We start from the raw sequence: 224,401 nt of genomic DNA, 5'->3' as shown, positions 1-224,401 counted from the left end.
CACCTAGACGTGCAGTTATATTTGAGCTTACAGCCATATGAGTCTTTAACTCACCCCACTCCCAGAAATGTTTATTGTTAGAGCACACAAATGAAGATGCGGAGATAAAAGCAGGAAATTTAGGAAACAAAAGAGGAATACAGTATCATTCTAACTTTCTATCCTGACTCTTGATTCGTTGCTGAGCCTTTCCTGTGGTTTTTAGAAAACCATGAGACCAAAAATCAGCATCCCTATTCTTACAGCTGGATCATAGCCATGATAGGCAGCATTTCCTCTAGATGGCTGGTTTCTGGCTGACTTTCCCTGCCGCTCCACGTGTCCTGTAAATGGGGTGCCTTTGGCAACACAGGGGTTCCAGAATGGCTAAGTGGGGGTGGAGCCTCTGCTTCCCTACTTATTGTAGCCCCTTGTGAGATCTTGCACAAGGCTGAAGGGTTTAATGGGACCTTGTGAGGGGCCCTGCTCCAGAGGGTTGGAAATCCCAGAACATATGTAGGGGGACACAAGAGGGCTGCAGTGAGAGGAGAGGGAGGAGAAATGGCTTTGCACAGCCAAAAAGTCCTTGCACTATTTAGCTGGATGCTACCCTTGAACACTGATGGAAATATATAGGGATTATAGGGGTGATGGAATGACACAGCTGTGACCACAATTTTCTCTGCCTGTTTGCTATTCCCTGGGTTCCACTGTGGTTACTGATTCAACATGTTCCTGGGATTCTTGGGATCAGTTTTGAATGTATACACAAATTGGACATCAAATTGTATCTTCAAAGGGGTTCCTCAGCCTCAAGCAGTTTTAATCAGAAGCTAAAAATTGGGCTATTGTGTTATAACGAAGAATTTCCAGTGATCTCCAGATATAGTGCAAAATTCAAACTGAAATTTTCAGCATTAAAAGATCTCTACGGATATTCCCAGTTCAGAAAATACCACATAGAAATAGCTTTTCAGTGAGCAACACAGGGAAGGGGATATTTTTAGCACAGGATTCATGATAGGTGAGCTATCTTTAAAGTGCAGAAGAGTAAAGGTTGAATAGGCAGCTTTCTACATTGACTTTGAGAAAGATAATAATTTCACTGTTCATTATGGATACTGAACCACATTCTTTCATAGGCCTCTCGAGAAGCATCGCTTATTTTTATGGACTGGATCGTGGTTAAATATAACATGGTTAATCATTATTATGTTAATAATTTCCTCCAAAGTAATACTTAAGAGAAGCAACAACAGATTTTTCTGCTAGTGCAGTATATGTTATTTTTTTGCTTCCACACTGATGTTTGAAGCTGTAATGGCTTTTTGGTGCTCCCTGATGGTTTTGCTTTTGATTGACAGATCACATGCAAGGACCAAATGTTCCTGAAATGATAAGCAATGCAGAAAGTTATTAATGGATGCAAACTGCAGATCAATTTTTTTTAATGTAGCAACTTCACTTTGATATGCCTCACTTTAATGTCTTAGCCATAATAGTCCTATTGATGGAATTTTATCATATACCCATAGCTCTCTTATCTTTTGCTGTATTAATTTTTAAATGATATGTGTGCATAAGGTTAGTGAATTCCACATGCCTTTGTTTACTCCCATAAAGGAGCTAAGATTTTACCCATCTGTTCCAAATAATTTGATATCAGTGTATTTAAGAAATGAATTTTTCACAGGAGAGGAGAGACGAAACACAGAACCCCATTCAACTTTTTCTGGAGATATTCAATACATTTGCATCAATTTGTAGTTCAGGGATAGTTAATGGAAGCTCTGGAGCCGTTGGCTGCTTCCCAGGTATTACTCTCCTTCTGCTGTGTGCACTGTATGGTTACCTCCTCCTACCTGGCCAATCCCCCCCGGCAACACCTCCCCCAGCTGGATTGGACGGCTGGCTGTGTGGGCGGAGACCACAGGTATCCAGCCCGGGAAGGTGGTGCCAGCCTCTGAACTGCTGAGTGCCGTCCTGGGGATCCCAGGGGGCTGTGCGCGACCGCGCAAAATGTGCACCCCTTTTATATGGGGAACGGTCATTGTAGTTAAGGGATAGTGGCTTCCCAACCATGAGCTATGATGAGTCAGGCAGTTCCTAAGCTCAAATAGATGGTGTTAAGCAAGGTCTCCTCTCTCCATCTCAGTCTCCCAAGAAAAGGTCCATCTAGTCTTGCATCCAATTCCCAGTGTCAGGTGCCTCTGCAAACCTGTTTGGAGGAGGGTGGGTAGAATATCTAGAAACTTCAACCCAGACTCAACAGTGCCACATTTTGTTGCGTCCAATAGCCATTGGTTGACCTATGCTCTCTGAATTTGTCTAATCACCTTTTAAAACAATGTGAGCCCGTGCATAATTATTTTATTTATAAAAAATAGTTATATGCCGCTGTATCACAAAGATGTATTACAGTGTTTTGCAGCAATATGAAAACATAAAAACCAACAATAAAATTGTAAAAAGTTAAAAGCAAAAAGAAATTAAAAAACAACACATCTTGGGGTTGAAAATTTCATGCATTAATTATGTGTCTGAAGAAGTATTTTATTTTGTCTCCCCTGTTGATCGGTTCTGCTGGTGTTATGAGGGATGGAGAATGTTGTATCTTTCTGTCCACTTTCCCCAAACCTCACATAACTTCCATCTGCTTCCCTTCCCTATGTCATCTTTTTTTTATCTAAGCTATAAAAATACATTTTTTTTGCTTTTCCTTACGAGGAAGATGGTCCAGTCTTTTTATCATCTGAGTTGTCCTTTCCTACAGCCTGTGAATCCAATCAACTTAAGTATGCTACCTCCATAAAAGAGAGCCTTCCCTAAATTAATTGTGTTAATTGAGATTTGCTCCATTGTGCTATGGTAATTTATGATGCTCTTTTAATCTGAAACACAAATTAAGTAACACAGGACAAATTCATCCCTGGTGAGATACTGTTAATTTACCTGAAGCTACACCAAAGGTTATTATAACTCATCATGTACTCACAGTCTTTATACCATTACCTAAGGATGAGAGAGTAGAGAAGGGCAACATGTGCCTCCAGGTATTTTTTTGAAGGTTTGGAACAGAGGTAGTGCAATTCCAATGCCGTCACGACCCCTCCCTAGGGATGGGAAGGCAATTTGATTCAGTCTGCTTTGAAATGTGAATTAAATGCAAAGTGAATTGAACCAAATAACAGCCATTCTTCAAAAATCCACACTCATCTATAGCCTAGAAATGAGCCAAATGTATTGTCAAACAGAGACTAATGGCAATTGACCTACAAAAGTGTATGGCGTGGGGCCAAGGAGCCTTGTTCCTCTCAGTTGCTGGGTTTGCCAAACTCCACTTCTAAGAATGGGATGCCTTATCTGAAATGGTTATCTGTTCCTAAATACTGTACAGGAAAGCCTTTTATCTGGCACCCTTAAATGCCTAACCCTCAAAAGCTTTTATGGGGAACATGTATCCAAGTTCCTATAAAAAACGAATTCTGCCCTTGTCATTACAAGAAGGTGGAGTCGGTGCCAAAAGGTGTTTATATACGTCTTTTTAAACAAAAACCAGGGAGCCACAGAAAGTTTGATATACCACTTTACTTGGGATGGAAGGAAGCATTAAAGCCACATCTGGCTTGCTTATAGACTATAGATAAAAAGAAGGTGAAAACTCAAGTACAGTTGTACCTTGGTTCTCAAACGCCTTGGTAATCAAACAACTTGGAACCCAAACACTGCAAACCCAGAAGTGTTCCAGTCTGTGAACTTTTTCAGAAGGTGAATGTGCTCTGTTTTGAGTATTACACTTCCGATGTGAGTGCCACACTTCTGTTTTGAGTGTTATGCTGAGGTCTGTCTGTTTTTGCTACAGTCAAACCTCGGTTTAGTAAAAATTCATGTTAATTTACTGTTTTAGGGGTTGTTTTTAAAAGCCTGGAACAAATTAATCCATTTTGCATTACTTTCTGTGGGAAAGCGAGCCTTGGTTTTGGAAAGCTTTGGTTTTGGAATGGACTTCTGAAATGGATTAAGTTTGAGAACCAAGGTACCACTGTAACAACATTTTGCAGCAATTCCTTCATCTAGTTAGCCTTACGAGAGTCTCTCATCACCTGGAATACAAAGGAACTGGGAGGAAGCAAAAGAGCAGTGGAGCCAAAAGTGAATGGAATACATCCAAGCTAAGGTCAAAGAATTTAGTTCAGTTTCCAAAAGCAGCATCGGCAACACATCTAGATGTGCCAAATATAAATCTAACAAAACAGGACTGAACTCCTTCTAAGTTAAAACTTAAAACATGGAGACCCAGCAGGTGCTCCAAAAAGAATCTGTGATACGGATATATCATGGAAATAACCAGTGACTTGGCGAGGGCTAAACAGTGAGCTTAGTGGCTGGAGAGGGATCTGAACTCACATAGCCTCTGCCAAGTTCAATACTCTACTGACTACATGACCAGTTGGCTCTTCAAAATGCTTCTCTTATCTGACTGCCTTCTGTTTCCACAGGTTCTTCTTCATACTGATCTTCGATATCAAGGACATAAAATATCATAAGAAAAAAATGATAATTTCCCTAAAAGTTACTAAGATAGATCTGGTAAAGAACAAGCTTCAAAGATCTGCCACCACTCCAATCCAGCTTGCAGGAACAGCAGAGTTTTAAACTGGCCCCTAATTGATGCTGCAATGTTCTGAATTCTTCTTTGGCAATCACTCGTAGCCGAGTAAGATTGTCTTCCATAAACACGGTTTTAACAATGAGTCCATAAGAGACTGTGGAGGCCAGTTCTGGATCCACACTTCCTTCCACAGTGGGGACATTGGTTTCCGGGTGGGAGTTGATCACGGTGTGGATTTGCCAAGGGTGCCTTCCTCTTAGCACGTTACTCCCTTGCATCCTGAGTTCGAGTGTCTTCAAAGCCCAAGACACCTTTGGTAAAGGCTGTTCTCCAACTGGAGCACTTGCAGGCCAGTGTTTCCCACTTGTCAGGGTTTATACTACATTTTTTTAGATTTGCCTTGAGACAGTCTTTAACCCTCTTTCGTTGACCACCAGGATTACACTTTCCATTTTAAAGTTCGGAATAGAGTAGTTGCTTTGGAAGACGATCATCAGGCATCTGCACAACATGACCAGTCCAACGAAGTTGATGTTGAAGAATCATTGCTTCAACACTGGTGATCTTTGCTGCTTCCTGTACACCAATATTAGTTCGCCTGTCTTCCCAAGTGATGTGTAAACATTTTTGGAGACACCATTGATGGAATCTTTCAAGGAGTTGGAGATGGCGTTTATAAGTGGTCTATGTTTCACAGGCATATAGTAAGGTTGGTAGTACAATAGCTTTGTAAACAAGCATTTTGGTTTCCCTGCAAATGTCCCAGTCCTCAAACACTCTGCACTTCAATCAGGAGAAAGCCACACTCGCAGAGCTCAGGCGAAGCTGGATTTCAGCATCAATGTTGGACCTTGTGGAAAGATAACTGCCTAGGTAGAAGTGATCGACATTTTCCAACGTTACACCATTGAGTTGGATTTGTGGCACTGCAGAGGGGTTATTTTGTACTTGTTGGTGTAGAGGACAGGTCTTCTCTACTAATGCCTGTATTTGTCAAATGTTGCACAATCCAGAGGCAGATTCAAGTTTTGAAAGAAAACACCCAGAGGAGTCTGGGAGGTGCTAGGAAATGGTTTTAGAGATGCCAATGATTCTAACATTTTGGCTAACGCATTCAAACATCCTGCAAACCAAGTTAAACAAGAACTTCAGCTGAATTCAGCTACAGAAGTTTTGACAGACAAGTAACTCCACTGGAAGAGATGAATAAGGCATCTTTTCTGGTGCTGTTAGCTATGGATAATTATTCTCAGCTGCTCAAAAGACACCAAGATCTTGTCTCTGGAGGAAGTCATTAAGTGGAAAGTTGACATCATCATACTGGTGAACTCATTTGCGGAGCATGGAATGCATAACCCTAAACCCAAACCCATTCCCAAACACACAGGGAAAGCACAATATTGTAGGCTGTTTGGCAAACAACTACTTGTGCCAGCCGTTGCACCAGGAATTAGGAAACCATAATAAGTCCCTCTCTGTCTCTCCCTTGTGTAAACTCTTTAGAGTAACCCGATTCAAAGCAAGCTTTACTCAGCCTCCTCTTCTTCTCATCTTGGCCAATACATGAGGCTTAAATTACATTGGAGCCAGTTTCATGCTATTTAAGTGAGTGCCTCATTCATCATAATACATGAAATAAAATGAGGGTGGCTGACATTTACAAGATGAGTAAGAATCGCAGCCAATGTCATTTTTACAGTGGGAAAGAGATTTTTGAGCAGGATCATTTTTAAATCCCTCTCTCCTGGCAGAAACATCAACATTGCTGCAGAGGGTTGAGAACCCTACCCCTGCCCTTAAAAGATTTGCACAGGTTTTCGCCTGGTCAGCCAAGTAAATCAGAGGATCCCAGAAGTCATCTTTGCATAACAGGGGAGAGTATTTGCAACCTGAGAGGAATCCTCTCTCATCACTGCCATGGCTTAGTAACTTAGGAGGACCAGGCTGTCAAAAACACTCTTTCGTCTCAACAAGCAGCAGTAGCAGAGTTAATGGGCTGATCAAGATGAGAACAAATGGTGAAAGAGGGTGAAAATCCAATGAAACGCCAAATAGAGTTACAAGCTTTTAAAAGAATGTTTTTCATAATGACATAGCAGAAATGTGCATGGTTTAATCTAAATTATCTATCGTTTTACTTGTATACCACTTAGAGAGTTTTTTGATTCAGCAGTTTATTATTACTTTAAATGAATGAATGAATAATCTACTCCATTTCTGCTTGCTACAAACAAACAAATAAAACACAATAAAAAATGGAGAAATGAAAACCTGTTATTTCTTGTGTGTTGAGAAGAACAAGATGCGGACATTGTCATGTCCCAACGCTAACAAAGATATTAGAATGAGATGTGTATTGTCAAGGAACACCTTTGCACACCTATAGATCCCTGGGAATGGGAATGTTTTTTTCTTCCAGTTGCCTCTTGTGAAATCTGAAACACATTGAAAGTTTTCTTTTGAAATCAGTCCAACAGCAGCACAGGGAGGGGAAACAGACCAGGGAACTGAGCATGATTTAATCTAGAAGCTCCCGACCTCCTGCAGTTTCCCCCTTGCCTACTATGCTGACAGATAGAATTACAAGGGACAAAGTGACTAGCTGAACTATGGGAAGTGGTAACAAGACATTCGGGGAGCAGGCCAGAGAAGTCGCCAAGAACATTTAAGATCGCCCTGTTCTTGATGCAATCGCACACAATGTCCACTGTGTACAAGGCATCTTTGACAGCAACAGCAAGCAGCATGCAACTCATTTCAAGGTGCCGTGGGACATGCACCCAGCACATGCCAGATGCAGAATGGAACTGGCAGAAGCAAGCAGGCAAAAGAGTCGCGGGAAGAAAAGTTAGGGTGGCATTAACAAGGGAGAGGGAAAGTCAGTAGCAAAGGTTGAAATGCAGGTTACCAGTCCAGTAAAAATCCCAAGGACAGAAGACAGCAGCAGGATACCTTAAATATCTCTTGCTATGTCCAGTACAAAGCTAGTTTCTGTACAATGAGTTACTTTCATGCTGCTGGGAGGTTGGCAGGGCCTGAAATAATTCCAATTAATATAATCTTCAGTATCCAGAATATGGAATGGTGCCCACTGATGGACTTGCAGGGCGAAAGGCAGGGAGACCAACAGTAAGTAGAGGCAGAGACAATGACTGGCAAGGCCAGCTAATTCTAGTTTGTCTCCATCCTCCTCCCTGCTGAATTCTACAAGGGACAACATGGAGACTAAGGGGGAGGAAGATGGTAGGCATTAGACTTGTAGTAAGCAAGAAGGCAGGCAGCTGGGGGCCAGATAATTAAATGAGCAAATTAAATAGATCTGGATATGCAGAAGATATTAAAAAATAAATTTAAGGAACCGCAGAAAGAGGGGAAAGTCAAACTTTGAAATGTTAAATTGATTGTAAAACTAATGAAATGTATATACTTGAAAAGTATAAACAAAACAAAGAAATCAATGAATACGACTAATTTCCATTAATTTCAATAAGACCACTCTGGATAAAACTTAGTTGAATACCAACCAAGTTGTTTTTCCACAGTGTGTGACATTTCACAGTTGATCTCATCTGCCTTTGGGAGGGTCCATTAACCATGTGTGGAAAACCAAGTAAGATTTCCCTTCAACACCCCCCTTTTTAAACTAAAGGCAGGCCTGGCTTAAGTTTAGTCATGCAGTTTCACCTTCATAAAAATATGGGAAAACTTTTTTGTACTTGCTATGGATAGTAGCACCTGTTTCCCTTCAATATGCACTATATAATAATAATAATAGTAATAGTAATAGTAATAATAATAATAATAATAATAATAATAATAATAATAATAATTTATTATTTATACCCTGCCCATCTGGCTGGGTTTCCCCTTCTGGGCGGCTTCCAACCCAATATTAAAAACAATACAAAACTACTACACTATCAGTTAATTGAAACAGGAACTTTTGGCTAAAGTGTCCCTATTTTCCAGGGATGTTCCTGATTTAGAGAAGCTGTCTCTATTTCTGATGTGATCCTGGAATGTCCCACTTTTCCTTAGGGCATCCCTATTTTCGTTGGAGGGTATGGAGTTATCCAACCCTGAGCCATCTGAAAGCAATCCTGTATAGGGAAGTTTTTTAAAAAAGTTTTATTATGTTTTTATATATGTTGGAAGCTGCCCAGAGTGTCTGAGGCAACCTAGTATGATCTGTGGGGTATAAATAGTAGAATTATTATTATGGAATGGGATGTCCCTATTTTCACCAGAGAAATGTTGGAGGGTATGTTATAGACATTTGTGTAGTGTAGCAGCATTACAGAGTGTACATGTAATATTTTGGTTCATGAGTGGATACATTTTGCCCCACATGATATTTGGGGAAATTCTCCTTACTTTCAGACAATACAGATATTTGGCTTACTGAAGAATTACACATGCAGCACAGTAGCTCTCTCAAAGTCCACACAGACAATCCGACTACCCTGATGTGGTGTGTGTGTGTGTGTGTGTGTGTGTGTGTGTGTGTGTGTGTGATGTTAAATACGTAAGCATGACTTTACACAAACTGAACAGTGTAAAGTGCAGTTGTGGCTGACAGAAAACCTCCAGGTTAGATTACCTCAATGAATTTCTGAAGATGGTTGGAAACTGCAGCTCCGATTTCAGTAGCTGACTGGGGCAAGACAATCCGAGCATCACCAGTCTTAGTATGACTGCACGGGCCCCTCTCCATGTGCTTTCTCCGGGAGGTGTGAGAGGTGACCACAAAGAAATCTGGCCATTTCAGCTCCCTGTCTGTGGAACATTATCTCCAGGGAAGAATGTCTGGTGCCATCAATTGCTTTTAGGTGACAGGTAAAAACGTTTTTATTTACCCAGAAGTCTGATCCTTAATTTGGAGGGTATCTAGTCATATGCAGCCTCTTGTTGTGCTTGTTGTGCTTATCCTTTAAGTGAGACGGGGAGCATTTGCTCCAAACACACATATGTGTGTGAGTGTATGTATGTGAGTGTATGTATACAATGGAATCTTGGTTGCTGAACGTAATCGGTTCTTGAAGACCGTACGACTTCCGAAACGTTCGACAACCGAGGTGCACAAGAGGAGAATGCAAGCAGGGAGGTTCTGATAGGTCAGCAAGTACCTAATTGATGTGCCAGCTGGAGCTTTAGGAACCTGCGGGACTTGGCTCCAACTCTTGTCATTCTGTAATAACTAATGTAAATTGCTAACCCAATACTTCATGTGAGGGCAGGACAACTTGGGCCTCTAAATCTAGGGGGCCTCACCAGCCCACCCGTTCCCCAGTGCCGCAGTCTCCCCTCTCCCAAAATTGTAAACCCAAGACTTCATGCAAGGGCAGGGCAACTCAGGACCAGCAACTATGAGACTCAAAGTGGGGCCTAATTTGAAGCAGTGGGGTGCAACTTGAATTTTTTTTTTGTAGGGCCCCAGTTCATAGCCAAAGTCTGCAAAATCTTATAGATATAAATAAAATCCATCTAGATTGCCCTGCTGCAGGGGCCCCCTTAGGAGTAGCCCACGGGGTCTAATTTGGCCAAATTGCTCCAATTGCCTTAAGGTCATTCTTACGATGAAACTGTGCAAGGGTTGGACTGACAAGCCCTGCACCTTCTAGGTCCCTGGTGTCACCATTCAGAGTACAGACTCAAGGACTTGTTATGGAAATAAAGGAGGGCACTTATTGGAAATCAGTTTTGTCACCTCTTCCCCCCCAAAAAAAAAAACCTCGAGACAATGAGCCCAGCCGCCTTTTATTCACAGTCGCATAAGCACTACACTACAGCATGGACATAAACTCGTACGTTCAACCGCTGAAATATACACCCAATATGCAGCAATGGAGATTTATGTTAGGCTACTGCTTTATGAATATACACTGTGTTTTATGAATGGACTCTGTATTTTGTGAATTACCTAAGAGCCACCAATAGGGAGCTCTAGAATCTGACAGCTAACCAATTGGGTACTACCAAAGAGTGACCCCTATTGCTGAAAGCAGGTAACCAGCAGGGAATGCTTCAGCTCAGCTGTGCAGATAATGAATGAATTTTATTCTTACGGTCACAGACCAGCCACAATGTGCGGATAATGGAGAAAGCTTGTAAATTGTATCCCTTCTTGCATCCTGGCCAACTTTATTACGCTGGTGTAAACCCTGGTGCACCAGAAGCCCAGAATAGCAGCAAATAAAATCCGCTCATATGTCAGCAACTGATAAGACTTGTCAACCAGTTCTTCCAAAGTCTCCCTAAATGATAAAGCTCCAAAATACAGGCCAAAAGAGAGCAGATCTGGGAAGAGTCTCCAGGTCCAGTACAAAGACCATAAGAAGGGAGAGCAGGGATCTTGAAGTTCCCAACAGCTGTTAATCAAACAAGCAAGCACACAGGTCACCTTTGTCACAGTCAGGACACCTATGTCCTGTCCAGGCCTGCACCCAATCTTGCTTTTGTACAATCTTGTTTGTCCTCAGTAACCAAAGTTATATTATCAACACATACAAGCAGAAAAGTTGTTTTCCTTCATTTGCAAGGAATCGTGAAAAACCAAGTGGCACTAATAAAGAAAAGTTCCAGGGTGGCAACAGAAATCAAACTAAAAATGGTTTTGCAGTTCGTCAAAACTATCCAGCAATATCAAGTTATAGGAAAATTTGTGCGGCTGAGGGCAGACCGACGCTGGTGGGGCAGGCCCCGATTTGCCCATATGGACCGGCATCCACTGTCCAATAGATTAAGCTGCTTACTACAAATTAGGCTGGAGGGACCATTGACTGGTCAAGTTACTGATCAATTGGCGGCAATGGCATACCCTCCAACACTTCTGAGAAGAAAACTGGGACACTGTCTTTTGGTGCCGCGTTGCTGCATGGGTCAGGTAGCTTGTGCAGAAATGTGCACCAAACTCCCACTGTTTACCACGGTTGGAGAAAGATGATGGAAAGAGAGAGGGGAATAAACATTTCGCGGCTTGGCTACATGTCCACACCTCTCGCAGGGCCCTCAATTTACCCTGGTACCACAAGGGAAGTCCCTTCCCAGCACCCAGATAAGGAGACATATCTCTAAGTCCCACTTGCAACACCCAGGCTGTTAATTCCCAAGTGCAGATCCCTTACTTTAAGCCCCTGAGGTGGGAATTCCCTCAGTAGCGCTTCCTGCCAATACTAATAGCCATTGTGGCCTAGTCCACTGGGGCTAGGATAGCTGGAAACCGGCAGCGTAGGAGGCAATTTCTCATCCCTGTGAAAAGTGCCATCACAGATGTGAAGTCAGCTCGCCACGCTTGGCCTGAGTGGGTGAAAAGAAACAGCATACCGCCTTCCCAACACTGCTGCCGCCCCTGTCCGCTGGCAGGGAGAAATCTGAGCACCCCAGGCAGGGCAGTCTCGAGCAGGTCGCGCGCCCTGGTGCTGAGGGCCGGAGATCGCTCTGGTGCCCCCGCCCTCGCAGGGCGTAGCATGGTTTCCGCGTGGCTTTGCCGTGCGGCGCCCTGCCTACCAGCCCTGCGCCCTGGCACACCGCACCACCGGGGGTCTACCTAGAGTCGGCCCTGACCCCAGGATTAGCTCAGAAACCGTGGTGACTTTTCTAATTCCATGGCTGCCCCGGCAGAATCAGGACAGTTGAACAGTATGCAATGACAAGTTTTCATTTTGATAAATGCAGCTCAGAGGGCGCTCTTTGCATTTGGATCTCTGCTGGAGAGAAAGGGGTACAACTTTAAATATCACATGCGACGTTGCTATAATAACTTACCCAGGCTGTTATCTTTCCAAATGATAAAAGCATAAGAAGGCAGAGTCAGGCCAATGGCACATCTAACACAGCATCCTGTTCTTACAGTGGCCAACCAGTTGCCTGCAGGATGCCTGCAAACTCACAACAACACCGTGCCACGTCTTCTAAGTACATGGAACACTGGAATAATGTTCTTTTTCTCAGATATTTCATGAGTAAGCAGTAAACGTTTAGTGGGAATGATTCCTTGATCCAAGAACCAACTATAATTCGTCACCAGCTGGAAGCGTCTGTGCCACCCTTACAGATAGCAACATCACACCAGTGTCAACACTGCATTGTGAGTCTCTTGTTACTATCATGTTTTCCTTGCTTGTTTTATATCAATTATACAATTGTGTGCCTACATCTTCGTGGGCCATGAGCAAAGTCAGGGAAATTCCCATTGTGACGCGTTGCACTAAGTACTTGCTTCTCTTTTGTGACAAGTTTTTTGTTTGCCTCATTAAATGGCTAGATAAGTCCCTTTGAGAGAAAGCTGGATAACTCTCATGTGTTGCCATCTACATGAGGTTAGTCCTGTCAGTTTCCTGGTATAGATGCAGCCCTCCGAAATTACAATTGTTTCAAGGTTGTCTTGGTGGTTTTGAGGATTTTATGAAGGATGACCATATCTTTTCATATATAAGTTACTGTGACTTATGCCATGTTCACATAGAATCAGTTAGCTGTGTTTGCACACGCATGTAATACCACATCCCCCAGTTGCTATGTATTAGCTGACAAATAGTGCAAATTTGTTGCTTTTCTGGAAAAGTGCACGTTTGTCACACAGATCTTTGCAACACACTTAAAATGCAACGGTGGGGAAGGAGGCAGAAGCTCTCTTTAATGGCCTGTTCTTAATTCCATTGTTAGTTTGTAGCTCCTACTTGTAAACAGCAGATGGCACTGGCTGTTCCCTGTTTTTCCACATGATTGTTCTCTGTGCAAAAGCCTGCAGGTTAAGAATGCCAACTAAATTTATATCCCATCCACCTCCAGTTACATATTAAAGGTTTGTAGCATCACAGTTACCTAGCATGGCAGTTTATCTCGTGCATATGGTCGTCCTCAAAGCACAATTAAAATTCTGTGGTACACCACACTTTGGAACGTTAGATCTCATCAAATATCATATATCATATTGCATCAGATATAAAAGCCTTTTTGTAGACATAGCCTGTGGGGTTTACTTCAGTTGTTTCATTAGGTATTAATTCGTAGTCAAAACATTTGATTTCTGGTAAAAGGGCAGAGCCAGACAGCTGTTTAAACTCCCTTTCGGTATACTTTTTATATAACCAATGCCTTCCGGACCTTGTTTTTGCTCTGCAGTGTAGTATTCAAATCGATCTATCTTCTAGAAAGCCCTTTCTACAACTGAAGGCTGTCTAGTACTATAGACCTCATCAAGGATTTAAAGAAAGAAATCATGATAATGATTTTCTTCTTTCCTATCAAGACTCACCATGACCCCAACCCTAGAGTGAAGGCAATGCCTAATACCTACCAGTCACTGAACTGGAACTTTCCAAAGTGTGTTGCCGGTGTACAATAGCCCTGTGTTGGTCATACCATCTTTTCCAGAGGACTTTCCCCACAGTTCTGGTGTGGCAAAGCACCAACCCATGAGTTTTGTATGTTCCCATGCAGATCTGTTCTAGACTACTAGTGTTTCCAGATAAAGGTCTGTAGTCATCTACTCAGAGTAGACCCATTCAAATGAATGAACTTAAGTTAGTCATGTTTATTAATTTAAATGAGCCATCTTCAATGCTGCGCTAAGTAGCACTTTGTAGGACTTCCCCACCCCCCCACCCCTTTTCTCTCTGTGTGCTCCTTAAATCTCTTCTGGGAGTTCTTGCTACCCTTTGGAGCAAATCTGGGGGTAGTGGGATGTGCATGGAGGGAGGAGAGGGGGAGGGAAAGTCGTTTTGCACAAACAAGTTTTTCCACTCATGCATTTATTTAGTTTAATACCACCCAATGAGCCTATTCCGAGTAGCATTGAATACCACCCAGAACATTTGTCAAGTATCAAGCATGCTGAATGAGCACATCTGAAACTCACAACCCACACCAGAGCAATGCTGGTTCCTATGCTGATTGCTGATAGTTCACATGGGCAGCACATGGACATAGGAAGCTATCTTCCACTCTGTAAGAACATTGCTCTAAGAGTCCATCTACCTCGGTATTGTCTACAGTGACAGTTGGTGAGTTCTCCTCAGGGCTTCTCTATTGGTGACAACAGAAGCACTTTGATCAACATTATGAGACAGCAATGCCAGTAAATTGAAAAAGTGGCTCTCAGATGCAGCTGGAGTGGATGTGTATCCAGACATCATATACCCTGGCTGCTGTTTGAGCCTTTCAAGGGTTTCAAACGGGAGTCTTCCCCAGTCCGATCTGGATATGCTGAGGATTAAATTTGGGACCTTCTGCACACACAAAAATCACATACTCTGATACGTCGCTAAGCTACGGCCCTTTCTAGCCATAATCTGTATGTGTGGCCTAGCCCACTGCAGCCTCTGAGCACAAAATCTGATGCAGTCTACATGAAATTATATGCATTATTAGGCAATCAGTTTATTTTCTCTCTCTTATAAAACCCAAATAATAGGGTGGGGTGAAGGAGCAAAGCATAAGCAGACCAAAATCAAATATTTTAAATGCCTGAGCAAACAGGTTTTAACCTGGCACTGAAAATATGTAACATTGACATCCTGTTCTGCTTCAATAGGGAGGGTGTTCCAAAGTTACTGCCACACTACAGAAAAATGCCCTCTGTGCAAGTTTAACACGCTTCAGCAAATGAAGGCGCCCAACCTCTGGTTGGCCACTGTGAGAACAGAATACTGCACTGGATGAGCCTTTGGTCTGATCCAACAGGGCTCTTTGAATGTTCTTACTCTCAATATCAGATGAAAGGGGCAACGAAGTGTCATACTTGTAAGTCCCCTTGAAGCAGCTATCTGGGTACTACCAAAGGAAACCAAATTCTGGACTAGATGGACCTTGGCCAGTCCAGCAGGAATCTTCTTAAATGTTTATGTTTGACAAATACCTTTGTTTTGCCCATTCGTATGTGATGATATGCTGCAGATCAATGGAGGGGGACCTGTTGACCTCCAGATGTTGTTGGACTACGCCATCCCTGGTCATTGGGCATGGTGGTTGAAGCCAAAAGGTGCTGGAGTCCAATAATCTCTGGAGGGCCAAAGGTTCTCAACCCTACTTGATGCACTGGATTAGAACCTTAGATAGTTGACTTCAGGCAGTTCACAGAAGTTCCCCATTCCCTTCTCCCCATCTTTATGGACATCTGCACGCCCACCCCAAAGTCCCTATGAAGGGTTGGGAGTCCCTTACTCAGAACATATGCATCTCTTAGGATCTAAGTCTGATTTGGAGCGATTTCCCCCTTCCCCAGAAGCCCTCCCTCACCCATGCCTTAAGGAACCATATCCCAAACTCCAAAGAAGGTTTGCTGAAGGTGCTTGTGACTGGAGGGAACAGGTACAGGATGAGAAACTTCCCATGGACTTCCTTAACTTATTTGAGGCTCCAGACTACTGAAACTAAGCTGTTCAATAAGCATGTAACAAACTTCACAGTGTCATCGTGACCCAATCAATAATAAAGAGAAATTGTACCCACATGTAAGTAGAAGAGGAACAGCACTGTGCGTGGCTATCCATTTAATTAACCCCTATAAACAAAGATAGGGAAATTGTTTCTGAGAGACAGTTGTTACAGCAGAAGGCAAGGAACCCTAATCATTAAAAACTGATTTCATAAAACTCCTTATGAAGGTTTAAGATATCCACAGCCAATCAGAGTGAGCAAAGTCTCTCCATAAAACACTTCCCATATTTCTTGTGCCAGAAAATATAATTACTCTCCTTATGTAATTGTACACCAGGTCAAGGTTAATAGTGAAATAAATAAGCAAAGCAATTGCCTGAACAATGTCCCTGGGAGATTTATACCACATATGTCATCAAAAATCAAATAAAAGAATGTGGCAGTCTTTGCTGGAAAGTAGGCTTTGTACCTCAATGTCTCTCCGATACTATCAGGACATACAGTATCATGTGCCAACTTTTCCAGGGCTCCACAATTTCCTTTGCTTAAATTGGCTTGCACTCGTTTAGTCATAAGCGCTTTAACTTTTTTTGTATGGAGCTTTCAACTATTACAAACTGGATTATCTCATTGCTCTTGTGACTCCTACACCCAAAATCTCAGTCATATGATCTTGACATCTTGAGAGCTGAGTCACATATTTAGTAGAGTTGGCATTTCAGTAGAGAATATCCACATTTCTATGCTCTGATCCATGTGAACATGTACTGTGAATATGAGCACGGCATCTACATGTTCTGATTTGTAATTACATATGCTAAACGTGAACACTGTTCATTTTTGTGTAGTTGCTTTATAAAAAAATAATAATAATACATTTACTGTATTCAAAAGTTACACTTCAGCTGCTGTTGGACTACAGCTTCCATCATCCCCAGCTATCAGGACTTGTGGTCAGGGATGATGGGAATTGTAGTCCAACAGCATCTGTTGACCCAAGGTTGAAAAAGGCTGGTCTAGACACTCTCTCAGTCTATCCAACCTCACAGGGTTATTGTGTGGTTGTTGTGAGAGGAAGTGTGAGATAAATAAACAACATACATCTCCTTTCATGGTGTTATTTATTGGTTCTATAAATAAGTCTCTAGTGCATGTGTGCAAATTGTCGAAGCAGCATTCACTAAATTGCTACAAGAAGGGCAAAGGATAGTGGGATGCGAAAATTCATGTGACTATCCGATCCGTGTCTAGTTCTAATCACATTTCTTCCCCGGTTTATGCTCAGTCAGTTAAATATTTCCTCTATCCATACATATAAACAAAGTATGCAATGGTAGGTCCATTAACATGCCCCAAGTTCAATAATGTACATTTGTTCAGGTCATAAACAGTTCCAAGATTGCACCAGTTTCTTTTAATGTCCTTTCAATAGTACAGAATTATAATTTCAATAGTTAAAGGTCATCGAGGGCATTACATGACAAAGTGATAAGAACAGTTATGTGTGAGAACAACTACGCTTCAAGCTCAGGTGTGCCCACCCACCTGACTGGGATTCTGCCAAGTCACAGCAGGAAATATGTTTGAAACTGCTGTAAACAGGAAACTGGGTGGCAGAAGTAGGTACAAAGAGCACCTTACCAACACCTGGTAACGTGATAGTTCATTGTTTCGCATATAGGAGATCTACTGGTACAACATGACTTCTGTTAATAATAATAATAATAATAATAATAATAATAATAATATATTATTATTATTATTATTATTATTATTATTATTTATACCTCGCCCATCTGGCCGGGTTCCCCCAGCCACTCTGGGCAGCTTCCAACAAAATATTAAAATACAGAAATCCATCAAACATTAAAAGCTTCCCTAAACAGGGCTGCCTTGAGATGCCTTCTAAAGGTCTGGTAATTGTTGTTCGCTTTGACCTCTGGTGGGAGGGCATTCCACAGGGTGGGTGCCACTACCGAGAAGGCCCTCTGCCTGGTTCCCTGTAACTTGGCTTCTCGTAGCGAGGGAACCACCAGAAGGCCCTCGGCGCTGGACCTCAGTGTCCGGGCAGAACAATGGGGGAGGAGACGCTCCTTCAGGTATACTGGACCGAGGGCGTTTAGGGCTTTAAAGGACAGCACCAACACTTTGAATTGTGCTTGGAAACGTACTGGGAGCCAATGTAGGTCTTTCAGGACCAGTGTTATATGGTCTCGGCGGCCGCTCCCAGTCACCAGTCTAGCTGCTGCATTCTGGGTTAGTTGTAGTTTCTGGGTCACCTTCAAAGGTAGCCCCACGTAGAGCGCATTGCAGTAGTCCAAGCGAGAGATAACTAGAGCATGCACCACTCTGGTGAGACAGTCCGCGGGCAGGTAGGGTCTCAGCCTGCATACCAGATGGAGCTGATAAACAGCTGCCCTGGACACAGAATTGACCTGCGCCTCCATGGACAGCTGTGAGTTCAAAATGACTCCCATGCTGCGCACCTGGTCCTTCAGGGGCACAGTTACCCCATTCAGGACCAGGAAATCCTCCACACCTGCCCGCCTCCTGTCCCCCACAAACAGTACTTCTGTCTTGTCGGGATTCAATCTCAAACTGTTAGCCACCATCCATCCTCCAACCGCCTCCAGGCACTCACATAGGACCTTCACCGCCTTCACTGGTTCTGATTTGAAAGAGAGGTAAAGCTGGGTATCATCCGCATACTGATGAACACCCAGCCCAAACCCCCTGATGATCTCTCCCAGCGGCTACATGTAGATGTTAAAAAGCATGGGGGAGAGGACGGAACCCTGAGGTACCCCACAAGTGAGAGCCCAGGGGTCTGAACATTCATCCCCCACCACCACTTTCTGAACATAGCCCAGGAGGAAGGAGCGGAACCACTGTATGACAGTGCCCCCAGCTCCCTCCTTCCAACATTCAGCTCCATTGGATGGTCTGAGGTCCTAGAATAATGAGAAAGGGAGAAAATTTCTCCCCAGCCACACCATGTACAACTTTGCACACATCTGTTATGCCTCTCCTACTCACCTGTGTCCCCTAAACTAAGAAATCCCAAATGTTGTAGTCTTCCCTCATAGCTAAGACCAGCTTAAGGGTATGGGGAGGGCAGCCCTCAAGGCAGGGGAGTGGTGGGTGGTGGGGGTGGAGAAGGCAGAGATATACAGAGGAAAGGCAGAGATATTCCATTTTCATTTCCGCTTCAAGGCCACTGAGCCACAGAGGTGAGTTGGGGTGGGGCTAGGGCAGGCACCCCCAAACTTCGGCCCTCCAGATGTTTTGGACTACAATTCCCATCTTCCCTGACCACTGGTCCTGTTAGCTAGGGATCATGGGAGTTGTAGGCCAAAACATCTGGAGGGCCGCAGTTTGGGGATGCCTGGGCTAGGGGGAAAGAGGCAGCCCAGGAAGAACAGGAAAGTGGGGAGGTAGGGGAAGAAACAGCATCTCAAACTTAGAGAGGGAGGGAGACTTAGTGGCTTGAGATGCATTGCTGCCCCACTCCCCGGCTGCCCCTAAGGCACACAGAAGGGTTTCTATTACAACACGAAAGAGGGATGGGAGAGGATAGAATTATACTTCCAGAGCTGGAAATATCAAGACAGCATCTAACCTCCGGTTGATACTGCACTACTGATAAAGAGAATGCAAGCCAGCTGAAGATGACTCACAAAGTGGGCCAAGTGGCACACAATAGGAGTTGTGAGGGGGGGGGGGAGAAACCTGAGTCATTGTGAATCTGACCTGATAGGTCAGATGGGGAAATCTGCCCACATCAAACATTGCAATCGGCCATGGCCAAACTAGATGAGATTAATGTGCGCATGAATGGCTTTTAAATAGTACATAGGCGGTGTGGGCCCCCCAAACTAATCAAGATTAAGACTCAGGGGAAGCAGTGGGGTTTAACCATTGGCCCTCCTGCTGCAGTCCTGATACTGTCCGGCTCTTGTGCCTGATGTTTGCACTGGAAGAAAAGTTATCTTCCAATGTAAACAGCAAGTGTAAACCCTCAGTTGGGTCTGAAACCACAGTTGGAGGGGGGACTCGCAAGTGTGAGCCGCCCAGTTCAGAAGTACTGTTTACTTTTTTAAAACCATTAATGTAACTGTAAATTGTGCGCATGGGATGGTTGAGGTGTTTTTAGTGGAAAGATGCTCCTCCCTTCTCCTGTTGTGCTTTCATTTCAAATGGGGGTATCAGGAGTTGCATTCCATGTGGCATATTATGTACATATATGAGTGTATGAGTGTGTGTGTTTGCTTCAAGAAATATTGGAACTACACATTGTGCCATAAAAACTAGATCAAATTTGCCGCAATGTACTTATAACTAGCTATACAATTGACTTCCCAACTAACTACTTACCGGTAGTTGTACCACGAACTTCTCAGTACTATTGTTTATATGTTCATGTAATCCAGGGTAAAAGAGAAGCAGCTCTAAAGCCTCTTTTCTAGCCAGGATGTGTTGATTCTTTTAAAACTCATTTTAAACTTTGATTCATTCCTGGAATAAAGCAGTTCAGGGGCTGGTATCCCAGGATAACTCACCTTGTAAATAAGTGGAAATGGACAATGCTGGCATTTGTTTTTCACATGTTAATGAGCTGGGCAGCTTTTCACAATTTCTTAAAGCTGCTGATGCAGTCAGATATTAAATGTGATCAGAGGTTTGTATTTCCAATCCAAAGTCCAAATCCTGAACTGTTGCCTTGCCACATTCCGAGCAACAGGCACCCTGAAAATATTGACTCAGATTCAATCCATTATTGCAGGGTATAGGGCAAAGGGGAGGGGGGGAGAGAGCATTACCTCCTCATAAAAACCTACCTTCACTTTCACTGTCAAAAGCCTATTGCCACAGAAAAAATATTCAAGTGTAGGCAAATGCAAATATATGTACTGTATTTCTGTGAAGAAACTCAGAAACATTGGTACCTTACTGCCATAAACTTGTTCAAGGAATCCTGTGAATTGTATTTATGTAAGGGGAATTAGGGGTGGCTAACATTGAATTTGATATGCCTGTTGTCTTTGTCCATGGAGTTTTCTTGGCAGGGATACTGGAGTGGCTTGCCAGTTCCTGCTCCAGGTGGATCACGTTTAGTCAAAACTCCCCACTATGACCTGTCCATCTTGGGTGGCCCTGCACGGCATAGCTCATAGTTTCTCTGAGTTATTCAAGACCCTTTGCTTCATGGTGATCCATGAAAGAGCCACCTCATGAGAAGACTCCCTGGAAAAGACCCTGATGTTGGGAAAGATTGAGGGCACAAGGAGAAGGGAACGACAGAGGACGAGATGGTTGGACAGTGTTCTCGAAGCTACGAACATGAGTCTGACCAAACTGCGGGAGGCAGTGGAAGACAGGAGTGCCTGGCATGCTCTGGTCCATGGGGTCACGAAGAGTCGGACACAACTAAATGACTAAACAACAACAACAACAACAACAACAACAACAACAACAACAGTGAATTTGCAGTGTCTATAAATTACCAGGATCTTTTGTGGAAGGCCATGGCAGGAAGACATGAAGAACATAGGAAGCTGCCTTATACTGAGTCAGAGCATTGGTCTATCAAGCTTAGTATTGTCTACTCTACACAGATTGGCAGCAGCTCTCCAGCATTTCAAGTAGGAGTCTTTCCCTACCTGGAGAAGCCAAGTTTGAACCTGGGACCTTCTGCATGCAAAGCAGATTCTTTACCACCAAGCCACGGCATTTCCTCATTATTTGCTGTGCTTTTGATGCTCAGGCTGTGCCAGTGCTTATGTAGCCACAATGCCACTCCCTCGCACAAATGAGGGGTGCAAGATTTTCAGAACTACAAATACACATTTATTTTCTTAAAATAAATCCCACCTTTCTTTCATCATGGAACCCAGGGTGGTGTACATGTGATTAACAGGCAGGCATTTAACCGGCTCATGGACCCCTGCCACCTGCTCGGGGAACTCCACTGCCCGCTCGGTTGGCTTCCATGCTGTGCTAAACCGGTGCGGAGCAGAGCGTGGACCGTCTTCTGCGACGCTGGCTGGCTTCCCATTGGCTGCAGGAATATGACAATATGACAAAACATGAGTTATCAGCAGACTTAGGGGAACCATGAGGTTTTTCAGAAGTACAAAAGTATTTACGGGGATTGGGGAAAACTTCCCAAGGGAAAAAAAAATCAAATGAGTCCAGTGATAATTGGTAAGCTCAGTGGGCATGTATTGCTGATTCTTTTTTTTTGGGGGGGGGGGGGCGGAACGACCACCAGAAAAACAGAGGGAGGGGGTATGGAGTGGTTGGAATCCACACAGCAACATTTTGTTACAGGTCCAACTTGTAAAATTGGTTGGGTGCAGCACTTCCTCCCCCCCTTTTAATTATAAAATATATTTTAATTTGTCATTAGAGTAAATATTTGTTTGTAAAAAGCACACCTACATTTTCTGAAGGTCTAAACATATTGTCCAAAACATAGGCTGAAAGTGGACAAGTGTTTCTGAACCCTGTGACATGACACATCTTTGGCAGTTTTATTGGCTGCTTGGCTAGTATGAAATTGGATGCTTTGTATATCTTGGCAAAAACAAGCACAGTCCTGAAATGGCTCAGCCCTTTTCACATTAGCCTAGGCTTATGAAACAGATTCTATTCCTCAAGAGCACAGTACCTGGTATCAGCAGAAGCAATCCAATAATTTTTTGAAGACTGCAGTTCGATAGACACTTACCTGGGAGTAAACTCCATTGGGGCTTATTTCTGAGTAGATGTGCTGGATATTACCTCCTAAGTAATAACAAGGTTATAAAGTAAATATGTTGTTGTCTTTTTATAGGTGTGCATAATTAAAATTACGATATCTAGAAAATGGAAGTTTTTGTTGCCAATAAATGGGAGAAGGGTTGTGGTTCGGCATAGACAATATTGAGGAATATGGACCTATGGCAGGCATCCCCAAACTTCGGCCCTCCAGATGTTTTGGACTACAATTCCCATCATCCCTGACCACTGGTCCTCTTAGCTAGGGATCATGGGAGTTGTAGGCCAAAAAATCTGGAGGGCCGCAGTTTGGGGATGCCTGACCTATGGTCTAATTCAGCATAAGGCAGCTTCCTGCGTTCCTAACAAGACCGTGAAAAGTTTAAAACAAACAAACAATACAGATTCCTTTACATCACAAGCAGAAAATCCAGGAAGGCTGCTGAATCGTTAGTGAATGTGTAGGATGATTGTTGAAGGAAGATAGGGAGACCACAAAGATTTCAGGACAGTTCACAGCATTAAAATGCTAGATAAAAACACAAAATACATAATAAAACCCGGGGGGGGGGCAAACCAATAGCCCCCTCCCCACCACCCTCACAGTTGGGTGGTATGTAAATAAAATAAATACAGAAACAGAGATAAAATAAAAGGGAAGCAGAGATATCATTAGGAAATATATGAACCACAAATTGATTGTGTGGTAGAACTTTCTGGTTTCTTTTGAAACTATTTCTCTCTCTCTGTCAGAGCAAAATGGAGACCTACCCTTAAAAATTAAGAGATCTAGTATTTTAGAGTGTGATTAGGCAGCAGTATGCCCCCTTTACAAAAAAAAACAACCCCATAGCATCAAAGATAGGAATTAATGTGCTTTCTAACTCATGTCTTATTTTGCGTTGAAAGTTTGCAATGGATATGCAACTTTAGGCTGCCTAGGTTTGGGGAACTGGGATACAGCAACCCTACTAATGTAATACCATTTCTTTAAAAGTGATCTAGAGGGCAGTGCATGAAATTATAAATACCTAATGTATGCCCTTGGATAGTTTTGAGGCAACATTATTAAGAAAGAATTATTAAACAAATATGCCTTGCTGACAAAAAAAATCAGCACAATTTCTCCTGAGGGGTGTCCTGCTTCATTAAACATTTCAATTCCCCTGAGTTTGTCAACAAACATGTAGATGGGAGTAACATATACCAAAAATACAAATTCCCATCAGTTTTAAACCAGTTTTCCTCTCATGGCATTCCTCCTGCCCCAAAGAATCCTGTAATTTGATGAGAGTGTTGAGAGTACTCTGTTAATGATCCCCAGTCCACCCTCATAGTTATCATCTCAGACTTCCCTAGGAAGTGGCAGACTATTGTAATGTGTTTGTGGGGGTAGTTTGAAAAATTTCTCAAGGACACCCTCCATGGACTAAAAAAAACCAGAGGATTGGAGGATTAGCAGAGGTATAGGAACTGGCCTGGCAAGTTTTTACTTGTGCATGCCCTTTTGTTATCAGCTCAGATAGGACCTTCATGAATAGGCAAGAAGGTGGAGGATGGCCCATCTTTTTGTTCTCTAGGAAAGCTAACTTGCTTTTGCGGTTCGAGGACCCGCCCCCCGCGAGAAGTAAAGACACAGTGACACATGGTTTTGAGTTAATGGGTAAAATAAGGCCACAACTTTATTGGTTAGAGCAAGTGAGAGGTATTGGCTTAGGCATTGGATTCCCTAGCACCCATGACTCCTGTTGATGCAAATACAACTGAAAGCTCCCCCTGGTGTCACCGGGGGTTGTGCCATGGCCCTAGCCCCAACAGGGCATCGGACGGGATCCACGACCCCCGGATCCCTTAAGGGGACACCCCTATAAGAGGAGGGTTGGATGATGGCCACAACCAGTCCTCAAACACACCAGACAACTCCATATTCCAATGCCTAACCTCCAAATACCAAAAGAAGTTGTGACGAATTGCTACGAGGTAGGCGAAAAAACCAAGAGGCCGGTGCCAATTAGCCAATTGGATAAAAAAACTCCTACCAGGCCCCTTGGGCAACCAAGACAACCAACCGAAGTCCATAGCAAGGTCAAAGCACGCACACAAAGGGAATACCTAAAGGGAGGGTGGGCGGGAGATCCGACGGGATGCAGCAGAGAGAGGAGATTCCCATGCTGCTGTGCCACTTTTAAAATGGCTGTAAGCCCCGCCCTCAGGCTGGCCCTATTGGCCAGCCAGAGGCTTGGCACGGCAGCAGGGATAGGCTGCAGCAGGGGGCTGATACACGCCCCCGTTTGCCGCGAGGAGCAGGTCCCGCCCGCAAAGTCTCCCCTCCCGGAAGAGGAGAGATCTTGTGGTCTTTCTTGAACCTGGGCCCACCTGCAAAGCTAAATAAGAGAACAGGATCTGTTGAAGTGTTAATGCTGCAAGCCTTTTGTATTATGTTCAATGTATGTATGTGTAAATAAGTCTTAAATGACAGAAGTTTCCAATAACCATCATTCCAAGAAACCCAAACCTAAGGTATGTGTGGGGACCCCTGAAACCTCTCACCACTGAGGGATGTACTGAGGTAACACTATTCAGCTGTTCACTATTCAGCTAGTTGAAATTGTACTTTTGCTTTGTCTTTAAAATGAGAAAGGCAACCGCTGACATATAATCAATTAAAATGAGATAGTCACAGCCCACGTGTCTAAAAAATGTGACACGAGGCAAAAAGGGAAAGGAGGGAAGAGGAAAAAATGCAAACTCAAGGGCCATTTATTAAAGAAAAGTTCTTATAATGACCAGCTGGCATGGAAATGGTTCAGGGCTATGAGGAGCTGGTCTTTTGGCAAAGCTGATGGAATGAGCCCTGCTTCTCGCCTCTGCCACTGAGGCAGTTTGATGGAATGGCTAGGTGACAGTTGAGAAAGTGTTTGACAACATCACTTAAACTCAGTACTGGATTTATGTATAGGTGGCCTCGCCAGCCCTCCCGTTCCCCAGCAGGCAGTCACCCCTCTCCCAAAATTGTAAACCCAAGACTTCCTGCGAGGGCAGGGCAACTCGGGCCTCTAAATCTAGGGGGCCTCACCAGCCTGCCCTCTCCCCAGTGCCGCAGCCTCCCCTCTCCCAAAATTGCAAACCCAGTACTTCATGTGAGGGCAGGACAACTTGTGGCCTGCCCACCATTCTCCTAAAGAGGAGAAGCCTGGCATGGAGGACTTGTGCACAGTACGCAGATCTGAAAGGGCCACAAAGGGTAAACCGCCCAAAAGGTATGCTGAACTGTTTGCTAAAACAGTCATAGCAGATACAGCTGTTGTTAGTAACTCAGAGTAGGTTTGGGAACCTTCAAGCTTCCAAGAGGTCCAAAGTTTAACCCCAGAGGATTCTGAGCCATGGTTAAATGCCATGAGGGCTGAACTTGATTCCTTAGAAAGGAACAAGACATGGGACCTAGTTTCAGGCCTGCCCAGGCCACAAAAGGTTTCAGTTATTGCAAAAGTTCCTCACTGTTAATTTTATGCATTTTTTAAAAATCACCATGGTATTTAACAATAATATCTTATGTCCTTTAGAGGAGAAATTGTGAATTGTAGAATTTTAAATGCATGTCATCATCCTTGGCTTCACTCAGTTTTGTTTATAACACTCTTCCATTTTCTTCTAGTTGTGAGGGTGGGGGATGAGGAGGGGCCTCACAAGTGGAGAAGAGTAGCCTAAGGCCTCTCTCCATCTAAATCTGGCCCTGCTTAAACTACATAAATAATACAACTAGTTTTTATGTATACTCATAATACCGAGCAATCAGACCTACTGTTTAGCAAACAGCACAATGAAGAACTGATAAATAGCTGATTGCCTCCCACAAGAACTTTTGTTTCCCCAGTAATTGGATTAGTGCACCTAACATTTTACCATTTACCATTTGGGTTTCCATCCCCGTGCAAGGAGCTATATCAGCACACACACACCCCGTCCCTTACGTGACTGGATTCCATACCAATGACAGACTTAGTTGGTCTCTAAAGTGCTACTGGAAGGATTTTTTTTATTTTGGATTCCTCTGTTGAGGCGCACAGAGGAGCCTGGCTGCCCAGAGCAGCAGAGGAGTGGCTTGGGGAGTTTGCAAATGGGCAGGTGAGATCCTAGCCACTCAAAGCCTGAGTGGAGGAGCGTGACTTTTGTGCTCCCCAGGACCTCTGTCCTTGGCAGAGGCCAGCCTAGCTAACCCCTAGGTATGCCCCGTCCCTGTGTTGCAAACCTCAAGAGCTAACTTCCCAAAGATCAGCTACATACTTGGCTGTTCCACAACAAATCTTTTTGTTGTGCCAAAATGCAGGGACTACGGGACAAGAATATAAGCGCTCCTAAGAGGTGGTCGATTCCTATGAATCCCCCCTCCCCCGGTTTCTATTACTGCATATTTCTGATGAGCAGCTTTCGCGATATAGCTGCTGCACAGAACCAAGGCCAGCCAGAAACAGTTTCCAGGCCTATATTGTGAGAACCGGGGTTTGAAGAGTTTGAAAAATGGCTTATAGACTTGGTGTGTGTGTGTGTGTGTGTGTGCGTGTGCGTGCGCGCTTTTCAAAATGCATCACTGAGCATGCTGAAACCCAGGGCCAGATTTAGATTTGATGAGGCCCTAAGCTACTGAAGGTCCTTTGTCAACAACAAATTGTTGCTGTTTTTTGTGTTGAATATATGCTATATGGTAATTTATGGATCTAATAGATAACTAAAGCCATTTGCCACTGTTGCTGTATGTAGGTTTTATTTTATTTGTTTTTATCTTATATTTTGGAAATGTGCATCCAGGTTTTTTCCTTTAATTCCCCCCCCTCCCCCGCCAAGAGAGTGGGTCCCTAAGCTATAGCTTGCTTAGCTTATACTGTATGTAAATCCGGCACTGCTCAAGCCCTTCCATTCAGGCACATGCCTAAAAGTACTATTTTCAGCTGTAGCTGATGCAAATGCCCCACCCATTGCTTCCCGGGAACAACAAATACTTGAAATAATAATAAATAACAACAACATATACATGCACACCACACATGGTGTTCAAAGCGCTTGACACGTTATTTCAGACCTCCGTACAATTCTTTTTAAAACAAGTTGGCTATTAGTATCTCATTACTTATTTTATTTTTTTATTGCATTTATATACCGCCCTATACCTGGAGGTCTTAAGAGAACGAGGTGGCTTGCCGAAGGTCACCTACGGTACTTAGACAAGGGCAGAAGCGAGACTTAAACCGCAGGAAGCCTAGCTTCTCTTGGCTAACCACACGAAGGAATATTTCGGTAATCCAGGAACAACCTCAACACATGTTTTCTGGCATGAGTTCCTCCCTCCACCAAAATATTATTTGAGGGAAACTTGGAAAGAGCTGTATTTATGGGTAGAGCGGGGGAAATGGGGGAGAGGGGGCTTCGCGCCGCGGCCTGACGGACCCTCCGCGGCTCCCACCTCCCCCGCGGAGGTCGTAGCAGTTCACGCCGGGACATGTAAACATCGCCCTCGGCGGGGAAGCAGGCCGCCCGGCCGGCGCAGAGCAAGCAGGCAGGCAAGCAAGCAGGCGGGGGGCGGCGTCACGGCCGGCATGCCGCGCACGCGCACCGAAGTTGCCGGCTCCTCGCCGGACGGAGCCGGCGAGCAGTTTGTGGCAAAGCCGGAGCCGGAGGAGCGGTCCTCATGGTGCAGCGCCAGGGCGGCGAGGAGGGCGCCGCCGATGCCGCCGCCGGAGGAGGAGGGCGGTGGGAGGCAGAAGATCCCCCTCCTCCCGGGAGCCACGAGGGGAAGGGCGAGGATGGCGGGCTCTGCCAGGTGCACGAACTGGAAGCGGCAGCAGGCGCTGCGAGGCTCGGCGAGCGCGACGGCGGCTGTTTCCGAGGAAGTTTCCCTTGGAGACGCGGGACGCCCGGTGGGTGAGGGCAGGCGGGAGGGCATTGCCCCGCCGCCCAGGAGGACGCGGGGCGGGGAGAGAGGAGGGTGGCGAGCTGGCAGCAGGCAGGGCGAGGAGGCGCAACACCGCGCGGCTTGCGCTCCTCGGCCTCGGAGTCGGGCGGAGGCTCCGACCAGCGGGCGTCTCAGTGCCCTGCTGCGCCCTCGCCGCTTGGCCTCGTGGCAAGGCCGGCTGCATCTTGCCTCTTTCCATGCGAGGTGCCCGCGAGCTGCGCCTTTTAGGCTCTGCTCAAATCCTTGCCAACCTTGAATACATCCGCTTAAGGTAGTCATAACAACAACAACAACAACAATTATTGTTCTCTCTCGGTCCTCCTTGGTTCTTTGATTTGTGGTTCTGTTTATATAAAGTGCCATGCACGTGCGGCTCTCTTTCAAAAAAAAGGTGCATTTTCATTTTTAGGGATTAAGTTTCACCTTTGTTCTAAAACTTTTAAGAGGACGCATGGGCTTCAGAATTTCCCAGCGCCCTGTCAAGGCAGGTTAGTGCCTTTACCAAACACATCATGGTGTCAAGTTGAAAAGGTAAAGAGAAACCTTTCCCATCACTGGTCTCTAACATCTTTGCCCTCCTAAGATGACTTAGCACAGGTTATCTATTCCTTAATACTGTAAGCTTTAATTTTCTTCCAATTTTTAAAATCCTGTGCTTATGTGTAAAAATCGATGTGTATGATATTGAGTAAGGAATTGGGGAATTGCATTTTAATTTTTATAGAGTACTAGGGGCTGTGGAGGCAGGTGGCGCTGTGGGTTAAACCACAGAGCCTAGGGCTTGCCGATTAGAAGGTTGGCGGTTGGAATCCCCGCGATGGGGTGAGCTCCCATTGCTTGGTCCCTGCTTCTGCCAACCTAGCAGTTCGAAAGCACCTCAAAGTGCAAGTAGATAAATAGGTACCGCTCCGGCAGGAAGGTAAATGGCATTTCCGTGCGTTGCTCTGGTTCGCCAGAAGCGGCTTAGTCATGCTAGCCACATGACGTGGAAGCTGTACCCCGGAAGCTGTACGCCAGCTCCCTCGGCCAGTAAAGTGAGATGAGCACTGCAACCCCAGAATCGTCCATGACTGGACCTAATGGTCAGGGGTCCCTTTACCTTTACTACCCTGTTTCCCCTATTTTAAGACGTAGTCATAAAATAAGCCATAGCATGATTTTTAAGCATTCAAGGAATATAAGCCATACCCCGAAAATAAGACATAGTGATAGGCGCAGCAGCAATGCCGGCCAAGGCAGGAGGAGGAGGAGGAGGGAAAAAATAAGACATCCCCTGAAAATAAGCCATAGTGGTTGTTTTTTGTTTGTTTGTTTTTTTGAAGAAACACAGTAGGGGCTGTGTTTCTGTTTTCTCTGGTCGCAACTCCCCCATCATTTGATTTTGTCTTTTAATGTACATATTTTTCTGTGTATAAGACTACAGTATATTTTTTCCTAAATTTTTGAAGTTTAAAATAAGGGGTCGTCTTATACATGGATAGTGCATAGTGCATTTTCTTGATTTTGAGTCCCCAAAAATAGTGGGCATCTATACACGGAAAAATACGGTATTATATACTGTATTTGGTGTTAGCCTCCCTGAGCCCAGTCCTAGCTGGGGAGGGTGGGGTATAAATAAATTTATTATTATTATTATTATTATTATTATTATTATTATTATTATTCCCCCACACTTTAAGAGAGAACTTCCCGAGAACTTCCCCTTCTCCGTGCAAGGACAAACTTGCTTTTCACCTCCCCAACCCAATTTCTTCCTTCTGGCTGTACTTAGACTTCTCCCTCTTCCATTCCTCAGCTGCCTCATGTGAGAGAGATAAAGGATGCGGAACCCTCAAATATTCCATTGTATGAAGGTACTTCATTCAAACCTCTGCTGTTGTTTAAAACCACAATTTCCCTCTTCCTTCCATCCCTGCTTTAGTCTGACTTCTGCCACTATTTGAAACCACCACATTCCCCCTCTCAGTGTCCCTCTCTTCTCGCTCCCATGCCATGGCCACCACTGTTGTGCAACCTGCCTTCTCTTTAGCTCCCCTACTGCATACTGACTTCATGTAATTCCAGGATTGTGATGGGGTACAACAAATCCACTACAAGATGTGTAGCTTGTATATGAAAACACAAGGGTGGTTATATTTTGTAAAGGGGTAACTAAACTGTTGATGGTCCTATACTATGCGTCTCTCTCTTGACCTGAAGTACTGTAGTATGAAATATATTCTGCAACAAAAGACATTTTGTTCTACAGCATAATTTGTACTTGCACCCTCTCTTGCTAACATACAATTACATCAACATATGTAACTATCATATTTAATCAGGCTGGCAATGGAAAAGCAATCTAATATTGTTTATTTTAATCATACATTGAAAAGCTATGTTAATATTTAATTATCTAATCATCTACCCCTTGGAGCCATAACCATTTTTGTTTTAAAGAGCGGTGATTTGTCAACCTAGCATTTTGTGAGCTGCTAGTAACAGTGCTTTCAGCAAGAGCAATCACAGTGTGTAGGATTAAGCTTGGAGAGAAATCTGTTATGTAGAAGTTTTAATCCAAGTTTATATGAGTTTGTCCAGAGGCCTGGATAACACATGAACTATTTTGTTTTCCCATTGCTGCTGTCACAACCGCTTTTCCAAATCAAGAGGGTCTTTAATATTATTTTGCATTTCTAGTGGTAAGTTCCTGTGACAGTCAGAGACATTAGTCTCGCACACAGTGTTTTGAAGCGTTTGTCGATAATGTAAAGGGTTAGAAAAATTCAGGGAGGTAAAGGCTATCAATGGCTATAAGTCCGGATGGCTATACTCTTTTTCCATAGTTGGAGGCAATATGTTTTTAAATACCAGTTGCTGGAAACTGCAGGAGAGAAGAGTGCTGTTGTGCTTAGGTCCCACTTGCAGATCACTGGCCTGATCCAGTATGGGCGTTGCTACATTCTGGAAGCCGTTGAGTAGTTTGTAGGATCATCCCATTTTGGGGACCTACAGTACTTATTTTGGATGTTGTAAACCTTTGTCTGGATTGTGTCACTACAAACTTCAGGTGGATGAGGATTTGTGTGGTTGAATGCTCCTCCATATAGAATACTGTACCTATTTTGTAATTTCAGTTCTCCATTTTGATCCTTCTCTTGAGAGCGGAGCTAGCCATAAAACAGCATTAGGTAAATGGCATACTGATAGAATAACAATGTTTCTTAAAACTTGATATACCCAGCAGAGAAATTGTGGGTGTCACTTTTGTCAGTGCTGAATGGAAACCTACTGTGCTTTGAGAACATAGGGACATGGGAAGCTGCTTTATACAAAGTCAGATCATTGATCCATCGAGCTCAGTATTGTTGACACTGACTGGCAGCAGTTTCCTGGGGTTTCAGCAGGCATATTTCCCAGATCTACCTGGAGGCAACTTTGCATGCAAGATACAGTGGTGCCTCGCTTAACGAATGCCCTGCTTAACGAAATTTCCACTTAATGAAAGGATTTTTCGAGCGGAGGTTGCCTCGCTAGATGAATTCGTTTTATGAAAAATTCGTCTAGCGAATCGCAGTTTCCCATAGGAATGCATTGAAATTCAATTAATGCGTTCCTATGGGCAAAAAAAATTTCAAAAAAATTTCAATGCATTCCTATGGGATTTGCTAGACGAATTTTTCGTTATAAGAAAAGACCCGTGGAACGAATTAAATTCATCTAGCGAGGCACCACTGTATGTGCTCTGCCGCTGAGTTGGGGCCATTCCCCAAGAGAGCCATTGTGTGACGAGGGATAGTGCTTGAAGAAGAGAGGAATGTTATCTTATTCCGTTCTTAAAGTTTACATTGAAAGGACAGATGCTCTAAAACCTATAATATTTTTCTTACTTTTTAATTGCAGTAAGAAGGTCATACGTTTCTACAGTGTTTGCTTTGCTAGTCTGGAATACCAGCCCAGCTTTTTTTATTAAAAAAAAGGAAAAAAAAGAAAGATACCTTTCTGACTATGATACCTTCCCTTTATAATATGAAAATTTGGTGTTTTGTTAATAATGCAGAGGTTCGCTTTTCCAGCATCCCTAAAGATCCTTTTATACAGCAACAACTTCAGAGAATTAGTGTCACATAGTCTGTGCAGAAGTCTGGCACTTTTATCTTTTAGGTACCAACCAAAGTAGACTACTACACCGAAACTTGATATTTTGTTCTTCACTCTGTAGATCAGCATGGCTTTTCCCCCCTTCTTCAGCTTCAGTCCATTCTGAGTCTCCTTATTTTAATCTAATATTTCAGACAAAAATTTCCATTAATGTGGGTCTGTATTGGACAACAAGAGCAAATTGGGGCAATAATATAATTAAGGGATCAAATCTATATTGCTCTGTATTGGCTAACGTTGTGAAGCTCTGCCAAAAGCTACACTGTAGGTTCGGAGAGAGAATGGCACGTTTGTTCTTCTAATAACACTTTAGATTAAAACCCATTATGATTAAACAGAGATGTGTGTGCTTTACCTCAAGCAGTAATATGCCTTGAGATTTAGCATCCTTTGAAATCTATTATTTTCTGTTCCAATATGTCACAGAGGCTCCTGCTCTGGAGCTTTTCTGAAAGAGAGTGGGCAGCCCTATTTAGTTCATTGTTATTGGAGTTTGCTTATATACCTGCCATAGATGATCTTTTTAAACCAACCCCCTCCCCAAATGTGTTCTTCAGATTTTGCCTATTCCTGTACAGGTGTCTCCCCACTCACACACAATCAGCACATGCTTTCCCACTGACACGCACACCATTTGCAGTGCCAAAAGGGGGTTGGGTGGGGGCAGAACGGGGGAATCCTCACGTACACATATCCCGATGATGTGTGTGGCGGCCCCTCACATAACTGGGGACTCTCCTGTATTAAGGCTGCAGTCTTATTATTACACTCACTTACATAGGAGTAAGGGCCTCCCCGTTCAGTGGGATTTATATCTGAATAGACATGCATAAGATTATGCACAAATTAGAGGCCCAGGTGTTCTTTGCTACTCACTACTGCCCTGGTGCTTCAAGTACTGGTCTGATAGAAAGCCAGTGAAATTCTGTGGAAGTTAAACCCATGTGGATGTAACTTTCATTTCTTTTCATTTATTGGTTGCCTTTCTATCTCAACAGTATGTGGTCACATAAAATCACCATCTTAAGAACCTCTGGGGATTTTGAGGACAAATGTGTTGTGAAGAACCTATTCGTTGTGCCAAGTTTGTCCGTGGCAGTCTAGAATTTAGGAGTAGACTGCAAACAAAGAGAAAGTTCTGAACATGAGCTAGAACTGGCGTTTAGGAATATATGGAGGTGAAGGAGGACATCTCCACAGATAAACAGGAAGAAAAAGGACTAGAAAATGAAAGGGGTTTTCGACATAGATTAGGAAAATAGGAAGAGAATCTGAGATAGGGAGATTGCGAGAGAAGATGGTGGATTTCGCAAGATGGGAATATGCAACGTCATAGGATGAGCCCCAAGCTATCTGTATTGGTGGTTGGATCCTTTTTTACATCCTGTTGCTACATGATCCAGTGTTGTAATCTTGTGGCCAAGTCTCCAGAAATCTTTAGCACCACTTCTGAGTAAACTGGAATTTTAAATATGCCTTAGTACAGCCTTCACCAACCTGGTGTCCTCCAGATGTTTTGGACAGCAACTCCCATCAATACAGCTGACTGGGGCTGCTGGGAGTTGTAATCCAAAGCATCTCAATGGCACCAATTAGGTGAAGACTGCTTTAGTACGTAAGAATATATCAAAAGCTGTGCCATAACAGACCTATTGCGCATAAGGATGGAAGGATTGTTGGTTTCAGTTCTCTCAGTTATCTACATTTCTATAGCAATTTGTGAAAATTCTTTTTTAAAATCTTCTTGAAAATTCTTCAGCATTTTAGTGTAATTTCCCCCCCTAACACATTTTTATGTGCGGTTTTGACTAGTGAGCACATTTTTGCAATCAATTTTTCCTAATGTAATGAATTTTTGTATGATATGTTCACTAATATATTCATTTGTATGCACACTTCCCCCCCACCCAATATATGCACAAGCATTCTTTGGTTGTAGAATTACACAGCAAATTCTGGATGGGCGTGAATTTTGGAGGATGCCAATGTTTTGATTCTCATATTGTTTCAGAAGGTGCAAATTTGATACAATTTGCCTTTAGATGCAAATTGAATCACATTTCTCCCCTTTTGCTCCAGGGAATGCCTCCAGAGAATTCCATAAGTAGATGCCTCTTTTAGGACAAAACGAGGAAAGTGTTGTGTTAGTATGCCATATTATGAATGGGAAACGTAACCAAATGACTTTTAGATTTGGATAGGCTAAGAGTAGCAGTGCTCAGATTTTATTTCCAGGAATTGATTTTATCTAGAAGAGAGTTGTTTGCACCTTTTTGCATGAAGGCTGATAAAAGGACCCTGTCTACTTAACCATGGTAAAACCCATGTCCAACTCCTCATACCAAGTACATTCTCACATTAAGCCTAACTTCATTGTGTCCAATGCTTGGAGATTTCAGCCCTTTCAAAACAGAGAGACAGCTGCTGCTCAAAAGTTGACTTTAGCAGTTGAAATCCTGGGACCAAGGCAGCCAAAGCATCTCTCTGCATATTCTGTCACCTTGGATTCACAGCTGCTGAATGTTAGAAAACATTGGTTCTCAGCTTCAAGGTTGCTTATCAGCTTCCAGGTTGTGATTCCAAGTTGCTTAGCAACCGACAGAAATGCCCTGTCAAACCACTGCTTTCTTCTGAAGATAACTCTGTTGCCTCTCTAATCTTCTTAGATGGTATCCCTACACAGCTAACAGTTCCAGGATTCAAGGTTCTTTTTTATATTATTTTTTAACAAAACAGCATTATATTTGTTCTGGATATAAATAAGTTGTGGGAAAGAAACTGCGGTGGCATTCTACCACCTCTACCCAGAATTAAAGGTAAAGGGGCCCCTGACCATCAGGTCCAGTCGTGTCCGACTCTGGGGTTGCGGCGCTCATCTCGCTCTACGAGCCAAGGGAGCCGCCGTTTGTCCGCAGACAGCTTCTGGGTCATGTGGCCAGCATGACAAAGCTGCTTCTGGCGAACCAGAGCAGCGCACGGAAACGCTGTTTACCTTCCTGCCAGAGCGGTCCCTATTTATCTACTTGCACTTTGATGTGCTTTCGGGGATACTAGAGTTAAGATATTTGCACAGCAGGATAACTTTCTCTAAGTAGCCAGCTCATTGTAAAATAATAGGGTATCACACTGTATATATACTGTAACAAGTAGAAATATTTAGTGGGTGTACCGGTAAGTTATATCTTTATTCATTACAAGTAGATAAGAAAACTAATATTTTACACTTGCTTTAAAAACTCAAGATTTTTCCTAATACAAATATGATGTAAGGTTGGTTTCTTAAGTGTTACCCAACAATACTTGGGAAAACACTGGGAAAGATGCATGAGCCTGCAGTAATTTTCATTCACATAGCCTCGGTAACGCAGGTTAATATTTCTTAATGCCAAAAGTTATCAGAATGGTTGGTGGTCTCTGTAATGAATGTGGCAGATGGACCTATTTTGCAAACATGGTGCATGGATTTATACATCCCATTCTTAAACTACTTTTTTTTAAAAAGTTGCAAAAATGCAACATGCAGATAAACATAGACATTTTGTAAAATTACAGTCCATATACTGTATGGGGACCCAGGTGGCGCTGTGGTTAAACCACTGAGCCTAGGGCTTGCTGATCAGAAGGTCGGCGGAACGAATCCCTGTGACGGGGTGAGCTCCCGTTGCTCGGTCCCAGCTCCTGCCAACCTAGCAGTTCGAAAGCACATCAAAATGCAAGTAGATAAATAGGAACCGCTACAGTGGAAAGGTAAACGGCGTTTCCATGTGCTGCTCTGGTTTGCCAGATGCGGCTTTGTCATGCTGGCCACATGACCTGGAAGCTATACGCTGGCTCCCTCGGCCAATAATGCGAGATGAGCGCGCAACCCCAGAGTCGGTCACGACTGGACCTAATGGTCAGGGGTCCCTTTACCTTTACCTTACCATAATGTCAAAAATTGCTGTTAACTTTTTTTAAAAAAAATCACCAACCATATACTTTCAATTGCAATTGTTTCTTTCCCTCCTCAAAGTAGACATACATTTTTTAAAAAGAACCGTTTCAAATTCAGTTGAAGAAATTACAGCTAAATTGCTAATTGCTAACTGGAAACTGTTTTGTTTCAGGAATAAAGGGGGAAATTACCTGTCCAGGGCTTGGCTTGTTCTATACGCTGCTGTCTGCCTTTCTCTTCTCTGTGGCATCTTTATTCCTCAAGAAAATTGAAGGTGTGCACTCAGTGGAAGTCAGTGCCATTAGATGTGTTTTTCAAATGACATTTGTCCTACCTGGTTTAATATACTTCAGGTGAGTATTATGCCTCCTTTGTATGAGGCAAGGCTAAGAAAAAAAATGCTCTTTGGATTTATTATTATTACCATTTATTTATATTCCGCTTTTTGGGCCAAAGTATACAGTAAAAAGCTATGTATGGAAGTGAGAGCTGGACCATAAAGAAGGCTGATCGCTGAAGAATTGATGCTTTTGAATTATGGTGCTGGAGGAGACTCTTGAGAGTCCCATGCACTGCAAGAAGATCAAACCTGGGAGACAAACCGACTCTTTGTGACCCCATGGACCATAGCACACCAGGCACTCCTGTCTTCCACTGCCTTCCGCAGTTTGGTCAAACTCATGTTCGTAGCTTCGAGAACACTGTCCAACCATCTCGTCCTCTGTCTTCCCCTTCTCCTAGTGCCCTCAATCTTTCCCAACATCAGGGTCTTTTCCAAGGATTCTTCTCTTCTCATGAGGTGGCCAAAGTATTGGAGCCTCAGCTTCACGATCTGTCCTTCCAAGGAGCACTCAGGGCTGATTTCCTTCAGAATTGATAGGTTTGATCTTCTTGCAGTCCATGGGACTCTCAAGAGTCTCCTCCAGCACCACAATTCAAAAGCATCAATTCTTCAGCGATCAGCCTTCTTTATGGTCCAGCTCTCACTTCCATACATCACTACTGGGAAAACCATAGCTTTAACTATACGGACCTTTGTAGGCAAGGTGATGTCTCTGCTTTTTAAGATGCTGTCTAGGTTTGTCATTGCTTTTCTCCCAAGAAGCAGGCGTCTTTTAATTTCGTGACTGCTGTCACCATCTGCAGTGATCAAGGAGCCCAAGAAAGTAAAATCTCTCACTGCCTCCATTTCTTCCCCTTCTATTTGCCAGGAGGTGATGGGACCAGTGGCCATGATCTTGGTTTTTTTGATGTTGAGCTTCAGACCATATTTTGCGCTCTCCTCTTTCACCCTCATTAAAAGGTTCTTTAATTCCTCCTCGCTTTCTGCCATCAAGGTTGTGTCATCTGCATATCTGAGGTTGTTGATATTTCTTCCGGCAATCTTAATTCCGGCTTGGGATTCATCTAGTCCAGCCTTTCGCATGATAAATTCTGCATATAAGTTAAATAAGCAGGGAGACAATATACAACCTTGTCGTACTCCTTTCCCAATTTTGAACCACTCAGTTGTTCCATATCCAGTTCTAACTGTAGCTTCTTGTCCCACATAGAGATTTCTCAGGAGACAGATGAGGTGATCAGGCACTCCCATTTCTTTAAGAACTTGCCATAGTTTGCTGTGGTCGACACAGTCAAAGGCTTTTGCATAGTCAATGAAGCAGAAGTAGATGCTTTTCTGGAACTCTCTAGCTTTCTCCATAATCCAGCGCATGTTTGCTATTTGGTCTCTGGTTCCTCTGCCCTTTCGAAATCCAGCTTGCACTTCTGGGAGTTCTCGGTCCACATACTGCCTAAGCCTACCTTGTAGAATTTTAAGCATAACCTTGCTAGCGTGTGAAATGAGCGCAATTGTGCGGTAGTTGGAGCATTCTTTGGCACTGCCCTTCTTTGGAATTGGGATGTAGACTGATCTTCTCCAATCCTCTGGCCATTGCTGAGTTTTCCAAACTTGCTGGCATATTGGGTGTAGCACCTTAACAGCATCATCTTTTAAAATTTTAAATAGTTCAGCTGGAATATCATCACTTCCACTGGCCTTGTTATTAGCAGTGCTTTCTAAGGCCCATTTGACTTCACTCTCCAAGATGTCTGGCTCAAGGTCAGCAACCACACTACCTGGGGTGTACGAGACCTCCATATCTTTCTGGTATAATTCCTCTGTGTATTCTTGCCACCTCTTCTTGATGTCTTCTGCTTCTGTTAGGTCCTTACCACTTTTGTCCTTGATTATGGTAATCTTTGTACGAAATGTTCCTTTCATGTCTCCAATTTTCTTGAACAGATCTCTGGTTTTCCCCATTCTATTGTTTTCCTCTATTTCTTTGCATTGCTCATTTAAGAAGACCCTCTTGTCTCTCCTTGCTGTTTTTTGACAATCTGCATTCAGTTTCCTGTATCTTTCCCTTTCTCCCTTGCATTTTGCTTGCCTCCTCTCCTCCGCTATTTGTAAGGCCTCGTTGGACAGCCATTTTGCTTTCTTGCATTTCCTTTTCCTTGGGATGGTTTTCGTTGCTGCCTCCTGTATAATGTTACGAGCCTCCATCCATAGTTCTTCAGGCACTCTGTCCACCAAATCTAAATCCTTAAACCTGTTCCTCACTTCCACTGTGTATTCATAAGGGATTTGATTCAGATTGTATCTTACTGGCCCGGTGGTTTTTCCTACTTTCTTCAGTTTAAGCTGGAATTTTGCTATAAGAAGCTGATGATCTGAGTTACAGTCAGCTCCAGGTCTTGTTTTTGCTGACTGTATAGAGCTTCTCCATCTTTGGCTGCAGAGAATATAATCAATCTGATTTCGATGCTGCCCATTTGGTGATATCCATGTGTAGAGTCGTCTCTTGTGTTGTTGGAAGAGAGTGTTTGTGATGACCAGCTTGTTCTCTTGACAGAACTCTATTAGCCTTTGCCCTGCTTCATTTTGAACTCCCAGGCCAAACTTGCCAGTTGTTCCTTTTATCTCTTGATTCCCTACTTTAGCATTCCAATCCCCTGTAATGAGAAGAACATCCTTCTTTGGTGTCATTTCTAGAAGGTGTTGTAGGTCTTCATAGAATTGGTCAATTTCACTTTCTTCAGCACCGGTAGTTGGTGCATAAACTTGGATTACCGTGATGTTAAAAGGTCTGCCTTGGATTCGTATCGAGATCATTCTGTCATTTTTGAGATTGCATCCCATTACAGCTTTTGCCACTCTTTTGTTGACTATGAGGGCCACTCCATTTCTACTACAGGATTCTTGCCCACAGTAGTAGATATGATAGTCACCCGAACTGAATTCGCCCATTCCCTTCCATTTTAGTTCACTGATGCCCAGGATGTCGATATTTATTCTTGTCATCTCATTTTTGACCACATCCAGCTTACCTCCATTCATGGTTCTTACATTCCAGGTTCCTATGCAATATTTTTCTTTACAGCATCGGACTTTCCTTTCGCTTCCAGGCATATCCGCAACTGAGCGTCCTTTCGGCTTTGGCCCAGCCACTTCATCAGCTCTGAATCTACTTGTACTTGTCCTCCGCTCTTCCTCAGTAGCATGTTGGACGCCTTCCGACCTGAGGGGCTCATCTTCCAGCGTCATAACTTTTATATGCCTATTGTCTTTGTCCATGGAGTTTTCTTGGCAGGGATACTGGAGTGGCTTGCCAGTTCCTTCTCCAGGTGGATCACGTTTAGTCAAAACTCTCCACTATGACCTGTCCATCTTGGGTGGCCCTGCATGGCATAGCTCATAGCTTCTCTGAGTTATTCAAGCCCCTTCGCCACGACAAGGCATTGATCCATGAAGGGGGTGTTTAGGCTAGAACACATCATTATGATGGGACACTCATTTCATCAATTTCAATGAGTGCTGCAAAGTAGCAAGAGAAATATATTTCTAGCCAACTGTATGCCCTGCCTTCCTGTAGCTATGTCCATAGTAAGGGAACTCTCTATGGCAGGCTTCCTCAAACTCGGCCCTCTAGAGACTACAGTTCCCATCATCCCTAACCACTGGTCCTGCTAGCTAGGGATCATGGGAGTTGTAGGCCAAAAACATCTGGAGGGCCGAGTTTGAGGAAGCTTGCTCTATGGAGTGGGAAGCTCCATCCACGTTCTGATCTATTCCTGTGGCTTTCTAGACTTCTTGCACAATGGATGTTTGCTGGGGACCAGAATGCAGAAGTGTCTGTTGCAATGATTAGAATGCAGAAGTGTCTTCAATTCTCCAGAACAGACGCCGCAGTGATTCCCTCAAATACCCTAAAATCTAGCCTACAACACACAAACATAGTGCTCAGCACAGCATTCTTCACTTTTATAGTTCACCGAAAAAGAAGCTAATAAGCAGATTTTAAGGGTGTGAGAGTATACAGTGAATACAGTCGTCATCTACTGTAGAGTCACTGGAATATCTATTATCACGATATCTAGAAAAACAAACATGTCAGGTGCTTCACTGAAATTGTGAGTCTTTAAAAAAAACCTACTGGTTTTCAGTAGCTTCTCAGCCTTTTGGCTCAGAACAAGTGTAAAAATCACTGGTTCTCATAGATTTCTAATGCTAAGGTAACACTATGTATATTGCTCTATGAATTGTCATTTTTAGGATTAATAATGTACCTTTTTAGCACTATTAGTATAAGTCAAAAGTGAATACTGTATGTGAAAGTGGGTCCTATGGTACAGGTTAGAAGTCAGAGGTGAATCTTGGGTCTGGACTAGTTGAAGACCACTGAAACTGCCAAAAAACATTCGAAAAGGAAAATAAAAATAGTAATACTTATAATACTGATAGTTGCTCCAAAAAATGAAAAGCCCAACACCCTGCCCCATGCAAGTACTGTACAAGCTTAAAATCCATAGCCTTCCTGCCACCCAGCAAAATGACCCAAAGGATCCTTTGATAACAACCCTCCCTGATGTCTGCTAGTGCCCTTTCACATGCTGGCTGGCTCCTCTCCATGTGTCCTGGAAATAAAGAGTTGTTCCTCAAGTCACCCATCTCAGGCTGCAAGCTGCAAACTAAGAGCTGAAGGCCAAAGAGCCTTCACAGTGGTATCTCTGGTTAGGAACTTAATTCATTCCGGAGGTCCGTTCTTAACCTGAAACTGTTCTTAACCTGAAGCACCACTTTAGCTAACGGGGCCTCCTGCTGCCGCCGTGCCGCTGGAGCACGATTTCTGTTCTCATCCTGAAGCAAAGTTATTAACCTGAGGTACTATTTCTGGGTTAGCGGACTTTGTAACCTGAAGCGTTTGTAACCCGAGGTACCGCTCAATAACCATTTGATCAAAATGCATCAAAGTTGGGGACACTATTGGAACATGAGTCCTAGTAGTGTCAGCGTTGGAAAAATCATAGTGTTATTTAACATTCAGTGATCTGAAATTCACTGCAAGTCCTATTGATGCATGAATATGGAAACCTTAAGCCATGAGTTAAATTATACACATCTCTCCTTCTTTCATTTTAGAACAGGATTTCTGGGACCAGAAGGCAAACGACTAGTTCTTTTCTTTCGAGGATTGCTCGGCTCTAGTGCAATGATTCTTCTCTATTATGCTTTCCAAGTGATGCCTCTTGCTGACGCTACAGTCATTACTTTCAGCAGCCCAGTTTTTACATCGCTATTGGCCTGGATATTCCTCAAGGAGAAGTATAGTCCTTGGGATATTCTTTTCACTCTGTTTACAATCACCGGAGTGGTGCTTATTGCAAGACCACCTTTTTTATTTGGATCCAGAGTTGCTGGAATAGAAGAAGAGTACAAAGATCGCCTGAAAGGAACACTAGCAGCTGTTGCAAGTGCCATAGCTGCCGCGTCAACTTTTGTTATATTAAGGAAGGTGGGGAAATCAGTGCATTATTTTTTGTCTATTTGGTATTATGCAGTAATTGGGTTAATAGTTTGCCTAATAGTGCTTTTTGTAATGGGTGAGTGGAGTTTGCCCAACTGTGGCATAGATAGATTTCTCTTGGTATTAATTGGAGTGTTTGGTCTAGGTGGCCAAATATTCCTTACAAAAGCACTACAGATAGAGAAAGCTGGTCCTGTTGCTATAATGAAAACAATGGACGTGGTGTTTGCTTTTATCTTCCAAATTCTTTTCCTCAATCATTTGCCTACGTGGTGGACAGTCGGAGGTGCCCTTTGCGTAGTAGCTAGCAGTTCCGGAACTGTCATTCGGAAGTGGTATCAAAGCTCAAAAAAGAGCACCGGAAATGAAATTTGAGAAGTGGGGTGTTATTTCACTGCTGAAACAGGGCAAATCACTTGAGTATTTATTTTAAACAATTCACCACCACCTTTCCAGGCACTTCTCTCTGCCAAAGAGCGAGACTTCCGCCTGCACAGGTAGGGCTGAAGTGTGTTCCTAGTTCAATGTTTCAATTTGGTAATGTTTCTGTTTTGTTTTGTTATTTCTACTAGTTGTTGCTTTGGCATAGTTATTTTTCTATATTTTGGTGACGCAGATCTTAAAATGTATTTATAGCAATATAAACTGAGATATATATATATGTATATATCCCTCTTTTTTATTATTACATTGTGCCTGAATAGACGGAGCAAAGGCCATATTGGCTGCTACTATTCAGCTGCTACGATTCAAGGAAAAGTCAATGGCCAGTTGTCCAAGGGGGCATTTCTTTTCAATGGAACGTATTGCAGCTGTACCCATGCTCAGTACTATGCAAAATGTTTTGAATGTCTGTCTGTTTAACTATGCAATTAAAGTAGCACCTACTTGTCAGTTTTGCCAGAATTTTGGATTTAAGGATGGTGGACAGTTTAAGCCCCTGTGTACTAAGAGGGGGATGCACCAGAAGCTACTGCATTCCAAAGACCCACAATAAGCTGGTACGCTGATGATGCATCAACACTGCCACATGCCATTGCAAATTATGCTAGTATACATTCTCAGGATTGACGTGTCTATCAACTTAAATCCAAGCATTTTGGCATAAGTGGTTTTTGCCTATCATAATAATTCTGGAATAGTGTTTGCATTAGTCCATATACTGTAGCAACACAAAACAACAAGCGGCTTGATCTATTGCCCTGAATTTGTGAGCTTGTCATAGACATCCCATTCACTATAGTGGAGAAGACAGAGGCAGCAGGTCTTTGCAGGTCTTTCTTGGTACAGTCGTACCTTGGTGGACAAACGCCTTGCGACTTGAACGTTTTGGCTCCTGAACACCGCAAACCCGGAAGTAGGTGTTCCAGTTTGCGAACGTTCCTTGGAACCCAAACGTCTGATGTGGCTTCTGCCACTTCCAGTTGGCTGCAGGAGCTTCCTGCAGCCAATTGGAAGCCATGCCTTGGTTTCCGAATGTTCGGAAGTTGAATGGACTTCCAGAACGGATTCCGTTCGACTTCCGAGGTACCACTGTATTGGTGCAAAAACAGAAAGCCAAGCCTTGTTCAGACATGAAATGACATTGTATTGCATTTGTTGCGATGGACGTGTACAACATAACATGAAAATGTCTGAAATGTATGTTTAACCACAAATGTACACATGAACTAGAATCTGGTTTTACAACCAACAAAACTTGTTCTGCAGATGTTGCCCGCACTCACATTTGACTGTGTTATAGTTGCATTTATGAGAGCAGCATGTCAGTGTATAATAATGGTCAGCTAAACCACGGAGATGGTATCAGTGTGATCAGCGTTTTGTATCTTTCTTTCTCCTCACTGCTTGTTCATTGCTAACATTTCCTGTTTGGTGTAACCCAAGCCAAGTTCCCATCCATAGTTACATTGGTGTCTTCATCACCAGATATAAAAATAGAACAATGTTCAGGAGATTCCAAATCCCATCCCTCAGAGCTGGTTTTTCATTAAAACACAAATGGCTTTGTTTTCATGTAGTTGACCCCTGAAACTGGATGCTACCCCATTTCTATTTTCATTTAGAATTCTGTTATAGAAAAGTCAAGGTGAAAACATCATTAAAACAAACTACAATATGCAACAGATTAGGCTAGCATTTCCCTGTATGCACCTTATTTTCAGCTAGCTAATGTGGAAAGCATATCATGAAGCATTCATTGAAACACAAATCCAGTCACCCCAGAACTTCCTGGTGTCAATGTACTTTAGTAAGTGGAATCAATGTGAGAGCACCAGACATCACTCTGATTGCACAGATAATTGTGATAAATAAAATTACTAATGCATATTCAATATTCAGAATAAAAACATGTCATTACATGTCAGTACTCTCTGAATATACTGTACAGTCGTACCTTGGTTTTGGAACAGCTTAGTTCCCGAACGTTCTGGCTCCCAAACACTGCAAACCCGGAAGTGACTGTTCCAGTTTGTGAACTATTTTTGGAATAGTTCCAAACATCTGACGGGGCTTCCGATTGGTTCCTACAGCCAATCAGAAGCTGTGCTTTCGTTTCTGAACATTTTGGAAGTCGAACAGACTCCCGGAACAAAATCTGGTTGACTTCCAAGGTACGACTGTACAGTAAGAATATTGCACAAAGTTGTTGTTAGTCTATAAAAAAACAGCTTAGTCACTTGCATTGCAGGGTTTCCTCACTTGCAACTGTGGGGAAGTCTGACCAATGAGCCTGGAAATATTTCCAGTATGAGAAACCACTTCTTTCCAAAAAGACAGTCACTGTGAGCCTAGCTAGGTTTTAAAATTATATAACTTCTTCCCTCCAATAAGGAACTGTTCTTGCTTATTTTCCCCTAGAGCTTGTTCTCCATCCTGAGAGGGTAGAAAAAGAGAAGGGAAAGATCTCTCCAGCCTTCATTGCCTGTTGTGGGAGGAGGATACTTTGGGATGCTAAATAAATACTCTGCTTCTCCCATGAGCAGCTGTCCTATGTAGCCAGACTTCTAAAACAAGTTGCTCCAAAAACTCAGGTGTCTCCTTTGATGCAGTGTGGTTGGCTATGGTTGGAGCATGGAAAAGGCATGTGCTTAGAAAAATACTCACCTGAGTCTAAGCAAGTTCTCAAAATCCCTTCCCCCCATCCCAACTGCCTTTTTGAGTCATGACCTCCTAAGTACTGCTAAATGCTTTCCACTTCCCTGAACAGAAAGAAGTATAGGGATAAGCATTGCAGATGGAAGTCCCACAAAGTTCAAGGAGGTTTAGTCTGGTAAGCAAAGTGCTACATCTACCAGAGCAATCCAAAGTGGGGCCAGGAAAGGAGCAATTTCACTGCCATATCTGAATACCTGCTTCTCAATCCAGCTAGGGCAGAAGGTCAAGGGTATTTTACCCACCAACTCAACCACCCTATATATATATATATATATATATATATATATATATATATATATATATATGTATATGTATATGTATATATATATGTATATGCTGCAGCTGATCTTCTTGGGAATTGGGGTCCTTGAGGCATAGGAAGCCAGGAAACTGCCTTGACATCAGTTCAGACAAGTTGCCCATCTAGTTACCAATGCTGTTTTTTTGACTTAGTTAACTGTGTGTGCCTATACATGTCCACATGGAAACAAGCCTTACTGGACTTACTTCCAAGTAAGTGTGCATAGGATTGCAGCCTTAATAGTACCTGGAGACAGAGGGAAGAGACATGGGTACATGGCAGCCTCATACTCCTCATAGCATGCATATGCTATTCTTGTTTCAGGTGATAGAAATCCATTGGGCAGGATAGACATTTATTTTCATGTAAAAAAGGAAAAGAAAAGAAAATACATGTCCATGTTGTCCTCTGCTCCTCCCAAATTCTCCTGCAAGCTGACAATTATTTAAACAATACGGGTAACTTGAATCAATCTCACTGTTTTTGTTTAATCCCAGTTATGGCTGAAATTGATTCAGTTTAAGCAAAAAAAAAAAAAGTTCTGTAAAACAGTTCAGCACACCTCTGGAATTGTTTCAGTTCATGGACTATACAGAAAATTAGTTTATTGTACCTTAAGCATCAGCCATTATTAAGTATTATGAAGTATGCCTTTAATAGAAATAGAACATGTAGAGCACTAGACTGTTATACTATTGAACATCCTAATCTTTTAAGAGGACAAATCTCAGGACAAGCCCAAGATGTGTAAAAATCTTCCCAATACAGATTTCACGTGCTCATGATTCCTTTGGACCTGAAAGTGTTGACCTGTGAGTGTTATCACACTAAAAATGAATGAATGGATCCCTTATCTCGAACCTCTGTGCTTAATTTAGAGTCCTGTTCAGGTTTAACAGATCCCTTCAGGTAAAGTTTGGGTTCTGTTTTGTTCTGTAAAGGGTTGGTCTGGTTTTTGGTTCATATTTGTTTTGATTTCATGAACCCAGCATTTCATCCCATTGATGTGATTTGAAAATGTCCTTGCTAACTGAATAACCCAATTATATGCATGCTAATTTAGAAGCAAGGCCCACTATATTTAGTGGGACTTAATTGCCAAGTAAGTGCACATAGTCACTTTTACTTGACAATAAGTACTACATACAGTCAAACCTCAGTTCCTGAACGGCTCCGTTTTTTAATGATTCGGCTCCCGAACGCCAAAAAACTGGAAGTAAATGTTCTGGTTTTCAAACGTTTTTCAGAAGCCGAATGTCCGACGCAGCTTCTGTTGAGTGCAGGAAGCTCTTGCAACCAATTGGAAGCCGTGATTTGGTTGTCGAACGTTTCAGAAGCTGAACAGGCTTCCTGAACGGATTACGTTTGACAATGGAGGTTTGGCTGTATTTAGACAAATGGAACTTTTAAGTTGATTTATTTAGAATCAGGGTGCTACCGTAATGCAGATTTATCTCTGGTACTGCATTATTAGTTACTCTTTGGCTTTTAATTATATTTCATGATTCTCATAAGAGTAACAGTCATAAAAGGGAACCAAATAACCAACAGGAAGAATAGTGCAGTGAGACCGCAACATATGCAGGATTACATTTCACAATTGCACCCAAAGACAAAACACATTGGGTCCAATGGCAGGTGGGATTGCTAAAGTCATTTCCCCAGACATCACCTCATTCCCACCCCCCTTAAAAATTATTTACTGTTATGCCAAGCGCATAAAGCAGAATGTGCACATAAGTTGCAGGCTCACTGTACTATAGCAAAGCAACAAGGACAGCAATAGAAGTAATAAAAGTCCCAGAAGTAGAAGAACAGAACTATATTAGAGCAATTGTGAAATTCTAAAAGGATAAAATAACTACCCAGAACAACTCATGAGGTTTAGCATCATGCTAAAAAGTTGAATGTTTCTTGGCGTAAGCCTGGGGTCACCAGTGCACTGCCCTGGGCTGGCACCAGTGTGCCCAACTACCTCCTATGGCACCTACAGCAGGTCTCAAGCAAATATCCCTTCAAAAATCTACAGTGCATAAGAAACTGTTTATTGCTCCTGTTTATACTGCTTTGGCCTCTCCTATATTGAACACGCCCTCTTACAAACAGGTCCGTATTCATTGGATGCCATCTTTGGGCATCCACATTCCTTTCTGTTCTGAACAGAGGAGAGGTGTAAAGAGCTCTCTGAGTGAACGCCACAGTGGCTGACCTAGGTGCTTCCTTTCCATCGATGGGCATGACCACACCATTCTGTGGTCTTGTCTCATTTCCTGCCCTTTTTGATGTGGAAGGAATTTTGTGTTACTTCACATCCCCATGGCAGCCATTTTGCGGCTGGTGCCTCCATAGTACTTGCTCTAAATTCCAAAGGTATCCACTGGCCCCCAAAGGTTGGTGACCCCCTTGCACAAAGCTATGAATGGATACCAGTTCAATTGTCGGAATGTGTTTGTCCCACGGAGGTGTGCATTTCTTTAGTGAACTGGTCTGTTGAGGCTGCAGTATTGTACACACTTGCCAGGGAGTAATGAATAGGATTCCTCTGTAAAGCTCCCTTCTCATTGGTTAAATGGCATATGGTTATTATTCCATTGCAAACATATTTCCAATATTTCTCTAGGGTGAGTGGGGAACCTGTGACTCTCTAGATATTGGTGGGCTGCAGCTCCCATCATTCCTGGCCATTGGTTGTGCTCATTGGGTCTAATGGGAGGTGAAGTCCAGTAACATCTGGGGGGTGAGTGGGGACAAGTTCCCCAGTGCTGCTGTGGGAAATTAAATCTAGCTAATCCTAAATTACCTAATCCAGGCATAGGCAACCTTCAGCCTTCCAGATGTTTTGGCCTACAACTCCCATGATCCCTAGCTAACAGGACCAGTGGTCAGGGATGATGGGAATTGTAGGCCAAAACAACTGGAGGGCCGAAGGTTGCCTATGCCTGACCTAATGCAAAACTGGCATTACTTGGAAAAGATCTATTTAGGATGGTGCTAAGCTCCTGAGAAATTAGTTTTTAAATTACGTTTTCTTTTTTCTTTTCAAACCACCCTGGGATTAATTGAGGGGCGGCATTAAAATACTTCAAACTAAATAAAAAAAATAGTTTAGGGTAGCTTTCAACTGCCAGATATGCACACTCCATATGTAGCACTGTGCTAGTCTTGTAGAAGTCTCTCCAGCCTTTTTAAGCTATCATAATTTTTAATCCTATGTAGCTTTCATTAATGCATACAAATGCCAATGGATTATCTTTAACCTATTATACTTTGCAAAGGGGGAAGTAGATTTGAATTGTACTATTCCTGTGTCTCTTTCCAGTTTTCCTCAGCAATTACCAAGGTGTTATGGGTTAGTCACAGTATAGTGACCATCAACTGTGGTGGCTTGTCCAAAGAGAACATATCAGAATGAGCAGCACAGTAGATTGTTTAGGGCCTGTTCAACATAAGATAGATCTAATAATACAAATATACATAGAAAAGATGGTGTATCTTTTTTGTCTTTTGGAGGTCCTGCTTGATGTACCTAATGCCAATATGTTGCTATATTGCCAGTAGACAGTCATCATGGTGAAGCAGGAACTCTTGAATCCGGTTCTTCAAGAAGTGTCTCTGATGTTAAAGAACCACCAATGCAAAAATGCTTTTGAATACCGTATATGCAATCTCTATTTTTGCAAAATATCAGGGAGCTAAGCTGGATGGCCCTTGCACTACTTTCATCTCCTTTATTGCACCTTGTTAAGCTGTTTTTGTAGCGGCTGCTGTTTTGTAGCAGATGCTTATTTTTTTATAGGCAACTTTTTAATTTCCTGGATTTTGAAATGTAAAGTATATTTTAATAAGAAGTTTATATGATTTCATAAATTCTAATAAATACAATGAAAAATACACGCTTGGTTTCATTGATATCAGAAGAGTCTCGCAGCTATTCAAGCTGACGTGAAGGAATAAACAATAAGCTGTGGTTTCCTTAGAAGACCCTTCCCGAATCTATCCAAAGATGTATCTAAGTCCAGCATTCAGTTCTCACATTTTACAACTAGATGCTTATCCTCCAATAATTTTTCTAAACCCCTTTAAAGTCATCCAAGTTGGGGGCCATTACTACATCTTGTGAAGCACTTCTTTTTGTCTGCCCTGAATCTTCCAACATGCAGCTTCACTGAATATTCCTGGGTTCCGTTCTTCTGAGAGAACAATATCTCCCTATCTACTTTCCCCACACCATGCAAAATGCTATACATCTTTATTATTAATAATAATAATAATTAAATTTGTATACCATGTCCCTCACACAGCTTTTCTCCAACTAAAAGCCCTATATTTTGTAACTTTCCCTCATGGGGGAATTGGTCCAGCCCTGTTATCATTTTAGTTGCCCCTCCCCCTTTTGAACCTTTTCAATATTCTTTTTTAGATGTGGCAACCAGAACTATGCACTGTGAATACAGCCCCATCATAGAGCTGGCTGCATGACAGCATTATGATATTAGCAGTTTCATGTTCAATCTTTTTCCTAATATGCAATTTGCTTTTTTTAATTAAAAAAAATGGCTGCCACACACTGGGCCGACATTTTCATTGAGGTATCCACCATTACCCAAAAATCATAGATCATATACTGTATTAAGATCACATACAACAACAGAAAACAACAAATACCTTAAACCTACGCTCCAACAAGGACTGGAACCCACACAAGGCCGTTCAGAGGCTTATACAGATACTATGATAAGATCCATGCCATACATTTGAAGTATACGGCTTTCCCCATTGTACCCTGGAAACTACACTGTACCCTGCAGTTTATCCCTCACAAAGCTACAATTCCTAGCTTCCTTAAACTTCAGTTCCCATTATTCTTTTCTGGGGGTGGGGTGGGGATATCAAACCCAGCCAGTAGGGTTGCCAGACTCAATAGAGGACAGGACTTCTGTGACTTTAATTGCCCTGCTCTCTTTTGAGTCTGGAAACCTTAAAGAGAAACCAGCAGGCCCTTTGCTTGGAAATTAAACAAAGGGTCTGCTGGTTTCTCTTTAAGGTTTCCAGACTCGAAAGAGAGCAGGGCAATTAAAGGCACAGAAGTCCTGTCCTCTATTGAGTCTGGCAACCCTACCAGCCAGATGGGCGGGTTATAAATAATAAAATTATTATTATTACTCTGTATCCTTCAATCTGAATTTAGAGAGATTCCTGGAGATAATTTCAGTGTATCTTCCAGTCTCTGGCCAATCTGTTGCAGCACTCAGCAAATCCCAGCCTAAAACTATATAGCTGTGGCCAGGAGATCCCTCCCATCCATCTCCAGACAGAAAAACCATGTGGAAAAACTGCATTTTACTACTGTATTGTCTTAAGGCACCTTAACTTTACCTGTTTTGCAAATTCCCCTCCCATTCTTGTCATTATGGCAATCCAGCCAATCAGGATACAGGGATTAACAAACTGCCTCATTACCACATAAGTAGGGCTGCAGCTGTGGTGCACCTATTAGCCTATCAGAATCACCAGCAATAGTTCCAAGGGTGTGCACAGATGTTTCCTTGAAGGCCACACCAACACAGCCAGGCCTCAGGAGTGCATTTGCTTCCTGAATAGCCTTGCTGTTCGCTTTCCCTTTCCTGACCAGCCTTTTTGCGTGAGCAAGCACCATGGAATTCACTGTAAGTCTCTTGTTTTTAAATTAAACAGGTTCTTCTTTTCTTTTTTTAGTTATGGGGGGGTCTATATATGAATTTACCTTGTTTATTGGAATATTTATAAGCTGCACTTCCATAAATTATATAATAAGGCGGTGAACAACATAAAAACAACACTACAGCAACAGTAAAAACATCAACAATGTATCAGTGAAGACCGGTTGGTACAAAATGCCATGCTCTAAAAATCAAGCTGGTTCTCCCAGTGTTGCTGAACTACAATTCCCATCAGCCTCAGCAAGCATGGTCAATGGCCAGGGATGATGGGAGCGGTGCTTCAGCACATCTTGAGGACCAAATTTCCCCCACACCTGTTCCAAAGGCTTATCAAACTTCTATTGGCAAGGAGTTCCACAATTTAATTTAACTTATTCTGTAAATATATGTCATGTTCCAGCCCAAACAGGCCTCTTCTGGCTCTTGACAGGACCCAGCAAAAAATCAACAACACCCGCTCTTCAGCTGGCTTCTCAAAGCCTGCCCCGAGGGGGGAAATGCCGACTTTCCTAGAGACACTTTGAAGTTGTTGGTTTTTGGGTGGGCACTGAGGAACAAGAAACAATATGGGTGTGGGCTGAATTTCACACACCAATTTTGGACCAACCCGCCACTTCTTGAGTGGCAGGCTTCTAATTAAATGCAACTGGGAACAGGGAATGTGATTGAGCCATAGATCCACTCAGTGGGGGCCTTTAGGGAGTTTTGTGTGCATTAAGACTCTGAAACAGGAGTGGCATAGCATTACATAAGATTGCTCCAGGAAGCAGCTTTTGTTGGTGTTGGCAATAGAAAATCCCTGCTTGCTTCACTTTTAAATAGTTTCGAATCGTTACAGAAACGATCAAATCAATTTTCTCCTGAAAAGCAATGATGTGATGAATTTCCTTGGACGGGTAAAATGACCTCATCTCCTGCCATTGCTTCCAAAAAGTATGGCATTTTTGCCAAAGGGATAAAATCTGTTGCTGTGGAGATAGTTCCCAAATACTTAACCCCCACCCCCAATATTCTTGTTTGTAAAGATACCTCACGTACAGCACATGTACAGAGTTTTATTGAGTATTTTCTCTTACTTGAATTTCAGTGTTCTAATATTCGTATATTCACCATGATCTTTTGTTGTGATGAATGATGATGATTATGATGGGGTTTTTTATACATAAAAAACGGCAGCCTTTGATTGTCATCTATAATGTTCTACCCTGGTACTTTGAAATGTTATGTTTCGTGTTTTGAGATTTGCAATTAAAACACACACACACACACACACACACCATTCCTCTGCATCCGGCCAGTCCATGACATTGGCAATTGCTTGTCTGAAAAATTTGTAACATGAATGACATGCAGATTTATTCTTCAGTGGTCTGTGGTAAGAACAGAACCAGGGATTTATTTCGGAAATCTCTCTTCTTTGGAATTCCTTTGACTATAACTCCCACCATCTCTTCCCTGAAAAGAAAGCCCAAAAGAACTTGATTTTTGAAGAACTGCTGAAGACAACAACAAAAACACAATCTGTGTATCTGTTTCTTTCCAGTGTAACCATCACTTTTTCATGTCTCACAAGGAGTTGTTGAGCTATTGGCACAGCACTTAGGGCATTAAAACTCTCAAACCACTTGAGGAATCTGCCAAATATTTCCACCAATGTTTATGTGGTTTAGAACTCCAAAGCCACTTGGGAAATCTGCCAAAGATTTCCAAAAATGTTTATGAGCTTTGGAGAAAATCTCATATTTTCAGTTTAGGAGGAAAGAGAATAGACAGAATAACTTATGGGCTCATTGTCAGCATTTTGTCATGTGAAGTGAGAAACGGAGCTATTAAATTGAAAATGAATGCCAAGGGAAAGATAGCTTATTTTATCCAGCAGGTGTCACTATTGTTCAATAGCGCAGTGCCAGTCCTTCAGTTCTAAACAGGGAGATACTGTACTAAGAAACCGTCTTGAGAAATAATCTTGCATGGTGATAGGTGTATTTTCTTGATGGCTAGACAAATACGCTCTGTGTGTTCTCAGAGGCACTCCCCTAATATTGTTTCTATGTTTCAGGGTTTTGAAAATTTATTAGTCGTGGGTGACACACATTATGCTCAGTTCTTAGAGTTTATAATTAAGTTCCAGTAATTCTCCCACCACTCTAAAAGGGGGCAGAGAGGAGTTTTGCAATATTTATTATTAAAATAGGTGTTTTCTTGTCATTCCTGTTTTGATCTGACCACATAGTGTCTAACTAGTTTTATGTTGTATTTTCCAAGAAAGATAATGGGGAGAACTAAATCTTCCAGTTAGGATACTACTACGTTATACTTCCCCAGCCACAACCACATTTTGATCTGCAGGCAAGAAAATAACTCTTACATTTTCTAAACATACTGGCAGCTTTATTAATTTTGTGTGTGCATGTGTGTTTAAAAAAACTGCTAAATTTTTATTACTGGATCATTTAAGGGTGGGGGAATAGTAGAAGCTGCTGTTTCTCTGTATTCAGAGTACATATTTGGTGGAATTAAAACTATGGGCTCGCTCATGATGTTTGCTTAAAAGAGAAAACTCATAAATGAAGATTGCATCTGCATTGTATGAGAATTACATAGCATACCTATGGAAGATAAGAATGTTTTCTTCCCATACAGTTAATCAGTAATTCTCTTGCACAATAATATCAAACCACAGTTAGGCAACAACTCACAATATTGCTGCTCAGCAGGAAACTCCTTCGGCTAGTAATTAAATAAATTCATTTTTATAACTGGGAGAATGAGATTGAGGTTTCACAAGTCCTTGTTGCCTTGTTAGCTTTCAAGGTCGCATTCTTCTTTGTTTGCTAGAGTTTTTTTGGTTGGCTCACATTCTCTTCTATGAAATGTAGCTACTCTTATGGGATCAGGTCCAGCTTGAAACACAAGAAAAGTATGGTAGGTTGTCACATTCTGCTCTGAGATCAAATCCCATCTACAGGTGCTGGGTGTTTGTGTGTTTGTTTCCTCATTCATTCATTCATTCATTCATTCTACTACTTTAAAAAAGGTTTAGGGACACTTTTTTGTTCCCAGAAAGAGGCATCTGCTCTTTGGGAGTCCTGGGGGGGGCAGGGGAGGAATTCTAACTCCAGAAGAAAGCCCTTCCCCAAAAGGAATTTGACAGCCGCCGGATTCCGTCAAATTGTGGCACCTTGTGGGCCCTCATTCATGTCCTGAGTCCCACTTGTAGACACAATACTTGGACTCTTGGTATGATTATTTTCAAATGCCTTATTCCAAAGCACAAACATCGTTCGGTGCGCAAACAAGCATTGAAAGCAGAGTTCCAAGGTTTATGGCTAGCTGTGAGCTAAGATGTTGTCTCAACACTTGCCATCCCAAGCTCCCCCTTTGAAAAGCAGGGTGGACAGAGTCAGTCATGTGGGTCATGTTCTGAGCCAAATGACTGGCCAAACTAGGAGAAACTTCTGTGGGCTGGGTCTGCTCATGCTGGCATAACTGATGCCATGTGATTGGAGATGGAGTGAACACAGCCAGTTCACTGTCCAACATAAGCTCAGGCACCTTTCCAGAGTAGAGAAGGTCTCACTACGGTAACAGGAGGTAGAACCGAGACAGAATCAGACACCTCTTTTACCATGCTTGGGATGACTGCTGTCACTGAGCTGGGGCTATCTCTTGACAATAAGCTGAACTTCTCTCCAGAATCCAGATCAGCACGTCCCAGGCCATTGGGCTCTTCTCCAGGAATGAGTCCCATACTCTCTCATCCCATTTCTCTTCCCCCATCAAGGCACAATTAGTCTGAGAGAAGATAAACCTTAGAGAGCCCTGCAGGCAGCTTTTAACAATAAAAGAATAACTACAGCACTTGAAACGATGCATTTAATGTTAAGCTTGGTTTGGCTCTTTAGTTTGTTTACTTTTCTATTGAAATTGTAAGTGCTACTTGGACTGGAGGGTGGGATGTCAAATTTTATAAGGAATTAAGAAGATAAACACAGAATGAAAGACACTCACAAGAAACTATTGTTCAGAATTGGCCCACCCACTATTCACTGCTATTATCTTGCTCCATATCAAAGTCCTGCTTCATGGTGGTTGACATTACATATAGTCTTTGGATATTTTCTTTCACCAGTCTGGGGATGATTGGATGATATGTTTACAATGTAGTTTTATTTCTCTGAATGCAATCAAAAGAGGGAACTTCCTTTTTGAAGAATCCCGAGACCTGTCAAATAGTCAAATTTGAGTGTCTGCGTGTAAAAGGTGAGAGTCACCCATTCCTTGATATTTCAGTGGAAATAATGGTATTTTTGCTTACTACATAGGACCTTGTTTAGTTATGAAAGAGAGGAAGGATGTGACAACACCTTTATACAGAGATGTTTTTATGAGTGTGTTTTCTTCACAGACTGGTCTTTCTTCACAGAGAGATAAGCTTGTCTTGGTTAAACCCATACTGTACTTCCATTTCCTCATAGGTGAGATTCTTTACACTTTCAGTCTATGGAATGATTATACATTAGGTTGCTTGTATCTTTTTAACAGTAGCAAGGTAGGTAAACATTCATCCCGTGATGGATATGCAGTGATGAGAGGAGAGCAGCATCTATCAAATTTCATCCAACTTTGAAATATTTTAGTCAAGGCTGTGGAAAATGGCAACTGCAGAGACCATCTCATTTTGGCTCTCCTGCATCAGTTGCCGTAGCTGTACAAGACGTTGTTAAAAGTTCCTGAGAGACAAATGTTCCCAAGAGACATGCACGTGGTCATTTTAATATGTGACGATTCTATCTTTCCGAGAGGAGGAAGTGATGTTTTCCCGGAGGGCCAGTGTGACTCCAGGCTGTTTGTTCTCATGTGCTTTCAATTCTCCTCTTCCTATCAGATGTAACCCAGCTATATGGGACAGTTGTAAAAGTTATTCCTTAATCTCTATTAACTTGCCTGTAGGCTAGGCCTGCACTGCTCTGATATTATTATACAATTTCCAGCCCAGTTGCATTTAATGCAGCACAATAGGCCTTTAAAAAAAAAGATTTGTGGGGAGGGAAGGACTCTTTTCTTCAAGCCATATATTGAAATCATTTCACAGTGTTTCAGTCTAAACCACGTCCAGGTTTCTGGAAGAGCAATGGCTCCCTCATTTGTTTTTAATCTGTTTTATCTTGAGTTGTGTCCTGCTGATGTTTTTTGTGGTAGTTATGTGATGGCTTTTTGGAACTTCTTTGAAATGGCTCGACTTACTTTTACTGACTTAATTTATTGCTGTTGTTCTGTATTGTATTTTTATTGTATACTGCCTTGGGAGAGCTTTTCCATTAATGATAGCCTACAAATATTTTAAATAAAGAGGCCAAAATAGGTTTGGTTAGGAGGCACACAGCAATTCCATGATGTGGAGCAAGGGCCTTGATTCTCTGCTTTGTACTGGCAAAGGCAAAAAAGGAACCATGACCTGCTCGCCCACCACCTGCCATTGGGGAACTTGTGACAGTGATTTTTCACACCTACTTTGTAACACAAAGGTGCTTTGCAAAGGGACATGTGCTGCAGTGACAGGATCTCAAGTGCCCACTTTCTGCTGCCTTGATGTGCCCCTTTCCCCTTGTGGAGGTCCTGGACACAGTGGATCACTCATCCCACAATGAGCACAAATTAGAAAACTGCTCCATATATATGGGGCAGAACTAACTCACTCCTGTTAGATTAGACCATGTGTAGGCAAACTAAGGCCTGGGGGCCGGATTCGGCCCAATCGCCTTCTAAATCTGGCCCGGGGACAGTCTGGGAATCAGTGTGTTTTTACATGAGTAGAATGTGTGCTTTTATTTAAAATGCATCTATGGGTTATTTGTGGGGCATAGGAATTTGTTCTTTTTTCTTCTTCAAAATATAGTCCGGCCCCCCACAAGGTCTGAGGGACAGTGGACCAGCCCCCTGCTGAAAAAAGTTTGCTGGCCCCTGGATTAGACAATATTTTGGCCTTGGTTGAAGCTATGCAAATCAAGCATCACAGCAGCAGTTGAAACAAGTCTGGTTATAATTTTTTAAAATTATCTCAGAAGGCATAGACTTTCTATCTACTTATCTAACTAGTTACCTAGAGCAGAGTAACTTCACAGCAGAGCAGTGAAGAGAGCCAGGGTGGTATAGTGGTTATATAGAGTTCCATACTAGAACCTGGGAGGCTGGGTTTCAAATCCCCAGTCAGTCGTGAAGCTCACTGGGTGACCTTTGGCCAGTTACCAGCTCTCAACCCAGCATACCTCACAGGGTTGCAAGGATAAAATGGAGAGGGAGGTGGAACCACATGCACCTTGAGCTCCTTGATGCAGCATCAGGTAACAGGGCTTCCCGATGTCTATTTGTTTCTGCTGGTTACTGAAAGGGAAAGCAGCAGTGCACAGTGGGAGGAGCAACAGACTGATGTTGGCACCAGGCCAGCAGCACACTGAGCTCCCTATACCTTACCATTCAAGAAGATCTAAATTATCTATCTATCTATCTATCTATCTATCATCTATCTATCTATCTATCTATCTATCTATCTATCTATCTATCTATCTATCTATCATCTATCTATCATCTGTCTATCATCTATCTATCTATCTATCTATATCTATCTATCTATCTATCTATCTATCTATCTATCTATCTATCTATCTATCATATATCTATCTATCTATCTATCTATCTATCTATCTATCTATCTATCTATTGTCTATCTATCAGTTATCATCTATCTCATCTGGATATATGGTGAAATGGTGAAAATACTTGCTAAAAAGTACAATTGTGTTAATGCGGAATGAAATGTGTTGCTTTTAGACTGAGAGTGCACATGCGCATGTGCTCCTAGAGAAAAGTAATGCTTTCCTCTGTTTTCTTTTACCTTTGAAATGTGGTGCTTGGTTTTGTTTGACTAGACTTTGACCGCGCTTATTGGCTCATTGGGTGTGTTTGTTTTTTGTCAGAAAACCATAAGACAGAGCAATGATGGGATTAAAATTCTAATGAATGGTAGGAAGGACTCTCTTAATTTAAAGAAATGCTGCCTTATTTCCAGGTCTTTCTTTGCATCGTTATTGTTTCTGCAAATATCAGAAATGTGGAGCAAAAAGACCAGTCTTGCAAATGAGTAAATGCCTTGTTCAAACCGAGTCTCTGATAAGCAAAGGGAAATCAAAGCAGGCAGCTCTAAGAAGTTTGCAGCATATTGGATAGAGAAATTATGTACTGGTTATGGCATTCCAAGGCCATCAAGGCAGCATTCGTGCACTTCCCCAACTTGATTCCCATGACCGCTGTGAGATAGGGCCAAATTACATATGACATGAAATAGGATATGATGAAAGGGGAGTTTCACCCCTTTCCCTCTGCAACAGTTTCTGTGAAAAAACCCCTTCTCCAAGTTACTGCTAGCTCTAGGTTAGAGTTACTAGTTACTAGTTGGTACCAAACAGAGCTTCCTTTCTAGGGCTAACAGCAACTTCGAATGGAAAACAATTTCTATTAGGACAACAAGGGTAGAAGAAAGAATTACAATCCCCTCTTCAGGTTGCCCATCATACCCTCTGCACTTGCTATTTACCACTACAAAATTGTGGACACAGTTACAAGTGATGCATTAAGAGTTTTGGGCAGCATGTATCTTACTAGTTTGTCTAAGCTAAGGCCACACACAATGAGCTTCTTGGCTAAGCAGGGACTGGAATCAGGTCTTCCTGGTCCAAATCCGAAACTCTTACCGCTACAATGTACCTTATTTATTCTTTCCCAGTCTGTATCTCACTTATCCTTGTCCATTCCTCCCTCAATGTAAGTCAACTTCACTTCACATGAATTTGTTCTACATCAAGTGTGTTCTTTTAGTTTCTGACTGAATTATTTTGCCTGTGGATTGGCCCTCTCCATAATAGGTTTGCCAAAACAATGTTTTCAGTCTCTGAGAATCTAATCTTTTTTTAACTGAAAGGAAATAGTAGACTGGATGTTGAATGCAAAGTTCATTGATCCTAAACAACGAATATGTACATTCCTTCAGCCAGCCTATTGGCATGGACATATGTTGAAATAACATTCTCTATCAATCGACTCACAAGGTATAAAATCAAATCAAAATTGTTCAGATTTAGATTTAATATTTATACCCCACTCTTCTGTTAAAATAACACCCAAAGCAGCTTGCAATATAAAACAACAAAAAATAAAAGGATTATGCAATATAAAATACTAAAATTAGATATCCAAAATTAGATAAGATTTAACAGACTCAAGCACTATAAATTTCATTCAGCTGAGAACATGTCTTTGTAACATAACAGGAAAGCTTATTCCTGGTCCAGAGATGACCCAATGAGTACAGAGCCAGAGTCTAAGAGAGGGGGAGACAATGCAAGACCCTTTAGCAGAAGCCATAAATTTTATTGGCAGCTCTGAAGCAATACTGCGTCATCACACGTGACTGGCACATGTAACCAATGGGAACTGGCATGTGCTGCCAATGCAGAATGTAACCCCTCTGCTGCCCATCAGAGGATGTCATCAGAGTGATTTCAGCTGATTGGCAGGTGGACATTTTTTTAAAAAAACGACTTTGTGGGACAGGATTGGCCTGCAGGCCAGTGGTGCCCCACCCCTGATGTAAATGATATCCAACTGCCATTGCCAAAAATACTCCTGAGTCTGACAATAGTGTTTTCCACTGCCCACTTCATCCTAACTCAGCGGCTCACACAATACCATATATCCACAACATCCAAGTTCCTTTGATTATAGTTCCTGACTCGTTTGTGCTCAGTTTATAGATTCTACTGCTCCAATATGGCAACTTGCTTTTGCTTAGCCTTTCTCTCACAGTCCACACTCCATTCCACCTCCATCTGTCTTTGCCTTTGCTCTGAAACGGCTACCCATGGGACTTGAGAGCTGGCTGGCTTTGCTGGGCTAAGGCAGGCATACTAGGAGAGAGTGGTGCACATTTCATAAGGCCGTCTGCTAGCCACATGGTGAGTCAATTTGTTAGTCAGAATTAGGGTGGTCAGGGCTTCCCTCCCTCTGTTGTGGAACTTCATTGTAAAGTGAAGTGGATACACCTCCTTCACTACTCCAGCACCCGGCATCTTAAACTGCTGATTCGCCTCCCTCAGATGGTGTTTTGGTCTATTCAGTATGCATGGCTTTAGCAGTAGGGAGACCCAGATTGGTTGCCAGCTCGAAATGTTGCGCAAGTGATCACATTTCCTGACCATCTCGCCCCACTTTCAGCTGTTCTTCAGATGTAAAAGTAGCAAGCAAATCAGTGTGGGCAGAGGGGAAGGGATTGCTGAGTCATGACCTGTGGGGAGCGCACATTCTGGTGACAAGCAGAGTTTCAAAACTTTCTCCAACTGTGAGTTTCCTCCTTTAAAATATCAGGCTGCTTTTCATAACTCTTGCGAGGGCCCTCTTAAATTACTAGGACTGGACTTTTATACGTAGTCATAAAAGCTGACTGCTGTAGGGTTATTAATTTGTTGGTAAATGTGATCGGACTGCACAGAAAATTTTGCATTTATTGTCCACGATCCATATGTTTTTGAGACTGCAACACATTTTGCCATTATCTCAAAAAGGCAAAGTATTCTGCCTCCCTGAATTGTACCCTGAGAATGCCTCCTTCTATTTTTGAATTTCTGGTTTATATTATAATTCAACATGGTTAAAAGATCCCTCGGAACAGGAATCTTTTCCTGCCCATCCCCATAGCTGTTAAGTTCTCCCTTTTTTAAGGGAAATTCCCTTATGCTGAATAGGCTTCCTCGTGAGAAAAGGGAAAACTTGACAGCTATGCATTCCTGCCCTCAGCTTATTTCTGTAGTAGTAGTAGTAGTAATAATAATAATAATAATAAATGTATATGCCTCCCATCTGCCTGGGTTGCCCCGGTCACCCTGAGTGGCTTCCAGAAAATTAAAACATCAAACATTAGCTGCACCTCTGATGCCACAAAGGTTGTCTTCATGACAACTCCTTTGAACTTCTGAAGCAAAACATATTCTGGGATCTCAACCTGACTCCTCCATCCATATGGCACACTACAAGCTTTCCTGGTAAAGCACAAGTTGTCTGCACACCCTTCCTATGAATCACTCATGATTCTGAGTCTCTCCTAATTTTGCTGCTATAAACTGCTGGAAAATACTGATAATTTCCCAAGAGACAGCAGTGGGGTTTTACTAGAATTTTTTTTATATAAAAAAAAACCATTTGGAGATTTGTCTTAAATCACAGTGTTGTTTGTGGTAAGAACTTCTTGATAAAGATGCTTTCTTAACGGCAAACCACTGGTGGAAAAAGTGTATCTCTCTCCACATGCCACATGCATAACCATTTTGTACAACAACTATCAAATCCTCTTCTGGATATTCACAAGCCAGTTCAGCTAAAAGCACGTCTAGGGCTGGTTTTAAACCAAGGCAAGCCCCCCATTAGGTAGAATGAGACTACTTCACTAGACAGCTTGTTTAGCATGTCATGAAAGGGCAGCAAATTGTATTATCTTTTTATTTTCACTACCGGGGAGAGGCGCTTGTGGGATTTTCTGTTTCAGGAAGTAAAATAACTTAGTCACCCTTAGGTACTGTATATTCATCTTGACCTGAGCATGATCACAGTAGTCAAGGCGTTGGTCACTTTAAGGCTGGACTACTGCAGTGGACTCTACATGGGGCACCCTTGCAGTTGGTTTGGAAATGGCAATTGGTGTCGAATGCTGCAGCATGATTACTGGCGGCAGTGAGGTTCTGTCAAAATATTACACCTCTGCTTAAAGATCTCTGCTGGCTGCTGACTTGTTATTGGGCCAAGTTCAAGATTTTACTAGTATATAAAGACCTTGGCACATTGGAGCCAGTTAATTTGAAGGGTTAACTCTCCTCTAGGAGCCTACTCAACCACTTTGAAAGTGTGTTTTCTGCATCTCTTAGGAACTGATCTCTTGCCATAGCAGCACCTAGGCTTTGGAGATCCCTTAATATTCATCTGGACCCCATGCTATATTGGCTATATTGGTTTAGATTAATTTAACATCCATTCTTATGGGATCTGAACTGGTTGGGATTAACCAGGAAAAAGATCTTGAAGTCATGGTGACTAACTCAATCAATTCCAGACTGTAGCAATAATAATAATAATAATAATAATAATAATAATACCCTGCCCATCTGGCTGGATTTCTAATTCCATGCAGGGTTGGAAAAATAAAGTGGCCTGTATCTCCATGATTTTATATTAAAGCCTCTTTCTGCTTAGTGCCCTATACATTGCTCTGTTGCTTCTTATTATGGTACATTTTTACTGGATGTTAACATCTGCTGTTATCTGCTGCTTTTAATCAATATTTTATTCATATTTATGAAATGTTATAAACCACTTTATCAAAATAAAATCTCTAAGTGGCTCTATTCTAAAAGACAAAGAAAGAAGACGACAATTCAATAGTATCCAGAAACTAATAATAGAATGCAGGATTGCTCAAAACTTTAAATTTAGTAGGCTGCCTAGAGCAAAAGATACCTATGCAGGCCCACGGTGATGAAACTTTTTTTTAAAAAAAAAATAGCAATGCTTAATAATCCCCAATAATTAAATAACACATGTGGTGTTTAAACATTCCTTCTCTTTTTTATTGTACTAGCCCAATACAGTACAGCCAATTTCATTTTTATTTCCTTGCACAGGGATTGGTTGGCAAGCTTCGTGGAAAGCTGTGTAAGTACTCTTACATTCAAAACACCTAATCAGGCTGCCTGAATCTGAGAAAAGCAATAATGTATTGGAATCTGAATTAAATGTGTCACTGCCTCCTGGAAAATAAAAACTCAGCGTTATTGTGTTCCGTAGGATGCTTCGCTTACTTTTTCTACAGGAGTTTTAAACATAGAAGATGGAGTTAACTGCATATCAGGATGAAATTCTCTTATCAAACTGACCATCACTGTTGACATATAGGTTTGAGGGCTCACATCATATAATGTCACACTTTGAGTATAGATGCTGTGCTGAAGAAGTGTGCATGCACACGAAAGCTCATACCTATGACAAAGTTGGCCTCTAAGGTGCTACTGGAAGGAATTTTTTTAATTTTTTGTTTCGACTACGTCAGACCAACACTGCTACCTACCTGTAATCTGTGCATGTAGTTCCACTTCTCTTTTCTCTTCTCTTCTCTTTTCTCTCCTCCCTTTGCACAGCTCCAAACCCAACCACCCAGATCTGAATGGGGGTGCGGGGCTGGAGAAGACAGTAGAAGGAGAGGAAGCTCCCTTGCATGGACTGAAGTCTCTTGCACTAGTAGAGTTGCAGTATCAGATACAGCCCAGTGCTGGAGGATAGGATGAATGACCATTTCTGCTCAATAAATAATAGAAGAAAACCCCTCAGGGGGACATCTGATCGCTGTCAGCTTTTGAAGTTTCACATTTTACAACTGATATCCAACAATATTTTACAGGTTATCATGTGGGATGTTTGACTTTCATTCTACATGTAACTTGGGCTGCAGTTCTGCGCACAGTTTCTTGGAAGGAACTTACTCATTGAACATGGTGGCGCTTACTTCTGAGTAAAACAGGTTCAGGAATGGGCTGCTGACCTTTGAAATCTGCATGCCAGCATGTGCTATTCTATAAATAATATTTGATTTATTACTAAGTCACTACTGTGTATGCAGTCACTACTATATATGTTGGGGTGTGTGTGTGTGTGTGTGTGTGTGTGTGTGTGTGTGTGTAATAAATAGTTGTCACTGCTTAATTCCTGTGTTTGGAAAACTTTCCCCATGTAATGGAATATCTAGTCTCTCCTCTGTGGCAGTCTGGGGGCCAGCTGTGGTTGCTTCCTGTGATAGACATGCTCTCTCTGCGAAGGCTTGGAATGCTCTTTGCTTTATTATTTATTTAAAACTGAAACTAAGAGACTCATGCTATCAGCTTACTGCTGATGACATATCACTAGCACTGAGAAAACTGTTGGATGCACTGCATGATGGATGGACTGATACACAGACCAAATGAGTTCCAGGAGATGGCAGGTTTGACCGTTTGCAAAGTTGGAGGTGATGTGTTCAAATAGCCCCATTCGGGAGCCATGTTTATTTAATCCAAGATAAAAATGAAGATAAAGATTGGGCACGAAAGTATATAAATATTCTGGCATTATATAGACTAAAGATGTAAGACAGCTTAGGAGGAGGAATTTTGGTCCGCAAATAAAGCAGGCAAAAAAATTGGTTTACAAGGTAGGAACAGTTGAAGCTTGTCATTATTGGGGATGTTTTAAAATGGTGATTCTGCTTAAAGTCTTGTTTAGGCTTTTAGCCTTTGCCTGTTCAACAAAGTAAGGAAAGCATTTGGAGTTGGCAAAGAAAACTGGAAAACTTCTATTCCAGAGGGAAGAGCATTAGGCTGAACAAAAAGACTTTGTATAGGTAGACAAACAGTAGTTTCCCATACCTATTTCTAGATTATGAGTTGGCCCAAATTAAACAACTAATGCGTGAATAGGAATAACATGGGGATTTATTGGGTCGGTGCAGGGTTTTGAAATGAGGCTTCCTTTTGAAGGGTGATCTCCTTCAAGACAATTGGGGGCAGGGGGCCGAGGAAGATCATACGTTTAAAGCCGATAGCTTTCACCCCAAAATCCCAGGAACTGTCGTTTGTTCAGGGTACAGGGGATCGTAGCTCTATGAAGCGTGAACGACAGTTCCCAGTTTTATTTGAGTGAAACTGTGTGCTGTCATGTGATCTTTCCTTCCTGAATGTTGTGTTAAAAAATAATGCATGTGACCTGTTTACGGCATTAGGACATTTGAACCTCTGCCTGCAGAAGACTTGCAGCAATGGGGGTCAATGGACTGATTGCCATCTGCACCACAAGAGTGGGAGATGCTATGGGGTCATTGTGTGTATTGTGAATGCAAGAAGGTGACCTTCTGCAGGGATATTCCCACCATTGCGAGTTCACCGGCTCCCTGTGTGTGTGGGCAAGACTTGGTGGGTGCCTTTGCTGGTATAGCTCCTGATTGGTGAGCTTGGATTGTGATTTCCAACTGATCATGTATAGGATATGTTGGCCATCGCACAAATGCAGAGGTTGCATCTGTCTCACCCCATGTTCTGAGTAAGTGGGTGATAGGATTGCTCTGACAATCATGCCAGGTAGATGTTGCCTTCTAAAACTTTGCAAGGGTAAAACTTCAAGGATTTGGCCTTGTTGCGGACCAGGAGTGAAGAGCTGGTCAGAATCTGAGGATGCTCTCTACTAGTTGATTTCCCCATCCTACCTTGATCTATGCAACATCTCTGCTCAAAATCCATATTCCCACATCTGCTCTTTTTCATTCCAACACTTTTGTGCAAACAATCTAGTTAACCCTGCAGAGGGTTTAGCTTGTATTAATGAGAGCAAGCTACAGCTCTTTCAGTTTTATCTGGAATATGGCACCAGCAATTTTTATGCTTCCTTAATAAAGTCTGCCTGGATTTTTATTATTACTAAGTCGTAATAACCCTTTCAATTATAATAAATCTTGGAAAACCACATCAGTTCAGCAGTTTTAATTAGAAAAGCACAGCATTAAGTTCTTGTTCATCCATTAGACGACATAGCTAAAGCGGCCTTGTGTTTTTTCCAGTTCTAAATTGTGTAAGGGGAGTGGGAACTCCAAAAACCTGTTCATTTATATTCATACTTCAAAACAACAGTGTTTTTTTAAACACTTGCACAAATACTCTTGTATGAGCAAGCAGTTTAATAGGTTCTAGAGAAACTGTTTTACACAAACTTTCCAGACCTCAGAGTTGGACCAATGGTCTGAATTCTGTGTTTTCTACTGTACTGCAGTTGGTGCCTCACTGGTGCAGGGGCAATTCAAAGTGTTTTTATTGTCATTTGGGAATGACCCAGTTATTGCATAATATCACTTCACAAGTTACGCTGTTCCCAATTTAAATATCACTGCACACCTCCGAATGTATTTTGGAAGGACCCCCACCCCCCACCCCACTGTGTGCACTTTACCTTCCCTGGGTGCTGGCTCATAGTGTTCTGCGGTTAGACTTATATGCTCGATTTATTTACCCATTTCAATATTTTTATTCTGCATTTCATATAGAAGGAGGCATCCAAGTTGGTTGTCAGCAATTGCAAACCAGGCACACGAGGAGAAGCTAATAACAAGGTATAGGCAGATTTTGCAGCAGGCAGTCAGCAGCTTAATATACAGCAGCAGGGTTCATGAGCCAAACCATAAGTCTGCTGGAATGAAAGTGCTTGGAAAGGTATTTGGTCTCATACTTAAAGGTCATGAGCCAAGGGACTAATCTAATCTCTTAGTGCAAGAAATTCCACAGACAGCTTGGACTCCACAAATGGGGGGTGATGCCCTCTTCCATGTCTCTTCCAACCATATTCCAACCATCTGAGGTTGGCAGAACATTTAGCAGAGCCTTCTCTTAAGAGATAGTACAGTGTCCCCTAGCACAAAGGACCCAGGATACTCTTTACCTCTTGAGCAACAGCCAGAGGCTGCATCCACAGATGATACCCTACTACATGATGGAGCTCCAATGGCAGGGGCTCCACTTCTCCTTATCAGGACCCCCACTTCAGCTCTGGAACCCGCCCTCCATCAGGATTCCAGGCGCAGTGGCTCTGAAGGACCCAGGCTGAAGCTCACCTCCCAAGAAGATCTCCAAAAGGGCCTCCTCTGAAATTCATCTATCTGGTCTCTCAACTACCGTATGTAGTCTACCAGGCCCGGCTCTAGGTGCAGTCCCGGTGGTGCGGGGCCGGCAGGGGGGGTGCTGCACGGCAAAGCTGCGCAGAAGCTGTGCTGCAAGGGCGGGGGCGCCGGAGCGATCTCCGTGCCTCAGCGCCAGGGCGCCCGACCTACCCGAGACGGCCCTGTAGTCTACTCAGGAGTGAAAGGCAGCAATTTCCACACATGTTCTTGATCCTGGCCCTGAGCAGTTCCAGGCCCTCAAAGATCCAACAGCCTCTAGTTACACAGTGCTGGTACAACATATTTCTGACGTAGTTCCTCACTTTGCCTTAAGGTTTCAGCTCCTTGCCTGCAAGTTGCAACCTATAAGTTGGGAACAGGACAGTAGTTCCACCTTTCCGTATTGCTGTGTATTCCCGCCTCCCACTCTGTCCCTAGTCACACAAAGGAATTGCTTTGTATACAAGACATTCATTCATGTTGGCCTCACCTCCACAATGCATTGGCAGTGTCTTTTAACATTAAAAACACACAAACACGTGCAACTTACGTACCATGCATGTAATCGTAATGTCAATATAAAGTAAGGCTTTGGGACTACATGTCAGGTGATCAGCTTCAAAGTCCAAATCAGCCCTTTAGCACCTTTACTTGATGGTGACTTCATTGTAAAGATGCATAGAATCAGTCGGCCTGCCTCACACCAGCAGGCAGAGATCCTGCTGTGTTGACAGATGGTCATAATATAGTTGAAGTGAGCCTTGTGCTGTAGCAAGTCTCAAGTGGTAAGCTGAACAGCAAGCTGATAAATAACATGGACAATGAGGACTTACAACTTTGGAGCAGCATATTGATCAATAAGTGTTCTTTAGAAATGTCTGTCATGAAAAAGGGACCTAAAAATAACATAAGAATACTGCCTAACAAGATTAGTGAAGAGACTAATGGAATTATACAAATGGGCTTATTCATATAGGCACACTATCTGAACTAGCTCAGCTTATTTTAAATAGTCCCAGAGAAAATGGACATAAAATGCCTTTATAGGATTTCAATCTGCTAGAAAAATTGCAAGCTCCACAGGTCTGCTTTTAAAATTGACAGTGGAAGTTGGAGTAGGGCCAGCTCATCTATTGGACAAAGGGGGCATTTGTGCCTGGAGCAAGGAACACATCTGCAGTTGCTACAGAAGTATGGTGTCTGTTTGGACTCTCCGAGTATCGATCAAACTTTTTGCTAGATGGAACTTGAAACAGGGGTTGCCATTCTGAAAATAATGCCTCAAGAGCATGTGGATATAGTTGCTTCATTTTTATTTTTTTAATTGAAACATGAAACTGGATCTTGTTATCATGCATACTTTCAGGATGAACTTGTGTTAAAGGTTCATCTAGTGACACAGCTATTTATTGATGTACCATAATGAAGGGAATTGCATTGGCCACTGATATCTGGACCCACCTACGGTAACACATATACAAATCAAGCTCTCATATCTGAGTAAGGTATGTCACAGGTTGATTGGGAGTCCAAGATCCAGAACTGATGCTGCCAAAGTCTCTTTGGAGGAAGATAGCAAGTGTGCTGCCTTAAGTATGCTAGCTGACAGCTGCCCAACTGACCATTGTATGGTCATGGAAAGTAGGAAATATTACTGTGGCACATGGAAATTTCCTAAATCAGAAGCATAGACCAGTCAAAGCATAAATTAAAAAATTAAGGCAGCAATCCTATGCACAACTAGGAGTAAGCCCTGCTGGGCACAGTAGGACTTGCTTCTGGAAACATGCAAAACACCAAATCAACAGCAGTGTTAATACAAAAGCTGTAACCCTTTAATAAAAATATCAAGAAAGGAGCATAGCAATGCTCTTCTGGTATTACGTATGAACAGCTCTTTGCGATGGTCTGGACACACTTAAGTCCCCTGCTAGTTAGTAGTCCATATGGAAATTATCATTTCCTTTGGTTTCAGTGGGAGTTAAGCATGTGCTTAAATTTATCCTGTTAAAGTCAACACAACTTTAAAAGTGCTCTAACTGTTAAAAGCTGGGCACTGCCCTTTATTTTCCTCCACTTAAATATTATATTAACTTGTAAATGTTATTGCCACAGCACTAATAAAACGCTACTAACCTTTGATTTGTATCCCATCTGTACAACATTTAAAAACTATTCCCAACCCATCTCAAACTAAATGGGCTTCATAAGACAGAAAATGAGTTTTGCTCAAACTGCAGTGTAGAGAGATGCATTAATTGCAGTATGGCTTCTGAATAAAGTTACCATGCCTAGTGTATTCAGAATATGTTTTGGTATATGGCTGATGTACAGCAGTAAAAGTGAATTGTAAAAGTTCAGACCCACCCCAGTTTTTTTTTAAGTGAGAATGTGTTCCTGATACTGTACTGGAAGAGAATGTGGTAAATTAACTGCAAGTTTTACAGCCCAGTTCTGGGATATGGTCTCCACATACCATAATTATGAAAATTGCCATGCTCTTCATATATAAAAGTCCAGAATAAAATGGTCCGCTGCCTTCGGCCAACTTTTGCTTGTCAACTTGAGAAAGTAATGTTCCAAAAAAATTCCTTGTTTGGCTTTGGGTGTGTGTGTGATCTTTTGCATGCAAAGATGTCCAGTCCAGTCAAATTGTGGTTTTCCAAAAAAACAGATGGAAACTTCTCCCCCCCCCCCGCAAACACACACACTGCCCCCTCCCCAAAGAGCCCTTTTAGTTTACTGCCTTTCTTCCCATAGATAATAGCTGGCAGCAGGGTTCAGTGCCGAGGCTGTGCGCTCCACTTCTGAACAAAGTCCTGAATCGAGCCATTGTTTCCACTGCGATAGCCTGCATTTTTTCACTGGACAGAGAAAGCAGGGTGTAAAAAAGGCACCTTGTGTAAAACTGTTGGCAGGGCTTGGAAGTGAATTAAGAGCTCCACAAGGTCTGAGCGCGGCAGCTCGGCTCGCTCATTGAGCCCTGGAAGCCCAGTCAGCTCAGACATTCCAATGCAGTGAGGCAGCAGCGGGGACTCACTCGACACACACACGAGAGAGCAAGGCAGCCAATTCCTCGTCCAGAAGCTGCAGATCAGCCGGTCTCCCGCTCTCCTCTCCTGAGTCCGCATACACAATCGGGGGACGAGGTGGGTTGGGAGGGTGGAGATGAAAGGTGGACGCGATGGCTCGGGACCAGGTCCTTGTCTGCAAAGATGTGGGGATCTGCTCGCCGTTCACTGAGAACGACGGATCGGGACCGCGAAAGGCAAGCCTCCCGCTCCTCGAAGGTAAGAAGATGACTTGGAAACTTGGAGGGGAATCAGCTGTTTCTTTTCTGCTTCGTTTTTAGCGCCCGGCTCCAAAACAAAAAATCTGACCCTCCCCTGTTCTGCAAGTGTTGATTATTGGATTGATTTAACACACAAAAGACACCAGATCTTTTGTGAGTTATCTTGACCACTCTGCTTATTACAGATCCAGGGCATTAATGAACTCGGGTCGGGATTCCCCGCGCGCGTGCAAACGCACGCGTGAGACTCAGTTTGCAAGATCCCGGGCAAAATCCGATGAGTGTATCGAGGTGCTGAGCTGTGAGCCCTTCTCCAAAGGTATCCCCGCCGCTCTTTTCGAGCCGGAGGGGGCGGGGGAGAGTTGCCTCCCGGAACTGAAACCTTAGAGGGGCGCATTGTACAGTAAAGACCTAGATGGACCGAGGGAAATACGAGACAAGCCTGCACAGTGCAGACTGGCTGCTGGATGCTGATGCGTCGGAAGAAAAGGCAACAGAGACAGCGGCGGAGGTCCTGTCTCTGCAGTCAAACGAGGGGAGTACACGTGTATGTGCGTGCGCACGTGTAAAAGTTCCCAAAGAAGGAAAGCTTTGCGCAAGTGCTTAGCTGCCTGGCCTGGCTCTGCTTGCCGTGGCAGATACTAATCTCCACCACCACCTGGCAGGTGTGCGGTTGGGCGGAGAAGGGAAATCCCTGCCGTCCCGTGGGAAGGCACTTGATCTCACAATGAAAAGGGCTCGCTCCCAGGCGGTCCCTGCTGGGGAGGCGGAGGTGGGAGGAAAGAATGAATGAATGAACTCCCTTTAGAAAGGGCTTCCCACACCCCCGATTATTCAGTGACCAAAGTCGAGAACAAGAGGAAGGAAGCCGACTCCTTTCCACCCTTTGGCCTGCAGGGTCGCTTCAAGGGCAGCTCTGTTTGTCTGCTTGAAAGGTTTTGTCACCTTTCAATGGATGTGGAATCGTCGCCTGCAAAAAGGGGGAGAGGGAGGAGGACCGGCTGTCTCAGGGTAAGGATGCTAATCTTTCCCCACGTGATGTGATAGTCTTTGAAGATTTCCTACAGGGAGGAGAAAAGGGTTCATTTGGCATCGCTGCTTTCTTCTTCTTCTTCTTCTTCTTCTTCTTCTTCTTCTTCTTCTTCTTCTTCTTCTTCTTCTTCTTCTTCTTCTTCTTCTTCTTCTTCTTCTTCTTCTTCTTCTTCTTCTTCTTCTTCTTCTTCTTCTTCTTCCACCCACCTCTTCCTGCGCTGTGTAGGAAAAGGGGAAATTATGAATGCAGGAGGAAAGGATGAAGACGTTTGGCTGCTGGTATGATTTCTCAGCATCAATTTCTTGCACAATACATTCGTGAATCCTATGTGTTGCATACAACCCTCATCTCTTTCCTCAAAGTTGTCCTTAAGGGATGTTCCAATGGGCAATATTTTGCTCATTGGAATATGTGATACTCTCCTTCTACATTAGTTGATACTGTTGGGGGTTTGTACTAGGGTAGGATGTGCAGCGTTTTAAAATGTGAGTGATGTCGTTGGCTATGAGAGATGCTCAGGTCTTCCCATCTTGCTCACTTATTTTCCGCTAATTTTCAGCATAACCAGGGAGTCCAAACTCCTGTGGTCTGCCATAACAAAATTAACAAGCTCAGTCATTAAAGCCAACGTTCCCAATGGAGTATTGATTTCGGTTTTGAATTGTACAGAACTTTTCCTGTGGCTGGATGTTCAAAAAAGGAAGATTTTTAAACAGAAGAAATAAATTTATTTTTTAAAAAATTGGATAGTTCCGAGTGAGGTCATGGTATTAATTCATTTTAGTTGCATATTGTTTCAGCCTTGAAAATGGAAAGTGTGAGTCTTGAGAATTATTTGAAAACTCTACTGATCTTTCCCACTGTTAGAACTCCAATACTGAAGCACTTTGTAATTATTAAAAAGCAAATGGCTGGCCTGTACTTTGGTAGCCTAATGTAGGTGTTCAGTGCTCATGAAAGGTGATTGTTCATGATTAGATCGGATAGCCCTGCCACCCAGTGCATACCTAGGGGTTGGCAAAATTGGCCCTTGTTGGGAGTGCAGGCTCAGAAGGGGTGCAAAAATCACCCCCAAAATGTCTCTAGTTATCTGTGTAAGGTCCTGAATTTAGACAAGAGCTGGGAGCTGAGCGATAGGAGAAAAGCAAAACGGTATGAAGGTAGACCACTGGAGACTATGGAGTGTATTATGTATATGTGTGTGGTGACATGCCACTGTTATTGTGAGATCAAACATGGGAGAATCTTTCCATCCTTGCACCGCAGCATAAAGGTGTGTGTTTTTTGCCCTTCCTCTTCCTCACCTTGCCTTGACTCCGGATGCTTTGAGTACTTGGACCTCGTAAAATGTAGTAATTTCTAATGTGGCTATTGCAGTAAAGTGATTGGGGGGGGCGCATGCTGATACATCTCCCTTCCAAGGGTGCAAGGGACCCTAAGGTATGCCTCTGCCTAAAGGCCCACACATTTCCAACCCCTCAGCTAAAGCCTTACTGGTTTGTGAGTTGCACAAAACCCTTCCTGTGAATGGATGCACAAGAAAAATAAAACCGTAAAAGTTATTTAGCTTTTAATGTTATCTTGTTCTGATTAGACTAAGATTGAAGATCCAAATGCCCCCCTTGAAAATAAAATTGCTAAATAACTAAAAAAAAATGCTGCTCTTTTTGGTGTCTTTAGTGTGCAACCAATACAAGCTTGGGGCACCTTTTGTGCAGCAATGCCCTTACTGGTGTTAACAATTAATGTTTAGCTTCTATATGGAAAGTGTATTGGTTTTACACGTCCTAGAAATCAGAACATCTGCCCTAGAAACACCAATTCTATATTGGGTATGTAAATATATTAGTGCTCTGCTCATGGGACTTGTTAAGTGGAAATGCTGCTGTGGCCTAGGATTCCCGAAGGAGCATCTCTTGCATAAATCTACTTGAATACACTGATGTGAATACACTCCATATTTCCCTCCAGACTTATGAATAAGTTACCTAAACGGGTGTGGTGTTTGAGATCATTTTGGTGCTAATAAGGCAAAAAGTGCACACAAAATGGCACCCCCACCCCCCTGGTATACAACTAAGCATGCTTGGTGACTCTTTACACCAGGTGTCAGCAAACTTTTTCAGCAGGGGGCTGTTCCACTGTCCCTCAGACCTTGTGGGGGGACGGACTATATTTTTTGGTGGGGAAAGAACGAATTCCTATGCCCCACAAATAACCCAGAGATGCATTTGAAATAAAAGCACACATTCTACTCATTTAAAACACACTGATTCTCGGACCATCCACGGGCTGGATTTAGAAGGTGATTGGGCCGGATCCGGCCCCCGGGCCTTAGTTTGCCTACCCATGCTTTACACTGTCAGTCTGGATAGCTCACTTGGTTAGACTCAGCATGGTGCTGATAACATCAAGGTTGCAGGTTTAATCTAAGCAGAGGTTGGATGGCTGTTTGTGATATATGATCTAGTTGAGATTCCTGCATTACGGGGGGGGTTGGACTAGATGGTCCTCAGGGTCCCTTCCAACTCTTATGGTCCTATGGCCCTGTGTTTACTTAGAAGCAAGCGCAACTGAATGCCCCTAAGGCCTCAGCTTGCAAGCAGTTGTGTCAAAATGTCATATTCTGCACCCACATACACATGAGAAAAAAAGAAGTAAAACCCATTGTAGCCTTCACTTTAGAATAGGATTTGGGGCACTAACAGCTTTGTTGTCACCTTTGCTTCAAGGTTCCCAATAATCAAAGTTTGTTTTTTGCTGCGAAGTTAAGACCCCCCACTTGAATTTGTCATCACATATGCATGCGCGCGCACACACACACACACACATACACACAGGAAGACGTAGTTTTAAACTGGTTTTAAACTAGGTCGTTGCCTGCTTCTAGTTTCCCGAAAAATGTTCCCTTTCTTCCCATGCTGAAAACCACCCTCAGCTCTACTAAGTTCCCAGGCCTAGCCCTTTTGAGAGCTAGTTGTTGCGGGGTTGGCTGCCATCTCTTCCTCACACCGCCTCTATATTCGTGGCCTGACTAAACTTTTTCTTCATTTCTGTATGGATGATGCTTTTTTTGTCCTACTGATCACAAAGAATGAGTAAAACGTTTCAAAAAAGCTTTCCTTTAGGCTTTTTCAGGAAAAGGAAGGAACTTCTCTCTTTTGGAATTGGACTGGAGTGGAGAGACCTTGGGTTCAGATCGCGACTTGGATGTGAAATGCATCATTAGGCTTTATATACAGTACAGACTTTTTGCCAAGGTACCCAAGACAGTTTTCAGTTTTACAATACTTGCACCTATTCACTCAAAGCTAAAAATGAAACACACAACCACCTGTGTTCCCACAACCCTTCTTCTCTCCTCACAGTATAGGCATTGAGACTTTATTTCATTTCATGAATCTATTATCAGCCCACAATACAATGATTTTGAACATGTCACCTTAAATGCCTTGTAGAGAAGATGGTATGATGGTAGTTAATTGTTTTTTATGAGTAGCATTTATTTGTATTCCACCCTTCATTTGTAGATCTCAGGGCGGTTTGCAGCATAAAAATACAAGATAAACACAAGAACAAAAGACAAGAAACATAAGAACGAAAACAAAATAAACAAGGTAAAAGTGAATTGACATTACAAACAAAGTGTCAGTTTTCACATTGGAGCTGGAAATTATGTGAAGCAACTTTTGCTTCAGCAGTGAAGGAGCACAGACTGTAAGGCAAGCATCTCCAAACTTCAGCCCTCCAGATGTTTTGGACTACAATTCCCATCTTCCCCAACCACTAGTCCTGTTAGCTAGGGATCATGGGAGTTGTAGGCCAAAACATCTGGAGGGCCGCAGTTTGGGGATGCCTGCTGTAAGGGCTATAGGAGCCGAAGACTCCATGCTTCCTGGCTCTCAGTCAGGCCCTGATCTGATCAGGGGTTTCTATGTGCTCCTTGTGAGTAGCCTCACAGTGGTATCTCTGAAATTCCTGCCTGACTTGCCATCACCTCTGCTTTTATGGCCCTGGGGGAGATAGGAGAGTGTATGAGAATTGGCTAGGAACCTAGGTAGCTGGTGTGGGGGCCTTTGGTACTGGGAAAGGGATATTCAGTTTTGATGGCTCACTGGGGTCATTAGGAGTTTTGGAGATCTGCTGGAGAGTCCTGGACTGGTGCCCTTGCTCTTCATCATAGGAGGTTGTTGAACCCCAACACAAGGTCATATACGCATGAATTTTATGGTGGTAAATCTGTTCCATGTTCACAGTAATTAAAGTAGATTAGTAACCTCACTTCACCCATATGTTGCAAGGGTGGAAAACTACACGCTAAGTCTGAAAGGGTAGTTGGAGTGTATTAAAAATGTAGCTAATCTGCTTTTTTTAAAAAAAAAAAATCTAAAGTATGGAAAAATCATGGCTATAGTTTGGGTATTTTCTCAAACCTGTGGCTACCACAACATAAGAGGCTATTTTACGGGACTAGTGTTGTTTCACCACCACTTTGTCCTGTCGTTTTCTGGACAGATTTCCCCCCCCCTTGCCCTTCCTTGTTGGTAAACTGCTTTGTAATAATGCTTCAGAAAAACTGCTATTTAATTTCACCAGGAAAGATTCTGGTGGAACCAGCGGCGGAGCTTCATGCTCCACCACCGGGGGCGGAGAGCAGGCGCGCTGCCCCCAGGGATGTGGCGCACATTCTGGGGGCGGGGAGTGCCGTGCGCAGGGGCAGGGTGCGAGTTTCGGGGACGGGACATGCCGCGTGCAGGGGCGGGGCATACATTTTGGGGCGGGATGTGCTGTATGCAGGGGCGGGGCGGGCCACCACGATGGCGGCCTGCCCCCACCGCCCCTATCTTCCTACCTCCCTGGGTGGAACATCATTTCATTTCACTTTCAATTTGTATACCGCCTTTCCACATTACTATACACAAGGAGGAATTAGTACTTCACACATTCAGTAAAGATATGCTATTAAAAGAACAACAAAAAGCCCATATACTCATCTTTAGCATTCCTGTTCTACTGGACATATGCCTCAAAAGCTAACATAATCCCCCCAAAGATGGTGGTCCATCATAAATATGAAATATGGGCAAAAGATTTCTGCATTCCTGGCAGTTGGGGCTAGATGACCCTCGTGGCCCCTTCCAACTCTACAGTACTACGATTGTTTACTTACTATATTTGGCTGCAACTCAGAGAAATGTGAGCTTATTTAAATCCCTTTAATAACTTTATCTGGATTGTGCCCTTTGTTTCACTAATGAGTATGTAGCCTAATGTTTTAAATAAACAGTTAGCCCATGAAGACTGAAAGTTTTTCTGGGCACAAAATACCGGTAGGCAGTAATGTGTATGTTTTTTCACATTTTTTTTAAAAAAATGCAATGGTTTCTATGGTTTTCACATTGCTATATGAAAAGTGTTGGGCCTAGAACACTTTTTATCGTTGCAAAGAGAAATTCTACTTTCATTTCAAGTTTAGTTCTGTTCTGTACTTGTACTTATGTATGTTAAGGGTGTGACTGAGTACTCTGTATACAAGCACAAGAGTTGGTGTCATGTGGTGTTTGCTGCAAAAAGCTTGTGCAAATATTTCCTAGGTTGGGAATTCACAATACTACTTCTGCCCAACATAGAGTGTGTTCAGCGGTGGAGGAAGCTGCTCAGGCGCCTGGGGTGGTGCACCCATAGGGGCGGGATGAGGGAGGAGCGAGCTGCCATAGGGGCGAGGCGCGCCACAGGGCCTCTGGAGTCTGCCTGCCTCCTCCCACTCAGCCGCCCTACACCTGGGCAGGGAGGTAGCGGATCGTTTGGACAGCGCGGAGCCACCCAGGGGAGATGTGTGGCTCAGGCACGCTGCAGGCCCCGCAGTGATTGCCACCCAATATTTTGTCACCCCTCTCAGTAGTGACACCTGGGACGGCCCGCACCCACTTCCTCTGCCCCTGACTGTGTTAACCGTCTTTTCAGAGCATAATTTCTTTTATTACCTCATTACCATTAAAAATAAGTACAATGCGTTGCGCTACTAGGGCATGGGTAGGCAAACTAAGGTCCGGGGTCCGGATCCGGCCTAATCGCCTTCTAAATCCAGTCTGCGGACAGTCCGGGAATCAGTGTGCTTTTACATGAGTAGAATGTGTGTTTTTATTTCAAATGCATCTCTGGGTTATTTGTGGGGCATAGGAATTTGTTCTCCCCCCCCCCAAAAAAAATATATGGTCCGGCCCCCCCCCCAAAGGTCTGAGGGACAGTGGAACAGCCCCCTGCTGAAAAAGTTTGCTGACCCCTGCACTAGGGTGTACTGTACCACTTTAGGCTGCAGGTTACGTTTCGAACAAGTCTCTCTTTTTTCTTTGTAAACCTCCCCCCAACCCCCCGGTTAATGCAATTAGAAGCTTTGATAGCAAAGAGGTGGGCTAGTACCTTTTAACCTTATGCAGGGAAGCAGTGTCGTAGTGTTGTTTGTCATCGCCAGCCGGGCACGTGCGCACGGGCAGGGGTGGATCACAGAGTGTGACTGAAGCCCACCGTGCCAGCCCAGCCCTCGCCACTGGAGCCAAGCAGGTCCACGTTGCGGTGCCTGCCCGCCTGTGCTGGGGAGATCATGTATTCACAGATGTAACTCATGTGCGTTAGATTATGTATCTAACTGACTTCCACAGAACTGAAGTAATTTACATCTAACGACTTGGATTCCAAGATAAATCAACTTAAGGGGGTTTGCAGAAGGAAGCCCTCCTCTCCCCCTCCCCTCCGCAATGCCTTAAGCTGACTTTTCTTAGGATCCAAAGCTGTGCAGTTTACCCTAACAGGCAGTGGTGTAGCAAGGGGGGGGGCGATGGGGGCGGGTTGCCCTGGGTGCCACCCTGCAGGGGGGTAACACTCGGTACCCCCCCCACTGGGGGACATTTTTTTTTATTTTCTGTTGCATGAGATTTTTCAACTGTTCTTATATGTTCTTTCAATGCTGATTTCATATCTGAAGTCGGTTTTGTTCTGTAAGCTCTAGTTTTTTGGGTTTTTTTGCAATTCATGTTTTTCACTTTTCACCAGAGCCAGAGCCATGTGAGGTGTGTGTGTGACAAAAAAAAAGTCTGCACCGGGTACCACCTGGGCTTGCTACGCCTCTGTTAACAGAGTTGCCAATTATTATGTAGTTAATGGACCAAGTTCATTTATTTATCTTGATAGTAAAACATGAATTGTTCCTGTGGTGACATAGAGGTGTATAGTTGAATAGTATTTCAAGCATCTATCTTGCAAGAATGTTTTAATTCTACTCCTGTGCACAACTGCTGCATAACTCGCATCTAATAATAGCATCATTTTTTAACAGATGATTCTCCAGTTGCCTGTGACCTTGCTTAATGCTGGAGGACTTTGCTATTTGTTTCAGACAGGAGCAGTGCTCTGATGTGTGATGTTTCCTCCCACGATGTTTGTCTTCATCTGTGCTACTGTGGACAGCAAAAATGCTGTTGAAGTGAATTATGTATAGTAATCTTCAGAGTTCTGCTACAGAACAGCACTTTAGTGGCTTAATTGGCTAACTTCCCCTTCATACCAGGACAGGGCATTAACAGACGGCATTTAAATAATTTTCTGCTTGGATATCATTTTACGGTGTAGAGAATCTTGTTCAGTAGAACAAAAGGCTGAATGTGAAAAAGCTGATTGTATGAGTCGGATGCGTACTCTGGACTTTAAAAAAGCTGTTTTCAAAAAGCTTAAGGAAAATCTGGGTGAGATCCCATGGTCAGAAATACTCAGAGAAGGGAGTCCAGATAGATGGGAGTTTCTTAAAGGTGAGAAGGCACAATTGAAATTTGCAAACAATTCCAATAAGAAAGAAAAGTGGGAGGCATCTAAATAAGTTTTTGTGCCTTGAGCTGAGATTTAAAAGAGGCAGATATAAAAAGAAAAAGAAAAAGGGGCAAATCATGAATGAGGAATATAAAAAACCACCCAATATTTGCAGAGAAGGTCAGGTGGGCTACAGTTCAGAACAAGGTCAGTCTTGCAAGAGAGGTTAGAAATAATAAAATGGGTGTTGTTCTTGTTTTACTATGTTTGAAGCAAGAGGAAGAACAAGAAAGTAGCCAGACTTCTGTGTGTAGAAGACAGAGTAATGGTATTTGGTGACATATAGGGTGACATATAGAGAGAAGGAGGAGCAGCTGAACGCCTATTTTGCTTGTGTCTTCACTCAAAAGGAAAATAGTGCTCAACCTGGTGATAATTGAATAAATGATGTAGAGAGAGAGAGAGCTTACAGCCCAAGATAGGAAAAGAGGTGGTAAGGGAACACCTAGCAACTTTAAATGAGATAGCCAAGGTCTGAGGAACTACAAGGCTACTAAGGAACTTGCAGATGTAATCTCAGAGCCTCTGTCTATAATCCTGGAGAATTCTTGGAGAACTGGGAACAGGATTCCACAGTTTAGGTATCAGGATTTAATCGCCACTCATCAGCTGGTGTTGTCAAACAACAGCTCAAGAGCCACAGGTTCCCCACCCTTCATCTCCTGATGAGAAGTTATATTTGGAGAGGCCAGCCACTCAGTCTGCAAAATGAGCTACAGTATGCCCCTTCCCCTGATTAATGTTTCCATTGTAGTAGTTAAATGAAGAAAGTGTAAAACTGAGCCTTTATGGCGTGAGAGGGTAGCCTTGACAATAGATGTAGAAGTGCACTTTCAGTAGAGTAAAATCTGTTCTCTTGTTTGGAAAGCCAAAGTCCTTTGAAAGAAGCTCAAGGAAAATCTGGGTGAGATCCCATGGTCAGAAATACTCAGAGAAGGGAGTCCAGATAGATGGGAGTTTCTTAAAGGTGAGAAGGCACAATTGAAATTTGCAAACAATTCCAATAAGAAAGAAAAGTGGGAGGCATCTAAATAAGTTTTTGTGCCTTGAGCTGAGATTTAAAAGAGGCAGATATAAAAAGAAAAAGAAAAAGGGGCAAATCATGAATGAGGAATATAAAAAACCACCCAATATTTGCAGAGAAGGTCAGGTGGGCTACAGTTCAGAACAAGGTCAGTCTTGCAAGAGAGGTTAGAAATAATAAAATGGGTGTTGTTCTTGTTTTACTATGTTTGAAGCAAGAGGAAGAACAAGAAAGTAGTCAGACTTCTGAGTGTAGAAGACAGAGTAATGGTATTTGGTGACATATAGAGAGAAGGAGGAGCAGCTGAACGCCTATTTTGCTTGTGTCTTCACTCAAAAGGAAAATAGTGCTCAACCTGGTGATAATTGAATAAATGATGTAGAGAGAGAGAGAGCTTACAGCCCAAGATAGGAAAAGAGGTGGTAAGGGAACACCTAGCAACTTTAAATGAGATAGCCAAGGTCTGAGGAACTACAAGGCTACTAAGGAACTTGCAGATGTAATCTCAGAGCCTCTGTCTATAATCCTGGAGAATTCTTGGAGAACTGGGAACAGGATTCCACAGTTTAGGTATCAGGATTTAATCGCCACTCATCAGCTGGTGTTGTCAAACAACAGCTCAAGAGCCACAGGTTCCCCACCCTTCATCTCCTGATGAGAAGTTATATTTGGAGAGGCCAGCCACTCAGTCTGCAAAATGAGCTACAGTATGCCCCTTCCCCTGATTAATGTTTCCATTGTAGTAGTTAAATGAAGAAAGTGTAAAACTGAGCCTTTATGGCGTGAGAGGGTAGCCTTGACAATAGATGTAGAAGTGCACATTCAGTAGAGGAAAATCTGTTCTCTTGTTTGGAAAGCCAAAGTCCTTTGAAAGTGCGCTGTAAATTCATATAATGAATGCTTGTTATAGACTTTGTATGCCCTTATCTTGGTCGTGGTTGTTTTATTACTAGTCCTCATGTTTCCCATATATACTTCCACCCAGATGATTTTCTAGTACAGGCATAGGCAACCTTGGCTCTCCAGATATTTTTGGAACTACAACTCCCTGACCACTGGCCCTGTTAGCTAGGGATCATGGGAGTTGTAGTTCCAAAACATCAGGAGAGCCAAGGTTGCCTATGTCTGTTCTAGTAGCTGTAGGAGATCAGTCTAGGAAATTTGAGTGGTCACTTATTGTTCTTCTCTTGGCAAGTGGGTTGCCATCCTTGTGGAATGCTGACATTTCATAAAGTCACATAAAATACATGGACTTGGACTTGAAATTCAGTAGGTCAGGGGAAACTTTCATTCACAAAACAGTAATTGTTTCTGTATTGATGCATTTTTCTGTAAAAAGTTTTTATCTTAAAAGAAAAGTGGAAATAATGTGAACATAGATATTTAGGACAGAAGAGACAGATAAAATAACAACTGACATACTAGGCTGCAAATATATAGCTTTGCCAAATTTAGGTTTGCATATATATCTTATGATAAAAACATCTAATGTGCATGAGATAACACACTTGACTGATGGACTGAAATGTAGATACGCATAGTATGGACTCATTTTTTTACATGGTGCTTCATTTACATTTCAGTGATATAAAGCACGCCTTTTATTTTGTCTAAAATGAAATTGAGCCAGTTAGGCTGCAATATTATAAACACCTAGCAAGGAGTAAGTACTTTTGAACCCAGTGGTACTTTAAAGTAGACATCTAGTCCTATTTGCACCACATCTAAGTTTGTTTGTTTAACAACTACTTTGGGTGGAGTATAACATTACTTCTGTGCTGTATGCTGTAAACCCTGTTCAGTTGATATTACAGAGATTATATATTTGCTGAAGACAGGTTTATGCAAATGTTTGGAATAATAATACCTGAGGAATGTTGCACAGAGAGACCCATGTTTGCCTTGTAATGCAAGGGTCATTCACAGAAGACAAATAGCACATGGGAAGGGGCATTTTAAATCTCCCCTGCCAGCTGATTCTCCTTTGCAACACTTCCCCACCCCATTTCCCCCAGTCAGCCTTGAGATTTGCCTGAAGGGGAAATTAACTTGATACATCTAGTGTAGAGAAGAATTAGTGGGAAGGGTAATCCTTCCCTCCCTCCTGCCTTCTAATTTCCACCTAGGCTGATGCTAGTAAATACAGTGGCACCTCGGGTTACAAACGCTTTGGGTTACAAACTCCACTAACCCAGAAGTAGTATCTTGGGTTGAGAACTTTGCCCCAGGATGAGAACGGAAATCACACGGCGGCAGCGGGAGGCCCCATTAGCAAAAGTGCACCTAAGGTTAAGAACGGTTTCAGGTTAAGAACGGACCTCCGGAACGAATTAAATTTGTAACCCGAGGTACCACTGTAGGCAAAACACACCAGCCCTCTTGTAAGTAAATTCCTTGTTTTAGAAATTCTGTGTGCTACAATTTATCTCTGCTGCTATACTTCTCAACTAGTTAGAAATAGGACTCTGCCCATATTGTGATATTAATTAATTTTGGGTATGGTTGAGACCTTGCTATTTCTTAAATAATAAAACTGTTTCCATTTTCTTCTTCATCATCCTATCTTTAAGCCAAGTTTCAACTTTTATGTCATTGCCTCTCAGCCAATATTATTTTTACAATACCAGCTAATTTTGTTATTGATCTGTGCAGCTGGTCACTTTATTGCCCACTCTTAGCAGCTAATCAATATATTAATGAGACTGCCATTTCAAAAGTTGACGGGAGTAGTGGTTCTTTACTTGCAAGTAATTGTGATCCAATTGTTTCTCAGATAAAGTAGACATTGGCACTGACTTATTGCCATGAAGACTCTGTTTGACTGCCGCTTGAGAGGCCGACTGAATTTTGCTGTGAGAATTATTCTAAAAAATCTGTAGTGATGTGTACTGATCTATAGTGATTACCATCAGTGCCAAGTTTCGGTCCTAATTAGAAAGCTGTGACATGTTTTTTTCCTGAATACATATTTTCACTGTAGCGCTGACTCCTCCTTTGCGCCAGGCTTGTATTATTAACCCCCCTGTCCCCACCCTACAAGATTTATAGAGAGAAACCAATTCCCATCCCCAGTTGCCTAGACACTTTCTCTCTGCACTTCAGAAACCCTCAGCTCTCTCTAGCACTCTTTGCCCTTTGATTGATTTCCCCAGTCCCTTCTAATATGCATTCTGGAAAATCTGGGAGGGGATAGCTGTGTTGGTTTGTTTAGAACAAAAACAAGAGTTCTATGGCAACTTGAAGGCTGGAAAAATCCAAAATGTCCAGAGCACAGCTCACAGTGAGTGGTATTTTCTTTGTGAAAAGTACAGTTACAAAACTGTTCTAAACATGGTGTTTTGCAATCATGTAGATGGGGCATAGTCCAAAAATGTCACCAGACTGTGGGCTTCTTTGTTTTTGCTAGCCGCAGTCTAGGAACCGCTGAATTGTTAGTTGTTTACTGGCTGATCCCCCCCCCCAAGGTACTCAACCTACCAGGTGGTCAGGTGGTTGTGAAGCAGAATTCCTATGAGAATTCGGAAAAACAGAATTCCGAGGACAGAATTCAAAGGTGGGCTTTAGCTAGAATCTTGGATGAAGAAAAATTAGTGACATTTTCGTGCATTGTCCTCAAAACTCCTGACATAGTAACACAGTATTAAAACAAACATGAACCACTATGAAATGGCAGTGAAGAAACTAAATAGCATGTATAGTTTATTCATATCTTGTTTCTACAGTTGCAATTGAAATTATTCAACCCCCAAATCAGGTTTTTTAAATAAAAATTTACAACTTTCAGCTGTTTTTGTTTCATTGATTAGGTATGTTTCACTTTTGAACTGGGAGCTACAAATTACACCTCTGAATTGATTATATTGGATTGAAATGTAGTCACTAACTTTAAAAATCTGTTCTTAAGCTGATATTTAAGGACAAGTATAAAATAATATGCTTGAAAACAAGGACTTAAAAAAAAAATTAAGGAAAACTGTCTAATTACCCATATTGATGAGTAACCAGAAAATATCAGGCAGTAAGAATGATTTTTAAAAAAAAAAAATCTGTTTTGACTTTCCCCCTGCTTTAATGTAACAGAGCTCTCAAATGATTTCACACTCTGAACGAGTCAGTTATTGAGGTGGGCTTCTTCCCAGAGACTGATGTAATTGGCAAAGCTAAAGCAAGCACAGTTCTTGTTTGCTGACCAAATATTATTTGTGGCATTCTAAATAGGGTTCCCATTAATACTAAAATACATGAAAAAATAGCAGATTTTGACCATATTAAAAGGAATGAAGTTGCCTTTTATGTGTGTGATTCAGAAGTTCAGCTTTACTTACTTTATAAATGAAGAAGAATGCTGTTGAATAAATATTCCGTAACAGATATTTAATCAGTTTTGAATATGCAGTAGGATGAGCTCTGCATGTAGATAGACTCTTTGTGGGAATATGAAAGTAGAGAATAAAAAAATAAGATGATATTTTTGTTGGTAACTGGGTATCCATTTGCCCTTTTCTGGTGGGGATAATACTCCCTACTTGCTTGAGATGGAGCACTTGTGGTCAATTTATAGAATCATAGAATCATAGAGTTGGAAGAGACCACAAGAGCCATCCAGTCCAACCCCCTGCCAAGCAGGAAACACCATCAAAGCATTCCTGACAGATGGCTGTCAAGCCTCCGCTTAAAGACCTCCAAAGAAAATTAATTTGTAACAGAGTAACAGAGACTTGAATCATTATTGAAATATTATTTCTATTCTACCTTCAATAGACCAGGTACTGCTGGGATATGGAAACAAGAACCAGTAGACTGTAATAGACAGCAACATCAGATCCCAAACAATAAGAGGTTTTTGCAGGCTAGACACAAAGGTGGACTTTGAGAGCTAACCCCCCCTTTAGTTTGAATTACCTCCATTGGAGATTTCATGACCCTTCAGCCCAAGAAACTGGGGAAGCCAGTTTCACAGCATTCTCCTGCTCCGCAGGTGACTGCAAGCCAACTATCTTAAAGGGTGGTGGAAGTGATCTGCTGCCCGAACTGCTTACTAATCAGCATTCATTATTATGACCAATTTGTGGAAAAGCCAAAGTGTTGTTTTTTCATTAGCAAGGACAGCACAATCCAAATCATTATTCAGATTCTTTACACTTTATGGGTTGGATCCTGACTAAAGTTAGTTGACATTAACTCCCACTGATTTCTAATGGATATACTGGTAAGTTAAACTAACATCATCTGGCTTGAACTCAGTGAGTTTGGGTATTTATTCAGTGCCCTGCTTAAGTCCGAGTGCTTCACTGTTCAATATGCAGCCATGCAAATAACTCTTCAACTCTATCAATAGACCCCTGACATTTAATACTTAGATTCTCTCTACCAAGATGCTAGTCTCTGGACTTTATAGTCAGTCATTCCTTAACACGAGCCAGCTGATAGTCCCCCCACCCTTCAGCTCCAGTTCTATTTTGGGGATCAGGGTTTCCCTGCTGTTGCTCTCTATTATATTATCTACACACTCTGAAATCAATGGAGAATATTGGGGATATTAACATCCTTCAGCAAAGACACCTAGAATGTAGTGCTTAGGTAAGACACAAAGTTCAGGTCAGGAGATCAGGTGAATGCTTGCCTAAACAGGTATGTGTTCAAGGGCCAGCAGAATGCCAGTATAGATGGGGCCCTTCTTATTTCAGCGGGGAGAGCGTTCCACAATACTGATGCCACCAGTGTAAAAGCCAAAAAACCACAAACCAATAAGCATTCAGCCATGGCAAAACTGCACAGGTTTCATTTGCAGTTCTTAATGCCATTACTGGGCAATGGAAGGGAAGTTGTTTTCTTTTTCAGGTTGACAGAGAATGGCTTGCCTAAGGCCAGGAAGTTAATTCAGTATCTTACAAGGCAATCCTATGTATGTCTACTTACAAGTAAACTCCAATGAGGTAAATGGGACTCACAATCTAAGCTTGAAATCTAAACCGCTAAGTCAGGGGTTCCCAGCAAAATTTTATCGAGGACCCCTCATCGAGCCGCTATTGTGACAAGGACCCCCATTAATTCCTAATCCTAAAATTAAAAAGTGAGAGCCAAATTAAGAGTCTTTTTATATTTTATATTTATACGTTTTTTACAGTTACAACAGAGTACTCCATCAGTATACAGTTAGTTTTAATTTTCAGTTCTTAATGAGATGAACCACTTTTTAACCAACGGTCCATTTTTAACTACATGAACTGTAGCTTCCGCGAAAAACACTTTGTTTACAAACACTACTGTTTTGTAAAGAGGCAGCGCGCGCCAGGGAGGAGGGAGGGGAATGGAGAAGACAGGGTACCTGCGCAGTAGCGCACAAATGAAACCGATGCGCGCAAAGCATCTTGGGGAGGTGAGCGTTAGTAGAATGCGTGCACTGCCTCTTTGCAAAACAGTAGTGTTTGTAAAGCGCCACCTAACAGCATACAGCAGAACTACTGCCTCTATCTAATTCTAGTTTTGCGCTAGACTCTGCTCATGCAGGAAGCGGCCAAAACAAAAAATCTGTTATCATACGAAATATATTTAATATATTTTTTATTCTAATAGCATCTTGCGGACCTCTCTGGCATAGCTCGCGGACCCCTGGGGGTCCGCGGACCACCTGTTGGGAACCACTGCTCTAAGTAAGCAACTCACCACCACTCTATCATTGATGGAGTGTTTGTGTGAATTGTGTTGACAACCGTAGTCTAGTTCTTCCCAATTTCAATAAACATGCTGGTCAGATTATGTGACCTGGTTGTTTCACACATTGATGCATGGAGAGCTTCTTTAAAAGTACGGTAAATTGGGCAACAAGCTTTCCAAGCTGTAGCTGTCCCCACTTCCCCTATCCTGAGAGAAGTGCCATTATATTAACAGCTGTTACACACCATCATTGGTGTAATCTTACTCCAATAAGTTTCCTGTTTTCCCCTTCTTTGAAACAGCACTGGCAGCACATGCCACCCCAAAAGCACCTTGCTTGTTTCAGCTTATGTTGATTTATTTCCACCTTTAATCCAATTCTGTTTTAGAAATGCCATATTGAATATTACTCTAGATATTTTAATTTCACCTTATTGCTGTATGTTATTTAAAATCCAACAACAACGCTTCAACAAATATAATTTTCACTGTAAAGAGTAACATGTTGTGACCATGAATACTGACAATTTGCCATGATGTATCATTTTTATATTGTTTCTGCTGTTTGACCTCTGATCTAATGTGATTTATCCGTGCTGAATCTGTTTCCTCTCATACTTATTTTGCTTTGCTGATGCATGGAACGCGTTGCATTTCTCTGATGTATCAAAATTAGCCTTTTTTGTTATTTACTGGATTAGTGATGGTATTAATGAAAGGAGCCTTTGCCTGCACATTGCTTCACATTCGTTTCCCATGTACTACCTGGATATTGTGCTTTCAGCGCTAAACAAATCCAGATTATATCTTTGGAATCTTTCATTGTGAAATCATGGGGCTTGATTCAGGTCATGGTGGGTGCAGTGCTTGCATGTGGAGCATAAGGCATAACAGAGCCAGTTCTCCCTTACATCCTTTGTGAGCAGACATTCAGTGCACCTGACGTTTAGGTCTGATGGCAAGTCTCCAAGCTTTGCATTTGTTGCGTGAGCAGAGGTGCCTGATTCCTCACAGTGGCTTGGTGTCCACATTGTAGGGGAAGAAAGAGAGCTTTGTTATACATACCCTGTAGTGATCCCTCTGCATGTAGTTACTGCAGTGGACTGAACTGAGTCCTTGGGAATGTTGATAGCAGGTACTGCACTAAAATAGATGTTGATATCCATGTGAAAGAGATAGACAGAGGTACAGTCATACCTCGGTTTAAGTATGCTTCAGTTTGAGTACTTTCAGTTTAAGTACTCCGCGGACCCGTCTGGAACGGATTAATCCACTTTCCATTACTTTCTATGGGAAAGTTCACTTCAGGTTAAGTACGCTTCAGGTTAAGTACAGACTTCCAGAACCAATTACACTCATACTTCGGGTTAAGTACGCTTCAGTTTAAGTACTCCGCGGACCGTCTGGAACGGATTAATCCACTTTCAATTACTTTCAATGGGAAAGTTCGCTTCAGGTTAAGTACGCTTCAGGTTGAGTACAGACTTCCGGAACCAATTGTGTACTTAAACCGAGGTACCACTGTACTTGTAAACAAATGCATGTCCATGCCTATATCAAAAGGGTTGTTATGTAGCTCCAAGTTCCATTAGTGATAAACCTCCTTTTTGTGCTTATGACAGTTATAATATAAGCAGTTTAAAATGTTAATAATGCTTTAAAAAAAGAAAATCCGGATTCTAATATGAAATCAGGATTCCAATGTGTTAGTGATTAGGACTGCAGAGCCAGAGTACGGTATTTATTTGAGATTAATTAACACAGGCTGTGATATATGTGTAGCAAAACACTCCATTTATGTTGGTAGAGATCTGTGTGTGTACTAAATGCATACAGAGAGACCAGACTCCACTAACTTCTACCTCTGTTCAATATAATACTTATTTTGATTTGGCCTGGTTCATGGTTTCACCTCTCTAGTGAGTACCATGATCCAGGAAAAAAAAATCAAACCAATGCATTAATTTGGTAGAATATCATTGTTACTTTGCACATAGAAAGCTGGCTTGATTACCACAAATAAACAAAGTAATAGAGTCAGAGTGCACCTGGTTTTCCTCTTGTTTCTTATTACAATCTGACACAAACTCTTCTAGTCTGTTGACAAAACTAGACTTAGTGTCTATGGTTGTTGCTTACAAAGCAAACATTCATGCCCCACCCTGGTTTTATATTGTTCTTTAGGCAAGTAGAGTGATCAATTTTATCCAGTCTTCTGTCCATACCTGGTAGTGTTTGCTCTCTGCTTTGCATTCCAGCCCTTAAAATAACAGCCTCTGTCCAACTGTGAGAGCTTGAGGCAGCTGAGAAGTGGGCAGTGGTGTCTGGTCTGAGTTAAGTCCAAGCAGACAGCAAGAAAGAAAAGGATCTTTGATAGCTCCATGAGAGGGCAGTGCTGGCCAAAGCATTCTCTTCCTGGGCATCTACAATAAATGTGTCTGCATTGAGCTAGGCTAAAGCATAGCGAGTTACAAAGGACTTGGAGGAGCTGGCTGGATGGCTAAAGGACCCTCGCCTTATTTTGTAGTCTTAGGCTTCTGTGAATTGTTTGATAGAAGTAATGAAAACGTTTAATCTGCCATGAGTCCTGCAGTGCTATCAGGATTGGGATTGGGCTTTGATTGGCAGGCTTTGATGCAAAAGGAAAAGGATGAAACAGAGCAGGACCCTGAATGGTGGGAACTTGAGTTGGAGGAGGGGATAATCTCTCCTGTTCAATCCAAGTTCAGCCACTTTCAAAGGGGGAGCAGGGATTCTGGGTCTGCCCCCACAGCTTTCCTGTGGAGTGGAGATTGGGGAGGATGTTGCTGGACTGCCTAAGTGTTGGCCATGCTGTCTGGACCTGATATGAACAACACTAGAAGGTACATAGGCTAACCACTTCTGGTTTAGATGGTGAAAGATGTTGCTTTTTAATCCAAATGTCCCATCTGCTGACAGAGTTTTGGATAATGCAGTTTTAATTCCCATTTTGTTTCCTCCACACTTGTCTCAGAAATAATATTGTAGAGAAGGGTTTCCTAAAAGGGAAGCGTTTGAGGGGAGGGAGATAAGGTCGGTGGAAAGTCAAAGGTCTTGGCTACCTTGTGGGACTGCAGATTTATCTACAAATAAATGGATGGGATGGAGCCTGATCAGATTCTGTCTGAAGAGGTAAGGTTGGGGTGGTATGTTGCATGTCTGTTCATCCCACATATTCTGAATCTCTCAAAGGGAGCTTGGAGGGAAAACTTCAGCTATAAACAAAAGCACTATTGAATGTGTTCTGAAGGATGATCTGCAGTTCTTAAGTATCTGTTAATACACTCCATGCTCTTTCATTATGGATATGCAGGTTACACCTGGCATTGTGTATTAAATATGGTTTTGTTTTTGTTTTGTTTTGCAGGCTGTTGATGAACTGGAAGTTCCATGGCCTAAGGAATAATTACATCTCCCCAACTTACTCTTCCAAGACATATAGCAAGGAACAAGGCGGGGTATAGGTGTATCCTATGATGGAAGTGTTTGCTTGTGAGAGAAGAAAACTGTGCTATTACAAACAAATACTCAAGCATTATGTGGCAATCCACCATAAATAGCATTCTGAAGGCCATTAATAATACAGCTGTGTTTGTATGCTGTAAGTCTGCTGTGAAGATATAGCAGTGTTTTGCTTTTCTTCCAATGCTATGATGTAATTAATGGTATTTGAGGGAAAGCAGGGTAGTGTCTGAGGCCTGTGTTTCAAGATGCTCTCTGAAGAGAAACAGCAGTGTCTGCATTTGGTCTTTGGCAGAGTTTTCAGTCCACCAGAAAGGAAATGGCGATAAAGATAACGCACCCTAGATGCCAGTTATGAAAGTACAAAGAAATTGGATGCACGCAACTCTCTCTTCCAAAAACGTGAAGAAAAGCTGCTCAGTGTTTTTATTTACCACATGAGAAAGAAATGACTGATAGCAGAAAACCCTGGGAGAGAAGCATATGTATCCCTGCTTCTGTGGAGTTTCTTAACATAAATTATGACATTATACAGAAAAGCTACAAAAACAACACTATACATAACCACTTATATAAAGCATGTAACTCTTTGGCAAATAAAGACAAATGTTTAGAAACTGGGATTCCTTCTTCACTGGAAAGAACTGTGTATGCTGAAATTCAGTTACAAATGGATGGATCTCAAGTTGAGTTGAAGCCACTAAGAAGCCAGTCCTCAGTAAATGAAAATGAAAATGAAACTGAGAGTGCTGATTTCAATTATGTTAAAGAGAGAAAGAACATCTCAAAAAGTTTGGGTACCTTGCACAACAGCTTCATTTGGAACAAATGCTTACAGCCAGTACAGGCTTATAATGATTGCACCAATAATTCTGCAGCTTGCGCTTGTAAAACAATGGAGCTACCAGCTACCTGTGGGAATAAAACTGGACAACAGTTGTGTGGTTCCTGTGACACTACAGTGGATAACTATTTGTATTTGGAAAGAACAACCCCAAAACTCAACATGGCATGCTCAGGTCACAATTTTTCTAGCGGTAATATTACTGGAAGACTGCTTTCAAAGCCCAGTTTGAGCCATTATCAAAACTGCAACGAAGGCCACGGAGAAGAAATGGATGAAGATTTTTCTCGTACTAAGAAAGAGCGCTCCACTTTATTAGTCAGAAGATTTTGCAAAAATGATAAGGAGGTTAAGAAATCGGTCTATACTGGAACAAGAGCTATTGTTAAAACTTTACCATCGGGACACATAGGAGCTGTCGCCGGGAGTTGTCTTGACCGGAAGAGAACCCACGATGAATTAAGGCACTCTAGGATTATATCAGAAGAATTAATTGCCTTTCAGATTTCAGTGAGCCAAGCATTAAGTTCTTGCCTTCTGCAGTCCATATGGCATGGGGTAAGTGTCTTTTTATAACTTTCAGATGCCTTTCTAAACTTAGTGCTTGAGCAAGAGCAGCTGGTTGAGTGCTTCTGTGGAGCCATCTTCATGATGCTGCTGTTGCTACTATGTACCTGGACAGTGCCAGGAGTTGGGTCAGGGTTCTGGCAAGATTGGAGTTGCAGGGGTGCACCAGTGGAACCAATGTAGCACTCCTGCCACATTGCAGCCCTTCCCTGCCCCACCACTATCCAGGCATCCTCCTCCTGGCAGCATAGCTGCCAAGTTATCCCTTTTTTAAAGGGATTTTCCCTTATGCTGAATAGGCTTCCTCGCGAGAAAAGGGAAAACTTGGCAGCTATGCCTGGCAGGTGTTAGGAGGGCAGCTTTGCAGCATCCCCTCCCCCCCCAATGCCTGTCACACCTGTGCTTGAGAAATTCAAAACTGAAAAATTGCATTATGTTTAATGACCTAGCTTGTCTCTAAATTAAAACAAGAAATTACAATCCATCTCTATCAGTTCTTTTAAAATAAATGTGGCAATAGCTTTATTATTTAAAAATTGATTTTCTTTTTTGTATGTGTGGATAAAGTATATATTGCTATCAAAACCGTCTAGAGTTGACTGCTCTGCAGGCACTTTAGTGCATGTTGTTGGTTATTAACTATCTCAACTATTCTCAGCAACAAACCACAACTTCAGATTGTGGTTTGTTAGCAGTAAACATGCCATAGTTAAACTGCAGGCAGCATTTACATACAATGCTAAGCCATGGTTTAATAGGCCATAGCTTAATAAACCATTGTTTAGAATTATGTGTGAACCAGGCTGTGAGAACAGAATGCTGGACTAAATAGGACTTTGGTCAGATTCAGCCAGGCTGTTCCCAGGGCCGGCTCTAGGTAGACCTCCAGTGGCGCAGTGCACCATGGCGCCTGGGTGCTCAGGGGGCGCTGAGGGGTGCTGAGGGGCGCCCCAGCAAGTGGGGGAGATGCGCGGCGGCCTCCCTTTTTCCTCCGCCAGCCGCGCCGCTCACGGGAGAGCAGGGAGCAAAGCAAGCGGAGCAGAGGCACTAGGACCCTGTTCCGTCTGCAGAGCCCACCTTCTGGCGCTTGTCAACATGGCCCGTATGGCTTCTTGCCAGCGCTGATCTTCAGGCGCTGCTGCCGCTGGCGCTGCTCCGGTGCCGCTCCGGCTCCAGCTTTGCCTCGGGCCGGCTGGAAGCACGTGTAGAAGGCGGCCAGGCTAGCGGCCAGGCTAGCGGCCAGCTGCGCGCCCAGCTCAGCTCCGGCTCTGGCGTCTGCCGCGGCGGCAGCTCTGGCTGCGCTGCTGCCGGCGCCGCAGTAGAGCCCCACGAGCGAGGCCACGGGCACCACCGAGCCGTCAGGCGCCCTAGCGCCTCACCCAGCAGCTCGGCCAGCGGTGCCGCGGCGGCAGCACAAGGCAATGAAGACATCACGCCGAGCCCCACACAGCTCCCACTGCCACCTCTGGGAAAGGGGGGGCACCAGAGGGATCACACCAGGGCGCCGGGTATGCTTAAGACGGCCCTGGCTGTTCCTGTGCTCTTATATGCTTCTTCTGTCTTCTTTATTATTATTTATTATTATTGTCTTACTTTATGTGGATTAATATGTGAGGAACTGTGTGATTCTGTGAAAATACATTTATCTGTATGTTAATTCTGGTTCTGGCACACTTTCATGATATGAAAATACTTCATTTTCAAATCTTGTTATGAACCATGTTTGTGACCAGATTCAAATAGATTACTTTTATGTCTTTTTTTAAAAAAAAATTAAATGCATGCTTTAAAAAAATATTTCTTAGTGGCTGAACACATTGACATCAAAATTTAGTTTAAGTAATTGAGTACTTGGAGGCAATGTCATATGCAGTAACACTGATATAATCTTTCTACATGGGCAGGGGAAGTGCATACTAATAGTTTTAAAATGCAGAGCAAGCTTATTTTGCCACAAATGCAAATATTAGTTAACACACATCGCAGCTGCCCTATTTGTGTACACATAGTTGTTCCTATATTGAGATGATGGCAGTCAAAAGGCTAGTCTGATATTCTGCTGTTGCTGATATAGTTTTTATGATGCTATTTCTGTTTGGTTAATTTTAGTTGTGGTTTATGTTTTTTCTCATTAAGACAGCTTGTGTTTTAATTAATTATAGAATTATAGGGACTTCTCGGTAGTGGCACCCACCCTGTGGAATGCCCTCCCACCAGAGGTCAAAGAAAACAACAATTACCAGACCTTTAGAAGGCATCTTAAGGCAGCCCTGTTTAGGGAAGCTTTTAATGTTTGATGGATTTCTGTATTTTAATGTTTTGTTGGAAACCGCCCAGAGTGGCTGGGGGAACCCGGTCAGATGGGCGGGGTATAAATAATTTGTTGTTGTTGTTGTTGTTGTTGTTGCGGGGTATAAATAATTTGTTGTTGTTGTTGTTGTTGTTGTTGTTATTGAAAGGTAGGTTATCATCATTGAAAGACAGAAAAAGAATAAAGCTTCTGAGAGAGTTAACCCAGCCTCAGAAGGAGCTGATTCTGGTAAGCACCTAGCTATAAAATTCACCCGCTTGCTCTAGGATCTTGCTGAGATTACATGAGGCTTCAGCTCCAGGAGCAATATTGGTGGTCTTGAACCCACACCTTGGACTACCTTCAAGGTGCAGTTGTCTTTGGAATCAGGAATTGATCTTCCCTTGCTTGGACCATCACTCCTTAGTGATGGGCATCTCTGTGGATCACAACAGTTTTAGTGGGTGCAGATGGATCCTGTTCAGGATGAGTGAGCTGGCTGGCCCTACAACCTTACTGGGGCCTAATTAAGTGCCTTTTTACAGGTTATTTGCAGGCCTAAAGGTAAAGGGTGAAGGGACCCCTGACCATTAGGTCCAGTCGTGACCGACTCTGGGGTTGCGCGCTCATCTCGCATTATTGGCCGAGGGAGCCGGCATATAGCTTCCAGGTCATGTGGCCAGCATGACAAAGCCGCTTCTGGCAAACCAGAGCAGCACATGGAAACGCCGTTTACCTTCCCGCTGTAGCGGTTCCTATTTATCTACTTGCATTTTGACGTGCTTTCGTACTGCTAGGTTGGCAGGAGCTGGGACCAAGCAACGGGAGCTCACCCCGTCACAGGGATTCGAACCGCCGACCTTCTGATCGGCAAGCCCTAGGCTCAGTGGTTTAACCACAGCGCCACCTGGGTCCATTTGCAGGCCTAGAAAGTGTCAAACAGCATCAGGTAGTAGAGACCTCCATCAACTCAAAGGCCTGTTACAACCAGTGCAGCTAATAATAATAATAATAATAATAATAATAATAATAATAATAATAATTTATTATTTATACCCCGCCCATCTGGCCGGGTTCCCCCAGCCACTCTGGGCAGCTTCCAACAAAACAGAAATTCTAAAATACAAAAATCCATCAAACATTAAAATACAGAAATCCATCAAACATTAAAAGCTTCCCTAAACAGGGCTGCCTTGAGATGCCTTCTAAAGGTCTGGTAATTGTTGTTCTCTTTGACCTCTAGTGGGAGGGCATTCCACAGGGTGGGTGCCACTACCGAGAAGGCCCTCTGCCTGGTTCCCTGTAACTTGGCTTCTCGTAGTGAGGGTACCGCCAGAAGGCCCTCGGAGCTGGACCTCAGTGTCCGGGCAGTACGATGGGGGTGGAGACGCTCCTTCAGGTATACCGGACCGAGGCCGTTTAGGGCTTTAAAGGTCAACACCAACACTTTGAATTGTGCTCGGAAACGTACTGGGAGCCAATGTAGGTCTTTCAGGACCGGTGTTATGTGGTCTCGGCGGCCGCTCCCAGTCACCAGTCTAGCTGCCGCATTCTGGATTAGTTGTAGTTTCCGGGTCACCTTCAAAGGTAGCCCCACGTAGAGCGCATTGCAGTAGTCCAAGCGAGAGATAACTAGAGCATGCACCATCAGTGCTGCTGTGAGTACTGGAAGGACTGCTCCCCCTGAGGCCCACTTCCACCTGGGGCTTGGGGCGGGTCCCCCACTCCACCACAGCTTTTAAGGCTCCTGGGAGGCCTGGAACATTGCTGCTGCTGCTGCTGCTCTGCCAGGGAGTGTTTGGGAGTGGGCTTCAGGGGGAGCAGTCCTCCCAAACACTCCCTGGCAGAGCAGCAGCAGCACCAATGTTCCAGGCCTCCCAGGAGCCTTAAAAGCTGTGGTGGAGTGGGGGACCCGCCCCAAGCCCCAGGTGGAAGTGGGCCTCAGGGGGAGCAGTCCTTCCAGTACTCACAGCAGCACTGATGTTCCAGGCCTCCCAGGAGCCTCAAAAGCTGTGGAGGAGTGGGGGACCTGCCCCAAGCCCCAGTTGTTGCCCCAAGGACTCCGATTCATGTGATTTGTAAGTCACCACACTTAGGGGAGGGGGAGCCCTTGACACACAACCCTCCAGTCTGTCTGGAGGTAAGGCTCTCCCATCACCCTCCTATTCTGAGGATGACTCCCTTATAGCTTCTCCTGTCCCACAGCCATACAGGAGCATCAAATCTACTATGGACCATTTAAGGAGGGTCATCTAGGAGCTGCCCAGGGTCCTGATTTGCCTTGCTTTCCATGACTCAGGTAACTGCTATCACTTCCCCAGCAAACACTAGACCTGGCATCCCCAAACTTCAGCCCTCCAGATGTTTTGGACTACAATTCCCATCTTCCCCAACCACTGGTCCTGTTAGCTAGGGATCATGGGAGTTGTAGGCCAAAACATCTGGAGGGCCGCAGTTTGGGGGTGCCTGCACTAGACCCTTTCAGAGCAGAACATACTGAATTTTTTAAAGGGGGGGGGAAGAATACCTAATCTATTTCTATTTTTAGGGAACCTATGATATCTATGCTACTAATTGCTTATGCAGATTTAATTTTAGAGAAAATGTGCTATTATTGGTACAGTAGTACTATAACATAACAGTTGTAACAATATGTTAAAGGTAAGTAAAAATTATCAGTTTTAGAGTTAGACGCATAAGTAGTAGCAGTTGCCAGGACATTAGCATGTTCACCTCTACATAACTCCAACCTTATTTCAGATATTGTGATATAATAATAATAATAATAATAATAATAATAATAATAATAATTTATTTATACCCCGCCCATCTGGCCCCAGCCACTCTGGGCGGCTTCCAACAAAATATTTAAATACAGAAATCCATCTAACATTAAAATCTTCCCTAAACAGGGCTGCCCTGAGATGCCTTCTAAAGGTCTGGTAGTTGTTGTTCTCTTTGACCTCTGGTGGGAGGGCATTCCACAGGGTGGGTGCCACTACTGTGGGTGCCCAAATACTGTGATGTTTAACTGGTGATAGCCCAGCCCTACTGTCTAGCCAATGAGATAAAATTGTCTAATGGGTAAAACATAAAATGTGTATGTTGTATGACTCCTATTAAATCTTTTCATTTGAAAGTGAGATGGATATACCCTCTGGTGGAGAAAATTATTAATACAGATCCCTTGCTATACTGGGATAATAAATAGCTTGTTTTCTTAGCATTGACATTTTCTGATATGCTGTGGTCTTGGTAGATTTAGAGAGAGATTTTATTTTCAGTAGTATGTGGATTGTGAAAAGAGATTGTAAAACAAAGCCATTGTGTTTGTTAGAGCATGTGACTAATTGTTCTGCATAATGTTTAATGTTCTGGATTTTTACAAACACCAGGTATTAGACTTTTGTTTAATTTGGTGATGACTGAGGACTTCAGATTGCAGCCTTGTTTAGCCTAAGATTTTCCTAATTTTTTGCATATTAAAAATGGTGAGTTATATATAAAATATTCCTGAGAGATAGCTGTGTTGTTGGTTTACTGTAAGGGACTTAACACAGCACAAAATATGTGAGACAAGCACACTTGAATTGAACAACAACAAAAAATTACACATATAGACAATAACTGTTTTCTGAATTTTGGTCAAATAAATATGATATGGACTACTTCTGAACTTTGTCCTATTCTCAAAACAAATGCAGCATCAGCCAATCACAAGACAAAGGTTAATAAAAGGATACAAATGTATGAGGCAAAATCTTGCCTCTGATACCTGCTTCTAAAAAAACTAAAAATTATAACCACATGAAATGTTTCATGTTTCATATATTTTGAAAAAGTGGAAGCTGTAAAACTCAAAAGTTGTAGTAAATAAGCATACCACTAAATGCCTTTTATCTTAATGGCTGAACAGTTGTGACCCACAACATTCTGTTATTAAAGATATAACCAGTAATCTTGTTGGCTAAAAAAAACCAAGGTGCTAGCACTCGTATCTTGATAAAAGTGATATGGGTGCCATTTCAGCACAAATTGGTGGTTACAGGAAGGAATAAATACATAAATAGGTGACAATTCTCTTTGCTAGTGAGTTCTGTAACAAAAAAAAGTGCACTGGGCATAATAATAGCTCACTTTTTCATTATTATTATTATTATTGTAGCTTCTGAAAGGATGCTAGGGTTAGGTTGTTGCCTAATCCTCCAGTTCTCTACACTGAATTGCATTTCTGTTTTTATGCTCTTTTCCTGGTTATTTGAGGAAACAACTAGAATGTAACTAGCTAGCCAAAAGAGAATAGTGACTTTTTCTTAGGATCCCATGGTGATACAAACACTATGTCCAGATTTAACAACAATGGCTTAAATTATAAAACTAAGTTTGAGGTAATATAAAAATACTTAACACTCAACACCATATATACGGTACTATATGTATGTTACACATGTATTTCCTTCCTTCTGGATGCCTAAATATTCTCACTAAAAGTTATGAACCAATATTCAAATACCTCTTCAGCTTAGGGGATTTTTATTAGTATTTTGAAAATAGCTGACTGCAGTTGCGGCTGCAGTACTGGAATCCTGAGTTATAATTTTTTTGCTTTCCTTTAGCCATATACGCTTTTTATAATTTTTGTTCTCAATCTTGGGTTGTTGGAATTTGAATTTCTGGCCAGCAGGTGGAGACTGAATAAAACTTTCAGCATTTATTTTGTAGCTGGATTTATTCTGAGCAAGGGAAGCAAACCTCAAACAACCCGAGCGTTTTCAAAGATATGATAATGAAAAGGATCTTTTAAAGTGGAGAAGCTAAGCATTGAACATTCTGTATTCAAAGTATGGTAGGGCTGCCATTTCCCAGACATTACAGGGATTTCAAAGGCAGAGTTGACATCCGGCCTGTGGGGGGGGGGGATTTCCAAAATGTGGCACTTTGTCTTGGATCTTAAAATCGAAAAACTGCGGGAGTTTTTGTAAAAAACAAAAAACAACTCCTAGTTTTTACTTTTTGAAATACTCTGGTTTGCGAACTTAATCCGTTGCGAAAGTCCGTTCCACTCCCAAAACATTCAAAAACCAAGGCGTGGCTTCCGATTGGCAAGGGTTTCCTGCACTCGTGCGGAAGCGACATCGGATGTCCGGCTTCCGAAAAATGTTCGCAAACTGGAACACTTACTTCCGGGTTTGTGGCGTTCGAGAGCCAATTTGTTCATCAATTAAGCTGTTTGAGTATCCAGGTTCTAGTGTATAGCAACCTTAAGATATGGCTCCAGCTTTCTATGCATTTGCAAGTTTCTTTAAAACACTTCACTTTATTTATTTAACTATTGGATCTATGTTTCTTTCACTTTGGTGGCAAGATTTCATTTGTATCCAGTGTTGATGGGAAAGACAGAGAGTAATTGGCTACAGTAGCTTCAGGAGATAAAATAATCAATTAGGAGAGTAGAAATCAAGAGACGCAGAGGGCTCCAAATCATGGTTTGGAGGACTGTCTGATCTAAGCCAGTATTTTCCCATGAGAGAGGGCTCATAACCTTTGCTTTGCAGTTGAAATAGCAATACCCTTGAAGGATACACCAGTTAGAATCAAAGTGGTTTACAGCAATAAAACCATTAAAGAAATAAAAAATACACACTGATTAACCATTGTTTATTGGTTAATTGTTTCCATAGGTCTGGTGGAATAGAAAGGTTTTCAGCAAGCATTAAAAACTTGGCACAGAAGGTGCCTGTTGAATCTCTGTTGGCAGAGTACTGTAGTCTACAGGACCAAGCAGATGACACTAAAGGCTTGGTTTCTTGTTGTTGTTGTCAAATGAGCCTCACCAACTCGAGCAACAACAAATGATGTTCCTGCCGAGGACCTCAGTGATCAAGCTGGGATATGTGGGCTTAGCTTGCAAAGAAGATACATAGCACAAACCAAGCACAGCCTTACGCTGGAACTGTACCTGCAACAGCCTGCTACATATTCTGCCGAGTTCAAGATTAACCCCTTGGTTACTACATTAAATAAAGGAGGGAACTGGCGTGCATGTGGGGGGTGGGAGAAGGTAGGAACCTAAAGCACTGGGGTTAAGGGCCACTTTCTCTGGTGGGCAGTCTTCAGGGGGGTTGCATGGACTGGGTTAGAGGAGCAAGTGGGTGGCAATATAGATATGGCTCAATCAGTAGGCTATATTCCAATTAAGTCAAAGGTTGCTATACCCACCCATATCTCTCCATCCTAAATCCCCAAAATGAGGCATTATTACAGCCCAGTGTCATATACAGCAGGGCAAATGTCCTCAAGAGGACATGGCGCTAAAGATCGGAGCCATTGATTTTTATTCATTCTGTCCAGCTGACCTCACCACAACCAACACCATATCACAAACTGTGTATGAATATCCCCTTGGGGAAAACACAGCCCTGGATCCCTCTTTGACACACAGTAATAGGTGCACAGCTCTTTGGATTCTGGCTCCTGTATTTAATTAGGATGATAGGCAGGTTCATTGAAAGAATAGCGTGTTCAGAGCTGTATCTTTAGGGACTAGATGATCTTGAGTACAAGTCACGAGGTCACTCCCACAGCAAACATCAAATTTCATAATGTCTAAATAGCCTGTTACTATCCTCCTGCCCAAGCTGCAAGTTCGCAAAGAAGAAAGGGAATGTCATTGTTTATATGCCAGGAAAGCACTTAAACTGTGTTTGAACAAACCTGATATACTTTTGGTTTCACTAGAGCTGCCAAGAACAGATTGGCTGTATTGTAAGGTGGATCATAGCATATTAAAGGAGCTTAAGAGACTAAAGCAGTCCTTGTGCTAGATGGTATCAGGGTTCCTTCCACCAGGGCAAAACTGTGGTATCATAGGCCAGTTTCCTTATTACCAGTCTTTAAAGGCTGCAGTTATGGTAGTTGGCCCATATGTGAAGCATTTAAACCATATCATGTTAGATTTTGAAGGTAAACCTTTTAAACGTTCATGCGCCGGCTCAGTTCACACGACAGAAATGACCTAGGAAACAGCCTTGGGCTTGCACACTGTCCTTCCCGTGTGCTCAAAGTATTTAGTTACTTGCTAGGTTTTTTTGGCAAACCATAGTTTGTTGTTACACCAGAATCAGAAATTATTGTTTGTGTTCGCCTTGTTAAGCTTGTTTGTGCACCAGCATTAAACCCTGGCCATTGTCACTGATAGTTGGGTCACCTTCTGCCTTTAATGCAGAGATGGGGAACTTTCCCCCCCTTCTGGGCAACCTTCCAGAGCTCACAAGCCAGAGGCAAAAGTAACCAAAGTGGCAAATACAGCTTTTACCTTTGTGCAAGTAGGCAGCTTTCAGCATACACTGACACACCTGTCTTTATCCTTCAGCTAGCCTGATAAAAACACTCAAGAATAGTATGTATGCTAGTCTGCTTAAGGTTGTGGCTGAGGTTTGTGTGTAGCTTGGGTAGGGTTGCCAGACTCAATAGAGAGCAGGACTTCTGTGCCTTCAATTGCCCTGCTCTCTTTTGAGTTTGGAAACCTTAAAGAGAAACCAGCAGGCCCCTCGTTTAATTTCCAAGCAAAGGGTCTGCTGGTTTCTCTTTAAGGTTTCCAGACTCAAAAGAGAGCAGGGCAATTAAAGGCACAGAAGTCCTGTCCTCTGTTGAGTCTGGCAACCCTAGGCTTGGGAGAGGCCTGGAGGGCTGACATTCCCCAGACTTGCTCTAGCATATGTGAGCTGAAGGCTTATGGATAGGAACTGGAAATCTGGCAAAGCAAAGCAAATTAAACTTCTTAAACTTCCAGTTCCTTTACTTTTAGATGTGGCATTATGCAAGTGAACCAGAAAGCAGATAGGTGGGGTGAGAATTTAGTCTGTGCCAGAGTGAAAAGAAGTCTTTATTGGACTAGGCAGAATCCTTGTGTCACCTGATTGCCTCAGATCTACAAACTGTCGCACAGAATGAAGCAAGCTAGCAGTTCCACTCTCTGGTAAGCATGGGCGTAGCCAGGATTTATTTTAAGGGGACAGGCATTGTATTAGGGGGGCAGAACCGAGTTATTTGTGATGCAGTTGGTCAGTTAAGTATTTTTATTTATTTACTTGATGGGGGGGCAGCCTCTCCCCCCCCCCCCGCTACACTCACACTCATGTATGGCATGTCACTCCCTCTCACCTGACAGTCCTCCAGTCGTGCACACCCCTGCTGCTTACTGGGGAGCCGGGGGGGGGAAGGTGGTAACAAGCTCAGCATGGTACAAATGCACTGGCAGAGCCAATCCAGCCCTCCTGCCATTGCTGTTGCATTGTGCCAACATCAACACTGATTCATGCCACAGAAACGAAGCTTACTTGAGTACCACTGTTGGGAGTCCTAATATGAGACCTCTTGTGCCTTACATCTCCAGAATGTTTATTTATTTAGCAAGATTTATACACTGCTTAATCAAAATAACAAGAAACTATGAGCTGCTTACAAAACTGTGGCAAAAAAGAGCCTTTCCAAGACCATCATTGTTTTTCAGCCTGAATCATTCGTCTGACTGCTCATAAAATGAACTCTCTTTATTCATCTGCCAAGGCCGAAATAACCTACATCCAGAAGGAAGTGTCCAGCTGGTTAGAAGGAAAAAAATAAGTGGTGTAGTAAAACTTTTAAGTTAGGAATGCCAGCAAGAATCTTCATACCCTTCAACTTTTTTTTTTACCATGTCCTTATCTCAGAATACTATGTATTCATTAATTCCTTGAATATTTTAGGCTTAAAATGGTTTTGGAAAGTGGCAGGGAGTTACAATAACAAAAAAATTGCTTCCATCTTTTCTTACAATTAGTGTCTTTGGTGAGCTGGAGATAGGAGTGGAGTGAAATCTCTTAGTTTCTGGAATTGTGGTTCAGAGTTCCCCACTTCATTTTCTTAATGTAACTCCCTGTCAATGGTATTTGTCTTAACCCCCCACTCACCCAACACAAGCAAACAACTCTGCCCAGTTGCCTTTTAAAGTATTAATGTAGCAAGCTGAAGGCTTTTCAGAACTACAGGAATAGGGCAAGAATCCTGAGAGATACTTTCCTTGCTTCGCCTCCCCTTCATGTGAAAGCTATCAGACTTAATGGGGCCATCTAGGCACTGCTGCTAAGCCACCTGCACCCCTGATTTGCTCTCCCACAGCTGCAGTAATTTTCTTGCTCTGGGGCTGGTGAGTTGCCGATCATGTCTCCTCTGCCTCATATTGCTGAGAGAAGAGAGGACATAAAAAGTGGGCTGCGAAGGGTAGGTTGTTGTTGCTGTGCCAGTTGCATGATGAATAATTCCTCCCTCATATAGTGGTTCCTTGGTTCTCAAACGCCTTGGTACTCAAACAACTTGGAACCCAAACACTGCAAACCCGGAAGTGTTCTGGTCTGCAAACTTTTTTTGGAAGACAAACATGCTGTTTTGAGGATTGCACTTCCAATTTGAGTGCCACATTATTGTTTTGAGTGTTACTCTGAGATCTGTCTGTTCTTTTATTTTTTGTTTTTGCAGCTCTTCTCTCTGTGTGTGTGTGGGGGGGGGAACCAAGTTCAGCTACTACAGATTGATTGATTGATTGTGTGGGTGCAGTACATTGTTTATTGCTTTCATTTTATGGATCAATGGTCTCGTTAGATAGTAAAATTCATGTGAAATTGCTGTTTTAGGGGTTGTTTTTAAAAGTCTGGAACGGATTGATCCATTTTGCATTGCTTTCTATGGGAAAGCGCACCTTGGTTTTGGAATGCTTTAGTTTTGGAACGGACTTCCAGAACGGATTAAGTTTGAGAACCAAGGTACCACTGTATATTTGGGGCATAGGGAAAATAGCTTAGGACTGTATGCATGTTACCTATCTAAAAACATATTTGCTTGCTCCTGGAAAACTTCACACCTAACCTTGTTCAGCTTGCAGCACAGGGCAGCTGCTATAGACAGTATACATAAGTCGATACAAATTGCTAGCACATTTCCCCACTAACATAGGCTATCAACATTAGCGGCTTAAAACACAGCGCTGCATTTCATGTATTTGCATGCTTCTGTACACACCAGAGAAGGGAGCCAGGATGGCTTCACCTGTGTAGTTTTCCTGTGTCCGTAGCATCTCCAACTCATATTAATGAAGCTGTTATTTGCGCATGTGCCACAGCTGTCTCTAGTGTGCACACCTCAGCTTAACTGCAAAATGAGTGTGGCTTGTTTTTCAAACCAGATGAAAGTTGTTTTGAGGGAAAGTCTATTGGCAGTCTTCCTGATTGTGGTTAATGTCATGTGCTTCAAACACCAGGGTTGGGGAGTGCATTGGAGCCAGGATCAATGGTAATGTGTACACAGGCATAGATTATTCCACCCTTTGTCACCAAAAAAAGACTTCTCTAGGTTTGGATACAATACCGCTGCATAGTTGCCTGGACGCCCTTCCCACCAGGCACATGGCTGCATACAAGCACTCCGGGAGGTAAAGGTAAAGGTAAAGGGACCCCTGACCATTAGGTGCAGTCGTGACCGACTCTGGGGTTGCGCGCTCATCTCGCATTATTGGCCGAGGGAGCCGGCGTATAGCTTCCAGGTCATGTGGCCAGCATGACAAAGCCGCTTCTGGCAAACCAGAGCAGCACATGGAAACGTCGTTTACCTTCCCGCTGTAGCGGTTCCTATTTATCTACTTGCACTTTGACGTGCTTTTGAACTGCTAGGTTGGCAGTACTCCGGGAGGTACTAATGGTCAAAAAAAGTGACTAATACCATGAAAGTCTCTTCTCGGTTTCTTATTAGTTTGTACAGTGTCTTAAAACTTGGAGTACTGTGTCCAGTTCTGGACACCAATATTTAAGAAAGATATCGACAAGCTGGAATACCGTTTGTGTAGAAGAGGGCAATCAATGGTCTTGAAACCAAGTCTTATGAGGAACGGTTGAGGGAACTGAGCATGCTTAGCCTGGTAAAGAGGTGACTGAGAAGAGGTATGATAGCCATCTCTAAATCTCTCAAGGGCTGTCACATGGAGGTTGGAGGAAACTTGTTTTCTCCTGCTCTAGAGGCTAGGACTGGAACCAATGGATTCAAGTTACAAGAAAAGGAGATTCCAGCTAAACATCAAGAAGAATTTTCTGACAGTAAGAGCTGTGTCAGAGTGAAACAGACTCCCACAAGAGGTGGTGGACTCTCCTTTCTTGGAGGTTTTAAAGCAGAGGTTGGATGACCTTTTGTCATGTATGATCTAGTTGAGATTCTTGCATTGCAGGGGGTTGGATTATGACCCTTGGAATCCCTTCCAACTCTACAATTCTATGATAATGGATTGTTCTTATAGATCTCAGTTCTAATTTTACTAACACATAATAGGTTTTAAAGGGACGTGGGTGGCGCTGTGGTCTAAACCACTGAGCCTAGGGCTTGCCAATAGGAAGGTCAGCAGTTCGAATCCCCGGGATGGGGTGAGCTCCCGTTGCTTGGTCCCAGCTCCTGCCAACCTAGCAGTTTGAAAGCATATCAAAGTGCAAGTAGATAAATAGGTACCACTCCGGCAGGAAGGTAAACAGCATTTCCGTGTGCTGCTCTGGTTTCGCCAGAAGCGGCTTAGTCATGCTAGCCACATGACCCGGAAAAACTTTCTGCGGAGAAATGCTGGCTCCCTCGGCCAGTAAAGCGAGATGAGTGCCGCAACCTCCGACTTGTTCGCTACTGGACTTAACTGTCGGGGTCCTTTACCTTTTAATAGGTTTTAAAGTGTTTATTATATCCCACCTTTTGAAAAAATAAAAAAGCATATTTGTAAAATCTTGGGGCTACCAGTCATGTACTTGAATCCACACTCACTTAGCTTCAACAATGCTTCAGTATAATTCCTCAAACATGTTTTTTTTTATAAAGAAACCTTAGTCTCTCTCGATTAGAAGGTTTGTACTCCAATATGCCTTTGTATGTTGCGGCACCTGACACTGTATCCCTTCAAGTGCAGATTTGTTTATTTATGTAGCAAAATTTATATACTGTTTGATTGTAGGAAAACCTCTAAGTGGTTTACAAAAGATATCCTGTATCTTTACAGACTAGCCATTTAAGAAGTGTTTGATTGCATGTTCCCAAATTTTTCATCCTTTATTTATTGCAGCTAATAGAGCATTGCAGACCACCTTTTTTCCCTTACAGTTTGGCTGCAGTCCTTTGCACATTTTCCTGAGATTTAGTCCCATTAAGCTCAATGGACTTACTTCTGAGTAAACATGTCTAGGATTGCAGTATTAACTCTAAACTTACATATGATGAATAGGGTCATTGCTAAGTAATTAAAAGACTTGGAGCATAGTACCATGACACAAATTTATATAAGATTTGCCTCTACTAATGTATATGTATAGAAGATGCTTCTGGCAAATTAAGGTGGCGGCTGGGTGGGATCTCAATAGCATGGCGCTTTGCAGTGCTCCCAGCTGCCCTAGAATAAACAAAGTTTTATTTAGGTTTTAAAAGGGGAGAAGGGGGCAGGAGGCCCAGGACCCACCACAAAAGAGCTTAGTCCCCCCCTGGTCTAGCCCCACCCTCACCCCCAAACAATGCCTGACATTTATTGGATACCATTCAAAAGGCTTATCTGTGCTGCTTCTCTCTGTAACTCTACTTAGTTTCTTTTGATACAAGCAGCAGTTATTACTCATGCATATCAGTCTCTCTCTTAGTCATTCCACTGTAACTAGCCAAAGTCGCTGACTGCAAGGTCAGTTTTAATGAAGTAGCTTCATATTGCTAAATATTTTGGAACAGGGGCGCAGTTTAGATTTCTCTCATGGGGTAAAAAGTGGCATTGGTTGAAGAAGCAAAGGAAGATAACATCGTAAAGGTGAACTTGTGCAATTCTTGTGTCCTCTGAATTATGGACTGATGAGTGAGGTTGTTCATACGTTTCTGCCTAAACAGAAACCCTGAACTTGGCAGTGTTGTGTGTTAAGCAGAGTCCCACTTCCCTTTCTGACCTGCCCAAATTCATGTCCATCTGGCTGTTAAAGGTTGGTGGTTCAAGGCCACCCAGGGATGGCTGTGGGCAGGATTTCTACATTGCAGGGCCTTGGACTAGATGACCCCCTAGGTCCCTTCCTTCTTACAATTCTACGATTCTATGCTTTCATGGGTCTTGGAGAGTCACTGCCTTTTGTCACTATTCTTCGCATTGCTTGTGCTGAGGAAGTTTGTCCTCAGTACGGTAGTAGGCAGAAGTGTCACTATATTTTTAGGATTTGGGGGACTTGGGTACTGGGGATAGCCTCCGCTGTTTAATTTTAAACCATTACTTCCCTTGAGGACACCTAAAAACATATCAGGTATAGGTCTTGTAAACAATTACTAATTAAAATAACCCAATGAGATCAAGTATTAAGCCTCTTGAGAAAATTGTGCTTTGCAGGAATTCATGCTATACTATAATTATATCTGAATTGGCATTTTCAGTTTTATTTTTAAAACTTATTCAATTTGCAAAAATTAAAATAGCACCAGATATGCAAGGTCCAGAAACGTCTCAGCAAGTGATATGATCCAGATTTTCTTTCTCTGTGTGGCTTTTACAGGTTTGTTTGTGGGGTTGTTTTTTTTAAATGGGACTGTTGAGAAACTAGGAACTGAAGAGGTGAAGCAGCAGCATGTGAAATTTAGCAAAAGGATTAGATTTGGCACTACACATTAGTTTCTGTACAGGCTCTTAGACATAGCCTCTTGAGACGAGAGCAGACTGTCATCCTGTATAGCCGAATACAGTTGGCTTGTTTGGGCTGCTTGGTGTGTGTGTGTTTGCTCTTGCATTCCATATCCAATGTAGCTTTTGCTTCAAGTGGATGTGATTTGGTTAAGCAGGCTGTGGATACTTACACTGCAGAAGGTACGGTTCATTCATTGTAACTGAAGGTTTTGTTTCATAGTATGAATTACAGAACTGCCTTTAAACAGCAGAAGAGTATGTTTTTCAAAGACCTTTTGCAGTAATAAGCAGGATGCTGTTTTCATTGAAACATGCTTTGTGTTTATATCAAGATTTATTAATGTGTGCAAAAGTGATAAACGGATTTTTCTAAAATAAGGTTCTTTCTTTCTAACTAATTGCTAAACTCTGTACACAGAAATGCTTTTATGTTTCCTAGTTCATTGCTGGCCTTAAATCCAGTTTGTGTTTGAGTTTATATTTATGTCGTTTGTTGCCAATTTTAAATATGTTTGCTGCAAGTCTCTGGTTACTGGTTCTCATTCTGGCTGTATAACCATAGTACAATTGCAGAATTAAACTTCTTGCATTAGAGACCTTTTTAATGAGGTATGGTTTTAAAATGCTAGCAATTCAAACAACCAATCTATTCATTAAAATTTAATATTAAGTAAGCTGCATGTAATAATAGACTTGTGTTTCTTGGAGAATGAAATGGATTTCTGCTGTGAGTCTAACATGATAGCTGAAAATCTCTGTATGATTTTGAGGTTTCATACTGCAGTTGTATTGAAACATTTTTACAGAATCAGATTTAGATTACTTTTGAAATATTTTGTTCATGTTTGCCTCATCAAACATTTGTGTATTCCGCATAAAATGTCTAGGCACTTTCTGTTATATATATGATAGAAATCCTAATAAAGTTATCTGCTTACTTTATGTTGCATACTGTTGTAGTTAAAATAGCTCAGTTTGATTTTTTTTTTAATGGTTATGTCAGTGTACTTTACTGGAACTTACAATATGTACTGTATTTTAGGAATTTAAGTAATCAAGACTACATGACTAACATAGTAACTTACCCATTCTGATAAATTGAACTGTTTACTATCTTAAACATTATGGCAGTTCTGAAAAATTACCGTAACTGTGAGAAGTTGTCCTATTCTATGTAGTGTAAGCAAAGTTCTTACACTGTGACTCAAACGTGAATGACAGCTTTACTGAATCTACTCACTTCAGAGTTGGTTTGATAGTATACTTTCTCTCTTATCCCTGTTCTCTATCATACAAGGCAAGTGTATCCCTAAAGGAGCATTTTGCTATATTTCTACATTTATTTTTATCACTTTATACAATTAAAAAAAATTTTTTTTACTATTACATTGCAAAGGATTGCCAGAATCTGTAACTTAACTTGTATTGTTGAAGATCTACATGGAAGAGACTGTTTACATTGCTATGGTTTCACAGACTGATATTTATGATATGAATTAAGAACAGGTAAACTTATTGAAAAATATCATCCTAAACTGGTAGTAAATATACTGGTAGTAATATAATATTTCTATAGCTACTTTTTCATCAGTGACTATTTTACGTTGCCTAGAAAGGAGGAGGGGGGAATCTTAAAGCTGGTGATAAGGAGCTAATATATAGTATTGGAGTTTCTAAACATCTGCCTTTATTGTGTTTTTTTGTGTTCTGTAAACTATTTGGCTGTTACAGCACTAGACTGAATGAGACCCGTTCTTCACACAGAGGTTTGAGGGTCCCTAACTGGTGGATTCTGCCAGTTTTCCTCACTCCCCAGTACTTGGGACTGTATGAATCCTTATATGTTAAGAAGGAGGATCAGAGATGAACTGTACTGCTTTAGTATCAGGCATAAGCTGTTGCTGTAGTAAGAGAAGGAAAGGCAGAGACCGAGGATTAATGTCAGTACCCAGCACTAATACTGAATTTCTCCTCCTCTGTGAATATTGATTTCATACACTCACCCTAACAGTCCTCTTCAACTATCAAATCTGATATATTGTTGAGGTGATTAATATGTACTGCTTCAGACTGCAGGTTCAAGTGATTGATTGATTGACTGATTGATTAAATACTGTTCCATGCAAACACATCTGCACATGGAGAACTAGTATGTCAGGAGAAAAGCTTCTCTCTGACATGCTCGTTTTCTGTATGCAATTGCCTCTTTGTAAAAGATGTGAGCTCATGTGAACTCCCAATCTGAAATTGTCCCAATCTGAAATTGTACACAGATTTACCACCTCCATACAAATAACAAAACATGCTTGAAATGTTTAGTTTTCTTTCATACTTTTGTCCATTTGAAATGAGGGAAGTAAAAAAAAAAAGCCTCTGATTGGCAGTCCAATATTAGCAAATATTGGTGATCTGTTGGCTTAAACACTGAGAGTTGTCTCCCTGGGGACTATAGGAGGTGGTGTCCATGTTTGGGCAAGCATATGTGATGGGAAATAGTAAGAAGTGTCAACATTAGGGGAACAGTTAAAGCACTCAACAGCAATTTGGGGTTTATTTTGTGGTTCAGTGTGCTCCTCCGGCTTCAGCACTCAGAAAAACAATTCGCCTTGTCTCCTTGGGTTGCGCAGATAATATTTGGCAGCACTATATAAATATTTGGCAGTAATATATAAAGCAAGGTGCCAAACTCAAATGTGTTGGAGGACTGAATTGTGTGCCCAGTGGAGGCACAAGGGGCAACACCCAGAATCTCTAATTGAATCACCAGTTTTGATTCCCTACATGATTCAAATTCAGTTTGCAACCCATCTACATCTTGCTTGCCAACATTCCTTTAGCATGCGGGTGGGGGGAGCCGGTGGTCCCTTCTAGAGGTTGCTGGACTACAATTCCCACAATCCTTGACTGTTGGCCACACTGGCTGGGGCCAGATGTAAATTCAACACCATATGGAGTGCTGCTGGATCCGTGTCACTGTTTTAGCAGCAGCACTATCCCACTTTCCTGCTCCCTCCTTCTGCCCGCCATCTGAGACTGCCTTAGAAATTCTTTGCCTTGCCCTTAAAAATCTACTCACATGTTAAAGCAGAGGTCACTAACATGGCTATCAGCTACAGCTCTCAACAGCCCCAGCCAGTATGGCCTATGATCAAGATGGATGGGTCTTGTAGTCCACAACATGCAGAAGACACCACCTTGGCTAACCCGGCAATACATTGCCCATTCTTCTAATTTAAATAGAAGAAGCTGATGTAAGGCATTCGGTGGTCATCCTTGATAGATCATCTCCTTTTCCCCACTTAAGTATGTTGGCTTTATAGTCCTCCAAATGTTTTAGGGACAATTTATGTGTGTGTAGTGGTAGATTGTGGTGAGCTGCAGTTGTGGGTCTTTGCAAGCCACCAGACTTTGTTTGCTCATTCAGATGTATAATATAAGGCAGTCAACCAGTTTTTATATCACGTAATTAATTCTAAAGAAGGCTTAACCCCTTCTCTTGTATCTCATGGCAGTTCAACTCAATCACTTCATATTTTTGAGGAGTTATCATAGTAGTGGCATATAGCACTGACCATAACATTACAAATTAAAGGAGCACAACTGCCCATGAATTTTTGCAAGCAAGTTGTAATATACAAAGAATTTCAGTTGAAACTAACAAATATACAGTATAACAAAATAAATCTAATGGATGCCTGAACTGCAGTTCCTGGCTCTGCGTTACCCTCCAGAGGATAAGAGAAGTTAATATAAAGTATTTTTGTTTTTCTGGTCCTAAGCCAAATGTTTTATATTCATATGTCTCATATGACATTGAACTCCAGCAGGAGAAGACAGAAAAGCTTTATCCTAGACCTTTAATATATTACTGGCTTAAGTAGACTTTTACACAGTGACCATGTTCTCACATCATCCTAATGGTTTAGTGCTACATGGATGAGCTGAACAAGCCAGGAGCAGGACTTTGACTGAGTTTTGTTTCGCTTCTAAAGAAAACTTGTTTTGCATTAGTAAATTTCATAACAAGCCAATTTAAAATGATGGGTTATGCACCTGGCTTCTTAAACCAATATCCCTGGTTCAAACATAGTGCTAAGGCAGCAGGAGTCTTTACAAAATGAAACTAAAATCTCCCAGTTGCACTGCAAGAGGAGTGGGGAATGTGTGAACCCAGTTATTTGCTCGGGCTAATCCAGACGTGTCCATGTAGTACTGAACCATAGTTTAGTGTTACTTGTGAAAATGATCTTCCTTTACTGACTCTTACTTGGCCTGGTTTGAGTTACAGATTTATCTACTAGATGGGCAAGATTAGTTGGCTTCTTCTTCCCATTCTTCCCCTCCCCCATGCTAAATAAATTCAATCAGGGCTGATTAAACTTCACATTTTAAGGCTGCAGTCTTAGACCTACATACCTGGGAGTAAGTATCTGAAATATACTCGGAGTCGAGAGTGAATTTCATGCTCTTTATTCAGCTCATATTCATCAAGGAGAAGAAGAGAAGACGAATGGCTCTTTTCCCAAAACCATCTGCTTATATACATTATTTACACAATGGGCCTTGCGTGATTGGCTACTTCAGGGCTACACCTGTGGGCCAATTATATTGTGGATTGACTTCTGCCTGCAGCCTGATTGGCTGCTCCTACAGGCCAATCAGGTAGCAGATTCACTTCTGCCAGCCGCCTGATTGGCTGCTCCAGCAGGCCAATCAGGTTGCGGATTCACTTCCACCTGGAGTTGGATTGGGTAGCTCCCGCTGATTCTGAATCCTATTGTTCTAGGATTCAGCTCAGTACATAACACCATCATTGAGCTTGATGGAATTTCCTCCTGAATAGACATATATAGGATTGTGCCCATATACTGTATAGCATTCCTATCTAGTACTTTAAAGGTACATGCAACAGTTTCACAAATCCTTTTTACCACCTCCCAGTGCTGTAACAGATTATAGAAACTATCTGGCAAATCAGGAAAACATACTGCAATATATATATGTGCTAGAATTCTTTTCACAGCTTTTGGGATAAGACAATTACTTCATTTTCCCATGAAGTAATGCATGCACACGAAATGCATTATAAACCAAGTGTGCATGCACACAAAAGCTTATACCCAGAACAAACTTAGTTGGTCTCTAAGGTGCTACTGGACAATTTTTTAATTTCTTACTTTTTTATATTTCGACTGTGTCAGACCAACACGGCTACCTACCTGAATCTAGATTCATTTTTCCAGTCATATTTGTATGTTTTCAAAGTCTGCATGTGAGCCATAGAGCGCTTTGAGGAGAAAGAACAGCTTTGCTTGGATTTACTGCTCATTGGACAAAAAGTATGTCTTGAAGTTCTGACACACTTCATAGGGAGAGAATATTCTTGTTTGTGTGAGATGAGAGTTTCCAGAACATACCTATGTGTCATTCAGAAACAAGACTTGCTGTTTTCAAGTATTATGAAGAACACAGGGTGCTCCCAGGACAATGGATTTTTATTATCTCACGTTTTTGCTTATTACATATGTAGAAACTCAACTTCTGCTCCATAAATATCATTCCAAAATCCATTTTCTGGCAATACCTTTGTGAGCCTGACTAAAATATCACAAAATAGTGTGCATGCTTTTGAGTTCTGCAGAATGGTAAACGAAGGTTGGAGAGGGGGAAATTGGCTGTGAGTGAAGCCATGGAGTCTCCATCTGATTACACACAGTCTCAAGAGGTAAACTGAGATGTAGCAGGCATTTAAATAGGCTGTGTTAAGTGCCATGTGGGTTTGGGTTCCATCAAATGGCTGCTGGGAAGAAGGAACATGACATGATTCTCTGAGAACATAAAAACCAGCTGTTATTCAGTCTGTCTGTGTCTTCAGGTGAAACACACAGGTTCCTTCATAGGAGGAAAACAGGGATAAAAAGAAACCAGCCAGGTTTCATATTATTGCTTATATTAATATTATGGTTCCAATCTGCGTATTGGCACAGTATGAGAGGGGAAAAAAATCTGCTTTCCATTGCAGTGTTTATGGTGTTAGTTTTTAAGGTATTATAATGCCAAGCCACTTTTGACAACTCAGGAAGATTTTTAATCTTTACACCTGGAAAAGGGCTTCAGTAATTAAATTTTCAGGACCATTCTGTTTCCAACCACCATAGTTCAGTCAGAACACTGAAACCTCCATTGTATAATTGTGACATAAAGGTTTTGTTCTGAGTTGTAGGTATATATGTGGGTGATTTGCAACACCTTCCTGAGTTATGGCCTGTTTATATAGAGTTATAGGCCAGATATATCTCCAGTCTTCTTCTTCCACAAGTTATTTATGATTGTTTACCTTTTACAACTGAGATAGTTTATAGAGCCAAGAATGGCTTGTCCATCGCCTTGAGTGTGTCATCTTTGAAACCTATCACTGCAAAACATTTGACAGTAAATGTGATACTGCTGAAAATGTATGGGTAAAAATTAGTTTCAAAACCTCCCCCCCCCCAATTTCTGAACTGTGTGAGATTCCAGGGGTTCCAGACGCTCATCCAGGGTCTGTGTTTTGGAAATGAGGCACAGCGGAGACTGTGGTTTCTTTAAGATGTATGGTATATTTACACATATATACAACCCGATCCTATTATGGAGGAGTTCATAGCATTAACATCCCAAGATGGTCTAGTTTCTCCCATCACCGCAGCCTTAGATTCAACCAGAAATGAACCATCCAGCTTGCTGTCTTTACCAGCCTCAAACCTTTTTCCAATCTAGGTCACATCACAGCCTACTCTAAACACTAAACTCTGGCTTTTTCTAAGAGCTGAAAGAGGAGCCCCGTTCATTTGTTGCCTTGCACAGAACCCCTTTTCCTTAGCTTTCTTAATAAGGCCAGCACAATTCCTTTGTTTTCTTAATGGCTCATCATCTGATTAGCTCATCAGGAAACTAGCCTGGCTTATATTCTTTTTTAAATAGTTTTTATTGAGTTTTACAATTTTATATTCATCACAGTAACATCATCTCAAATAAAAAGAAAAATACAATTTGCCAGCTTCCCCCACCCCCGACTTCCCTCAACTTCCTCTTCTGGTTTTTTATGTATTAACTTCTCCTGCATATTTTATTATACCTAAATATTGCATTCCTTAAATTGAATATTGTTATGTTCTTATCGTTTTAACACCATATTTGTTTTCAAATTATCTCTTATCCTTTCTTATTTTCCAATTACTATACTGTATCTTAATCTCTATATTTATTTTGTTAATTGTAAGTGTTTACTCAAACCCTGCTAGTGAGTCCATTTCTTTACAATGTTTCTGTAGGTACAACATAAATGTTTCCCAGTCTTTTTTAAAGTCTCTATTGTCCTTGTCTTTAAGTCTTTCAGTTAACTTCACCATTTCAGCATATTCCACCAGTTTTTCTTGCCATTCTTCTTTAGTTGGTATCTCGCCGTCTTTCCATTTGGGGGCTAGCAATATCCTAGCTGCTGTTGTAGCATACATAAAAAGCTTCCTTTGCTTTTTTGGCAGATCTTGACCTGTAATGCCTAGCAAAAGGGCTTCTGGTCTTTTAACAAAGCTTGCCTTTAACATTCATTTCATTTCATTATAAATCATTTCCCAATAATTTTTAATTATTTTACGATTCCACCACATATGAAATAAAAAGTGCCTTCTTTTTCTTTACGCTTCCAACACTTACTGGAGCCAGCCTGGCTTATATTTAACACTTGCTAAATCCACAGGTTCAGTGTTCTGGCACCCTGCTTAATACTCCAAACCTTAATTAAATTCTAACGCTTACTGGACCCAGGAATTTAGGGGAATCTGGCACCCACAAACTTATAACAATATTTTCATTTGCAATACCTTATAAGAAAGGTTTTTTAAAATTTTTGTTTTGTTTAAAGATGAAATAAAGTTCCTTAAGAATAATGACATTCAGGTTGACTTGAATGGAGCCTAACGAACTACATGTTAAATAAAAAAATTCCTTCAGTAGCACCTTAAAGACCAACTAAGTTTTTATTTTGGTATGAGCTTTCGTGTGCATGCACACTTCTTCAGAAGAAGTGTGCATGCACACGAAAGCTCATACCAAAATAAAAACTTAGTTGGTCTTTAAGGTGCTACTGAAGGAATTTTTTTATTTTACTTCGATCCAGACCAACACGGCTACCTACCTGTAACCAGAACTACATGTTGCATGTGAATGCATGGTAGTTAAAACCATTGTCCCTCTTTTATTCCAGGAAAACATTTCATGGGGCCGAGCAATTTGAAGATAAGCAGCAATAGTGATAGTGGGGACTTGATGCTATTCCTTTTCCAAATCCGCTTCAACCTACCTTCCTCCTGCATGGGGTACAAAACACATGTTTGGGAGAGGAAGGGATTTGAGGAAATGTCTTGAAGCAAGGAGAGAATGAATTTTTTGGCTGTTGTTTTGTATGATAATCCCATTTGAAAGTGTGTGTTTTGTGGTGAAGGTGGGTTTCATTTTGTTTAAACATATCTGCATGAAATGTGCAGCTAGATCTTTGGAGAACCCTATATCGTTGTTCTATATCTTTTGCTCCCCTGAGTTTCCCCACTCAGCTCCCTAGCCAGATACTGTATGGAAATAATTTGTAATTTTCTTTCTGGTGAAAGTAGCCCCCTTGCCCATCGTTTGCAATTCCTTCCGGAATTCTAGCATTGACTCTCCTCTGGTGACTCTTATCTTTATTCTTGGCATTTATGTAGCACTTTAGATTCTTGGCTCATAGCTGACACTGCCAGCCACTATTCTGTCCCAGTTCCTTATAGCTTTTCTTACATTAACGGAGAGTGATGATGGCATGTGTGCTGAAGTTGGACTGGATACATGCCAGGCAACAATCTATTAAAATATATATAATCTCTCCTCTGAAATTCACAGGGCTATATGGTTAAACACTCTGTCAAGTAAAATATACTTTTCTTTCTTTACTTACACTTGCCCTTCTGGAACCTGGTATCCAAAAAAATTGGCACGTGCTTCATTTACCTGTCTCTAACCTACATCTCTGCATATAATTGAGTGGAGTTCTTGTACACTGCAGTAAACCAGACACTATTTTGAAAACAGTTGGTGAAATGCGCATTTTTTGGAGACCGTTAAGTGCCCCGATGTCTCCTTTCGTGCCCTAGAGATTAACATTATTATTCTTTATATCATCTTTGCAGCAAGCCACTGTCGCCTCTCTCTACAAACAAAAGGTTTCTTTGTTTTCGCAGTTAAGACAAACTTGAATACAGCATAAGCAACAGTTATCAACTTCATTTAAAATGTTTTGGAAAGCAACTACCGCCGTTTGAAAGTATTTTTGCTAGCCAAATACTTTCTGAGAAAAGAAGACTTCTTATGCAAGTAACAGAGGTATACTAGGGATGATTGATTGAATATAAATACAGCAAAAAGGATGGTGAGATGAAGACTGCTGCATAGTTAAATGCTGGGGCATTTTACATACTTTCACCACTGTGCCATTGTGCAGCTTTGTTACTAATAACAGAAAATATACAACCCCCCCATGTATTTCAGATTTTTAAAAAACATACTTGTCAGTTTTAAAACAGCTGCACTGCTTCTTCTTTCTGAGCATAATCCGGAGTGCTGGTGTTTTTGTTTGTTTGCTTTCTCTTAGGAACCTTGGTGCCTTTTCCTGACACGTATTAATATCTTCCTCTGCCTTCTATACCCCTGAAAGTGAGGTGGAATGTGACTGAATTTAGTGGTCTTTTTTTGGTAGTGGCACACCAGCTTTGGAATGCCCTTCCCAGGATGGCTTTCCTGGTCCTGAGTCTGTTGTCTTTTCAACCCCAGCTGAACTACATACTTTTATTTCTCTGGGTCTTTTGTTTTATTGAGGTGTTTAGTTTGGTTCTACAGTCAAACCTTGGTTTGCACCTACCTCTGTTTGCAACCGCTTCGGCGAGCGACCGCCGCGGACCTGGAAGTGTTTACATCCAGGTTCCGCAGCCTTGGATGCGCAGATGCAATCTGCGCAGCTCGCGCGTGCCCAGAAGCGCTCTGTTGGTGCTTCATGCATGCACAGAAGCGTACCTTCGGGGAGCGACCGCTTCGGCGAGCGACCGCCTCCGCGGAATGGATTGCGGTCGCAAACCAAGGTACCACTGTATTCTGATTTTATTTCTACAGTTTTATCTTTTAAAATGATGATTTTATGATTTGTTCTGTTTTCTTTTAAAACCATTTGCCGCTTTGAGCATTCAGATTGGTTGGCGTCTGTCTTGGGAGACAATGGAGTGCACCTGTGGAGGTGAAGTCAAACTGTTGGAAGCTTGCAGCGCCAGCTGTGGCTGTAGAGACCGATAAGGGAGAGACATTTTTTGTTGCAGCTGGGGCAGATGAAGGCGTCCAGTCATGCTGCAGCAGATACACCATGGCGTTTCTTCTCTCTGTGCTCCTCCCAGCAGTCATTCCTCCTCATTTGAATGGGGCTGGAACAAGAGCAAGAGCTAGATCAGAGGTGAGGAATTGAATACAGTCCATGTGCTGGATCTTTATCTCTCTCCACAGGTCATTGTGGGGTTGTCATGTGACTCTGTTTTCTTTTGCCCACATGGTTTCAAACTATAGTGGGAAAGGCTCAGCATTTTTCAGGCACCACCAACAAGAATGAGCTGGTTGTCATACTTGCAAAGCCAAGACCCTTTGTAAGTGCTGCTGTGGTCATCGATGCTTGCATAGGGCATGGGTTTGGAAGCACCAACAGTCACAGCACTTTGGGCCTTGTTGCAAGTCACAGAGCTTTGCGGGAGCCACCTATCAGCTGATTGGCAGGCCCTGCAAACACTGTAGGAGCTACGTCACACCTGATGTCACAGTGCTTGCAGGGGTGGAGGGCCAGTTGCTATGGTCTGCCCTTAAAGGCTGGTGGATCCAGAAGGTTCCCCGAGGTCTCTGGGGGCTTTTCCTACAGGTTTAGCTGGCCATTTTGTGGAAGCTCTAGTCACAGTCAGGGATAGGCTTAGTCCAGGCATCTCCAAACTGCGGCCCTCCAGATGGTTTGGCCTACAACTCCCATGATCCCTAGCTAACAGGACCAGTGGTCGGGGAAGATGGGAATTGTAGTCCAAAACATCTGGAGGGCCGAAGTTTGGGGGTGCCTGGCTTAGTCTGTTAGTGCAATCCTTCTGAAACATATTTGACCCAATTGTAAAGTCAGCTGCCCGATATTCTGGAAAGCTGACGACAACTGGGCTACAGTGCAGGGAGTGGAAAAGGAATAGGGAAAACTTGTAATGAGTGCTACCAGAGACAAATAGAAAACAATTATAGGGATTCTGTGGGGATCGTGGCAATGAAAAAGAAACTTACTTCACTGCCAGCAGAACACTTTTGAGCAATGAAGACCTTTTTGTATAAAGGTCTAGAGATAACCAAGTGTTAAGAGTCCTCAGAGGATCACTGAGACCAGTTTTCATTGCATTTTGCAGATAAATCACTCATATTGGCTCCAACTTGGATGCCACAGTTTTTTGGCAGAGTCAGAGATGGATGTAGCCAGGACATGGATATAGTTTGTACAGCTTTACGGTGTGGACAAGCTGCTTGGAGCCTTCATCTTGTTCTCTTAGTTCTTATCCTTCCCCATCTTGGCTTGTGAAATATGCCAGAACTGGGCCTGCTGTATGGACCACAGAAATAGTAAATGTTTCCTTGAGGAAGGGTATGCTCCCTGCTGTCTTGAAAAGAGGGGTTGTCAGGTCATTACTGAAGAAATTGAACTTTGATCCTATTTCCATTGTTGTTGTTGATGATGATGATGAACCATTCTTGAGCAAGGTGATACGAGGGTGGTAACCCAACTCCAGGCAGTATTGGAGGAATCCTAAGTATTTAGTTCTGTTTCAATCTGGTTGTCGTTTGGGACCAATCATGAGTGCTCTGGGCAGATAATAGGCTGCAGAATTCCGGGGGGGTGGGGTGGGGGGGAGGGAGGGAGGGAGGGAGTCACATCCTATAGATTCCCTTGCACCTCTCAGCAGATTTCAGTACCATTGACCACAATTGTCTTCTGTATTGTCTTGTTCAATTGAGCCTGGAGGCTGCAAGTCAGTGTTGGCTCCGATCCTTCCTAATGGGAACGATCTAGTACAGTGATGGGCAACCTTTGGAGCTTGGTGTGTCAAAATTCGCCAAAAAAAACCCGAGCATAACTCGGGTGGTGTGTCACTTCAAGAAAGAAACCACAATTTCACGATATTTATAGCTTAAATAACAAAAAAAATTATAATTGTTTCCCCTTTAAAAAGGGAAAAGGGGAGGTAAAAAAATTATTAAAGTTTTTTTTAAAATAAAAAAATATTTAAAAAGGAAAAAAATAAGGCAAAACCCAGAGGTCTTTCCCAGTGGGACTCTGGGCTCAGGCCTTCCTCCAACGGGTCTTCCTCAAAAAAGCTCAACAACTTTTGACCTGAACCCCCCAAAAGGGGGTAGATCACTGCCAGTTTTTAACTATGTGAGTAGATCGCAGTCTCTTGGGAGTTTGCTACCCCTGGAATAGAAGAACCAGGTAACTTTTTTTTAAAAAGGCCCATTTTCGGGGGCTTTGGGTCAAAGTTGTTGAGTGTTTTCAGGGAGGAGGTAAACTTTTGAGTTTTTTTTCAAGGGAAGCCACATCTGTTCAGCTTCTTTGGGGGGAGTCCAGTGTTCTACTGGTAGATTATGATTTACCTGTTGGACATGCCTGTCCTATTCCCTTGCCCAAATATGTATGGCTCAGAAAAGGGTCACCAAAAAGATTGAGGCAATAAAACAGCTCTTCTGTGAGGAAAGTCCAAAATGGCTCAGATGGGGGGGGGGGGTTTGCATCTTCAGGGTGCACAAGTCTACAGATTATTTTAAAAGCTATTTGACAAAAATCTTAGGCTTGAAAATAAGGGGAAATGAAAACTACCTATTTCTGGGGACGAAGTCGCACGGTCTGGATGATGAAATAGAGACGATGAGCGCGGTGCTGGCCAGGACCAGAACCGAGAGGGCGCACTGGGTCATGAGCTGGTTGCGCTCAGGCAGGGCGGGCACGGTGGTGGCCACGCTGCCCACCCCACTCGCATTGCTGCTCCGCGCCTCCTCGCCGTCAGGGGAACCGCTGCTGCCCAGGGCGGGTGCGGCGTCGTGGCCGCTGGGCACTGGGCGCAGTGGAGGCAGAGGACGGTGGCAGCGGTGCTGCTGGCGACGATGGCAGTGGCGGCGGCCTCAGGACCCCCTGAGCTGGGAGCGCTTCCCTGCCCCACAGTGCGGCCAGCAGCAGCAGCAGGGGCACACGCGCCAAAGTCCGATCTCTCCCTCCACGAAGCGCTTGACGGTGCCGCCTTCCGCAGCCTGCTCTTGGGCAGCCAATCCCCAGCACCTGTGCAAAGCGGTCGCATCAACCAATCCAGCCGCCGCCTTGAAAAACACGGAGGGGGATTGGCTAGGCGAGGTTGCTGACGCGCCCAAGGCATGCGCCGCCCTTCTTGGTGCTGGGAGGAAAGAGAGAGCGTCACGGAGCTGCCGAGCATGTTCGCTGGCAGCGGCTGAAGCTGTGCTGCCCTTAAGTTGCTCTCACTTGCCCTATACCTGTTTCACCTCGGCACGTGGCCGCGTGTCACCTAAAATGGCTATGCGTGTCAGTGGTGACACGCGTGTCATAGGTTCGCCATCAGTGATCTAGTAGGAGACTTCTGCTCTGCATCCTGTCTTTTTCTTATACAGTGGTACCTCGGGTTGCGGACCCAATCCGTTCCAGGGTGCCGTTTGCACCCAGAAATGTCCACAACCCAAGCTGAGCTTTTGCGCATGCGTGAAAGCACAATACAGCGCTTCTGCACATGTGGCGGAGCCCAGAAGTAAACACTTTTGGGTCTGCCGCGTTCGTAACATGAAAAAACACAACCCGCAGCGGACGCAACACGAGGTATGACTGTACCAGTATGACTGTGCTATATTGAAAAGAAGTAAGTGAAATAAAAGTGTTTAGAACTACTTTTGTTATTATTCTGATTACTTTGTACAGTATATAGTTCTAAATTATTTAAAATGATGAAAGCCACCATGGGAAAATATTGTTGCTCTACAATTGACTTACAGAACAAAATTAAATATTATGAAAATACAGTAGTGTAAATTTCAGAAAGTAGATGAGTTCTGATGTGGCTTTTCAGCATTCTGTTATTCAAAGGTTTCCAAATCCATGTGGCTAGTCCACCCCTATATATTATCTTGCAATAATTAAGAATATGATTAATTCTGCTGGTTGACCAGAGACCTTACTTTCTGCTCTGCAGTAAAAAGATAATCTTTAAAAGTCAGGTTGTCTCAACCTTATGTGTCACAAATGCTGTCTTCCAGCTTACTAAATAACAGTACAGTATCTAGGGGTGACTTTGCAAATACATTCTGAATTATTTATTTTATAAAGAATGAAGGGACTTGTGGCTCCTTGAAGACTATACACACACACACACACACACACACACACACACACACACACACACACTGTGGGCTTTAGTGGGCCGCAGTCCATTTCAACAAAATACAGACACTGCTATCCTCAGTTGGCAGATCAATTCTGTCCATCAGACAATGGAAGAAAGCAGGACTTACAGAAACTGTTGACTTTATACATTAACAAATGCACTAATGATCAGTTCTTGAAATATACCATAAGACAGTGATATTTTATATAAACGAGTATGTTGAAATGCACAAGTTGAAGGAGTAGCACTCCTCTGTTGTGAAAACCCTTCTATTGGAAGCAATTTAGGATTTTAGTGTTGTTGTTTTTTAAGCCTAGGGTTTTTGAGACACTAGGAGGAGTTCAGGCCTCTATGTTCAACAAGAGCGTGATGTGTCATTTTAGAGACTACGCCCATAAAAATGCCTAGTGCCATTAAGTCCTACCGGTAGCTCATAGCTGCCAAGTTATCCCTTTTTTAAAGGGATTTTCCTTTATGCTGAATAGGCTTCCTCGCGAGAAAAGGAAAAACTTGGCAGCTATGGTAGCTGTGTTAAAAAGCATAAAACAAGTGGTCATTAATTCAAGTCTCCAGAATCCTGTCGCTAAAATCATTTACCTGGCTTGTTACTTAGCCAATGTGAAGCCCTTCCTCAGATCCCTGCACAGGTTTCCTGTTCCCTCCTGCATGCTTCCAAACTCCTTGTCGCTACTTTCAAAAGTCTCCTCAGGTTTGTCACATCCTGTTTTTCTGTTCTTACCTCCTGTAACCTCCACTCCTCCTACTCGACTCCTCAGCATCTCACAGGTACATTCAGAGAGACTACTTCCTCAAACAACTCTATCTGTTCTCTCCTGATGTTTGTTTATGCTGGGATTTTTTTTCCTTCAGCCACCTCTCACTTTCTTCAAATCCTCCTTTAAAACCCCCCTTTTGCTACAGAGAGACCACCTCAGTCTATTGTTCTTGCAATAATGATTTTCATTTCATTTCATTTACAGCCGTGATCAAATAACCTTTGATTCAAATAATGTTTTAGTGCAATACGTAAGGCCAGCATTTTAATAGATTATTTGTTCTTCTACTATGTATTAAATTAATTTTCTCTCTCTCTCTTTGTGTTTCACAGATCTTCAGGTCAGTAAAAGGAACAGAAGATTCTTCGGAATACTTTTGCAACCCTGTGAGGGAACCACTAACACCTCAACACCATGCAGATTGGCGGTGCAGAGGCAACGGCCCTTGCGTAACACCATGTTTTCAAGGAGCTCCTGAATACTGTGCTACTTTACGCAGGACTTCCCTTTCCAATTTCATCACTGGGGCTCTACTAGAAGCAACCACGTCACTGGGAGCTAGAAGTGGTACTCTAAATATTTTAGGAGGATCAACTGGAAAGACCATGCTAAAAGGTAATTAAGGGAAGTTTAATAATCTTTGACAGTGTGGCAATGGGGGGCTCCTACGGCCTCAAGTTTTTCTCCAAGTTGGAGACGATAAACTTATTGGATTGATTGTATGCTATCCCCGAGTTCTAAGAATTCAAAATAACATTGTATATATTTAAATAATTACATGTGTGTTAAATCAGTGGGTCAGATCCAGACTTAAGTCATGCTTAGAGTAGTCCCATTGATTTCAATGAGTCTACTCTTAAGCAGTAGACCCAACGTTTTTAATTCGCTTACATGGGAGCCAAAGGCTTTCACATTCCAGAATTAAGATTGTATAATTCTCTGCTTACAAAGGAGATTCTACTGTTTTTTGTAGTTTTATTTTAATTGGAGACTTGGAAGTGGGGTTTTTTGTGGGGGGACAAGAAATGCTCAGAACACTAGCATAAGCATCACATGCAAAGGCTGAGATGACATAATCAGATAATGTCCATTGATTACCGTTCAGCAGGCAGCTTGATTTTGCTTTTATGCTTTTATGCTCTGCAGTCTTTTCCTTAATGACCCCAAACGTATTGCACATACACTAAAGCTAAAAGTCCATGGGTGAACTATCCTGGTTTCTATGTAGGGCAAGTCATGCCATTGCATTGTTGAGTAGGTTAGAAGTGTGTAGGTGTACATCTAGAATTTCTTGCTTTTAAGGATTGTAAAACACTTTAGATTATAATGTCAACACACCACCATATAAAGATACTGTGTTTCAAATATGCTTACATTAGGGGAAGTAGCGGGGGTTAGAGCAGGCCCTAATGAGTTTGGAGTTAAAGAACAGAGCAGGTCATAACTGTTTTGGATACACTCAAAATATATTTCTGTCTCTGTATCAGATAGCCAAGATTGTTTATGTTCCTGAATGTTAGCGGGTCTTTTGTCAAAAGATTTCTAAAAACAGGGATCAAATAAATACATTTTCCATTTTTAGTACATAGATTGTTAACAGGAAGCTGTGATGGATGAATATTGTTATATTTAAGTACCTCCGTGGTAGATGGCTGAATGCATTGATGTACAAAATGACCTAGATATACTTTGCTCTTTACTCTTTGTTTTGTGAAAGAAATATGTAGATTACTAAGGCTTGAACTACATATTACATGGCTAAGCTATGTTTCCATACCTTGACTGCAGCTTTTGCACTGCAAAGGAGGTTGTAAGGAGGCAATCTGTGGGGGAAAACTAGTGGGTGAATAATGCTTCTTACATTATTCACCAATTTGCTACAGCTTCTCCATCCTCTCCTCCTGCACCTTCTCTCTCCCCCCCCTGCCACGATTTTGCAATAGAAACACAGGTCTAGAACCCTGGAAGTGCAAGGGAGGCCGCAGTTAAGCAATCCTTTTCTGCTGTTTATTGCACACAACTTGCCCCCTTCTGACAGCATTTTTGTGGCAGATAAGCAGGATCTGGGCTCTGGCAACATGACTGTCATCTGTTTCTGAGCTTCTCTCTGTCCTTCCATTTCAATTTCCATACTCAAATCGCCTTTCTTAATATTGGATCTACAAATCAATGATTCTACAACCTCAAACATCTATCATGCACTTGTTAAGCGTATTAAGATATAACTTAATAAATATTTCTTATGTAGTGATATCCTTGTTTGCTGTTTCCTAACCCTATGATCAAAGGAGGTGATTATCTCTTTCTAGATATGGGGATAACCTGATAAGGTGGGGAATCAGGCTCCAAAGTGCTGCACTCAGGGCTGCATATCATTTATTTCGGTATTTTGGGGCAGCTGGCTTCAATCATCACTTTCTGTTACTTCCATTTTAATGGCTACTAATTCCTTAGTGTTCTCATTTGTTTTCCAGCCATGCTCATAACTATTTCTGGTGTGCTCCTGAATGGAGGAACGGATATATTCACAAAACTATTTGCATGAATGCTCTGTCGGTACTTAATTGGTGTAATAGAATCAACAAATTAGAAAGGGGATACCTACTAGTATGAATGGAAAAGACTGAAGTTGCTTCTTATATACAAATTCAAATATGTGCAGATGTGCACTCCTTTACGCATTAACAGTTAAATAATATCCTATGTGAACAAGCCCTAAAATTAATGATGTATTCTGTGTGAATCTCTGCAACTCTCCTTTATGAGACTGTATTTTCATCTTCATATGTCTTTAAAGCTTTTTTCATAAACCAATAATGAGTTCAAAAGACATTTTGGAATACTTGATAAAACAACTCTGTACTCATGGAAACTAGATGCCTTTTTTTCAAACACAGAAATAACATTATGAATGCTGATTTAAATCAATTTACCAGTATGAATTAGACATGAAATAATTATAATGCATCTTTTACTGAGGGTTGGATAAGTTGTGTCCAGTGGTGAACAACCAGAGATGGTGGAAGCTATAATTAAACAACATATTGAAGTCTACAGGTTAGGACACCCCCTGCTTTAAAATATTTTATTGCCTGTATGTTAAGATCAATTTAGTATTATTGATTACAAGGTGTGCAGTTCCAAGATATGCTCTTGGAGCGCAATCCTACATGTTTACTCAGAAGTACGTCCCATTCAATTCAGTGACTTTCTCCCAGGTAAGTGGGTACTGTATAAGATTGCAGCCTAAGTCCCATTGATTTCCATGAGGTGTCAGTGTTTTCATTTTGTGTGTGTGACTAAGACTTTAATCCGACACACCCATACTTGGGAGTAGTCTCATTGTAGTCACAGGGGCATGCTTCTGATTGGGCATGTACGGTATATACAATTGCACTGTCAAACACGTTTACAAATACTTAGACTTGGATTTCATGTAGATTGGATTGCTTCTCTTAGTAGGAATGTCTACCTGTCCTTAAATGTAAAATAACTCCCGTTGAATTCTTAGCGTTTCAGTTTTTATCTGAGAAGTGGGTAACCTGACCTTTTTGCATGTCTTCTTTGTGGCTTAAAGAAAGCATGCTAGTTGTGCATTTTGACAGTTCGTACTTTCAGACTGAGCAGCTGTTCCTGACAGCTAGGACAAACAAGTGCAGTATGTGATATTCTTCTGCTTTTGAAATTATCGGCCCTTCTGGAATTTAAGTAGGAAATCAAAAGAGCAACTCTGTTTACTGGTAAGATTAATGTTCCTATGGCCTATATGCCACTGACTTTTAAATTTAAAATGAAAAAAAAATATGTTTCTGAGATGGAGATAAGAAGAGGTTGTTTTTACTGTCATGTACTGTGACCTGTGTACAGGTTTCCATTCCATGGAAAGGAACACCTGACATATAGATACAGTATTTGCTTTTTCTTAGTCGTCTGTTAGTGAATTCATGGTTTTCAGATCACAGCCTTGATGCTTAAAAATAAGCAAACAGGTGACACTTGCACCTAATATAGGTAAACATTGAAATGCATGAGCCTCAACATTCCTCTACTGTAAGTGTAATGTTGTTTAGCCATTTTCTACAGGTGTTGCTAACTCTCATTGGATGTTTCGTTCAGAAAATCAAGTTAACTGATAAAACATGTTTTCTTTGCTAACAAACAAATGTTATTTGGAATAATTTGCAAGTATTTAATCACAAGGGCTGACTTATACAGTTGCAGTTGACTTCAAAACTAGGGGTGGGTGATACTGTCAATTTCAGTTTCTCATTTTTCTAACCTTAAGTTCAGTTCTCTATGTTTCCATATTAATTTGCAAATTCTTTTTCTAATAAGTTCTCATATAAACCCTTCACCATTTTAGCATGAATTTCTCCTAATATGCACATTTTTTTCCTATGCAATTTTGCCCAGCGTATACATTTGCAAGCAATTTTCTCTCATATAATGCATTTTATGCACACTTTACTTTGTATATACATTTTGGTACATATTACTTGGTTGGAGAACAACATTGCAAAATTCAGAGAACTGCAAATTTGAAAGCTTCAGTTTCAGTCCACATATTGTTTCAGGAATGATAATTTGGATATATTTGCCTTAAGTATGAACTGAATCAAATTTCTCTCCATTTCACACTGCTACAATTCTTAGTGACACATTTTCACTCCCTTAATATCTTGTTTGTTGCGGTGTGGGCACAAATGTTAACATTTGTAGGTAATGCAAGCCTTAAGAATAATGGGTTTAGATATCACTTGAAGCATTCCTTCTGTTACAATCACTGCCCAGTTCATATGTTTCCGGTCCTTCAAGTCATGTTTCAAGGTAGTCTCACGAATTCTCTCACATGCCAGATAATTTCTGTTTGGCTCTAACCATAATTTGCTCCATTTGGACATCATTGGTTATGTAAGCTGCGGAAGGGGGAAGGGAAGGGAAGCAGGAGTGAATGGGGGAATATCTGATCCTGCAGCATGTTCTTGAACATCCAAACCATGCCCTGGAGGATCAGGATCAAGATGACTGTATTGAGTCACTAAGCTCAATTACATAGCTGTTGTGTTACAGAATTACTGGCACTGTCTTTGGGATTCCAGAAAGATGGCTAATAATAGCTGTCCGGTTTTAAGACTTGAATGGCATGATATAATACTTATATAATATCACCAACAGATGTCATTGTGACAAGAGATCATAAAAGTTAGGCTAATTTTAATTGCCCTATGGTTTGTGATAGTTTTTCACATTTGTGTGCACAGGAAACGTCATCTTAAATGGGAAAGCTAAATGCTATTTATTATTTTCTTTTCACTAGTGCAATAATAACCTTAGTAGAAACATAACTCCATTAGAAACATTTGAAAACATTTTATTGTATGTTTACTCTATTTAAACTTTGTGAATTTCCTTGATAATTTTATATTGGAAGGCAGTATAAAAATCTGATTGATAAAACAAAACTAAAGCATTTTGTTTTCCAGTAAAATAGTCCCCACATCAGTTGAAATGCCATTATAATATTCTACTTTACTCAGTGGAGGCAAGCTCACATTGCACATTACATTGCTTGTAATGGTGCCCCAACATTTTTCTCAAAGTAAAATAACATTATGAGAAGAGGATTTACAGGAGAAATGTGGTAGAGGAGTCTGTCCAAACCCACTGTTTCTCTGCTTCAAGTGCCGCATACAACAAGCATTTATTTACCCTTGCAGGATTCAGGATGAGTACCGTAGTAGTCAAACTTCTTCAGTATAAAAGTTTTGATTCCATTCAAGGAATAAACCTAAATCAGCTGTGAACAGATCCGAGGAAGCAGGAACAAAACAAGGAAGACCTTGTGGGCCAGCGGCTGTTTCAATGCGGCTAAACCATGCCCCTCACCCAGCTGGATTGGCTGGCTAGGGGGCATGACGTAGGCCCAGGACTCCAGTGATGCAGGGGGACCGGCCACACACCCCTGCAAGCGTGGGAAGTTATTCCTGCTCACAACCCCTCCCCTCTGGGAAGAGGAGAGGCTCTGTGAACAGAAGCGCTGCTGAATTAATAAGGAAGCTGTAACTCTCCCTTCCCACCCATTCTATTTTCTGGAACACCTTGCAAATGACAGAAGATCAAAGAAAATCACCAAGTATTGAAAATTACCTTTTTTTTGGCATTGATGAAGTCAGTAAAATTAACAAAAGGAAGCTACACTGTTTGGTTTCTGTACAACAGCCTCTTAAAATACACCATGCACCTGCAGAGTAGGCACACATTTGTGGTTGTTCCAAATTGGTGCCATGACAAAGGAAATAAGTGGTGGAGAAAAGGCAGCAGAGGTTAGTAGAAGAAGCTAGCGGAAATAGGTTTTTTTGGGAAGGGAGACTTCAGTTCCTAAATTTGTTTTATGAGTATGTTCAAAGACTTGAAGCAGGTAGAACACATATTCATCTAGTTAGTTCTTTTTGAGTGACATATATTGCCTGGCTGTGGGACCAGATCTTGAATTCTAGCCCCGGTGAGCCCCTGGACTGATGTACTCTCTGTATCCTGTTAGGAGATGAACAAAAAAATTTAGGATATAAGGATGAAGTTGCTGGAGGGTGGGGTGTTCAGCTTTCTGCATCCTAGAGCCCCATAGAAAAGGAGACACCGCTGAAACAGATACAGTCTTGATTATTAAAATTAATTTTTGGTGAGGTAAGTTGTTGCAGCACCTTTCAGAAACACCCTATAGATCAGAGTTGACTAATCTCCCGTTTAGGGGCCATAACCGTAAGGCAATGCCAAGTGACCTTCAAAGAAAGTGCTGGGTTGCCTTTCCACCTTTGTATTATATTGCTCAGTTTTCCCAAGACGTTTTGTTCATATAATAGGCACTATATCACATCATTTATAAAATGGGGTCACAAAACAATTAGGCAAAGCAATTTTCAACTCTGCAGGAAGAGCTTGACTTTCACCATTACTTCTTTTTTTAGTGTGTGAATTGCTATTACCACACTGCTGTGCCTCATTATCTCTGACTGTTGTATGGAGCAATTTTTAAATAATTGAAAAAAAATGTTAAATCTGGGTCACAATTCTACAAGCTTCTTCTGCACTGCTTTGGTTTAATATGAGAAGCAATTATGCCGAGACCATCTAGGTTGGAGTTATTATAGCAGGCAACAATGCTGAAACCAAAGTTCAGGTTAAATATACTAGCTTTCTGAAAATTTTATTACAATTTCTTGAAATGTCCAACTCTCATGATCTGAAACATGTGACCAATGTACTTCACTAAATAGAACGGTAAAACATGGTGATGTGTGCAGGGTAAAAAGAAAAGAAAAAACAACCATTGATGAACTAGATTTTTTAATGTAAAGATTGTAAGAAATAGTGAATTCCTCTGTTGATATATAGAGCAGCCTTTGCCAAACTGGCTGGTGTTCACCAGATGTTTTGGACTACAACTCTACATCAGCGCCAGCCAGCAACTGGAGGCCATCAGCCAAGTTTATGAAGGCTAAGGTATAGGAATAAATAAAACCCTGATATGCAGTCATTATTAGCGAACACAGACAGTGTGTAGGAGGGGAAATGACAGAGCAGAGATGCAGTATTGAGAACCTAGCTTACAAGAAAAATAAAAAAAAATCTTGGCTCACACACTCTCATGTGTTTTTAAAAAATTCCCAGGCTTTCATACAGAGGGAAACTTATATAAATTACATACAAATTCTCCAGCCACAAAAATGACATTAGAGCTGAACTAGAGAATGAGGCCAGCCAAAAAAGGGTTTTTTTAATCCTTCATTGTGCCTTTTTTTGGGGGGGGGGTAACTAGCAATTATAAGCCTGAGACACATTCATCCCATGGGATTTCTCAGATAACATAATAATGTGTAAGTTATGTGGATACTTTAAAAAGGCAAGGACATTAAACTATTGCTTTCTGACTGAGGGTTAGGCAAGCATGGACTAATTGCAACTTGCTGGCCGACTGATTCAGAACAGTCCAAGCGACAACTTGAGGTAATTTTTCTTTGTTTTTAGATGGCATGATTAGACCTAAGAGTTAGTTATGAGAGCAAATATCCCTCCCTCCCTCCCTCCTACAGTCCTCACTTGAGAGAAGTTATTTTATAGTGTATCAGACTGGAACAACCTGTTTGTCCCCAGTATGTCCATGCAGACTTGACTAACATTAAAAACAAGCAAAATCCTGGCTTTCTTAATACAAAACAGTAGGCTAGACGCTCGGCTTTGCCCTCGCTGGTCCTGGAAGGATCCTTTTAAAAAATCCCATATGCTCAGAGAATTTGTGCCTGTTCATTGGGGGAGATAGGAAGCCCAGAGCACTTAATTTTTAGATGTCCCTTTTATGAAAAGGCACATAGTGAGACCATTGACCCCCTGCTAGTGAGGCTCGCTGACCTCCCAGAAAAGCAAAAAATTGATCGTCTCCTGTTAGGCAAAGATCAAAAGACGATCCGATGGTCGCCAGATTCTGTGTACAGATCTGTAGGCACAGACCATCCCCTGATCCAAACTAGTTCATCAAGAAAATCCCCAAACTCGGTCCCTCGGGTGATTCTGGGTCATGTCTCTGCGGTAGCTTATCTCAAAGTTTTTAGTGTGTCTACACTTATCGCATTTATAAATATTAAATTTACCTGTTGTTCAATGTTTTAAATGTTTGTGTTCCTTTTGGGATTGTACCCCCAAGTGTGTTTTATATGCTGGTCTCTGACCGTAATAAATTATCTACCTATCTATCTATCTATCTATCTATCTATCTATCTATCTATCTATAACAGTAGGCTGTTCTTGGAGAGATTACTTTCTTATGCATTTCATTCAGAATTAGTCTTTTAAAATATTTGCACAGCCTGCAAAGCATAAGGATTTTTTTTATAAAAAAAATTGGCAGCAGCATCTTGAAGAAACATAACTTTAAAGCATGAAAACGAAAGTTGGTGCACCCTCAGTTCTGCTGGCATGCCAGGACTTCCATGTCCTCTCCTTTGGCAACTGTGGAACTGATTTGGAGGGCATGTTGTTGGTTGGAGGAGATGAGAGTCTATAGCAGGGGTCCCCAGACTTACCCGGCTTTGGACCGGTGCCCGTCGCGCCAATCGCACGGCAGGCCGCAGGGTGGGGGAGTGTGCGCCCATGCGCATGCGCACACACACTTACTGGCACGGTGGCGCGCTTCCAGGTCGGAAAAATCGCCGAAAATCGTTTGTGCGCATGCGTATGGGCCTCCCCCCGACCCGGAAGTGCCTCCCCCCGACCTGGAAGTGCACCGGAAATGACCTCTTCTGGGTTGGGAGAGGCCCATACACATGCACACAAATGATTTTCGGCACTTTTTTCCGATCTGGAAGTGGCGCGCTGTAAGAGCGGGCAGGCCGGATTGGGAGGCCAATTGGGCTGCATCTGGCCCGCGGGCCGTAGTTTGAGGACCCCTGGTCTATAGCATGCGCAGAAGTCCATTGTACCAGTAGAGCTGTACCACTGGGTTCCAGCAACAAAGCTTGCTTTTCTCATATTTTCAACAGATGAATACAGTGTCTTGTTAATGATAAACATTGCAGATTGTGAGAAGTACAGTGGTACCTCGGTTTGCGAACACAATCCGTTCCGCGGAGGCGTTTGCTCACCGAGGGCAAATGTATGCGCGTGCGCGAAGCGCCGATAGAGCGCTTCTGCGCATGCAAGCACTGTGCAGGTCCCATCTGTGCATCCGACGCCGCGGAACCTGGATGTAAACACCTCCGGGTCCGCGGTGTTTGTAAACGGAGGTTTTCGTAAATGGAGGTAGTCGTAAACCAAGGTTCCGCTGTATAAAGGAAGATCTTACTGGAAAATTTAGGCAGACAAATCAGATGTAGCATAGAACATTTCAGGGAAGAACAGTGTTACAAGGCCATGAACCCATATCTTACAGGTATATCACTAGTATTGGGATCTTTACTGGATAGTTTTGTAAGATAGACTGACTGCAGTGAACCAAATTACCTTATTGGTGTTGTGGAATTCAGCAATGACCCAGAAAGGTCAATATGAGTGTGCTTGGTTTGGAGAATTAACAAAAGTCACACAGTTTGTATAAGCTGAATGCTTATTTATAAAATTACCTTAAAAGCAAAATGAAGGGCTTTGCAGCTTGACATGCAGATATAAAAGTATGTAAGGCAAAAATTATAAGCAGTGTCAGGAGGCAGGTGAGATTTGAAAAATAAGAGAGGCAGAAAAAGTCATACCGTAGTAGCTAAAGAGCACAGAAATTGTATCTAGCCTTTATCAAGACCAACCAAGATTTCACAAAGTTGGGAGCAAGATGTTGAGCAACAATGTAGAAAAAGCTATGGATGATGTGGTTGCCAAAATGGAGAGCAGAAGTAATTAGTTATGAAAATGTCATTAGATTAGCTCCTCTAGATACCCTAGGGGGTGGTGGTGGTATCATTTAAGCATGCTAATGGTTTTTAAGTGACTGTGAGCATTTATCTTGAGCCTGTGGCACAAGTGGTGCCGGTTAGTTGTATGGGTACCACTTTGGTGTAGGACCTCAGTTGCCTCCAATTTAGTTTTTCAAGCAGAAATGTTCCTATTAGAAAACCAAACTCTAATCCTTTAAATGGAAGCTGCCATAATACAGATTAAAAGGCCTATTATAAAATAAAAACCTCTGGGGAACAGACTAGTGTTCTAGGTCTGTCTAGTGGTCTAAATGAGGGCAGAGGATTCTAGTCAAGTTCAGATGTGGCCTGACACCAGTACTTGCTTCTGTGAGCTGCTATGCAAGCTCTTGTCTAAACTTGCAACAAGACAGGCATATAACCACTTCCAATGTTATGATTTTCATCACAGGAATGAATTGAAGGTGCAGTCATATGAGGACAAAGAGTACCATTTGGAGACCAAGATAAAAGCTTTGTTTTCAAAGATCTTCAGAATTCTTTGGCCTGTTTGTTCTCAAACTGTAGCGTTTTGATTTTGTCCTCACAACGTGTGAGGTAAGAGAGGCTGAGAGAGAGAGGGTGATTTGCTCTGGAGGAAGGATTTCAATAGGTTTGTTACAGAGGAAGACTTTGGAACAAGCTAGAGGTAAAAGTAAAGGGACCCCTGACCATTAGGTCCAGCCGTGGACGACTCTGGGGTTGCAGCACTCATCTTGCTTTATTGGCAGAGGGAGCTGGTGTACAGCTTCCGGGTCATGTGGCCAGCATGACTAAGCTGCTTCCAGCGAACCAGAGCAGCATACGGAAATGCTGTTTACCTTTCCACCGGAGCGGTACCTATTTATCTACTTGCACTTCGTGCTTTCGAACTGCTAGGTTGGCAGGAGCATACACTTTGTGCATGCACACGAAAGTTCCTACCAATAACAAACTTAGTTGGTCTCTAAGGTGCTACTGGAAGGATTTTTTATTATTATTTTGTTTCGACTATGGCAGACCAACATGGCTACCTACCTGTATCTTCCTAAACTAATGTTACTCTGTTGTCATTGATTTGGAGTTTCCATTAGATCAGATGTGCTGAGTTGTTTATTCCATTGAACTCTGTCTTATTGAGAGGATGGTGGTAGCCATTAAAATTCATTGTTATGTTTCCTATCCTGTCTCCCTACCTATATTGCTTTCCATTTCATGATTCTGTGCATCTAGGAGTGGAGAGTTATGTCTTATGGTAGTATGTTTCATCGTAGTAGCTTTGTAGGTACACAAGCAAATAAATTGTAAAAGGAAGAATGATTGACTTAGCTTCTCAGAGCCACAGTCTCATACACTGCTGTACAAAAATTCTGTTAGTTTCACTATGCATATTTACTAAGGAAAAATTCAGCCAGCTCAGTTCACCAAGCCTATTTTTTTTGGTTGGGCACACAGAACCCCAACTATTTACTTAGTATTCTTCACTGTAGTTTCCTGTTCACATTGGAATTTTACTCACATCCCCCTATTATTTTGATGATGTCATATTGTGGTGTGTTTGTGAGTTTCCTTGACACAGAAGTGGGGGAATCTTCACTTGGTGCTGCAGAGTGACTGAGTAAATATCAATTATTTATACCACTTGGGAGTTACCCTGGAGCAAAACAAAAACAAAAAAACCTTCCATTTCTGAAGCAAATACAATTATTTTACTGCCCATCTGAAAGTAAGTTCATATTGCTGTTGTAGACATCATAGTTGAACTTACTGTTTGACAGCCTTCATATATGGCAAGCATAGGCAAACTCCGGCCCTCCAGAAGTTTTGGGACTACAATTCCCATCATCCCTGACCACTGGTCCTGTTAGCTAGGGATGATGGGAGTTGTAGTCCCAAAACATCTGGAGGGCCAGAATTTGCCTATGCCTGATATATGAAATAGTTGGCAACAGTCATCAATTGGTGAGCTGCCATGATTGCTACATTAGCGGATGATAAAGTGGTTCATCATCCATAGACTGATGCTGTCTGCTTGAAAGTGTAATTTGCCTGTGTCACAGGAAATTTTATGCAGCTGTGTTGGAGGACAATGAAGTATAGATATTGAAAAGGGAACTTCAGGTGCTATCCACTTGTAATAATAGAATATTTAAGTGTGGTTTTTTTTTAAAAAAAAACCCATAGTATGTCATGCATTTATTGTGAAATTCTGGTTAATAGGTGGAAGGAGAAAATCTACCTCTTTTAAAATTTTGTATTTTGTTTATTTTTAGAACGAAAATTGAGTTCCTCTATGGCTGGATCAAATGCCCTTGCTTCCACTGTAGCTGGTGTCAGCAAAGAACTCGTAGAACTTCAGCATCTCATTCAGTTTCCAGAGGAGGTTGCTAGTATTCTGACTGAGCAGGAGCAGGCTCTCTACAGAAAAGTACTGCCCATTGACTACCTCTGCTTCTTAACCAGAGATTTGGGGAATGCTGAATGCCAGAGCAAACTATCAACTCTTAAGGCTTCTATTTCTGCAACTCTTCTTTCTTCCCCAAATGAGGAACACAATGCTGTTGAAGATTTGGTGGCAAGATTCAACGAGGTAGGGTGAGGATTTTGATTACATATGTACATGGTTGTTTTATTTTATCCTTTGTTTGTGGAGTGGGTAAAAGGTGCATTGTTTCAGTATTTGAGAGGAACCTGGGCATAGGGCCTACTGATGGGGCCCTTAACCTGGCGGGTTTACTAGCTGGTGGTAGCAGATGGCAGCAGTGGCTGGGTTTAGCAGCGATTTCAATTTCCTACAACGCTCCTAATGTATTGTAGCACTGAGGGTGCCATTGTTGTTTTCCACAGTGCCCTACAGCAACGCTATGTGATGGGCATTATGAGAAATTTAAACGTTGGTTAGATGCAGCTGCCACCACCGTGCTGAGTGCTGGTCTAGAACTAGGGACCTGTTGGGTGCTGCCATCGGAGCCTGGTGGTTTAAAGAAATTAGTTTATTTGGTTTCTTGTAAACTCATGCTCTTGTGGAAAGCAGCCACATTGCTTAATTCTCTGAACTGTTTTGTCGCAGGCTAAACATGATCTTCTTAGTGGTCTTGCATGCAGCATTATGAAACGAGGGTATCTAGATTACATTAACAGCTCACATGTATTTATCCATAATCCGGAGAAAACTAATTAAGCACTTTCATATGCTGTGATTGTTCTTCAAGAAGCTGCACTGTTTTTCTAAGTAGTTTTCTGGTGCAGCAAACCTTAGCCCAGTTTCTTTTTCTCAATTATTTTTCAAGGAGATGCTTAATTGCTTTGAGTGTGACCATTACAGTGGTATAACTTAATTGTGTTGAGCAGGTGTCCTGAACTGACTCGGGGTGGCATTCTGTTGCAACAGAGACTCTTTGCTTTGCTAAGTCAACAGTAGCGAGAGCCACTGTACTAGATAAAGTTTTGTGAATAACATACATTTTAACCATTGATTTGTTATTTTGTAGTCACTTTCCCCAGTTTTAATGAGAAAAGCTTAGAGTGAGAGAGGAGAGTAAGAGATGAGGGTAGAACACAAAGCCCTTGAAGGATGATAAGTCACCTTCAGACATTGCAGGAGTTCCCATCATTTACTGTATATTCCTGCGTATAAGACTACTTTTTAACCCAGGAAAATCTTCTCAAAAGTCGGGGGTCGTCTTATACGCCGGGTCGTATTTCTTATACGGCAAGTATATCCCAAACTCTATATTTTAACTGGGAAAGTTGGGGGTCGTCTTATACGCCCAGTCATCTTATACGCCGGAATATACGGTATGTGTGTGAGTCATCTGCATTTCCAGCTGGCAATATTCTTTTGAAGAGTGTCTAAAGGGATACTTGCATGGGAGACATGTTCAGTTTTGTATGCACGACCTTTTTTTTTTTGGTGAGACATTTATGTTACCTCTCATCAGCCACAGCAGCTACTGTAATTTTCCATGAGAAGATTAAGCAGAGCAAAATAAGAAGGGACAAAGCATCAAAATGACATTGGGAGGGAAATGAAATTTAATACTGTAACAATAGCAACACTGTAGTAAAATGCCCAAAGTAGTTCTTTAAAGACTTTTGAGGGCACAAAAATACACCTTTCCTAGCAAGGCAACATTTTTCCTTATAAGGCAACATGTGGGAGAGATGTTGCTTTACTGGAAAATCCTGAAGAAAGTCTTTATTGAAATGCATTTGGCATTTTACCATTTGATTAAATTTCATATTTTTTCTGTATATTTTTGAGACTTTGCCTCTTTTTTTCCTTCCTCCCTCCCTCCACTCCCTGCTTGTTTCGTCTGTTTTGTGATCTCCCCCATTTTTCTATTGCATTGTTTCCACAATCAAAGGCAATCTCATACCACTGTCTCTGGTTTGTTCAAAGGAGATGATCCATTCATCACAAAAGCCAGTCGGTCAATTATACGATGGGAACATGTTAAAACCATAAAACCAGAAACACTATAGATCTTTTCTTTGAAGTCTTTGTGTTTTGTTTTTGTTTGTTTTTGTTTTTGGCTTTCGTAGCCTTGTACTCTGAAGTAAAAGATACATGCTAATGTGTTCAGAGTTCAGTAGAGCTTCGGGTACTATTCTGAAATAAGGCATTCCTTTTCTTCTTAACAACCTGTGATTCTTTTAAAATATGGGACACTTTTGAACTTGGGAAAAAGGTGGGGTATAGATATATTAAATAGTAGTAGTAGTAGTAGCAGCAGCAATGCTGTATGTTGGCGAACGTTGACTTGAAAACTCCACCACTTTTAACAGTTCATAGGGGTGTAGAAATTTGATTTTTAAAGGTTCTGCTATATTAAGCCTTTGTTTTCACATATTACTTTTGAGATAAGGTAATTTTCATAGGAAAAAAGGAAGGTGCCTTATACAAAGTCAGACCATTTATATCAGTATTATTTAGACTGTGTACTGAAAAACAGCTGCTCTCGAAGAGTTTCAGACTGGGAAAATGGTTGGTCCTACTTGGAGAGGCCAGCGATTGAACAAGTGACCTTCTGCATGAAAAGCAGGTACTCTGCTACTGAGCCGTGGTCCTTTCTTACTGAGGTATGGACCTCCCCTATACGGTTTGCAATATCTAAGGGTTGTCCATTCATATAGTGAAACTTCCCCTCTGTCTCCTCTCCTCATGCAACTGGATCCTCTGGATCAGATTTGGGGGTGTTGTGAGAGACATGTTGAGGGGGAGAGGAGGCAAAGTTCTGTTGCTCAGACAGAAGTTATTCCGTTCACACAATGACTTAGTTGGATTCAACCCTAAGAACCCTGGAGGTGCTACTCATTTGTTGCTTCACATAATACCGTACTTACCTAAGGTAAGGGTAAGACTCAAACCAATGGCTTCAAGTTACAAGAAAGGACATTTCAACTAAACATACAGAGAAAAATTCTGACAGTGAGAGCTGCTTGACAGTGGAACGGTCTCCCTCAGGAATTTGTCTGCTCTCCTTCCTTGGAGGTTTATAAGCAGTGTTTAGATGGCCGTCTGTCACGGATGCTTTAGCTGAGATTCTAAGCTTATTATGGTACATTGAGACTTCAGTTAATGCAGTAGAAATTAGAAACTTTTTATTTCTGTTTATGTACTAGATCAGGCATCCCCAAACTGCGGCCCTCCAGGTGTTTTGGCCTACAACTCCCATGATCCCTAGCTAACAGGACTAGTGGTTGGGGAAGATGGGAATTGTAGTCCAAAACATCTGGAGGGCTGACGTTTGGGGATGCCTATACTAGATAGTGAAATGTGCTTTTGCTAAATGTAATTTCCAATTTTGGGGGAAATTTGATATATCAATTCTTTACATTATTTACAATATTAGCTGCATGTTCAACATGTCTGTCATACATACTCCATTAGCAACAGGGATTTTCTGTCCATCACTGTTTATCTATTTGAAAGAAAATTCCTACAGAAAGAGTCATGCTTTGGTTGGCGAAAACCAGTAACTGCTTGCTGGCTTCTGGCATTGCCTGCAAAAATAATTCACTATATTTATATTGTGGGAGCCAGAATGAATGTTTAGATGACAGACTCTTGATACTTAATGGGAGACAACTATTTCATACCATTGTCCTTTTTTTCCACTGCGCAATTATTGCATGCAAATGGCATATCATGTAACACTGCTTTTTTCATAAATTTTTGATAATTGCTAGTGCTAATTGATATTACTTAATAGTTTTTGCTTCCTGACAAAGGCACTTCATGTTTCAGAGGGCTGTCCCTTGGGGTAGAATTTTTAATCAAATCAAGTCAGTATAATGCTCTAAATGGCTGACCAAGAAATTCAGAAGGAAAATACTGCATGACTTTTTTATATCTTGTGCAGCTGTCTTACAAATTGTATGCTTTTGTACAGAAAAAAAGGATAACTGGTTATATCCAGGAGCAAATGGCATACATTTCTTTCTAGTTTTTACTGATAGCTACATATAGCTCCTGCCAACCTAGCAGTTCGAAAGCACGTCAAAGTGCAAGTAGATAAATAGGTACCGCTACAGCAGGAAGGTAAATGGTGAAATGTGCAGATAACTGGAAACATTCTGCTACTCAGTACAAGTATTTTAGGGACGCAGGTGGCGCTGTGGGTTGAACCACTGAGCCTAGGGCTTGCCGATCAGAAGGTTGGCGGTTCAAATCCCCGCAATGGGGTGAGCTCCCGTTGCTCGGTCCCAGCTCCTGCCAACCTAGCAGTTCGAAAGCACGTCAAAGTGCAAGTAGATAAATAGGTACCGCTCCAAGTAGGAAGGTAAAAGGCATTTCCATGCGCTGCTCTGGTTCTCCAGAAGCGGCTTTGTCATGCTGACCTGGAAGCTGTACGCTGGCTCCCTCGGCCAATAATGCGAGATGAGCGCTGCAACTCCAGAGTCAGTCACGACTGGACCTAATGGTCAGGGGTCCCTTTACCTTTACCTTTACATATAGTTAACTACTAGAAACCTGAAGGCTAACCATTCAGACAGTACACGTTACCAATTCTAGGTAAAGGTAAAGGTAAAGGGACCCCTGACCATTAGGTCCAGTCGTGACCGACTCTGGGGTTGCGCGCTCATCTCGCATTATTGGCCGAGGGAGCCGGCGTATAGCTTCCAGGTCATGTGGCCAGTGTGACAAAGCCGCTTCTGGCAAACCAGAGCAGCACATGGAAACACCGTTTACCTTCCCGCTGTAGCGGTTCCTATTTATCTACTTGCATTTTGACGTGCTTTCAAACTGCTAGGTTGGCAGGAGCTGGGACCAAGCAACAGGAGCTCACCCTGTCACAGGGATTCGAACCGCCGACCTTCTGATCAGCAAGCCCTAGGCTCAGTGGTTTAACCACAGCGCCACCTGGGTCCCTGCTGTTACCAATTCTAGACTAGTTTAAATACATTTTAGCTCTCAGCTGGCAGATAAGGTTCAATGCTGTCCAGCAGCACTGTAAAAATTATACTTTTTGTGTCGGCCTTCCATTATTCCATGTAGTCCTCAGTTGAGAATTGGTTTAATGTTTTAGCTCTCCCCACATTAATTTAGTGAAAAATCGGTGCTTTTTCCCTTAGCAGATTGTAAGTTCAATTCTATCCTTATTTGAATAACCGAGAAAATTGGGGGGGGGGGGGAAACATGCATAAAAGGTGCTAAGAATTAAAGAAAAACCTTCCTTTTTCTTGTAATTTGAACGTGTTGGTTTGGGTCCTATTCTTTGAAACAGTAGTAAACAAATTTGGACCATTGCCTAAGTAATTTCTTTTCAAATATTTGAAGGTGGCTATCGTATCACCTCTTAATCATCTCTTCTTCAGGCTAAGCACACACAACTCCTTCAACCATTTCTCATGGTGCTTGGCCTCCACCCCCTCCCACCCCCAATCTTTATTGCTTTCCATCTTGGGTATGTTCCATAGGTTGCAGTTCTGTACCCCCTTAATTGGGAATTAGTCCCAGTCAGCTCAGTGGGACTTACTTCTGAGTAGACTGGTAGAATTGCCACTTTAGTCTTTTAACAGAAAATAGAGATGTCTTAAAAACTATCATTGTGCTTCAGCAGTGGAATGTAAATAAATATTTCTCTCTGCTAGTTCAGGATTTTTAGAATGCCTAGCTGGCTTTGCAGAAACCTTTTGAAAAGATTATGTTTGTACAAGTATCAAACTGTTTCCAGCCCTTCTTTGGAACAGTACATTTAAAGTGATGTATAATCCTATTAAAACGGCGAAGGTTCTTTGTTAGGGTATCCCTTTCCTTCCAAGCAAATTAGCCAGTCGATCTTATTCTAGTACAGGGACAATTACAGCTCTTACAAAAATCCATGTATCAAAATGTTGTAATATTCCTAGTTAGGTGTTTGTACTGGATACATGTCCTAGATAATCTTGGCAAAATAATCTTCATTCACTACAGCATTGTATCAAACTCATAATATGTAGCAACAGCATGAAAGCATGAGGAAACTGCAGGAGAGCCATAATAAGGAATAGTCAAATCCATTAAGGAATATTCAGGCTAAAAGCAATGGTGCAGGATATTCCCAAGCAATAGATGGCTGTGTTCATGGTTCACCAATGACAGGAGCAGAGAATCTTTTTACACCTGAGTGCTGCGTTGCCTTTCACTATTTTTTCCCCTGCCCATAGCTTTTGTAGTGTTCTTATACCCAGGAATGTCCTATATAATTTAATATGTAGAAGCATTGCCTCTGTTTGAGCATGAGATGTGTCATTAGGGCAGGATTGGGTAACCCTTTTTGGCCCGAAGGCCACATTGTCTTCTGGACAACCATTTTGAGGGCTTCTTGCCATTAGTGGGCAGGGCCAGAAGCAAAAGGGGCAGGACAACTACTGGACATTTTGCCTTAGGCTAGATTCTGACTGTACTAACCCTTCTCAGGGACATGTTCCAGCTAGGAAAAATAAAGTGGGGGGCAAAGCAGGGTTAGTGAGGGAGGTGGCCTGGGGAGACTTCAGAGGGCTAGATGGGGAAGGCTGGCAAGCTGTGTTTGGGCCCTAGGCTTGAGGTCCCATTTCTGACATATGGCCAAAATGATGACTCCCCACATCAAATGGGGGGCGCCTTTTATGTGATCGCACACAGTCCCCCAGATCCCAGTGCGGCTCCTGGTAGTTCGGGCTGGCTTCATACTCCCCAGGCTGGATACCTGGAGGTCTCCGTCTACCTCAGCCAATACCCAATCCCACCTGGGGAAGCGTTGCCAGAGGATTGGCCAGGTAAGGGGAGGGACCACCTTGCCCACACAACAGAAGGTGAACCTTACCTGCGAAGCAGCAGTTGGCTCCAGAGCTTCTCCCACCCTGCCCTCCCTCAGTTAAGTCTTCTTTTGCAGGTTAACCTCTTCTCCACAGGTACGCAGGTGCTGCTACGTCACGGTCGCTGTTGAAGGGCCGGAAAAGAATTTTCCTGCATTGGCAGGTTTTGCCTTTCCCGCAGCAAAACGTCACGACTTTGGCGGTTTCAGGCCTTGGGCAGAATCCTTTAGTCCAGGCATCCCCAGATTTCGGCCCTCCAGATGTTTTGGACTACAATTCCCATCTTCCCCAACCACTGGTCCTGTTAGCTAGGGATCATGGGAGTTGTAGGCCAAAACATCTGGAGGGCCGCAGTTTGGGGATGCCTGCTTTAGCCTATCTTCCTAAATGGAGGGGAGGCGTGAAGCGGTGACCCACACCCCATTTGCAGCAGTGATCTCAGGGTTCCCCCATTAAATGGGTCTTGAGGGGAGGCAAGGGCCATATGCTGAGAGGTTGTCATTGCTCTCCCCTCCAATGGTGGGGAAACGGGGGGCGGGCGGGCTCTCTGCTTGAACATATGTTCTCCAGAGCCAGCCCAATCCCCACACATCATTCTGGATAACCCTGAAGTCTCCCAGATCTCCGGCTGGGGACTGGGAAGGATAAACGCCCAATGCCTGAGCCAAGGTCTCCCTACATCTGAAACTTAATAAAGTTGTGGCCAATTTTAATCCCATAGCACGTTGTCTTGTGTCATTATTCTGCTCGGTGGTCGCCTGGGGTTGGGGGGACTCCACCTGTCCACACAATCATGCAGAGAGAGCAGGGGACCAGCTTTACAAATACACAGGTGTACCTGGGAACTGACCTACTTAGGCTTTGGAAGGGGGGCAATGTCATCAGCAACAGACTGACTACCCCTGGTATAAATGATGGAACCAAATGCTTTGGACTCCAACTCTTATCAGGTCTCCAGCCAGCATGGGAGTTGTAGTCCAGGAACACCTGTGGGGCATGGTATTGTCTACCCCTACTGTATACAACTGGGATTTAATCTTTTGAATTACAAGAGCAAATCTAGTTTTTGTTTGTTTGTTTGTTTGTTTGTTTTTAGTATCAAACCGTACTTCTGGTGTTTTAGTTCTTTCTTTGAAATTATTTTTCTTTGCTGGCTCCACTGCATTCAACCAGATGTGTTCTACTTACAGAATCATATCCACTGTTCATCTCTGTATACTGAGTGACAATAAAAGCATGAACAAAATAAAAAATCCTTCCAGTAGCACCTCAGAGACCAACAAAGTTTGTCATAGGTATGAACTTTCGTGTGCATGCACACTTCTTCAGATGCATGCACATGAAAGCTCATACCTATGACAAACTTAGTTGGTCTCTAAGGTGCTACTGGAAGGATTTTTTAATTTTGTTTTGACTGCGTCAGACCAACACGGCTACCTACCTGTAACTAATAAAAGCACGAGTATAGCTGGTGAAAATGTTCACTAGAAACCAAGGTACAGCTCATATAGCAGCCTTTAGCTAAGCTATGTACCTTATGTGCTAATTTTGCTTAAGTCGAGATATTTTCATGTGATTATCTCAGAAGAGGAACAGGCTGTGTCCTATTGACGTCTTTTTCACATTCAAATAGGTCAGAGCATATTATTTCCTACCCAGCTGATATAGAATAATATATTAGAACCAGAGATGCAATGAATTTATTTATTTATTGTTTATAAAATATTTATGTTTGGGCCTGAGTTTTGAAGATTAAGACCTAGGTCCAATGACTGAGCTGAATGGGATTTGGAATAGGTGCAAGTCTCTCCTCGCCCTGCCCCACCACTCCCCTAGAATGTGGTTTATTACAGCATCTTCACTTTTGAAAATTACTTTTGTATTATAGGTAGAAAAGGTGTATATAAGAAAGTGAATCAGTTGACAAAATACCATGGTTTGTATTCATTGTGGCACTGAAGTAAGTGTTCCATCAGTGCAAAGATTTCTCCTGTGTGTCTCCTAGATCTGGTCTGCAGTTTCCCCCAGTCCTCCAGAGCAGATTTGGGGACAGTGCAGAGGGAGAAGAGGGAGAAATCCCCTTGCACTACCAATAATTATTGCACTAGCCCAAAAGATTAGCTGAATACCACCCCATAACTCGGGATCCTCAGGTTTTATCTCTTGAACCACATTTATTTCTACTTGTAATAGTTTTTGTTTTTTGTTTTTTTGTCTAGGACATGTTGCTTCACTTTTCAAAGGCTTTGTTTGCATTCCAGTCCAAGTTTATATTTATCTGTTTACACTGTAAGGTTTAGAAATATATGTACTTTTTGCTGTACTAGTCTCTGCGGGTCGCTAATCTCATCCACAGTTTAGAGCTTTATTTCTGTCTTCATGGCTCTGTAAAGAATTTTTCCTCCTGCTTGTGCCATATCTTTTCTCAGATAAAAAAGTTTTCTTTTACTGATGTGTCTACTCAGTTCAAAAACAGCAGCTTTAAAATTATGTCTAGTAATTGAAAAAAACTATTGTTGTTGTTGTTTAGTCGTTTAGTCGTGTCCGACTCTTCGTGACCCCATGGACCATAGCACGCCAGGCACTCCTGTCTTGCACTGCCTCCCGCAGTTTGGTCAAACTCATGTTGGTAGCTTCGAGAACACTGTCCAACCATCTTGTCCTCTGTCGTCCCCTTCTCCTAGTGCCCTCAATCTTTCCCAACATCAGGGTCTTTTCCAAGGATTCTTCTCTTCTCATGAGGTGGCCAAAGTATTGGAGCCTCAGCTTCACGATCTGTCCTTCCAGGGAGCACTCAGGGCTGATTTCCTTAAGAATGGATAGGTTTGATCTTCTTGCAGTCCACGGGACTCTCAAGAGTCTCCTCCAGCACCATAATTCAAAAGCATCAATTCTTCGGCGATCAGCCTTCTTTATGGTCCAGCTCTCACTTCCATACATCACTACTGGGAAAACCATAGCTTTAACTATACGGACCTTTGTCGGCAAGGTGATGTCTCTGCTTTTTAAGATGCTGTCTAGGTTTGTCATTGCTTTTCTCCCAAGAAGCAGGCGTCTTTTAATTTTGTGACTGCTGTCACCATCTGCAGTGATCAAGGAGCCCAAGAAAGTAAAATCTCTCACTGCCTCCATTTCTTCCCCTTCTATTTGCCAGGAGGTGATGGGACCAGTGGCCATGATCTTGGTTTTTTTGATGTTGAGCTTCAGACCACATTTTGCGCTCTCCTCTTTCACCCTCATTAAAAGGTTCTTTAATTCCTCCTCGCTTTCTGCCATCAAGGTTGTGTCATCTGCATATCTGAGGTTGTTGATATTTCTTCCGGCAATCTTAATTCCGGCTTGGGATTCATCTAGTCCAGCCTTTCGCATGATGAATTCTGCATATAAGTTAAATAAGCAGGGAGACAATATACAACCTTGTCGTACTCCTTTCCCAATTTTGAACCAATCAGTTGTTCCATATCCAGTTCTAACTGTAGCTTCTTGTCCCACATAGAGATTTCTCAGGAGACAGATGAGGTGATCAGGCACTCCCATTTCTTTAAGAACTTGCCAGTAATAGTAATATTATTAAAAACTATTACTTGTTCCAATATGCTCACAATTATATTCATAATTAATTAAAAACACATGCATAATTTTAGAGCACTCAAGTTATTTCATGGTAATCCTTCAAAGCACGTTTCCTGCCTAAGATATAAATTAAAAGGTTCTAGTTACAGGTAGGTAGCCGTGTTGGTCTGACATAGTCGAAACAAACAAACAAAAAACCTTCCAGCAGCACCTTAAAGACCAACTAAGTTTTTATTTTGGTATGAGCTTTCGTGTGTGTATCTGAAGAAGTGTGCATGCACACGAAAGCTCATACCAAAACAAAAACTTAGTTGGTCTTTAAGGTGCAAATTAAAAGGTGTAACACTTTGATCCACTAGATAACATCATTGGGCTTAATGTGACTTTATAAAAGCTGTAATAGCTTAAGCTTGGGGTTTGACTGCACGTTTGCCATTGCACTATAAAAGCTTGGCTTTACTAATGTGCATGCAGTTGTTGCTATGCTTGTTCAAGTCTGTCCAGCATATTATTTTCACCCCCAAACTGTTGTAGCATGTTATTGACCAAAGAAGTAAGGAGGGAACTGGTCTCAGCAGCTGTTCTACAAACACTGTATGGCCTGTTGTTGTTGGCTTGTCACTCGGTGTCCTCAGCACTGGTTACAACTATATTCCTTTGTTGTTTCTTTGTAAATTGTTAAGTGTATTTGAACAAGGTGCTATGCAGAGCAATGGTCAAGCTTCTCCAGAGCAAAGTGGTCAAGGGGAGATAACTCTGTCTTGGCCTTACTTGCCTCACAGTGCCTTTATAGGTTGACAAAATCTAACATGCCCATCAAGGCCAGCCCAGGACATTTTGCAGCTTCAAGCAAAACAGAGAATGCTGCCTGCCCCAGTTCCGCTGCACAGACGGGCATGGAGGCAGTCACAGTGGCAGGTAGGCATGGCAATGGCTCTGGTGCCCCCCACCTTGTAGAGCACATTTAGTGGAAAGACAGAGTAACCTAGAACCACCAGTGAAAGCTGTATTGTGCTTAGTAAAAGGTTGAAAGGGGAGCTCTGTGAATACAGTGGACCCTCCGGATACGAATTAAATTCATTCCGGACGACCGTACTTAACCTGAAAAGTCTGCAACTGGAGGCGCCACTTCTGCATGTGCGCGGTGTGATAGAGCGCTTCTGTGCATGCGCGCACGGCGAAACCCAGAAGTATACACTTCCGGGTTTGCCGCGTTTGCAACCCGAAAGTTACGTATCCATAGTGGTACGTAACTCGAGAGTCCACTGTAGTTCTAGTTAGGGTTGTGCATTTCCCCCCCTCATAGGAAGAAAAATGTGACAAAAGACTATCAGTGCTTCTCTCATGAGCATGTTAGTTCTGGATTAGAGGGGGGGGAGCTGAAATGGTTTTTTCTCCTTGTTCCGCTGAAATACATCTTTCTGTCACCTGAGGGACACTGTTGGATAGAACCGAAGCTCCTTTATAATAATCACAAGTATTTAAAATGTTTTGAGGGGGAGATTCTGTAGTCTTACAATTTATTCTTTTTATTTTATTTTTGTCTTATGAAGATGCTTCTCAAAATGTACCTCTGAATATTGCCTACCGCTTTAGATGTAAAAGTATGAAACATTTGTATTGCCAAGTTGTTTACAGGTTAAATAGTTAAGCAGTAGCACTTCTAAAGAAATCTAAAACCCTTTTTATAGTTCCATATTCTCTTTTGTGCTTGAGGCTTTCCAAGCTTCTGTTTTCATTACCAGGACAACTGGCCAAAGCTATGCTGTGCTTAGTGTAGTGTTTAAAGGAGGCTCTATGAATAATTCCAACTGGAGTTATGTATTCTTTCTGCTATGGGTAAATGTGATCTAGTTCTAGGTTATGCAATTTCCATCTTACTTTGTTCACTTACAACAAATGTAATATAATAAGTAAACCGTCTGAAAGGTCTATTAATTTCCTAATTCACTTATCAACCAGTTTGCTTGTCTTGTTTTTCCTTTATGGGTTATTCATAGGGCATATGCATAGCAACACAGTCCTATGCCAGTCTGCTCAGAAGTAAATCTTATTGTGTCCAATGGAGCTTGCTCCTCTGCAGATGAGCATAGGATAGCTGCCTAAGTGTGATTTATTTACTTGAGTTGTAACTGGAGATTCTGAAAGCATAGTAGTTAATTGGGTGATTCGCTAGCCTTGCAGTGTCCCTTTTTTGTTCTGTTTGAGACAAAGAGAACTTTGCAGCTTACATCCTCAGCAGTGTTGTGCACAGCTGAAACTGTGAATAAGATACACATGTTTTTGGATTTTTTCCAAAGCATTTAATGGACTATCATAAGGGAATTTATTTATTAGCCAGTAGCATTTTCCTTTGTATGTTAAAATTAAGGGCCAGATACATATCTTCAAAAATAAAAAATAAGGGCATGCTAGCAACATCCCTCATGAGAAGAGAAGACTCCCTGGGAAAGACCCTGATGTTGGGAAAGATTGAGGGCACTAGAAGGGGACGACAGAGGACAAGATGGTTGGACAGTGTTCTCGAAGCCACCATCCTGAGTCTGACCAAACTGCGGGAGGCAGTGGAAGACAGGAGTGCCTGGCGTGCTCTGGTCCACGGGGTCACGAAGAGTCCGACACAACTAAATAACAACAAGCAACACCCCTAAACTCAAATATTATTGCCTAATCTTCACCTCCAAACCATTTGCCTGAAGGACACAACCGCAAGTTTGAGTGCATACATAATGTTAAGCCTAACCTTGGCTTACCCTTGGCTAGCATGACAGCAGCAGGAGCAGAAGGAGGGACATTGCAGCATGATCTTTTTTCTGGAAACTTGCACATTTTCTCCTCCTTGCTCACCCACTGCTTGACTTTGTGCTACATGTGAACTGTCCCGTTATGCTCTACTCAAGGATCTGCTGTGTTATATGTTGCGCTCATTTTGTTCTCTCGACTTCCACAGGTTTAAAAACCAAGGAAGTGCTGGCTCATTTACATAAATATATTATAAGATATAACGGTGCAATAGTATTTTATCAGTGCTTAAAGTATAGTTCAGCATTGGCATTGGTAAATGGCAGGCTACATTCCCCATAGTGCTAAGCAGAGCAATCTTTACCCAGGAAGTAGTAGGGTGGAGCAGTAGGACAGTCACTGCATCCAGACCGTAGCTGGCTTGCATCAGCCAGGATAGGAAGTGAGGAAGTTTATTTTTTTATGCAAAGACTGGCACAACTCAGGGACTCGAGGAACAGGCCCCTTGAGGGATCTGTGGGGCTTTAGACTTCCTGCACCTCCACCACATGTGGAAAAAGAATTATCCCCATCATGGCACATCCAGCATTTATTGCATCCCCTCTTGTTCATCATTTTATTATTCAATGAGTTCCATTGCCATTGTACTGCCATTTTTATGCAGTTAGCCTTGTAATTCATTGCTACTGGAAAATTTGAACCCTTAAAAAAATTCTGATAGCTGCTTTGTAATTGTCACTGTGCTATAGATTTTTATGGTGATATTTTGAATTATGGTTTGATTGAACTGTGGATTGCTTTTATTGTTGGCCTCATTGCATTCTGCCCCCCCCCCCAAATTATATTATTTTAAAGAAATAAAGTTGCAGGGTTGCCTATGCTGGATTAAATTGAAGCTCTGAGTAAAAGCAGATAAAATTGCCTCTCTCTTGGACTTTGCTGTACAGTATTTGATTTGCTGTTCTAGCAGTCAACAATCAGATGTTCAGGAGATGTTACCTAAATTACAGTAAAATAATATAGTGTATAATCCATCTGTTTTTTGTAGATAATTTTAAATTAGTTCAACGCATTCTTGTGGTTGAGTTTACAAGGTTGGTTTGTGTCTTTATATTTAGCTGTCAGTAGAAGATAAAATAGTTTTCTTTCTTTGAAGGGAAATGCGTTTTTATCTTTTATGCGAAGCTCTCATCACTGAAGATATGTCTGCAAATATAAATTACAAATCCTTCAGGACTCAAGAAGGAAACTAAATGTAGGGGGGATCACATTTTTATCTCATGTTGATAAGTGTTTACACAATGGGGGGAAAACAAACCCTAGGGAATTTCGTTGTAAAATAGTCCAGTTGGTTTGAATTAGATTTCCATGTGAAATATAGCTTTTACTTACTTACTTACTTCCCCCCCTTTAATAAAAGTTGTGGGAAAGTAAATGGAACGTATTCTGAGTGATAAATAGTAGCCATCTATATGTGATCAGGGTTTGAACACACAAAAATCTATATATATGAAGATGGTTGTTCTCACTGAGCCTAATGAAATATGAGAATTGCAAGTAGTCTACAGTGGGATAATGGGATTTTAGATCAATCTGAAGCTGGGGTTTTTTGCATGTTAATATTAGTATAGCTCTAGTGATCACAGAAGAAGAAGAAGAAGAAGAAGAAGAAGAAGAAGAAGAAGAAGAAGAAGAAGAAGAAGAAGAAGAAGAAGAAGAAGAAGAAGAAGAAGAAGAAGAAGCTCTGAGAACTCAACCTGTAGACAAAATCTATTTATTTTAAATTATTTCCGATATTGAACAAGATTTTTTTTTTAGTGAAGTATATCAAAAAGGTATAGATGGAGGAGCATCATTATACATTTTTACAAGTGACATGATTTTAAATTTCCTTTTGGAAAGAATGCTGCTCTTTGTTCCTCAAAAACAAGAGGGTTTGTTAATTTTTCTTTACAGTTATTGCATCCTCGGGACAGTGTGATTGAGAAGATCTCATTATAAAATATTTGCTACTGGGGTTTTCCAACCCCCAAACTATGCAGACGAGGTTTGGTCAATGCGCCTTCTAGATGCTGTTGGTTTCCACTTCTCATCAGCCCCAGCCAGTATGGCCAGTCGTCAAGGTTAATGGGAGCTAGAGTTCGTTTGTGTGGTAGGCATATTGAACACTCCTCACCCGAGCCAAAATGAGGGTGCCCAATTGATTGGACATGAGTGTGGGTTGGAACAGACCACAGATTTATTGACAGTGCAGTAAGTGAGGTTGGTATGGCATTGGAGCCAGGATCTGTTTGCCCAATAAGACTTCTGATATGAAGTTCAATACACCATCCTAGCACACCCGCTGGGGAATTCTGTGGGAGTTAGTGGGCATAAAGGACCCAGCGCCGCAGAGATCAATGCAAGTGGAACCTCACTATCAACCAGAGGTGAATGACACCATGCCTGGCCACCTGAGCTCAGGCCAGGAGCTGGTGCATCCTCTCAAAACCCCAGTGTCATACCTGCCTAATTTGTGACAGGTAAATAGGTTAAATAAATGGCTACCGACTGAGAAAAAGGCAAAAACCTCTTAACCCAAGGGCCAACTGTGATGGAAATTAAAATTTCTTCCTGACTCTACAGTCGTACCTTGAACCACGAACGCCTTGCAACTCAAACATTTTGGCTCCCAAGCGCTGCAAACCCGGAAGTAAGTGTCCCAGTTTGCAAACATTCTTTGGAAACTGAACGTCCGATGGGGCTTCCTCGGCTTCTGATTGGCTGCTGGAGCTTCCTGCAGCCAATCGGAAGCTGCGCTTTGGTTTCCAAATGTTTTGGAAGTTGAATGGACTTCTGGAACAGATTCCATTCAATTTTGAGGTACCACTGTAGTATAAAAGTAGGGAGGGGTGGGAAACCTGGCCATTGGAGAAGGAGGCTGTAGTGGCAGGTGGCCTGGCATTTTAATGTGTCTGATGCCACACTCCCTTCCCAAAGATGCCACGGGGCCATGTGAGATTGCGAGGCCCTGCAAGATCTCGGGGAAGATCTGCCCTTCTCTTCACTATTTAGAAGCACCAAATCATGCACAATATCTGGAGGATACCATGTGCTACCATGGAAACATACACATCAACGGTCCTAGATTATATTAGATTTTGCACAGCAAACGTCATCAGGGAAAAGCATGTTAGGTTGTACCTGAACAGGAAACCCTGGATAACGGGGGAGGTTAGGAGACTGTTGAAGGCCAGGAACTCTGCTTTTAGAACTGGAGATCAGGGTCATCGTGGCTACTCTAGAGTAACTCCGCTTGAGTCCAGTTTGTCTTTAAAGACTTTTTTTGTGCATACCCGTATATTCCAGCGTATAATACGACTGGGCATATAAGACGACCCCCAACTTTTCCAGTTAAAATACAGAGTTTGGGATATACTCGCCGTATAAGAAATACGACCCGGCGTATAAGACTACTCCCGACTTTTGAGAAGATTTTCCTGGCTTAAAAAGTAGTCTTATACGCAGGAATATACAGTAGTATTTACAGTGCAGAGATAGCTTAAAATATGACCTCTCAGTCCGAACCAGAATCCGGCAATGGCGTACGTCTGTTCCTACGCCAGCAAAGTAGTCGGGGCACCCCAAAACGCCTCCCCCTTGACCTGTGTCGTGGTGCTCTCCTTAACTCTTGCGCCGGAAGGAGCGATGCCCTCTCAGCCTCCTCCTGGTCAGGGCGGTGTAATGGCTCTTCAGCATCCTGGAGCCCTTGCCTACATCTCTCCTCCCCTGAGCTTTCCCATTGTTCTGCATGCTGGCTGCTCTCTCCCTTCCCCCCTGGCTGCTTCAGACCCACTGCTGCTCTCTGTGCTTGGCAAGGTGGACGTTAGGATGATGGGGGCTGGCTCCCTGTAGGGAGTCACCCTTACAGTATGGGATAGAAAGAGTGAATTTGAAGAGGGGTATCAGGAAGGCAAAAGCGGCGTATAGAGAAAAAATTGAGGACCACCTGAGAAATTATGATACCAGACAAATGTGGCAGGGAGTTCAACATCTGACTGGTTACAAACCTAGCAGTCCATCAGCTGTAGAGAGTACTGCTTCTCGGGGGGGGGGGGAGTTGAATACCTTCTTTGCTCGATTTGAGGTGACACAAGCAGTGGCTCCAGTAGTGATGCCAGAGATATTGTTGTCACTCCCCATAGGGAATGTAGTTAAGAGTGGAAGAGGGAGAAGTGAGGCGAGTACTAAAGAAGGTAAATACGAGGAAAGCCATGGGCCCTGATGGTGTAACTGGCAGGGTGCTGAGAGACTGCTCGGACCAGCTGGCAGGAATCTTTACAAAGATTTTTAATCAGTCTCTAGCCCAAGCCACTGTTCCATCCTGTCTGAAATCTGCTTCCATAATACCCCTGCCAAACAAAATCAAAGATAGTCAGCCTGAATGATTTTCACCCTGTGGCACTTACACCCGTCATAATGAAATGCTTTGAAAAACTGGTGTGGGAATCGCATTATATCATGTTTGCCAGTGGGACATGACCCTTACCAGTTTGCATATAAGGGGAAGAGATCCATGGAGGATGCTGTGGCAATGGCACTACATGCTGTCCTGGCTCATCTAGAGAAACAAGGGAACTATGTGAGACTGTTTTTTGTAGTTCTGCATTTAATACTATTCTTCAGCATAGACTGGTGCCCAAACTATTAGACCTGGGACTTCCGCCAAGCTTATGCAGGTGGATATTAGATTTTCTACCAAACCGTTCCCAATGGGTCAGGATGGGTTCTCATGTCTCTGTGGATCTCAGTATGAATACGGGGACGCCACAGGAGTGCGTGTTGAGCCCACTTCTATATACGCTCTATACACCTGATTGTTCTCCCAAGTACCCTAGTAACAAGATCAGTAAGTCTGCAGACAATACAACGGTGGTTGGTCTAATTACGGCTGGAGAGGGGGAGGCGGCCTATAGGAAGGAAGATGAGCAGTTGGTGCAGTGGTGCAGGGAAAATAATCTATTCCTTAATTTAAAGAAAACAAAAGAGATAATTGTGGACTTTAGGAAATGTAAATTGAATATTCAACCACTTATTATCGAGGGGAAGTGTGTGGAACAGGTCTCGGTGTTTCAATTTCTGGGAATGGAGTTGAGAGATGATCTAATATGGGGAGCAAATAGCAAAGACCTGATAAAGAGAGCACAGCAGAGACTATACTTTCTGAGAATCCTCCGGAGAAAACAATCTCTCAAAGGACCTGTTGAGGGCATTTTACCACTGTACAGTACTGTAGAAAGTGTATTAACCTATGGTCTCTGTGTGTGCTTTGGGAGTTGCACGGTTGGGGAAAGAACAGCACTGTCCAGGGTCATAAAGACTACGGAGAGGATAATTGGGTGCACTCTTCCCACTTTGGAGCAAATCTATGCCTCCAGGTGCTATAAGAAAGCTGCAGATATTGTGCAGGATAGTGTGCACCCCAGAAATGATCTCTTTCAGCTTCTGCCTTCTGGAAGGAGATGTAGGGTCATAAAGACCAGAACAAGCAGCCTGAGAAATAGCTGCTATCCAAGAGTGATTTCGGTTTTGAACGCAGCAAAAGGCAGTCTGTGAGGGAGGGTCTGTATTCAGTTGTTGGGCATCAGTTTTAGGGGGCAAATCAGGAGGGGTATTGGAGTTTTTAAGGGGTTAATTATGTATAGGCGGGATGGGTAGCAAGTCGACATGCATTTTTTGGATAGTAGGCTGATGGTTGTTGTAAGTTTAATGTAGATTCTCAATTTCGTTGTTCTGTATGGGACAATGACAATAAAGATTATCATATCGTATCATGTTGGCTATGCCTGATGTGGACTTAAAGTGATTTACTTCTGCAGGAGTTCAGTTTCATCCTGCCCATGTTTACTCTAAAGAAAGTCTTATTGATTTGAGAGGTACTTCCAAGTAAGTTAGCTTAGTCATGCAGCCCTTTTAAGTCAGTTGCTTGAAAACTGAGATAACTTATTGAATTGGGGGAGGGGGGGAATTAAATAGGTTATGTGAATATAAAGAATATGATACAAATATGAGTGATTTGTTTATTGTATTGTATTGTATTTTTTTAAGGTGAGTTCTTGGGTGACATGGCTGATTCTGACTGCTGGGTCTATGGAGGAAAAGCGAGAAGTCTTCTCCTATGTGGTACACGTGGCAAAATGCTGCTGGAACATGGGCAACTACAACGCTGTCATGGAGTTCCTGGCAGGCCTAAGGTACTTGCAGCTCATTCTTCAAATGATGGAGACTCATCATAGATTAAACTAGAGCTTCTGTTACTTGCAGCTGTCCTTTTAGAAAAATAAACAGTGGACTACACTCCGTCAGTCACTGTGCTAAATAGTATTCTGTTGCTAAGTTGCTTCGTTTATCTTGTCCAGGGAGTTTATGACAGGCTGTTTTGGGAAAATTCACTAAGATGGATGACAGAGGTTAAAATTGGCGAAAGACAGGTCTTTTCTCACAATTCTCCAGAGACCACATCATTTATCTTTCTAAACAATAAACATGGAAACTTAAAAATAAAATAAAATACCAGCTTTCTAAGAGCATGGATAACAGAAAAAGCCATTCTAGAGACTAAAAGGAAGACTACAAAACTTTTGATAGAAATTGTTTCTTACCCAACTCAAAAATGTTAAAAACCCTTCATACACCATTTTTCATTAACATTTTATTGATGTTATTGAAAATCAAAAGTACATACCGGTAAATACAAAGCAAGAATTAAAGGTAATGACGAGTCTCTTCCCTAGCGTCCTGGAAATGCCAACTGCTTGTACAGGTCTTATTGCACTGTGGCTCTTGTGAAAACAGGGTGCTGGGCTAGATTAGCCAGCGGTCAGCAAACTTTTTCAGCAGGGGGGCGGTCCACTGTCCCTTAGATCTTATGGGGGGCCGGACTATATTTGGGGGCGGGGGGAATGAACGAATTCCTATGCTCCACAAATAACCCAGAGATGCATTTTTAAATAGAAGGGCACATTCAACTCATGTAAAAATACGCTGGTTCCTGGACCATCCGCCGGCCGGATTTAGAATGCGATTGGGCCGGATCCAGCCCCCGGGCCTTAGTTTGCCTACCCATGGGTTAGCCTTTCGCCTGCTCAAACAAGCTCTTATTATGTTCTTATGAATAAATTGTTAAACTATAGCAAAAAAAGGTGTGTGTGTGTGTGTGTGTGTGTGTGTGTGTGTGTGTGTAAAGAAACTGCACATGTAACCAAGGCTTTATTTGGATTTTTCAGTACAGCCACAGTTCTTGCAGCCAACAGGGCAAGCCACTCCTCTGCTTTCAAAGCAGCTTGTCTCGCTGACAATTTAAAAGACCCATCACGCAAAAGCAGTGATACTTTTTATTTTTATTATTAACTACATTGCATAGCATTTGATAATCTCAAATCCTGTGGTTACAAGAGGTGTGTAGCTTTTTTATACAAATTGTTCTAGTTAGGAATTTTAAAGGAATCCTGCTTTTTTATCCATTTTTGCATATATAAGTAACATAAGTAGATGTGAGTTTCATTTTTCAAAAAACTGCAACAGTGTAAATGTACTGTGAAGGAAAGCTTTTTCGCATGCAGCAGTCTGATTTGAATTAATAAACTTCAGTATATGATTTGCTTGCTTTTTTCTCAAATAGGTCAAGAAAAGTTTTAAAAATGTGGCAATTCATGGACCAGTCTGATATTGAAACAATGAGAAGTTTGAAAGATGCAATGGCGCAACACGAATCATCATCTGAATATAGAAAAGTTGTCAACAGAGCTCTGAATATCCCAGGCTGTAAAGTCGTTCCTTTCTGTGGTGTATTTTTAAAAGAACTCTGTGAAGTTTTGGATGGGACTGCAAGCCTCATCAGACTTTGTCCTCAGTATAACTCTCAGGATGAAACACTGGAGGTAAACTAAAAGACCAGCAATAATCCCTGCTTTTATTAATAATTGTCCAAATATGAAAATGTATATGCATACATGCAATCCTACAGGAATGATGGGGGTGGATTTTGGATTGGTTTTTTATTTTAGTGCCTTATCTACGGTAATTTGCACTTCCTGAAACTATATGCAGACTGGGGGGAAACACAGCTATTTTTCAAAATTCACACTCCTCTTAATTTTGCAATGAAGTTCTCCAACCAAAGGAAGTCTGGGAAAATGTATATATTAGGGGAAAGTGCACAAAGATGCATATATTGGTGAAATAATGAACAGAAATGTATAGAAAAAAATCTTCAAAATTTGTGTATTATGCAAAACTGCATGCGTTAGGAGAAATGAACATTAAAATGCTGGTGAATTTTCATGAAAAAAAATTTTTTTAATGCAAACTGATGCAGAAATATGGAGAATTTATGATTGGAAAAATGGAAGTGAAATTGGACCTTCCAACTCTACAGTTCAATGATTATATGACAGATCCTTCTGTCCCTTTTCTAAAGTAAATAGATGTGTAATGTAAAAGCCCCTAGTCTTCCAATAGCGTTCTCTTGTCTAGCAGCTGAATTGGACTATTCCGGATTAGGTGATTAGAGAATTACCGATCCCACTTTATAGTGCTGTTTGCTGCCTTTTTCCTCCACAAAGTCTGTAAATTCCCAATGCCAAATTACAATTAATTAATTAAGATTACTACTGTTAATCATAATCTTGTTATCTAACAGTGGTGTGTATGTGTTCAGTGTTGGGAATCTAGACTAAGTTCCAAAATGTATTCAAGAGGCTTGTGACCTGTTGTTGTTGTTGTTGTTGTTGTTGTTGTTGTTACTCTTATTGTTACTCTTATTCTTTGAAAAGCTGGCACCCATTTGGGATTGGGAGAGACAAAGGACAAAGCTCCCTGAGGCTCATGGAACTGAGTCTATCATGCCTTGGATCTTGTCTGTGGATTAAATTCCCAATATTGCCTCTGTTAAATATTCAGGTTTTATGCCTTCAAATTCACATATTACACAGAGATTTCATTGTTAACATTTTTACTATCACTATTATCAAGTATAGATAGCTACTCTGCAGTGAGGTGGATGTGGTGGTTAAAGCAAAATTAATGTTTGACACCGTAAGCATGCAGGCTGATTTCGGTCATAACTGGCACACAATATGTACCTATGAAATAACGCACAGCTTGCGGCTTAAATGAAGTACTCTAAAGACCTCAGCTTTTATCTTAAATATAAAGGTAGACACTTATTATCGTAACATTAATTTAGAAATGATGTGGGCCTTGGGCATGTAATTGGAACGGGCCCTTGTTTTGGTTAATTAAACTTGCTTCCAAATATGTGTGTTCATAATTATTCTGCCTAAAATATATAGAGAATTATGGTATGAGATATTCAATGCAAATATAAATCCTCCCTGTCTTATAAAACAATCTCTTGCGTATTGTGCCAGCAAATATGTGCATGGAATTGGAGGCAATAAATTCAGTCATTCCAGGACAGAATTGTTGAGAGAGAGACCGAGACCGAGACAGAAGAATTCAAAGTTCCTACTATGTGTGCCATGCAAACAGCGCTTTGGTCACATAGAGCCAGCATGTGTCTTAAAACATGGTAGTACCGTATATTCCGGTGTATAAGATGATTGGGCGTATAAGACGACCCCCAACTTTTCCAGTTAAAATATAGAGTTTGGGATATACTTGCCGTATAAGAAATACGACACGGTGTATAATACGACCCCCAACGTTTGAGAAGATTTTCCTGGGTTAAAAAGTAGTCTTATACACAGGAATATACAGTAATTAAGGTTGCAATCCTATATCCATTTTCCTGAGAGAAAACCCTATGGAACTCAATGAGACTTGCTGGTGAGCAGGCATGTGTAGACTTCTAATGTATGTAAGTAGATCTAACAGGATTCCAGCTGGCAGGGCACTACAGCATGACCTGAATCACCTCCCACATACAAGATGCTGTTGCTGTTATCTTTTGGACTGAAATGTCCATCTGAAGTACAGTAATTATGCTTACTGAAACAATGCTGATGTGCATGAATTTTCTTTTAGTTTGTTGCAGAGTACAATGGGCAAGATAACTATTTACAACGGATAGGTCCAGACGGCTTACATAATACAGAAAAAGAATCAACGGCTAACTACATCTTTCAAACCATTCGGAGTTGTAATCGTAGCTTGGAATCTGAAGATGGAGAAGATAATTTCATCGACTATGAAAATGGAAATTCCAGAAAAAATTCTTTGAAGGACAGAAACCGCTATCAGTAAGGCTTTATGGTTTGCTGTTGTTGTTGTTGTTGTTGTTGTTGTTTTGAATAAAAAACCCAAAACATTTCAAATTGCTAAACAAACAAAAAAACACCAGTTAGAGTATTCTGTATATATTCTGTTATAACACATCTACTAAAAATTCCAATAACAATATTTAGAAGGGAACAGTCTAATCAAATTGCCTATTACAGTAAATTAAAAGGCTTTTTGCATCTAACCATGCAATTTCTGTACTTCTTAAATGTTACTTAAGTACTTAAATGTACTTAAGTACTTAAATGAAGCAAAATTGCTTCATAAACTATGATCTGAAGTTGATTCCCCACCCCCACCCCCAACTAATCTCATAGTTAAAAGTTGACTGGAGTTTGTTGGAGGTGAGATGACATTGTAAACTTTACACTGTGGTTGATCTTAAATGAAAGCAGAAGCTTCTGAACTCCTCCTCACAACCAGACCAGAGGAGGACAAGTGTAGCATGTAGGCCCAAGACTATGTGTAAACCACCCTGACGTGTCAGTTTTATATGTGTTTTCCTATTTTAATGTGCTTGCTATATAAAAGTAATTACGGTAATTGGAAATAAGTCATTTTAATGCAGCCTTCCTCAATCTAGTGTCCTCTTAACTCCCACCATTCCTGATCACTGACCACGCTTGCTGGCAGCCATGGAAGCTGAGGTCCAAACCATCTGAAGGGCACCAAGTTGGGGAGGGCTTCTTTAAAGCAAATATCTGCTATATTGGACTGCTTCCAGTTCCAGATATTTCTCAGTTATGCATGGAATCATGTCACTCAGACGTTTAGAATCCTTCTCATTAAATTTTATCTTCCCGCATGATGTAATTACTTCCAGACAAAGCTGTTTCATCTTGTGCATGAAGCTTTTAGAAAGCTACAGATGCAACTAGGGCTTGTTCAGTGATGCCAGGAATAGCACTATGGCATCTCTGTTGATCTTAGCTCAGAACATTATATCCTGTTGGAACAGCATTCTGACCCAGTCAAAATAAAGGTTATTTATTATTGTTCGTAATCCCACTACTTTTAAGGGCAAGTTATCTGAGGCTCATAAATTATCTTGGGGAAAGCTTATCAGACGAATAAACTCTTTGAATATTCACAATAGAGTGCAGCCATTCAGCACAGGTGTTGTTTTAATTATGAAAGCTCATGTTCTCTGACCTCAGATCCCCAATTTCTCTCTGTGTTGTGAGAAAACCACTTAAAAGTCCAGAACACGGTGCACTTAAATGCAAATTATATAAGAGCAGTGGAGACTTTATTGGGCAATGCTTGAAAGATTTTATTAGATCTGTACTCGCAAGAAGATTTATAATATCTGTTTGTGGCTCTTCATGAAGGATACTTCTTAAAGGTCGGCAGCTGTGATGTATAATGAATAGCATTTTGCAGTTGGCCACACAAGAAGTCCCAGGTCCAAAATCATGCTCATCTGTAAAGTTCAGTGGGTGGTCCTGGGGAAGGTCACTGTTTCTCTGTCTAAGCTGTTTGAGAAGGTGTTATAATTTGGTTTGGATATATTGCCATCTTCCCTAAGAAGGAAATACATATTAAATTAATTTTGCTTTCTTGCCCAGTATACATTAAATCCAAGGCGTAAATTTGTTCTGGTTACATGGAGCACCGCAATTATCTTAACAGAGGCTATTGGGTATATTGATTATATATTATACTGCAGCTATATGTAGCGTAGCTCCTTTTCTGTTGCAAAACCACTTGGAGCAGAAAGTTGGAAGGGTAAAGATATCCATGCCAGATACTTCCCCCTGGATAATTCATCTCTTCCTGGCATATGGATCCATGTTTGCAGGGTAAACTTGGTTCTGCGACACTGGAGAGAATAAAAATTGTTAGGGACAGGAGCAGCTGACAGGAGAAGGATTAAGTATACTCAAGAACTTGCTCCTAAATCAGGCATAGGCAAACTCAGGCCTCCAGATGTTTTGAGACTACAACTCCCATCATCCCTAGCTAACATGACCAATGGTCAGGGATGATGGAAATTGCTTTGCAATATCATTGCAAAACACCATCCCAAGGAGGTAGGAGCTGCAATGTAATGAGTACTTTGGCCCTTAGACTTCACAATGCTGGTCGGAGGGGAAAGAATCACAGTTGTTCAATTATGTATCATGACTTTTCTTAACAGTCCGATCCTAAGACTTCCTGAACCACTAAGACAACACATCCAGTAAATGCCTTTTTCCGCACGTAGCACCAGCATCATGTTCTAAATTTTCTTATTTCCTTAATATGTGCATGAAGTCATCTTTGCTTCCTGACAAAATAGTTTCTAATAGCATTATTATCATCTGGCATTATTTCATTCTCGGTGGTTGAGCAACATCTGATGCTGAGCAAGCCTTTCACTTCACCTTTTGACAACTGAAAAGTATTTAGAAAGCCTCATTATACCATTATTTTAATGATTCATATCTTTTCATTTCTTTTCTTCAATCTTTAACGTCTTTACATTTATTTTTTTTTTTAAAAAAAATCAGATCCTAAACTTTAAACCTTTCCTCTATAATATAATAACTGAATGAGTATAAATCTTCCATTTGTTAGTAGAACAGAAAAGCAGGGCTAATACGCAACTGAATACCAAAGGAAGATTGTTGCATTTGTGACTTGCTTGTGACCTTTCCAAAGATATCTGACTGACCAATATCAGAAGCAGACTGCTGAAGCAGATGGAGTTTTTAGTTTGATCTGTCAAATCTCCACCTTAAAAAAAACAACCAACCATTGAGAGTGCTGGTTTGCTTGATTATTTGACAAGTGAGGATTAGAAATAAAGAGGTGGCTTTTTGCCTCCTCCTTTAGGAGATCACTTGGGTAAAGGAAGGCTAGTCCTAAAGAATCCTTAGAAAGTTTTTGAAAGGGTTTTTTTTTTTGCTTATTACAATTGCCACTATTGTGTTTTTGGTTGTGTTCTGTGCTCCCATACAGGCCATACTTGTTTTGTGCAGGGGTTATGTTCCAGTCCCCCATGTCAGCGGAGCATGTGTAAGCCCACTCTGCCCTATTCCACCCATGTTCCTGTTCTACCCTGCCCATTCTGCCCCGTTGCAACTCTTTTTGTGCCATTGTTATGACGTTTTGGGGCTACTTTGAGGTTTGGTGTCATTGTGTGTGTGTGTGTGTGTGTGTGTGTGTGTGTGTGCAATCACACGTCATTTAGATGCGCCTAAATCGATCGCTGGGACGCAGGTGGCGCTGTGGGTTAAACCACTGAGCCTAGGGCTTGCCGATCAGAAGGTTGGCAGTTCGAATCCCCGCGACGGGATGAGCTCCCATTGCTCAGTCCCAGCTCCTGCCAACGTAGCAGTTTGAAAGCACGCCAAAAGTGCAAGTAGATAAATAGGTACTGCTCCTGCGGGAAGGTAAACGGCGTTTCCATGTGCTGCTCTGGTTCGCCAGAAGCGGCTTAGTCATGCTGGCCACATGACCTGGAAGCTGTACATCGGCTCCCTTGGCCAGTAAAGCGAGGTGAGCACCGCAACCCAGAGTCGTCTGCGACTGGACCTAATGATCAGGGGTCCCTTTACCTTTTTAAATTGGTCGTTACCTGTACTATATCTTGCAGTAATGTAAATATTGCTGTTTTAAAGTAAACATAAGCTTTTATTTATCTCAAGTTATGTGATTCATATATAATGATTATACTGTACCCATCAGGGCCCAAAGGAAACACAGGGGTACTTTTTTATGGATAATCTCACACGTATTTACTCGAGTCTAATGCACCATTGAATCTAATGCACACCTCAATTTTCAGAACCTTGAAACCAAAGGAAGTGTTTGCCCGTGAATGTAAATGTGCCATCAAATCTATCTTCATCTTAATTTTCACAATGTAATTTGGCCAAAAAAGATGAGCATTATATTCAAGAAAATATGGTACTTAACACAAGTAACTTAAGAGTTTGCTTAGCTATGGGGTTGTGAGAACTAGTCTGTAAGGAGCATTCAGTGACAGCTGCCTTCTGCGTTGTGAGCAGTGGGTGCCATGGGGTGGGGTGGGGAGAGACACCACTCATATATCTTGGCCTTTGTAATAAGTTTCTAAAGAATATACTGACAATTGATTGTGCCAAGGAACTATTATCTGTAAACTGCCTATAGTTCATTCTTTAGTGATAGTAATACCCTTTTATGGTAAATGAAACTTCTCTAATATGACAGTGGGGAGTTTTAGTGACATAATGTTTTCCATGTCATGTTTTTTTCTCAGGCTAAATTTCACATTCTTTCACTTTTGATCAGAGCTTTTCATCAAGCAACTTGATTTATACGATAGCATTTTTTTGGGGGTAGCTTTAACACTTGGAAGAATTTATGCTGTTTCATTCCAAAGAATCTTGCAGTATTTTTTGTACTTGCAGTTGAAAGGGGACTAGACCTCTGTGAAGCCACTCTTTTTCCTTGACAGACTTGCATCCAGGCATATATAGAGAGAGTGTGCTGATAATTATTGTGTGTGTGGATGTACACAGTGAGTGATATCAACAGAAGAATAGGACTCCATTCTTTGTTCTTATTTTATTGCTGAAAAACCATATTACAGATTGGCATATTGCTACACAGTAATTTTGGTTTAGGAATGTACTGAACAATTTGTAATGTGCATGCAGTTATTGTCTAGTTTAGGAGCTGGGAACAGATAGTTGTCAAACCTTTTCAGTCTGCCCATTCTGGAAGCTGTCGCAGGGGCTACCCCTCTCCTCTTGCTTTTGCATACCCACCTCTTGTGCTTTCATTTTTGATCCTTTCCCCACCCTTCATGGGCCAACTTTGACGGGAGGGGAAGACCACCATCATGACGTCAGGTGATAACTTCAAAGAGTCTGGCTCCGAGAGCTCACTTTCGAGGGGATTGCTTTTTGCACCAGTCAGCTGATTGGTGTAATAATAATAATAATAATAATAATAATAATAATAATAATTTATTTATACCTCACCCATCTGGCTGGGTTTCCCCAGCCACTCTGGGCGGCTTCCAACCGAATATTAAAACCAATACAGCATCAAACATTAAAAACTTCCCTAAACAGGACTGCCTTCAGTTGTCTTTTAAAAGTAAAATAGTTGCTTATTGCCTTGACTTCTGCTGGGAGGGCATTCCACAGGGCCACTACCGAGAAGGCCCTCTGTCTGGTTCCCTGTAACCTCACTTCTCGCAATGAGGGAACCACCAGAAGGCCCTCGGCGCTGGATCTCAGTGTCCGGGCTGAACGATGGGTGTGGAGACGCTCCTTCAGGTATAGGACCGAGGTCGTTTAAGGTGTAGAGAACCCTCTCCTCTAAGATCCCTTTGCAAGCATTTTGAATACAAACCACCCACAAAAAAAGAATTCACAGGGCTGGCTCTCTGTACCCATCAGCTGATAGGCAGGGAAAGCCATCCCCTCTGAAATCCTTTTGTCCAAACCACTTGAAAACTCAGATCACAGGGTTGGTTTCCTGCATTAATCAGCAGGAAGAGCCATCCTCTCTGGAGCATGTTTGTAAATGCCAGCAGAGTTCAAAGAGCTGGCTTTCCGTGCTGATCAGTTGATGGGTGCAGAGAGCTGGCCGTTTAAAGTCTGCTTGCCAGTGACCCTTTACAAACAGTCCCACCAGGAACTCCCTAATGCAGCTGATCCCAGTGGAGCTCCCCATTAACACTTAGGCACCGTTTCTAAAAACTTGGGTCTCCAGCTGCTGTTGGACTACCATTCCCATCATCCCTGACCAGTGGTACTGCTGGTTAGGGATGATGGGAGTTGTAGTCCAACAACAGCTGGAGATCAAAGTTTGAGGAAATACTGATAGAGGAGGCCCTACTTGCAAAGGAACAATGTATAGAACAATAACCTGGGACATCAGGTGTGGGGAAATAGGTTGTAGTTGGACAGAAATGGCATCAGGGGCCAAATTATGACTCCTGCTGTGTCTAATTAGGCTCACAGGGTGGGAGTTTTCTAGCCCTATTTTGGAAACTTAGAGGGAGACCAGTAGGGCATAAGCAGGGAAGAGGAAGGAAGACCTCCATAGCCTTGGGCACGAATGTGTTATTGGAGCAGTTTTGCCTCCATGGATTTAATATTCATTTGCCTGGAATAAGGGTAACTTATGCCATCTAGTTGAACAATACCGTCCACCTGTGTGGCATGTTTACTCCAGTCCTTCCTCCTCCTGACAGAACAAAGTCATTGTTGAGATTCAGGTTAGGAATGGTTTACCTTCATTCGCATATGTGAAGGAATGCAGTTGTGTGCTCACAGAGATTCCATGATGAAATAGCTTGTTCTGTGATCACGTATGCTAAAGAAAGACTTGTTGTATCTTTGCTTCTATTCAGGTTTCTAACAGGAGATCTGTCAGATTCTGAAAGCGACATATTTGAGCAATTCAAAGAATGGACTACCCAGGCAGCTGAGGAGCAGCAGCAAGCTTTTAGTCATGGAATAGAACTTATCCCCTGGTATGTGCTGTCAATCAGAGCAGACATCCACCAGTTCATGCTGCAAGGCGCAACAGTCATACATTATGACCAAGAGACACACATCTCAGCACGGTGCTTCCTTCAGCTTCAGCCTGACAGTAGTACGTTGACGTGGGTGAAACCCACCACTGCTTGCGCTGCAAATTCTAAAGTGAAGCTGAGCATGCTGGGTAGCACAGCTGACCTTGGGAAGTTTCAGTTTCTCGGCAATACTGGATTAAATGGACTTGTGGAGGGTTGCTTAGACTTGTTCTCCACAAAGGCTGTGTATATGGGGCATTCTGGCATCGATATGCATGCTGTGTGTGTTCAGAACAAACTTTGCAACATGTCCCTTAAAGAAAATGGTGTGACACTATTATACGGTCTTCAAACGACTGAAAATAAGTTGTTGCACTTCGTTGCTCCAAAATATACTGCTAAAATGCTCTTTGATGGATTGCTGGAATTAATGAATGCTATCAGAAAGATGAAGAGATTTCCTGATCAGAGATTGCAGTGGCTGCGGAAACAATATGTCAGCCTCTACCAGGTAAACTGTTGATTTTCCTTGTTCCCTAGCAGGCAGAACACATGCCATAATTCGCCCACTGAACCCCTAGAGCAGGGGTCAGCAAACTTTTTCAGCAGGGGGCCAGTCCACTGTACCTCAGATCTTGTGGGGAGCCGGACTATATTTTGGGAAAAAATATGAATGAATTCCTATGCCCCACAAATAACCCAGAGATGCATTTTAAATAAAAGGACACATTCTACTCATGTAAAAACACCAGGTAGCCCCACAAATAACCCAGAGATGCATTTTAAATAAAAGGAACACATTCTACTCATATAAAAACATGTTGATTCCCGGACCATCCGTGGGCCGGATTTAGAAGGCGATTGGGCCGCATCCGGCCCCCAGGCCTTAGTTTGGGGACCCTTCCCTAGAGCAATCTCTTTTCCATTCTCATCACTACTCACTCCATAATTCTATTAGCTGCTCATGTTAGTCCCTGTGCAGTTTTAACTGCTCTGTGCAGTTAAAAAAACACCACACACCATTATATTTCTTTTAAAATCCCGTATCTTGTGCATTTTAATAAAGCTGAGGACTTTTATTAGGAGGACGGTCGATATGAAGGCCCAACGTTGGCTCAGGCCGTTGAATTGTTTGGAGGGAGGCGCTGGAGTACAAGAAATACAAGCCCAGGAAGCCTGACAAAAAACGTAGAGAAGCCAAGTGTGCAGAGAAACAACACACTAGGAATCAGCACAGCTAAGAAAAAGAAGAAAGTGCTCATGAGGGTAGGACGCTTGTTATTTAATGTTGTTGGAGGCATGATTGAAGGTTTATTGTACAGGGCTTGTTGGGGGGGGAGTCAGGAGAACCTCCAGAACAGAAAGTGGGGTGGGGGATTGTCCCTCTATTTCAGGTTCTTTGCATATAATTTACTTCCAAACAGTGGGTTTTTTTGTTGCATAATAATACAGAGGTTTGCCTATGTTTAAACTGAAATAGAATATTATGGGTGGTATCTTTTTTACATCTGAGTAGAGACTTTTTATTATGGAAAGCAAAGAGAAGGGAAGTATCTTACATCTGAAGCATGTGTAGTATTTTTGCCTATCCAGAAAATATAACTCAATGAGAAAAGCACTTGTAGGAAAGGCAAAATCAAGGTCACCTGCCAATGAACATTCTGTACTGGAGTTGCAAAAAAAGAAGAAGGTTGAAACAGGAGGCAGTGGAAAAATTTTAAGTTCAAAAGCGTTTTCTTAATAGATTGTAACACTTTGAGGACATACAGAGGAAGTTCCTTCGGGGAGCTCTGGCGCACCCAAACTCCATGCTAAGCAGGATCAGCCCCACCAGCATGGAGCTCTTTGGCACACCAAGCAAGATTGGTCTCCCTTTGCATCAGCCAATGGGCAGCTGGGTCCCACTTAGTGTTGGGTTCAGGGGGCTGGAGCGCTCTTGTGCTCCCAAACTCGGCACTAAGTAGGATTGTTCTCCCTTTACATTGGCTGTTGGTGAAGAGAGCGTGCTCATGCTTAGTACTGGGCTCCTGCTTTGCATAGGGCTTCCAAGACTCTCAACAACCAGCTGGTCAGCCATATGGTCAAACCCCATACTCACCTGTATGCTGTCACGTGTAGGGAGGGTGAGTGTGGCTTGTCCCAAATGGCCCACTGGCTGGAGGTTCCCCACCCTTGAATGCCTCCAGTGGAGGACAGAGGAACATAGAAGCCCAGGAGAAGGCTTGGTTCATTCATATAGAACTAAGCCATGGTTTATTTAGCATTACATCTAAACATGGATAATATGTAGAAAATTCGGTTTCTAAGTTTTTGCAAGACTCTTAATCAAGGCTTGAACCTGTGGGCAAAGAGTAAGATTTAGTGAAATTCCTTATCAAATTGATAACCTATTCAGCTGGTTTATGACAATGGGACAGGGCAAGCCAGCCAGCTGAAGGGCTTCATAAAATGGTCCGTTCCTGTATCCATTCAGGGGCATTGCCTGTGGGTTGGCTTGTTTGTGTTTTAAAACGGTCAGTAGCAAACATGGAGCCCTTCATTTTGGATCAGGACTATGGCATTTTTGCAGGGAGGGGAGGCTTTTAAAAAGCCATTTTTTTCCATTTCTCCCCTTTCTTAGGGAGAAGCCCACCCAAACTACACTTTGCCCTGTAAGGGTGAGGAAGAATATACAGGTATCAAATTGGTACATGTCTGTTTTGCTCTGAGAGGCAAACAGCAGCTTTGAGGATTAATTTCCATGGCAAAGTGCACAGAGGAAAGGCTTAATATCCCCATCCCACAAGTATTGCATCTCCAGTCTAGATCATTGCCCTTCCCTCCTTCAAGTTACATTTAAAAACCCCATGGGCTCTCATCCATGGATCTCTGGATGGTTTCATCCATGGATGAAACACCTTGTTTAGACCTCAAATGAATACCTAATGATAATTTTCATTGATGTGCTGCCTGTATCCCTTTTGTCTCAGCAAACTGATGATAGCTTTCTTGAATAAATGTTCATCATACAGCTTTGTAACTTACAAAATGGATGTTGGTTTTAAATATGCACTGTTTCTAAAGATGTTCATTACGAAGGTCACTGTTTTAAGGGTGAAAGTGGAGATGGCACTGATGATGAAATGGCAACCCGAAAAGCAAGACCTTTTAAGGAAAATCGGAGTAGAAGTGGTTCAGACCCTCAGGATATTGATGAGCAGGAAGAAGCAGGTAAGTGCTTTCGTTTGTTTGTGTTCCTTTTGCAAAGGACCTCAAATAATCCTTTGGGGATCTGCAAGCAGTGAGTTATCCCTTATTTGTTGTTTGATTGTGGCTTCTCAAGCTGCTTCCAGTGTTTAGGAACAGCTTTGGGGGCAATGTAGGAGACTACAGTATTTTGGGAGGGGGGGTCGAAGCATTGATGTGTGTGTATAGCTTTCTTTCTAGGAAGACTATAATTTTGCTTTTTTGAAAAAAGAAAAGAAAAGAAAACTCAGTCTAGAGTCCTGCTGGCTGCTGGCCAGCAACATCACTACCCTCTGTACCCAGTCCTGGGTGAAAGCGTAGGAGTTGCAAAAAATAAATTAAAAAATCATTTGCCTTCTTCTTCAGTATTTCATATCTGACGAATGACTTTGTGCAACATGAAAACTTGGCCACGTTATCATAAACTGGTGATAACTGTAGTAAAATATATTCATTTAGCTATATTTTATTTCTTGAGAGTTTCATTTTTGCTGCTCTAAGAGGGCTCTTATTAATTATTATTTTTAAAAAAGGGGTATTATTGACATGTAAATGCTGTGATACAAATTTCCTTTCCTCCTTAGAACCAACTCTTCTGGTTACTTTTCCTGCTACCAACACTCTGCCTTCCAGAAGAACACAATCCCTGATTAGCTCAGTACCACCTAATGTAACACCCGGGGTCTCGTCACCTGTCAGGCCGATGTCTTCTCCTGTGATGTCATCATCAATAAAAGGTCAACCCAGGTAAGAGAAAGCATCACTGAACATGTGGGGTTTTTTTGTGTGCTGAAATTCTAAAACCTATACCGAGATATCTCCTTAGTCCATGTTGAGGGTTGGCTGCGAAGTTGAGATTGAGGTGCCTGAAACCCACAGATTCATCTGGAATGCCTTTATAGTTTTTCCCATTAGCAGTCGATAAGTGACTTACTTTTAGCTGGCAAACCAATGGACTTCTTTTTTAGTTGTGTGTGTGTGTAGACACAGTGTTAGTTTCCATTACATACCTTTATTTCTTTAGCACGTGGAGCAGCAGCAGCTGGCATGGAAGAGGAAAAGGGGGGCTGAAGGGCTTCCAAACCTGTATGGTTTCCGATAGCAACATGAGTTTTGTTGAGTTTGTAGAGCTCTTCAAGTCTTTCAGGTGAGATCTCTTTTATTGATTCTTACCTGAGAGGTTTTTTTTAAATACCCCCCCAATGTTTTAACAATAATTGATAATACAATGCATCATATATGAACAGCGTTCGAAGCCGCAAGGATCTGAAGGATCTTTTTGACGTATACGCTGTGCCCTGCAATCGATTGGGTTCTGATTCCGTTCCACTGTATACCTCTCTGAAGATTGATGAGAACACAAATGGACTTCAGCCAGATTTAGGTAAGATAAATTAATTTGACTTGCTCGTGTGTTGGAGTTGAACCTGGGAGCTAAGCGTTTAGTACTGGTCAGGTCACCTTCTCAATTCCATTTCTGTAAGATATGAACAGTGGCATGCCTCGTTGAACAGTTGTTGAAAGAAAAATATTTTTAAGTTTTATAAAGCGCTTCACAGATTTAAAAAAATGTTCTACAAATAATGAATAAATAAAAAGGTAAAGGACCCCCTGGATGGTTAAGTCCAGTCAAATTTGACTATGGGGTGTGGTGCCCATCTCACTTTCAAACTGAGAGAGCCTGCGTTTGACCACAGACAGCTTTCCGGGTCATGTGGCCAGCATGACTAAACCACTTCTGGTGCAACAGAACACTGTGACAAGTGCCAGAGCGCACAGAAACACAATTTAATCTTCCCACCACAGCGGCACCTATTTATCAACTGGCATTGGTATGCTTTTGAACTGCTAGGTTGGCAGGAGCTGGGACAGAGCAACGGGAGCTCACCCCATTGCATGGACTCCAACTGCCAACCTTACGATTGGCAAGCCCAAGAGGCCCAATGGTTTGGACCACAGCACCACATGCGTCTCCAGAAAAAAAGAGAGAGAATAAATCTACAGCTGTGTTCCTTCAAAGTTCTTTGACCATTTAGGACTTAAAAGTTAAAACTAGCAGCTTGACCATCGTATAAAGCATTTGTGTTCATATTTTTATCTTTCAGATTTACTGACTAGGAACATATCTGATTTGGGCTTGTTCATTAAGAGCAGACAGCAGCTATCGGACAACCAGAGACAAATTTCTGACGCTATTGCTGCCGCAAGCATTGTTACTAATGGCACTGGAGTAGAGAGCACATCTCTGGGTATATTTGGAGTGGGCATCCAGCAACTCAATGACTTCTTAGTAAATTGCCAAGGAGAACACTACACATATGATGAAATCCTCAGTATTATTCAGGTGTGTAATGCTAAGCTATTGGGATGCTAATCACAGGGCTTCTTAATTCCTCTCTTAGAACCAGGAGCAGCCACCATATTTAAACTGGTGTGGCAGCATCAGTAACATAGGGAATATGGAACACACACAGCTGTCTTGTACTGAGGAATATTTATTGGCCCATCAGTATTGTTGACTCTGGCTGGCAGTGTTTTCTAGGGTTTCAGAATGGGACAATCCCAGCTGTACCCCGAGATACTGGAGAGTGAACTATGGCCCTTCCCCAGTCCAATTAAAGTTCAATGTTGTTAAATCCAATTGTTTTCAGCAGTAAAAAGTTGGGAGTGTAGCTGAATATGGCCAAAACTCATACTGGGCACTGAAATAAACAGCTGCAAGCAAGCCTGTTAGGAAGGGAAGAACTGGTGACATCTCACCAGTGTACCAATTTAACATAACCTTTTCGGTCAGCTCACTCCCTGAAAGCTCCAGGAGGATGCAGACATCACACAGATGTTGCTCTTAAAGACATCTAAGCTGAATCTGGAGTTTTTACTAAGGGATCACTATAAGCATTAATGGGAGACCTGCGATAAATTTGTGGAGTGTTTCTGCGCAAGTTGATGTATGCAAGCTTCCTTAAGAAGCTGGCCTTTCCCCACCGCTCGCTAGCAGAGAGAAGCTGGCTCACCCTTGCTGGCTGATTGGCCGAGAAACCTCCTGGGCTTGACTTCTGGACCAATGTGGGTAGCGTCTCCCCCCACCGATATTAGCTGTGCTTGCTGTATCTTCCTTTCTCATGTGAGAGTGGTCTTTGCCTAGTTATAAATTGGCAGCCAGGAGAGAGCAGGGCGGAGGCATTGCCATAGTTTTTGGAGTTATGGTGTTAGAAGTGGGGCAGGCCAGGTAAGGGGCATGTGGCACGAATCATTAGTGACTGTGTTGTGTGCTGGTTGCCTCTCTGACAGTCACTTTTGTCTGGGGCCGGCAAATGGAAGAAAGTTTCAGTATTCCGTCCTGTCTACTATTTGTCATTTTTCCCAGGTCCATGCCTTGCTTTACAGGTGTTGGGCATGACCTGCATTTGAAGACCTGAATTTGACACCATCATGCCTAATTCTGCCCTCAGTAATGCATTAGCTGGATACAAATAAATTACGTTGCCAAAACTGTGTATAGCATCATTCTAAATGCATTTTATTTTTGTAATGCCAATTTATTTTAGTCCATTTATCGACATTTCTGCCTCTTACAGAAGTTTGAACCCAGCATCAGCATGTGCCAGCAGGGACTGATGTCTTTTGAAGGATTTGCACGGTAATCACCTGTAAGATCGCTTTGATATTTTCTTAACTTACCTTGCATTTCTTTTTATGAATTTTAGCCTTCTGTATCTCTAGGTTTTTGATGGACAAAGATAATTTTGCGTCCATGAACAACGAGTCTCAAGAGAATGCTGAAGATTTGCTATTCCCTCTGTCATATTATTACATTGAGTCTTCACACAATACGTATCTCACGGGACACCAGCTTAAAGGAGAATCCTCAGTAGAACTTTACAGCCAGGTGCCTTTTCCCCTTTTTTCCAAGAATTTGTTTGTTTGTTTGGAATGTCAAAAAAAGCATGACCTTCCCCCTGCTTTCTAAACCTAAATGTCCTGAATACTTGCTTGTAAAGCATAGGAAAAACAAGATCTGTGGGAAAAACTGCTTGTGTGCACAGTTGTGCTCGGATGCTTTTTTAAATAATATATTTAAGCTTTGTTCTTAAGGCACAAAAAAGGGTGGGTTGGTTTGAGAGTCACAGCTTTAGACACTAGCCAGTCTGATCTAACCTGCTAAAATTAGACTTTCCCACAGGAAAGACTTGAGCTAATACGTTGGTTCATTTAAATGTCAAAGCACCATTCAGAATAATGCAAGTTCTGCTGAAAGTATGACTTTGAAGCAGCACCATTACTCAGAAAAGTGTTTGTTGCTTCTAGGAATATTACATAATATTTTAGACTTTGTTTCTGGGCAGTAACCCACATGAAGATAAGTGTTCCTTTCCATAGTTTGAGTTATATCTTGTGTATAATGATAATAATAATAATAATAATAATAATAATAATAATAATAATAATATTTATACCCCAGCCACTCTGGGCGGCTTCCAACAGAATATCAAAATACAATAATCTATTAAACATTAAAAGCTTCCCTAAACAGGGCTGCCTTCAGATGTCTTATAAAAGTCTGGTAGTTGTTTTTCTCTTTGACATCTGGTGAGAGGGTGTTCCACAGGGCAGGTGCCACTACTGAGAAGGCCCTCTGCCTGGTTCCCTTTAACTTGGTTTCTCACAGCGAGGGAACCACCAGAAGGCCCTCGGCGCTGGACCTCAATGTCCGGCCGGGCTGGACGATGGGGGTGGAGACGCTCCTTCGGGTATACAGGACCAAGGCCATTTAGGGCTTTAAAGGTCAGCACCAACACTTTGAATTGTGCTCGGAAACGTACTGGGAGCCAATGAAGATCTTTCAGGACTGGTGTTATATGGTCTCGGCAGCCGCTCCCAGTCACCAGTCTAGCTGCCGGGAGTTCTCCATACCAGCCCGCCCCCTGTCCCCCAAGAAGAGTACTTCTGTCTTGTCAGGATTCAACCTCAATCCGTTAGCCTCCAACCGCCTCCAGACACTCACACAGGACCTTCACCACCTTCACTGGTTCTGATTTAAAAGAGAGGTAGAGCTAGGTATCATCCACATTTTGATGAACACCCAACCCAAACCCCCTGATTATCTCTCCCAGCGGCTTTATGTAGATGTTAAAAAGCATGGGGGAAAGGACGGAATCCTGAGGCACCCCACAAGTGAGAGCCCTGGGGTCTGAACACTCATCCCCCCCCACTTTATGGACATGGCCCAGGAGGAAGAAGCGGAACCACTGTATAACAGTGCCCCCAGCTCCCAGCCCAAGATGGTCCAGAAGGATGTTATGGTCGATGGTATCAAAAGCCGCTGAGAGATCCAGCAGAACTAGGAAACAGCTCTCACTTTTGTCCCTATCCCACCGGAGATCATCGACCAGTGCGACCAAGGCAGTTTCAGTCCCATGGTGATGCCTGAATCCTGATTGGAAGGGATCCAAATGGTCCACATCCTCCAGGCGTGCTTGGAGTTGTTCAGCAACCACCTGCTCAATCACATTGCCTAAGAATGGAAGATTTGAGACTGGGCGATAGTTGGCCATATTGGCTCGGTCTAAAGATGTTTTTTTTTTTAAGAAGCGGTTTAATAACTGCCTCTTTCAGTGGGCCTGGGAAGGCTCCCTCACAGAGGGAAGCATTCAGCACCCCACAGAGCCCATCGCCCAGCCCTTCCCGGCTTGCTTTTATCAGCCAGGATGGACAAGGATCAAGAAGACAGGTGGTTGGTTTCACTCATCCAAGTAGCCTGTCCACATCCTCGAATGTAACAGATTGAAATTGATCCCATATAACATGACTAGACAGGGCTCCGGCACTCTCCCACGGTGGAGTCTACCTCCTTCCGAATCTGAGCAACTTTATCTGCAAAAAAAACTTTGCAAAAGCATTGCAGGAGATCTTGGGGTCCCTACCAGGCCCCGATGATGAAGGTGGTTCCGATAGATTGCGAACCACCTGAAAGAGTCTCCTGCTGCTGTTTTCTACAGATGCAATAGAAGCGGCGAAGAAGGTCCTCTTTGCTGTCACCGCTTAGTAGGCTCAACATTGAGCTCTAACCCGTATCTGGTCCGATTCAGAGTGAGTTTTCCGCCACTGGTGCTCTAGCCATCTCAGCAACACTTGTCAGTGGTGCAGGAATTTGATCAGGTGTTTTTACAGCACTTCACTGTATTCCATCTCCCTATCCTTTGTATGTCATTTATAGTATGCTCACTGAAAAGTTTGAAACTTCAGCCCTTTAAATTAATGTATGGTTCTGTAGAAGCAATGTAACACCATGTTGTTGTTGTTTTGTTTCAGGTTCTGTTGCAAGGCTGTCGGAGTGTGGAATTAGACTGCTGGGACGGTGATGATGGAATGCCTGTGATTTATCATGGCCACACACTAACTACGAAGATTCCTTTTAAGGTAGATGTATATTCATACTAATGTCTATTGTAGTAGAAATTATTCTTGTGGAAAAAGACACTCAGGTCCTGCTTACTGTGCGTTCCTTGGGAAATGTTCCTTAGGCAAGCGTTCACATAACGAGTACACAATTTCCATCATTTCTTATGGAAATATTTCTAATGTGAGATTTGTCCACCCTCTTTCTCCCCTCTCTCCGTTCGGCACCACCAAAAATGTATGGCATGATGGCAGGAAGAGTCACCACTGGGAAAGCATCGCACAATCAAAATGCCAGAGCTGAAGAGGCCCAGTCCTCAGTCCCTTCTCCCCTCACTTCTGTTGTAGTGGGGACAGAATTTCCTCCAAGGAGAATATTCAGACTGGGGACATCCAATAATTCATAGTCTCTTAAATATCCAGCTGTTTATGGTTAGAATAAGCATTCTGAATTAAGCTAGGAAATGGACCCAGAGCCAGTGCAGTTGTTTCAAGACTGGTGAGGTGTATAGCCTACTCCCAATCTAGCAACAATATTTTGTGCCTATTGAAGTTTCTGAATAGACTTCAGAGATGACCCAACATATACAGTGTACTAAAGTGGCCTAAATCAGAGGTTGCCAATATGTCAGGCTATCTCTGTCTGGAACAGGGGTGGAGAACAAGTTCCCTCCCTCCACCTTCCACAGGCCAAGTTTGACAAGTGGGCATTGTCACCCACTTGCACATCACTTTTCCTCCTTCTGTCTGGGGGTAGCATATTTAATGCTATATTTCCTTCAATAATTTGTGGGGCAGAATGGCATAGAATAATTAGGTAATCCTGTTTTGGTTTTCATTCTTACAGGAAGTTGTCGAAGCTATCGGCCGCAATGCTTTCACCACCTCAGACATGCCCGTTATCATATCGATTGAGAACCACTGTTCCTTGCCACAGCAGCGAAAGATGGCTGACATTTTCAAGGTAGGTTGAGAGAGAGAATAATGCCATTCAGCATGGCATAGGAATTTTGATCCAGTTTATATCTTAACTAATGTTTATATGATTTTATATCTTAACTTTATATCTTAACTGATGTTTCAGAATACGTTTGAAGAAAAGCTGGTGACTAAATTTTTGTTTGAAAGCGATTTTTCCGACGACCCAATGTTACCTTCTCCCCACCAACTGCGAAGAAAGATTCTGCTTAAAAACAAAAAGCTCAAAGCTCATCAGACTCCAGTGGATATATTAAAACAGAAGGTGCGAATTTTCTTTGGAAAAATATTTGAGAGTTGCCACACTCAGTCCTTTTTTTGGATTGTCAATTGCACCCTTGGCTACCCAATTCATTTGCTAAATGAATTTCCCATTGTATTTTTCAATGTTATTTTAATATAATAGGCTCATCAGCTGGCATACATGCAGGCTCAGGCAAGCAATGGTGGTAATGTGGGGAACCCCTCCACTGCTAACGAAGAAGAAGAAGATGAGGAAGATGAATATGACTATGACTATGAGTCTCTGTCGGATGGTAAACAAACGTACTTATTATAGGGTTGCATTTTTTGGATTTATGGCATGGGCACAGTTTCAACCATAACCACACTTAAAGTTACCTCCCCTCCCCTCCAAAAAAAAACCCCCTACTCAGTTACAACCTTTAAGCATTTGTCACTACACGACTCATTTTTAACTTGTCTTTCATATCCATTCTAAATAATAAGAAAAGGTTATGATTTCTGGGAAGGGATGGGAAAGGAATTATGTTTTATCATCATAGTGACGTAGCTGTGAGAATGTTATTAGGAAACATAGCAATCATTTCTGTTATTGCATAAGGTGGTTGTTTGGATATGTGTACTAAAATAAGGATATTTTAAAGTTGGGTTTCTATATGTACTGTGTCTGTTCTGAACTGTATTCCAGCAACACAAAGCAGCTTTTGTTCTAAGGACTTAGCTTTTCAGAAAGTCTACTCAGTACCATAAATAAAAACACCGTGGCTAGGAAGCATGTTTTATACTGTCCAGGAAAATAGTGCCCGTCTTATACTTGATAATCTATCTGAATAGGTAGACACACAGCGCAAAACAGATTAACAGAAGGCACATTTTGTTGTATTATTGGATTCCTGCCGACTTGAATCATAGTATGTGTCGATTGGCTCATTCAAGTTGGGGCCTTTTTCAGCTAGTTTCATGATACGTACATTGAGCATATATCTATAATATGAAATTCTCTGCCAGATCTTGAGCATACTTAGTATGTTGCCTGTTTCCATGGGTTTTCTAAATTCTCACGCTATGAAATCACCTCCATTCTGGGTTAACCTAGATTCAGATGTGTTTATATAAAGTCTGACATCATCTTTACACTCTGTGTTCTAATAGTTAGCATTTTCAGTTTTATATCCCTGCAGCATTTCTTCAAGTTTTTGTGTCGAAGATGATGCTTCTACACAGTTTGAATGTAATTTCCATTTCTCTGGCTTTATTTCTTAATTTCCTTTACTCTTATTCCCTTTCTGACTCTGTTTTCCTGTAGCTGATGTCCTTAATGCTTCTCCTGCTCCTAACAGCCAGGAAGGTAAAAGGCCACTTGGTCAAGCATAACAACTGCATGAATTTCAGCACTGCATTTCCCAACTTAGATGCATTCTTTGAATTTCACATTTTAGTAAAAACACAATTTTGCATTTCTATAATTTTCCATTACTTACTTTTGAGGATCGCAATGTTTGCATGTTCCACACTAGTTTCTTATTTATACACTTTGGTTATAGCTATATAGATTGGTGAATCACGTTTATGTACATTGACTTAAAATACACAAATATAGTTTTCTGTTTTGGTTATAATTTTGGGTAGAACAATGAGAATAACTTTTTAGTAAGCACTTCAGTCCCCTGTCACACCCCACTCCCTTATCTGCAAAGTAATGTCTCATGTACAGGGCTGAGTACAAAATTTGAGGCAGCAAACTTTTAAAACATTTGTAATTAAAAAATAATGATGATGCAGCTTAATTTATTATATCATTCCACAAATGGTTTAAAGTGGAAAATCAGCTTCTGCTTTGCATCTTGAGAGAATACTGGCTAAGCTCAAAAAGGTAGGATGAAAACTGACTCGCACTTATAAGAGCATTGCATTGAAGGAGAAATTATTTGCCTGTTTAATATTTTGATTATTCATAATAATATTGGCTGCTTTTACTCAAAGCATTAAGTTGAAATAAAATTTGCCTTTTCAACTCTTCAGTCAGATAATGCTTACTTTCCAGATAACATTTTGGAAGACCGACCTGAGAATAAGTTAACCATAGATAAGCTTCAATTTGAATATAGCGAAGAAACTGCAAAGAGAATAAAGAAAACAGAAAGCGCTATATACAACAACAAAGGAAAGGTAGTACTTGTTCATATCTGTTTCCCCAAGCTTCCATACAGGGAGTGGCTTGCAGTCTAGAACGGAAACTTACAAAGAAATTTAAAAACACACCAGCCTCTTGCAGCATCAGAGATCCACGTTTAAATGCCCTGATCTACTCCCTTCATGTCTGGTGTGCCATTCACTTGCCCCTGAGGAAGAAAGGATGTGTTAGGCTGCAAAGCCCCGTGGAACGTACCTCTGAGTAGACATGTGTTACGTTTGCACCATTGAGTGTTTTTAGTGCTTTGTTCCACAATAAACTTTATTGTTTCTTGTGCCCCTCTGAGGTTTTTCCTCTCTTTTGTTTCATAAAAGATACCTCATAGTTTAAATAAGGGTGGTTCTCTCACCTCAGAAATAAATCGTACCTCATTTGATGTCCAGCTGTTCTTTTAGTAGTGTTTCGATGGCTCAACAGATGTAATTTTGTTTAGGCTGAATATTGGACAATTTCTTTGCCTTCCTAACAAAAGTTTTTCAGTCTCACTTTGTCAAATACTACTTTGTCTTCACTTTGCTCAGCGTGTATGTGTACACACACACACACACACACACACACACACCTATTACCCTCCCAATTTACTTTATATGTATGATGAAGTAGATTCTTGCCTAGGAAAGCTGATAGTGGGACTGGCTTTGCTTGCATCCTAAGCTGCTGTTTTCCCCAGTCTGTTTAGTGTTTTATCCATTGAGGCATCGTTACTGTTTTACAGCATTTCTATTGACCTCAGCCAGTGAAACCCCTCTCCTTACAAGCCAGCTGCTTTCCATTGGCGTGATAATACACTAATGTGTATAGAACACTGGGCTGAGCTGAATTTAAAGCATAGGGTTTCCCTCCCCCAAGAACCCTGGGAAGCATAGTTTGTGAAGTGTGCTGCGAATTGTAGCTATGTAAGGAGAAGACTACAGTTCCCAGGATTCTTTGGGGGAAGTCATGTGCTTTAGATGGATGGTGCAGACCTGCGATTGCAAAGAACAGCTACAGAATGCACTAAGAGGAGGGGGGAGAGAGAGAGAGAGAGAGAGAGAGAGAGAGAGAGAGAGAGAGAGAGAGAGAGAGAGAGAGAGAGAGAGAGAGAGATTCTCCTGGAAAGAGCTGTGCTGATAAATGGGCTAAAGCTACCTTGCCTTCCTCTGTGTCTTCACCTTGGACCTTTGTTTAATTTTTAAAAAGTAATGTGGGTGATTACAAGCTATTTCTAATGCCATGTATTTTTAAAATACTGTGCATTTTCAGGTTGCGAGGCTTATCCACTGCATGTATGCATTTTTTTAAAAAAAAAATAGCTGCATTTTCCTGTACAATAGTATTTGGAATACAGTTTAGTGGATGTTGTTGACGTCTATGAATTCCACCACAGAGACCCGTTTGTGTACACAAGTGTACAGAATGTTGGAACTAGCAGACCCTTTTTCCAGGGGAGAATTATAATAGTACTGTGGTTTGTCTGCCAGAATAAACTCACCATTTAAGCCAGATGGTTTGACTTCATGCTGTTTTCTGTGAGTGTGCTGCACTGCACTGCACAACACTGCCCTGTTGTTTTAAACAGGGGTCATATGCATATAGGAATAAATATATATATATATATATATATATATATATATATATATATATATAGGCAAGATGGGAATACTGCTGTTAAATATTTTTGAATTTGTTTTAATAAAGTGAGCCTATCCTTTTCTGATTTGTTTTTAGATCTCGGGCATATGTTTGTGTAGTAATATTTAGTTGCTGCAATGGGGAAAGTACATATAATTCACCAGGCCAGTGGAAAGGGAGGTATAGCATGTGAGAAGGGAACTGTAGGATCAGGCAGAGTGTCCCTGTTCCACTAAGGTAATTTCATCCTGTCTCCGGCTGCTAAGAGGTTAGAGGCAGTAGAGTTCCTATGTAATCTCTCCCTGCTGGCTGGTGGAAAGTAGATTTAGAATCTAGAGGAAGGGTTGGTGGCTGAATGTGGGGAAGAAGAAATGTTAAAAGACTGGGGACATCTATACTGTTATTGCAAATTAACAGTGTTCTACCATATAAGTGATGTTGCTTATAATTAAACTGCATTGTGCACATATATTAAATATGATGAAATCCTCTCTTTTTCACTTGACTTGATATATAGGTTTATGACATGGAATTAGGGGAAGAATTTTATCTTTCTCAAAATAAAAAAGAAAGCCGACAAATAGCACCAGAATTGTCAGATCTTGTCATCTACTGCCAAGCTGTGAAATTTCCTGGTAAGTTTCGAAACAAGCTATGATAAAGGGAAAAAACTGGGTTCTATCTTCCCATTTTATGGCGGCTGAGAACTAGCTTTGATTCTGAGTGTTTTCTCCCTAGAAGGGATGTCTTGAATAGGAATAAGAAATGCCCTGTGGAAAATCAAACTTGGGTCTCCATTTATCTCTTACACACACCCCTAATAATTTCTGTGCAGGTTGGGCTACAGTCCAACTAGGGAACCGAAGGAGTGGGTTACATTGGGATAGGAGCACAAACAGTAAATTGGAATGGAGCAAGTATAGACAATGTGTAGAGAACCAACCATACTACAGTGGACTGGTTATAGGAAAAACCCATGGCAAGGAGGATTGATTTGCACAAGTACTAGAGAAATACAGTGGTACCTCAAGTTACAAACGCTTCAGGTTACAAACTCCGCTAACCTGGAAGAGTTACCCTGAGTTGAGAACTTTGCCCCAGGATGAGAATGGAAATCGTGTGTCGGCAGTGCAGCAGCCGCAAAAAGCCCCATTAGTGAAAGCACACCTCTAGTTAAGAACAGTTTCCGGTTAAGAATGGACCTCCGGAACGAGTTAAGTTCGTAACTAGAGGTACCACTGTAGATAGAACAGACATGTCTTGATTTTGTTGTATGGAGGAACACTGGCAGAGGAACAGGGGGCGGGGGGGAGCACACCGCCCCCAGCACCATCAGGGAGGGGTTCCATCACGGCCCGGCCGCCCCGGACACGCACCCCCCCACTGTGCTGGGTGCCATGCCCCCGCGAGGGTGTGCCACGCCCCCAGGATGCACACCACCACCCCCGTAGGCGACATGCCACCCCCCTAAGACACGCGCCAGTCACGCCCCCGCCTGCTCTCTGCCCCCGGTGCCGGAGGCTGGAGCATGCAGCTTCGCCACTGTGGAGGAATGAAATACTCCATTATTTAGCTGCTGTGTTATAGTGAAATGCTGCATAAGGCTTACAAGCAACAATTTCCCCCCTGCTGTAATGCATTTTTGTCCATTTTCTTTTCATTGAAGAAGCTGACCCCAACGTAAGTATATTGATAAATAGGTATTGCTGCTGACTGTATTTGTATACAGCCTGTTTCACACATGCATGTCCTTATGCAGTTGCAGTTACAGGGGCAGGGTTACTTCCATATGGTGCGTTGGGGATGAAAGCACAAGGTAACCTGTCGTCCTGTTTCAGAAATAAATCTGAGACAATTGCTGTTCCTATACGCTTGGGTCCAAAGATACCCGTGAGTGGGAAGGCTTTTCCCATCATGCAAAGTTTTCCCCTTGCTGTACGCAGTTCTATTGTAGAAGGTCCACAAGGCAGGAGGGGAATGAGAAAGTCCATTTCCACAAGTCAAACTCTGGGAAGTTAGGATCCAAGCCCCGGTGTTCTCTTGCCCTAATCAAGATCCCTGTGTTGCTCCAAGACACAAGCAAGGCGGTTCATACACAAACACATTTTTTCAGCTTGCAAACAGAAGGGAATGAGAAAGCTCTTGAAAGCGAGGGAGTTTAGCGTGTGAGTTGAAGCTCACATGCCTTTGAAAGACATCCATATTGGAACGTTGGTGTACGATTTTATACGTCGCCTTGTCTACGTATGCAGTACAAACTAGCGTTTTCCTGCAAAAGACATTAGCATTAGATTATAAAGCCTTCAGAATAAACTGAAAATTTGAAAGGGGGGATCATGCCCACTCGCTTGTGTTTTTCAGTCCATTTATTTTATTTTGTATGGAATTAGGTCTGTCAACTCTAAATCCATCTGGCTCTAGTAGAGGAAAGGAAAGAAAGAGCAGGAAGTCCATTTTTGGCAACAATCCTGGAAGGCTGAGCCCAGGGGAGACAGCAATGCTTGCCAAAGCATCTGGAAAAGGTAAAGTCAGCATCTTCCTTTACCAATCACAGGGACTGACTGTGTAATCCAACACATATAGCAGACCTACTAGTTAAAGATCAAACGTATTGCTCTGCACATGCAGCACGCAGGGTTTGAAATAATTTTCCATTAGCAGTGCAACAATTAAAATGACTTCATTGTAAATAAAAGACCTACTGTAAAGCAATAAACTGTTGGGACAGTGTTTAATTGCAAGAAATATAAATGTAATCATTGTAATTTAAATTTTACTGATTGGCAAACCATTTTTCTTTTTTCTTCTTCTTTATGAATAACTTTTTATTAATTTTACAGTTTTAACTTCTTCTTGAAAAAGAAAACAGTAACACACACACACACACACACACAATATAAACATAAGACTTTAACACTTTTTCAATATATAAACATCATCTTTTTCTTTTTGAAGCTTCTCTTTAACCTCCTGACTTCCTTCCATTTCCTTTTCTGGTTCATTGAATGTATACATTTTCTGCATAATTAAACCTCTTATTCTTATTCTCATTATTTTATCAATATTTAACTGATCACTACCAAACCTTAATATCTCAATTCAAATTTCCTTTCTTTATCTCATTTTTAACTGCTTGCAAATGTTTAATCAAAGCCTGCCAATGTTTCTACTTGTTTACAGTATTTTTGTACATATACAATAAACGTTCCCCATTCTTTTTTAAATTTCTCATTATCATTGTCTCTGATCTTTTCTGTGAGTTTAGCCATTTCAGCATAGTCCATCAATTTCAGTTGTGATTTCTGACTAAAGGGGAGTGATATTCTCCATTTAGTTCTGAGATGTCAATAGAAAAGCAAGATAAATGTTGCCCTTCATCACTTTTAAGGTGTTCCCCCCCCTTTTCAGAAAGGGAATGGTAAAATGAAAATATTTCAATTGCCAAAGAAAGAAACCAATGTTTTATATAGCCCAGTTGCTGCTGCTGCTGCTGCTAGCGAAGCCATGGCTTGGCTTTGCATGCTGTCAAAATCCAGGCTTGTGGTTTTTCTCACTCCAGACAATGGAGCCATCATGTCTACACTAACACCCACCACGTTTTTCAAATCCATTACAAATTAAGTGGAAGAACCTCATCAACATTGACCATGGTCAATGTTACACTAAAAATTGAGTTTAAGGCAAACAGAGTGGTATGTTTGCTCTAGGTAGGAGGTAAGAGTAGAATAGGAAGTACGCAATCCCGCAGCCCGCTCCAAATTTCTAAATCACGGTCAAGAAATTTGCAACTTCACATCTGTCTGAATTCTGTGTCTGCACTGAGATTCATTCATCATTGCACTGCTTTATTATTATTTTTAGTATGTATGTGCAGATTTATTTATTTTAAATTATTAGGTTTATATTACACCTTCCTTCCATCATTGAACTCAGGGCAGTTTATATGGGGTTTTCAGAAAATCTTGCCTCGAGACCTGCTTAGCTTCCACAAGGTTGCTACACTATTCCTTCAGATCATGTTGGTAGTTATCTTCTACTAATGTTTACCTCATTACCGTTACCAAAATATAGGAATGGGGGGGGGGAATATATTTTTTTCAAAGTTAAGTCACAGAGAAGAAAACTAGACATCCTGTTGTAGTTTATTTGAAGATTCATCTGCAGTATTTCCAAATTATGAAGCCATAGCTCTGAGGAACAGAATTCCCTGCAGAGAAGTCTTTAGAGTTCTGGTGATGCATAAGATTTCCTTACTATTGTGGCCATGGTTCCTTGAGAACCATGCATTTGTTTCCTATTAGTACCAGTATATTCTTCTTGGCGATGAGGGGGGAAGACAAGGTGGTGTTACCAGATTGTGCATCTGTAACTTGTATGTTTTTGGTTTTTTTAGGTGCCTTTGATAGTGCACGGCAGATCTGGGAAGAGCCCTTTTCACCTGCTCTTAGCCCGACAACTTCTCTCAGTTCTATAATAAGGACACCTCGGTGTTACCATATCTCCTCTTTGAATGAAAATGCTGCCAAGCGCTTGTGCAGGCGATATTCTCAGAAGCTGATACAACATACCACCTGCCAGCTGCTGAGGACATACCCGGCTGCTACCCGCATTGACTCATCCAATCCTCATCCCCTTTTGTTCTGGTTACATGGGGTACAGCTGGTGGCACTCAACTACCAAACGGATGGTAGGGGCACACTCATTCCTTTAAAAGATATGTGCGCTTGAAACATTACAAGAAACCCATTCCCTTTTTGGTTATATCTTGCATTTCCTTGCTTGGCGTCATTATAGATGTAAAATGAATATACGTTGAGGTACTCAAGTTTCGCAAAAAATAATGGTGGCTTCAAACAATACATGCATCCACACAAATGCATGTGTCATTCTGTAACCCCAAACGTTTCTAGATTTAGGAGCGGCCATTGCTGGCTTTAGATACTGTCATTTCTATCTTGTGTATTACTACAGCTTCTGGGCCATGTGAGTGATATAAGCTGGTTCACCCATAACACTAGGCCAAATGTGGCTTAGTGAACACGTTTATTTGTGAGTGCCCAGAGAACAGATTGTGGCTACTGCATTCCTCTTGCTGCTGTGAGCTAAGCCATGGTTTGGTTTCGTGTGTTATCCAAAACTGGACCATAGCTGTCAACCCTCCCTTTTTTTGTGGGAAACTCCCTTATTCCAAGCCACAGCTGTCAACCTTCCTTTTGCTGGAAATTCCGTTATTCCAGCGCCGTTTCCCGCTGCTATCCTAGATTGTTAGATATACCATAGACTGTCCCCGGGACAAGTGAGGCTGCTGATCCCTTATTTTCAAATCTGAAAGTTGACAGCTATGAACTGGACTTATATTTTGTCTTACTTCAGACAAACCATGTGCTGCTACCAATGGGTTTGCAGCTTGTGGTTTGCCTGAAGGAGACAAACCAGGATCCCAAATTCAGATGCTGTGTTAAGCCAAACTTCTGCTTAGCTCACAGCAGCAGCAGGACTGGTGGAGGAATGCAGCAGCAGCAATCTCCTTTTTGGGAATGCTTGCATGCTTTCACTAAGCCATGGTTTCGCTTGATGTTATTGTGAAAACCTAATTGTGTGAAAGAGCCCTTAACTGCATAGTAATCTGTTTTTGTGAACTATTTCTATTTCTTCAAAGCTCTTATAGTTTGATTAGTTCGAGTTTCAGTTTTACCGTTGCCTTTTGGCAGTTAATCGAAGCCAACTGTACATGCCCAGAATGAAATGGTACACTTTAAAATCACCATGTTCTTTTAAAAATGCATTATCTTACAATCAAGTTTTGGCAATGTTAACACTTTGAATGCTTTACCTATAGATCTCCCTCTTCACCTAAATGCAGCAATGTTTGAAGCAAATGGTGGCTGTGGGTATGTTATGAAACCACCTGTTTTGTGGGATAAGAACTGTCCAATGTATCAACACTTTTGTCCTTTAGAGCGAGATTTGGACAATATGGAGCCAGCTATTTATTCATTGACAGTAAGTGAAAACTCATATTAATCTTTTTTTTAATAAGCCTAACACAACCAGTCAACTCTATACATGACATAATTTTGTTTAACATGTAGCATATTATTATTATTATTATTATTATTATTATTATTGCTAGTAAGATTGCTACAATTAAATGTGGGACCAAGGAGAGGGAAGGAGACAATCATCAGTTGTTACAAAACTTTCAACTTGATGCAGCACAGAAAGTGCATGACAGTTTTTAGAAGCATATTTTTGAATTTGATGCTGGATGGGGGACATCTGGCCTCAAAGAGTGTGGCAGTTTTCCACTTGATTCCTTGCCCAGATGCAGCTGCTTTTCTGCATAAGAATAAGCAAGTAGCAATTACCAGACTGCCATTTCAGTTTTAGTTATGTATAGATATGTTACTACTTATTATTACTTCTGAAACCAGTTTTTAATTAATTTGTTCTTTAAAGCATAATCACTCTTCAGTCTGAGAGTTTATTAAAACAAGAACAACACTGTTTTCATTCTGTGCCTTTGTTTTTCAGATTGTGTCTGGACAGAATGTTTGTCCTAGCAACAGCACAGGAAGCCCCTGCATTGAAGTTGATGTGCTTGGGATTCCGCTGGATAGCTGCCATTTCCGCACTAAGCCCATTCATCGCAATACTCTCAACCCCATGTGGAATGAGCAGTTCCTTTTCCGGATTCACTTTGAAGATCTAGTCTTCCTTCGTTTTGCAGTTGTTGAAAACAATTCTTCAGCTGTGATGGCTCAAAGAATCATTCCGCTGAAGGCTTTAAAAAGAGGTAAATTGAAGTTTGTATGCAGGGCCCAGCCAGAGCTGCTGAATACTTAGGGCTCTGTTATGCAACAAACATTTTTGCATGTAGGACTGACCGTACATTGTGGTTAGGAGAATTAGTGTGTGCACCATCTGAGCACTGTTAACCGCAGCACTCCCTCCTTTGCTCCTCCCTTCCTACAGCAGGGAAACAAACCACTGAGTGACTTGCTTATGTGCGAACCAATGTGTGTGGTTTGTTTTTCCTGCAAGCAAACCACAGTCAGAAGCCCGGGTTTGTTCTTGGGTGTCGTGCTCGTAGTTCATAGCTTGTTTGATAGAAGCAACCCAACAAGCGCTGGATCATATATAATGCTTAATGAGCTGCTCATGTGATTTGCTTCCTCGCTCTAGGGAGGGAGGGATGAAGCAGGGGCTGCTTGGGCTGCATGCATACACAACTTGCTAAAACTGACTCTTCTTTAAATAATTTATTTCATAAAATTTATATACTGGTTGATAGTAAAAAAAGAAAAACCTTCAAAGCGGTTTACAAAAGGATAAAACAAGAAAATGAGGGGGAAATAATAACCAGTACTTTAAAACATACAAAAGTTAGAATACCAAAACAGATTAAAAATTAACTCACCTTTCTAAACATCTTAACATGTGATGTTTAAATATTTATGTTGGGTTTTGTTTTGTTAACAATTGCCTACACCTCAGAAAGAGGTGCCAGGATCTATTACGGTTTTCCATTGTGTTTCTGTAAGTCTCAAGACACATATATTAACTCAGACCTTCAGGAGAGCCTAATTGTTTCTAGGTCAGATACACTAGTGCTGTGTTTTGCTACTCTGAGATGATTGTTGAAAGCATTGATTGAGGTTGTAAATTACTTTTATTAAATGTACTGTTTTAACTATTTTGTGTGTACGCTGCCCTGAGATTCTAACCGATGGAACAGGTGGTTAAGGAAATGAACCCCCACCCCTGCTTCAGCAGAAGTGTATTGTTAAAAAAAAGAGAACTTAAGCATTTCGAACACTAATGTTTTAGGAGGGACACGGTGTCTGTTTGTGAATGGACTTCTCAGGCTCCAGACTTTTCTGGCATTACACCTGTTGGTGTATGTGTATAGACAGAACATGCTGAACCTCAGTAAGTGTATGTTGAAATCTTAGCTAACAGGCAATTAGTTCCAAAATATCCTAACAGCTGCCCCATGTCGTCTTTCACCAGACCTTTGTGCAAGTGGACCCTCTACAGCACAGGCAGGTGTCTACAATATTTGTGCAATCTTTAGGCAAGTTTTAGCATGTATATAAGCTGGTGTCAATCTCATAATTTTCAGTGCAGCCATTCACGTGAAGCAGCGTCAATTGCAATGGCCAGTCTAAATACCTTGGTGCTTCTGTAATGTAAGGGGGCAAATGTTTTCAAATCAGTCTTATGAAGGTAAATCACTCAAAACAACTTTTAATAGACCAGGAGACCTGTGTTTATTTATTTGTTTTCCGCCCACCTAATACAGCATGTTTTGAGCAGGGTGATAGTACATTATAGCAAGCAGGCCCCTATATGCTACTTGAGAAATAATTCTCACAGGAACCTCTACAGTAGCCCTCAATGTGGCTTGGGGAGCTGTGTTTCAAAACAAAATAGCGCAATGTCCTGGTATGCACTCATCAGCCCTTGTCTACTCCCAGAGCTTCTCTGGATTGTAGCCAATAGATATTTTATGAAAGAGGAAATGACAAGCTTCCTTAGACTTCAGGGACAGTTAAGTGGCTACTGTTACATTTGTCTTTGCAACGTACATAACCTAGGAACATGTAGTCTATTTGACTGGTTTATTCTCCCACCTTCCAATTATGTGTTACTATGTCGTTTAAGGATACAGGCACCTGCAGCTACGGAGCCTGCACAATGAAGCACTAGAAATCTCGAGTTTGTTTATTAACAGTCGAAGAATGGAAGAGCATCCTTCTGGAAACATGGTGCCTGCTTCTTTGGTAATTTATTTCTAATAGATTTGTCAGCATGCTCTCCTGGTCAGTGTAGAAGATTCTTCCAAGGAGGCAAAGGATGCCTTTGGTTCCTGCATTGTGAGAAATGAGAATGCTCTGGTGGTGGTGGTGGTGGGGAGTATCTCCTGAGGGACAGTAAATCAACTCCAGTGCTGAATTTCCATGTGTCTTTGAATGTTCAATAATGTTGCGCCAATTGAGTAAAAACTATCAGAATAAATCACCACCTATACTGTGCATGGGGGCTGAATATAATTGTACAGCTATACTACAGTGGTTGCTCGCAAGACAAATTTAATTCGTTCCGCGAGTCAATTCGTTTTGCGAAAAATTCGTCTTGCGAATCGCGGTTTCCCATAGGAATGCATTGAAATTTCTTTTTTTGCCCATAGGAACACATTAATTAAATTTCAATGCATTCCTATGGGAAACCGCAATTCGCAAGACGAATTTTTTGCAAAATGAATTCGTCTTGCAGGGCATTCGTCTTGCGAGGTACCACTGTATAAGCATAAGAACAGGCTTCCTCAACCTCGGCCCTCCAGATGTTTTGAGACTACAATTCCCATCATCCCTGACCACTGGTCCTGCTAGCTACGTAGGAATCATGGGAGTTGTAGGCCAAAAACATATGGAGGGCCGAGGTTGAGGAAGCCTGCATAAGAATGATACCGTTTAGATAAGCAAGTCCAAAACCCACAAGAGATATGGAAACTGGCTGCATTTTTCACTCTCATACTGTTCTTTTGGGTTGGAGCAGAAGCTGGATTTACAGTGCTCTGACTGGCCAGTCTTTACGTCAGTCAGGAAGCCCCTCCTTGTTTTCGAGAGGGGCTGTACACAGCCCTGGTTCAATGTCAGTCACAGAGGAAACTCCTCCTCCCGGGAATACCCTCTAGCTCTACAATTCTATGATGTGATGATCAGTTCAGGAACAATGGTGGGGGAACCAGAACTGTACAGCCACCCCTTTTAAGGAATATTTATATTCAGCCTTAGGCTTTATATTTATTTATTCTGTTGAGTGTAAGAAACCTTTGTAAGCTTAAGTTGAAATTTAGGCCAGGTTGGACAGTTGTACTCATTATGATGTTTGCTTGATAGTTAAGGGCTCAGTTATGGGCAAAGACACACATGCAGCTTTGCAATGGCATGAGCCCAATGGACATCTCTTCCCTTTGTGAACTGACCATCATCTGCACACTGCATTGCACTAATTGTTGCCTAGACTGCCAAGTCTGTAAGCGCCTCCCCTACAGTCGGACCACTGTTACTATCCTTTATGGAGCTACAGCCCCAAAGTTACTTGACTCCTAGTGCCTGTTATTACGCCACTGAATCCTCTCTTGGTTTTCCCTACTTGCACATCTGCAAGGTTGGAGCATGCCTTCATTCTCCACTTTAATTCAAGGAAGTTAATGAAAACATGAAAGAGCTGGACCCAGACATTGTGACCTGTGGAGCATTACAAGGTACCTCTGAACTGGCAATATGATGGTGAACCGTCTTCTGAATCAGGTTTAGCCCAGCCTACAAGACCATATTCTGGTCCTGCTCTTTCTTAAAAGGATGTTCTTTGCAACACCCCTGACTGAAATCTAGCTATAGCAGGTGTGTTGTATTTAATCCTAATGTTTCCTCTTCAGCAAAAGTGAGAAATGCAGTCTAGCAAAGGAAAGCACTTGTAAGTTCAGTTCAGTTGAAGAGTTCAGCATCTTCTTTTATTCTAATGGTGAAATCAATGGGATTTAGATAAGCATAACTTTGTCTGGATCATGACACAAGTTCTTATGGAAACTCCAATGACTGTGGTCTGTCTGCTTGTTTGTCTATTTGTTTATCTCCTGTCTCCTAGAACCTTGCCAGTTCTCCATGAGTTATTGATATGAGAAATGTATTCATCTCTACTAATTTGAATTAATTAAGTTTATTTAGCTGTTCTGTCCTTTGTTCATCCTCATTTATTTTTATTACTGCTACTGAGTCATCCCTTATTTTATTTATATAGACAAAATCAAAGTAGCTGTTGTGTGTCTCGCTTCCTTTTGCCCACTCTTTCTCCATTCAGTCCAGCACATTGTTTCAGAAGCTTGGCGCAGAGGCTTACCCTCAAGCTTTTCCTGGCTGTGTCTTTAAATTGATATTATTTGAAGACAGGCTATTAGACCACAAGGAAGCTAGCTAATGGCCATCTGTGATAATTTTTCATGACTTATTTCAGTTCAACGTTTTCTGCATCCATTTGCTATCTTTCTTATTCTTCCTACTGTTTCAGATACCCTCTGGCCATGTTTGTGGTGGATGAACTTGTTACTTATTGGTTAAATCATAAAATAGTAAATAAATGTTAAAGATACGTGTTTATTTTAAACAGCGGTTCAGTACTGCAGAGAGGAGAGAGGCTGCAGTGTACAAAGTCACTATACACGGAGTTCCAGGACCAGAACCTTTCACGCTTTTTACAATAAGGCAAGGAACCACAGCAGCTCAGCTTTTGCATCAAGTAAGCCTGCACTTTTGAGATGTTCAGGTGTTCAAGACTCAAATCTATAGTAACCAAGCATGTGCTGTGCAACTCGCTCCCTCAGATTTCTGTTGGAATTGGGCAGCCTAAGCCCCAAAATAACTAAACCCAATTTACTGATATGGGGACTGATGCAAAAGCCTACTGACAAACACAGATCCTATCCTAACCTCCTTAGTTACTGGAGCTTTGCAGGCAAAGAGGCTTGTTTTGTTGCCAAAACCATTTGTAAAGCTAAAGCATTTCAGGTACAGAATGATCCAGATCCCTCAAGCACAGGCTGAAAGTGAATTGCACTGACAGTCATAAAGCTTTTGCTGTTATTATTATGAAGTTTTGCTTGGACAGCATGTTCTGTATTAGAAGTATGTCTATTAAGGAGGAAGGGGGCTGCTTTCTGAACGATGGGCCAAGCTGGTTGCCCTTGTCACAGGGGCCAGGCTTTTCTGCATAATGTCTTTTTCTCAAACATCATTGAAATGCAGAATAAAAGTTAAAAGGGCTAAGTTCATGAGTGGAAAAACCTCCAGCTGATTATCTCAGCGGAGGCTGTTTTCCAGCAGTGGGAAAATGCTCTACTGTCTTGGGAATTTGAATAAACTGTCTGGCAAGCCAAGCTGGACAGAAATAAGATTAAGCAGCAGTTGCCTCCGCTGAAATAGTCAGCTACCCAGATAGTACATAGCCCCAGGAAAGACATTTTGAATGGCTAGCAATACAGCAAAAGCATATTTTGTACACAAGATAAATCGATCATAAAGGGTTTTTTGTTGTCAACACAATCAGCTTACTGAACATGCAACCTTCTGCCATTCTAATTATTAACATGTTTTTGCTTTAGATTTTGGTGACTACAAAAGGTATTGGACAGTATCCCACAGACTATTTTTTGATGGAGGAGAAATGTTTTATATCTAAAGAAAGAAATGAGTACAGGAAGCCACCATTCCAAAGAGTGCTCAGTCCCGAGGAAGAGATTGTCCAGCTTTTGAACAGCTGGTTCCCAGAAGAAGGCTACGTCGGCAGAATTATCTTTAAAACCCGCGAGGAAGTGAGTCTATTTGCCTTGACATATATTGCTTGCTGATAGTATCAAGAAGGTGACAAAAAGAACATATTCATTGCTTGGCTTCCTGGAACTTGTTCGTGTTGACATAGAGCATTAGAAAAGGAAGTAATACAGAAAAGCCCAGCAGTGTTTAATGGTGTATTATTATTATTTTACAACGCACCACTGAAAAGATGGCTTGTTGGAACACTTAAATACATGAACTCATCCTAAGGGCAATTATTTTACAAAATTTATTTATAGATAGATCTATACAGTAAACTATATGTATGCTTAAGTAGGAAAGACGATGTATAGAAAGGGATCAGCAGCAGCAGCAGCAGCAAAAAAAAAAAAAAGCCCTGTGAATAGTTGCACATACTGTATTTGTGCTAGCAGTGGTGCTTAGGCATGATGAATTTTGATTGGGCCGTGCCCAAAGTGCCATCACAGCTTGATTAAACAACTGAGATTTATCCAAATTATACAATGTGAAAAGAAGAGCTCCTCAAATGTCAACGTTGTCAATCTGTGTGGACTTGGAAGCTTTGGCAGGATGAGTGCAGCTCACAGACTTTACATGTGTTAACCTTGGTTTAGCCGAGGACTTGAGAAAATACTGCGTGCCTTTTAAATAATGCCTCTGATGAAGCACATTCTAGTCCATGAGCCATAATGAAATTTATTACCCTTTAAGGTGCTCTAATGAGGGGAGATGGATAAGGAACTGGAGAGTGTAGGCAGAGGGCAAGGGTGTGAAACATCAGCCACAAGTCATGCTGTCTGGCCGTCCAAACATATTTTAATAGCATTGTGAATCAACGAACCTACTGAACTCACCAATACTGAATCCTAGATGTATCAGTTCAGCTAAGGAGAACCTGTGCGGCCCCCACCAGATGATGCTGGGCTCTAACTCCCAGTAGCCCCACCCATCACAACACATTAAGTCTGAAACAACACATCTTCTTGCTTTTTCACAACACATTAAGTCTGAAAACAAGGAATGAATACCACAATTTTAGTTTTCAAAGAAGCTACCTCCACATTTCCTTAAGCAACAGGTCTCCTTTTCAGAGTCAGGGAAACCTATATTTTTGCATGCTTTTGATGTTTTTCTATAGAGCTTAAACAACAAAAATCTTTTTCTGGAGGAGAAAGATGATGCAACTGCTAGCTCTGAGGACGACAGCTTTTTTGTTCAAGTTCATGACGTTTCCCCAGAGCAACCTCGTACAGTCATCAAAGCATCTCGCTTCAGTACTGCCCAGGATGTCATCCAACAGGTAGGATGTCCTAATTCATTTCCCCCTCACTTGCTGAGAGTTACACCTGTCTCTTGTAGTAAGAGCTGCATAATATAATGTCAAAAAGATGGATTGTCCCTACTGGCTGTCATTGCTAACACACTTCTGCCCACAGGACTAGGTTTTAAATGTGTTTTGGTCTGTAAATGATTTAGGTTAGACCAGGGTTCAGCAAACGTTTTCAGCAGGGAGCCGGTCCATTGTCCCTCAGACCTTGTCGGGGGCCGGACTATTGGGGGGGGGGTTGAACGAATTCCTATGCCCCACAAATAACCCAGAGATGCATTTTAAATAAAAGCACACATTCTAAAAAACAACACGCTGATTCCCGGACCATCCACGGGCCAGATTAAGGTGGAAATTGGGCCGGATCCTTAGTTTGCCTACCCATAGGTTAGACGAAATGCACATCCAGCAAATGAATGATTTATCCCTTCTGTTTGCGTAAGGTGAGATCTGCCTTAGAAGTGAATGGTAACTAAATAGCATTTGGTTTTGAATTTTAATTTTCTTTAACAGGCTTTATGTAAGGCTAAGTATTCCTACAGTATTCTGAACCACCCCAACCCAAGTGATTATGTTCTCTTGGAGGAAGTGACAAAGGAGGCAGCAAACAAGAAGTCTTCTACACCCAAAACGTCTCGGAGGATCCTTGCCGACCAAGAATGTGTGTTTCAGGCTCAAAACAGGTGGAAGGGAGCTGGGAAATTTTTCCTTAAGCTTAAAGAACAAGTCCAAGTAAGTAAATAGTTCTAAAAAAATTGTATAAACTTTGCTGTTTAATAAAGCTCTGCAAATTTAGAAAATGAACACATTATCATCTCTAGCAAAAATGGAAAAAGGAGTTTTATATTCATTCTATGGGCAGAAGATTCATAACAAAACCTTTAAATTGGCATTTACCATATATACTTGAGTATAAGCCTACTTTTTCAGCACCAAAATATGCTGAAAAACCCGCCCTCGGCTTATATTTGAGTGAGGCGGGCAGCGGCGGAGAAAGGCACAGGACCGGGAGTTCGGAGAAGCGCTGCGCCTCTCCGAACCCCCGTCCTATGCCTGCTCTGTGCGAGGCAGGGAGGGAGAAGAGGTAAGGAAGGGATCCTTCCTCGTCGCTTCTCCCCCCACCCTGCCGCCAACAGCTGGGAAAAGCATAGGATGTTATTTATTTTAGAAATTTACCAGTAGCTGCTGCATTTCCCACCCTCGGCTTATACTCGAGTCAATAAGTTTTCCCAGTTTTTTTGAGGTAAAATTAGGTGCCTTGGCTTATATTTGGGTCGGCTTATACTCAAGAATATATGGTAATAGCTTTGGATTATCAAGACATTTGTTAGAATTAAAGGTGACTCAGCTTGCTTTTTCAATTCCTTTTTTAAGCATTCTTCAGGGTGTGGTTGAATATTCATCTCATTCTGTGGAAGTTTACCCATGAGAAAGTTTCACTATGGAAGGAAAGGGGGGGGGAGGTAGGGCAAAGTCACCATGTGGTGACGTTTTCCTGCCATAAATGATAATAGAGGTTTAATATGGAACTGTTCTTTTTTGTAGAACTGTTCACCCCACAAGCCAAGCTAACATAGACAGTGTTTTTGCAGCTTGGTCATTTTGGTTTGCCTGACTTTTTCTCTTTTCATAGGCAGGCCGAGATGATAAAAGAAAAGGTATTTCATTTGCTAATGAGTTTAAGAAATTAACTAAATCAAGTAAGCAATACAGGGGCTTTATAACCACATCTCTGCAAACGTCTTCAGAGGGTCTGCAAAGTAAAGATGACAAGACTGCATGCAGTTTGACTTACAGCGACACGATGGAATAACCTCCAGAGATTTGTATTCAGGTAGGACATGTTGGCAGTGATCTAAATAATGTAGTGTACATATTAAACTACATAAACATTGCTAAGCTTGCAATTACCCAAGTAATAAACTCCTGCTAATTTTTTAATGCTGAGAAGCCTTCCTTGAAATAGCCTTGTCTTTTATAATCAGTGATGAAGTAGGGGAATGGTTTAGTTAACAAATTAAGTGATAATACAGATTTCCCTTTCATTTTTGCTGTTCCAGCTAGTTACCCTATAAGAGAGAAGGAGGAAAAAAACTGGTAGACTTTTATTGCCATTGAGTTAAATTTAGGATGCATCCAGATGGCAACTTCTCACGCTCCCAGCTGAGCATAATCCCCAAAAACTGCTTTTCCAGACAATCAGAATATAGAGCAGTATATGTGTGCTTGCTTCTAATTTGTTGCATGGGATCAAGATACTTTCCGTTGAGCAAGTGCTTCTGGTTCAAGGACAGATCTGCTAGTGTACAGTGTAGTTTGTGATTGTCACAGGAACTTTACTGTGCAGGTCACTGTGGTTGGTGAGTGAGTTTCCTACACCTGTAACAGTAGCATCTTGTACCACCAATGCTGTTTACTAGGTTTACTTGTAGAAGAGCTGAAAGATGGTTTATTGTGAACGAGCTGTGCTGATGCAGGCTGATTAAAAGTTCTCATGGCACTTTCCCCCCACTTCTGGTGCTCGGTGAATGAAGCAAGCCAGGCTGCTTTCTCCAAACAAGCAACAATTGTTAACCTTGGTTTGCTCTTCCCTTATTGCTCATGGAAGAAACAAACAATGAGCCTAGGTTTGGAAGATGCAGAGTTGGGAACTTTTGAGCAGTGTGCATTATTCACACTAAACCATCAGGTTAGGCTTGTGACATTAAAATGGGGCAACCAGATATGAAATGCATGAGAGGTTCTCTTTCCAGTTAATCAGTAATTCCAAGGAAATGCCATTTTCTGAACTAATTTAATGACAACAGCATAAGAGCTTCCCGTTTAAGTCTAAGGGGATAAATTTAAGCAATGGAACCTCAGTACAGTGGTTCCTTGCTAGACGGAATTAATTCGTTCCAGGACTCAATTCGTCCTACGAAAATTTCGTCTAGCGAGGCACCGTTTCCCATAGGAATGCATTAAAAGTCAATTAATGCGTTCCTATGGCCTCCGGGGGAACTGGTGGCGGCAGCGGCGCTTGTTCTCTTGGCTCGGGGAAGGCAGGCAGGCGCTTCCCCGAGCCAAGAGAGCAAGCGCCGCTGCTGCCAACAACAGAGCCGGATTGGACAAAGCTTCAGAAGCTTTGTCGGATCCGACCCTTGTCGGGCGGGGTGGGGGAAAGGCGAAGGAACAATCCTGCGCCTTCCCCCCACCGCTGCCAAGCCCCATGCCGGCGAGAAGCGGCGGCGGGGGAAGGTCTTTCCCCGCCGCCGCGTCTTGCCTGCCTCCCCCAGCACTGAAGGCACTGCCTCCTTCAATGCCGGGGGATCCCGCCTGTCACACAGCGGGGATCAAGAAGCCCGCTACGATCCCCCGCTGTGTGACAGGCAGGATGGGGGGAAAGACAGGAAAGATCCTGCGTTTCCCCCCCCCATCCTGCCCAACACACAACGGGGGATCGTAGGGCGCTTGCCTTCCCCAAGAAGGCGCCCGGCTTTCTCGGCGAAGGCAAGCAGGGGACACCTACAGAGCGGGGGGGTTTCGGCGCTTGCGTTCCCCGCTCTGACTGCCTTTGGCTTGGGGTCTGGCTTGACGACAGCGGCAAGAAGTGGTCCTCCCCTTCTTGCCGCTATCGCCACCCGATTTCGCTTCCCTCGGCAGCCGCCTGGCTTCAGATGGCGGCTGCCGCGGGAGAAGCAGAGGAGCTGCTTCTCCCACTGCCGCCTGGCACAAAGCCGACATCGGACGGGGCTTCAGAGAGGCGCAGCGCTTCTCCGAAGCCCCGTCCGATGCTCCCTGGTGTCCATGGCGTGGTGGTGGGAGGAGTAGTGGGGGAACTGATCTGTTCCCCCCCTTCTTCCCACGCTACAGCCCTTTGTGTTCCGCTGGTCTCTGCTGGTTGCCCCTCACCGGCAGAGACCAGCGGAACACAAAGGGGAACGAACTGCAGCACCGGAAGAAGGCAAAGGAAGATCAGCTGAGAGGCGGTGACAGCTGTCAGCGCTTCTCAGCTGATCTTCCTTTGCCTTCTTCCTGTGCTGCAGCTCGTTCCCCTTTGCTAGACGAATGTCCCTTTTGCTAGGTTTTGCAATCGGAGGTTTTTATGGCCACACTTCGCAAGACGAAGCGGTGGCCATAAAAAAACTCATCGTCTTGCGAGGCAACCTCCGATCGCAAAACCTATTCGTATAGCGAGGCACCACTGTACTTACATTTCACTAGATTTTGTTCATTCAACATATGGCAGCAGTATTTAAGTGATTAATTGCTCAAAATCTTTTTATAAAAAAAATTGAAGTAACTCAGTTTTGAAATGAATTTAAACCTCTTGGCATTTCTTCCTGATTCTAGGAAATTACAAAGGCCTTAAATACAAGAGACAAAAGCTGCAGTGAAGTTGATAGAAAATGATGATGGATTCACTCCCTCAGCTTCTTTGCGCAGTCTTGCTTTGGGGGGGAGACAGGGGGTGTAACTGGAAAGTGTCTAAATAAGAGACAAACCTTCATACAGTGGAGCAAGTCACTGCTAAGGAACTGGCTGGCCCAGCTGAATCTCTGCTACCAGTGCAGGTGCAATCTAGTTGCTACTTCTACTGGCAAGAGCCAATTCTGTGAACAGTGAAGGAAGTTATGTTTTTGAGGCTTTGGAAGAATACCCTGGAAGCATTGGAAACTGTTTCCTCCTTTTTGTCTTCATATTCACCACCTTTGGACAAGAGGTAAAGTAAGCAACTTACATTGTCCATTGCAAGCAGAAATCTGCCTTTTAAAAAAATAATAATTAGGCATCTTAAGGGAAAATGAAAGTTGAGGATGTTCTGTAGTGCGTTACATAACAATAATGCACTTTTTAAAAGCTGCTTCTAAACACACTTTTAGGTGCTGGTAGGCAGATAAAAGTACATTGTAATTCATAGATTTCAGTATGGTGAATATAAAAGTTATGATTTATCAGTGTACAGCTGTAAGTATACCTATTTTAATAGTGATACTGATTAGGAGCAACATTTCTTCATGCAATGTATTCTAGTTTTTGTTTTTTAAAAAATGATTATTTATTTTAATATTCTAAGGTATGTGCCACTGTATAATGTATTTATCATGCCTTGCTTTACAGAAAATTATATGTATCTCTGTTTAGAGAAGATAAGCATTATAATGAGAAGTACATTCAGGAAACATAATCTGTATGTTCACTATCAATTCACTATTATAAAGGTGTTTTGAGAGAAATTAACAGCTTGAAGTTTTTTCTATCTGAATTGTTAACATAAAATATATATATTCACTCTTACCATAGCTGGCAGCCTTATTTAAGAAATTTAAACCTAAAGCATACTAGTGTGTTCATTTTCAGTATAAACCTTGCAATTTCTGTTTACATAAAAGTATTTGTAAAGATTTGTATATGTTTGCAAAATCATGGGCTTTTGTTGTTTTTATAAGGCCGCTAGCACTTTCCTTCCTTTTGTTAATTAAAGCAATTTAATACTGCCCATATAAAGCATGGAAGAACTGAAATAGTAACTGGTATTGACTGTCTTTTAATAATGATAGTACAAATTTTAAAAACAGGCTTTGTGGAACCTACACCAACACACCTGCTGTTCACCAGGATCATATTGTGAGAGTAAATCAAGAAAAGAGCCTGTTCAGTTAACTGAGGTTCAAAGCAAAATGCTGAAAAACAATTTGAACCTGAATGGAATGCAAAGTCATAATCAGATTGGATGTTCTACAAAGCTTAATACTCATGGCTTGCAAATTCACCTCTAATCCCCACAAGGCCCCTTCACCTCAAACAAGCAGCCAGTAGGAAGCTAACATTAAGGAAAGCCAATTTAACTCCAAGAGTTTTAAAAAAAATTAGCTAAGGGGGAAGGAAGGTCAGGACTTAAATCCAGAAAAGACTATTGTTTGTTTATGTTTAGTCATAGGGCTTGGTAGTGGAATCATTTGTCATAAACAGAAAGTAAATGCCTTACTGGCACAGCTAAAAACAACAACACAGCTGTATGTACATAGTGCCCTCCAGAGGCAGGACTCTAGATTGCAATTGTGTTGATCAGTCCCCACATGCCAGGGGTGGGCAGAACAACTAATGTGACTTCTGTGTTTGTACAGTTAGCAAGTTAGCAAGTTTCTTAACACAGCCATCTCTATCCTCCCTCCAGGCAGGCAAAGAGGCCTGGACAGGTACCGTGTTTCTCCTAAAATAAGACGTGCCTCTAAAATAAGCCATGGCACAATCTTTTAAAGCTCAAAAAATATAAGACATCCCCCGAAAATAAGGCGTGTTGGGGGGGGGGAGACCAGTACCTACCGTACCGTGCTGAATGGCGCTTCCGTAAGGAACAGGAAAAGGAAGATTCCTGTCCTAGCTGGAAGCGGATGCCCACGTGGAGCGCAAAAGGACCGGGAGCCGGGAGAAGCTGCAGCACGTGCTGTGCAGAGCCTCTGACTACCCTAGCAGGACCCTGCGCGACCCGCAGCTCGCACCATGCAGAGCCCTGACCCAGCTCCAGCCCAGCAAGAGCCGGTAAACGAGTGAATGGGAGCCGGCAAGCACAGCAGCGCCGCGCTCCAGCCCCGCGGGAGCCGCCAACAGCGGCGCTGCGCCGATCCCCGACCCTTCGAGAGCCGGCAAACCCAGCAGCCCCGCGGGAGCCGCCAAAGCCCACAGCGCGCTCCGCGCCGAGCTCCAACCCAGAAAGAGCCGATAAACGCAGCAGCTGTGCTGCGCCGAGCTCTGAGTGAACGGGAGCCGGCAAACCCAGCAGCACCGCGCTCCAGCCCCGCGGGAGCCGCCAAAGCCCAGCAAGAGCCGGTAAACGCAGCAGCTGTGCTGCGCCGAGCTCCGGGTGAACGGGAGCCGGCAAAGGCAGCAGCGTGCTGGGCCGAGCCCTGACCCAGCGAGAGCCGGCAAAGGCAAAGTCAGCAAAGACATCCCCTGAAAATAAGCCGTGGTGTGTTTTTTTGGAGGAAAAATAAATATACGACGTGTCTTATTTTCGGAGAAACACGGTAACATGTGTCTCCCATCCCTACTGTAAGCAGCTCACCCATCTCTTAGCCAATAAAATGGTGATGTTTTGATTACCACACTTTAAAAATGCCACAGTAACACTCATTTACCCTCTCACAGAAAAAGCCATGAGTAAGCTCCAAGTTCCCACACCACCCCCAGGAGGCGGCTGGGGAATGCCTAAGATAGAACTCTACTACATTGCCAACCAAGTGTGCCACATAATCCCTTACATTCTAGAGGACAAAACGAAACAATGGCTGCACAAGGCAATAGACACAATCAGAAATACCCCCACCACAGGTTAAGCTAAGCACAGTCCACGCTTGAAGCACGGAAGGAAAAAGCAGGAAAACAGTCCCAACCTCATGCCCACTAATTCTCCTGCCCCATCATGCAGCCCAAAGCTCCCGAACGGAAACTTGGCAAGCCCAAAGGCTTATACTGCCACAAGAATGGCAAACCCATACCAACACAAGACAAAACTAGAGGACACCCAAATATCCTGGCTGACCCATCACCAACAACACACCTTCTTAAATAACCCAGTAATCAAAGCAGCAGCCACTAGGCCTCTGGCCACCTTTGAAAAACTTCTGCTGACAAGAGAGGGACACAGCAAGGTGATGGTATCCACAATATACAAAATACTATTCCAAGACCCGACAAAATCCCTCACCAAAATCAAAGACTAATGGGAACATGGTATAGGTTGCAAAATCCTACCCGATGGTCAACCACACTTACCTAAGAACTCAAAAGCTGGTGCTGATACACCAAGGAACCTCAACTAAATGTTAGAGAGGTTGTATCACTACAGGCAAATACCTCCACATGTGATGGGAATGCCCCCAAATCCAAACCTTTTGGACATCAAGTCCCACAAGAAACCTGCAAAATAACAAAATGGGTACTAGAAGCAACTCTAGAACTGGCCCTATTAAACTTCTTCCACATCAACAATGCACACTCACATTACGAAGACCTCATAAGCCACTTACTCTCAAGTAGTTAGGAGTGCCATAACTAGACACTGGTGGGATCTGTCAGGAGTAAACATGGACCACTGGAACCAAACTTTTTGGGAAACTCCCCTACTAGAAAAACTAACCAACAAACTGACACTAGCATGGGGACAAACAAAAGAAGATGCTTTCACCTTGGTATGGCTCCCTTTTATTACATATACAGCCCAGCAAGACAACATAAACCCAATAGCATACAAATCAATATGGCTAACTTCACCCAACAACCCCTTACTACCTTACACACACAAGCAAAACTCACTGCAATCAACTGGATGCAACCAGCCATGCTCTGACCTCTGCAACCTCTCACACTGCCAAGACAGACGACAGACAGAGAACCTATCCTTGTGATGCTGACACAAATACTCTACACATACACTAAGCAAAAGAACGGGAAATCATTATCCCCTCTCCCCCCCCCAATTCATTCTCTCCCCGCCCCAAACCTCACAATGTCTATTACAATGGTGTCTTACACTGAATGTAACTGACCTATAGAAAGGGGTCTATGAACTGAGAACAGAAACGTATGATGTACCTTTGTTGTCTATGAAAATCCTTCAATAAAGACAATTTTTTTAAAAAGCCTCAGTAAATGGAACACAGTGCTGTCATATGACTTCTACACACCAACTTTGAGTTCATAGCATTTAGACAAATTCTAAAGCCACGGTTTGCCAGAAAAACTATGCCTCTGAAAACAGCAGACAGACCTAAACAGTCAATGTGAGATGTTTAACAGTAAGTCCCATACATTTAAATTTGAAGCTACATGTTATGTATAGTCCTTTAGAGAGGAGGTGGTGGAATAAATCAAATTGAATTACAGAACTCCTATGGATGACTAATAAGGGTCTTTGGCCACCTAGAGAATTTCAAAAGGTGTTGCTTTTACTTTTTATTTTATTTACTTTTGCACACATTGTGCTTCTATTAGGAACATGATGGAAATTAGAGCCAAAAATCCCGTCTACAAATGCTTGGATAGCAGTACAGCCAAAGTAAAAATCTGCTCCCAAGTGTTTAGAAAAAAACCAGAATTATATGTACATCATATTTTTGTTCCCCACCATCACCTTTCACTTGTCTATGGTACAGTGGCAATTTTTTGGGTGTGACCAATACGGAGCAGCAGCTGCTGCCAGTATTCCTACCTCCAGCAACAGTGAATTACTATCACAAGAGTACTGCCATCTAAACAAGGTGTCTCAATAAATTAGTAAACCTGGACTTCGATAGTTACATTCAAGCAGAGCAATCTAAACCCCTGATCTGCTGTACTGAAGGAAGTGTGGATGAAACAGAGGTGACCTACCTGCATTTCCCAAATGATGAGATTATACTTCAAAAGACTGCACCATGTCTACTTGGATGTAAGCCCCAGTAAGTTCAATAGAGCTTGATCTCAGGTAAGTGTGTAGTCTAGGATTGCAGGCTGACACTCAAATTGAGACCTAAATCACCAATATAACAAATGAAGAGCCAAAAGTTGTTAAATTTCTTTCAGCTACAATACAGTGCAACCATAAAACACTTGTAAAGGTAAAGGCGGTGAAGGGACCCCTGACCATTAGGTCCAGTCGTGACCAACTCTGGGGTTGCAGCGCTCACCTCGCGTTATTGTCTGAGGGATCCGGCGTACAGCTTCCAGGTCATGTGGCCAGCATGACAAAGCCGCTTCTGGCGAACCAGAGCAGCACATGGAAACGCCTTTTACCTTCCTGCTTGGAGCGGTACCCATTTCTCTACTTGCACTTTGACGTGCTTTCAAACTACTATGTCGGCAGGAGCTGGGACCGAGCAACGGAAGCTCACCCCATTGTGGGGATTTGAACCGCCAACCTTCTGATCGGCAAGCCCTAGGCTCTGTGGTTTAACCCACAGCGCCACCTGCGTCCCTAAAATACTTGTACTGAGTAGCAGAATATTTCCAGTTATCTGCACATTTCACCACTAGCAAATAATGCAGGCAGAATGCTTACTTGCTCATTGCTGTTATGCAGGTCAACAGCTAGAAAGAAAATGAAGATTAGTTCATAAAGCATGAACAACCCAATAGTAGGAAGAGAGAAAGAGGATGTGCAGAACAAAATGCTTACGTACCTTATCCATCTGTCACTACTCCTTTTGATGCTTGAAATACATGCACTGTGTTCACACTGCAGCAGGAAAATACTAGCTTGGTCTACAATTTAGGACAAAACTGCACATTACACCTACAGGTAAAGGCAGTGAAGGGACCCTTGACCATTAGGTCCAGTCGTGGACGACTCGGGTTGCAGAGCTCGCTTTATTGGCCGAGGGAGCCGACATACAGCTTCCGGGTCATGTGACCATGACTAAGCCGCTTCTGGCGAACCAGAGCAGCACACGGAAATGCCGTTTACCTTCCCACCGGAGCGGTACCTATTTATCTACTTGCAGTTCGAAAACACATTACACCTAGCTGGGCACAGTTTTTATTTTTCAGTGAGAAGCAGCCTCGGGAAACCAAATTTAAGGGAGGAAATGGCATTACAGAAAATGTTTCCCTGCTAAAAAGTTGGGTTTCTTTCCATCAGCAGGAGTAGGGAGGGATATTCGGAGCAAGAAAATAGCTGATGGAAAAGAATTAAGCAGCCTTCCTTGCCTCACGACTTCCCCACTTAACATTTAGCCCGCATGTCATTTAAAAAGAGAAAAAGCATCAGGGCAGTTGTTTATAATGTCTGCTTGGGCACTTAGGCCATACACATAAATTTTTGGTAGATGCTATGATGAATCCCTGTTGCTTTTGTGATACTAGGCCCAATACAGGAAGAGTAACCTTATAACTGTACAAACTATTGTGGTGTGGGGAATCTCAATGTAGGGGGGAGAGGGGAAAAATGTTAATTGCAGTCACTTTCTCATACCCCATTTAATAGACACATTAAATTTAAAAATGAACATAAAACGGTGGATTGTGCTTTGTGGGAGTAGATATCCATGCACCACTGTTTTTCAACACCTGCTTATAGTTTATATCAGATAGGTGATATAAGAACAGAACGATTGGCCTGATCTTTTTCTTTTTAAAAAAGGTTTATATATTGATACAATTAAAATACTTTTCTAGAATCAATTCAGATTCATGTCATTTTAGAAAAATCATCCATTTCCAATGAAAATATTGTACAATATTATACATAAACTCAAACCTTACAAACCATATTAACTACAGCCATAAACATGGAAGCAGTGGTCCTAGGATTCCAAAGTACAATGCTGTTCATTAATTGCTTCTTCATTCCTGGAAATCCAGCATCCACAATAAAAAGACCCACTTTATTTAAATTATTTGTAGACCAGGTCACTATTTCTTTCATGTATTTAGTTCCTTTATATAGATTGCAATGGTTTGTAATATACTTAGGAAACTGGCAATCCCTTTAAGTGTTTTGTGAAATCCAGGGCTCCTTGTGGAACAGGCCTTCCAAAATAAACCTTAAACAATTCATTCAAGTCTTCATTCAGAAATGATGCCTCTTGTGAAAATTTACCCTGAAATGAACAAGTGTTACAGCTTATGAAGTAAAATCAAAATGTTGCATTTTCAATCATTGTGTGTGATATAAGAGAATGGTGCAAGGCAGTACCTTTTTCCTGGGTGCCACTGATGCAACACGAGGATTAAAAGTCATTCCTTTCATACTGTAGGCCTCAAAAAGTTCTGTAGGCAACCTATGATGGATACAGGTTTCATTTTAATATACTATTTGCAAATAAATAAATAAATTGTGTCCTAAAGCAAGATTGGAAAAAACCAAAGACCCTAAATTTTTTGTATCTGTATTGGAGAGTTGAACAGCCCTGCTAAGCAACTTTAAAAATGCAAAAAAATGAGGCAAACTAAGAAATGAACACAAAAAAACTCACTGAACAGAATAATGGAGCAAGACTGAAGTCTTCTTATGCATGCAGACATTTCCCTCCTTTCCCATCACTAATACTGGAATCCAGGATTAGTGTATAAAACGCTTGACAGTAAACATTACACAGTTACATTTTTTAAAAAACTGTAAAAAAATTAAAAATTCATGTTCAAGCTAATATTAAACAGTAGTAATGTACTTTCCACTCAGAAAAAGAACTCAGTAACTGGATCCATCTACCAATGACAATTAGACATGGTAGCTAAGTAAAGCTTCCAGGTACAGGGGCAACTGGCCACTGAGTACCAGTTGCTGGGGAAAGAGCTATTGTGCACACCCAATGAGCATCTGACTGGGCACTGAGAGAAAAAGGTAACAGATCTTGTCCCATCCTTGTCAGGGGGGGAAGCAGACCCCTCCAGGGAGAAGGACTGGAGCTTCCGCTCCTCAGCTAGGGAGCGGATTTCAATCCTGCTCACCCCACAGCTGAACTTTGGCAAGACGTATCAGCCATGATGTCATCATCATGACCTCAGACAACTGATGAGGAGCTGCTGCTACCCCCTGTCAAAGTTGGGCCACAGGGTGTGGGGTGGAGATAAAGATCTGGCCACCAGGTCAAAAACTTCCCCCACCCCTGTATACATACGTAAGCTGATGAGTGTTTGGTTCTGTACCAGAAGACTGCAGGGTTTTCTCCGCTAAACTTCATTCATATAATTTATTAATTGCTTCCTGTGAAGCATTCCAAAGCAATATAATGATAAAAACAATTTCAAGTTCTATACGGATACAGACCAATACAAAATTCTTCACTGAGAAGGTTTGTGGGGAAAAGAAGGTCTTCAGCAGGAAATTGAAAAGATAATAGACAGTGCCTGTGTGACACATTACGGGAGGGAGCTCTAAGGAGGAGGTACCACCACACTAAAAGCCTTGCTCCTAAATTGTGATTTTGAATCTATACACACATTTTTCAAAGCAAACACATTTCTCTCACCTCCGACTAAATTCATGCCCAAGAGATTCTGATCCTTCTGCTGGAGCACCAGCAACAAGGTGAGCTGCAAATTTCTGAACGACTGGGTGATAATGTCTCTGTGGGTTAGGGAGAGAGCATTAATGAGACACTGGAGTGTAATTTTTTCTATATTAACGTAATGCATTTCACTATTTGAACAAAAGGTTACCAACAAAATTATATTCTCTCAGCTTTAGGAACAAAAACTCAATTGGATAAACATCCCATGAGATGCAAGACAATTATGACCGGGTAATTGTAAGCCTTTTCCAAGAAGAGAGCTAAAGCATCTAGCAGTGGGGATCAATGAAGTGGAGAAGATGGGAAGATGCTGGGTGGTTCGCATGCACCACTGCTCATTACTTTCTCAGTAAAGAAGATGAGGTAGGAAGAAGAAAAGTGCAAAGCAGAACGATGGCACTAAACAGCCTAATTAAAAGAGTGAAAGGGGTTACTGAAGTTCAAAATCAAAATCATTGCCACTGAAGAAAAATAGCAATATAAAAATGTTGTAAATAGAATTAGAATACTCAAGAACATTCATTCCTGTAGATTCTGACTTTAAAAAAATGTCTTCTGAACAGAAAAAGAGCTTCCTGGGTTACTAGTGTAGATTAAGGCAACAAGACATTAGCTTCCGTGACACTCACCCGCAGAGTATGCAGTTCCCACAGTGCCGTGTTCTGAGCATTACAGTACTCTGGTTCATCCAGCTCAGGATGGTAAAGTCCACTCCCTTGAGATTCATTGTCTAGGAGAAGGTCTGTCTTTGGGAAAGTCTTCAATACCATCCAAGAAAAGAAAAAAGAAAAAAAGAAGAGTCCCACGTGAAATGAAATATTACAAAGTTGTTACCATGTTTGCCTCAGAAAACAAAATTGCATCTCCCCGAAAAGATAACTACTGATGTAAGAAACTTAAGATCTCTGAATAGGTATATGGCCTAATGGAAAAAGTCTGTGTTTTCATTTAAAACAAAATGAACCAAATCTGGAGAACTCAAATCTGCTGTAATAGTTTTCAAAACATATTAAGAATATTTCACATGTGGACCATTTTGTTCATTGTGTTGGAAGGGGCATTTTATTTGTAGCCTACCTCAGGGTAGGTCGCAAGAAGAAAAACCTACAAAAGTCAAATACAATTGCTGCCTTCTCACCGAATGCTAAAACCACAGTTTAGCATTAAATGGATGAGCCTCCACAAGTTGAAGCAAATGCAACTGGGAGCAGGACTTCTGCCAAACTGAGTATCAGTTTCAAACAAGTATTACATATGTGCTAGAGACCCTGGTTTAAAGAAATGGTTAGTTTAAAAAGCCAGTTTCAAATAACCCATGGTTTGAATTTGGCTTCTTAAGAAAGCTAGCTACTGTTTGTTTTAAACCAGGGTTGTATGAAATGCAATGTCAAGATTCTTTGAGAGCTAGGGAAGGGCACAAGCCCAATGCTTCATTCTTGCTCTGCCACATGGGGTTAAATCATGATTTAGTGCAAACTAGGCCAATATGTAAGAAATTCCGATTAACAACCAAACTATGTCATTTTAAGATCAGAATCCAAACACCATTTTCTAACTGCAGCAATTAAAACACCTGCATCTTAGTGGAAAAGCAATAATCAGCCTCACCACCCAAGTTCTTGAAATACAGTACAATTGTCTTTACTGAACCTGCCAGTCATCAAGCTTACAGCCCCTTTATACAAAGTATCTATAACAGACACCCCTCAGACTGTTATAGGCCAACTCCAGTGAAAAGGTGACCCTGATTCTCTGAGTGACCACATGGGCTCAGTGGGAATTTCCTCTCTAAAACCTAAGTCCAATGCAATGAAAGAGCTAAGATGTTGATGCCCATAGAAGAAAGAATAACTGAAGAAACAAGGCAGGAAAGCTGGAGAATGTAAAGTAAAAACCCGGAAGACCCCAACATTGTTGAGATTTTTTTAAGGAAACCACTAAAATTGTTGAGGTTGAGGTTTTGTTTTTGTTTTTTGGAAAACCCAAAAGTCGTTGGGCTTTTTCTTTTCTTTTTACAAAAACACCTTTCAGAAATTCCCCCCGGATATTAATTCCGCCTTTGAAATTCCAGTAATGTCCAGGAAAATCGAGACACATGGCAGCACTAGGAGAATGCTGGAATAACTCCATCTTTTCTGTCAAGAATGACAACTTGGCTTGGCACAGCTAAAAGTTAAATGGAACTCTCTATGCTGGTGTGTGTCTGCACACGTGTGTGTAGATTTGTGAAGGTATGACATGTTTTAAATATGATGTAGGAGTTTCAACAGAATGAGTTTGAAACATCCAACCGTTTTAGATCCCAGTAGGACTATAGCTAAAGGGTCTCATTAGCTATGTTTCTAAGAACTTACATGCATTAATGTTCTGTTGGTTGCCAAGATACCAATGCAGGAGTCTGGAAGGAGATGGAGGGCTACTGTGGAGAGGCGCTTTATGAAAGCAAGAGCTCTCTGCTGGGACACCTGCTTCCTACGTTTGGTGAGCATCGCATCCAGGCACTGCAGCACTATCGCAACATCTTCATTTGTAGCACCTTAAAACAACACGTGTAGTTCAAAACCCATTTGAATGCAGGAACATATTTCCAAAAGAACGCCAGAAATATAGAAGGCACTCGCTATTTCCCGATTGCACTTTTAGTTTATTCAAGAAAGATTCACCAATCAAGAATCACACCGGCTATTTAGCAAAGAAACACTGCTGAACACAGCTGAAACCCACTGATGGGTTATTTCTGTAGAGAAAATACAAAGACATACGATTTCACTCCATCTACCATAGAAGTATATAAAAGACAGTACTTGAGCTTTGTTATCATGAAAGCATTCTAATTGTCAGACCACCGTAGTCTGTGGTATTTAACAAGCAGCGCCAGTTCAAATATCCAAAACCCATTAAAGGAATTCTCAATTCTCACTTAAGAAATACCAACAATATTCAACACATTGAAATAATGAGTTACCTGCATGAAGTTTAAGTAGTATCTTGTAAAGGTGTGTGTAGAACTTCAAAGGGTCAATGTTAAGGACATCACCTACGCAAAATAATTCCAGTTAAGTAGGTTTTTTTGCTGTAACTGTAAAACAACTTACAGTACTTCCTCAAATGACTCTGCTTGTATATTTGTAACTAAAGCAATATATTACAGATTCAACCAGTCTCCAGCATGCACTTAGCTCCAGAGGAAACTAAATCCCAGAGCAGTGTTTTTCAAACTTGCGTCGTCAGCTGTTGTTGAACTACAACTCCCATCATCCCTGATCACTGGTCCTGTTAGCTAGGGGTGATGGGAGTTGTAGTCCAACAACAGCTGGAGACTCAAGTTTGAAAAACACTGCTCTGGGGTTTAGTTTCCTCTGGAGCTAAGTGCATGCTGGAGACTGGTTGAATCTGTGCAATATACTGCTTTAGTTACAAATATACAAGCAGAGTCAATTGGAAGAATTCAGATTCCTTAAAACAAACAGGCAACATTGATCCTGGTTCAGATCCAAAACAAAAAGTGTCGTCTCGCTGTCTCTCTAGTCCTTCCTCAAAGTCTATCACATTTCCTTGGATGGAACTTTTTGTTAAATCTTTGATCACTCAAGCCCATCAGACAAAACTAGCAATGGTCCCATTCACGCTAATCACAAAAGCAATGCAATATGAAAACTAAACTGTACCTTGACCAGACAAAATGTGGAAAGCAGAAAGAATACAGTGCAGACTCTCTCTGTGGCTTAACACCTAAAAATAAAGGAAATACATCAGAAAGCTATAGACCAAAAGTCTTGTATATCTTTAGACAAAGGATAAACTTACCCCTGAGACCATAAGAGAATGTAGAACAAGCAAAAGGTCATCAAAAAATTCCAAATTTATGAGGTGGGCGAACCTAAAATCAAGGAGTTAGATTTGTGAATTTACAGAAGATTTATCTGTTAAACTCAAAGCATGCCATTGCAATTATAGTTTGTTTTATAGTGCAACTATCTTAAGTAGTCTTCTCTTTTGCAGTATGATCATTAATTACACACTACTTGTACTCCAAAAAAGAACAGCATTCCTCCATCTGCCAGCTATCATTTTGAAAACAAAACAGGATGCTATACAAGCAATGCATGAAACGGATGAAATACATACCAAACTTTTTAGCAATGTTATTTTAGAACTGCATTGAATTTCAATTGCTTTTACTCTACCCTGATTTTTATTTAATTTTTCTGAGTAATTTAAAGCAAAGTGTTTAAACAAATTTAAGCACTGGGTTGCATTTAACTTAGTTCTACCCAGGGCCACATTATTTTCACACACTTTTCAATGAAAGTTTTTATGTTGATATAATGTGCCTTGTTAGGAACTTTTATAAAGAATGGTCACTCCAAAATTGCTTTGAAATTCTTACTTTGCAAGGCCTTCCAACACAGCAGGCAAAAGGGGAGACTTCTGTGCTTTTTTCAGTATTCGGAAGTAAGTTAAAAATACAATATTCAAGGTTTCTGTGTGCTGTAGAGAAAAGACACCCACAAATGAACACATATGGAACATTCCAAGTTCACTGTATTTAATTTCTGTTCACACTTGCCTGGATTTGAAAGCCATTAATCAAAACCCACTTTGAATTTCCTAGGATTACTTAATTGCTAGCAAGATCAGTTCCTAATTACTGGTTTGGATCATTATGAATCATACAAGGGATAGCTGTGGATAGAGACCACTATTGTAATATATAATGCCCTAAACCAGTAATTATTGAATTGCAAGGAAAAAACATTGCACTATTGTACTATTTATACTCCCTCAACTATTGTACTGAGCAAAAACAACCAGTAATAATAATTAACCACAATGAGGGATAAATTTGTGCTTATAGTATCAGTCTTTTGTGTTTACATTGCATATAGCCCACCCACATTTTATGACTAGAAACTCATTTCTAAGCAACCACAGAACCAAAGCAAGAATTGGAAACAAATATTAGAATTGGCAATTTCTGGTCTTATTTTACTTGGGCATAACACAAAACTCAACAGTACACCACACTCATGAATATATACTTACCAGTTTCAATTTTTTCTCTGTGCTTTCTGAGGCTTCTGCTTCTAAGAGTTCTCTTTCTAGTTTCTCTTCTGCTTTCTTCCACTGAAAATGTACAATGCTTTTAATAAGAAAACACAAGATTCTGGCAGAATTAAGAGAATTACTTTGCAGTTGTTGGGTCAGTAAAGATATAATGCCTCTGACCAGGAACATGCCGCATGCTCCTTCCTCCTCTTATGGACTATGAGTGGTCAGATAGTTACTTCTTCCTGGTACAGGCAACCTAATTGGCTTTTCATCAAATGCTTGCTCTCCAAACCAGAACTGCAAATTTGGATTGGAACGCTGGCCATGTTTGAAAAACTTCTAAACCACTGCTAGTTCCCAAAGAAGCTGGCTTATTTAGCACCTAACCACCATGATCTCCAACTTATACACAATGCTAAGTAGAGATTGAGGAAAACACAACCAAAACCATTATCCCAGTTATGTGGGAAGAAGTGAGTGTTAGGAGTTGTCCTACTCTTGTGTAGGATCCTGGCAGAGACACATGCCCGACTGGCATGTTCTCTCCCTCCTGGTCAATTGTTCAGGAGCTTCAAACGCTTTCTTCTGCCCAAACATCACAGCAACTGATGCCAACAGACATCAGCACACTCAGGGATCCAGAGAGTGTTCGCAGTTCATGTAACAGACCTCAGCAACTCAGCATTTGGCTAATCTACTTTAGTTACATATAAACACACAGAGAGACCACTGCAACATGGCTCCCTCTCTCTCTAGCATCAGACAGCAAAGAGAAAGAACAAAGGACAATAGTCCCACTTCACAGAACACAGTAACACAAACATCCTGTCTCTGTCACTTCCCATTCTGTGGAATGAAAACATACACCATCATGTGATAGACAACAATCCCATGACTGCAGACACGGGAAATGAATCACCAACAGTGAGGTGTGTGTGCGAGCCCAATGCTTTGCTCTGTCTCATGGAGGTTTGCCCATGTAGCTCTAAACCATGATTTTGATTATATGTGAACTGACCAGGATGTTGAAAGCAACATGAGAAACAGGGGTGGGACTATTTTCAGCTATACTAAAAGCCTTTCAGCAGCAAAAGCACTTTAACAAAAAAAATCTTCCCATACATAACCAGTAAGAAACAATCTGCAGATCTGTGTTTTGCAGTGTTCACATGGCCACAAAATGAAAGTCCTGAGACATGAACTCAAGAGCTAATTTAGGGGCACCCAAAAATTTCAGCAAGCTCAGCTGAGATTTATTGTTTTACACTTTCTCTCAAACAGCAGCTGCTTCCTTGCCAAAGTTTCAAAAGGAGCAAGTCATGAGGAACTGTTTTTTCAAAATCTCCTTGGACAATGGAACTCACTGGTTAGATATCTGGATCCAAGCCAGAAACAGTTCCATTTTCTAATAAAATTCAAATTATATGTGTACACTACAGCGTAAGAAGTACCTTTCTTTGCATCCTTGACAGATTTTTCCGTTTCTCTTGATAAGACATGAACCTCTTCTTTGGCGTGATGTCTTCTGCATCTTTTTTCACTTCTACTTCCTTAATTCTTAGGTGAATTAGTGTCATTAACACCTAAATATAATCCAGTAACATTTATTTCTCAAATTCATTAAACGCACAGATCTTGCAAAACATAAAACTGCCTGAGACCATTTCTGTCTCTTTTATATACATGTACATAGATGCCATCCTTGCCAATAACTCATGAAGAATGGAAAGAGGAACACTGAGGGGACAATTGGTGTGGTTTTTGTTTGCGATAATATGCCATACTACTTCAACAAGGATAGAAAATATTAAAAGTCCATTTTTAACTATTGCTCCACACTGGAGAGGAAGGAGGGAAGGAACTTACCTCAGGTCTAACATCATAATTCCTGCTTTTCACAAGGCCAGAAATTACCTTCACCACACCAAGTGAAGCATAGCCAAGTTTATCCTGCTTGAAGAGGGTCTTTACTGCACCACAGCACATTTCAGAAATCTGGAAAGTTGGAAGTTTCAATAATCAGTTATCAGTGTTTATTCAACCAGCACTGCTTTCTGGATTTAAAAAAAATGCAAAATGCCATGAACAAAGATTTTTACCCTTCCAGAAAGTGATTCATATTTACTTTGAAATGACATGCAATCTTTCAGTATACTATTAACCACTGTCATGCCTACCTGTTTTGAAGCATCGTTCATGAGTGGCACGATGAGTACAATAATATTATTGTGGAAGTTGAAGTAAGGCAGGGCCACCAACAGCTCACACAAGCACTTCACAGCAATCTCTGCAAGGCCTTTGTATGCTTTTAGTGAAATCACATTGCTTTTCTTCAGCTTCCTTTGCTTCCAATCTAAGTGAAATATTGCATAAAAGCCTGAGTATTTTGCCATCCCAGCTTCTGAAATTACTACTATTATTTCCATGTGGGGGGGGGAATATATTACTTGCATATTTCCTGCCACAATGACACATAGGGCTTAAAATGAAAACACACACACAAAGCCATATCCTTAAAGGGGAAAAAAACTAGGAAAAATACTTTCCTAGCCCTGCAACTCAGGATCAAGAGTTGAGATTCTAGGGTTTAAACCAGGGATCTTCTCCATGTTTTGTGTTAGGGATACTACCAATAGCTGCTTATTTCCAACAACAAAATAATTTTAGCGCTCAACATTTAAGAGCATATCCCCATCCTCAGCCATCCACCCTGCCTGCTGTACCTTTCACAGATTGCTCCAGATTTTCCAAATAAAACTTGTACTGGCTGACAATGCCTTCTTCAAATTCTCTTAATTTCTGAGTTTCTTTTCTAACCTGTTGATAAACAAAGAAACAATGGGAAATATATTACCATAAATCTACTGTGTGACAACTGCAATACATTTTAAGTTTCAGAAGATGTCACCCTCTGCAGTATCTATTTTGAAGTATTTTCAAGAAGTATTTGGGGAAATTTGTTACCCAACAGTTTTGCGAGAAAGGTGTACTCTTCATTTTTGGTACCCCAAATGCGAACATTTCAACAACTAAGCTTAAAAACTGTGGGCTATTTTTAAGAAAAGAAATAATTTCCTAAGATAAAAACTCTTAATTTTTTCTTCCATACATACAAGTTGTCTTACCCGCCCAACTTGACATTAAGCTACTCTGAAACATACTATAACCTCACCTTTGTGTTTTTCTCTTTCTCAGTTAAAGGTCTGATTTTGTAAGATGGAGTAATGTCTTTGAAAATCTCCATCAGAGAAATCATCACCAGCTTTCGCACAATCACAGCCACATTGGGATCCTGTTCCATTAACATCGCACGCAACTCTTTCAGCTTCTTTATCTGCTCAAGCAAGGATGACATAACCATGAAATAGAATTGGCAAGTACAGGTAAACCAGACAAAATTTATGCATACACTGTCATTGTAATGTGAGGAGCAACAACTACTGCCATCTTCAGAGAACATACACACAGAATTCAAGATCACAACACATTCTAGATACTCATATGGGTGCAAAATATTTTAGTAACGCTCTATCTTTATGCCATCAATATCTGTGATATCACCCATTTTTCAAATGAAGCTTTAATGGATTTGTATCAAGTGAGGAGGTTCTAGGTTTTCAAAAAACTGAGGTCATGCCCCCACTGATTTTTGTTTTAGTTTGTGCGGTGGGGTTTTAGTTTAACCAAATAACTACACCTTCTGAGACAATATGAAAACTGCCAAGTCTACTTCCCAATGTACCCTGGAAAGAATAAAAGACACAGTCTCACAATTGGCAAGGACCAGTTTGTTTTCATCAGCAATCACAAAACAGTAATCACAGTGGCTACATTTCAAATGGAAAATACCTGGAACCCATGGGCTCTTCCTGTCTAAGCTTTTCAGTTTGCAGTTTCACACTGCCAACCTTTCCACTTCAGGGTATGAAAGCAGTTTTAATCTCCCCCCAGAGATTTTTTTTTTGGGGGGGGTGACAAGTCAAATTCTTAAATTGAAGTATAGTACTTACTGCCTGTGAAGCAGTTACAGAACATTGCTTTTAGGGAACAACCTCTCAAAGGATGGCAAAAACGTTGAGAGGAAAAAATAAAAGCAAGGTTAATGGTATTCATTTAATTCCATGCATAAAACTGTTTCAACAGCATCCAAGAGAAATACTGTAAAAAGAGCCTAAAGGAAAGGAAACTATCCCTTCCAATCCAGAAGGCAATCACACAAAATCTGTGAGATGAGAGCATGAACAACAGCACATAACCCGTGAGACCTCACTGTGCCAAGCCATTAAAAGCCAACATTTGTTTCCGCACTAAATATGATGCATCTGAATCTTTGGTGTGTAAAACTCATTCTCTTACTTTTTTATGGCATGGCCAGTTTCAACTGAACTGAAATGTTACTTACATTATTTTCTGGGTCAGACAAGATGGCAGATGCTAAGGCAGCTATGTGCATCTTTTTCTCTTGTAGCTTCTTTTTCCTATGAACTAGCAGTTCTTCGGCAGTGAGAAGAGGTAATGGTTCTTCAAGAGCTGGTGATAAAGAAAAACGCTGTTCATGACTTAGAGCGGGGTTCCTCAACCTCGGCCCTCCAGATGTTGAGACAACAATTCCCATCATCCCTGACCACTGGTCCTGCTAGCTAGGGATCATGGGAGTTGTAGGCCAAAAACATCTGGAGGGCCGAGGTTGAGGAAGCCTGTCTTAGAGCATATGTGTGCATGTGTGTGTGTGCCTCCATACCAGAGCTGGAAAGGGTGGACATTTGAAATGGAGGCTAGAAACTTCTGTTGGCATCCTCATCAGCCCCTGGTCAAACCTTTATTCAGGAAAACAGACCTTTTAGGAGTTGGTTGGGTTTTTCAGGGGGTGGCATTCAGCTGTATTCAGCCAAGACTTTCAAATAATAGTTTAGGTTTCTGTTCTCCTTTGTGAGCTACCCTAGTCAGGTTTCTGTTCAATTTAGGCTGACTCCGTAAATGCAACATCTGGAAACACTTTAAGAGTAATTCATTTCTTTGGCAGTATTATACTTATTTTAGTTGCTCTATCCAGTAACTCAACAATGAGGACAAACCACAAAATGTTCTCTGAACCAATGAAGTAATTTACACTAATACACTTCAAGAACAGTGACACCATTTGAATGTCTATTAATATTTAATCTGTAAAAAAATCTTTTTTTAAAAAAAAAGTCTTAAATACCTTGTGCCTCTTCCATTTCTTCTATTCCATCCTTTTCTTCCTCTTCCTCTTCCTCTTTAACTACAAGAAAGAGCAAGCTCTTTAAACATTCAGCATTGCAAATGATCCAGTTCTTAAATCAAACTGACAGCTTGCCTGGCAATCTTGATTGTGCCTCACCTGGCTTTTCCATGGTCTGTGGAATAATTCCACGTTTGTCTTTGATGGGAAGCAGATGAATAAGTTCTTTTTCAGGCTCAGTCTGCATGCGCCTTGGCTTTTTCTCATATTTCTCAATCACACTCTCATTCTTACGTTTCTTGGCATGAACAGGTTCGCTATACAGTGAAAGACTTGTCAGACTCTCATATGGATAATATATAACTCTTACATTTAAAAATATTATTTTTCACAAACAGAACTACAAAGGAATAGTTACACTGAAAACACACGTAACAATTTTCTCTATAATGCCACTTAATTTGACTTTAAAAAAAGATTAAACTGGTCAAACTATCTGCCATTGAAGGCTTTTCCAAATGCTGTGGTTTACCAATGGGGACAAATGAAATTGTCACTGTCCAGACCCTTCTGCCTTATTAAGTGCTTCCATTACATTACAATTTCTACAAACAGCTAGCCCAAGCTTCTGCCAAGCAGAGATTCTTTTCACGGCAAGTAGAACAACAGCAGGTGCCTAACTGTGGGGTTTGTGATTCCATTAATATCACAGGTGCCCTGAACTTTAAAGAGCAATGGAATTCTTCTACAAACTACCCATGCTATTGTGAATGTACATCAAACTTCTGCCTTTGCCCCCCCTCCTTCCCTCCCATATGGAATATGTGAACTCATTCTCTGCAACACCTGAGCACATACTTAGAAGGGGATATTGCTTGGAATTGTAAAACACTCAAGCAGAGAAGAGTTAGACATGCAGGAAAAAAGCCTATTCTGTTAAGGCCTTTTGTATTAAAGGTCTGGGGCAAACTTAGATTCAACATAAGCTGAATAAACTCTCAATGAACAAATAGACAACAGAAGTGCTGCAACGTCCGCTATTCCCTAGTTTCAAACACCTACTTGGAAGAAAGATCTCGTGTTATAAAAGATGCCCTCTGAGCAAGTTCCTCCATTAATTTCATATCATCTTCATCCATCATATCAAGAGGAAGAGCTTCCTCTTCTTCTTCCCTTTCTGCCAAGGCAAATAAAATCAGAATAACTTCAGAGGCACTGAGAAACACTACAAAAGGCAGGTGGAAATACCTTTTACTTTGATTTTCTTAAATGAGGGGCACAACTGTGGCACATTAGTTTAACGAGGGAGGAGAAAATAAAAGAACACTTGTGAGTAACAATTACCTTGCATGTACAGGGTGAGTCTTTTAAAAGAGGCATGGGGAACATGTGTACTCTGTATCCAGGCCTCTTTTAAAGGACTCCCCTGTATGTAGAATCCAAGTGTATTTTTCTGCCTCTATACTGCTCTCTGTGGAGCTCATGTGTGCCTGGTAAAATGTTGGTTTCTAATCATGGCTTCCAGGTAAACTATACTTCAGCTGTTCAGAAAATTCTGCAAGCTATGGTTTGCCTCAAACCTGGACCGGAGCATGGAAGGGAATGGCCATGTTCAAGAGGGAGCATGATCTCAATGTTCACTCACAAAATGCCAAAGATTGATATGGCATTACATCTTTGCTTTGAGATTTGGCATTACATCATTGCTTAGCTCCTGAGTGATCACTTAATCCGAAGACAATGTGGACTTATGTATCATCAATGATATCAAGGATACCATCCACTGCAATACTACTTCACTCCACATAGCATTTCCACGTTCCCAAAGCAACAATATTTTGCAGTTTGAACACAGTCGCTGAAACAGAAGCACTCCTTGAGTAAAGACATCTGGATTTCATACAATTAACTGAGCAACTCTCAATTGTTGCACTAAAAATGGATTACCTTGGGAAAAAACTAGGTCTATTAAGACTATCTTTACTTACCTTTAGCCAATAATGTGATAACCCCAACTTTTAAATGAATAATTCAAAACATTACTCATAAGTGCTGTTATCTACCACAGGACTTCTGAATTGGATGGGCTAGAAATTTGAGTAGAATTAAACAACAACTACTAATCATAACAGCAAATTAATATTATACCTTGAAATGCCAAATATTGGAGCAAAAAAACAACAACCCAGAGAAGAGCTGGTTCTCATCATGCTCTATTTGTAAGTTACCCAGAGGTACCCAGCTGTCCAGGTGGAAACAGAATTATGCACTACATAAAAATCTACACATTAAAGCACAATCCTATACATGTGTATTAAAATTAAGTCCCATGGGATTGACTCCCAATGTAAGTTAGTATAGAATTCCAGCCTTCTTATAGCCCAAGCTTTTTTTGGACTCAAGCCCATTTTTTCAGATGCAATGGATAACCTGATGTATCAGAATCCCTGTTACTTACATTTATTCTATGGGTAAGGTAGCTTCATTTTGAGAATCACTGCTCAAAAATATAATCAGTCCCTAGAATTAGTTATCAAAATCAAAACATTATGAGAAAATGCTCTAGTAGGGTGGGGAACACCAAAAGATGGTGCAACTTCTGTAGGCTGGCATCCAGCCTATTAACTGCCAAGGTTTATTTCATTAACCTGTATCGCTCACATGCGAACTGCCTGATTTGAGATATGTATAACATTTTACAATATGAAAAGCACTTCATCACATAGTCACAATCTAAAAGGGGACCTCATATTTTGTGCCATAGTGAAAACCTCTGGGTACCATGGAAGCCTTTTACTATTATGTCCACACCACACACACGCACACACCAGTCTCACCTGGATGCTTTTTCTTGTTATCCTCCAAAGGCATTGGCTTCTTGGATACAGCATCTTTGACAGCTTGTCTGAGCTTCCTTTGTTCTTTTCGGTATTTCTTGGCAGTACTCTGCTGCTTGAACTGTTTGTTTTTTAACTTGTTGTCAAGTTTTATTTTACTTGTTTTCAATAGCTTGCGGAAGCTTGGAACCCGCTTTTTGTTTTTTCTCTGCAGGCGATAAGGGCTGAATTAGTTGACCTTACACATCTATCCATAATATTCCTAAGACCTTTTAAACTTAAGCCTTATAACATTTAAGCAGCAGCAGCAGCAGCATAAATGACGACAGTTTTCTAAATGCTCGAGGTGGAAATATTAAGCTACCGTCACACGGGAAAGAAGAATTGGGATAGATGGAAGACACGCTATTAGGAATGAGTTTGATTAAGGCACAATATCTACTTTTAAGAACGCAATTGATTGATCTGGATTAAGAAAAATAAACAGAAATAAAGGCTAAGGAACCCTAGAGTAAAAAGCCAAATCATGCGAGCAAGATGATCTGCAAATAAAAAACAAAAGCTATCGCTGAAAATTCCAGTTTCCAAATCACACGCGCACCCCAGAGGAGCCACTCTGCACACCGATACGGTGCCTTTTTTACCCTGGGTCCCCAGCAGTTGCTGGACTACAACTCCCAGAATTCCCTGTCAGCTTTGCCAGCAGGGAGGGACGACGGGAGTTGTAGTCCAACAACATGTGAGGTTGAGGAGGGGGTTTAACGTTGACGAGGCTGTTCCCGGCCGCGCTCCCTCCATCAAACCCACCTGAACGAACCGCTACGGCGGCGGCGCCTTGCCATTTATCCCTCCGCTCCACCTACTGTTGCCCTAGCGCCGACCAGCAGCCCCGTCAGTATATCCCGAGGCTTCCTTCCCCCACACCCAAAGCAGCCGCCCGCCCCCCAAATCTCAATCCCCACCCCAATTCTCTTTCTCGCTCTCGCTCTCGCTCTCTCTCACCGGCTTCATGGCAGCGGAAAGCAAGCAAGGAACACGCTCGGCTTCGGAGCAAACCAACACGCCTCAGCCACGCGAGGCGCCGGAAGTGGCTCTCTCTGGGCAGAGAGGCCGGAAATGCCATCAGGAGGTCCGGCGGTTCCTAATTCCCCACAGCGACCTCTTTCGGCGAGGTGGAGGAAGGCAAACGGCATCTCTCCCTGCAAGCCCAGCGCCGGGAAGCGACCACTCTCACTTTCTCAGGGTTTTTATGAGCCTGCCTAAATCCACAGGAGCGGTGGGCGCACAAAGGCGTGGGTTAGGCTGAAATGGGGCTCGGTACCAGAATATATGGTCGCAAAGGGGAGAAGAGACATAAAATGAGACCAGGAGGAGCTTTCTGGGGTTTTTTTTTTTTTGCTCAATTCCCATGCATGGACCATCGCTGGTTCCCTGGATGTAGCGGGGGGGGGGGCAGCTTCACACCCACCCACCCCATCAAGTAAGTAAATAAAAATACTTAAGTAGAAATTGTAGAAAGATTTGGATTTTTTTTTCCTGAGCACTCGGGGTCAAAAGAAATTTAGAACTTTTTGTCAAGACATTTCATTCTGAATCTGCTAGACAAGAGCCAGACTGAAGATGATGACAGTTGGGGTGCCTTGCCCCCCACCCCACCCCAAATATAAATCCTGGCTACACCCATGACTGGTTCCCCCACTTAATCAAAATGGCAACATGGCTGAGGAAAGGTCGGCATCATCAAGGTGTATCTGCATTCCCCCCCCCAGACAGACTTTAAGATGCCTAAACAAAAAAAGGTTAGGAAAAGATGAAGTTTAACGCCTCCTACCCCACCAGAGATTGTCCACTATAAAGCATTCTCAAATTGTGGCAGGCTTCATTTTTGTGCCTCTTAAAACAGAAAAAGCTTCCCCCACCTGCCAATAAATGGGAGACTAGATCCAATACTTTCAGCAAAAAAAGTGGCTGCATCTGAAGGGGACAGAGAGCAGTTGTGATTGTGGAGGTGCACCTTATCAAGGAAGAAAGCAAAGTTTACTTTAGGAGACAGCAGTGCGGTCCAATCTAGTGTTCACCTACATTTGTCCAGACATGTAGCCTGCCTGCTATAGCCTGATTGGCCCGGGTACAACATCTCACACGCGGCATTAGAAACCCAGAGATTTGCACATAGGGTTTTAAAACACGGATGTCACTTAACCAAAGGTCTTGAGTGCTTCCTTTTTTTCCCGTAGAAGGGGGTACAAAATAGCAGAGGCTAAGGTGCTGTAGTCTAAACCACTGAGCCCAGGGCTTGCTGATCGGATTCGGAAGGTTGGCGGTTCGAATCCCCACGATGGAGTGAGCTCCCGTTGCTCGGTCCCTGCTCCTGCCCACCTAGCAGTTCAAAAGCACGTCAAAGTGCAAGTAGATAAATAGGTACCACTTCGGCAAGAAGGTAAACGGTGTTTCCGTGCGCTGCTCTGGTTCGCCAGCAGCGGCTTAGTCATGCTGGCCAAATGACCCGGAAAAACTGCCTGGACAAACGTCTGCTCCCCTGGCCAATAAAGCGAGATGAGCACCACAACCCCAGAGTCGTTTGCAACTGGACTTAACTGTCAGGGGTCCTTTACCACCTTCTTTTTTTAAGGCGCTCGCATGCATCCTTTGCAGAGTCATGAATAAATTCTGTAGCAACCGTTTAAGCTTTAAAACAATTATAGCAAATTACTTGCCTGGCATTTTCTAAGATTAGGAAAAACTGCTATAAGCAAGCACGTAGGTTTGAGGCAGCTCAGCTCTCCGTGCCAATATCCTGAAAAATTACATGCTAAGCATTTAAGGGAGGTTTAGCCAGAAAGGGACATGTCAGAAAGCAATTACTATTGTACTTCAACCCAGCATTACATAGCAGAAAGGTGGGTTCTAGAATGCAGATGGCAACAAGTGGAATAATTTTCTTAAAATTGTTCTGCTCAGGTACCTATCACTGTTTTAAGTCTCAGCCTGCTTCAGATGAGCAGGTGGCACAGATCTTCCACCTATCAGACCTGGCTCATCTCATGCAACTCACTCATTCAATGGGTGTAGTTATCAACGAACTTATCTCTCACAGTCCTGACCTCAGTTTCGGCTCCAAAGGCACAGCAGCAAAAGCGCCCTTCAATAGAACTACTCTCCATTTACATAAAACATCATAGAAAATCTAAGGGAAAATGCTTTGATTGCATACCCCATGTCTTCCACACTGAGGCTTGCCTTATTCAAGAACCCCAAAGCATGGTGCCAGCATTCTCGGTGTATCCCATGTCAAGGCATCCAAACTCTGATAACCATGGGATAAGAAACACAGAAATCAGTATTATTTCCTAGTCTGTGTGGGGAATCTTGAAAAACCTGTTCATTTGTAATGTTATACAAATCTATCCTAATTTTTTTAAAATTACTTTGCATTTGATGCTGTAGGCAGCTGCCTTAGGTTTGTACCAAACTACCACATTTAGGAACTAAATGGGACAGGTATTTGCATATGAAACAGGGATGGGTAAAAAAACAACAACCCTGCGGTTTATGTCTGAGCTCTGCTTCTCTGGGTTCTGCTTCTCTGCCAAGTCATTCCCTGGCACAGGGCCAACTGTTCAGCCACTCTGTTTAAGGAAAAATAGTTTTGCA

General features: G+C 42.0%; 3 protein-coding genes across 15 annotated transcripts; 2 read left to right on the top strand and 1 right to left on the bottom strand.

The window, feature by feature from the left end:
- Positions 1 to 28,218: 28,218 nt before the first annotated feature.
- Positions 28,219 to 49,949, top strand: SLC35G1 (solute carrier family 35 member G1). 3 transcript variants are annotated; one of them, XM_088670343.1, is made up of 4 exons: positions 28,306 to 28,641; positions 30,472 to 30,529; positions 36,923 to 37,103; positions 42,212 to 49,949. In XM_088670343.1, exons 1-4 carry the CDS (start codon positions 28,321 to 28,323, stop codon positions 42,969 to 42,971), a joined length of 1,320 nt encoding a protein of 439 aa, XP_088526469.1. In that variant the 5' UTR covers positions 28,306 to 28,320; the 3' UTR covers positions 42,972 to 49,949. The 3 variants fall into 3 exon arrangements, with proteins under 3 accessions (XP_034994415.3, XP_088526468.1, XP_088526469.1); XM_035138524.3 differs by lacking the exon at positions 30,472 to 30,529 and having other exon boundaries at positions 28,219 to 28,641; XM_088670342.1 differs by lacking the exon at positions 30,472 to 30,529 and having other exon boundaries at positions 28,275 to 28,544.
- A 20,548-nt stretch (positions 49,950 to 70,497) lies between these two features.
- PLCE1 (phospholipase C epsilon 1) lies at positions 70,498 to 200,194 on the top strand. 10 transcript variants are annotated; one of them, XM_088670331.1, is made up of 35 exons: positions 70,646 to 70,814; positions 75,380 to 75,466; positions 90,779 to 92,275; positions 123,886 to 124,168; positions 136,242 to 136,558; positions 155,653 to 155,798; positions 157,226 to 157,484; positions 159,592 to 159,806; positions 166,184 to 166,859; positions 167,432 to 167,614; positions 169,441 to 169,558; positions 170,158 to 170,320; positions 170,598 to 170,720; positions 170,821 to 170,957; positions 171,679 to 171,917; positions 173,152 to 173,213; positions 173,297 to 173,462; positions 175,886 to 175,993; positions 176,820 to 176,936; positions 177,057 to 177,215; positions 177,357 to 177,486; positions 178,359 to 178,424; positions 179,238 to 179,362; positions 181,516 to 181,633; positions 183,389 to 183,520; positions 185,392 to 185,685; positions 186,838 to 187,001; positions 187,533 to 187,794; positions 189,666 to 189,784; positions 192,174 to 192,302; positions 193,165 to 193,374; positions 194,496 to 194,657; positions 195,198 to 195,416; positions 196,318 to 196,518; positions 199,017 to 200,194. In XM_088670331.1, the coding sequence occupies exons 3-34, from the start codon at positions 91,322 to 91,324 to the stop codon at positions 196,495 to 196,497; spliced, it is 6,735 nt and encodes a 2,244-aa protein (XP_088526457.1). In that variant the 5' UTR covers positions 70,646 to 70,814; positions 75,380 to 75,466; positions 90,779 to 91,321; the 3' UTR covers positions 196,498 to 196,518; positions 199,017 to 200,194. The 10 variants fall into 10 exon arrangements, with proteins under 10 accessions (XP_088526458.1, XP_034993797.3, XP_034993798.3 ...); XM_088670332.1 differs by lacking the exons at positions 75,380 to 75,466; positions 178,359 to 178,424 and adding an exon at positions 178,500 to 178,541 and having other exon boundaries at positions 70,498 to 70,814; positions 194,526 to 194,657; XM_035137906.3 differs by lacking the exons at positions 75,380 to 75,466; positions 178,359 to 178,424 and adding an exon at positions 178,500 to 178,541 and having other exon boundaries at positions 70,498 to 70,814.
- Positions 200,195 to 205,764: 5,570 nt separating this feature from the next.
- NOC3L (NOC3 like DNA replication regulator) lies at positions 205,765 to 221,868 on the bottom strand. 2 transcript variants are annotated; one of them, XM_035137903.3, is made up of 21 exons: positions 221,750 to 221,868; positions 220,748 to 220,955; positions 218,973 to 219,087; positions 218,070 to 218,227; positions 217,911 to 217,970; positions 217,110 to 217,237; positions 215,880 to 216,041; positions 215,431 to 215,524; positions 214,885 to 215,060; positions 214,574 to 214,702; positions 214,159 to 214,290; positions 212,702 to 212,782; positions 212,046 to 212,146; positions 211,463 to 211,535; positions 211,324 to 211,387; positions 210,621 to 210,692; positions 210,010 to 210,191; positions 208,285 to 208,413; positions 207,614 to 207,711; positions 206,338 to 206,422; positions 205,765 to 206,242 (listed from the first exon to the last, which is right to left on the bottom strand). In XM_035137903.3, exons 1-21 carry the CDS (start codon positions 221,756 to 221,758, stop codon positions 206,111 to 206,113), a joined length of 2,388 nt encoding a protein of 795 aa, XP_034993794.3. In that variant the 5' UTR covers positions 221,759 to 221,868; the 3' UTR covers positions 205,765 to 206,110. The 2 variants fall into 2 exon arrangements, with proteins under 2 accessions (XP_034993794.3, XP_088526463.1); XM_088670337.1 differs by having other exon boundaries at positions 217,911 to 217,964.
- Positions 221,869 to 224,401: the final 2,533 nt, after the last annotated feature.

This window comes from Zootoca vivipara, chromosome 5 (genome assembly GCF_965207765.1).
Source record: "Zootoca vivipara chromosome 5, rZooViv2.hap1.1, whole genome shotgun sequence".
Lineage (NCBI taxonomy): Eukaryota > Metazoa > Chordata > Lepidosauria > Squamata > Lacertidae > Zootoca > Zootoca vivipara.
Note: the sequence above shows the minus strand (reverse complement) of the source record. Positions and strands in the feature narration are given on the sequence as shown.

Bases quoted from the DNA above. Each gene is read 5' to 3' on its own strand.
- SLC35G1 (XM_088670343.1), top strand. From the start codon at position 28,321: ATGCCGCGCACGCGCACCGAAGTTGCCGGCTCCTCGCCGGACGGAGCC. The intron at 28,642-30,471 runs GTGGGTGAGGGC...TCCATTCCTCAG, and splicing joins TTGGAGACGCGGGACGCCCG to CTGCCTCATGTGAGAGAGAT. The intron at 30,530-36,922 runs GTACTTCATTCA...GTTTTGTTTCAG, and splicing joins AAATATTCCATTGTATGAAG to GAATAAAGGGGGAAATTACC.
- PLCE1 (XM_035137904.3), top strand. From the start codon at position 91,322: ATGACTGATAGCAGAAAACCCTGGGAGAGAAGCATATGTATCCCTGCT. The intron at 124,169-136,241 runs GTAATTAAGGGA...GTTTATTTTTAG, and splicing joins TGGAAAGACCATGCTAAAAG to AACGAAAATTGAGTTCCTCT. The intron at 155,799-157,225 runs GTACTTGCAGCT...TTTCTCAAATAG, and splicing joins GAGTTCCTGGCAGGCCTAAG to GTCAAGAAAAGTTTTAAAAA.
- NOC3L (XM_035137903.3), bottom strand. The intron at 214,703-214,884 runs GTAGGCATGACA...CCAACTTTCCAG, and splicing joins TGAACGATGCTTCAAAACAG to ATTTCTGAAATGTGCTGTGG. The intron at 212,147-212,701 runs GTAAGTATATAT...TTTTCTCTACAG, and splicing joins CAGAGAAAAAATTGAAACTG to CACACAGAAACCTTGAATAT.